At 53.0% G+C, this 252,334-nt stretch overlaps 4 protein-coding genes, 2 long non-coding RNA genes and 1 pseudogene across 19 annotated transcripts; 3 read left to right on the top strand and 4 right to left on the bottom strand.

The window, feature by feature from the left end:
* Positions 1–790: 790 nt before the first annotated feature.
* On the bottom strand, positions 791–33,568 carry ACBD3 (acyl-CoA binding domain containing 3). The gene is made up of 8 exons (XM_042924919.1): positions 33,137–33,568; positions 15,992–16,133; positions 15,197–15,337; positions 12,250–12,408; positions 10,334–10,508; positions 7,599–7,785; positions 5,219–5,503; positions 791–1,890 (listed from the first exon to the last, which is right to left on the bottom strand). The coding sequence occupies exons 1-8, from the start codon at positions 33,420–33,422 to the stop codon at positions 1,679–1,681; spliced, it is 1,587 nt and encodes a 528-aa protein (XP_042780853.1). The 5' UTR covers positions 33,423–33,568; the 3' UTR covers positions 791–1,678.
* On the top strand, positions 32,243–40,213 carry LOC122211635. The gene is made up of 2 exons (XR_006198758.1): positions 32,243–32,962; positions 40,010–40,213. It is a non-coding gene; the product is annotated as an uncharacterized LOC122211635 (long non-coding RNA).
* A 17,021-nt stretch (positions 40,214–57,234) lies between these two features.
* Positions 57,235–59,426, top strand: MIXL1 (Mix paired-like homeobox). 3 transcript variants are annotated; one of them, XM_042925628.1, is made up of 2 exons: positions 57,235–57,519; positions 58,707–59,426. In XM_042925628.1, exons 1-2 carry the CDS (start codon positions 57,235–57,237, stop codon positions 59,034–59,036), a joined length of 615 nt encoding a protein of 204 aa, XP_042781562.1. In that variant the 3' UTR covers positions 59,037–59,426. The 3 variants fall into 3 exon arrangements, 2 of the variants coding, with proteins under 2 accessions (XP_042781562.1, XP_042781563.1); XM_042925629.1 differs by having other exon boundaries at positions 58,731–59,426; XR_006198950.1 differs by lacking the exon at positions 57,235–57,519 and adding an exon at positions 57,596–57,822 and having other exon boundaries at positions 58,731–58,818.
* Positions 59,427–63,801: 4,375 nt separating this feature from the next.
* On the bottom strand, positions 63,802–124,766 carry LIN9 (lin-9 DREAM MuvB core complex component). 10 transcript variants are annotated; one of them, XM_042925016.1, is made up of 15 exons: positions 124,673–124,766; positions 117,522–117,554; positions 115,498–115,592; positions 114,154–114,258; positions 104,901–105,034; positions 103,203–103,328; positions 95,024–95,181; positions 90,950–91,083; positions 88,856–88,975; positions 88,456–88,557; positions 84,419–84,499; positions 68,836–68,961; positions 64,693–64,872; positions 64,437–64,534; positions 63,802–63,973 (listed from the first exon to the last, which is right to left on the bottom strand). In XM_042925016.1, the coding sequence occupies exons 1-15, from the start codon at positions 124,749–124,751 to the stop codon at positions 63,868–63,870; spliced, it is 1,677 nt and encodes a 558-aa protein (XP_042780950.1). In that variant the 5' UTR covers positions 124,752–124,766; the 3' UTR covers positions 63,802–63,867. The 10 variants fall into 10 exon arrangements, with proteins under 10 accessions (XP_042780950.1, XP_042780958.1, XP_042780952.1 ...); XM_042925024.1 differs by lacking the exon at positions 124,673–124,766 and adding an exon at positions 123,821–123,955; XM_042925018.1 differs by lacking the exon at positions 124,673–124,766 and adding an exon at positions 121,070–121,093.
* Positions 124,767–137,994: 13,228 nt separating this feature from the next.
* On the top strand, positions 137,995–141,535 carry LOC122211938. The gene is made up of 3 exons (XR_006198908.1): positions 137,995–138,217; positions 138,790–138,878; positions 141,096–141,535. It is a non-coding gene; the product is annotated as an uncharacterized LOC122211938 (long non-coding RNA).
* Positions 141,536–148,899: 7,364 nt separating this feature from the next.
* On the bottom strand, positions 148,900–187,170 carry PARP1 (poly(ADP-ribose) polymerase 1). 3 transcript variants are annotated; one of them, XM_042925027.1, is made up of 23 exons: positions 186,991–187,170; positions 182,498–182,663; positions 174,520–174,635; positions 173,409–173,623; positions 171,310–171,409; positions 169,534–169,650; positions 168,938–169,114; positions 166,250–166,394; positions 165,511–165,651; positions 163,180–163,422; positions 162,974–163,042; positions 162,629–162,761; positions 160,795–160,990; positions 157,666–157,794; positions 155,447–155,530; positions 153,947–154,069; positions 153,231–153,359; positions 152,131–152,229; positions 151,553–151,705; positions 151,069–151,196; positions 150,355–150,416; positions 149,665–149,779; positions 148,900–149,413 (listed from the first exon to the last, which is right to left on the bottom strand). In XM_042925027.1, the coding sequence occupies exons 1-23, from the start codon at positions 187,108–187,110 to the stop codon at positions 149,332–149,334; spliced, it is 3,042 nt and encodes a 1,013-aa protein (XP_042780961.1). In that variant the 5' UTR covers positions 187,111–187,170; the 3' UTR covers positions 148,900–149,331. The 3 variants fall into 3 exon arrangements, with proteins under 3 accessions (XP_042780961.1, XP_042780960.1, XP_042780962.1); XM_042925026.1 differs by having other exon boundaries at positions 165,511–165,663; XM_042925028.1 differs by lacking the exon at positions 155,447–155,530 and having other exon boundaries at positions 165,511–165,663.
* An 8,114-nt stretch (positions 187,171–195,284) lies between these two features.
* Positions 195,285–195,436, bottom strand: LOC122212530 (annotated as a pseudogene).
* Between the last annotated feature and the right edge of the window lie 56,898 nt (positions 195,437–252,334).

Raw genomic sequence — 252,334 nt, forward strand, 5'->3', positions numbered from 1 at the left:
GTTTATTTTACATTTTAAATACAGTATTTTCTCGTTAAAAAAAAAAAAAAAGCCAAGAAGCGCCTAACCCCACGGTTCCTCTACCGTACGTACGCGCACGCGCATGGACAGCCTGAACGTGTTCTGGACAGAACAGTGTGGACGTCTTTGAGCTGGAACCAGTGAATCCAAATTAAAGAACACAAATCAAGCACTGCTCAGAGGAGAAAATAATCCAGTTTCCGAATAACCAAAAGAGAAGAGGGTTAGGTATGTACAAAACCAGGTATTAAAAACCAGAAAAGAGACGCACGCACGACAAACAGCCCCTCGCGTAGTGAACTGTATAGAACGCAGCTTAATCGACGGAGACCCTCCTACAAGAAGTGATTTAAGATCTGAAGTTTTAAAAATCTAAAAATCTAAGTATTTCAGTAACAACATCCAGTAACGTTTCGTGTGTAGTGCCGTCTCGGTCACGTTCTAGCTACACCCCCCTCCCTCCTGAAAACAAGGATCTCTACGCTAGTCCATCACTTCTACCAACTTGCGGCTGTTTATCCATATATGTTCTCGGTAAGGGACGCGAAGAGGTCCTCTTCCCATCTACAAAGACATAATGCAGATTAAAGCTATAAAACAATTTAAGCACGGGCGTCTGTTTTTCCAATTCTCTCCAGTACGCAATTCCCCACCGGAACTGGGTAGGGTTTGTGCCCAAGCATGAACACAGGGAAGGAAAATGGACTGTCTCTGGCAGTGATTTCCTTTTAGTGCAACGTTATTCCCCATACACTCAATTGTACTGAAGTGATTTTACACACTTTAATTCAGTAGGTGTCAATTTGAGTTTACAAAACCCCCTAACTATATGCTCGTGTAGAAAACGGGTTCCATTTGAGATGCTCTATAAAGCCAAATCGAGACAAAAATGAATTAACTCTGCTTTGTCACCGGCAGGGGGGAGTCCCGGAGGGAGAGAAAAGGACCCGAGTTTGCAGAGGCCCGCTAACAACATGGACCTCTGAGGTGTTGTGTGTGTCTTGACGGTTCAATTACCAATCGGCTTTGAACGTCCTTAAGATTATCTCGGAAAATAATTCTCTGTAACAGGCCTCTGAACTAGACGGCCGTACTCAACGCAAAGACAATCTGGGTCGTTCAGAACAAAAGCGAATCGAGGCAACTTTGCTATTATAACCTGTGGGGTCTTGAGTCTGTAAGTTTTCAAAACGATGACCTTCATTTCAAAACGATGACCTTCGTCCAAGTCAGCTGCACCTCAGGCAGACTGCGAACGTGAGGATTTCCGATCCGAGATCACCGTGACCACGGGCTCTCGTCAACCGCACGCGGCGGGCAGCAATGGACTCACCGTCAGCCGGGTGGGGTCAACGTGGGGAGGTTTTATTTCGGAGACCTTATAGATTTCACACGTAGCTCGCGTAACTTCTGCATCCACTAGCGACCCTGCCGGTCGGCACCCAAGGGCCAGACGGGTCCGAGGACTCCCTCTAACCCCAGAGGATTAATGCTAGAGTCTCAAGGAAACCCCGAGTCCCGACGAGAGTTCACGGACCATCAGACCAAAATCAAAAGGGGAGACGCCGACTGCAATGCTCCACAAAAGTCAAAAGAAATTCCGAACCAAGTGCCGTCTTCTGCCCAACCCTAGACTCCGGACTCCACGACACCATCTTTATCTAGTATAATAGACTCTGTAGTAGACCGACTTTGACCTCCACAAAGAGTAGGAGTTGTCAAACTTGAGGAGGTAGACTCCTCTCCCTGGGTATTGGTGGCTGCCGGCATACACCTCCTCGTGACAGTCCCGCCGGTACACAGGCACGACCTCGTCCAGCAGGGGCTTGGTGGCGTTCTTTCTGGCTTTCTCCTCACTGCTGACGTTCTCTGTGGGAAAGAACGGAGGCACGTCAGTGAACGGGTCCGGGAAAGCCACGTGCGTCCAGCACCGAAACCCCATCCTTCGAGAAACTGCTCAGCGGGAACTCTCCGGAGCCACCTGTGACTTTCGCACGCGGGCTTATTCCCGCCTTCCTTGGTTCGCTCACTCCTCTCCCTGAGCAGCCACAGTCGGGGGGTGTGGGCGGCCGGCGCCCTCTCTCCCCCGGGACTCTGACAACCGCTCCCGCTTCGGAGCCCCGGTCCTCCCTCCCTGTCCGCACCCAGCCAGCCTCCTCTTCCTCCAGGTGGGCGGCATCTCGCTGTCCGAGCGACACCAAGGGAAACGAAGCTCTCGTTCTCTCCCTCCTCGACAGTATGAAAACCCCGTTTCGGGAAGGGGGACCGAAGGGCTGTTACCTTCTGTCGATCTTAGATATAAAGAGTAAAATGGGGAAGCCACAGTAGAGGCAGGCACCGAGAGATACTCTGAAAGCCCATTACTGTCTCCACAGGCCCGTGTAACCCAGGGATGGTCCCAGTGGCAAAACACGAGCTCTGATTCTGGGTTTGCCCCTGGGAACAGTTCTCGAACTGTAATGAGATGAGGTTAGGAAAAAAGAGCGAGCGAGAACAACGTCGAACCAGCTTAAAATCGGTTTCACGTATTGAACGTAAACACTGTCGGGAAAGCAGGTCAGAGGAACATGCAGGTTCCTAACTCGGCACGGTGAACTCCGGCCACGGCAGTTAACCGCGCGAGGGCCGTTGTCAGGAATTTAAACCAGGCAAGTCTGAGAAAGTCTTCCGGTCCAGAGGACCTGAATGAGACAGGGTGACTCAATAGAAGGCGGCATCCCGGATGGGATCCTGGAACGTTAGACAAAAACTAGGGAAATCTGAATACATAACGGCCTTGAGCTCATGACGACATAGCCACATGGGTCCATCGGTGACGATGAACGTACCACAGTACAACACGGATGTTAGCAACAGGGGAAGCTGGGGGCGCGTATACGGGAACTCTTTGCACTATCTGTAACTTTTCTCTGTAAGTCTAAGACTGTTTTAAAATAAAAAGTTGAAAAAAAAAAAAAAAAAAGAGCAAACGACACTCTGATAAAATAGGCCCAAATCCGATTTGCTTTATCGCAGCAATACTGAAGTGTTTGCAAATGGGAAATACAGAGTCATTCAAAATGCAAACCCTTGGGGCGCCTGGGTGGCTCAGTCAGTTAAGCGGCCGACTTCGGCTCAGGTCATGATCTCACGGTCCATGAGTTCGAGACCCGCGTCGGGCTCTGTGCTGACAGCTCAGAGCCTGGAACCTGTTTCGGATTCTGTGTCTCCCTCTCTCTGACCCTCCCCCGTTCATGCTCTGTCTCTCTCTGTCTCAAAAATAAATAAACGTTAAAAAAAAAAATTAAAAAAAAAAACAAAACAAAACACAAACCCTTGCCTATAAGGATACCCATGGATTATTGGTCCATTAACCCAGGATCCCGATTCTGTTCAAAATCTGTAAAACTGGAGGCCGCTGGGATACATGAGCAGTGCACCTTTCGTCAGTTAAGCAAAGACTCGGGACCTGGCAACACTAATGCCAGTGACGAATCCGGACAGGAAGGAGTTACCGGCCACAGAGGAAACCAACCCCTCCGGCTTTCAAGCCCGAGTGGAGAAAAACCAAGACAACGAACGGAAGGACTGGCCTGCCCTTCCCCCTTAAACCAAGCTACGAGGACCCCCATCAAAAGCGCAGTGGCCTTTGCAAGGGGGCACGCGGAAAAACGCGGCCTGGGAGCTCATCTCCCAAAGGAGACAGGTTCTCTCCTGGCAAACATCTCCCGGGAGCCGGAAATCCGCACTGCGGTCTCTGTCCACACAGAGGGACGAATGGATTAGCTGCAGATGGCAACCATCTCATGACTGGGAACAGCACAGGAACCGGGGACTCCACTCCTACCCGAGGGGCACTGAATGCTAGGGCAAAGGTCCGGGGTCACGGTCCCACCTCTGGACGGGCATCGGACCCCAGCCCTTTTTACCAGCGCCCTTCCCCAAATTGAGAGCCCCAAACACAACTCAGCGGAGGGCTCACACCGGGAAGCAACCTCCCTCCAAGAGGCTCCAGCAGGCAGGCCTGGAGAAATCTGTCTCCTTCTGAACCGAGAATGCCTCTCTCTGATTCACAAAGCCCTTCAGAATCACAACCGTCCGCACACAAGCTCCCCTTCCCAGCCTCCTGCGATGCCCGTCCTTCTGGTGCGGGCAGCAGCGTGCACGGGCAGCGCTTTCTCTCGCTGCTGCCCCCCTCCACCCCGAGACAAGGCTGCTGCGAACAGAATGCCATGTGAAGACAGAGCTCCCCCTCCAGGCCCCGGGCCCACGCGTGTGCTTCCGTAAGTGACCTGAGGGCCAGGCGTGTGCACGTGCGGTGATGCGGTCCCACTGCCCTCCTCGAAAGCCGACTCAACTTTTAGCCTCCCTACAACTACCTCTTTTAATCTACCCCAGCGGGATCTCCGTGAAACACCGCCAACCCTCTCCAGGACAAACGGTCTGTTCACAAGTCAGCCGAAAGGTGAGCTGGGCCCCAGGACGGAGGAGGTGCCTCTCCACTGTCACGGTCAGGACATTCCTCCCATGCCGCCCTCCACCGAGCTGACATACGGACCCAAGCGCCCGACTAGTACGCGCACAAGCCCCGGGCTCTCACTTCCATGCAAACAAAACCAAGGAGACCATCTTCTCAATTAGTAAGCGTGTATCTTATAACCTACCTCCCAGACGAGAGAGTTTACACTGCTCTTGAAAACACTCCATTTTGCTTACTTAGAGAAAATAAAAAATTACTTTCCTGTAAAATGGGGAAGAATGGCTGAAATTTTTCTTTAGCTACGATATTCTGGCATGAGCTTCTGTATCTATGTAAAAACAAAGTCTTAAGAGTAAAATCAAAAAAGCGAATGATCTATCAGAAATGTAAATTTAAGTAAATTCCAGAGTTGGCAGAATTTCTTGCTTACTCTTTAAAAAATTTTCAGGATCATCTTGCACATTTGGCTTTTCAACACAAAATGCTCAAAGTAAAACACTATTCAGGAGGCAGTAAAACAGCCCCCTGCCAGAGAGCCCTGCTGGGCACTACAACAATGTCCCGTTCAGGCCCCAGTCCCTTCCGGAGGCTGGCCCATCCCTCAGCCTTTACGGCTAAGGTCACACAATGAAGACACGAATCCCTGTCGCAAAAGTGTTAACCAAGAAGCAGGAGGCGGGCTGATGCGTGACACCCCCAGCCCCCTCGGCACCTGCCACTGCGGACCCACGGCCTTACCTTCCTCCTCCTCGTCGTCGTCACTGGACTCGCTGACGTGCACGCTGACAGCAGTGTTTGGAGAGTCCGTCCATTCAAAGTACACCCCAAATCCAATGTCATAATTGTCTGTAGCAAATTCCCAAAAGAGATACGATCCCTCTTCGTGGGTGGGGACGCGAACGGTGACCACTTCTCCTCGGCCCACCGTAATCACGGAGTCCGCGTCCTGCCGGATCTTCTCTTTGAAGTCTTTGATCTGGGGTCGTGTCCACATGGACGGAGCTGCTATTACTGGAAGAGATTCTAAAGACAACAGGAATGCAGGAATGACACACGCCGGAGAGGACGAGCCTCCACCTGCAGGCACCGAACCCGCACACCGCCCCTGCCCGCCCCTGCCCGCCCCTGCCCACCCCTGCCCGGGTGCACCAAGGGCCATCTGGTCTACCTCAGTTGTACTTGGGGTTGAGGACTCCGAGGAACATACGGGCTTCCCGTGGAAGTCTCCCCCCCACTGGCTACATCTGCCAATGTCACCAGCTATCCAGAGGCCACCACACCACTTCAGGGACAAATGCAATCCACGATCTAAGAAATGATTTTTTTTTTTTTTTTTCCAACACTCCGATTACAAATGGGGATTTAAGACTGACCCTGGAAAACTTGTAGCTGGACCCAGGAAAACATTCTAATAAAGAAGGGAGACCCGGGGGCCCCGGATGGCTCAGTCGGTTACATATCCAGCTCTTGACCGGCTCAGGTCATGATCTCACAGTTCATGGGTTCGAGCCCTATGTTGGGCTCTACACTGGCAGTGTGGAGTCTGCTTGGGATTCTCTCTCTCCCTGTCTCTCTGCCCCTCCCCCACTCATGTGCACACACGTTCTCTCTCAAAATAAACAAACTTAAAAAAAAAAAAAAAAGAAAAAGAAGGGAGATCTGGATTTAGGAATAAATTCACTTTTGGATCTGGACAAAGAAAAGCGGGCTTTGACTTCAATCACTCTGTCAAAAACAAACAGACAAACAACAACAACAACAACACTCTTGACCTCTGAAGTCAAGTTCTAGGGCTATTCTAAAGGAGCTCAAAGAAACAGAAAAACTCGGACAGGACTGGCCCCACTAGGGACTGAGCAGAGAGGATTAAGTCTTGTCGCTGAGCAGCGTTTATGTGCGCCAGATTACTCAGGCTTTCCAGATGTGGTCACAGAACCTTTGACAAAGGTTCATTTGAAAATACTGACAAACGTGGGGCGCCTGACTGGCTCAGTCGGTAGAGCATCCGACTCTTGATCTTGGGATCGTGAGTTCGAGCCCCACATCGGGTGTAGAGATTACTTGAAAAAAAACAAAAACAAAAAACTAATACTCTTACAGGGAAAAAAAGAAGAGGGGTCAAACCACAGGATATCAGGTCTTTTCCAAGCTGTTTTCTGTTACTTACTCTAACAAGACAACGCAGATGTCTGAAACCGCCTTTCTTGTGAACCACACCACCGCCCAGGCCGTGTCCCTGACATACTCTCCCTTCCTTCCTCAGTTAGCTCCTACTCTGGCTTCGGCTCTCGCGGCTCAGTCGTCTCTTCCCCAGGAAGCCTCTGCTGACCTCTGTGACTAGGTCACAGTCCCCTCATCACACACTCTCCACCTACGACCGCGGTACTCCAGTTTCGAAACCACACGGTAACGCGTGACAGGCAGCCTCCGAGACGCACCCCACCCCGTGAGCCTCACCTCTGGGGACTCACGCGCTTGGGAGGTCGCCAGCCACCATGTCCCGGGGCCGGTATGTGGGACCAAGAGAATACAGCAGAAGCGCGGACACGTGATTTCCAAAGTCAGAATGTAAGAGACGTGCCACCTCTGCGTTGATCTCTTGGACCGTGTTCCCTGGAGGAGAGGCTTCATGGGGCAAGGAACCGAGGTCTCCCGCCAAGAGGCAGCCCCGACTTGCCGGTCGGGAGAAGGAACCACCCTGGGCAGAACCTCTGCCCCCTGGCAGCATCCTGACCCACGGGACCAGGACGACCACCGCTCGGCTGAGCCGCGCCTCTGTTCCCGAACCCCCCCCCCCCCCCCCTGTAATCCCTCACCCACTGTGTGAGACGACGACCACTGGTTACCCGTCAGCTGCGAAATTTGGGTCCTATTTGTTACACAGCAGCAGATAACCAACACACAACCCCAAGTGTCCAAAAGACATCCGACCTGCCCTTCCTTCCATGCTGTCCTAACGGTCACCAGAAGCATCAGATTCTGACGTAAAGGGTAAAAAAGCATCCAACTCTCACAAATAGGTAACTGCTCTCCGAAGCTAGTTAGCCGGACTCCCGACGTGCCTTCCGTGAACTCAATTACGACCTCTGGACAGATCAACACAGAGACCAAACCATACCTTTTGGTCCATTCTCCACGGCTTCTTCTGCAGCTTCTGGTTCGAGGTCTTTCTCGGAGCTGTCCGTGTGGGCTTTGGCCTGTCCGTTAACCGACGTCCTATCACTCGCCACAGCTGCGTTCACCTTTGCCGGTGTAGGCAAAGCGGCTCCCCCAACCGCTACCTCCTGCTGCTTCTGGAGCGCCGCCTGCGAGTGGAGGAAGAGTGAAGATCCGCTGACCGGGCCAGCACACAACACGTGAGCCCTGGGGCAGACTCTGGCCTGTGTCTGGGTCCTACCAAAGCACTCCGCTCCAAGAAATTACTAATAGACTTCATCCACTGTATCCCATCTGCGATGAATATTACAGACGTGACATTGGAGTAAAAGCTAAAAACGATCCAAGTCATCATGGACAAAAACCTGCAACGGAAGGTCACGTTTGCGTGACCTGAGGATCACTAGAAAAACTGACCAGGAAAAATTAAAATAGGGAGAAATAATCAACCCCAAATACAACCGAAGGTAAAGACTGAACACAGTATCATTTGTTCTTAAAACGGACAGAAGAAGATCTCGCTCAGATTCAGAAACCTACAATCTGAATCAGGAAAATTACACTGGGTGGAAATAAACGATCACGAAGAAAAACTCACAAAGGCAGAAACTATCATTGGTAAAAGCTCCCTTCCGGGCCTTCTCTCCCCTTCTCCCCGCTGTAAGCGCTACGACCAGCCTCACCTAGAACACTGCAGATGTGCTTTGCCTGTGCGTCAACATTATCCCCTTGGAACTGTATAATAAACGCTCTTTTTCGTGTCTGGCTTCTTTTACTAAACGTTATTTCTGTAAGGTTCATCCACAGAGTGGTAAATAATTGTATTTTGTTTGCGCTGCTAGGACATTTCATTGTGAAATTACAAAATGCACTGTTTTACTGTCGGTGAGCCCTCGGGCATTTAAGTGACTTTAAACTAAAACAAGAGATCATAAGTGAGTGTATGTTTATGAAAGTAGAAAATAAAGCACGGGGGAAAAAGCGTCAGTAATCTCACGGTTCAGGACAGTGACGCAGTTTAGCGTCTCTGTATTTACATTTAACGTGTCACCTGCAAACCGACTACTTCAACGAACAGCGACACTTTCTCGGGTGCTAACGCAGGCGAGTGATACACGGAAGACTTCAAAATACCTTCTCGCGAGGCCCGGATTCTCAGTCTTTCCCCATCAGTCTCCAGAAAGAGTACCAGCGTCCAGAAAAAGAGCATGCAACCAACCCAAGTGGGCAAACCCAGAACATTCAGTGAATGGCAGGCAAGCAAAAGAAAGCATTTCTGTTGGTGATCAGCAGGCCCGGCTCACACGGTCGCTGTCCAGGAGGCCACGCTTGAATTCCTCCAGCAGAGCGAACCCCCTTGGGGATCCCACTGTCCACCAACGGATTCTAACTATCACGTAGAACAGATCGTACCTCTTTCTTTACATCATCTCTCATCTGTACTTTGGGAAGTTTTAAAAGTTCAGGAAGGTATAGGAACAATTGCCCACGTAGCTACACCTCCACACGAACAGGTCTTAGCATTCTGTCACTTTGCTCGGTATTTATAAAGAAAATTAACACTTTATGAGGGCTGAGGTTTCCTCTGATCCTTCCCCAACCCCTTTCCTTCTCCATTCCCAACGACATCCAATATGGTCGATCACTGTAATCCAAATTACGGATTCCAGTTCTTTCTGGTTCTCTTTCCAAGATTCTTGGTTTGCAGGTATCTTGATTTGCAAGATTCTTGACTGCAAGATCCTGTTCTCTTATTTAAACGACAGCAACCTCTAAACAGGACGGGGCGTGTGAGCCACCCTGCTGAAAAACCACCTCGAGGCCCGTCACAGAAGCAGGGACGGGGGTGGCAGGCTAAAATAAGACACGGGCTTTCGAGGACAGCAGAGAAACCCCTCGGAATTCCCACTTATTGTCTCGAATAAACTAGGTGAACGTCGTTTTCATCCTCTCACGAACGACAAAAATCTGCCTTTTTCCTCTCGATAACACTAAGACCCCAGGGAAGAGGTACTTGAAGCGAGGAGTGAATTTTCAAAGAACTTAAAGAGGTTGGCAAGACGACGAGGAACGCAGAGCCACCACCGCGCCCCACGTTCTCCTCGCTCAGACTTTTGGACCGGCAACGGGTGCTTTAGGAGCGAAAACTCCATGAGTAAAGCCGGCCAGGCTAACTCCAGAGGCAGTCACGCCTCGGCCCGATGGGCAACGCGAGTGTCAGACCGGCCCTCTGCTGGAGGCACCGGACACTTTCACGTGGCAGCTCGCTCTGTGAGGGGAACGGGACAGGCACCGGGACTTTCGTCGCCTTCTTGCAGACCAGGGGAAAGGGCGGGAAACTCAGACGGCAGGTGACGCGTCTGATAGGCAACAAGACAAGGGCAGAGCCGGGACAGGATCCGAGTGTCATGTGAACCACCCCCCCCCCCCCCCCCCCCCCCCGACTGCCCCGCCTGTCCCCTCCCGCGTGGGGCAGGGAGCCGGAGGAGCACCGGCGGCCACGGCACCCGCCGCTGCCGTCAACGCGGCCAGCCCGGCTCTGCCGGATCAGCCGACGGCCTCCGGCGACGGTCCTCCCGCGAGCTGCGGTCTGGGCCCTAACCCCCGCCCGCCAGGGCCGCCCTGGGAGTCTACGCCAGACGCACCTCGGGACACCGCCCCCGCCCCCCTCCCCCCCGCCCCGGGCGGCGGGCGCACCTGCTGCTGGGCCAGCTGCGCCTGGTACAGCTGCTGCATGTACTGCTGGTAGTGCTGCTCCTGCAGCTGGCGCACCAGGAGCTGCTGCTGCTCCGAGCTGCCCGGGTACTGCTGCGCCGCGTACTGCCGGAACTGCGCGGCCGTCTGCGAGTTCAGCGCCGCCATGATCTGCTGCCTGCAAAACGCAGAGGACGCCCGCCGGTCGCACCACGGCCGCCGCGCCGTGCCGCGCGGCCCCGCTCTCCGTCCCGACCGGCCGTCGCCCCGCGAAGGCTCCGGGCGGCCGACGCGGACCCGTCGGCCCGGGGCCCGGGCCCAGAGGAAAGGTCTCGGGAAACCCGCTCGGCCTCGAGTCCGTCGGGAGGCTCTCCGAGGAAGAGCCGGCACGGACGCGGAGGGTACTACGCGCCACCGGACCCGGCGCCGCCGCCGCCGCCGCCGCCGCGACGACGGCCCCCGCGGCCCCCGGGGCGCGCCCCTCGGCCCGAGCGTTCCCGCGCGAGGCCGCCCGGCGTGCGCTCAGCACCCCGGCCGGGGCGAGGCCGAGAGGCGGGGCGCGGCGTCCGGGGACGTGCCCGAGATCACGCCGCCGCCGGAGCGGCCGGGGCCGGGGTTCAAGTCCCGGCAGGCCTCTCGGACCCGGCCACTGTCAGAGAGGGACTGGCCTCTAGGCCAGAGGGGAGACACTGAACCGTGGGCCGCGGCTTCTCGACCTGAATAGAGGAGGAGCAGCGAGGGGCAGAAGAGCGACTAGAAGAGGACGCGAGGGGCCCTGGGACGTGGAAAGAAAGCCAGTGAAAACCTGAGGGTCTCTTGCATCTAATTTAAAGCCTGCCTCAGGGCGCCTGCGTGGCTCAGTCGGTTAAGTGGCCGACTTCGGCTCAGGCTGTTATCTCAGGGTTCGTGGGTTCCAAGCCCGTGTCAGGCTCTGAGCTGTCAGCGCCGCTTCGGATTCTGTGTCTCCCTCTCTCTCTGCCCCTCCCCCGCTCGCACTCTGTCTTTCTCTCAAAAATAAACATTTAAAAAAAAAATTTGGGGGCGCCTGGGTGGCTCAGTCGGTTAACCGGTCGACTTTGGCTCGACTTTGGCTCAGGTCATGATCTCGTGGTTTGTGAGTTCGAGCCCCGCGTCGGGCTCTGTGCTGACAGCTCAGAGCCTGGAGCCTGTTTTGGATTCTGTGTCTCCCTCTCTCTCTGACCCTCCCCCGTTCATGCTCTGTCTCTCTCTGTCTCAAAAATAAATAAACATTTAAAAAAAAAAAAATTTTAAGCCTGCCTTAATGAAGAACACGGAAAACAGTATCCGGGCCCACCTGTTACTATAAATGTCTGTCGTGTTCTTCCAGACAGGCTCCACGTGCTTAACTCAGTTATGTGACCAACTCCACAAAGACCTCAACAGGCCAATGACCGATAAAGCAGAATGTCACAATGACACTGGGCCTGGCCGCCCCCAGAGGGGTGTACTCCTAGTCTCTCTCCAAAGCGGAACGAGGCCCGGGGTGGGTCGGGGCCTAGCCCGACGCCTTTCCGAGGAACTACCGAGAAATAACGAGACATCAGCGGACCCTCACGTTCTCTGCAAACCTTCCCCGATGTCTGCAGTGTTAAGCTCTTCCTGCCTGTACCCAGAGCTCCCTCTGCAGTAGTCGGTCCCCTGGGAGACGGCTGCGCTCACCGCCCCGAACAGGAAACGGTTTCGGGTCCCAAACCCCGTACTCAGAACGGCACCTGCCACGGGCCGCACCGCCCGGATTCTCTGTCCCGGGCCCGTGTCTCTGGGCCTCTCGGACTCTGGCCGCCTGGCGGATGCACGAACACCCAGAGAGGGCGAAGCAGACGCACAAGCGGGGAAGCAAGACAAGGTCACGGGGACCCAGAGACAGAGCGAGCGGACGGCGGGCACAGGTGGCTCACTTCTGCTGTTCCAGCCGCAGCCGCTCCTCCTCCAGCCGCCGCCGCTCTTCCTCCTCCCGCCGAAGCCGCTCCTCCTCCTCTCTCCTGCGCTTCTCCTCCTCCTTCTGCACTCGCTCTCGCTCCTCTTCTTCCCGCCGCCTTCGCTCCTCCTCCTCCTTCCTACGGGGGAGGACAGGGAGGACAGACGCCGTGAGCACCGCACGAGGGCTCCCGCTTCAAAATAACCGAGGCCACCTTCCCCAGTGACCACAGACTCAGCCCCGAGAGGACGCGGTGGTCTTCTCACACTGCGAAACGTGCGCGCTCCGCCAGGAGCCATCTCCCCTCCGGAGCCCACGTCACCGCACGCAGGACCACGGCAGGGACATCGGCCACCGGGCAGCACAGAGAGGCGTCCGTCGGGAAGACACCACTGCAATCACTACCATACGCCCACAGCCCGAAGGTTTCCCGGCCCGGCGCCCTCCCGGCCCGGCCCGGTGCTCTCGACACCAGTACAGAAGTGAACACTGCCCCTCCAGTGCCACGGAGCCACAAAACTACGAGTCGCGGCCGAACGTACTGATGTTTGCTTGTGTAATGCGAAGAGCAGGCAAATACAAAGGACGCCTTCCTGGGTCCGTTACCATCTGCGCAGAGAAGACGGCACTGACAGCAAAGCGGGGACAGGGCTCTGGCCTGTGCTTTACGTGTTGCTAATGAAAAACATTTCTAGGGCACAGATCTGTAGGTTACTTCTGAGTTTAAAAAATATCAAAGCTTTCAGACGCCCACTGGCTTAGTCGGTAGAGCATGAGACTCTTAATCTCAGGGTTGTGAGTTCAAGGCCCACGTTGCGGTGGAGCCTACTTAAAATTAAAATAAGGGGCGCCTGGGTGGCTCAGCTGGTTAAGTGTCTGACTTCAACTCAGGTCACGATCTCACGGTTCGTGAGTTCGAGCCCCGAGATGGGCTCTGTGCTGACAGCTCGGAGCCTGGAGCCTGCTTCGGATTCTGTGTCTCCTCCCTCTCTCTGCCCCTCCCTCCTTCACGCTCTGCGTGTGTGTCTCTCTCTCTCTCAAAAATTAACAAACACGTAAAAAAATTTATTTTAAAAAATAAGTTACAAAGCTCTGAACGTAAAAGAGAAAAAGAACAGCAGGAAATGCAGGCACCGCCCCATCCAGCTCTCGCCCTCCCCTGGTGCCTCTCTGGCTACGCGCGGTGTGGACGGCAGGGTGGCTGAGGACGGGACACAGAAGTCCTCTGAGGATCTGAGAAGACACCACTTCTTGGTCTTACCATGACAACTGCTTGGGTCACCCCGCTTTTCTCCCAAAACTCCTATAATTGATTAACAACACATCCGAGCCACAGCCAAGACTCAAAATATAGCGATAACATGACCTACTTGTAACCTGTCACAGCTGGCAGGGGGTAAGATGTTCCAAGGCCAGAGTGAGACTTCTGGACTGAGGAACTCTAGTCTTAAATGCTTTCAAGGAGTGCTAGATGAACTTGATCTCATGACAGAACTACAGTTTAAAAAAAAAAAACACAGGGCGCCTAGGTGGCTCAGTTGGTTAAACTTCCAACTTCAGCTCAGGTCATGATCTTGAAGTTCAAGAGTTCCAGCCCCACCTTGGGCTCTGTGCCAACAGCCCGGAGCCTGCTTCGGATTCTGTGTCTCCCTCTCTCTCTGCCCCTCCCCCGCTTGCACACGCTCTCTTAAGAATAAACAAACATGTGGGGCGCCTGAGTGGCTCAGTCGGTTGAGCATCTGACTTCAGCTCAGGTCATGATCTCACAGTTTGTGAGCTGGCGCCCCACATCGGGCTTGCTGCTGTCAGCACAGAACCCGCTTGGGATCCTCTGCCCCCCTTTCTCTCTGTCCCTCCCTGGCTTGCGCGTGCTCTCTCAAAAATAAACAAACATTTACAAATAAATATCTAAATAAGTAAACAAGTAAATAAATAAATACGCAAATGAACGAACGTTTTTTAAAAAATCAAAACTTGTCCTTTGGATAAAAACAATCTTCTTTCGGATAAGTGCCTTCTGAAAACGTCCGAAACGATTTCCTATCATCTTACACAGGAACAGGACTGCACCTAGGGCTGTCCCTTGATGAGCCGGTGGTTACAACCACAGACACAAGGGCTGTCTACGTCCTTGTGCTGTGACGGAGAAGTTCACCTTCACGTTAAGTGGCCCTGACAGCTATCCTTCTCTAGTGTTTGTGCCTATTTTTCATGGTCTCTGTCTTCTTCCTATCAGGCTGTTTTCTCTTCTGTTGTTTCCAATTCAGGTTAAGGTAGAACACCAGAGAACCAACTGTTTCCAAAGTAAATATAATCTGAGGAAAAACTGGTTTTATGGTGTCACTTTCATTACCCAGAAATTTTAGATAATCAAAGTCATCGGAAGTATACTCTGTAGATAAACGCGTTCACTGCAATGCTGCTGGACTCACAACCACGACAGAAAACCCCATAAACCTAAACAGCGTATTCAGCAACTCCCCCTCCAACCTCTGCAAATACCTAACAGGCCATCTGGGAGCCAGAGCCAATACGAATGTCTCCATAAGGCCGACCGAGTAGCACGGGTGACAGCCGTGCTACGGAGCAGACTGTTCTAGAAGCTCGAGGGAAAAGGCAGCAAAGGGTGAGTCGGACCAGGGGCGCAGGGTGGGGACGGTGGCCCAGGTTACGGGACAGCTCGCTCAAAACCTCAGCGTGACCAGGAGGAGGAACACCGCCATGACCGGGAGGAGGTGTCTGCGGAAGGGACAGCCAGGCGAGAGTGGCAGCCCAGCCCCCAAACTCCCAGGACAATCGGCCGCTCCCACCAGCGGGGCTGGACGACCGCCCTAAGGAGCGGGCACCCGATGGAGGACAGACCCCACACGCAGCAGCGTCGGGCCGGGCTGCACCGGGAGGACACGCGCCGTGCCCTCGAACCTCACCTTTTCTTTTCTTGCTCCTCCTTCTCGATTTTGTGGGACACGACGTACGTGGAGAAGAGATGGCAACACCTGTTCAGGAGCTCGACAAACTCTACCATGGCGTCCTCTTTAGAGGTATTTCCCAGGGCCGCCCACTCTCTCCTGGAGGGAAAGCGGGACGGGTCACCTCCTCGCCACAGAGCGGGAAGGTGCCTTCACATAAGCCTACGCGCGAGCAATTCGCAATCAGAACTAAATCGGAGAGGGACCCTAGCATAAGGCAAAGGCTCAAGTCCTCAGTTTCAACGAGCAAGTGGGGTTGACTGAACGAGCTAGGCCACGCGCGGCCCAAACTCACAGCCGTAACCGCGGCCTGAACGCCCTGCGGGTCTTTTTCCACGCTAGCAAAGGGGTATCGAAGAGTCCCTCTCCTCCTGTCACCGCATTTTAGTCGTAACTGAACGCGCTCCACGGTGCATTCTTTTTCTGCCACAACTCTGTGCGCGTCCCACAAGGACATGGCTTACTGAATACTTTATGTGGCTGCTTTTCGTGTTATTTGGGGAGGATCAACTTTAGCTGCACTTGTCTTATGTTCATAATCAGAGGAGTAAACTTCTTCCACATTATTTATGCAAACACATCTCCACGCCAAACACACACACACACGTGAAGATTCCAGAAGCTGCGAGCAGAAGTGTCAGTTTCAGTCTGACTCTAAGCTAAGGAGCCCGCTGTTTACATCTTAACCAACTGGCTCTCCACTCGACTCAACATTACTGTCGCTAAATCCGTTATACAACAAAACATCGTTACCTCCTGTCATTCCCCAACACATCAAAGAATCCAACCTCAGGACAAGTGTCTGGATTATATGGACCCATAAGAACCTGCTTATGCAGTGCCACAAGCTTCAGTTTTTCTTCGTAAGTTGGATGAAAGGCTTTGCCATCTTTTTCTGCAAGAAAAAGAAACACAAAAACAATCAGAATTGGCAAAAAAAAAAAAAAAGTACTTTTGGTATCCGACGACGCCGTTTCGCTCTCTAAGGTAGTCACAAACTAGCTGCGATAGATACAGATCTTACAGTGAGAGTTTTATTTCATATACTGAATTTTAATAGAGTCTAAGGCAGAAACCCTTTATGCGGAGTTGTTTGTTTTTTAATGAAGCCAAGCATCAATATCTATGTTAAAACTTCTACAGAAGAAACCAATCTGTCAAGCTAACAGGCACACACAAACTGTACCACCTGACATCTTTTACACATATTAAAACTTGTGCAACAATCATTTTTATAGTTATTTAACTTCATTTCAGAGAGAGAGCATGGGAGCAGGGGAGAGGGGCAGGGGTGGGGGAGGAGAGGGAGAGACAGAGAGAGAGAGAGAGAGAGAGAGAGAGAGGGAGAGGGAGAGGGAGAGAGGGAGAGAGGGAGAGAGGGAGAGAGGGAGAGAGGGAGAGAGGGGAGAGGGGGAGAGGGAGAGAGGGGGAGAGGGAGAGAGGGAGAGAGGGAGAGGGAGGGAGGGAGGGAGAGAGGGAGAGGGAGGGAGGGAGGGAGGGAGAGGGAGGGAGGGAGGGAGAGAGGGGGAGAGGGGGAGAGAGGGAGAGAGGGAGAGGGAGGGAGAGAGGGAGAGGGAGGGAGAGAGGGAGAGGGAGGGAGAGAGGGAGAGGGAGGGAGAGAGGGAGGGGGAGGGAGAGAGGGAGGGGGAGGGAGAGAGGGAGGGGGAGGGAGAGAGGGAGGGAGAGGAAGAGAGGGAGGGAGAGGAAGAGAGGGAGGGAGAGGAAGAGAGGGAGGGAGAGGAAGAGAGGGAGGGAGAGGAAGAGAGGGAGGGAGAGGGAGAGAGGGAGGGAGAGGGAGAGAGGGAGGGAGAGGAAGAGAGGGAGGGAGAGAGGGAGGGAGAGGAAGAGAGGGAGGGAGAGGAAGAGAGGGAGGGAGGGAGAGGAAGAGAGGGAGGGAGGGAGAGGAAGAGAGGGAGGGAGGGAGAGGAAGAGAGGGAGGGAGGGAGAGGAAGAGAGGGAGGGAGGGAGAGGAAGAGAGGGAGGGAGGGAGAGGAAGAGAGGGAGGGAGGGAGAGGAAGAGAGGGAGGGAGGGAGAGGAAGAGAGGGAGGGAGGGAGAGGAAGAGAGGGAGGGAGGGAGAGGAAGAGAGGGAGGGAGGGAGAGGAAGAGAGGGAGGGAGGGAGAGGAAGAGAGGGAGGGAGGGAGAGGAAGAGAGGGAGGGAGGGAGAGGAAGAGAGGGAGGGAGGGAGAGGAAGAGAGGGAGGGAGGGAGAGGAAGAGAGGGAGGGAGGGAGAGGAAGAGAGGGAGGGAGGGAGAGGAAGAGAGGGAGGGAGGGAGGGAGAGGAAGAGAGGGAGGGAGGGAGAGGAAGAGAGGGAGGGAGAAAGAGAGAGAGAATGAATGAATTTCAAGCAGGCTCCATACTCAGTGTCGAGCCCAATGCGGGGCTCGATCCCACAACCCAGGATCACCCCCTGAGCCAAAATCAAGAGTTGGACACTCGGGGAGCCCAGGTGGCTCAATCGGTTAAGCGTCCAACTCTTGGTTTCGGCTCAAGTCATGATCTCATGGTTCACGGGTTCCAGCCCTTCATCAGGCTCCACCCTGCGAAGCCTCTTTGGGATCCTCTGCTTCTCCCCCTCATCCTGCGCACTCTTCCTCTTTCCCTCTCTCTTTAAATAAAGAAAATTTTTAAAAATTAAAAACAGTAGTATGTATTGCCTACAAATTTTATCCTGGTACACAGTCGTCACCAAAATAAAATCACTGATGAGAAAAGAATGTGGGTTAAAGCTTATTAACAGGAAACTCAGCAGAAAAAAAAAAAAACAAACAGAAGCGGCCAATAAGCATCCCAACACATTCAATCAACTAGTCACGAAAATGGCAATCAAAACCATACCAAACCATAACCAAAACTTGTGCCGTGATATGGTCAAAAAAAGTTAGGTTAACATCAAGAGCTGGTAAGACCGGGACAAAGAGGCACCCACGCTCCCGATCCCGGACGATGCTGTTAAGTATACACTGTTACCGTGGAAGGTAGCAGTTATGTTAGAAGTTTTCTTGGAAGACAAGTTAGCGATAGATTCCAAAATCATAAAGGTGCACACCCTGCCATCCAGTCCTTCCAATGCTCGTTCCCTCCCCTCCATACTGTCCCGAATACGGACAGAGGCACGTGCAGGGATATTCGCTGCCGCCGTGTGCTTGCCATCCTAAGCAATCTAAAAGTTCTTCGAGAAAGAAACAGCTAAATAATGTAACATATTTGGACTGTGGCATATGTGACTTATAGGAAGTAGTAAGTGAAAGACGCAAGCGGCAGAAGATGACACACAGAGCACACAACACGCTTCATCAATCCTAAGCACTCCCCCAACCACACACCTGAACATCTCTAAAATCAGATTTGGTTTTACCAGCTGACATTTTAAAGTTACAAATAAGCAGGTTTTCTTTCTTAATAGTATGTAAGATATTAGGGAGTCTTAAAGCTTTTAAAAACGGGGCGCCCGGGTAGCTCCGTTGAGCGTACACGACTCCGGATTTTGGCGGCGGTCATGGTTTCAGAGTGGAGTTCGAGCCCATCGGGCTCCGTGCTGATAGCACAAAGCCCGCTTGGAATTCTGTCTCCTTCTCTTTCTCTGTCTGCTCCTCCCACGTGCACGTACTCGCGCGCTCTCTCAAAAATAAACTTTTAAAAACCAGGAAAAAAAAGGATCTTAGAGTTGACACAATACAGCATGTAAACACACCCACATACGTATTCTACAGGTACGTTTACATGAATGTAAATGCAAATTAAAAAAATCCAGGAGTCACATCACACCAAAGGAAACCGAAGGAGTCTCACAGAGAATTTAAGCCTTACTTGTCACTGTAATCTTTCAAAGGAAAATGTGCGGAAGAGTAAGCTGAACTGTTAAGAGGAGTTTCCTTTTTTTTTTTATTTTTTTTTAATGTTTATTTATTTTTGAGAGAGAGAGAGAGAGAGAAAACATGAGCTGGGGAGGGGCAGAGAGAGGGAGACACAGAATCCCAATCAGGCTCCAGGCTCTGAGCTGTCAGCACAGAGCTCGACACGGGGCTCAAACTCACGAACCGTGAGATCCTGACCTGAGCCGAAGTCACTTAACCGACTGAGCCACCCGAGAGCCCCAGAGAACTTTTACATACTTCTATGTACCTGCACTTTTTTTTCCAGCAAGAACAAACTCATGCGGCATTTGGAAAAAAATATTAAGAAAAGACACTGGGACACTGATCTTATTTATTTAATACAAATCGAAACAACTCAAGCAACCTGTGGGCCTGCCATCTGTCTTTGCTACTGAGCAAACAGTATCACTAGACAATTAGCACCAAGGAGGAACTTCCTCTAAAGCTTTTTGGACAGGATTATCAGAGTTATTTATTTACCAAGTAAGAGGCAAGTCCCACTTCAAAATCTCTTAGAATGTTATTTCAGGGAGCCCGGGGGTCTCAGTCGGTTAGGCATCTGACTCTTGGTTTTGGCTCAAGTCATGATCTCACGATTCATTGGTTCAAGCCCTGGTCAGGCTCTGTGCTGACGGTGCGGAGCCTGCTTGGAATTCTCTCATATTCTCTCTCTCTCTCTCTCTCTCTCTCTGCTCCTCCGCCACTTGCGTATGTGCTCTCTCTCTCGCTCGCTCTCAAAATAAATAAAAATAAACCTAAAAAAAGAAGAAGAAGGTGTTTTGGGTTTTTTTTTAAATATTTTAAAAAAATGTTTATTTTTGACAGAGAGAGAGAGAGAGAGAGAGAGAGAGAGAGACAGACAGACAGACAGCACTAGTGGGGGAGGGGCACAGAGAGGAGGAGACACAGAATCCGAAGCAGGCTCCAGGCTCCGAGCTGTCAGCACAGAGGCCGACAAGGGGCTCGAACTCACAGACTGCGAGACCGTGACCTGAGCCGAAGTCGGATGCTCAACCGACTGAGCCACCCAGGCGCCCCATGTTTTGTTTTTTAAAGCCAAAAAGAACTACTCTAAGGATACCATCTTGAGCCTTATAAAAAGAAATTACATGCTGGTGACTCAAGGTGAAGTGAGCCTAAGAAACAGCAGGGGTGGAGCACAGGAGGTACAAGTCCTTGCTTTGTTCAGTCAGGATTCCTGGGGTTTGTCGCTTTCTCCTTCAGGGAAAAAAAAAAAGCCTGAATTGTATGGAAGTGGTTGCTTTGACCTAAATAAATGTAAATAAAGATAAAATCAGATAGAAACTTTATCCACTAGAAGACCAAAACACTTTCCCGATTAGTCATGTAATATAGCAATTTTCAAACCTACACACACACACACACACACATTCCTACTTGCTGCAGGGAGAGGATTTGACACCAACAGTCTAGTAGATATCAACACAATTTCTCTAGCCTATGACTACTACAGTTATTTCAGTGGAGGGAGGGTCCATTTCTTACCAGGTAATGAATTTACTCCTTTATTTCAAAGACCTAGCCCTGCAAACTAGGAGCAGGGGAAGAAGGGAGAGGGTAGGCAAACAAAGAAACTGTGACAATTAATTAGCAAGTTGTCAGCCTAACCTCCCGCCCTAAAAAGTGACTCATCCACAGGCAGGGTGAGTTTCCGGATTTCTGAATGTCGTTTTAACATCTGCCCTTTTTACTGCCTGGCTCAGCTGGAGCAGCATGGGACTCGTGACGTCTGGTCTGTGAGTCTGAGCCCCAGGCTGGGTGTAGAGATTACTTAAAAATAAAATCTCATAGGGGTTTCGGGGGGGCTCAGTCGGTTAAGCGTCCGACTTCGGCTCGGGTCATGATCTCACGGTTCATGGGTTCGAGACCCACGTCGGGCTCTGTGCGGACACCTCGGAGCCTGGAGTCTGCTTCGGATTCTCTCTCTCTCTCTGCCCCTTCCCTGCTTGCACTCTGTCTCTCTCTCTCTCTCTCTCTCAAAAATAAATAAAATGTAAAAAAATAAATAAATAAAATCTCACACACAAAAAAATAAAGAAAGAAAGAATACATTTTCAGTGTTAGCTCTGGCCCAGCGTCAAATTAATCTGTTCACCACCATGAACCCGAGCACTCAGCACCACGCTTGGTTCATGGGTACCACCTAACCCATGCCCGACTAAAGAACAAATTGACTTCACAGGTCAATTTCTGTGAGAATTAGCAAAACGGTACATTCGTTCTCATCAACTGTACTGGCATTTCCACAGAATCATGCGCACACTTGTTCAAGAACTGTTCTATCGTCTTTCGTTAAACTCTACTATGGGATCTTCACATTAATCGGCATCATCCAAGCTGGGGACCAGATGTGTCTGAACCAAAAACAAGCACGACAAGACAAAGAAAAGGAAACGCATCGAAACGTCATCTTTCCGAAAGATCGGCTTACAGAGTTTTCTTTAGTCATTTTTTATATTCCCAAATTTTCTTCGATATGCATAAAGTACTTTCATATCAAATACATATACGCTTTTTTCTTTTTTAACAAACATTTGTAAAAAGTCAAGACAACTCATCTTTCAGCCTTTGGGACAAGGTTAACAGATCCATTATCCTCCCCGGAGGAAGAGACACAACCCAGGAGGATGTGCAAATCCTGCCCTCGGTACAGACAGCCCACACGGTGCTCGTGTTCTCGACGCAGGATGTGTTTTGTTCGGTTTTCCAAGTCAGATGAGAATAATTTTCTTCTCAATTACTTACGGTTCCACAGGCATTAAATACGCTTAATAGGGAAGTTGTAACTGCCATTAACTACACAGAAAAAGCCTTGATGAAACTCAAAAATCTCTCACCGGGACCACATTCCTAAAGGGAAGTTCTAGTTCAGTGCTGCCAGAAAGGAATACAGACTGGCATCACCCTAGGTTCCTGCAGTCACGCGGTTAATTGTTACCAAGTTATACTCTGTTTTCTACGGCAACCAAAAAACAAACGTGAAGTACGCTTAGAAAGAAAAGGCAGGGCTATTTTTCAGGTACAACCGCATAAAGACACAGCCACAAGCAGACAGTGACTACCATCACCAAAGGGAAGCGTGACTGCAAAGCTAGTCATTCTTTTTTTTTTTTTTTAACGTTTATTTATTATTGAGAGACAGCGAGACAGAGCATGAGCATGGGAGGGGCACAGAGAGGGGGAGACACAGAATCCAAAGCAGGCTCCAGGCTCCGAGCCGTCAGCACAGAGCCCGATGCGGGGCTCGAACTCACAAACCAGGAGATCATGACCTGAGCCGAAGTTGGATGCCTAAATGACTGAGCCACACAGGCGCCCCGCAAAGCTAGTCATTCTTAACTGACTGGACTGAAAGGGATCACCTGTTGGCATCTGTCCAGCAACAACGATTTTTAAAAAGTTCATTTTCTATAAAACCGAAGACTGATAAAAGGTTACAAATCAGTTTTACCTAAAGGAGGCAGACTAAAGCAGGGAATGGCAAACTGGATCGATCATGCCCACTGCTGTCTTTATAAGACCTGGGAGTTAAGAATGGCTTTTGTAAAGTTTTCTTGTTTAAAGTAAGCGTTATGCCCAACGTGGGGCTTCAACTCATGACCCTGAGATCAAGAGTCACATCTCTACCGAATGAGCCGGCCAGGTGCCCCTGGCTTTTACGGTTTTCAAGGGCTATAAAGCAACAACAAAAAAGCAAAAATGGAAAAACAAAAACAAAGAATATAAATGAACACAGACCATATGTAGCCATTAGAGACTAAAATACTATCCAGCCCTTTATTTTTTTTTGATGTTTATTTATTGACAGAAATAGACAGACAGAATGTGAGCAGGGAGGGGCAGACAGAGAAGGAGACACAGAATCCGAAGCAGGCTGCAGACTCTGAGCTGTCAGCAGAGCCCACAAACCGCGAGATCATAACCTGAGCCAAAGTCAGACGCTTAACCGACTGAGCCACCCGGGCGCCCCCTATCTGGCCCTTTTATAGGGAAAGTTTGCCGGCTCCTGACTAGAGGAAGAAGTAAACTCAGAAGCCAAATGACTTCCAGGTATTCAAAAAAAAAAATGACAGTATAATTAAAAGGATAGAGAAAGTATTTACAAACTTCCAGCTAACCATGATGGATTAAACACACAACATTAGCTCTGATCCTCAATGAAAAACCTCCACGCAAACAAATAAGGGAGGCAATTTAGAGAACGCTGGGAAGGTTCAGGAACCCGGGTTCCTGAGGCTCCAGGTTCATAAGAAGCTGGAGTCTAGATGGAAAAAGTAATGCTTCTTAGGGGGTACTAAGAAGGAGGCACCCCTCCCTCCCACTGTGTTCGACAACCCCAAGCAGGCAGGCGGCTACCCGGCCCCTACTTCAGCAGAGGGCTGACGTTTACTGGAGAACCCGAATCACACGTGCTCCAGATGGGGGAGCACCAGGCTGGGAGTGAAATGCAGGACTAAAAACCAAGCAACGAGTTGCCCTCATCAACGGTAAACAACTTCCCCCCACCCTCCCTTCTCCGGCCTACTTCCTGAATGCTGACAACTAAGTTCCTACAACCCAGGAAGCAGCCAGGAGTATCTGCGGGAAAAACTGGCCCCAAAGATAAAACCTACAATTACTGGGGCGCCTGGGTGGCTCAGTCGGTTAAGCGTCCGACTTTGGCTCAGGTCACGATCTCGCGGTCCGTGGGTTCGAGCCCCGCGTCGGGCTCTGTGCTGACAGCTCAGAGCTGGAGCCTGTTTCAGATTCTGTGTCTCCCTCTTTCTCTGACCCTCCCCTGTTCATGCTCTCTCTCTGTCTCAAAAATAAATAAATGTTAAAAAAATTAAAAAAAAAAAAACAAAAAACCTACAATTACTAATTCGAAAGGTACTGATGGTTTGAGGGTTCCCCTATGAAACCTCTGCTTCATCACCCTACAATTAAGGCTGCTACTCAAGGCTACAGTAACTGTTCGGTCCCTTACCCTCCAACAGGAATGAATACTTGACGATCACCATATATTTGAGAATGCTTCCAACACGGGAACACCCACACCCCCACACCTAAACTTTTTTTTTTTTTTTTTAACATTTATTTATTATTGAGAGACAGAGGGTGACAGAGCATGAGCAGGGGAGGGGCAGAGAGAGAGGGAGACACTGAATCCGAAGCAGGCTCCAGGCTCCAAGCTGTCGGCACAGAGCCCGACACGGGGCTCGAACTCACAGACTGCGAGATCGTGACCTGAGCCGAAGTCGGACGCTTAACCGACCGAGCCACCCAGGCTTACACTTAATATCCTTCAACTTTCAATATTACTTCAACTTATACTTAATATCCTCAGAGACAGAAGCTAATGTGTCCATTAAGCAAAACGAGGGACGAGAAAGAAAGACAATTTAGGGAATAAAAACTCTTAGAAATGGAAAATGTAAAATGTAAAAACAAATTAAAAAAAAAAAATCTTCCGGGGCGCCTGGGTGGCTCAGTCAGTTGGGCATCCGACTTTGGCTCAGGTCATGATTTCGCAGTTGATGACTTCAAGCCTGGCCTGGCTCTGTACTCACAGCTCAGAACCTGGAGTCTACTTAGGATTCTATGTCTCCTCTCTCTGCCCCCCCCCCCCCAAAACAAACATTAAAAAAGTATTTTTAAATATTTCATTGGCTAGAAAATGGAGTTGAGAATATCTCCTAAAAGACAGAGATGGAAAAGATAAGAGAATTAGAAGTTCAATTCAGAAGATCCAATATCTTTTTTTTTTTTTAACGTTTATTTTTGAGAGAGAGACAGCACAAGCAGGGGAGGGGCAGAGAGAGAGAGGAAGATACAGAATTGGAAGCAGGCTCTAGCCTCTGAGCTGTCAGCACAGAGCCTGACATGAGGCCCGAACCCACAAACTGTGAGATCATGACCTCAGCCAAAGTCGGATGCTCAACTGACTGAGCCACCCAGGTGCCCCAGAAGTTCCAGTAACTTAGTATTAACATTATCATAGAGTGAAATCAGAGGAAAAAAGGGTGGAAATTATCATGAAATAATATAAGGAAATTTCCCAGAAATGAAGGATGCAGCTTGAGACTAGGATGACTATCAAAATATTGAACATAATCATTCAAAAAATAAACAGAAAGGAGATAAACAGAAATTCTCAAATGCTAAAGACAGAGAAAATTCTCAAACTTGTAGGAAGAGAAACAGGTCACAACACAGGATCAGGAATAAGAAAGACTACAGACATCTTTAGAGCTGGAATACTGAAAGCTAGATCACAATGGAATTATACCTTGAAATTCCGGGAAGGGACTCATTTTGAACTCTTGACCCCCAGCACTGTAAAATAGGGGTTGTTTTAAGCCACTGAATTTGTGGTAATTTGTTTCAGCAGTAATAGGACACTAACACAATACACAAAACATATTTTCCCAAGCAATTAAAAATAGAAGTGACTTCTAGACTATGTTCTTATTAAATTCATAAAGGGGCGCCTGGGTGGCTCAGTCGGTTAGGGATCCGACTCTTGTCTTCAGCTCAGGTCATGATCTCACGGATTGTGGGATCGAGCCCCAGGCTATCAGTGCAGACCCTATCTGGGATTCTTTCTCTGCCCTTCCCCCACTCTTGCTCACCTCACACACTCTCTCTCAAAATAAACTTTAAAAAAAACTCACAAGTCTTTACAGTTCTAATAGGACAACATAATCTGATAATAGTGTCATATTAAAAAATGCACACGTATTTAACAGTTCTAATACAACAACGTAATTGGTAACAGTCCTGGAGTCAGTTACCAAGCCCAAAGCTCTGAAAAATTAAGTCCCTTCCACCTGAAATTAATTATACAAAAGGTTATTAGTCTCACACATCGACTGCAAGAACAGGTTTATACACAGAAATCCTATTTTTCTCTTTGCTTTGGAGGTAAAGGTGGAGTGATGTAACAAACTATTTCAATGTCCCTTCTGGCCTTTATCTGTGAAATGAAACCATACAATCTATGAGCCGGAAAGGATAGTAACGATCAGCGACTGAATCTCGCAACCAAAGCTCAGACCCCCTGTACATTTCCACATGGCCCACAACAACGTGTCTCTGGATACACAACATAATAAAGATGTAAACAGCAGCAGCAGTAAACCTGAAGTGTGAGAGAAGGAGAAGCGGTGGAGGTTACAGCTTAAACTAATGTGAACTAGAAACTATTTCACTAAGTCTCGTGGTCACCGCAAAGAAAAAACCTGTAGCAGATTCACCAACGATTAAGAAAGGGGACTCAAAGCATATCCCCCCTAGCAACTGCCACCTTACGCCTGAGCAGGTGCAGGTGATGGGAACTCCCTGTCCCAGGCACGCGATTCCATCTCTGCGGGGCTGTGGTTTTTAGTTCTTTACTCTGAGTCAGTAATCTCTCACACTTCTTTTTTTGTTTTATTTATTTGTTTATTTTGAGAGAGAGAGAGAGAGCGAGCAAGTGTGTGCAACCAGGGGGCGGCAGAGAAAGGAAAAGAGAGAGAATCTCAAGCAGGCTCCGTGCCGTCAGTGCAGAGCCTGACATGGGGCTCGATCTCACAAATCGTGAGATCATGACCTGAGCTGAGATCGAGCAGGAAGCTTAACTGACTGAGCCACCCAGGCGTCTCGATCTCTCAAATTTCTATCCACAGGGTCTATTTCCAGCTCTCGGCATTAAAGAAAACACATTTCACAGGTAAGACCTCAAAAAAGCCACAAAATGCCCATCGTGTTTGCCCGGAGTTCTCTACGCTCTAGGCGTAGCTAATTCCCTCACACTTGCTAAAGATCTACATTTTATATCCCAGCTCTGTTAAGTATACAATAGGGACAAATTATTTAACCTTTCTGAGCCTCAGTATTGTCGCCTATAAAATGGAGATGACTTCTCCATAGGGTTCTTGTGAGGGTTACAAACAACGTGTTCCAATGTGCTGGTGGAGTGCCCACAAAGCACACGCTGACAGCGGCCATTATGCTAACGATGTCCCACACCTGGACAAGTAGCTCTCTTCTGAAAGACTCGATTTGTCTTTAACCCTAAAGGATGCTGTCTCAAACAAAAAGCATTACCCAGGGATGGTCGGATCTGCACAGAAGAGAGCAGCATGTCTCTCTCTTCCCTCACCCTAGATACTGTATTTCCATCAAACCAGCCCGAGATCAGATTAATGTGCTGGTTGGGGGGGGGGGGGGGGGGGGGGGGGGGGGGGGGCAGAGAGAGAGGGAGACACAGAAGCCGAAGCAGGCTCCAGGCTCTGAGCTGCCAGCACAGAGCCCGATGCGGGGCTCCAGCCCACAAACCAGGAGATCGTGACCTGAGCCAAGTCGGATGCTTAACCGACTGAGTTCCCCAGGTGCCCCACAACAAACCTCTGAATAAAGGAAGACACAGGGTTTACAAAACTGAGTGGCAGGATAAGAAAAAGCACCCTAGACGGTGCTGACTCCAGAGCTCAACTTGGTAAATATTAAGCCACAGTAGCTCCCATGTAGCAAACAGATAAAAGCACAGTAGCCCTCCCTTATCCGTGGGGTGCACAATCCAAGACCCTGTGGATGACTGAAACCACGGAGAGGACCGAACCCTATATACAGAATGCTTTTTCCTATACATATACATCCACGATAAAACTAAATTTATCAAATTAGGCACGGTAACAAAACAAGAATAATAAGATAAAACAATTCTAACCATACACTGTAACAAAAGTGATGTGGACGTGGCCTCACTGGCCCCCACTCACCCTTGTGATGACGGGAGATGATGAAACACGCACTCGACGAATGAGGTGACGAACGAGGTGACGAACGAGGTGATGTGGGGTAAACGACGCAGGAGCTGGGACGCGGCAGCAAGGCTACCGCGACCTTCTGACGCGGTGTCAGGAAGATCACCAGCTTCCGGACCCCAGCTGACCACCGTGGGGGGTGAAACCAGCGGTGAGGGGAGCTACTGCAGACACTATCTCCTCTTGGGGGCGGTTTCCAGAGTGGGCGCCTTGTGGAAGTTCATCACCACACGCTTATGAGCTGTGTACTTTCCTGAACGTGTATTAAATGAAGGGGAGGCCTCCCGGGGAATGTCAAAGTAACTCACATGAAACACACACGTACACATATCCCTGAATCTGTCTTCAGGTGAAAATTTCAGTTCAGCTCAAATGTAACATGAGCTAGCCAGTAAGAAAATCAGACGCGTGAAAGGTATTCCTATTCTCAGCGCCTATCGTTCCTTTCTTACGACGGTCTCGTAGGTCTGTATGGTCTCTTACACTATTACACCCTTGTATCTAAAGGTGAAGACGATAAAGAAAGCAGGGAAATATAAATTCAAAATTTAATGATGTTGGATAGTAAGAATTCAATTTCAAATTATCTGGGGCTAGACCACTCAAGTCCAGGAGGCACACACTAATTACACAGGCTACCAAAGAATGAACGACAGCTGCACATCGCTGTAAAACCTTGATGGGGCCATTCATACCAATGGTGGGAAATGCCTGTGCTTAAAGATGACAAAACGAATGGAACCATCTCAGCATGTCCACGTGACTGCCTCTCTGAGACCCGTAACATAACTGAGCGTATGACCAAGTCTAATCAACAGCAATGCTAGTGGAAACGCATCAACAATTCCATAAAGACACTGAGTCCAAGACTTACGACTTAAGTTCTTCCGAATTCGACTACAGGTTTTACATACCATACCCTCAAAAATACTCCTGTCATGCTCGCTCGCTCACTCTCACACATGCACTCTCACACACACACACCCCAGATCCCTAGATCTGTCTACTGAAAAGGCCTAGAAACAATGACCAATCCAGTAGCAAAGAGCAGCCACGCCTATCACCCAGATGATGGCTCTTCAAAGGCTGTTTCCCACTAACAAGTTGGAACCTCGTCTCCTTGGACAAACGGCTAATTCCTGCTGAGGCAGGAAATGTATACGAATAACCTGGAACATCTCATCATACCAGATAGCAAGGAAGCTATGAAAAACTATTAGTCATGTCAAAGGGAACTTATGAGCGAATTTGACAAGGCTCCCACTTGCTAAAGACAGTATTGAGCATCGATAAGAGCTTAAAAAAAATAAATCAAATACGTTTAAAAGCATGAGTACATAATGACATCAAAAAAAAGTGTCACCTGTTGAGGCCGCTAGAGAAAGAACTCATTATTCTGAAAACTAATAAAGGGAAAGACGCATTCTTCCTTTCCTGTTTGAATTTCTACTCCAAACCAAATAGCATATGAAGAAAAGCATTCCAGTGAAAGAAAGACCATTAGACTATTACCATTTTTCAATCCCTAATGAATTAACACATCCATTTTCAATTTACACGAGTTTAAAAAGATCATTACATTAGCTAAGTGCAGGCCTCCCAAAAAATCTAATACTGTATTAGCAGCAATGGGACTCTGCAGGTCAATATTTTGATAAGCACATTTACTTCAGTCCTTTGGAAGCAATTTTTGCCCCATTACATTCAAAATCTCGAACCTGATAGCAATATTACGTAGGAATTCAGATGGCTCTCTCATGCTTCACTCCTCCAGATATCCAAAGAGACTCCATAAAGTGATCACGTGGACAAAAACCGTATGCATCTTTCCATGAGCCCTTAATATTTCCAGGCAAACATATTTAAAAAGTTCCCAAAAAGCGATGAGGCAGCAGGGCAGTAACTCTGAATATTTTGCTCAGCACACCTTCAGAAGAAGCAGGGTGTGCTTTCCACCTCCTGCAGTGGGGAGACCTCTCCGGAATCAGAGAGCGAGCCGGCCCTGCCTCTAACGCCCAGTGGCCTGGATCAAGTTTCTCAACTAGGAAGCCCCAACAATACCCCAAATACTCAGCAATACCCCAAATACTCAAAGGTCTGTGGAAACAAAATAACATATCTAGGGTTCTCAAAATGGTACCTGATGTGACTGCCACAGGGTCTTTAACTCCTCTTTTGGACCCTAAGTCCCTTCACAGCAAAAGTGAATGTACTGTTCATCTATATTGGTGACCTAACCCACCTACTTAGAACGTTATCTGTACTAGGGACTTAACACCATCTGAAGTTTATTTATTTAGTCTTAAACTCATTTGTTTAAATAATCTTGACACCCAGTGTGGGGCTCGAACTCACAACCCCAAGATCAAGAAACACAGGCTCTACCGACCGAGCCAGCCGGGTGCCCCAACGAGGTCTGAAGTTTAGATGGGAAGATGCTAACTTACATTTACCTGTATTTTCATCTATGATTTTATTTTTACCTGCATAAAATTAAGACAGTAGGTAGTTGACATACTGGGTCCGGTTACTGGCTTGTGACCACAGTGACAGGGGTGGAATGAGAAATGGGGTCTGTGACTCCCAATCCAAGTTATTTTCAACAGATATCCACACTCTAAAGGTTCCTATTTATTCCACAGCAGAAGATAAAATGGAATGTCATTTCTAATTCTTGTTGAGATTCTAGTACAAAACCACCAAACAGCGATCTATTAGAAAATGTTGCAGGGCGCCTGGGTGCCTCAGTCGGTTACAGTGTCTGACCTTGGCTCAGGTCACGGTCTCATGGTTCATGAGTTCGGGTCCCCGCATCAGGCTCTCTGCTGTCAGTATGCAGCCTGCTTTGGATCCTCTGTCTCCCTCGCTCTCTGCCCCTTCCCCACTCGCACTCTCCCTCTCAAAATTGAACAAACCTTTAAAAAATTTTTTTAAAGAAACCCTTGCAAAACCGACAAAAATGCCAAGCACCGCGCTGGGATTACACGTTAAAACAAAGGCAGCAACAGTTGACTCACCCATAATTCTGACTGCTTTTAGACGCCCCCCACCAGGTGTCTCCTATCCTAACAGCCTCATCATTGCTGACCACGAAGTGATCTACACAGAAAGGTAACTTTAACTGCCATGTTATTTCTCCTTTTAAGTATCTGAATGCCGCTTTGAGAGCTTAATTTAGGAACTAAATGAACCGTACCTATCAATGTAGCTTTTATTCTCCAAGGTCACTGGTAACTAGGCCCCCAAATTACAGGTTCCTCAAGGACTCCTACTACTCAACAAGAATGTTAAAAGAATGTTAGCTTTAGACCAAATCTTAAGTCGGAGACGTCAAATATCATCATCTAATCCAGCTGTATACACATACATACACACACACACACACACACACACACACACACACACACACACAGAAACTGAGTCTGGAAAAGTTAACTGCCTAGGAATTTACATGGTAAATAGAATCCAGGGCTTCCCGACCCCAAAACAATGCCAAATTTACTGCAGGTTATACAGTGTTTTAATCTTACAAAGAAAATATTACTATTTTCAAATAAGACAGGCTCAGAAAATTGTTACCTTTTTTTTGTTGTTGGTCTCGTGGCCAAAGCTAGGATTAAAAGTTGGCCCTTTCCCTGGAGCCTGCTTCAGATTCTGTGTCTCCCTCTCTCTATGCCCCTAACCCATTCGCATTCTGTCTCTCTCTCTCAAAAATAAATAAACATTAAAAGTTGGCCCTTTCCTATTCTCAAATACCTTTGTGCTACAATATACTTGAAGCTTATTGAACATTTGGAAAAGTTAAGTTCCAAGAATAAAAGTTTGAAGTAAAATGTAGTTATAGGAGTTGTATAGGAGCCACCAGATTTTTATCTTAGTGGTAATCTATCACCACCATAGGAAACACGAAATTCAAGCCAGTGACCTAAGACCCATTAGCCATTACCAATTCCCCACGCTGGCCAGTTCGCAGAGGGCTGAACTCAATGTGCAAGGACAATGAACATTTCAAGGGTAAGCTTTTTAATAAAAAAAAAAAAAAAAAATGGAATAAATGTGGAATAACCAAATGTTCTAGAAAACTTATAAAACACTTCCATTAGTTTGCACAAAGTTATGCCGAGAGAAAACAAGTAACTTCTGAACGTATCCCTACCACGAACTACACAACTTCAGCTACTCAAGTATGTCCTGCCCTCCAAAAGGAACTCCCTCTGGGAAAAGTGTCATAAATATGCTGTTCTGGAATGTACCCGAAACCTAGCAACCACTTTTAAAGTTGCATTCGGCCGTGGATCCGCCCCACAAGATCTAAATATCTCTAAGAATCAAACTAACAGGCGTCTCATCAGTCTTTCCCACTGAAAAGATCATGTGATTGGTATCGCCACCAGTGAATCACCCAAAAAAGGAGAAAGAAAAAAAAAAAAAAACAACCCACACACCACAATCCTGCTCCAAGACAAGAGACGTCTTACAATTAATTGTGCGAGAAACAGAGAGTACTTGTAGGCCTTAACTGAGAACTCACTCTTGCGCATTGCTTCCAAGTACAATTTTAACCATCTAGAAGTTACTAGAACACTGAGGGCACCCCTTCCTTTTAGAGGTGGACGAGCCGGAGGGGACGCATTAGCTTAACACTTCCTCCTCGCGGCCACATCAAAACCGCCAGGTGTGCAAGTCCTATTCGAGTTGATGGTTCCCCGGAATGACTGCAAAGGGAAGGGAAGGAACCGATGGGAAGATATCTTCCTCCCCAGAAAAGGGGTAAAAATCGGGGGAACCTGGTGTGCCAAACCATAGGAAGCAAGAAAAGGAATACGACCGTTAGAAAAAAAGCAAAGCAAAACAAAACGAAACCAAGACCAACCGCAAACAAAAAACCATCCCAGAACGGGATCCTCTAGGAGAGAAAAGGGCTCATTCTTCCACCCCGGCCCGTGGAAACCCGAGAAGCTGAATCAGGTCAAACGTCCTGGTAACCTCGGGGAGGCAGGACCAGGACCGCAAAACCCAGGTTCCGGGCCCGTCAGAGGTGTGTGACCCAGCGGCCCAGAGCGGGGAGACAAACTTCGGGGACCCCCAAGGACGCAGCCTGCTCCGGTCGCCGCGGCCCGGGCGGGCCAGGCGGGCACTGGCCCCGTCACGCTCGGGCCCCGGGCGGACTCCGCGGGGCGGCCGAGGCGGGGGCGCGGCCGGGCCGGCTCACCTTTGAAGAAGCGCAGCGCCAGGCCGTACACCTCCTCCAGGCCGAAGCCCCAGCGCTGCTCCAGCCGCCGCGCCTCCTCCGCCGCGCCCCCGGCCGCCGCCTCCCCGGGCTCCGGCTGCTGCCCTGCGGCGCCCGGCCCCCGGCCCGCCCCGGGAGGAGAGGGCGGCGGCAGCGGCGGCGGCAGCAGCGGGGCGCCCTCCGCGCCGGGCCGCTCCTCCGGGTCCGGGCTCAGCGTGAGGCCGTCGACCGAGACCTCGAGCCGCTCTGCGTTCAGCACCGCCGCCATCTCCGGCTGCTGCGCCTCCTCGGCTGGGGACAGGCGGCGGCCACGTATCGACTTCCTGCTGACCTCTGACCCTCGGCGACGCCGGAACTTCCGCCGCTGAGAAGGATCTCCGGCTCCGCGAGAGGGGCTGAGGCCCGCGCCCCGCCCCTCCGCGACCCCCAGGCCCGCTGGCCCCGCCCCGGCCAGCCCGGGCCCGCGTCCGCCCGCGGGCGTCGTCCTCCCCGCCCCCCCCCCCCCCCCGCTCCTTCAGCACGGCGGTCAAGGGCCCGCGGGGCGGGGTCGCGGGGGAATGGCGGAGCCAGCGAGGCCCGCGGGGCTCGGGTCGGAGATGGGGGTGGGGGTCGCGGAGGGGAGGTGCCTACGGGGCCGGGGTCGTGGAGGGGGTGGGGCCCGCGGGGGCTGACGCCGCAGCGGGGCGGGGGCCACGGAGGGGCGGGGCCCACGGAGGGGCGGGGCCAGCGAGGCCCTCGGGGTTCCGGTCGGAGGGGGGCGCGGGTCACGGAGGGGCGGGGCCCACGGGGCCGGAGTCGCGGAGGGGCGGGGCCACTGGGGGCGGGCCCAGAGGAGCTGGGGTCGCAGACACAGAGCTGGGGTGACTGCGGGCACGTGTCCTGCCCTACCGGCCGAGACTCCTTCCGTCCGCGGGGTCGTGTGCTTCCCAGAACGGCCCCCACTCTGCCTTGGTCTCCACACAAACCGAAGGAAATGCTGGGCCAATGCCTTTTTTTTTTAAGGGGTGACTGAGGCTGCAGAAAGTTCCTGGGCTCCTGTGAGGTTGTATTAAATTGGTAGACGCTGGTTTTGCAGGACCGGGAGCTCATACGATTTGTGGGGCCCCTATTAAAAATTTTAAAATACCCAAGGGGCTCCTGGGGGGACTCGGCTGGTTAAGCATCTGACTTGGGTTTTGGCTCAGATCATGATCTAGTTAGTGAGTTCGAGACTCCGCCTACACGCTGGCTGGCAGTGAGGAGCCTGCTTGGGATTCTCTGTCCCTCACCCTCTGTCTCTCCCCTGCTCATTAATTCTCTCTCTCTCTGTCTCAAAATAAGTAAACTTAAAAAAAAAAACAAAAAACAAAACCCTTCTTTAAAAAAATCTGAAAGAAAGAAAAAAACCCTTCTTTAAAAAAATCCAAAAATTTATGTAGGTAAATATGTTTAGAAAGAGAAATCACAAATGACACTTTGATAAGTTGAAAAACGCCACACGCATCACACACGACCATAAAATATTTGTTAACTTCCTGACACACTTATACAGGGTGTCCAAAAGTCCAGAAACACAGTTCATTTTTTTTAAAGATTGAAAATGCCCTTGGCAGCATTATGCATATTTACCTGTGTGTCTAGACTTTATGGGCACCATTTATGATAATTTTCCCCACGTTTTCAGGCCACACACTTTCTTTTTTTTTTAATTTTTTTTTTTAACGCTTATTTATTTTTGGGACAGAGAGACAGAGCATGAATGGGGGAGGGGCAGAGAGAGAGGGAGACACAGAATGGGAAGCAGGCTCTCTTAGCCATCAGCCCAGAGCCTGACGCGGGGCTCAAACTCACGGACCGCTAGATCGTGACCTGAGCTGAAGTCGGACGCTTAACGACTGAGCCACCCAGGCGCCCCAAGGCCGCGTACTTTCAGTCACCTTTTCCTATGACATTTTGTAATAGTTTCTATAAAGAAAATAGAAAGGTCAGTCTTATTCTCAGCATGGTGATCAAAAACTTTTTATTAGGGGACCCCTGGGTGGCTCATGGCTCAGTTGGTTAAGTGTCTGACTTTGACTCAGGTCATGACCTCACGGCTGGTGGGTTCGAGCCCCAACCTGTCAGCACAGAGCCTGGAACCTGCTTCTGATTCTATGTCTCCCTCTCTCTCTCTCTGACCCTCCCCTACTGTCTCTCAAAAATAAATATTTTTTTAAAAAAACTTTTTATTTGGAGGGAAGGAAAAATAAGATAAAACCAGAGAGTGAGGCAAACCATAAGAAACTTTTAAATACAGAGAACAAACCGGGGGTTGATGGGGTGGGGAAAATGGGTGATGGGCATTGAGGAGGGCCCTTGTTGGGATGAACCCTGGGTGTCATTTGCGATGAATCACTGGGTTCTACTCCTGAAGCCAAGACTATACTGTATGTTAACTAACTTGAGAATGAAAAAATAAAGTCGTAGATACTTTGACAGGCCAAAAAAAAAAAAAGTGTATTATTGTTTATGTTTTAGTTTCCCACGTCATTACCGTTATTAGTGTGTATTGTTTTAAAGATTATTGTCAAATTTGGAAAAACCTGTATCGAGTTTCTTTCACATCTGAGCTCTAATATTTCAGGGATGTTTGGCGGCTTGAATGGCCATTTTGTGTATGGTTTTTGGTGGATTCCCAGTGTTTTTCAGAACAAGATTTGTCTGCTCCGTTAAGACAGGTTCTGATTCATTAAGATAAACAAAACATGTGACTTCAACTACAGACAGATTCGTTGTAGTAAGAAAGAGTACGAGTTTGTATCCCATAAACCCAAGAATTCTAATATGTTCCATTATTTTTTTTTCAATTTTTTAATGTTTTATTTATTTTTGAGAGAGAGAGAGAATGAGCAGGGGAGGAGCAGAGAGAGAGGCAGACACAGAATCTGAAGCAGGCTCCAGGCTCTGAGCTGTCAGCACAGAGCCCGGTGTGGGGCTGGAACTCGTGAACCACAAGATCATAACCTGAGCCAAAATCGGACGCTCGATCGACTGAGCCACCCAGGCACCCCTTATTATTATTTTTTTAATGTTTATTTTGAGAGAGCGATTGAGTGCAATCAGGGAAGGGGCAGAGAGAGAAGAGAAAGAGAATCCCAAGCAGGCTCAGCCTTCAGCACAGAGCCCATCACGGGGCTCAAACCCACGAACCGTGAGATCGCGACCTGAGCTGAAACCGAGAGTTGCACACGCTTAACTGACTGAGCCCCCAGGCACCCTGGTTGGGCATTTGAGATTAGGCATTGAGAGACTTCATTCTTCCACCAATAATTTTTTCCTCTTGACGGTTGCAAGGATTTCCTGTGGACCAGTTTCTCATTTCCTTTCACATCTTGTCCCCCCTCTCCCCCGCCCCGGCCCCCCACTGCCCATGTATTTTCTGTGCCAGGTGTCACAGAGCTCCTTTGCCCCTGGCCCTGCACGTTTGTGACACGGTGCTGGCTGAGTTGGCATTTCGGGCAGTAGGTGTTATTTCAGAAAGCCGTTCCTACACCTACCGTGAGCACTGATTTAACAGAGCTCCAGTTAAAGGTATCCCTTAATCATCGTCCCCAGGTCCCCAGAAAGTCCCATTCCTGAACCCTCTAACGCGGAGGAGTGACAGAGGGAAGTGAGGACGCAAAGAGACAGTGGTCTTACGTATCTTGTTTCAGAAACTTTGACAGAAGCTTTGGACCAGGCGAAAATACCGCAGCGGCCTTGGAAGGGCCTGTGTGCGCGCGGGCTTGGGAACGAGCTTCGTTAATTGATGGTGAACCCGCCTCTAGTCGTAGGGGACTCTCATTCTGCTACTCTGAGCCCCAGTGACTTGTTTCCACTTAGCCTGGATCTTTATTCGTATTACATGTTACATATTTATTCGCATTCGGATTACATGGCCAAAGCTCCAAGAAGTCCTAACTGTATTTCCTTGATGTGCTAGGCTCACTGCTCCAGCCCCAGTACCCAGTACCTGTCACGCGACGGGTAAATAGAATTCTTCTTGGAAATACAGATTCCGTCTTCTGAGTGTTCTCCAATAAGCATTCCTTTCGTAACCTGAAAAAAAAATTTTTTTTTTAACAAGTATAAATAGGGGCGCCTGGGTGGCTCAGTCGGTTAGGCATCGGACTTCGGCTCGGGTCAGGATCTCCGGGTTTGTGAGATCGAGCCCCGCGTCGGGCTCCCTGCTGTCCGCACAGAGCCTGCTCTGGATTCTCTGTTCCCATCTCTCTTTCTGCCCCCCTCCCCCGGCACTCGCTCTCTCTCACTTTCTCTCAAAAATGAACATAAAAAAAAAGATTAAAAAAAAAAGAGTATAAGTATTAAAACCTATAGAACATACCTAGGAAGATGGACAGGTAAAATCTGATAAACTAATCATTGACTTTTTTTTTTTTTTTTTTTTTACTGTTTTGGAGTTTAACATATTGAATAATCTTTTTTTATGTTTATTTATTTTGAGAGAGAGAGAGCATGGGGTAGAGAGAGCGAGGCATAGAATCCCAAGCAGGCTTTTTTTTTTTCTTTCAAAAAAATTTTTTAATGTTTATTTATTTTTGAGAGAGAGAGACAGAGTGGCGGGGGGGGGCGCAGAGAGAGAAGGAGACACAATCCGAAGCAGGCTCCAGGCTCCGAGCTGTCAGCCCAGAGCCCAGCACGGGGCTTGATCCCACGAACCATGAGATCATGACCTGAGCCAAAATCAAGAGTCAGACACCCAGCCAACTGAGCCGCCCAGGCGTCTCAGTTTTGCCATTTCTGAAATTCTTTTAGAAGTTTCCTCCCTCAGATCAACGTTTCCCTCTGTTCCCTCTGCACAGTATTCACCTTCTCTGCGAAATGTTATTAGATTCCCAGAGACTGAGTTCAACTCCGTGCATTTCCTGCTTTCTCTGTGATAATCACTACTCCGTAAATGTTGTGCTTTAGTCACACAGAACGCTTTAGTGGGGATAATTATTTTGTACTCCTTGACTGCAAGCACAGGGAGGGCCAAGGTCATCCCTCTGGAGCCCCACAGCCCCTGTCACAGGATAGAAGCGTTTTATGAGGCTTGCAAGGTTGTTAGCTTGAATTGGTTGTTACCGCCTTCAGATCTGCGCCTGCCCTTGGCGCTGGATGACCGTGACCGGAGGCTGCCTCCTCGAGGAGGGACATGTGCTCTAAGTTTGCAACAGTCGCCCCAGCCAGTCGTGAGGGACACCATCTTTGCTGTGATTGATCATTTTGCACCAATATCTGTTTACAGTGGTACCTGCGTGGCCACCATGGGCATGTATTCGTGTTTGTAACTCCCTAATACAGAAGAAAGAAAATGGCATCCTGCCTGGAGGGTTTGAAGAGATAATTCTGATTGATCATTGATAATTCTTTAAAAAAAATTTTTTTTAATGTTTCTTTATTTTTGAGAGAGAGTCAGTGTGAGCGGCGGAGGGGCAGAGAGAGAGAGGGAGACACAGAATCCGAAGCAGGCTCCAGGCTCTGAGCCATCAGCACAGAGCCCAATGCGGGGCTCGAACTCACGCACCGTGAGATCATGACCTGAGCCGAAGTCGGACGCTTAATGGACGGAGCCACCCAGGTGCCCCTCGATCTGTCACTTTTTAGATGTTGTGACCTTAGACTCACTTTCCGGACCTCTGTCTCTTTACCTGGAAAAAAGTCAAAATTGTTCTGGGCTGTCAGCCTGGAGCCTGCATCGGATCCTCTGTCCGCCTCTCTCTGCTCCTCCCCTACTCTCTCTTTTAAAAATAAATAAAAATAAATATATATTTTAAAGTATATGCTTTTAGGATCACCTGTGTGGCTCAGTCGGTTGAATGTCCGACTTCGCCTCAGGTCATGATCTCACGGCCTGTGAGTTCGAGCCCCGCTTCAGGCTCTGTGCCGACAGTTCAGAGCCTGGAGCCTGCTTCGGATTCTGTGTCTCCCTCTCTCTCTGCCCCTCCCCTGCTCATGCTCCGTCTCCCTCTGTCTCTCAGAAATAAATTTGTTAAAAAAAATTTTTTTAAAGTATGTGTTTTTAAAAACAAATCTCCCATAATCCATTACTGAGATCTTCGCTCAAAAATTTTTTTCTAACATTTATTTATTTTTGAGAGACAGAGCACGAGCCGGGGAGGGGCAGAGAGAGAGGGAGATCCGGAATCCGAAGCAGGCTCCGGGCTCCGAGCTGTCGGCACAGAGCCCGACGCGGGGCTCGACCTCACGAACCGGGAGATCATGACCTGAGCTGAAGTCGGACGCTTAACTGTCTGAGCCACCCAGGCAGCCCCCCATTACTGAGATCTAACCAGCGTTAGCAATGTGGGGTTCATTCTTCCCGTCTTGCAAATGCTAAATCCATATAATAATAATAATGATGATGATGATGATAATGATAATAGTAATAAATAGTTATTACGAAGTAGTACCCCCCACTGACAGTAGGAAGAAGCTGTTTAGGAGAGGAGGCCCTTGATTCAAGGACCTGTTAAAAAGCTGCTCAGACTAATGCTGAAGCTTCAGGGCCCCGCAGCCCCACCTGCTGGCCGGAGGCGGGAGCGCTGCGGCAGGTGGACTCCCTGCGCTCCCGTCCTCTCCCGGCTGCGGACTCAGCCCTGCGGCCCCAGCCCCGCGGCCCCGTGGCCACCTCCTAGGTGGGGCAGGAGGTTGGGGGCGTCGGTGGCGACGGCCTCTGTGGCTCCGCCTGGGCTCCTCAGAGCCAGAATAAAGGCCGGGGCTCTGCGTGGAGGGGCAGGGGCGGGGGCCAGACACCGAGCACGGTGACACTTCCCTGAATGAAGGATGTGAAAACCAAGAGCCCATCAGCCTTGCTGGAGGAAGGACCGAATTATCTTTCCTTTCTCTCAATAGGACATTGTTATCGCCTGGAGACAAGGGACATGCAGCCAAAAGAAAAGTCGGAAGAAAAATAAGCGCAGAGGTGTCTCAGGAAGTTAAGCGACAGGAATGACAGCCGCGATTCCCGTGTCGTTTGAATTTTGCCCTACCGGTCAGCTCTTTTTAACATTTGCGAGTCATCGGGGTGTCATTTCCAAGTAAACACTCGTTTCTGTACCTCATTTTCTATTCTTTGTGCTAAAGAACTCCCCTTCAGGGGTGGCTCCTTCGGTTAAGCGTCTGACTCCTGGTTTCGGCTCAGGTCATGATCTCACGGTTCGTGAGTTCGAGGCCCGCGTCGGGCTCTGCGCTGACGGTGCAGAACCTGCTCGGGATCCTCTCTCTCCCTCTCTCTGCGCCTCCCCTGCTCTCTCTCCCTCTCTCTCATTCTCTCCTTCCCAAAATACATAAATAAACTTTTTTAAAAAAAATGCTGTTTGAAATAAGTCCCCTTGTCCCTATATTAAAACGAGGAAACTGGGGGATGCCTGGAGGGCTCAACCGGTAGAGCATGTGACTTGTGATCTCGGGGTCGTGAGTTTGAGCCCCACGCTGGGTGTAGAGATTACTTAAATAAATTAAAATTTTGAATCAATCAGTAAAATGAGGAAACTGAGTCACAGAGCCGGTGGAGAAGTCTCCGTGTGTGGTCAGGTCTGTCTGACTCCTCAGCCCGAAGGGCTGGCTGTGTCTCCAGCCCGGGTCGGCCTGTACCCCCGGAGTCTTAGCGGCCTGTGGGGCCCCTGCATTCAGCTAACTAACACTGCTAACAGCTTCTCGGGGCTCCGAACGTCCCTGCCACAGAGCCTAAGCCGCCACCAGCCGTCACTCTCCCTGCGCAGAGCGGATCATGGGTGTTGCTCAAGGCGATGCGTCCTTGCAAGACCTTGGTTGTCCACAGACACCCCGGCCCTGGAACCCCCATCTGGATAAACAGCCCCCCCGGGATATTCACGATGGTCGGTGAATTTATTTCACACATACCGTGCCCCAAGCACTTCCCGTGCTTTGCCTCATCTAGTCCTCAAATCTCGTGAAGTAGGTATTATGAACCCATTTCACGGAAGAGGAAACAGAGGGTCAGGGAGATTTATAATAATAGGACGAAGGCGGGAGAGTATGGTACTAAGTATTCTAGACTCTAGAGCCGGTCCGTACAATTCTGGAGCCCGTTCTCCCACCATTCTCGCTGTGTGATCTCGAGCACGTTAAATAACCACTCTGGGCCTCAGTGGCACAGCCACCAAGTGACAATAATCATAACTTACCAGACGTGTGTCAACACACACAACCACACTGGGACGATAAATTCTTCGTAAATGTCTGTTCTTTTAATATCACTTTTTTGTAATGTTTCTTTATTGACTTTTAGACAGAGAGAGAGAGAGAATCCCAAGCAGGCTCCACACTGTCAGCACAGAGCTCCATTCGGGGCTCGAACCCACGAACCATGAGATCATGACCTGAGCTGAAATCAAGAGCCAGACGCTTAACCGACTGAGCCCCCGCCCCAGGCACTCTTTAGTATCATGGCTTTTACAGAAGCCTCCCAGAGTCCTAAAGAAAAACCATCATGCAGAATTCTGCCCCCCAAGATCGCTGCGGTGGACACGGGGTTCTGTTAGCATATGGGCATCGTTTCTTAACTGTGCGCCCTCCCGGCCCAGCCAGGCAGAAGTTGCTATTTGAGAGACTAAGTCCCCTCCGCCCCCACTCACCTGGCTTGGCCTGGGGCTGGTCAGGTGAGGACGACATTTGATTTCAGTCTCTTGGCAACGGGTACAGAGAGTCCCTTCAGAGGGTGCCAAGATAGAGGCCCAGGAATGTTTATTACAACAGCATTTTATTTATTTTTAATGCTTATTTATTTTTGAGACCGAGAGAGAGAGAGAGAGAGAGAGAGCATGAGCGGAGGAGGGGCTCGAACCCACGAACTATGAGATCATGACCTGAGCTTAACTGACTGACCCACCCGGGCGCCCCTACAACATAAGGGACAAGGGGGATATATACATCCACTAAGTGGAATTTAGTACCTGGCTGGCTCAGTCAGTGGAGCGTGCAACTCTTGATCTTGGGGTTGCAAGGACACATCCCCAGGACCCGCTCTGCGGAGGGAGAGTAACAGTCGCTACATGCACAGGACAGAGCAAGGGGCTGGTGGCAACTTCCCCAAATTATTGCCGTAATTGAGATATTCACTCAATGAACATTTAGTGGGCGATATATTTCGGGCGCAGACAGACGTGGTCCTGTTCTGATGCGCCTGGAGGTCCGAGGGCCGTGGACCCAAAGCGTCTTATAAAATGGATCATTTTTGGTATCCCGTTTACTATCTGAAAAAAAAAAAAAATCCCTAGGTAAAAGAACATATCTGCACAATCATTTTTGCGCCAGCTCTTAAATGTTATATGAAACAGAAAGGCAGGCAGAGCTTCTGGTAACAGAACTCTGTACGTTTAAGTGTAACAGCCAAGCGGGCCAGGGTTTCGTCCGTGCGCGGAAACGCCTGGAAAGCATCTGCCACGAAAGCAGCCGGATCGCGGGGGGCTGCGGTCGGTGATAGGATTTTCGAAATTGCGAACAACTCGAGAGAAATTAGTGCAGACGTCGATACCGCCCCGGAAATTTTAGCGTGGGTTCAAAGTGTGCAAACCGCTCACCGTGTTCATTGGTCAAATTCAGGTCCTGGGCTCGGATGATCGCGGACTGGCCTGTGGTCTCCACGGCTGTCCAGCCGCAGGAAGTGAGAGTCTGGGGGAAGGATCTGAGCCTGGCAGGACAGACATCCTAGTGTCCCCAGCCCCGCCCACGGATCCCCACCCGCCCAGGCTGCTTGTCCCCCAAGGCCGAGAAAAACAGAAACGCCTGTGAGGCTTCAGAGGCAGAACCTCCGAAGAGTCCGAGAACAGCCCCGGTCACACCGCATATCTTCAAACAGCAGGATGTCCTGATATCCAGGAAAATGTGGTGAGCGAGCCCCCAGAGCAGGGACCTGGGGGCTGTCTTCTAGGTGTCAGACTGCAAGATTCCGGCAGACATCAGGGTGATAATCAAATAAAATCTCCGTTATAAAGGACCTTAAAATAAGTACCAAGAGTGTCCCCGTGGCACAGGGCCATATATCAGGGTCATCTATTTATTTGAAAAGAAATTTTTTAGGCTGTCTGGGAGGCAGGGCTGTGGCCGTTCCCAGCTGGTGGGAACGGGCAGTCTTTGCTCATTCTTTTCATTCCCTGCCCGTTTTATTTGTGAGTCTTTCCTAATACTAAGCACAAGTATACGTTGTATCTGAACAAATACAAAATACGAATATATACCTATAACGTCTCTTTAATGCTTTTACTTTGTAAGTAACCGCAAAATAACACGGATCAGTGGTGAAAATGTATTCCCGCGGCACCAAAGGGTGGAAGGTGGAGAGTAGGAGTCCCCTCCCCCACCTGAAAAGCCTGCTTCCCAGAGACTCGAGTTTCTCACGCACCCTTCCTTCCCTGCATTCTTTTCTGTGCATCTGCAAATACACGGGCATATGTGTATTTGCACACAAATGTGCCTCTCGTACACATCTTGTTCGGCAACTGGCTTTCAGAGCACGAACGGGGGAGGGTCAGAGAAAGAGGGAGACACAGAATCCGAGCTGTCAGCCCAGAGCCCGACGCGGGGCTCGAACTCATGAACCGCGAGATTGTGACCGGAGATGAAGTCGGACGCTCAGCCAACTGAGCCACCCGGAAGAGCCATACTGGATCCAAAGTCCCCACAGCTCTGCTGATGCACCCACTGTCCCCACCTCGCGCCCCACCTTCCTGGATTTCCTGCAGAGAAGGATCCTCCCGGCTCTGGGAGAAGCTTCGCAACGGTTTCTCCTTGTCCGTGGAGGAGAAATGCAGGAGAGGGCAGCAAGCGGCCTCTGGGGCCTCTGGGGACTTCTCTGGGGACTTCTCTGGGGAGTCCTCCAACTGACTGATGGATTTTTAAAGCAGCATTTATTGGTGGATCCCCCGCCCCCACCCCAGATTTAATAAGTGAGTGCAACCTATAACCTTCCTTATCTAAAAATAAGCAGAGTTAATATTTTGGGAGATGCCCCCTCCCGAAGCTTTTCTGCGAATATACGTGTGCGTATTTTCTTTGTTTGTAGAAAATGGTGTATTTCCCGTATTGTGTTGTCACGAACATTGCTTTTCCCACTCAGCAATATATTGTTCGCTCATGGCGATAAATGCCATTTCACAACACAATTTCTTTTTTCTCTTTTAATGTTTTTTTAATTTATTTTTGACAGAGAGAGAGAGAGAGAGAGAGCATGAGCAGGGGAGGGGCAGAGAGAGCGGGAGACACAGAATCAAGTCCAGCCTCGGCCGGTAAGCTGCTTGGGTGAGCGAGGCCTGAGTCAGTTATTCAATCCCATCCCCAAAGCCCCAATTTCTTTACCTGTAAAATTAAGTGATGTCCGCACAACTGGATATTACCCAGCCATAAAAGGGAACGGAGTAGGGGACACGTTAGGTGAGCCTTGGAAATGTTGCACCAAGTGGAAGAAGCCGGTCACGAAAGGTCACACGTGATATGAAATACCCAGAAGAGGCCAGTGGGCAGAGAAAGACAACAGACCGGCTGGTGGTTGTTAGAGGCTGGGGGAGGGAAAGAGCAGGACTGGGGAGTGGGCGGGGGGGGGGGGGGGGGGGGGGGGGCGTCTCCCTCGGGGCCAAGGACACCACGTGTCCAGATGCAGGTGACGGCCGACGGCTGCACGTGTACAAAGCGTCACTGTTTCCGGCGCTCAGAAGTGGTTAATTTCATGCTGCGTGAGTATCACCTCCATGAAAGCAGGGCCGATGAATGTAGTTACCACCCAGGGGCTGCTTCCGGGCTTTGAGTAGAGAATGTTCCAGTAGGGACCGCAGTGAGTACAGAGCTCAGCACAAGGGGACGTAATCAGTGGCTGCTGTCACAGATCACCGCCCAGGGCGATCCTGGAGCCCCCACCCCATCCGCTGTCTCCTCCCCCTCCCCCCACCTGTCTCTCCACTGCCTCCTACCTCATACTCTGGACCTGCTGTCCCCGGGGCCTCCTGCGGGCTGTCCCTGCCCAGGTGGCCACGGCCACCACCCGGGAGTCGTTATCCAGTGTGGCCTTCTCCTTCTCCCCGGGGGGCCCTGCCCTGCGTTCAAGAGCATAGGCTCCGCACACCCCCTCCTCCTTCCCACTGTTTCTTTGTAGCACCTCTAATAAGCGATGTGGGTATGCCGTGCTAAATTGTTGTATCATCAATCGCTTATTTTGTTTCTTCTCTTTCCTCTCCATCAGAACGCGAGCGCTGTGTTCACCACGGTCCTCCCAGCACCAGGCTCAAGGCAGGCACACGGGGGACACCGTGAGATCATGACCTGAGCCGGAATCGAGAGTCGGATGCTCAACCGATCGAGCCACCCAGGCGCCCCATGATCCGCCTGTATTCTTACGAGGACTTTAACCAGCTGTCAGCACTAGGCTTAGGCTACAGGCTTGAGTGCTTGAGAGAGGTGTAGGGTCACCTGGGTGGCTCGGTCGGTTGAGCGTCCGACTTTGGCTCAGGCCATGACCTGGTTCGTAGGTTCGAGCCCCGTGTTGGGCTCTGTGCTGACAGCTCAGAGCCTGGAGCCTGCTGCAGATTCTGTGTCTCCTTCTCTCTCTGTCTCTGCCCCTCCTCTGCTCACGCTCTGTCTGTCTCTCTCATAAATGTTAACAAATTTTTTTAAAAATAAAACTAAACTAAGTAAAGATTTTGGAGTAAAAGCTCAACGTATTGAGTCCTAAGCGTTTTGAGGCCTCAGATGAAAATGCACCTGCAACACAGGTAGCTAAGAGGTGGCTGTCTGGGCAGTCGAGGACCGCCTTCTGTCCACTGCACACTGCAGCCTTGTTGTATGAAGTGACACAGGCCTGGGGCATCACTCAGGGCCGGCCACAGAGCCTCAGACGTGGAGGCAGGGTGGGGGGGGAAGGAAGGGAAGATTCTGGAAAACGAGGAGGGGCGGGCAGTGATCCTAGCAACAGGAAGGAGGGGCCGGGGGCCAAAGGACTTGGTGCAAAAGAAAAACCCACTGGGTGTCTGGCCACCTCTGTCTGTCCCTTCTGTCCCTGCAACTCCCAACACATCACTCACTCTTCTCCCATTTCCTGTAGCTGTGGGGACAGACGGCCTGAGGGCTGTTCTGGGTCAGGAGGCCCCCGCACGGTGTGTTCCAAATGGCCAGACTCTGCGGTAAAGAAAAAATTTAGCAGGACACTTGTGAAAAGTGGAAAGGCAGACTTTATTCGGGACAATCTTTTTTTTTTTTTTTTTGCAATGTCTTTATTTATTTTTGAGAGAGAGCATGCATGGGAGAGGGGCAGACAGAGAGGGAGCCATAGAATCTACAGCAGGCTCCAGCCTCCAAGCTGTCAGCTCAGAGCCCGACGCAGGGCTCGAACTCATGAACTGCGAGATCATGACCTGAGCCGGAGTCGGACACTTAACTGACTGAGCCACTCAGACTTCCCGGGACGATCTTGATACAATAGAGCAGGGGAGGGACAGAGATCGGTCTCATCTGGGAACACTGCACGGGCAAGTGGGGGTACAGCCAACGAGCAGGTGGGGCAGTGCAGGAAAGATTACTGAAAGGTCATTACTAAAATTACATTAAATTATAGCAGGGGGCGGGGTGCGGGGGGGGTTCTGGCTGAAATGACCCAACAGGATCCTTGTCGGAGGCAGGCCAAGGGGGCCAGAGATCACCTGGGGGCAGTGGAGAACACTGGGGCACAAGGGGGGGAGGGAGGGCGTGTTCCTGCCAAACTGACCCAGCAGCGTCCTTTCTAACACTGGGTTTTTACCCGGAAGTTTCCAGATGGGTCTGGGGAAGGTTCAGAGGCCAGACTAAAGTGTGACCCAGCAAAGAATCCTTGTTGCCCGGCAAGGTCCCGGGGCAGGTCCAGAGCCCCTCGTGGGACCCGGTGAGACTCAAACCAGCACCCTTGCAAGCATACCCCGGGCGGGGATAGCGTGTTGACTTGGGGTCTCCAAGCCAGGGAGGGCAGCAGAGCTGGGGCGCAGCCTGCAGTCAGGGTTTTAAAGTCATTCTCCTTTCACACATGGGGAAACTGAGGCCCCGAGGAGGGGCAGGCCTTGTCCAAGGCCCCGCCATTCTGGCCTCCACCCCGTGCTCAGCACTTACCCCAAGCCCCCCCACCCCCAGGGAAATGACAGATTTTCCTCCCAGATAAGGGCCCCTCACGCCCCAGGTGTGGCCCATCCGATCGGCTTGCTAATTCTCCACCCTCATCACCCTCCAGGGCTTCACAAGTACCCGTCACTGACCACTTCCTGCAGCCTCCAAGGCTTCAAAACTGCGAGAAACTTCCTATGGCCCCGAGAACGTTTCATCCCACCAGCGCCTTTCATCGGAGCCTTTGAAAATGCCCTGAGAAGCTTCCAGCCTCAGAGAACCTCCAGGAAGAAGGTGGCAGGCAGGTACCGCCGCGCCCATTTTCCTGCTGGCAACACTGAGGCTCTGGGGGGGGGGGCGGCTGTCACTCACCCCAGCTGAGCGTCCCCCCCACCACCCGGGTCAGTTCCTCGCGAGATAGACGTACAGGGGCTGACAGAGACCCCATGGAGCCTTCCAGAAAGAGACGGTGAACCCCACGGTTGCTCTTGCACGCATACCCCCCGTCCCCGTGTCCTCTGTCTCAGCGATCCTCACCGCGGCACCCTCGGGGGCTCACGGCCCTCATGCACCCTTTGAGCTGGCCCCAGAGCACCCCTCGCCCCCCACCCCGCACACCTGGGGTCCTGCCCCGCGGGGAGCTCGCAGGCCAGGTGGGTGCCCAGGTGAACACAGCTGAGGACACACTGCAGGGCAGCTGGTGAGACGTGACAGACGGGCGGGGGTGGGGGGGGGTGTGGGCAGAGCCGGAGAGAGGGCACAGGGTCCCTCCAGCACCGCCGTCGGGGTCATCGGGACCCCCAGGGCCGTGTTCTGGTGCGTGTTCATTACCGCGCGTGTTGGCCCGGACTTCCGGCTTGGAGAGCCCTCTCTTGCCCTTGGCCGGCACTTCCGGCCAAGGAAGCCCCCCTGGTGGGTAAGCCCCTCTGCTCCCCCAGACACTGCAGCCCGAGAAAAGCAAAGCTTTGAGGGGTGGGGGCCTGCCCCGGATCGGACAAGTGATAAGGGACTGGCTGAAGACAAGTCTGAGAATCGGTGCTTCCTGTCGGAGTTCCTGGACCCCGAGACGGCAGGACCTGCCCGAGCTCACTCACGAGGGATGCTGCGGACCCCCGCCTGTTATTCATGATGAACCGCGCCCAGAGCCTCTGCGGGTTCCAGATACTGCGTTGGGGGCGGGGAGGGGGGACAAGCCAGACCCAGCCTCTGAGGGTCCCCAGGGAGGGCAGGCAGGTGCTCGGATCCGGGTCAGGTGCGGTGGGCAGGAGGGCCGGGAGGACCCCGCAGAAGCCCTCCCCACCCCACCCCCCAGCCGGTCTGAGGGCCAGGGCTCCTTCTGGGGGTTGACACCCACACTTCATGGGGACAGAGCCCCGAGCCGTCCTCCCCAGGCCCGGAGCTGGGGTGGCTGCGTGGACGAGGCCATGTGCGCGGGGAGGACACCGGGCTGGGCTCAGTGCCAGGAGCAGCCATGGGGCCGAAACAGAGGCCTTTTAGAGTCTGAGATTGAGACCCCAGCCCTCAGGTCCAAGGTGCCTCACGGACCCCAAGTAAGAGAGACTAACTCCTCATCCCGGCAAGCCCCCTACCCAGCCTCCCCTCAGGTGCTCTCAGAGCAGGGTTTTCCCAGAAGGGGAGCGGCTGGGGAAATGCCCTGGGGCATCCTGGGCCTATCCTGAGTCCTCCCAAGCCTAGAACCCATGGGAGATTACAAGAGTTTCAGGGTAACTGGGGTACAGGGCGCCTGGGGGGTCTCAGTCGGTTCAGCATCGCCTTCAGCTCAGGTCACGATGTGGCGGTTTGTGGGTTCAAACCCCGCATCCGGCTCTGTGCTGACAGCTCAGAGCCTGGGCCTGCTTCGGCCTCTGTCTCCCTCTCTCTCTGCTCCTCCCTCGCTTGCGCTCTGTCTCTCTCTCTCTCAAAACTAAATAGACATGAAAAAAATTATTTTCGGGTCAGCTAAACCAGATTTGTCTGTATAAAAACCACGCGTGTATAGTTTTCCTGCATAGTTACGTGTATGTGTACATTGCACACAAGCACGGAAGAGGTTTTACACGAAAGGGTTGAGGGTGGCTGCCCCCAGGTTGATTTATTTACGGGTCTCTCGCGCGGCGAGTGCCCCAGAGCTGGCCAGCCCGGCCACCTCTGCCACGGGCGCACTCAACGCTGACAGGTGCCCTCCTCCGGCCCCCACCCCCACCCCCGCCCCGAACCCAGTGAGGGGGCCGCTCCCCTCCTCCTCCGCCTGGGCTCCCAGCTCCCTGGGGAGACCCTACCCCCCCCAGAGCGGGGCTCTTGTCCTCCTGTTCAGTGTCTCCCACGTCCTTCAAGGACACGGACTATTGCTTTTTTTTTTTTTTTTTAACTTTTCATTCTGGAAAAATCTTAAGCATACACAAAAGTAGAATGGTATAGTCCGTGATCATGCCCCCGCCTCAACTGTTACCAGTTCGTATCCAACCTTGCTTTTTTCTGTAGCTCCCCACCCTTCCCCCTCCCCCCAAACTGGATTATTTTAGAGCAAATCCTGAACGTTTTGTTGACTTCATCTGCCACTATTTCTACCTGTCTCTAAAAGGCGGTAAAAATATGACACAGAATCGCTATCGTAACACAAAAAAAGTTAACGCCAATTTCCTAATATCTTCTCATAGCTCATGTTGAAATGCCTCATTGGTCGAAGAAATGAACTTTTCTTTAAAGTCATCTCTGTGCCCAATGTGGGGCTCAAACTCACCACCCCGGAGACCCAGAGTCCCAACGCTCCACCGACTGAGCCGGCCGGGCGCCCCAGAAGTGAATTTTTACAGGGGGTTTGTTCACGTCAGGATCCCAGCATTGCATCGAGGCGACAGGGCTCTTTGGTCCCTTTTGGTCTGTAGATGGTTCTCCCCCTCTCTCTCTTTTTCTCTCTCTCCAATGTACTTGATGAAGAGGCTGACGTTTGTCCTGAATTTCCCACAGTCTGGGCTTTGTTGACGGTGTCCCTGTGGCGCTTCGTGACCTGCTACTGCTCCCCGTTCTTCTGTTGACCCGGTGGCGAGCTCCAATCGCTGGCTTACGTTCCGGATCTCTATTTTGGGGCGAATGACTCACTCCGAGGTGGTGGTGGTGTTCTACAAGGAAGGACAGCTAGCAGCCATGAGGATCGCTGTCAGGCTCACGCCTTCATTAAAGGTTGCAAAATGAGGATTGTGTACCTCTGTCACTCCTTCTCCGCTGATCAGAGCACTTCCACGTCTGGGTAGTCTGGGTATCGGCAGAGCGCTTGCGTCCCGAGGGCCTTCTCTTTATCCACTGTGTACCTTGAGTTACAGTCGTACAGAAAAGGCAGGATAAATACTTTGCGTACCAGGTTGTTGTTTTTGTTGTTGTTAACCTTTTTTACACGTTTTATTTATTCTTGAGAGACAGAGTGGGAGCGGAGGAGGGACAAGAGAGAGGGAGACACGGACTCCGAAGCAGGCTCTGGGCTTCGAGCCATCAGCACAGAACCCACCGAGCTCGGACCCACGAACTGCGAGATCATGACCTGAGCCGAAGCCGGGCGCTCGACCGACGAGCCACCCAGGCGCCCCTGCCTGCCAGCTCTTAGATAAAGGGATTGTTCCCTGGAACCGGCCGAACGTGATCAGTTTCGTTTTTTATGACCATCACGAAAGAATGGACTTTAACATGTTCGATGTGTTGCAACCTATTGCTTTTGTTATTCTTGTTGGCATTCCACTTGTCCTGTTTGACCGGCGGGGGCCTCTTCGACTTCTTCCTCGAGAGAATGCCTCAGTAGTGTTGAATACTTTTGTCCTCTGCAGATATGACTAAATATTCCAGACTCTGGAATACTGGCCTAGAATGGGCCATTTCCCCACAGAGCATTTTTTTCTTTCTTTTTTTTTTTTTTTTTTTTCCTTTGCACGGGAAATGGCGCGGGGAGACCACAGTCTGCCCGTGGATGAGTTTAAACAATCCCGGAATAGTCAACCAAGTTCAAAGCAGGGCCCTCTCTGGCAGGGTTTTTGTTCAGGCGATACGCCCGAAGCGAAAGCACATTTTGGGCATTATGAGGGAGCGGGCTGAGTCTCTACCGCCCGCTCCCCAGGGTCAGTTTGCTCTGGGTCAGTGGCGCTTGGGTGGGCTTTATTAATGCAGGATTAACTTGGCCCGCTGGCCAGGCAGCCCGGCTGCTAACCAGGAAGGCCCAGCGGCGAGGAGAGCTTCCTCTCCCTCCTGGAGCGCAGTGCCCGGCTCAGGGTTGGCGCTCGGGGCTTGCTGAGCACAATCGGAAAGAAGGGGCCTGTGTCGCTGGCTCCTCCCTGAGAGAGTGCTGGAAGTTCATGTGCCCGTGACAGCTACACGCCCACAGGCTGAGAGGTCCCTCCAGGGACCAACGAAAATGGAAAAGTACCTACTGGAAAGCGGCTCATCTCCCACACCCACCGGGAGCCTGCGTCGAACTGGACCAACTTGGCTTTGTATTTTACCCGCACGATGTCTCTCCTCTGTTAGAGGCAAAAATATGCAGCAAAAGGAAGCATTTTGGAAACACACACCCAGTACTCTTGCCGGCCGGGACACCAAGGCCAGAGTGGGTCCTCGGTTACTCTGGGGAGCTCAAGCCCCGCGTCGGGCTCTGTGCTGATGGCTCGGAGCCTGGAACCTGCTTCGGAGTCCGTGTCTCCCTCTCTCTCTGCCCCTCCCCCACTGGCTCTCTGTCTCTGTCTCAAAAAACAAATAAAAACCAACAATAATAAAAAGAAGACCGTGCACGGATGCTACAGCGATATTCAACACACCGTTCAGCCAAATCTGTATGAGACTGTCCGCGACGAAACTGAGGTAGTCATTCTGACGATCCAGAGTTCTGTTCCAGCCACGTAAAAGGAGAGTCTAGAATTCAAATCCAGTGGGCGATTCTGAGCCACCTACATACGTCTTTGTAAACAGTTCTCAGGGAAGAGGAATTTACTGGGTGATGATTTAGAGCCGTCCTGTCCGCTGCCGTAGCCAAGAGAGGCCGCTTCTATTGAAATCAGTTACCTTGAAATTAAGCAAGATACCAGCTCAGGGGCACCAGGCCCCATTCAAAGCGCTCAACAGGCATGTTGCAGGGACAGGTGTAGACAAATGTCGGGTGCGAGGGCCAGATCCGCTGCCGGTCGTTTCTGTTCTTTGTTATCAAGCGTGTGGACAGAAACCTGGAAAACCCATGGTTCTCTGTCTCCGGCGTGGAGGGGTTCTTTTTAACTTCACTTGCTTCTGTGAGTCTGGGTGGAGAAAGACGCTACCCAGAGGATGTGGGTAGGAATAACTGAAAGAAAGGAAAAAAACAAAAAACAAAAAACAACTCAACGTGTGTGTCGAGTTCAAAAGCGATTTGGACGTTGTGATTGGAATGAATGCGTTTGGCTCTAACCAAACAACAAAAGAGGCCTCTTAACCTTTTATCGCTTTCCTGGCGCATTAATACCTTTTGCGGGGGGTGGGGGGGGGTGGGGGGGTGTCGTCTCTCAATCTCTTGTAACCTCTGCTTCCAGAATACACTTCAGGAACTGAAGAGGCCGGGCAGGGCAGCGAGAGGAGGGGAAATCAAAGCGAGGCCAGGATCAAAGGGACTCAGGGTGGAAGCAGAAGCCATCGACCCTCCTTTTCCTGGGTCTCTGATCAATAAACACCAGCCCCCGAGCAGGGCGGGGGCGGCTCTCAGGGCCGCGTGGAGGGCCTGACTTGAACAACAAAGCCGGGAAGAGGGTACTTAGCACTTGGAGAGGAAAGGCAGGCGTCTGTGATGTTGGGGGCGTCAAGGACAGGAGCCGTGGGGGGAAAGGTTAAGGATGCAAAGGAAGGACAGTGACCCCGAGTGGCTCCCGCCTGCCCGCTGGGGCTGCTGCAGATCACCATCCTTTTTTGTTTTGTTTTAGCTCATTGCTTTTCTCTTTCTTCTTCACTTCTCTTTCCTGGATGTGCGTCGTCTATTTCCCCTTGCCCGCCCCTTCTGGTTCGACAAGGGTGACACACCAAATGCAAATAAGGGCCCAAGCCCTGAGCAGGCCAGCTGGTGAGTGGGCGGAGCCCAGGTGTGGATGAGGGGGGACCGCGACCCCGGATGGATCTCCGTGGCCCTCGCCTTGGGCTAACCCTGAACCTCAGGGTAGCCATTCCGGAACTGGTAAACTGGCTTTGGTAGAGGAAAGTGCCTTACGGAGCCTCGAGCAAATAACTTGCCGGAATGATTTTGTTTTTCAAAAAAGTTTTTTAACGTGTATTTATTTTTGAGAGAGAGAGAGAGACAGAGTGTGAGCGGGGGAGGGGGGCAGAGAGAGAGGGAGACACAGATTCCAAAGGAGGCTCCTGGCTCCGAGCTGTCGGCACAGAGCCCGACGCGGGGCTCGAACCCCCGAGCCACGAGATCATGACCCGAGCCAAAGTCGGACGCTTAACCAACTGAGCCCCCCAGGAGCCCCCCCAGAATGATTTTTTTTTAAAGATATTGCCAGCGATGGGGCTCTCTCTGTTTTCCAAAAACGGGTATAGAAGAATTAACAAAAACACTCATCGTATGCTTCCAACAGGATAACTGAGTAGGGGATCCCGACCTCGGGGTTGGCAAAAACCACTTAGAAGTTTAGACGTGTCTGGCAAACAAAAGGGGAGAGGGAAGCCTGTAATTTTCAGCGAACGGATACACATCAGATGAGATGTGTAGAAGCTTCTAGCTTCCTAACGCTGGTCAGTGCAAATCCCGAACCGGGAAATCTATTCTCACGGTGAAACAGTATCTCCTTCCAGATACATTACGTGCATCCTCTGCTTCCGTGTTCTAACAGTTTTATAAAAACATTCAGATTTTACCAGTTTTTCCCACTAATGTCCTTCGTCCTTTCTAAGGATCCAACCCAGGGCACCCGGCTGGCTCGGTCGGTGTGGAGCATGTGACTCTTGATCTTGGGTTGTGAGTTCCAGCCCCCGTTGGGTGTAGACTTTACTTTTTTTATTTTGTAACAATGTTTTCAATGTTCATTTATCTTTGAGAGAGAGAGAGAGAGAGAGAGACAGAACAAGAGCAGGGGAGGGGCAGAGAGGGAGACACAGAATCTGAAACAGGCTCCGGGCTCTGAGCTGTCAGCACAGAGCCCGACGCGGGGCTTGAACCCACGGACCGCGAGATTGTGACCTGAGCCAAAGTCGGACGCTTAACTGAGCCACCCAGACGCCCCAGGTGTAGACTTGATTAAAAAAAAACCAAAAGACAAAAAAACCCAGATCCAACCCGGAATACCACATTGCCACTTACTCATCAAAAACTTCATTTTGGGGCCCCTGGGTGGCTCAGTTGGTGGAGTGTCTGACTTCCGTTCAGGTCTGGATCTCTCCATTCGTTAGTTCGAGCCCCACATCAGGCTTACTGCTGTCAGTGCAGAGTCCCCTTTGGATCCTCTGTGCCCCACCCCCCCGCCCCGGCTTGTGCTCTTTCAAAAATAAGTGACACATTTGAAAAAATAAATAAAATACCTTCAAAAAACCTAGGTTTTCAAAATATACGTAAAACACTAACATATGCACAGTTCAAAAACAAAAATACAGCAGCACCAGCAGGTGTAACATATAGTCTCCCTCTGCAACCCCTCATTCCCGATCGCGATCCCGGGTTTCCACCGTGTCCCCGCCGAGGTTATTTCTCAGGTAAATACCAGCACACGCAATTAAAACCTCATCGAGAGCAGAGGGAGGAGAGAGGGAAAGGCTGCCGTCTTGTTTCAACACGGGGGATATACCACGAGCCTTCCAGAAAAGTCATGAAGGAAAATGATTGTTTAGTCAGTGTGCGGGATGACCAGGCTGCAAACTGAATGCTGGCATTTCTTTTCTTTTTTTTTTTTTAATGTTTATTTATTTTTGAGAGAGAGAGAGAAAAAGAGACAGAGAGAGAGAGAGAGAGAGAGAGCGCTTGAAGGCATATAAGCAGGGGAGGGGCAGACACAGAATCCGGAGCAGCCTCCAGGCTCCCAGATGGACGGAGGGGCTCGAACCCACCAGCTGTGAGGTCATGACCAAGTCTCGGACGCTCAGCCAACTGAGTCCCCCCAGGCGGCCCGAATGCTGGCATTTCTTACCGCCAGTTCAAAAAGCAGAAAAGACTGCCCACGGGCAGCACCTCGTCCCTCTGGGCGGGTCTGTCCTCCCAGGCACAGGGAGCAGGTGACTCAGACGGACGGGGCTGCGACACCGGACTGTGGGGGTGTCCACACAGCCCGGGATCGTTGTGACTCCTGACCCCGGGCAGAGTTTCTGGCTGGGCCACCCCAGACTGTAAAACCTCACCTCGGCAGCCACACAGCCAGCAAAGCTCGGCCTTCCTCGGAGGCTGGCCTCCTGGTCCCAGGGGGGCTACACCCAGGGCACTTTGGGGCTGCGGGGGTCTGGCTCCATCATCACTGCCTGAGACCGGGAACCTAATTGGCCCAAGGGGCCTGAAAGACGACCCCCAAGACTGGAGGGGACGGCGGTGTCGGCCTCCCGTGGGAGGGTGCAGGGAAACTGACCAGTGAGCACCGGAGTGTCTTGTGGAGGCCGGCTTTCGAGTCCTCGGGGCCTCTCTGGATTCTGGAACTATCTCCTGATCTGTAAACCCGGCATAGGAACTCAGTATAGCACAGCCTCCCACGATTCAGGAAAGAAGGACCGAGCACAGTCAGACAGAGGGTCTGACCTCCCGTCCCACTTGCCCTCTGCCTGAAGACTCCAAGATCCAGGAAAGGAAGGGAGAGGAAGGGCGGGGGAGGGAGACCGAGAGAGGAGGGGTGGGGCGGGTAGGTGGGGAAGCGGGCTGCCCGGGAGAGCCCAAGGGTTGGACACACAGTCCCTGCCGCCCCATCCACCCACCAGGAGCGAATCGGGCCCAGGGCTCCCGTCCCTCCCCGCAGTCTGTCTTTCTGCCCGGACACCTGGAAAGCCCGTCCGGGACATCCAAGGTCTTCCGGGGGTGGCCTCACGGGGCCCTGAAGGACCCTGCCCACAGAGAGCGGTCCTGGTGGGATCAGGGCTCGGACGGCGGGGGCAGGACGCCCGGGGCCCACGCCCGTCTCTTCCCACAGGGCGACCTGAGTTCGCGGAGCGCCTGGCACGGCGCGGGGGCCCTGCGCCCCTCACCCTGCGGGGGAGGCACCCACCCACGACCACAGCGCAAGTCCCGGTGAAACGGCCTCTTCTAACGGGGCCCACCGGGCCGGCCCGCCTCCCGCCTCCCGCGAGGGCCCCGCGGGCACGTCCGGGAAGGCGGGGTCCCGCGTCCACCAGCGTCCCTGGTTCCCCCGCCGCCCAAGGGGTGGGCGTGCGGCCCCCTAATCCGCGCCCCCGGCGGATGCAGGGCGCGTCGGGGAGCGAGGGGCTGGGCTGCTTGGCCCACCTGGCACAGGGTCTCGCACATCGCGGGCGGGGGGCGGGGGTTGGGGGGGGTGGTAAATAAATACGTCCCAGGCCGCCGGCCAGACGGCGGCCAAGGGTCGCTGCCCGGGACTCGCGGGGCGGGACGGAGGCCGACCCCAGGGCCCGCCGCCGAGTGGGAGGCCCGCCCCGGGGGATGTGGATTGCGGCGACGGGTGGGGAGAGCGGGGGTCGCCGGCGGGGTGGGTCGCAGGGTTGGGGGGGCGGGGGTCGCCGGGGTGCGGGTGGGAGTCGCCGGAGCGGGGGGCGGGCCAGAGGGCTTGCGGGGGGGTCGCCAGGGTGGAGGGGGGCCAGCGGGCGGGGATCGCAGGGGTAGGGGCGGCGGGCCCGAGGGCGGGCGGGGGTCTCCGGGGGTCCCGGCCCGAGTTCGCGCCTCCCCTCCCCCCGCGCGCGCGGCGGCGGAAGCGGCGGTTCCCACGGCGTCTGGCGGGGCCGCCCCCCCGGGGGGACACGGGCCTCCGCGCGCCCGGCCCTTTGAGGCCGCCGCCGCCCCTCCCCCGGCCCCCGCCCTATATCCGCGGCCCGCGCCCCCCGGCGGCGCACAGGCTGGCGCAGCGATGGCCGCGGCGGGGTCCCGGGAGCTAGGCTTCGGGGCGGGCGCCGCGTTCCCCGCGCCCCCGCCCGGCCCCGCCGCCCCGCCGCCCCCGCGCCCCGGCCCCTTCGCGGGCTTCCCGGGCGGGGACCCCGCGCCGCCCGCCCCGTCGCAGCGCCGCAAGCGCACGTCGTTCAGCGCCGAGCAGCTGCAGCTGCTGGAGCTCGTGTTCCGCCGGACCATGTACCCCGACATCCACCTGCGCGAGCGCCTGGCCGCGCTCACGCTGCTCCCCGAGTCCCGGATCCAGGTGAGGGGGGGGCGGCTGGGGACGGAGAGCCCGGGCGGGCGTGCGGCGGAGCGCCTGCCTCGGGCGTCGGGTACGCTCGGGGGCCCCTCGAAACGGTCAAAGCCGAGTCCTCAGCGGGAGGGGGAGAGGGAGCCCTTGGATACTTTTTCTTTCTCCGGTTCAACGAGAAGAGACCGATGAGGCCCAGCTGGGGTTCCCCCCGCTGGGAGAAGGCCCCTTGGGACAGGGCCAGGCGACTCTCCGACTCACCCCCAGGAGTCCCGAGGCCACGCTCCGGGCCGGTACTGGGTCTGGAATCTCGGGGTAAAGCCTGAAGCCCGGGCGGCTCCCTGGAGCCGGCTGCGTTTATTGCACATTTAGATCAGAACCCGGGGGGCTCGGGGGTGATGAGGCCCCTGCCCTTCGGCCTGTGTCCAAACGCAGGCCTAAGCGGGAGCCCTCATCTCAGCGCTGGGAGGAGCGGATTTGCTTTTGCGCATCCCCGGGGGGTGGGGGGTGGGGTGGGGGGAATGATCTGTGGGTCTCAGCAGTTCGCCCCGAGGCTTCCTACGCAGGACACCCTCAGGATTGGTTGGGACACCGTGAGCAGCAAATTTGTCCACAGCGGTGGAGTCCGCAGAGCAAAGTGCCTTCTTGATTGATTTGATGAGGGGCTGTACTTTTCAGGAATGATTTGCTAAGTTATTTTAATGCCTATCTTTTAATTTTTTTTAATTTTGAGAGGGAGAGAGAGGGAGACAGAGCATGAAGGGGGGAGGGGGGCAGAGAGAGAGCGAGAGAGAGAGAATCTTAAGCAGGCCCCACGCTCAGCACGGAGTCCCGGGTGAGGCTCGATCCCGCGACCCTGGGATCGTGACGCAGATGAAATCAAAGAGCTGGAGGCTTAACCGACTGAGCCTCCCAGGGGCCCCCAATTCCTCTCCTCTTTAAGCCTAGAAGCATTTTATCCTCAAATTCTGAGCCCTTCTGTTTCCGTGACCCTATTTCTCATTGCAAATATCCCCGTATGGTGGCCAGGCACCCGGCAGTGGTGAGTCAGGGAAAGCGGGGGGCTCTGAACGCCGACCCATCGGCTGGCCCCAGTGCTTTCTGAAACCCCGGGGGTCCCGGAGCAGGGAGCTAGGGCCCGCCGCCCTGGAACGTGGGGACGGTGGAGGCCATCGTGGCACAAGGACTGCAGCCCAAAGCCCCTCTTGTCTCCCCGCTTCCAGGTGTGGTTCCAGAACAGACGGGCCAAGTCGCGGCGTCAGAGCGGGAAGCCCTGTCACCCCTCGGCCAGGCCGGAGCTGTTCCTCCTCCGCTCTGCTCAGGGGAGCGAAGCGAAATGCCTGAAGCCCCAGCTGCCTCTTGAAACCGATGGGACCTGCCCGCCCGATCCCCACAGGCTGGGAGAGGGCATCTCTGCCCCTCACTGCCAGGGTCAGCGTTTTGAAACCTCTTGCCCCCTCTCTGAAGGCCCCGGTTCGAAGCTGGACTCCTGGGAGGAACACATCTTTTCTGCCTTTGGAAACTCTTGAGCACAGGCGGACTCGGGCCGAGCCCACAGGGGCTGGAGGCTGGAGGCAAAGGGGACACACCTCACTCTCCCTAGAAGCCTGGAGAAGCCTCCAGGGGCCACCAGATGGGAAAGACCTTCCGCTGACCTTCCCAGACTAGCAGGCGACGTCTCTGGCCAGCAGGGCGGTTGTGCGGGTCGGAAGGTCACCCCCCCCCGGACAGTGCGCGACCTTCTCGGGGCCGCTCCTGTCCGTGGGGGACCAAATGAGCCCCCCTCTCTCTCTTAAACGCTCGAGGCCCCCTCCCACCGCCCCACCAAGTCTGAACCTTCCCCTTATCTTGATTCTGTACCTCTTCCTGCCCCCACGCTGTGTCTCTCTTTCTCTCAAAGATAAGTAAATATTAAAAGAAATGCGTGCAAATTACCGTTTGCAAGTTAGCCTGAGATAAATGAAAAGCTCGTCTTGGTACGTGGAGGCTTTGCACCCTCCTGAGGGCCGATGGAGACCGTATAGGCGGTGGCCGGGGGTGAGGTCTGTGTGTAGGCTGTGCAGTCTCGACGTTACTAGAATAGTCTGAGCTGTGTTCAGCGTCTCTACGCCAGTTGCCCTAATTTTCAGAGGTGTTATTCAAATGAGTTGCGCTTTTCCGAGCAGCACATCCCCTCCGAGAAGCAATCAGGAGACAGTTCAGGCTTTGGTGGCAGACTTGAGTTTTTTTTTTTTTAATGTTCATTTTTTTTTTTTTTTTAAGAGCGAGCGAGCGCAGGGGAGGGGCAGAGAGGGACAGAGAACCGGAAGCAGGCTCCATGCTATCGGCGCAGAGCCCGATGTGAGGCTCGGTCACGGACCGGGAGAACGTGACCCGAGCCGAAGTTGGATGCTTAGCCTAGGACCTCTAAGAACATTAGTCTGTATCTCTCAAACTCTTATGAGACCCTAGCTGCTGTGTTACGGGCGTTATGAGACTGAGTTCCAACTGTCATGCAAGGTAGGGACTATATTTTACTTTAATTTTATTTTTTCAAATGACTTAAAGCAATTTTTAATGTTTATTTTTGAGAGAGAGACAGCATGAGCAGGGGAGGGGCAGAGAGACAGGGAGATGCAGAATCCGAAGCAGGCCCCGGCTCCGAGCTGTCCGCACAGAGCCCAACGTGGGGCTCGAACCCACGCACCGTGAGATCGTGACCTGAGCCGAAGTCGGATGCTCAACCCTCTGAGCCCCCCCCCCCCCCCAGGCACCCTGGTAGGGACTATATTTGAAAGAGCAAGGAACTCGGCCAGGACTTCGTCCACCCATCTGTCCACCACCGAATAATGCCTCCTGTGTCGGCCTGGCCTTTTCCGTCAGGACTAATGATCACGTGATAGGCTTAAAGGCCCCCCTGCCCATGCAGAATTTCTGCTTCTGAGTGGTCTCCTCTTGCAAAGCCATCCTCACGGAAAACCGTATGCTTATTCTCTAGTGACACTCCCGTCGTTTCGAGCGCTTTTGAAACTTGTCTGTTCACGGCACAGACACTTGCTGGCTACGAGCAGGCGCTTTATGAGGGCCTGGAAATGCGAGGGCCCCGGAGACGGGTGCGTGGTGGTCAAGGAAAGCTTCCGTGAGAAACTGAAGTGTAGGATGGTCAGGAGTTAGCAGGGTGAGGAGGGGGACCTGCACGTGCAAAGGCCCTGCGGGGTAAGAAGCAGGAGAAGTTGTTAGAGGTCAGACCAACCGTGACTTTTGGCGGCTTAGAAAAGAGTTCTGAGTTTGTCTAGAGAGCCCTGAGCCTTTAGATGGAGAGAAAATGACCAGTTCTGTGTTTTAAGACTCTTACCTGGTGAAAGCTGCAGTTGAGGGGGCAGAGTGGAATGCTAGAGAAGGTGGGGGGTGACCTCCCGGTTCCGGGCTGGTGGGGACGGTGGCTGGGCAGGGCGAGACAAGTGGTAATGGCGAGGATTCAGAAAGTGCGTGCATTCGAGAGAAAGACTCCTCCCCCCCCCCCCCCCCCCCCCCCCCCCCCCCCCGTGTTACACGTGGAGCCCAGTGCAGGGCTTGAACTCGTGACCCCGAGATCGAGACCCGGGCTGAGATCAAGAGTTGGACGTTCAAGCGACTGAGCCACCCAGGTGCCCCTCGAGAGAAAGGATTCAGTGGGCGCATCTTTTGATAGATTCTCAACGGTAGCAAGGGAATGTGGTTTCCGGAACTCAACCGAGGGGAGCTCAGAACCGAGCCCGTAAGCGTGCGGTGTGCCGGCTTGTGGGCTCCCTCCGGCTTCCACGGCTCCCTTTGGAGCTCGTGCTCAGCGGCAGCGGCGTCGCGCAAATTCACGTACAACGGACCCCAAATGACTACTCTGAATGATTGAGGTTTCTTCTTCCCGAAACAGAAATCAAATTCAAATACGATCCCAGGCACAGTTCCTGCCGCCAGCACTTGGGCACTGCTTAATTAGTTACGTGCGGTCTTTTTAATGTTTATTTATTTTTGAGAGAGAGAGCGAGAGAGAGAACAAGTGGGGGAGGAGCAGAGAGAAAGGGAGACACAGAATCCAAAGCAGGTTCCAGGCTCCGAGCTGTCAGCACAGAGCCGGAGGCAGGGCTCGAACTCATGAACCGCTAGATCATGATCTGAGCCAAAGGAAAGGCGGATGCTTAACCCACTGAGCCACCCAGGCGCCCCTAGATACGTGCGTTTACGACCAGGTGCGATTTACGTGTGACCAGTCTTAGGTAGCACGGGGGAAACAAGTAAAAAGTGTTTTACATAATTCTAGGCAGGATAGGTTAAAACCAAACATTCACTAGGCCTACAGTAAGCCAAGAACTTGCTTGCTTAATGTTTTTCAAAGATTTGCAGAGATGGAAAAACCCCTCCCTTGAAGTCTTATTGGACAGAATCGCGATTCAAAAGGACTTGGTAATTAATCTGCACTGATTCCCCTAAAATATAACTTCGTGGGAATTACAATTCTTTAAAATTTATTTTTATTAAAAATTTTTTAAATGTTTATTTTTGAGGGGCGCCTGGCAGGGCTCAGTCGGTTGAGCGTCCGACTTGGGCTCAGGTCACGATCTCGCCGTCTGTGAGTTCGAGCCCCGCATCGGGCTCTGTGCTGACAGCTTGGAGCCTGGAGCCTGCTTCGGACTCTGTGTGTTTCTCTCTCCCTGCCCCTCCCCGCTTATGCTGTCTCTCTCTCTGTCAAAAATAAATAAACATTAAAAAAAATTAAATGTTTATTTTTGAGAGAGAGAGAGAGAGAGAGAGAGAGAGAGAAAGAGTGGGGGAGGGGAAGAGAGAGAAAGAGAGGGAGACGGAGAATCCCAAACAGGGCTCCCAGCTGTCATCACAGAGCCCGATGCAGGGCTCGATCTCATGACTCGGGAGATCATGAGCTGAAATCAAGAGTCAGCTGTTTAACTGACAGCCACCCAGGTGCCCCAAAACTTTTTAAATAGAAGGAATACTTATCAACTTGTATCAGTTAAGTGAAAATGGTAGCCAATACTCCTTTTCATAGATCAATTTATTTAGAATTACAAATATTAAGAATAAAGGATTTATGCATTTCTTAATTAACATAACTGTTTAGCTAAATATAAACTCTGCGCTAAAGGTTTGCAGTGGCACAAGACCAACAAAGAATAGGGAAGCATTTTTAAACTATACAAAACTTTCAAATGGAAAATAATCTTGTTTTAGTTTTATTATACATCAACATATAAAAAGTCCCATTTTATGGGCCAGCTAAAAGAATCAAAGTCACCTCTACAGCTATACCCGAAACTCCAAATCTGAAAACAATTTTATTATATTTTGACTTTATAATATTCTATATTAAAACAAAGAAAATTCCAAATACACACTTTGTACAAGATTAACATCGTGGGCAGGGTTTTCCTTTAAAAACAACAAAAAACAACCAAAAAAACCCCACGACCGCATACAAACCTTTTTTTTTTTTTCTGCATTTCGTTGCACTGGTTATTATATTCGTTTTCCTTATAAAATCTTTTGACTTTATAAATTGTGTACGGTTGGATTTTAACCAGTAATCTGGTTCGAGTTGTGCAAATAAACAACATACGAAAATAGTGTGTCGTCAGTCTTCCTAAATACATTTCACCACGGCACTTTTTGCCCTGACGTGACGGGACGAGGCCTACCAAACCCACTTGCCGAAATGTAGCCATTTTGCGAGTACTTTCGTTTCCTGCTCCTTCATTTTCTTTCGACGAACAACAGAGGTTTCTTTTATAAATTATGATAAATTAAAACATCTATTACTAGAAAATGACGTGCAGGCCCAGGTCGCGCTCCGTCCACCACGTCTGCTGGTCGGGCCCGCGTCTCCCACCCGTGCTCCGGCGGCTTCCCGCAGACCGGGCCTCCGCGCCTCGAGGGCGCGCTCCGGCAACGACCGACCGACGGGTACGCGGCTGGGGGAGCCCGGGCTGTCGCTTCCCCGCTGGCTGGCGCCGCCACACGGCCCCGGGCCACCCGCCCCAAGGCCGTGTCTCGCGCTCTCCGCTGCGGGCGCCGCCTGCGTGCGTCGGGCTGAGTTCATGCGCGTTAAAAAAAAGCGTTCGGACGTTTTCAGCCGAAAGATACCCGCCCCCGAGCAGGTGCCGTAAGCGATGCTGCCGCAGCCGGACGGTAAGAGGAAAACAAGCACGAAGCCGGTCAGCGGCGCGGGGCCAGGCGGCCCAGTGTCCTCAAGTGCCTCGTTCGGAGCTTCGGCCTCCCCCGCGTTCCGGGACCCGTAACTCGGGGTTGGGAGCCCGGGGGGGGGAGGGGGGGGGGCGGCGCGGGAACACTCCGAAGCGGGACCCCCGCGGCCGGAGCCGCGACGTCTTCCGCTCAGTCCCTGTTGGTGTCATTGGCGGCGAAGGCGTGCAGGTTCCCCATCTGGCTGAGGCCGCTCTGGATGTGCGCGACGTGGATCTCCACGTTGTTCTGGAAGCAGCTGAGGAAGGAAGAAACGCGGTGAGCTGCGCCATCTCACTACGTCGGGAAAAGACTTTGAGAGAAGGAAGGGCTGAACTGGAGTTGAAGAGCGGGCTGTGGAAATGACCCCGAGGAAGGACTGAATCTCCCCGTGAGGCCGGCTACGACCCCAGCGGCCCCACCCCCACTGCAGGACGAAGTGAAAAGGTAGGAGGGAAGGGGGGGGGGGCGAAGGCGCTCTCTCTGGGGACCATCGCCTCAGAGGCGCCTCCACCCCGCCCAGGTCCACACGGTGCGCGTCTTCGGATTCCTTCCTCCGCAACACGCACGTGCCATTTCTGTTCCGTCCATAGATGGCACAGAACTGACGAGCTCTTTTATAATTTATTTAAAGGCCAAAACTCACACGCCTAATTCTTAAAACCTGCGCCGGAAGGCACCGTGGACTTACAAGAGGGATTCGGGTCCGTCTAACGAATTACCTGATATTAGAAGCATCTATTGTCCTCTTAATGTCATTTAGTGAATCTGTGAGTGATTTGAATTCAAAGGAGTTCAGGTCTCCTCCTTCTGCTAGACACTAAAAGGAAAGATATTTCAAAATTTAATTGAATCACGGTTCAAAGACAGACAAATAGGCATCGGATAAAATCTGTAGATTATAATTTTTCAGCAACAGATCAGCAGAGTTGTTTGTGTAGCTGTCAAAATTTAGGACCTGTCTTCTCCCAAAGTTACCTTAATTTGTAATAAGATAGCCGTCAGCCTGGAGATCAAGTCCGTCAGGTTTTCGTTTTCGACACAGGGCTGTCCGGTGGCGGAGTTGGCGTGCCGCACGATCTCCTGGGCTTCCTCCTCGCACCTTCGCCGCATGTCTGTTGGCTGATCTGCGGGCTGGAGGCCCTGGTCCGGAGCGAGCTGAGAACCGAGGGTTCAAGCAGAAGACGTTCATAAGGCCATAATCTGTGTTTGTGCCGTTTTCAGAGTTGGATGGTTTTTTTATAAAGTTTATTTATCTATCTTGAGAGAGAGGGCGTGCGCACGAGTGGGAGAAGGGCAGTGGGAGGGAGAGAGAGGATCCCAAGCAGGCTTCACGCCGTCAGCGCGGAGCCCAACGTGGGGCTCAATCCCACGAACCGTGAGATCACGACCTGAGCCGAAATCAAGAGTCGGATGCTTAAGCAGCTGAGCCCCCCAGGCGCCCTCTGATTCGGGTTTTTGTAAAACTAGCATTTATAACGAAAATGGTCCTTACTCCTACCTTAGAAATTTTTCTTCTCTAACAGTTTTTCCCCCCCAATTTCTTTTATATTCTTGGTAACTGTTAATTGATATGATTTCAAACTTCTAAGAAGGAATAGAATAGAAAAGCCTTGAGAACCTTTTACCCAGAGACGCTGTTTGTGGTTTATTCTGTTTGACATTTATTTGGTCTCTCTCCGTGTAATGTGTAATTTTTTCCCTGTAACTATTTGAGAATAACCTGCAAACACTGTGCCTCTTTGCCCCAAAGCACTCCCAGTTTGTATTTTGTAAGTAAAGGATATTCTATTACATACCCATAAGTGCAACTATCACTATCAGGAATTTTTTTAATGTTTATTTATTTATTTTGAGAGAGAGCAGCAGCAGGTGAACGGCAGAGAGAGTATCCCAAGGAGGCTCTGAGCTGTCAGCGCAGAGCCCGACACAGGGCTCGAACTCACGAACCGTGAGAACCCGACCTGAGCTGAAATCAAGAGTCAGACGCTAAGCCGACTGAGCCCCCCAGGCACCCCACAATCAGGAAATTCAATGTTGATGTGAGGCCATACTCCTAACAGAGCGCATTCAAATTTCAACTGTCTCAAGTGTCCTACATGTGGCTGTTCCCCCCCTGAAGACATGTAGTCGTCATGTCTCTGCAGGTTCCTTTATTCTGGACCAGTTTCTCTCTCATGACCTTGACATTTTTGAAGAGTAGCGGCCAATTGTTTTGTACACGGTTCCTCACCGTGGGTTTGTCCGTTTCCTCGTGATTGGATAGAAGTTACGCACTTTGGGGAGGAGAACCACGAAAGTGGCACCGAGTTCCCACGCAGGGCGTCACGGTTCGGAGGCGTCACGGTTGGACGTGGGTGTGTCCAACTGCTGGTGGTGTTACCTCCGAACACTTGGCTAAGGTAGTTAGGGGTCTGCCAGACTTCCCCTCGGCACAGGATTTCCCCTGTGTGATCAGTAAGTACTTGTGAAGAGGGATTCTGAGGCTACGTAAAGACCCTGTTCCTCGGCAAACTTTCACCCTCCAGTTTTCGCGTCTATGGACGATTCTCGCCTTTACCGGTTATTACCAGGACGGCTGCCGAGCGATACCCTTCTCCTCTCACTGTTCCTTCTACATTTATCGGGTGGCATTTGCCTATAAGAACTTTGCCTTAAAAGTTAATTGGTTAATTAGTTAATATTAGTATGGACTCACAGATTCTTACTTTCTTCAAAAGGTTATAATCTCTTAGTATAATTACTTATGCCAAAGCCCAAACTGTCCCAGATTTGGCCAGTGGGGACCCTGTCCGGCTGGGTCCGCTGGACATGTTCCCTTACCCCAGGGGGCGCATTTTACTTCCTTGCCCGCTAAGATGGTCCGGGCTCGTCTACCTTCTCTGCCCACGCTCTGGAAGCAGGCTCTTTTTCACGGAGCGCTATTTGTGGACAGTAGCGTTTGGAACCCAAGATCGGGTGCTGGGGGTGCTCGCTGCTGTCAGGGTGTCTGCCTCCGGGCTCCCTCAGTGCGTGTGCGCACACACACGCACACTTACATCCATGTCATATAAATAAAAGGAACCACGGAGTCAGACCGATTCTTCCTCTTCTAATTTAATGCCACAGGGTTCGCTGTAGCCTTTCCTTCTTCCCTTCTTGGCCGCTTTCTCTGGAGGTGGGACAGCGGCTTCTGTCACCCACAACACACCTCGTTACTCATCTGGTCCACTGGAATGCAGAGTTTGAGAACTGCGAACCCATACTGCCACGAGAAAAAACCTTACTAACTGGAGTTCAGTATTTATTTAAAGTTCGGTTTACCTTCAGACTAAGCGTATATATAGTCAAAATACTATGTTCAGGTTATGTGGATTCGTTTTGGCCCCCGTCAGTGTTTCTGTTTCTCCTCTGGAATATAGTTAGGTTCGTTGATTTCTTTTTCTAGTCCATTTTAGAGCTCATCTGTGTTTGCTGAGGAAACGGATATGCAAAGAAATGTCACCGCTCCTCCCTCCCCAACCCCCACCCCGTCCCCAAATCAGTTTCCGGTCTGTCCTTCCTGCATTTATTCTTGAAAAACTACGCCGTTACTCGTAGATTCTACTCCTGCGTGTTTCTGATTCCAAGGGTAACACTTAGTAACTTTCACGTACTTTCCTTTTTTCACGTAGTGTAGCCTGGAAATCATCCATGTGGGTGAACAGGAAGCTTTCTGGTCTGTTCTTACGGTAGGCACTCCACGGTGCAGACGTGCCCTAAGTCCTTCAGCCAATTCCCTGTGTGCGGGCATTTACGTTTTCTCCTAATATTTGGCAATTACCAGGAGTGCCGCAACGAGTAACCTTGTCTCTAATAAAAAAATTCTAACGTTTTTAGATGCTCTGAACGTTCCAGCGCAGATCTTTCGGGTAAATACAAGTTCACAAATCTGTTTGGTATATACTGGGAACAGAATTGCTTAATCATAGTGCTCTCTGTTCTTATTTTAAAATCAATACTGTATGTCCTCAAGAGCTTTGTGAAAATTAAATCAGTGTGCTTCCCTGGAAAAACGAGCCTATCACAAGAGGCCTGGCACACATCACGAAACTAAAGAGCGGTGTCACATAGGTGACAACTAGCAGGAAAATAAAAATAAATGGTAATGGAGGGCTAGAGGAACGAGCATAATGTACTGAGGTCGGTTATAGGCAACCACTGAGCATGTCCCTACGGTCAGTGCAGGGGGATTGGTAACATGGCCCGAGGCGGGTCTGTGGGACTTCGCTGGAGGCCGGCACGATAAAGGGCTAAGTGGTGCAGAATCTGACATCACAAGTGGAGGAGGCTCACTGGAAACATAAAAATGCAAGTGCGGGAGCATTCCAAACTCATCTCGTTTAATTCCTACCGTACGGTAAGCACCCGTGTGGGGTGCTCAGTGCGTTAAGCGACTCTCGGTTTCGGCTCAGGTCATGATCTCATGGTTCCTGAGTTTGAGCCCTGCATCCGGCTCCGTGCTGTCAGCTCGGTGTCTGTTTGGGGTTCTCTCTCTCTCCCTCTCTCAACCCCTCCTGCTCGTGTGCTCTCTCTCAAAATAAATAAATAAACTCTAAAAAAAGTTTTTAAAAGAAAATCAAATTTTAGGTGATGCTGTTGAACTGCCTTCATATGCATGAATTTACATACGTGGTAACAATTCACAAATAACCCTATGCTCTCTATACTGGAAGTTTGAGAATCCACAGTTCTAATGCAAAGCTGAAAGGAGGAAATGAAATTGTATACACAGCAGGACCATAACCTTGTGAGTAGAGGCAGAGGCATATACACAAGACGAAGGGGAAATAAACCAAAATATAGTATTGGGATAGCAGAATTCAGTAATCATTTTTCTTGATTTTCCTGAATTTTTTTTTCAAGAGCTCTAACATTTGTGACTCAAACAAAAACCAACAGAACTGATAGCTCCCCGTGCGTAGAGCACTCTTCAAACCGACTCCGGAACAAGTAAAAACGTATGTAAACGTGGTTTTGCTAACGGGCCTCGTAAAGGTAATGGCTTAGTCTGAATTTTCGAAAATGTGAAGGTAACCTGCATTAAGCTTCAAGTGAAAGAGCGCAGGGGGGCCCCTCAGCGATTTCCTACAAAGTCCCCACCTCATAGCAGTACTGCTGGACTTTGTGCAAGACTTTGTTGAGGTCCTTGTTCAGCTGCTCGAGCTCCAGGACGATGGTCGCGTACCGCCGCTGAAACTCGATGCCGATGGGCATGGAGTAGGACTTCTGCAAGAAACGAAAATCAGGTTCTGGTAAGGATTTTTTTGAGCAGTGCAATTTCTTCCTTTCCTTTCCTTTCTAGCGGGGGTGGGGGGGGGTGGGGTGGGAGGGGCACGAGAAAGAATGAGAGATCTGGGTAGGGGCAGAGGGAGAGGGAGAGGGAGAGGGAGAGAGAATCTTAAGCTGGCTCCTTGCTCAGTGTGGAGTCCGATGCTGGGCCCTGAGCTGAAATCAAGAGTCGGACACTTGGCCGACTGGAGCCGCCCAGGCGCCCTTGAGCAGCGCAGTTTCACTGATGTAGTAGGAGATCTGACTGATCCCAAACTAAGGTTTAGTAACATTTTCTTTCCTTGACATCGTACCTCTCGTGTGTGACGGCGGCATTATCGTTATTTAGGAGACTCCTCTTACGAGTAAATCTGCCATTTACTTTTTTTAAGTTTGTTTTGAGAGAGAGAATGAGAGACCATGCGCAGGAGGGGCCAGAGAGAGAGAGAGAGAGAGAGAGAGGGAGAGAGAGAGAATCTCAAGCAGGCTCTGCATGGACTCGCGACCCGATCCCACGACTGTGAGATTATGACCTGAGCAGAAACCAAGACTCAGACACTTAACCAACTGAGCCATCCAGGTTCCCCTGCCATTTACTTTTAAAAAAATTTTACTTATTTAAATTCAAGTTAGTTAATACCCAGTGTAGTGTTGATTTCAGGAGTAGAAACCAGTGATTGATCAGTTTGCATACAACGCCCAGTGCTCATCCCAACAAGTGTCCTCCCTCCTGCCCGGCACCCATTTAGCCCAGCCCTCCCCGCCCCAAACCCTGCCCGCAACCCTCAGTTTGTTCTCCGTATTTAAGAGTCTCTTATGGTTTGCCTCCTTCTCTGTTTTTATCTAATTTTTCCTTCCCTTCCCCTACGTTCATCTGTTATGTTTCTTAAATTCCACATATGAGTAAAACTGTAGGTCTTTCTCTGCCTGACTTATTTTGCTTAGCATAATACATTCCAGTTGCATCCACATTGTTGCAAATGACAAGATTTTACCTTTTTTTTTTTTTTTTAAAGGAGATCTTACAGACAGAGACAGGGTTTTTGTTGTTGTTGTTGTTGTTGTTTTAAGTTTATTTTATCACCACAGAGCCTGGTAAAGGGCTCGAACTCACAAACTGAGAGATCGTGCCCTGAGCCGAAATCAAGAGTTGGATGCTGAGCCTTCTGAGCCACCCAGGTGCCCCAAGACAGAGAATAAGTTATATGAAGCAGAATTGTTGAATCTGTATACCTGTTCATTTCATTAGTCTTCCAATTTTCTCCTAAGTTTGCCACTTTTCAAAATAAAAAAGTTGGTAAAAACAAAACAAAACAAAACCCACATATACTCATTTGAAGTATTCTGGTTACGGGGACTCCATTCTTCTCCATCTGGAATCAACTGAATGTAGCACACCGGTTAAGAGCACGGGAGCCGGAATCACACCACAGAGGTTCAAATCGCAACTGTCACCTGCTCGCTGTGCGGCCTCAGGCATGCTCCTTAACCTCTCTGTGCTGTTTTCCTCGAGTGCCAAACGGGGACCATACGAATACTTACCTAACGGGAGGACGCGGCGATGACGGGAAAGCGCGTGCCCGCGCACCGCCTCGCACACAGAAAATGCTTGGAGCGGCAGGTGCAATCGCCGTGCCCTCGTCCGTGTTTGCCCCCCACCCGGAAGCGTGAGCCGCCGTGGGCTTTGCTCTGTCCCCCCCCCCCCGCCCGCTGGACCGGCCGCAGGTGCTTCGACGGGCCCCTCCGGCCAGGCCGAGGCAGCCGCGTCTCCTCCAGGACTTCCCGGAGGGCGGACCTCGCGTCCCGTCCCGGAAGCACAGGGAAGGCGGGAAGCAGGCCCAGACTGCCCACGAGGCCCAGATCGCAGAACTACAATGGTCTGGGAGACAGAAACCGCAGAGGCCAGCCGCACGACCCCGCCACGTTACCGATGAGAGCCCCGAGGCGGAAGGAGGCCCACGCGAGTAACGTGCGGGTGATGTGTGCGTAGTGACCATGACGACGCGCCGGACGCTACCCTAGGTGTCCAACGGGGTCTCCCTGGATCCTCACAACCACCCCCCCCCTCCCCCGCCCCCCGCCCCCCGAGCAGGGCACCGTGCTTAGCCGCATCCCGCAGATGGAGGGATCTGCGCCCCCCCGTGTGCACAGCCAGTAAGCGGCAAGCATGCGGGACCCGAAGGCGACTGCGGGGGTGGGGGTGAACCCCCCCCGCCCCCCCAGGGAGGACCTGTGCGGCGGGGGGAGAATGTTGCAGGGAGAGCAGGGAAGGGAGCACTGTGGAGGCGAGCTTCGAGGCCTCGGCAGGACCTCCGACTCAGTTTACCCCTGGTGCCTCCTGAGCCGCGTCGCCTTCCTCGGCTTCAGGTTTTGTGCAGTTAGGCGCAGCGGACGACCCCCAGAGCCCGCACTTAACAGAATACAAGGGTCAACGGGCCGCGGTAAATTTAACTGCATCTCCTTGCCGGGGCGGACTGGGGGTGACCGAGGACACGGTGTGGGGTTTCGCCAAGCACCTGACCCGGTCTCTTCTTGAGCGGAAGAGTGTATTCTGGCAGACTCAGAGCTAGTTAATCTATATCAGAATTATTAAAGGCTCTGTATCTTCTTGCACAGAATTCACTGCAGGATGTCAAAGGCCTTGATCCTCAACTTCGGTGTTCAGTGTTTTCACGAGCCATTTAAATACAGACATACGAGGACTTCACATACATACACCAAAATGTACACAGGAGTGGCTGGCTGGCTCAGCCCACAGAGCATGTGACTCTTGTCTCAGGGTCATGAGTTCAAGCTCCACGTTGGACAGGAGCCTACTTTAAAAAATTAAAAAAAAAATTTTTTTTTTAATGTTTTATTTATTTTTGAGACAGAGACAGAGCATGAGCAGGGGAGGGGCCGAGAGAGAGGGAGACACAGAATCCGAAGCAGGCTCCAGGCCCCGAGCAGGCTCCAGGCCATGAGCTGCCAGCCCAGAGCCCGACGCGGGGCTCAAATTCACAAACCGCTAGGTCGTGAGCTGAGCTGAAGTCAATGAGCTATTTGTGTTTCAGCCACAAAGACTAAACGATGTAAGAATCGATGTCAGAATCCTACAATAGCTGGCATTGGAGAGAACAGCCCACGTTCCCTGGTATTATGGAGTGAGAGCGGAATACGATGCAGTATAACAGTTATTTTAAAATATACCCACCCCCAAATGCTCAATAATATATACACTCTATGTGCTTAGATGTACAAAAACAAAAAGAAGAAAAAACATCAAATTCAAGAAGAGTGGTAATTTTTTAAATAGAATACATTTACTCAGCTTTTACACATACAATTCAAATTAAAAAAATTTTTTTTAAATGTTTATTGAGTTTTGAGAGAGAGAGAGAGAGAGAGCGAGCGCAAGCGGGGGAGGGGCAGAAAGAGAGGGAGACACAGAATCCCAAGCAGGCTCCAGGCTCCAAACTGTCAGCACAGAGCCGGATGCGGGGCTCGAACCCACGAACTGAGAGATCATGACCTGAGCCCAAGTTGGACGTCTAACCAACTGAGCCACCCAGGTGCCTCCTACAATGCAAAATTTTTTAAGCACAAATTTGACATTGAGTTAGGTCTACATGAATAAAGTGAGGCATAGAGTCAGATATTAAGTTGAACTATATAAAATAATACCTAATGCAACTTTTGGTCAAAAACAAGGTCTGGTAACAAAGTAATGAATGATTTTCTTGTGTGGCTTATGAGCTGAGGCCCAAGGCAACCGTCTAGAGACGCAGAATGTTTTAGGGGATAAGATAGCAGACAGAGCAGTTCGTGTGTAAGGGTGTGGGAGTTTTGGCCATAAATTTACATAAGCCGCTCCTGTGATAAGGCTACTGTCAACCTGCACAGCAAGCATATGGTACCAGTGTGACTTAATCTGGAATATTATAGCCTATCTGGGCCCCACATCATAAGGCAAACGGGAATATCCAGAGGAGAGGAAGCAGAATTGTGAAAGGATCCAAAATCATATTGTATAAAAAAAGGCTCAAGGGAAAGGGATCTTTTATTTATTTATTATCTTTTCATTTTACTTATTTTTGAGAGAGCGTGTGCAAGCGGGGTGGGGGGGGGGGGCGAGAGAGAGTGGGACAGAGGGTCTAAAGTGGGCTCTGCCCTGACAGTGGAGAGCCTGACGCAGGGTTCAAACTCGCGAACCAGGAGATCGTGGCCTGAGCCAAAGTCAGACGCTTAACTGACTGAGCCACCCAGGTGCCCCGGGAAAAGGATCTTTTAAAATAAACTGGCAAATATTTATTACACAAGTAGCTCATCAATACATCTCATTGGGACAGAACAGAACAATACAAAAATAGAACGTAACAAGAAAGACCCTGTTACTTATCTGTGCCCGCCCACCCCACGCTGCCCTCCATGGTGGACCCCGTCAAATTTGGAGTGTGGCTTTCCAGTCACTTTTTCGAGGCGTTTCGTACACACATACGCACAGCTTTTTTACAAAAATGGAATCCGATAAAAATGGAATATTGTCCTACAGTCTGTCCAATGTAATGCGTCTTGGAGAGCTTTCCATGTGGATATAGGCAGATCTAACTCGCTCCTTTTAGGAATTACACAGTGCCCGGGTAGGGAAACCGTGTCAGGATTCATCTGACAGATGGCTTCAGACGGGCATTTACATTTTCTTCTTTTGTTGCTCTTACGAGCCATCCTTCGGAGAACACTCTTGTATGCGCATCTCTGTGCACCTGACTGTCCTCCGCGATGACGCCCCAGAACTGGAACTTACGCCCCCACCTACGGTGTAGAGCGGTCCGCCTACTTCTGCACACATTTGCCAACGTTTACGTGAAGTGTTTACAAATCTGACGGGAGACTCTTCAGTCTGCAAAGGACCGGGAAGACAGAAGAGGTGTAAGCTGCCTCCAAATATCGAAACAGTTACCACACAGAAGATGCGGAATCTTTGAGCCAACGACTGCGGCTATGGGAGGAAAGCCACAGAGTCAACGTGAAGACCTCACGACGAGGGGCGCCCGGCGGGCTCAGTCGAGTGGGCATCTGACTCTTGTTTTCAGCTCGGGTCATGATCTCCTGGTTTCGTCGGATCGAGCCCCGTGTCGGGCTCTACGCTGACAGCGTGGGATTCATTCTCTCCCTCTCTCTCTGTTCCTCCACTGCTTGTACACTCTCAGTCTCTCTCAAAGTAAATAAACTTAAAAAAAACCAAAACTCATAATGAGTTGGCTGTCTTCCTCTCCCACGGTGGGAAGTCTTCTTCTGTCCCTGTGTGGATAGCTCACTACCCGCCATGTTCTCTGTGCTCTTCTGATGTTCCACAGGCCTTCTGGTTGGCCGTCTCTTAATTTTTCTCTCGTGTTTTCCATCTCTGTTTTTCTTTTTTAAATATTTATTTCATTTCTACATAATCTCTACGCCTAACATGGGGCCTGAACTCAAGAGTCAAGAGTCATGTGATCCACCGACTGAGCCAGCCAGGCACCCCTGCACCTCTATTTTTCAATCGCACACTGTGGGAGAGTTCAACTTTTTCTTCTTAATGGTCTATTGAAAATATTTAAAATTCTTTTTGGAACAGAAAATACATTTGCAAGTCTGTGTATGTAACGGGATGTATCAACTGTTAGATTGTACGTCAGGCTGAGGGCTCCCTGACTGCCAGAATGAGACCTTTCAGCTACAACTTCATGCTATATAAAACTCAGCATTTCTTTTCAAGTTTATTTTACTTTGAGAGAGAGAAAGAGAAAGAGAGAGGGAATGAATATATGAGAGTGGGGGAGGGGCAGAGAGGGAGACTCCCAAGCAGGCTCTGTGCTGATAGCTGGGGGGCTCGATCTCACAGTTCGCGAGAAGGTTCAATTTAATTTGTAATAGCTAGAAAATGTAAACTATCCAAACACCCCTCAACAGGCAAATGGAGAAACAATTGTGCTATATCTACACAGTGAGATCCTACTTAGCAATAAAAAGAATTACGGAATGTTGCACAAACTATGGAACACACAACCAGGTGGATGAATCAAGATCATTACACCCAATGAAAGATGCCAGGCAAAAAAAAAAAAGAAAGAAAGAAAGAAAAGCACATATACTGAATGATTCCGTTTACGTACAATTCTAGAAAATGCAACCTAATCTGTGTAACAGAAGGCAGACCGGTGGTTGCCTGGAGCCTGGGGTAGCGGGAGGGATAGATCACAAAGGACTTGGGGAAATCTGTTGGGAGGGGAGTTGTAATCCCCTCTGTGGCGATGGTTTCATGGGTATGTGTGTATATGCACACACACACATATATGTGATCAAACACACATTTTTTAAACAGGTACAGCTCACCGTATGCTAATTATACCTCAACAAAGTTGGGGAAGTAATGGGAAAAACCCACCCAGATCAGCCACAGAAACCACTAACACCCCAGAAGCCCCCGACCCACGTCACCTTACAATCCCTTCTCTTTTCTCTCCAAAGCAACCTAACCTTGACAGCAAACATCACAGTTTGACTTTTGAACTTTATAGAAAACACAGTTACACAGTACATACTTTTGTTCCCAGCTTCTTTCCATCAACACTGTGGGATTTATCCACGGGTTGTGTATCTCCCTAGTTAGTTCGTTCGCCTCGGCACAGTATTCCTTTGTAGAAATAGGAGGCATTCAGCCGTTCGACCCGTTCCATCTGGTGCTGGGCAAAAGGGATGCTTCTAGTTCTTGGCTGATAACAGCGCTGCTAGGTTTGGTTTTAGTAAACAGAGCCGAAGAGTTTCCCAACGTGATGGAATAAGAAAGTTCTAGTTGCTTCACGTATTTTCCGATCTTTGGTATTTTAAGTGTTTGAATATTAGCCACTTTAGAGGTTGTGAGTCGTCTTTGTGGTATTAATCTGCATTTTCTCTATTACCTTTTCAAATACCTTTTGTACGTTTGAATATTCTCTATTCAATTCTCTTTCCTGTTTTCTATTTCTGTCTTTTTTTTTTTTATTGACTTATAGTTCTTCATATATTCTGGATGCAAGCTTTTGGTCAATTATATGTGCTATAAGTATTTCTTTCCATTCTGTGGCTTGCCTTTTATTTTCTTGTAGTTGTATCTTTTTTTTTTTTTTAATGTTTATTTATTTTTGAGAGAGAGAGAGAGAGAGAGAGAGAGCGAGAGAGAGAGCAGGGGAGGGGCAGAGAGAGAAAGAGGGAGACACAGAATCCGAAGCAGGCTCCAGGCTCTGAGCTGTCAGCACAGAGCCTGATGCAGGGCTTGAACCCACAGACCACAAGATCATGACCTGAGCCAAAATCGGAAGCTTAACCAACTGAGCCACCCAGGCACCCTCCACCTACCCCTTTACCAGTTTTAAAGAGAAAGGTTTTTTGTTTGTTTATTTTTTTAAGTAGTCTCTATGCCCCATGTGGAGCTTGAACTCATAACCTCAAGATCAAGAGTCACGTGCTCTACAGACTGAGCCAGCCAGACACCAAAGTTTTTTTTTTCTCCCCAAAGAGAAAGTTTTTAACACTTCACTAGGAAGTATCATATCTGCTTTAAGTTTTTTTGGTAAATACTCCGTTAGATTTGGGGATATCCTTTCTATTCCCAGTTTGATAACAGTATTTATTTTTCTCCCAGGGAGGGATGTTTAATTTTGTAAGACAGCTTTTCTGCATCTATCGAGATGCTCTTAGGGATTCTCTTTTCTCTCTTAATGTGGTGAATTACACTAAAATTTTTTTCTGAATAAATGATCATCTTCAAGAGTTGGACCTGCTAGTCTTTTAACAAACATCTAAGGCGACTCTGTAATTTAAAGGTTGATAACATACACTCTTACAACCTTGTCCGCTTTCCGGACAGATAAAAGGAAAACTGCGTCGCAATCGGTCTTCTTTTTGGAAAGTAGCCTGGCACTTCCTCAAAAGCTTAAATGAGATACCGCGTGGCTCAGCGACTCCACTTCTAGGCAAAGACCCAACGGAAACGACAACACACGTCTATGTGAAACCTTATACACAAGCTTTCAGGCAGCCTTACTCGTAACAGCCCGAGAGTGGCAGCGACCGAGGAACAGATAAGGAAGACGGGCTGAGTCCACACAACGGAATGTTATTTGTCAACAAAAGAAGTACCGGTAACGCACAAACCAGGCGGATGGGCCTTCACAACATGGGGCCACAGCAAAGAATCCCGTCCCCAAAGACCACACGTCGCATGATTCGTTCACGGTCAACGTCCAGAACGGGTGGACGGAAATCAGATTAGCGGTTGCCGAGGTACGGGGGGTGCGGCTTTTGAGGGGAAACGAGGAGTTACTGCTAAAAAATAAGTGGGGTTTCTTTCGGGAGTGATGACGATATTCTGAAACGGACTGTGAGAACGTCTGCACAAGCCACGAACTGAACTATGAACTGAAAACCAGTTGTCCACTTCCTGTAAATGGGTGTGTGCAAGGTATCAGTAAAGCTGCATTAAAACAAACAAACAAACAAACAAACAAAAAAACCTGACCTTTTAAATATTTACTGTAATCAGACATGGTTTTCTACCAACGGCTCCCAGAGTCAATCAGTCAGGCTGCCACACGCAGGTTGGGTGTGACGTGCAAAATGGATTATACTTTGAAGGCTGGTTAACTGGGAAGCAGATTTCTGCAGAGGTCCCCAACCCCCCAAATGAAGAGGACTAAAGCATGGCAAGACAGTTCCGACAACATATTCTGGGCAGGAAAACCAACTTCCAAAGTTGGTGGAAAAGAGAGCGGGAAGCAGCATGGAGGGCGTATCACTCGGCGAACCACTGACACAGGTTTTAACTACGGTTCCGACAGAATTCTCGGGGACAGACGCCTTTTCCTGGACCTCCTTGGATTATTACGCATCTTTACTCATGTAGGGTAAGGCATCTTTTCAAAGTGGGACTGTTGGTTCAACATCCACTTTTATATATGCTGAAGCAATTCAAACCTATTTTAATAAATTCCATGTGCACTATTAGCTTGTGAATGCTCTGTATATTTTTAAGATATTCAAAGAACCCAAAAGAGAAAAGGCATATTGAAATGAACAACCTCAAATTTTCCCCGAGTTAATATACTACATAATTTGAGCAAGGTATAGGATTGAGAAATTTGTCCTTGTTGGATTATGAAAGTGACTAAATATTTTGGGGCGCCTGGGTGGCTCAGTCAGTTAAGTGTTGGATTCTTGATTTCACCTCAAGCCACGATCTCACTGTTTGTGAGTTCAAACCCCACATTAGGCTCTGTGCTAACAGCATGGAGCCTGCTTGGGATCCTCTCTCTGTCCATCTCTATCTCTCCTCCCTCTCAACAATAAATAATAAAACATTAAAAAATAAAAGGGACTAAATATTTTATTATAATCTAAAATAAATAAAAGTAACAAAAATAAAGTAATAAAAAATAATAATCTCAATCACTTTACAAATAGAAAGTTTGAACTTCTGAGTTCATATTTTTGCTGAGTAAAGTCTGAGATAAAAGATTAAGCTTTCCACCATCAAAGGAGACTTTGTCAGACCAATATTCTATTTTCCTTGTAAATTCCACAAGAAAATATACTTTGAACAAAATAGTACGTCCAGTCCTTTGAGGTGAGAAACAGCAAGCTACTCGGGATATTTTGGTAAAAATAAAACTTAAGTTAGCTTTCAACTTCCAAATTAAATTAATGACATTAACTATTTGTTCAGGTGGAGGATGGGTGGGGATAGGGAAGATAAAATTACCCGTCGCTGGTGCTAAAAACAGGAGGGGTTAGCAAATGTTCAGTTAGTTTAACGTTGTTAACTTGAAGCTTTAGAGAAAAATAAAGAAAAAAGTTAAATGGCATAAATGGAACGTATACTCAGAAAATCTGTAATTCATAATTCTGGAAAAATTGCTACATTCCCTTTCGTTTAAAGAACAGCTCTTCTGTTTTATTTACTGCTTTTTGAGATTCACAGAGAAAGAGCATGCACGTGGGGGAGTGGCGAGGAGGGGGGACAGAGGATCTGAAGCGGTCTCTGTGCTGATGACAGCGAGCCCGATGCGGGGCTTGAACTCAAGACCCATGAGATCATGACCTGAGCCAAAGCTGGAAGCTTAACTGACTGAGCCACCCAGGCACCCCACAAAGGAGGTACTTTGCGCATAAATCCATCTGTCTGTGACAAAGACGGGTATCAAAAACACTCCCGAACATACTTCTGATACTATTTATAGTTTGCATCTCTCCAAAAATCAACACAATTTGCAATAGCATTCCTTTAAGTTTTTCTTTATAAAAAATTTTTTTTAAAATGTTTATTTTTGAGAGATAGAGCACGAGCGGGGGAGGAGCAGAGAGAGACGGAGACACAGAATCCAAAACAGGCTCCAGCCTCTGAGCTGTCAGCACAGAGCCCAACATGGGTCTCGAACCCATGAATTGCAAGATCATGACCTGAGCCGAAGTCGGATGCTTAACTGACAGAGCCACCCAAGCGCCCCTAAACAATTTAAGGTTCGATTCTCTAAGTAAACACGTGATTTAGGCTTTTCCTTCCTTGGGAAACGTATCATTCTACAGTAATCTGATACGTCGTGCCTTGATCTTATCCCATGAACCTGAATGCCAGGTTTATGTTTAAATGCTAGTGCTTTTGTAACATTAACATAATGAGTGAATACGTTTTATTTATTTTTGAAGATTTTAATTTTAAGTAATCTCTATGCCCAACGTGGGGCTCAAACTCACGACTCTGAGATCAAGAGCCGAACGCTCCACAGACTGGGCCAGCCGGGAATCCCGAGTGAGTGTGTTTGAAACATATTATTACCAATGCCCAGGTTATGTTTACCAGTTGGAATGATTTTACTAAATGTTTTGAGAGTTTTGCATTGTGAGACTCAATCAAGATATTCACGTGAGTAGACTGTTACCACTTGGAGATCCCCTAAAATCAGTCACTGTCTGCTTCATCTTTTTATGCCCATGGAAGTGCCGTATTTTCTTTGGACATCATCAGACTTCCTAGGTGTTTGAGTGATGTTCTTTTTTTTTATTTCTTTTTTTAATTTTGTTTTTTGAGAGAGCGAGCGAGCAAGGACGAGAACGGGGGAGGGGCAGAGAGAGGGTGACAGAGGATCCGAAGCAGGCTCCGTACTGACAGTAGAGAGCCCAGACATGGGGCGTGAACCCACAGACTGTGAGATCATGACCTGAGCTGAAGTCGGACACTAAACCAACTGGGCCACCCAGATACCCCTTCAAGGAATGTTCTAACGTTTAAGGAGTTTTGCCATTTTGTCAATTCTGCTATGTCGTTAATATCGTATCCATATTAAATTTTCTTGGGAACGTAATGGAGGAGCCTCTGGACATGTAGTTCATTCTGTGAGGCAGGAAGCTAGGCACGGGCGACGGGAGGGCGGGCCTTAGACGTCCCTGACAGGGAGCCCCAGCCGAGGGCCGCCCAGGGAGCACCCCAGCGCAGCCACCTAGGAGTCGGTGTGCGGTTACAACATCCCAGCAGAGGAAGAGCTGTCTGTTAAGCTTCTTGCCCTTGTGCAGAGAGCAGCGCTTGTCCTTACCTGACCTGCGCCTCTAGAATAGAAATGATGCGGTTTCCTACTCCATGCAGGCATTTCCCCTACATCTTGGGTTTGGTTTTGTTTTTTGAATTTATTTTTGAGAGAGCGCAAGCAGGCGACGGGCAGAAAGAGCGGGACAGAGGATCCGAAGTGGGCTCCACGCTCACAGCAGTAGGCCCGATGAGGGGCTCGGACTCCCGAACCGTGAGATCACGACTTGAGCTGAAGTCGGACGCTTAACCTGAGCCACCCAGGTGCCCCTCGAGTACATCCCGGGAAAGGACAGGAGGAGTCGGCTGATTATCACGTTATCAGGGCCTGTCAGGCTGCGGGCTCTGCGGACTGGCGCGCTCCTCCCCACGAACGGACTTTCATAAAACCTTGTCTGCTCTACCTGCGCTCTGCTGTCCTCCAATTCTTCATTGTGGCAGAGAAAAGAACCGAGGCCTCTTTCCTTTCCCATCTCCCTCTTGGTAACAATTCGAGCTTCTGGGCTTTTTTTCAATAACTTTTTAAAAAAAGTTTATTGGGGCGCCTGGGTGGCTCAGTTGGTTGAGCATCTGACTTCAGCTCAGGTCATGATCTCGCAGTTTGTGAGTTCGAGCCCCACGTCAGGCTCTGTGCGGACAATTCAGAGCCTGGAGCCTGCTTCTGAGCCTGTGTCTCCATCTCTCTCTGCCTCTCTCCTGCTCATTCTCTGCCTCTCTCTCTGTCAAAAATAAATAAACTTTAAAATAAATAAATAAATAAAATTTAAAAAAGTTTATTTATTTATTTTGAGAGCAGGAGAGTGAGCGAGAGTGGGAGAGGGGCAAAGAGAAAGGGTGAGAGACAGAATCCCAAGCAGGCTCCTCACTGGCAGAGTGAAGCTCGACGCGGGGCTCGAACCCACTAACTATGAGATCATAACCTGAACCGAGGTCAGACTGACTGAGCCACCCAGGTGTCCCAAGACTTTTTCACTTTAAATGGTGGGAAAGTTCAGGGAAGGCATGGAAATATAAAGTGACTTGGGCAAGTAGAAACAGAATTTAGTTTTAATGATTTTTTAAAAGTTTTTTAATGTTTATTTTTGAGAGAGACAGACAGAGCACAAGGAGAGGAAGGGCAGAGAGAGAGAGAGGGAGACACAGATTCAGAAGCAGGTTCCAGGCTCTGAGCTGTCAGCAAAGAGCCCGACGTGGGGCTTGAACACAAAGAACTGTGACCTGAGCCGAAGGTGGATGCTTAACCGACTGAGCCACCCAGAAGTCCCGAAATTTTGTAAATATTCTATGTGAACTTGAAAATAATAGGTACCCTATAGCTGGTATGTATAATATTCTATACATGCCAGCATGATCGAGTTTGTTAACTGTGTTGTTAAAATCTATATCCTTATTAGATATATTTTAAAGCTGACAGCACAGAGCCCGATGCAGGGTAAGCTCTATGCCCAACGTGGGGCCTGAACTCACAACCCAAGATCAAGAATCACGTGGTCTATCAACCGAGTCAGCCAGGAACCCCTCCTGAATAGATTTTTTGACTACTTGTTTTATTAGTTACTAAGAGGGCTATGGAAACTGTCCTTCTATAGAGTGGGATTATCTTTTCCTTTGAATTTTGTCAATTTTTGCTTTATGTATTTGGAAGTCATCATCAGGTACATATAAATTTCAAATTATTATCTTGAAATTATAACTTTTCATCATTAAGAAGCAAACTTCTTTATATCCAATATCTGTTGCCCTGAATTTTACTGTCAGATATTAATATAGCCGTCAGACCTTCTGTTATTTTAAAACTTTGCCCTGTATATCTTTTCATACATTTAAAACTTTATATTTTCAGGATCCTTTAATATTAAATGTGTCTCTTGTGTTCATCATAGAGTTGGGGTTTTATTTTTCATCCAGTTTGGCAATCTTTGCCTTTTATTCAAAAGAGCCCGAAGTGGGCTCCACGCTGACAGCAGTGAGCCTGATGCAGGGCTTGAACTTTATTAATGTTAAATATAACTACTGATTTGGGGCACCTGGCTGGCTCCATCGGTAGAGTATTCAACTCTTGATCTTGGGGTTGTATGTTCAAACCCCACATTGGGTGGAGAGATCATTTAAAACAATAAAATCTTAGGGGGGGGGGAGTAAAACAATAAAATCTTGGAGCACTTGGGTGGCTCAGTTGGTTAAGTGTCCAACTTCGGCTCAGGATATGATCTCACAGTTTGTGAGTTCGAGCCCCAAGTTGGGCTCTGTGCTGACAGCTCCGAGCCTGGAGCCTGCTTCGGATTCTGTGTCTCCCTCTCTCTCTGCCCTGTCCCTTCTCATGCTGTTTCTTTGTATCTCAAAAATAAACATTAAAAAAATTTTTTTAATAAAAGAACCACGGTTTTTGTCATCAGTCTTACAATAATTGGATTTTTATAATGGGAACTGTTTTTAATCATAAATCAAACAAAACTAACGATAAAACATATCAAGCCATCTAGACTTCTAAAAAGTTCTCTCATGCCAAGAAGCAAGCCAACATCCAATCGGGCCTCCATTCGAAGTAGGGAGCGCTAAGCAGGCTAAGGCGAGCCCAGTAGTTAGTTCAAGGTGTGGAGCGCAGACGCAGGGAAAGTCCTAGCTGGTGACACGGAAGTGAAGTGACTTGATTGTGCATAAAGACGGAAGAGATGACGAAGTGATCTGAGGAGGTGCAGTGGGGGAGCGTAGCGAAAAGGGCAGGGGTCGAGCTGCTGGAAACCAAGGCTAAGAATTAAGAGTCCAGCAGGAAAGAAGCAGGTGCACATATTTTTACGTTTAGGACGTGTCACGGCAAAATGTCACGGTTAATTTTCTGCTCTCTTTGATAAGCCCTGTCTCTGTCGATACTAATGTCATACTGCACCTAAGTGAGTTAAGCTGGGACCCAGAAGCCCGTTTGGGTATTTGTACTATCAACCAGCAGATGATCTTAGACTGAAATCCCTTGACGTCTTCGGTCTTCAGTTTCCAATTCCACAAAACGGAGGTTCAACTTAGAAAATTCGAAGTCAAGTTCAGATAAAAAAATCCCATCATCCTAAAAGAAGACTGTTCCCCTCTCACTCGGGTATCGCTTGTCCATGCGTTTGCCCGCACACACTAGAGACGGATGGGGAACGCTGACTCCCTCTCCTGCAGAGGCGGGTAACTAGCTACAGTGCTCGCCCAGGCCGGTCACGAGCCCGCCGTTAACGTCCAAATTCCCACAAGACCATGTGCAATCACGTGGAGACAGCACTTGGGATGAAATCTATTTGCCACCCTATACATCCATAAGCAAGTTATGACTTCCAGTATACCTCAAACACTTTCCTAGCGAAGTTTTTACATTTTTAAAGAAACTCTGATAATTCTCTCCTATGAATAAAATGGGGACTCTCACGTTTTTGGATCAATTAGATGAACAGAATAGGATATAAACACTGTCAAGATAATCTGAATATGCCAATTTATGTATTTCTGGATTTTATTCATTCCGGATCACTTTTCATAACCACTGTTAACACGACTTCCTTAGTCAGAGGTGCCAACGCTAGGGGGCCTACCTTCACGCAAACTGTCAACGAACCCAGCAAACCCATTAATCCCGTTCAACTGGACACTCGGTGGCATAATGAGGTCTGGGGTAACGAACCGCATTGCACTGACAATTTGCTCGGCTGTGTTCAGTACAACGAGAGATAAAGATAGCAAATGAGGATTTAACAATAACATTTATCTCAAGGTTTTCGTCTGTAAAAAATTTGTACATCCTCAGATAACAGAAGTCCCCACCATTTGAAAATTAGACAAGCAAACAAAAAAGAGAAATATCCTTACCAATTTTTCTGCTTCGGTGTTCATTTCCCTTAATTTTTTGATATGTTCCTTTTTAATCATGAGGATTTTTGATAATTTGGTCTACGGACAAAGACAAAGAAATGTTTCGGAATAAATAGCGGCCTTTAAGTAAAAGAGACATCAAATTACCAATTTCTCGACTATGGTATTTTAGCAGATTTTAGCGTTGCAAAATAAATAAATGTAGCTCAGGCGTTTTTATTTTATAAATCTGATTGGCTGGCAGCAAAATATTAAAAAAAAAAATCCACTGTAACCAGGACATGTCAAAAGGACTAAGCAGTCAGCCTGAACAAGCTTTCACTGGCCCAACATGGGACAATTCAGGGACCAATAAGAATAACCCCTTCACTGGATGGAAGCACAAATATGTTGAAACTTAGGAGTTCAAACCGATGCCGTAAAACCATTAATCATTACTGGAGAATGCTAGTGACCAAACTCATTATTTTATAAGCTGGAAGACAAAGAGAAAGAATCCTGTGTTTACCCCGTCTTCCTATACAAACCATATAAACCAGATCATCGGGTAACCGGATAATAGGTTAGGGGAAGTTTTTCTTTATAAAGCTATTTCAGTTAATAAACAAAGAAGGACTGACAGAACGAGAGCAGTGCCAAGCTGCGATGCTAATGAATGGTTACATCGAGGCACTGATCGTCACCGCAGCCACGTCACATAAAGGAACGTAGAAAATGTGCGGGTCTCCTGTCAGAACAAAAAATTCCCACAAAAGTAGTTTCTTCAACAAGTAAGTCGTATGGGAAAAAGAACATTCGACGGCCTTAAAGTGTATTTATTTTGAGAGAGAGAGAACACACGCGCACGCAAGGACAAAGCGCAGAGAGAATCTCAAGCAGGCTCCGGGCTGTCAGCACAGGGTCTGATGCGGGACTCAAACCCACAAACCGTGAGATCACGGCCTGAGCCAATGTCGGACACTTCACTGACCGAGCAGCCCAGGCGCCCCTCTTTTTCTGTCTTTTAATTGTTATTATTTTTTTAATGTTTATTTTTGAAAGAGAGAGAGCATGTGCGTGCGTGCGAGAGGGGGAGGGGGCAGAGAGAGAGAGGGACAGGGGATCCAAAGTGGACTCTGCTCTGACAGCAGTGAGCCTGACACGGGGCTCGAACTCACAAACCATTAGATCACGACTTGAGCCGAAGTCGGTCGGTCACCCAACTGAGCTCACACAACTTAGTTGTGTTTCTTTAAAAAAAAGAAAACAACGGGGCACCTGGGTGGCTCAGTTGGGTGAGCGTCCAACTTAGGCTCAGGTCATGATCTCGTGGCTTGTGAGTTCCAGCCCCGAGTCGGGCTCTGTGCCGACCGCTCAGAAGCTGGAGCCTGCTTCGGATTCGGTGTCTCCCTCTCTCTCTCTGCCCTTCCCCTGCTCATGCTCTGTCTCTCAACAAATAAATGTTAAAAAAATTTTTTTATAAAAAAAAGAAAAAAAGAGCCCTTATCTCTTAGAGATACAAACTAATACATTTACATATAAAGGATATGATGTTTAGTGTCTGCTTCTCAATAATGCAAAAGGGAGACCAGGGTGGGAGCAGCAATGATATCAGACCAGCCAGCTGGTGGACGGGCACACAGAGACGTAGTAAACGAAGCTACTGCTTTTAAGTCTGTACATTTTCAACAATAAAGACGCCCTAAGAAATTGGCCTCTAAGTTGATCCGGGCAGAGGGGCTGGTAAGACATGCCCCAGGACTGTCACGGGACAGATCGTATTTAGTGACTGTATTTAGATCTCTGGACAGGCCTCCCTTCTCCTCCAAGGTGCTGGATTTTCATGGAACTATGTGTGATTCTTTAGAGTTGGAAGCAGTAAAAGATGGCAAGGGTCCCTTTTTTGTTTCTATTTCAGTTTTGTGGTGTTTGCTCTTGATAGAAAATCATGACGTTTCCTTTGAATTCTTTTCAAAACTGAGTCTTCTCTGAAAAAGCAGACCAGTCTCTTTAGATTCCTCAAAATCCCTAATCCCAGGAAATAAAAAGTTTCCTCGAGGGACGCCTGGGGGGCTCAGTCGGTTAAGTGTCCGACTTCAGCTCAGGTCATGATCTCACTGTGGGTTTGAGCCTCACTTCGGGCTCTGTGCTGATGGCTCGGAGCCTGGAACCTGCTTTGGATTCTGTCTCCCTCTCTCTCCCCCTCCCCCACTCATGCTCTGTCTCTCAAAAATAAACATTAAAAAAAAACATTAAAAAAAGTTCCCTCGAAAAGAAAATTCATTGTAAACTATGAATTATGAAAACTTGCAAAATTTTTTAGTATTTATTTTGTCATAAGAAAAAATATTCAGAAGAAGATAAAAATATATCTACTTCAGAGGTGTCTGGCTGACTCAGTCAGTAGAGGGTGCAACTCTTAATCTCAAGGTCATGAGTTCAAGCCCCACTTTGGGCAGAGAGATTACTTAAATATGTATATATTTCAAAGCTTAATATTAACAAGAGCAACCTGCGTTTCATTGAACCTTACATAATACAAAAGACTAGTACATAAAAGAACTTTTACCTTTTAGATAGCTTAAAATAATAATGAAATTAGTGTCTTAATGGAGGTTTACACTTAGTTTTTGAATTTTAAAATTAAGCACTGAAACCAAACATCGAAGCATTACTAAAAATATCAATGCTTTACAAGTAGTGCAGTAGTACTTAGCTTCTGGCTCCCTCTGCTGGTCAGTCTCTCTCTCTCTCTCTCTCTCTCTCTCTCTCTCTCTCACACACACACACACACACACACACACACACACACACACACATACACACACTTGTCCAAATAGGACATATCAGCTTTGTTTTTACTTCCACTATTTAAAAGAAAGAAGTTCTTTAAAAAATGACATGTCCTATTTGTGAACGTATGATCAAAGAATACTAAATGTTATACATACCCACATAAATGACACAATTTTCCCTTAAAATGACATCAATTTTGCAAGTGGGAACACTGAATATTTTAACAAATTATGTTACGGACATTTTTTTTTTTTTTTACTCTACCCCCACCCAGCCAAAGTGGTTTTTCTTTTCAAAAAAGGAAAAGAAACAAATCAAACATTATTAGACTATGATTAAAAGTAAATCCTTTATTTAATGGCATATTCAAAGAAAACAGCTCATTGCATTCTTCTGAATCAGGCTCTTCGGGAATCTTGTTCTACAGAAGATTCTACACTCGCTTCAGGTGGGGCTTGCGTGTCTCAGTGTCTGATCGCTACTTAGCAACCTGATGCGTCAGGACAGCTCAGCTGACGGCGGCGGGATGCGTTGAGGTCACTAAATACAAGCCTTCAGGAGCACCTGGATGGCTCAGTGGTTAAGCGTCGGACTCTTGGTTTCCTAACCGCTTCTTTTATTATTATTTTTTAAGATTTTATTTTTCAGTAATCTCTATGCCCCACATGGGGCTTGTAACTCACAACCCTGAGATCAAGAGTCAGGCACCCCTCTTCTTCTGGGATGCCTGGGTGGCTCAGGCAGTTAAGTGTCCAACTCTTGATTTCGGCTCAGATCACGAATCTCATGGTTCATGGGATCGAGCCCCGTGTCGGGCTGTGTGCTGACAGCACGGAGGCTGCTTGGGATTCTCTCCCTCCCTCTCCCTCTCTCTCCGCCCCTACCCCGTTTGCACTCTTTCTCTCTCAAAATAAATAAACAACAACAAAAAAACCCCTCATACTTAACAAGTTATTAAGTTAACCATTCAGAATGTGACAGAGCATATGCTGTAATGTTAGAGGCCCTAACACAGCAAAATAGTAAGAACCAAACCTAAGAAAAGCTCAACAAAGAAGACTTCTAAGTCTTTTTCTGCCTGTTGTGACTTTTACTTTCAAGCTTTGTTGGAAATAACAAGAGTTCTTAAAAACAACACGATGATTTAAAAAAAAAAAAAAGTAAAAATATTTGGTCATTGACAAATTTTCAGCTTTAACAACACAGAAGACACTGAATTTTTTTCAGAAGCACGCCAAGCTACTCTGAGCAATTCTTACCACTTGGATCAGGAACTCCACGGGGAAACCGCCTAACGTCTCAGTGTCAGAGCCAGAAATTTTACTTCTCCACGGTGACTGTCCTAGTAAAGGGTCATTATCCTATGGGAACAAAAGGGAATCATTTAACCACTGACGGTTCAAAAGAAAGCATTTTATTTTTAGATAACAGTAATTCCTATTTTAATGGATATTACGTTACAAATCTTACAAAAAGGAAAATACAGAGTTGAAGTACAGAGTTGAAGCAACTATGTACTCATTTAACTGACGACTTAAGATAACGTAGCCACCTCCTGAAGGTGCCGTCACAGATGTGTATTTCATACAAATGCAACTCACATGCATAAGAATCATTTATGATGGCATCACTTACAGATGCCATTTAAGAAATATTTACCGTAATCGGTGACTGGAGAGGAGGAGTATAATGTAACCGTGGTGGCGTCATAAAAAACCGAGAAGGCCGCTGTTTTTGTCCAAAGGCAGCAATTGGCATCGTCTCGTGGGGCTCATTACTCTTTGAGAAAAGAGAGAAGTACACAAGACTCAAATAACTTTACCAATTGTTTCGGCTTTATAAACATTACGTTTCAGCTGGAGAGACGCACTAGCCCATATGCCAGGATTCATCACAGAATATTTTATCCTACGGAGGTCAGGGGGCTAAACCTTAAGTCATAGTATGAAAATACTACGTTGCTGGGGCACCTGGGTGGCTCGGATCAGCTCAGGTCATGATCTCACACTTTGTAAGTTCAAGCCCCGCGTTGGGTTCTGTACTGACAGCAAGGAGCCTGCTTGGGATTCTCATTCTCTCTCTCTCTCTCTCTCTCTCTCTCTCTCTCTCTCTCTCCCCCCCTCCCTCCCTCTCTCTCTCTCCCTCCCTCCCTCCCTCCTCCCCCCTCTGCTCCTCCCCCAGTTGTGCTCTGTCTCTGCCTCAAAAAATAAAAACATTAAAAAAAAAAACCAAAACTACTTTGCTATCAAAAGGCTGAATGGAAAAAACAATTAAGGAAAAGACCAAAGGATCAAAACAGAAAATCCCAGATTAACATGAAAGTGTCCTGTGGCCACCTGTGCTTGCTGAGTGCCACAGGCGGTCTCCCTGCCACCCACTGCCAGTCCAGTCCACTCTTATCTGGCCAGGGAGAAATGTGTGGGTGATCTCATAAAGCACATTACAAATTACATTAATGAACCAGACAGGCAATTTTCCTTTTTTGAAAGGACAGGTTGAAAGACTGCATCCTTTAAAGAAAAAAACAAAAACAAAAACAAAAACCTGAAGGCTGGGGCACGTCGCTCTATGGATAGTCTAAACTTTCTCTCTCTCGTATTTCTCCTTTCTAAAAAGTATGTTTGATAAGAAGTCCTCAGGATAAACAGTCATAATTTTTGAAAAAAGGAAAAATCAGAAAAGGAAGATTCTTCTCTCTTTGCACTAAGGAGACAAAGAAATTTTGATTTTTTTTTTTTTTTTTTTTAATTTTAGAGAAAGAGAGGTAGAGTGCACAAACAGAGGAGGGGGCAGATGGGAAGGGGGAGGGGGAGAGAGGGAGGGGGAGAGAGGGAGGGGGAGAGAGGGAGGGGGAGAGAGAGAGAGAGAGAGAGAAAGAGAAAGAAAGAGAGAATCCCAAACAGGCTCCAAGCTCAGCACAGAAGCAACATGGGGCTCAATCCATGACTGTGAGATCCTGACCTGGGCCAAAATCAACAGTCAGACGCTCACGTGACTGAGCCACTCAGGTGCTCTGAAATTTAAGTTCATAATCCCTAAAAATCACGTTTATAATAGAAATGAAAAAAAGGGAGGTTAAGAGTGAATAATTTAATTCCCATGAGGCTCAGAGGAAACCAACTGTTATGAACAGTTAATTATTCACTTTATAAAAACTTTATCGGATTGCAGAGTTGTCTTAGTTCTTAAAATTATGTTGACTGATCAGAAAGGTGTAGAACTCTCAAGGCATTGCTAAATCAAGCACGATCAGGAAGTAATGGTGTAGTAGTAAAAAGTACTGTATCACGAATTCAAAAGGCCTGGATCCTGGTCTCAGCCTGGCAGGGCCCACTCTAGGGCCTCGAATAAGTTACTTCACGTACTTCCGTCTTAAGTTCACCATGCAAAAAGCGCACAATTCTGAGGCTAAAATAGGAGAACGAATGTTAAAGTGCAAGATGTTACTTCATGTTTTTCAAATCTTCTTGCAAGAGGAGTAGACTTTAGTGAAGCAGCCGGACCAAGAGTGCTCTGTGGCCAGGACTGTTCAGTGAGGAGTGATTAGTGCTGTCACACTCGAGTGCTGCGTGGGGAAGGACGTTAGCTCCGGGAACGTCAAAGACTTTGATATCGTTCCGCTCCAGGGGCCAAACCCCCCGGGATCTCTTCCTCTGTAACCTGGAATCTGGAGTCCCTCACAAAACGGCCTGTAAGAAGATTCTACAGAGCGTCCTTAAAGGCATAAACGTGCGTGTATTACAAAATACTCACCAGGACTTCGTAGTCAGGGACGGTGTGGGTCCCGAGCCCTGCCCTATCAAAAGTGACTCGATAAGTGGCATTAAAAGTATCCACGGCATCTATTTGTCCGGTGAAGAGACCATCATGAACACCACGTAATCGTGCTGGGAAAAGAGACGAAAAGGCATCACGCTGTTTGGAAGGATACAACAAACTGTCAAATATAAAACTGCTCTAAACATGTGATTTAAAACGTAGGAAGTGTACAGGGGGGTGCCTGGGGGGCTCAGTCGGTAAAGCGTCCAACTTCGGCTCAGGTATGATCTCGTGGTTCGTGGGTTCGAGCCGTGTGTCGGGCGCTATGCTGACAGCTCGGAGCCTGGAGCTGCTTCAGATTCTGTGTTTCCCTCTCTCTCTGCCCCTCCCCAGCTTATGCTCTGTCTCTCTCGCTCTCGAAAATAAATACACTTGGGGTGCCTGGGTGGCGCAGTCGGTTAAGCGTCCGACTTCAGCCAGGTCACGATCTTGCGGTCCGTGAGTTCGAGCCCCGCATCAGGCTCTGGGCTGATGGCTCGGAGCCTGGAGCCTGTTTCCGATTCTGTGTCTCCCTCTCTCTCTGCCCCTCCCCCGTTCATGCTCTGTCTCTCTCTGTCCCAAAAATAAATAAAAAACGTTGAAAAAAAAAATTAAAAAAAAAAAAAAAAAGAAAATAAATACACTTAAAAAAAATTTGTTTTAACGTAGGAAGTATAGTATTATTGTCTATTATAGTATCACACAAAGCATGCATTTTAGGTTGAGAGAAACAAAAAAATTTTAAAGAACACCTATAATGATGATCACTAATTTGATACATGAACGAAATCCTAGATCTACCAGGGGAAAATTTATGTATGTATGTATGTACGTATGTATATAATCTCTACCCCTCACGTGGGGCTCAAACTCACGACCCCAAGACCAAGAGTCACATGCTCTACCGACTGAGCCAGCCGGGTGCCCCTACCAGGGGGAAATATTTTTAAGCCTTGCCTTGAACCCCAAATTAAAAAAAAAAAAAAGTCAACAGAAGAACTTTGGTTATTATACACAAGTGAAACACTTGGAGCCGTTTAACTAAAAAAAAAAAAAGACACCGATGCTGTTCAGAAAAGATTAATCCACCAGGCCCAAGACTGCTCTCCTTAGAAAGGCGCGTCTGCAAGGTTAGCATCCGGGAACTTGAATGTCCAGCGTTCCCACTGTTCCCACACTAACAAAGGTGGTTTACTGGACCTACACCGTGTGCGCCAACAACGTGGCTGAGGTGGCATACCTCCTTTCGTTCAGGGGGTCCAGTTCCAGAACATGCTAGGTAGCGGGCACCTATGTAAACCCTTGGTCACGGTGACCGCTGAGTCTCTTTCTTGTTTTCTTTCTTTCTCTTAATGTTTGTTTAGTTATTTTGAGAGAGAGAGAACGAGACAGAGATAGAGAGTGAGCAGGGGAGGGGCAGAGAGAGAAGGAGAGAGAGAATCCCAAGCAGGCTCGAGTCCGACGCGGGGCTCAAACCCGTGAACTGTGAGATCATGACCTGAGGTGAAGTCAGACGCTTAACTGACTGAGCCACCCAGGCGCCCCGGGCGTTTTTTTTTTTTTTAAACCCAGTTTGATAGTCTCTACTTTTTAAGTATAGGGCTCAGTTCATTGACATTTAAAATAATGAAAATAGGACAAGACTTGAGCCCACCATCTTGCTCTTTATTTTCTAGTTATCCCGTGTTTTTTCTTTCCCTGTCCTTTCTTTCCCGTCATCTTCTCATTCAATTACTTGTTACAATTTCAAAATTAACTTTAAAAAAATTTTTTTTAATGTTTATTTATTTTTGAGACAGAGAGAGACAGAGCATGAGCAGGGGAGGGGCAGAGAGAGGGAGACCCAGAATCCGAAGCAGGCTCCAGGCTCCGAGCTGTCAGCACAGAGCCTGACACGGGGCTCGAACCCACGAACCGCGAGATCACGACCTGAGCCGAAGTCAGACGCTTAACCAAATGAGCCACCCAGACACTCCCCAAACTGACTTCTTTATTGGTTTTTCAGGTATGCCTTTTAGCAGTTTTTATTTTTTTTTAGTTTATTTATTTATTTTGAGAGAAAGGGAGAAAGAGAGCACACAGGGGAGGGGCAGAGAGAGAGAGAATGAGTGTGCGCTCAAGTGGGAGAGAGGCGGGGAGAGAGAGGATCTGTGCAGAGCCTGCCTCGGATCCTCTCTCTCTCCCCCCCCCCCCGTCTCTCTGCTCCTCCCCCACCTGTGTACATGTCTCTCTCTCTCTCTCTCTCAAATAAAAAGTAAACATTAAAAAAAAGAGCCCCAGCAATGGATTCCTACACACTTTTCTCATATCTTCATACAGCCAGTCCAACCTATTCTCCACTGTCATGAGAACGCCTACTCATAGACCCTCTATAAAATTCTCAGTCTCTTCAAATAATACTGCCAGTCCTTAAAATTTTGAAGCAACTGACTTTTACAAATTTCCTAACTGGGGGGCACCTGGGTGGCTGGGGTGAGTGTCCATCTGACTCTTGGTTTCAGCTCAGGTCATGTTCTCCTGGTTTATGTGTGAGATCAAGTCCCACAATGGGCTCTTTGCTCTCAGCACACAGCCCGCTCAGGATTCTCTCCCTCCCTTTTTCCCTCTGCTCCTCCCCTGCTTGCACACGTGTGTGCACACTCTCTCTCTAAAGAAATAAATACACTGAAAAAAAAAAAAAAAAGTCCTGTGTTTCTGTGTTACTCTATTCTTCTCAACGCTTCTCTGATTTGTAGTTACCCTGCAGACTTTGTATCTGTGCTTTTTTATATGGGGTTTTTAGAACCAATGTATCTTTTCTTTTGTTTTTTTTTTTATTGAAGCAGCTTTTTAATGTTTATTTATTTTTAAGACAGAGAGAGACAGAGCATGAACGGGGAGGGTCAGAGAGAGAGGGAGACACAGAATCCGGAGCCGGCCCCAGGCTCCGAACTGTCGGCACAGAGCCCGACGCGGGGCTCGAACTCACGGACCACGAGATCGCAACCTGAGCCAAAGTCGGACGCTCAATTGCCTGAGCCACCCAAGCACCCCTAGAACTAATGTATCTTTTCGAGACTTTTCGAGATCCCTCACTTCATTGCCAGCCTCACCCCCAGGCCAATTTTGTCGGGAGAGAGGTCATTGGTAAGTTTTGTATGTGGTAAGTTGTTGTGGCAAGTCGTGACCAAATCCGTTCACCTCCTTGTATGCATCTCATATGCACCACATAGGCTCTTCTCTATTATCCACCTTTCCTCGGAATTACTCCTCTCTACAGCGTCATGGAAATATGTACCACTTCTACGACTAGAAAAAGTGATATTAACATAACTCGAGGTTACCTTTCCTCCAGAAAACGTTCCTTGATAAATCCAACCATTTTTAAAACCCTTTCAGTACAGTTACTAATCTGTCTACCCACTCAACACCTTGTTATTTTTTATATTACATAAGTTATGATTTTAGTTTACCACATTATGAAGAATTACCTTAAACTTGAGGCTTTGGTGCTACTTTCCTTCCACGTTGTAACCAAAAAGAATACACAGAATCATATCCACCAACCGACAGAACTTATATCCTTAAATAAAACTTTGAACCAACTACCTACTGAATAATTTCGTTTATTCAGTCCTTAGAAATGGACTATCCCCAAAGCCAAAGAGCGCAAGAACAACGTGTTTGTGGGCTAACCACTGAAGAGCGGTTAGACAGGCAAGTAAATGATGTGAAAGCCAAAGGCGGAATCATTTAAAAATTCAAAATGTAAACAATGTACAGCTGCAGGGACCCCAGTGAACTGTCGATTTCGTCTTTGTGTCAGTTTGCTCCGGCTTACGTCGTAGTAGACGTTGCTTCGACCCGGTACGCTTTTCCCTAAGTAGTTTCAAACGGGATGTCATAGACGAACCAACAGTACCTTGGACCGCATGTTACTACAGAGCTACAGCGTAAACTTCTCAGTTTAAAAGCCACGTGTCTAGTGGCTAGCAGTCGGCATGGTGAAACCTTACAAATCAAACCAGTAATGAACTTGTGCTCACTCACCTGTAACTTTGGTTCCGATAACCAGGGGCAAAGGGATTTCGTCTGGGAGGTCTTTGAACTGGGAAACGTCCGCAACTTTCCTTTGTTGTAAGAGTCTTATTTTCTGCCGTTTCTGTTTTAATGCTGATCTCTCTTCCTCAAAAAATGCAGAAGAACATCTAGAATAAATTACAAAAACCATATAAACTGATAACCATCCTATACGGAAACTTGACATCAGACCATCCACCTCACCGTGCCCTCTTTTCCTCTCTTGAGGAATTTGTTCAAAAACAGGCTCTTAGAAATAGTCATTGTTTCTCTTCAAAGTAAATTATCTAGATCGCCCTTTCCTACAAAGGAGGAGGATTTGGTCACCATCCTTTGACACCACGGCATCTGGATCCCAGGTCTCCTCCTGGGACCAAATCCAATTACAATATTCTATTCAGAAGAACAAGATATCTTCCTTGTGACCCAGTGAGCGAACCAATACAGAATTAAAGATGAGGCTTACCACCGTGTAAATGTTTAATCATACTTCCTGCCTTGAAGCATAAACACTGAATTTAATTACTCTTATCTTTAGGGCCTTACTTCCTTTTCTTTTTTTTTTTTTTTAATGTTTATTTATTTTGAGAGAGAGAGAGAGATCACACGCATGCACGAGCAGGGGAGGGGCAGAGAGAGAGGGAGACAGAATTCCAAGCAGGCTCCCTGCTGTCAGCGCAGAGTTCAACACGGGGCTCAGTCCCATGACCGCGAGAACACGACCTGAGCCGAAATCAAGGGTCGGACGCTCAACCAACAGAGCCCCCCAGGCCTGTCATACTTCTATTCTCAAATACTGGGATGAACCAAAGTGACTTCAGCACAGCTTTCATGCCACAAAATATAGATCCACGAAACCATCACCACAGACGAGATCATGAACACTTCAAGACGTCAATCACTCCCCAAAGTCTCCTCGTGGTACTTTACTATCCCTTCTTCTACACCGCACTTCTCAAGCAATCACCAAGTTGCTTTCTGTCATTGTAGTTTCTATCTTCTAAAATCTCATACAAATGAAATCATCTGGTACCAACTCTTTTTGTCAGGCTTCCTTCACTCAGCCTAATTACCCCAAGAGTAATCCGTGTTGTTGCAGGCGTCGACGGTTCATTCTTTTTACTGGAGAACAGTATCCTGCTCCACGAGTGTGTCATAACCCGTTTATCTGTTCACCTAGTGGTGGACAGTCGGGCTGTTTCCACTTTGGGGCGATTACAACTTAGGTGACACGAACATCTGTGGATAGGTTTTTGTATACATTTTTGCTTTAATTTCTCTTCACTAAATACCTAGGAGTGGAATGGCTGGGTCAGATGGTCAGTGTCTGCTAACCTTTCAAGAAACGAAAAACAAAAGAAGCCAACTATTGCCCAAGAAGACCTACAGACGACAAATAAGCCTATTTGATGCTCCACATCGTGTGTCATAGGGGAAATGCAAATTAAATGAGACACTAGTACACACCTATTACAACGACCGAGACCTGGAACGCAGACAACACCCAATGCTGGCAAGGACGGGGAACAGAAACCCTCCTTCCTTCAGGTGGGGACGCAAAACGGCACGGCCGCTTTGGAAGACGGTTAGATGGTTTCTCGCGAAACGACGCACCCTCTTACCATACCCTCGAGTAACCACACTCCTTCGTATCTACCCGGATGAGGTGGAAACTTCCGTCCGCACCAAAACTCCAACACAGACGCTCATGGCAGCTTTACTCACAACTGCCAGAACTTGAAGCCACCGAGACGTCCTTCGGTGAGGCGAGTGGGATATTCGGACATACGATTCAGCGCTCACAAGGATGAACGACTGGGGCACCTGGGTGGCTCAGCCGGTGAAGCGTCAGACTCTGGATTTCGGCTCGGGTCACGATCTCAGTCGGGAGATCGAGGCCCACATCGGGCTCCGCGCTGACCGTGGAGCCTGCTTAAGAGTCTTTCCCTCCCTCTCCCTTTGCCCCTCCCCCACCCGCACGCTCTCAAAAAATTTTTTTGATTTAAAAATAAATTAAAAACTAAACCAACAAAAAGGATGAACTGTCAGGCCAGGAAAAGATACAGGGGGACCTGAGATGCATACCACTAAGTGAGAGCAGCCAATCCGAAAAGGCTACATGCCGTGTGATTCCAATATATGACACTCTGGAAAACGGAGACCTCTGGAGACAATAAAAAGGTCAGTCGCCAGTAGCTGGGACTGCGGGGGGAGGAATGACTAATTGAAGTGCGAGAGATTTTTAGAGCAGAGCAAATACTCTACGACATCCTGATGGTAGATATGTCAGTGTACGTTTTTCAAAACCCGTAGACTGTACAAAACCGGGAGTGAACCCATCAACCCGCTCTGGTGGGAGATACTGAGGACGGGGGAGGCTGCATCTCTGTGGGGCCCGGGGGTATATGGGAAAATCTCTATACCTTCCTCTTGATTCGGTTGTGAACCTAAAATTCTCTGAAGAGGTCTTCAAACTATCAGACGGTTTTCCAAAGTGGTTGCACCATTTTATGTTCCCATCAACAGCACAGAGGATTCCAAGTTTCCCCAGAGCCTCACCAACACTTGGTAAGCTTAACCTCATAAGTTTAAAAAAAATTTTTTTTAATGTTTGTTTATTTTTGACAGAGAGAGACAGAACATGAGCGGGGGAGGGGCAGAGAAAGAGGGAGACCCAGAATCCGAAGCAGGCTCCCGGCTCCGAGCTGTCAGCACCGAGCCCCACGCGGGGCTCGAACCCACAAACCGTGAGATCATGACCTGAGCCGAAGTCGGGCACTCAACCGATTGAGCCACCCAGGCGCCCCTCTGCCTTCTTTTCTTTTTTTTTTTTTATTTTTTTATTTTTTTTTTTTTTTATTTTTTTTTTTAAATTTTTTTTTTTTAACGTTTATTTATTTTTCAGACAGAGAGAGACACAGCATGAACGGGGGAAGGGCAGAGAGAGAGGGAAACACAGAATCGGAAGCAGGCTCCAGGCTCCGAGCCATCAGCTCAGAGCCCGACGCGGGGCTCGAACCCGCGGACCGCGAGATCGTGACCTGAGCCGAAGTCGGACGCTTAACCGACTGAGCCACCCAGGCGCCCCTGCCTTCTTTTCTTAATGTATCTTAGCAGTCTGTTCCAAGTCAGCACACAAGGAATGATCTCTGATTTTATTTTGGTTTACATTAAGTGGTTTCCAAGTTGTTTACTATATCGAGATACCACATTTGAATGAATCATTCCCCTATTATTGGACATTCACGTTTTGCCAATCTCTTGCTACTGGAAGTAATACTGTAATTAGTAACACCCAGGTACAGACTTTTCTGTAACCTAACGTTGTAGAATTACTAGGTGAAAGGGTATGAAAATTTGTAAACCTGAGAGATATTATCAAATTGCCCTCCACAGAGGTTATCTAAATTTACTCTCACCAGCAAGCATGACTACTCACCATACCCCTGCCAACATAACATATTAAAGCTTTACGGACTAAAAACCAGTATCCTAGCATACTCTGATTTTTCCATTTCTTACTATGAGTAAGACTGACCTCTTTTCATGTGTTTACAAGATCCACTTTTTCTTCTTTCCTATGTACTGTTTATAATCATTTTTATCATGGATTTTTTGACTTTTTCTTATGGACTCACAGGAGTTATTTACATATTAGGAAATTGGGCTTTGTGATAAGAATTATAAATACTTGTCATTGTCTTTTGATTTCATGTTTCTTTTGGAGAGGGTAATGCAAAATGTTATTATTATTTTTAATGTTTATTTTTGAGAGAGGGAGAGAGAGAGAGAGTGTGTGCATGCATGAGTGGGAGAGGGGCAGAGAGAGAGGGAGACACAGAATCCGAAGCAGGCTCCAGGCTCTGAGCTGTCGACACAGAGCCTGACGTGGGACTCGAACTCACGGAAACGTGAAATCGTGACCTGAGCTGAAGTCAGACGCCTAACCGACTGAGCCACCAAGGTGGCCCTGAAATGTTATTTTTCTGCAGCTAAATTTGTTGATATTTTCCTTTATGATGCCTAGCTTTGTGGACTCTTAGACCTTTCCCACTCAAGATTAAGCAAAACTCTCCCATAAATTTCTCTACCAGTTTTACTGTTTCATTTTTTAGGATTTTTTAATTTTTTAGTCATGTTTACACCCAAGCTGGGGCTTGAACTTACAACTCCAAGATCCAGAGTCGCATGCTCTACTGACTGAGCCAGCCAGGCGCCCCTCATTTTAAAAATATTTAAATCATCTAGGGGCGCCTGGGTGGCTCAGTCGGTTGAGCATCCGACCTCAGCCCCGGGGATGATCCCGCGCTTCATGGGTTCGAGCTCCGCGTCCAGCTCTGTGCTGACACCTCAGGGCCCTGAGCCTGCTTCGGATTCTGTGTCTCCCTCTCTCTCTGCCCCGCCCCCGCTCATGCTCTGTCTCTCTCAAAAAATAAAATAAAATAAAAATTATGAAACCGGCTCTTCTCTCTAGGTTGCTAGAGTGGTCTCAATATCCATGAAGTAACTAATTTAGCCTCTTCCTCCCTCCACGTATTTGAGAGGCAACCACTGCTATTATGCATTAAATTCCCAGAGACATCTGTGACACTATCTAGATTCTCTTTCCTTAATCTGTCTATTTACGTGCCATTACTATACTTTGTTAATGAAGATCACTTGGTAATCGACTTCAGTATCTGGTAAGCATAGTTACTTTGCTGCTTCAGATTTTTCCTAGATCTTTTTGCTTGATTTCACCTGTCTTAAATCTGAATTTGAGAATTAGTTCATCTAGTTAAAAAAAAAAAAAAAGTCCCAATGATTTTGTTTGTCTTAATGTTTATTTATTTTTGAGAGAGACAGAGACAGAATGCGAGTGGGTTAGGGGCAGGGAGAGAGGGAGACACAGAATCCGAAGCGGGCTCCAGGCTCTGAGCTGCCGGCACAGGGCCCGACGCGGGGCTCGAACTCACGACCTATGAGATCATGACCGGAGCCGAAGTCGGACACTCGACCGACTGAACCACCTGGGTGCCCCAGTTCTACTGATATTTTTATTGAGACTGATTTGAATTTACAGATTAACTTAGAACCTTAAGTCTTCTTATCAAACCTCAAATACATCTTCCCATTTCACCATCTGTATATTGCACATTTTCTTCCTGGCATTTTATCATTCTTTCAGGGTATTTTAAGAAGTATATTGTAGCAATAATATGTATTGTACCTTGACTTCCTCAGAGAAAAGAAAAACTACAAACTTTTGTTGAAAATAAAGACTTCATTTCAACTGTAAATTAACTCTGATGAAGTAAAGAACTAAACCATTAAGCAATGTTATAGAAAGGTAACGGAATAAGTTAATGAGAAATATTTCAACGACACTCTTAAGCTACAGAATTATAAGAAGACAATGAAAAAGTGACTAACATATGATCCTGATGGACAATAATTAGAAACAAGAACCTCAATTTACGCAAACATGTAAAGTCACAGTTTTGTACCAAAATGGCCTAAAGGAATTAATTACCAAAGACCAAAAACTACCAGGATGAAACACATAGGTCCATCTCATTTTAATTCTGTTCTTACAAAGGAGGGAAATATTAAAGACATATCAGCAATGTGATCTTTCAATACATAGATAAAATACTACCAGTTCCATTAAAAGTTCTCCTTGTGTTTCATCGCTAACTATAGAAATCATTAAAACTGGGGCACCTGGGTGGCTCAGTCGGTTAAGTGCCCAGCTTTGGCTCAGGTTATGATCTCACAGTTCATGAATTTGAGCCCCACGTCGGGCTCTGTGCTGACAACTCAGAGCTTGGAGCCTGCTTTGGATTCTGTGTTCCCCTCTCTCTCTGTTCTTCCCCTGCTTGCACTGTGTCTCTCTCTCTCTCTCTCAAAAATAAACATGAAAATTTTTTTTTTAAAAATCATTGAAACTAAATTCTGTTTCTACTTGCCCAAGTCACTTTATATTTCCATGCCTTCCCTGAACTTTCCCACCATTTAAGGTGAAAAAGTCTTGGGGAGCCTGGGTGGCTCAGTTGGTTAAGTGTCTGACTTCAGTTTAGGTCATGATCTCGCAGTTAGTGGGTTCGAGCCCCGCGGTGGGCTCCACACTGCCAGTGAGGAGCCTGCTTGGGATTCTCTCTTTCTCCCTCTCTCTGCCCCTCCCCTGCGTATGCACACATGTCCTCTCGCCCTATCTCAAAATAAATAAACTTAAAAAATAAAGTGAAAAAAATCTTGTACGTGCCTCTAATAGGCAGAGAATATCAGAACTCATGACCTAACATTTGAAAAAAATTTTAAAGTTTCATTTATTTAAGTAATCTCTATACTGCATCGGGGGCTCGAACTCACCACCTCAAGATCAAGAGCCCGTGCTCCTCTAAGCCAGCCAGGTGCCCCAAATTTCAAAATTTCACTCAAAAGTAACATAAGGTTTTCCGGGGCACCTGGGTGGCTCAGTCAGTTGAGCATCTGACTTTGGCTCAGGTCGTGATCTCACGGTTCGTGAGTTCCAGCCCCGTGTCGGGCTCTGTGCTAACAGCTCGGAGCCTGGAGTTGCTTCGGATTCTGTGTCTCCCTCTCTCTCTGCCCCTCCACGGCTCGTGCTCTCTCCCCCTCTCAAAAATAAATAGACTTAAAAAAAAAAAGCAATACAAGGTTTTCCAATGTGTTAGAAAGAAAGATAAAACTGGAAAAGGAGAAGTAATGTCACATGAAAAGTAAGTTTTAGGGTGATGGGATGGCTCAGTCAGTTAAGTGTCCAACTTTGGCTCAGGTCATGATCTCTCAGTTCTTGAGTCCAAGCCCCATGTAGGGCTCTGTGCTGCCAGCTCAGAGCCCAACGTGGGGCTGGAACTCACAGACCGTGAGATCATGACCTGAGCTGAAGTTGGATGCTTAACCGACTGAGCCACCCAGGCGCCCCTAAAAAAAAATGTTTTTTAAGCAATTTTCAGAAAATAACAGATAGATTCACTTGATTTTTCTTTCTGGGGTTTTGTTTTTTGAGATAGAATGTGCTTTCATTTATTTTATTGAGGTATAACAGACATATAACACCTTATATAACTTTTAGGTGTACAAGGGAAAAATTGGGAGAACCACATTATTTCAAATTTTGTACAGAGAGCGGGAATTTGGGGCACCTGCGTGGCTCAGGTGGTTAAATGTCTGACACTTGATGTCAAGTCATGATCTCACAGTTCATGAGATCGAGCCCCACATCAGGCTCTGCCCTGACAGCACAGAACCTGCTTGGGATTCTCTCTCTCTCTCTCTCTCTCTCTCTCTCTCTCTGCCCCTCCCCTGCTCAGGGGTGCTCTCAGAATGGTTCGATATTTGTATATATTGCAAAAAATATCACCACAATAAACCTAGTCAACATCTGTCACCATATACAGTTAAAATTTTTTCTTGTTGAAGAGAACTCTTAAGATGTGTCAGCAATTTTTTTTTTTCCTACTGTGGGCAGCCCAACATCATGGGGCTTGAACTCATGGCCCTGAGATCACAATCTGGGCAGAGATCAAGAGTCAGATGGGGGCACCTGGGTGGCTTAGTTGGTTAAGCATCCAGCTCTTGATTTCAGCTCAGGTCATGATCTCAGTGTTCCTGAGATCGAGCTCCGAGTCGGGCACCCAGAGCCTACTTGGGATTCTCTCTCTCTCTCCCTCTCTTTCTGCCCCTCTCCCGCCCTTGTGTTCTCTCAAAATAAATGTTTTTTAAAAAGCAAAACAATTAGGGGCACCTGGGTGGCTCAGTTGGTTAAGCATCAGACTTTAGCTCAGGTCATGATCCCATGGCTTCGGCGTTCAAGCCCCACATCGGGTTCTCTGCTGTCAGCACAGAGCCTGCTTTGGATCCTCTGTGTCCCTCTCTCTTTGCCCCTCCCCCACTAGAGCTCGCTCCCCAAATAACAGCCCCCCTGCCAAATAGTTAAGAAAATAATCAAATCAAAAAAAAAAAAAAAAAGTATGTTCAAAGCCTGTCATCTGAACAAAGGCTGGTTAATAGGATATATTTAACATACGATTATTCTGAAAAGTTAGGTTCCCAGTATCAGTCCTTGTGAAGATGAAAAAAAACCAATGTGTAATGATACTATCGAGTAATTTATTGATTTTATTTTAAACAAAAATGTTATTTTTACCTCCGTGGTTTTCCCATAAGCCGCCTGATTTTTCCCCATTCTACTCTTGTTAACTTTCTTGTTTTTAGATTGGGAAAAGATTCCTTCAGACATACACAGAAGTCATTATCGCCTTCAAAAAGTGGTCTGTAAAACAGAAATGGTATTTTAAAGGTTAATATACAACAAGCTGCCTCAGACGCATAAATTTCAAAATACGCTTTCCAATTTTCAACATTATACTAATCACCAAATGCCATCTTACGCTTCTACCCAGGACACGTGTAAAATGGGCACAGATTCAAAGCGTTAAAACCAAAAGTGGTGTTTGTGAAAGTCTGGGAAACCACGAGGGCTACAAGCTACTCGTGAAACAGGTCTGTGCCTGAGGTTCTAGGAGACACTGCTTTTTGTGAGATCTCACATGAGAGTGTATCCTTTGGGAAGCAGCCTAGCATTTGTCATTATATCTTGGGAGGATGAACGTCAGCTACAAAGTATCTCCGCCCCAAAGGCAAGGCCAACACCAAGGAGTCCTCTTGGAGATTAAATCATTTTTAGAAAACTGGAGGACTCGAGAGGGTTAGACCAGTTCCTGGAGATTCCAGAAGAACTCAGATCACACCAGGACACCCTGGGAGTGTCATAAGCCTATGGAAAAAGCTGTGGACAAAAATAAAACAATCATTCATGAGTTTGGGAAACCAGGAACCAGACTTAGAAATCAAATCACACGTGAGTTTCAGGGTCAGATAGGACCATCCACGAGAGTCACTGCAGTGTAGGCAACTGGTTTAGAAACCAGGAAGGGGAAGTCAAGAGAAGCAGCCAGCAGAGCAAGCATCAGTGATTAGCACAGGTCCGATTCGATTAGGATGGATAAGAATTCAGAATTGTTTCTATTGTTACTAGTGTTGAATAATTGGATTTCGCCCGGATCTCTATGTTCTATTTAAACATTTATGTATAATTAAAGTATATAAATACTATGTCCCAAATAAAAAGCTTATCTTAAAAATCTCACTGAATCATTTCTACCATTAGTAACTGCTTCTGTACCAATATACTAGCATGTTTTTTAAGTAGCACGCCCAATGGGGCTTGAACTCACAACCCTGAGATCAAGAGTCGGATGCTCTCCTGACTGAGTCAGGCGGGAGTGCCCCAATATACTAGCATTTAAAAATTTCAAGATCTGGGGCGCCTGAGTGGCACAGTCAGTTAAGTGTCAACTCTTGATTTCAGCTCAGGTCATGATCCCACAGTCGTGGGATGAGCCCCGCACTGGGCTCTGAGCTGGGCACAGAGCCTGCTTGGGATTCTCTCTCTCTCTCTCTCTCTCTCTCTCTCTCTCTCTCTCTCTCTCTCTCCCCCTCTCCCGCTCTTTCTCTCTCTCTCTCACTCTCTAAAAAAAGAAAAAATCTCAAGATTTATAAACCACATCTGGTTCATTACAAATAAGGGAGCTCTGTTTTAGGGTATCCACTCCACAGTCTTTGTAAATTATGATATAGAAATTTTACTTTCATTTGACTTTTCATAAAAATGTGTAACAACTTCTGCAAAAGGGGGGAGGGGAAAACTAGAATGGAGAATAGAAAAAGGAAATCAGAAAAAATAGAATCAAAACAGACCTATAGGAAAGAGGATGGCTTATAACATTTGAAAAAGTTCAATTTCTGGTTCAAGTGATATTCACGATGTAAGCCAGATACATACTTATCTATATTTGAGTAGAACCATTCATATATGCACCATTTATGTGCTTTGGGAAGCTTGAGTAGGTTACGTAATCGAAAACCAATCTTCTGTGAGGCTTTCTTATCTGGTGTTGACATTGTTGCTGTAAATTTCTACACAATAAAAAGAGATTAATTACAGGTCCAATAATTACAGGTCAAATAAAAATGAACATCTGTAACATCAAAGACACGTGTAAGAAGGCAGATTATGGTTAAGTACTCGAAAAGGTTCAACAACAACATTTTCTGTTATTACTTAATAAAATAAGCACTCTGATTATTTCTTACAAAGGTAAAACCTCCAGTTTCTTAACCTATTCTGATAAGGAAGGTGACGTGATCGTCCCCATCATGTTAGCACTGCACTACATACAGGAAGAAGAGAAGTGTGACACAGAGAGAAAATGCAAGCACACAGCACTAGGCCCGGAAGGTTCACCGGTGAATCTCGATCAAACCACAGCACCAGTGCTATCAAAATGCTTCAACTCAAGGAAGAAAGAGCTTCCCAACTATTTTTATGTAGACAGCGTAACAATAAAATCTGCCAAAGTATAATAAAAGGAAATCTCAAAAAATATCACTCATTTGCAAGAATGTTAAAAATGCTTGGAAAGACCTTCCGTGCTCATGGACTGGGAGAATTCATATTTGTTGAAACGTCCATACTATGGGGGCACCTGGGTGGCTCAGTCAATTTATGTGTCGACTCTTGGTTTCGGCTCAGGTCATGACCTCACGGTTCATGGGATCAAGCCCTGCATCGGGCACCATGCTGTCAGCGAGGAGCCTGCTTGGGATTCTCGCTCTCCACCCCTCCCTGACTCGTTCTCTCTCCAAGATAAATAAACTTAAAAAAGATGTCCATTGTATCTAAAGCAATCTAAAATTCAATGCAATCCCTATGAAAACTCCAATGGCATTTTCCCCAGAAGTATAACAATCTGAAAATGTTATGGAATCACAAAAGATCCAGAGTAGCCAAAGCAATCTTGAGAAGGAAGAACAAAAACAAAGCTGGAGACATCACATTCCCTAATTTCACACTATACTATGAGTTACAGTAATCAAAACAGTATCATACTGGCATAAAAACACGTAGATCAATAAAACAGAATAGAGAGCCCAGAAATAAACGCGTGCACATATGGCCAATTAATTTACAACAAAGGAGGCAAGAATGTACAATGCGGAAAGGACAGTCTCTTCAACAAACGGTGTTGGGAAAACGAGACAGCCACATGTCAAAGAATGAATCTGGACCACTGTCTTTCTTACACCCCACACAAAAATAAACTCAAAACAGATTAAAGACTTGAATGTAAGATTTGAAACCATAAAATTCCTAGGAAAACATGTAAGCAGTAAGCTCCTAGAGCTTGGTCTTGGTGAGGTTTTTTTTTTTTAATTTAATACCAAAAGCAAAGACAGCAAAAGCAAAAATTAAGTGGGACCACATCAGACTAAAAAGCTTCCTTACAGCAAAGGAAACCATCAACAAAACGTTTAAAAGGCAGCCTGCAGAATGGGTGCAAATATTTGCAAATTGTGTATCTGATCAAGGGTCAATATCCAAAATATATAAAAAGTTCATGCAACTCAACGGCAAAAAAACCAATCCAATTAAAAAATGAGCAGACGATATGAAGAGACATTTTCCCAGAGACATACAGATGGCCAACAGGTACACAAAAAGGTCAACAGGAGTCATTGTCAGGGAAAGGCAAATCCACAAAGGGGCATCACCTCCCATCTATCAAAGTGGCCAATATTATAAAAAAGACAAGAAACAACAGGTGTTGGCGAGGATGTGAAGAGAAAGGAACGCTCTTGCACTGTGGGTGGGAATGCGAACTGGTGCGGCCACTATGGGAAACACGGAGGTTCCTCAAAAAATTTGAAAGTAGAACAACCTTGGGGTGCCTGGGGGGCTCAGTCGGTTGAGTGTCCAACTTCGGCTCAGGTCATCATCTCACGGTTCGTGCGTTCGAGCCCCGCGTCGGGCTTTGTGCTGACAGCTCAGAGCCTGGAGCCTGCTTCAGATTCTGTGTCTCCCTCTCTCTCTCTGCCCCTCATCCAGTTGTGTTCTGTCTCTCTCTCTCTCTCTCTCTCTCAAAAATAAATAAACATTAAAAAAATTAAAAAAAAATAGAACCTCATTCAGTAATTCCACTTCTGGGTATTTATCTGAAGAAAACGAAAACGCTACCTTGAAAAGATATTTGCACCGATGCTCACTGTGGTATTATTTATAACAGCCAAAACATGGAAGCTACCTAAGTGTCCACCAATGGATGAAGATGTGGTGGGTATGCACATTCACATGCACGTGTGCACACACACACACAGAGGAATATTACTCGGGCATAAAAAACAGAATGAAGCTTTGCCACCTGCAATAACACGTACGGGCCTTGAGGGAATTATGCTCAGTGAAGTAAGTCAGAGAAAGACAAACACCGTATGATCTCACGCATCTGTGAAATCTAAAAAAAACTCCCTGAAAAACAAAACAGACCAAAAAACCACAAAAAACCAAAAACCAAACTCATAAATACAGAAAGACTGGTGGTTGCTGGGAGGGGCGGGGGGGGGGACTGAAATCGGGGAGAGGGGTCAAAAGACACAAACTTCCAGTTATGAAGTCAGTGCTCGTGGGCACGTACGTACAGTGTGGTGACTGTAGTAAATAGTGTCCTGAGTATTGAAAGGTTCTAACAGAAGAGATTTTAAAAGTTCTCATCACAAGAGGGGCGCCCGGGTGGCTCGGTCGGTTAAGCGTCTGACTCTTGATTTCGGCTCAGGTCGTGATCTCCTGGTTCGTGAGGTCGAGCCTCACATCAGGCTCTGTGCTGACAACACGGAGCCTGCTTGGGATTCTCTCTCCGCCCCTGCCCTTCCCATGCACACACATACACAAGCACTCTCCTCCTCTCAAAATAATAAATAAAACTTAAACAAAAGTTCTCATCACAAGAAACAAAATTTGGAACTACAGCGACAGATGTGTTAACTATTCTTATTGTGGTAATCGTTTTGCCATGTACACAAATATCAAATCATTATGTTGTGTGCCTGAAACTTATATAACGTTATACATCAATGACATCTCAATTTTCTCAAAGTGTAAAAAAAAGAAAAAGTTGCCAGATACGACATCACGGTATCAAAAGAATGGAACAACACAATCAAGTGGAATGTGGGGACGGTCCAGTATAAGAAAACTATGAACACAGTCTGCCATCATTAATGAATTAAAACAACAAAAATCATATGATCACCTATTGGTGCTAAAGAGATTTGATAAAATTCAACATCCGCTAAAAAAAATCTCAGTAGAAGTAGACAGAATGAAAATACACAACGTACCAATAGTTAAATAAGTGATACAGCTAAAGCAGTGGTTGCGGGGTTAATTTATAGAATAAATGCCTATATTAGAAGAGAAGAAAGGTCTAAAAAAATAATAATAATAACCTATTCTTCCACCTTAGGTTAGAAAAAGAAGAGCAAAGAAAACCCAAAGCAAGCAGAAAGAAAAAAATAATAAAGATTAGAACAGAGGGGCGCCTGGGTGCCTCGGTCGGTTAAACGTCTGACTTTAGCTCAGGTCATGATGTCACAGTTTGTGGGTTCAAGCCCGTCGGGCTCTGTGCTAGACAGCTCGCAGCCTGAAGCCTGCTTCAGATTCTGTGTCTCCCTCTTTCTATGCCCCTCCCCTGCTCACACTCTGTCTCTCTCTCTCTCAAAAATAAATAAACATGAAAAAAAGATTAAAAAAAAAGATTATGGGAACGCAAGCTGGTGCAGCCACTCTGGAAAACAGTATGGAGGTTCCTCAAAAAACTAAAAAGAGAACTACCCTACGACCCAGCAATTGCACCACTAGGCATTTATCCAAGGGATACAGGTGTGCTGTTTCGAAGGGACACATGCACCCCCATGTTTACAGCAGCGCTATCGACAAGAGCCAAAGTATGGAAAGAGCCCGAATGTCCATCGATGGATGAATGGATAAAGAAGATGTGGTGTATATATACAATGGAGTATTGCTCGGCAATCAAAAAGAATGAAATCTTCCCATTTGCAACTATGTGGGTGGAACTGGAGGGTATTATGCTAAGTGAAATTAGTCAGAGAAAGACAAAAATTCTATGACTTCACTCATATGAGGAATTTAAGAGGCAAAACAGATGAACATAGGGAAGGGAAACAAAAATCATATAAAAACAGGGAGGGGGACAAAACAGAAGCGATTCTTAAATATGGAGAACAAACCGAGGGTTATGGGAAGGGTTTTGTGGGAGGGGAGGTGGGCTAAATGGGGGAGGGGCACTAAGGAATCTACTCCTGATACCATTGTTGCACGATATGCGAACTAATTTGGATGTAAATTTAAAAAAATAAACAATAAAACAAGTTAAAAAAAAACAAGGAAAAAAAAGATTAGAGCAGAAATAAATGAAATAGAAAAATAAGAGACAAAATGATGAAACCAAAAGTTCTTTGAACAGATCAACAAAATGGACAAACCTTTAGCTCTACTGACCAAGAAAATAAACATAGATGGACACCTTCTGAACCTGTAAAACTTATTTCTCCTCATTCCAACCCAAAAGTCATCATCATAGTCAACGTCAAAGTACTAAAAACACAGTCACTAACATGGGAGATAAGACCAAGGTATTGACTATCACTATTTTTTAACGTTGTTTTGATGGAATTACCCAGTAAGAGGAATAAAAACTGTAAAGGAGAAGACAAAAATCATTATCTGTAGGTGATATGGCTGTCCTACCAAACTCAAGAAAACCAACTGTAGTCACTGACAACAGTAAGAGAATCTAACGAAGCGGGCGAAATCAAAGTTGACGTGCAAAAATCAGTATCCTAGGGGCGCCTGGGGGGCTGGCTCAGTCGGTTGAGCGTCCAACTCTTGACTTTGGCTCAGGTCATGATCTCACAGTTTGTGGGATCGAGCCCTACGCTGGGCTTGGCACTGGTAACACGGGGCCTGTTTGGGATTCTCTCTCTCTCTCCCTCCCCCGCTTGCAGCTCTCTCTCAAAATAGATAAACAGAAAAACAAAACAAGAGGTGCCTGGGTGACTCAGTAGGTTAAAAAACCGGCTCTCGCTCTTGGCTCAGGTCATGATGTCACAGTTCGTGGATTCAAGCCCTGTGTCGGGCTCTGCGCTGACAGTGCGGAGCCTGCTTGGGATTCTCGCTCTTCCTCTCTCTGCCCCTCCCCCACTCATGCTTGCGCTCACTCGCTCTCTCTCTCTGAATAAACATTTCTGAAAAATCAGTATCTTAAAAAAAAAAAAATCAGTACTTTTCTCTGCATAAGTGAGAATCAGTTGGATAATAAAACAGGGGAAATATCCTGTTTATGAAAGCAAAAATGACCAGCACAACAGTATTAAATACTTAGGAGTACCATGAAGAAATGTATAAGATCAACATGGAAAAGTCTGTAAAGTCTACAGAGGACCACCACGGCCCGAATAAGTGGAACCAACCGGCAGTTCTCGGATGGACGGTCTCGGTGTTACAAACACGTCATAGGACATAAAGTAATTCATATTAGTGTGAAACCAATAAAAATCCCAACAAAATTTTTCTCCTAGTCGGGGTGATTCTAAAGTTCCTATGGAAAAATAATTGTGCAAGAAGGGGCACCTGGGTGGCTCGATTGGTTAAGCATCTGACTCTTGATTTCAGCTCCGGTCATGGTCTCCCGGTTCGTGAGTTCGAGCCCCACATCGGGCTCCATGCTGACAGTGCAGTGCCTGCTTGGGATTCTCTCTCCCTCTCTCTCTGCCCCTCCCCCACTCGTGCTCTCCCTCTCTCTCTCTCTCTCGCAAAATAAGCAAACTTAAAAAAAAAAAACGTGCAAGGATACTTTTGAGAACCTAAGAAAAGGATATATAATAATATCTTACCAGATACAAAAACACTATGTAAAAGCATATTAAACAATTTGACACTGGCACATACAGGGACATACTAGACAGAAAGAGATGCAAAGTCTAGAAATAATCCCAAATATATAGAGGAACGTAGCTTGTGATGCAGGCAGCATCTTAATTTTTTTTTAATTTTTTAACGTATATTTATTTATTTTGAGAGTGAGCGCGAGCAGGGAAGGGGCAGAGGAAGAAAAGAGAATCCCAACACACCCGGCGAGGAGCCCGACAGGGGGCTGGATCACGCGACCTCAAGATCATGACCTGAGCCGGTCAAGAGCCGGATGCAGGCAGCATTTTAAATCGTGATGGACCACTCAGTCAACGAGACCAGGACCACTAAGTAGTCCTCTGGGAAAAATCAAGGTTGCAGTCTCACCTAATCCCTTACTCCAAAATAAATCCCAGATGAAGTGAAAATTGAAGCATTAAAAAAAAAATGAATTAAATACACGTGAACTCAAAAACTATAAATGTCAGACGAAGGAAGATCTTTCCGAGTAAGTATAAACCCAGGGAGTGCTAAAAGGAAAGAGTTGCATTTGCCCTTCAATTTTTTTCAGTCCTGCATGGTAAAAAATGCAGAAACAGAGTCAAAAAGCAAGCTACAAACAGAAAAATTACAATCAATATAAACAGGCCAAACGGCTAATATTCTTAACATATAAAAAATTCTTATGAACGAATAAGAAAATGATCAACAGTCTAACAGAAAATAGGAAAAAAGACATAAACAGTTTACGGGAAAGAAATCGTTTTTCTCTTCTCTTCTTTGATTATTCATTTATTTATCTTTAAAAGTAGGCTTCACATCCAGCACCAAGCTCCGCACGGGGCTTGAACTCGTGACCCTGGGATCAAGACCTGAGCTGAGATCAAGAGTTGGATGCTTAACCAACCGAGCCACCCAGGAGGCCCCAAAAAATCATTTTTCAACCTATGTGAAAAGTACTCGAGGTCACTCACAGCTGAAATGCCAACGAAAACCAGGAAGATGCTATTATCAGATCGGCAAAAATCAGACGCTCGGTTCCGTGCGGAGCGGCAAGCGCTGGGGACACAGGCACCGGGACGGGCTGTGGGGAGAGCACACCAGCCAGCACGGGGCCTCTGAGAACGAGGTGGGACTGCTGTGCAATGTTTAACCGCTGCAACCACGGGGATGGGGCTGGAGGGTGTTATGCTAAGTGAAATTAGTCAGAGAAAGACAGATACCGTATGACTTCACTCATATGAGGCCTTTAAGAGACAAAACGGATGAACATAAGGGAAGGGAAGCAAAAGGAATATAAAAACGGAGGGGGACAAAACAGAAGAGACTCTTAAATACGGAGAACAAACTGAGGGCTGCTGGAGGGGCTGTGGCCGGGGGGTGGGCTAAACGGGGAAGGGGCATCAGGGAGGGCACTTGCTGGCATGAGCACGGGGTGTTATACGTGGGGGGTGAATCACTGGAATCTACTCCTGAAATCATTATTGCACTAGATGCTAAGTAACTTGGAGATAAATTAAAAACAAATAAAACAAAACAAAACGTTTAAATGTGCACATCCTGTGATCTGGCAGTTTCACATGTCAGGCATCTGTCCTAGAAAAACACCTGCAAGTTTATACAGGCATGCCTGGGGTGTTCACAACACCATTATCTGTACTAGTAAAAACTTAGAAACCAATTAAACGCCCGTAAGCCAGAGAACGTATAAACTATGGTATCATAAGGCTGAATAACATATAACGGTAAAAAGAAACAAAACACTGAAGTCTACCTATCATCTACCTCAATCAATCAGCATGGCCAAATCTTAAAAACAGACTTAATTAAAAAAAATTTTTGTTTTAATCTTTATTTATTTTTGAGAGAGAGAGAGAGAGAGAGAGAGAGAGAGAGAGACAGAGCGTGAGCAAGGGAGGGGCAGAGAGAGGGAGACACAGAATCTGAAGCAGGCTCCAGGCTCCGAGCTGTCAGCACAGAGCCCCATGTGGGGCTTGAACTCAGGGATGGTGAGATCACGACCTGAGCCAAAGTCAGATGCTTAACCAACTGAGCCACCCAGGTGCCCCGATTTTTTTTTTTAAACGTTTGTTTATTTTTCAGAGAGAAAGAGAGAGAGAGGGAGCACACGCAAGTCGGCGAGGGGCAAAGAGAGAGGGGGTCAGAGGATCCAAAGCAGGCTCTGTGCTGACATCAGCAAGCCGATGCAGGGGCTTGAACTCGCGAACCACGAGAGCATGAACTGAGCCAATGTCAGATGCTTTACTGACTGAATCACCTACGCACCCCCAAAACAGACTTTTAAATGAAAAACTAAATTACAGAATGATGTGTATATTATCATGAAAATAATACTACAAATAGAATTTTAAAACCAGAAACATTAAAGAATACCACATATTTTCTGTGAACACCTTTTTAAAGTTTTAGAAAAGCCCTATAAAGACCTAAAAGGATAATCAAACTCATTACAGCAGTCACTAGTTACTGAGGGAAGCAGACCTAGGGAACGGGTAGAGGTAAAAATTAACGATTGGAAAAATTGTAAATTTACAGAAAAGTTGCAAAGATATGCCCCTCACCCAGCTCTCCCTAATGTTAACACCTTCCATAACCATGGTTTGTCAAAACTAAGACATTAGTAGTGGCACAACAGTATTAACTAAACTACAGACTTTTCCACTAATGTCCTTTTCCTGTCCCAGAATCCAATTCGGGATAGCACATCATACTTCAAAAACTGAACTTTTTGGGGTGCCTGGGTGGCTCAGTCGGTTCATCACCTGACTCTTGGTTTCAGCTCAGGTCATGAGCTCATGGTTCGTGAGATTGAGCCCCACATCAGGCTCTGGGCTGACAGCGTGGAGCCTGCTTGGGATTCTCTCTCTCTCTCTCAAAAATAAATGTTTAAACACACACACACACAAAACACACTTTCCAGTCATTAAGTAAAATGTTTTCTCCCCTCTCGTTTCCTTACAAAACTCCGCACTGACACCCTATTACCAAATCCTACTTGTTTTCAGTCCACTCTCCTCTCCATGCTTGCAAGTGTGCATTTGTGAGACAGGTCTGGCTTTCTACGCTGGGAAAAAGTCCACCAATAAAATAATGGCCTTTCTAGGTCACTAATACAGGAGCCGAGTTAGAGCGCTGACTTAAGAAGAAGAACTTGTTACTTGAGACGTAACAGAATAATAAAAATAAACCTGATCACGTGAGCACTTGCTCGCCTCCCTTCCCGTGAACAAAATGCTTGTGACACACGTACCTGCGGGACCATCGCCACTCTCTGGTTTCTTTTAGGGGACCTGGTATTTATTTGTCTGTCGTCTTCGTCAGAAAAGAGTCGACTTCGCTTTGAGTTTCTGAAAGGCTAGGATAGAAATTTGTTTCTTTAATAAAAAGACCGAACACTTCTCATTTTTCTTCCAAAATCTAATCCTGTACCTGGGTGATCCAGCTGAGGCTGGAAGGATGGAGTGTCGGCGATACCAAGCGCTCAAAGTCAGACGTGACTGATCTTAGATTTACAAAGCAGTGACGTGCATACTGATGCAATCTGTTTACAATTCAAACACCTAGCTGATGAGTAAAATTGGAACCCAAGTGGCCTTAGAAGCCTTGAACGTGCAAGAGGAAAGTAAGCTCTGACAATTCCAGACCTCGTCGTGTCGGTGCTCAGATTGACAGCAGGGGGTGTATCATACGGCGTCCGCCGCACAGGGCTGGGCTGGACAAAGTTACTAGATCACGCGAGAGACTCAACTGAAACGTGTAATAACATACTAGACCCTCTGTCGAGAACTGTTACCCGAATTTCCATTTGTGAACAAAAGCACAAGATTCCTATCTCGGGTATCTGATAACTGCCCGGAGAACCGAACTAGACCACAGAACCAGAACTAACTGGCTAAAGTGCCCAAAAGACATCATACGCTTAAGGGTCAGTAATACGAACAATTTTACAGTCCACCCTGGGTTCGGAGGCCTCAGCAACAGAGAAGGACAACAGAAGTAATATCCCAATCGTACCCACATCCTGTTTCAAATCCTTGTCCCAGCACTGGACACGGTCTCCCGCCCAGCTGGAAGGGAGGCAGGCACAGAGGGTTCACAGCATATGGCCAGCATCCAACAGAGTCAAGGCTAGAGGTGCCGGGCCTTGAAATTAAACCCACCGAGAGTCTTAACACTCCATAGCCCTGGCAGGAAGTCCCTTCTATCATACCTGTACTTACCCTTGACCTACGTGAGATTTTGAGATCTTACCACTTACTTCTATATCTTTTTGCAGGGAGCATGTGAAATTTTCTGTATTCTAAATAAAGTATGATTTGGAGTGATCAGAGGTTGGTGTGTGTGGTTTTTTGTTTGTTTTTCGTCTTGCCTACTAAAGAAACTGCAATTGCTTAACAAATGCCTGATGACCAGATTATCAAAGGCTACTGATGGAGTATGATCGTATACTACTCAATGACACTTAAAGACTCAAATGCCTGGAGATGGGGAAAACCTTGGGAAACTCTTGCTGTCCTGTAAGAATCTGCACATGACAATAATACAGACAATTTAGCTATCATATTCTAAAGAGTAAGAAACGCTAATTCCTTACCATTTCCACAGTAGACCCCGTGTTCCTGCCTTTCCAAACAGGTGTTTTTTGTAAAGAGCTGTACTTTTCATTCCGTGTGTTAGATAAGCTTCCCTCTGTAATAAGTAATTATTACTAATAAGATTTAAGTTCAAAGGATTTTATACTACAAACATTGCCTTTTTATTAACAGCAATATATCTGAAATATTTACCAATATGAAAAAATATACTGAGCATAGTAATTTTGGTTTATTACAAATGAAAAATCTCTTTCGTATTTTTTTTTGTCAAGCGCTACATAATTGGACAAGGCACTGAATCTTGAAAGTATTAAATTCTCCTATTAAAATATGTGTGGTTTCTTTCTTTGTGTTTTAGTAATTCCTTCATTCTAATTTGCTAAGAATAAGAAGCACAATCTGATTGAAAACAGGCAGTGGAAAAATGGAAAAAGCTTCTGACTTTGAATTTAGAGTATATTTCTAAACGTTTCCTGCTTCGATATGTGAAACCCTGGATATACAAAAATAAAACGTGTGGGTGTTTCTGTTTTCCTTGATTCAAAGAAATGTCTTCAGAGCTATCTGCAACCGGAAACAATCCGATCAGGTAACTGATTAGAGATATTATGAAAATAAAGAGAGCGAGTTCAATTTTTATAAAAAGGATATGTTTATATAAAGACACAGAAAACTAGGATGAATACACACAAGACAGTTATTTTTATTTCCTTCTAGGTGCTCATCAGCATTTTCTAACCATTTTCTGTAAGAAATATATCACTTGTACATGTGCTTTTTGAAAGCAAAATGGTTTTAATATTGGGAGGAAAAGAATAACGGAATACTTTTTTCAGGTGTACATTTTAAGAAGCACAAAAAAGGCAGAGTGGGGCTGACCCTGTCAGGCAAACACATCAGGGTAGTCGTAGACACAAGCATTCTCAAGCTGGGACTTAATGTGGAAAATCACCGACACAACACACAACACAGTAGCTCTAAAAACTAAAAGTACTGAACAAGTACTACAAGTACTCTGAGCGTAGCCCCGTTCAGGATTTACTTACCCAGCAGAATCCTGCTCAAGCAAAATCTCAAAACAAACTACAGTAAGAGGGGTGGCCAGTGTACGTGCAGAAAGAAAGAGCAAGACCAAGGAACATGTACAACTTTTCTTCCGAGAAAAGTACTATCATTCTTTTATTTCAAGAGACTTACATTATTACTTTTAAGGCAAGATTCCTAAAAAATGAACTCATGCAAAAATACAGCTGAGCACAGTTGTTCAATAAAATGCTTTCACTCTAGGGGCGCCTGGGTGGCTCAATGGGTTGAGCATCCGACTTTGGCTGGGGTCATGATCTCACAGTTCGTGGGTTCGAGCCCCGTGTCAGGCTTTGTGCTGACAGCTCAGAGCCTGCTTTGGATTCTCTGTCTCCCTCTCCCTGACCCTACCCCACTTGTGCTCTCTCTCTCTCTCAAAAATAAATAAGCATTTTTTAAAAGCCTTAATTAAAAAATGCTTTCACTCTACTATGATGTCTGCAATGTTTAGTTAAAAAGTTCTTGGGGTTTGGGGCACCTGGCTGGCTCAGTCGGTAGAGTGTGTGATTCCTGATCTGGGGGTCATAAGTTTGGGCCCCACATTGGGGGTAGAGATTACCTGCAAATTATAAAAAAGTTATTTAATCAATAATTCTAGAGAAAATTTTTCTATGTCTTTTTAAGATTTTATTATTCATAAGTAATCTCTACACCCACTGTGGGACTCAAACTCACAACCCTGAGATCAAGAGTCGCATGCTCTACCGACTGAGCCAGCCGGGCACCCCAGGGGAAAAAATTTCTTAGTAATTTCCAACAACCAAGGACCAATTCTCCTATAACAGTCTATGAATTTAAAATTTCATCAGTGAAAACCAATACTTAAAAGTCAGAATGAAGCCTAATTTAGAAAGAAAAGAGAAACATCGTATCCCCATTAATTTAACGAATTAAATTTCCACCTTAACGCCATACCTGAAGGATCGCGCTATGATCTTACCTTTTAAACTGACAAGGGCTTTTGCTGAAGAGCCTGCAAGGAAAACAAATCAGTGTCATTTCAGAATCGACATGAGAGAAACAGAACTTGGCTACAGGGTGACAGTGGCCCATCTGGTTTTAGGGGTGTAGAGACTGAAGTGGCAGGGGGGTGTGCAATCAGAGGTAACCAGAGCTGGGGCACCTGGGGGGCTCAGTCGGGTAAGCGTCTGACTCAATTTCAGCTCAGGTCGTGATCTCACGGTTCCTGGGATGGAGCCCCGCGGCGGGCTTTGCGCTGACAGCTCAGAGCCTGCTTGGGATTCTCTCTCTTCCCCCCTCCCTCCCTCTCTGTCCCTCCTCCGTTTGCACTCCTCTCTCTCGAAAATAAACACATTAAAAAAATAGCAAGAAAGAACCAGCGGGCCATCCCAGCTGCAGGCCAGAACTCAGGCAAAGTAAGGACAAGCTAGAGAGAGCTATCGGGAGTCCTGTGGAAGTTGTGAGAGTTGGGGGAGGGAAGGCAGGGAAGCGTCGGCACAGAGGGATTTGGGATCCTCACCCAGAAGTGTCCTGGTGCTGGAGAAGGAAAAGAGAAAGGAACACGGCCATTTACTGAAGCAAAGATCAGCAGTGGCAGCGGAGTGGAGAAAAGAGAAGGTGAAAGGGATCCAGCGGGACTGTCAATCAGGCAGGGGGTCCCCTGGGAGTCTAGAATGCAGGTGTGTGCACCCTTCAGGACTCCCCAGCTGGAGTCAGAGCAGCCCAGAGGGGCTGGCACACAGCTGGAGGGCTCTCTGACAAAAACACGCCTTCGTGTGTATTTGAATAACCCGGAGGCTCCTCACACACCCAGAATCTGTTGTTAATAAAGGTCCGAGGGGCTCTGTCGCCGGGAACCCTCAGCCCCCCTCTAAACAGCCGGCCTCCAGGCTCTGGTCGCTGTCCTGCGGGCGCTGGGGGCGAGCGGAAGCAGAGAAACCACAGGGAAGTACATGTTGATGAGGCAGGGAGCGTGCTACATTGAAAAGTATCAGAACTGGATACGTATACTGCAAAGAAGTCCAGGTCACTTGCAAAATAATAGGGGCACCTGGGTGGCTCAGTTGAGTGTCTGACTTCGGTTCAGGTCACGATCTCTGGGTTCGTGATTTCGAGCCCCGCATCAGGCTCTGTGCCGACAGCTCGGAGCCTGGAGCCTGCTTCGGATTCTGTGTCTCCCTCTCTCTCTGCCCCTCCCCGCTCTCAAAAATAAATAAACATTAAAAAAATTAAAAACAAACAAAAAGTCACACCCGAACTCACAGACACAGAACGGTTTGGTGGCTGCCAAAAGCGAGGGCTGGGGGTGTGGGCAAAATGGGCAGAAGTATCAAAAAGGCACTAACTTCCGGCTATAAGGGAAATAAACGCTGGAGATGTGATGCACAGCACAGCAACATGAACGCTGCTAAGAAAGCAGATCTGAAAAGTGCTGGTGGTAGGAGAAAAAAGTGTAACCACGGGTGGTGATGGATGTTGACTAATCCACCTGAGATGATCACTTCACATGTATCAAGTCATGATGTTGCACTCCTGAAACTAACACAATGTTAAGTATCAATTTTATCTCAATGTTGAAAAATCAACAGGAAAACCCTTTCTCTGCTCCAGAAGAGAAACTGTTCACAGAATTCCGGATGACCAAAAACTCCCTCTTTTAACTTTAAAAACAAAAACAAAACTGTTGAGAACACCTTTTTTTCTGTTACTATAGTCATAGTCAAATTATTACATATCATTCCTCATTTTTAAGTCTGATTAAAAAAAATTTTTTTAATGTTTATTTATTTTTGAGAGAGAGAGAGAGAGACAGAGCATGAGTGGGGGAGGGACAGAGAGAGAGGGAGCCACAGAATCCAAAGCAGGCTCCAGGTTCTGAGCTGTCAGCACAGAGCTAGACACGGGGCTCGAACTCACAGACCGTGAGATCGTGACCTGAGCTGAAGTCGGACGCTTAACCGACTGAGCAACCCAGGTGCCCGTAAGTCTGTTTTATTTTAGAACCAGCTACTTCTCATCTCAGTTACTGTGACATCCATTTATGTTTGATGGAATATAGTCTATAATCAGGCAGCAGTTAAGTTATTCAAAAGTTTGGTCATTTACCTGCACTGAGAAAAGACAAAATTTTAAATGGCATGTTCAAAATGTGTATAAACATCTTTAAGGAGCCAATCCGTTAGGGCATTTCCTAAAACACAAAAACAAATACAGGATGATCTCGGGGGATAAAGTAAGAAAGAGGACTATGAACTAGGTAAAAAATCAGAGAAGGCAGAGTCATTCTCCTTGTTGTTTAACAGAAAGAAGCAGCCATGATTCACAATTCGTACGAATGGACAACAGACTTGAAATGAAAAGCCACGGATAAGGTACGGCAGTTCTGGCTACGAAACGTTCTCACGCAGCTCAGATCCCGAACTTCAGCTGACTTTTCGTCCGCAGGCAGGATGAGAGAGGCTTGTAGAAACAGACGAGCCATCAACACCAAAGCCACTCTTGCTCTCACTCGACTCTCTTGCCTCGATGTGGAGAACGGGTGGGTAACAGGACACCTTAACAGCCTCCAAGCAGCAGCCGGGTTTAATGACAGCGGAAGTAGAAGCATGGGGGAGAAGTGAGGGAGCAAGGCCATAAAGTCTAGCTAAAAAGCCTCACGCAGCACAACATGACGGGGAAGCAGCTGGCGGACAGGGCACGTATCCACCTGGCTGCCAAGAGAATCTGGTTGGTTTTGGAAAGAGCAGTGAGCATTCACTCCCCCGGCGAATACGCAGAGTGCTGACTGCACCCCCGGTCCCTGCTCCAGGCACTGGGGCTTCAACAGCAACGCAGAAGAGCCAAAGGCCCCACTGTCATGCACTTCACATTCTAAGGAGGGGAGATGAACAGATACATCGAGTGGTGATAAGCACTGGGCGGGGACGGGGGGGGGGGGGGGGGCAGGATATCAGGAACGTGGGCAGGGGGTGGGAGCGGGAAGACTGTTTCCATGAGGTGCTCGTGATCAGTTAGCTGCTCTGTTAGGTGATATCTGAGCAGAGATCTGAAGGAAGAGGTGCGAGCCTCAAGGGTATCCATTCCTGCTCTGTGAAGGTAAGACTCTGTCCTAGGGATTCTGACCTACCCCTTTTAGCCTTTTTTTTCTTTTTTGAGGGGCCACATAGCATAATGGTTAAGGGCACACATCGAGACTAGCTATATTTGAATCTTGGTTCTGCCACTTTTTTGCTGTGTTACCTTAAGCAATTTACTTAATTTCTCTGTGCTGCTGATTCTTCATTTGTGAAACAGGGATTGAACGAGTTACCGTATGTGAAAGTGCTCAGAGAACAGTGCCCATAGCACATGGCTAATTCTTATATCGTGCTTATCATTAGTATTACTTTGATCAATTAGAAAAAAAAAAAACTTCTAGGCTAAGCACATGGATTTCACAGGCTGGTGCACAGAAGTTAGGACACGGGCTGTACGTGTGTATATGTGCTGAATATGTTCGTTCGTTCGTTCATTCAACAAAGTATTCACCGAATGCCTCCTGCAGCACCATTCCAGGGGCTGGGATCAGCTGCCGGAAGAGACAGAGCCTCTGCTCTCAGCACGCTTACAGTCTAGTGGGAAGAGACACACAATAAACAAGTACAGGAAATGATAATGATACGTGCAGTTGTCATAAAGGAAACAAACGAAGTGATCTCACCGTGTGTGTGGCGGGGGGGGGGGGGGTTACTTCACATAGGGTGCTGAGGGAAGTCTTCTCTGAGGAGCTAACATCTAAAAAGGACTAGTCTTGAGGGAGCAGGAGGTCAAAGCACTGGGTCTGGGCAGAAGAAATACCAGGTACAAAAACCCTGAGATAGAGCGTTTAGAGCATTCAAGGAGCAGCAGGGCAAAGGCCATTGTGCTCAGGGAGCAGGTCATGGGAAAGGGTCAGAGAAGTAAGGCAGGTGTCAAGCATGAACAGGAAAGGCAAGCAGGAAGAAAACCAGAGCCGGTGCCTTCTCCAGGGGGCTTCCAACCAATCTCATGGACAGACGCAAAGCCACAGCTGTGACCACTGCCAGCAAGAAGTTACAAGACCGAATAAAAAGGTTTCATAAGAAGGTGTCACCTTGTCCAGGAGGATGGAAAATAACTTTCTAAAGAAGCTTGGGGGTAAAGGATGTAAAGGATAAACAGACATCAACTGCAAGCGAGGGAAAGGAAGAACATTCCAGATGGTGAGAAGAGCGTGTGCAAAGGCCTTGCAAAAAAAAGAAAGCCTGGTGAGTACAGGGACTGAAAAAGGTCAAATTTGGCTCAAAGGGACAGGATGAGGGGCTCCTGGGTGACTCAGTCGGTTAAACATCTGACTCCTGATTTTGGCTCAGATCATGATCTCACAGTTCGCGGGTTCAAGCCCTGAGCCGGGCTCCGAGCTGGCAGTTCAGAGCCTGCTTGGGATTCTCTCTCTCTGCCCCTCTCCCATTCGTTCTCTTTCTCAAAATAAATAAACTTTAAAAAAAAAAAGGAACAGTAGGAGAAGAAGAGTGGTACCAAACAAAGCTGGAGAGGTGGGCGTGGCCAGAGTCCAAAGGCCCCCTTGGCTGTGATAGTGTCCCCAGCAGCAGCAGGATGACACATGCCCTCTAGAAGGACTGCTCTGACCCCTTGGAGGTTGCAGGGTAGGGGCGGGCAGTGGGTTAATGGGAGGCCGAAGGGATTGGTGCACGGGCATGTCAGGTGATGGGGAGAAGGTGAAAGTTACAAGACGTGGTCAGGTCCTTGTCACGGGAGGTGGAAGACACAAGTGCCCAAGTTTTCATGAGCGCTGGGGGGAGCTGTTCATTAAAGGCAGGAACTACTGGGAGGACTTCGTCCTGGGGGGGGGGGGAGGACTATGAGGTCGGTCCTGAACCCCTGAAGTTGAGGATTTCACATCCGACAGCAGATGTGAGATATGCAGCGGCTGCAAGGAGAGGCCTGGGTTTCCTCGTACACAGGAACTGGCGAGAGGACTTCCGTCAACCAAAAAGCACTTAAGGAGCATCTGGGTCACAGCAAGTACTCGTATGGCAGCTTTCATTATTGGTAACGTTACACTGGCTCCTGGCTAATGCATTGGCCAGTCCCTTCGACTCAAATTGGCAAAGAAACCTGCTACTTCCAGCATCAGACTGAAAATCACTTCCCACGAATCTTCTCCAGGTTCGTTAGTAGCGCGTCAATTCAACATAAATCAAGTGTTCACATCCACCTGACACGTGGCACCGCGTGTGACCGAGGGCAGCAGTCCCTGCTTGCAGCAAGCTGTGGTCTCGCTAAACAAGATGTCCCTGCACGCACACAGGTGCACGGCCCATGTGCACCCCTGCGACCCGGAGAGGTCACAACGTGACACCAACGATGGTGACGCAGTCTGAGAGCGTCGCTGGCATTTGAATCCTGGTACCTACCGCCCCCAAGTCTCTACCGAGAATCCTAGTAGGTCCTCAATAAATACTTAACGGTGACGAGCAAATATTCCAAATGACAGTTACAAGAAAGCCGCTTCAAACACCCCTCATCTCATGTCAACCGAAGGACCGGCCTTCAAAATCACAGGTCCGGTGGTGGTGACTCCTGACACGCGCTGACCACCGCCATCCCCAAGAGAGCAAGGACTCCCGGGTGGCCGGCACGTGGCGTGCAGGCCCACCCTCACCTGGGGACGTCCGTCGCCACAATCCCTGTCCTCTCCAAACCAGAAACAACGCTCAGGGCAGGTCTACCCTTGCGCCACGTCCAATGCAGGGGGTGGGGGGGGGGCAGCCACACCTGACCACCTGCTGCAACTAGCAAACGTTAACATTGAAAACCCCGCTCCCCAGTCACTCCAGCCCCACGTGAGGGCTCCCCGGCCCCCCGTGGCGGGGGCCAGCACCCCGACGATCCCGCGGGGCACTCGGTTCTGGGCCCACAACAAACCCACGACTCCGACTCTGCCCACACAACTTTCCGCCAGTTGGGCAACTCGAACTTTCCTAACTCCGCGACGCGGTCGGAGGCCGCGACCCCCACGAAGGGCACGGAGGAGGCTGCGCGCCGCCCTCCTGGGACAAGCGTCCACGTGTCCCGCGCGCCCGGCGGGAGCGCACGGCGACGGGGACCCGCTTCCGTTCCGCCGGGACCCTCGCGACCGACGGGCGGGCACGCACGCACCGGACGGGGAGCGGGGGCCCTTCTGCGACCAACTCGGGCGTCCGCCTCCCGCCCCCCGCCCCCCCCCCGACTTCAGACGACGGCGCTGCGGATTCCCACCTCGCGTCCCACGGGGCCCCGAGCAGGGGCCTGGCGCCCTCCGGCGCTGGCCGCGGGCGAGCACCACCCGGGTCACGGGGGCGGAGGGAGGCGAGCCAGGAAGGGCACGGGCGGTGCGCGCCGCGATGCTCTCGGCCGTGGAGGAGGGCACGCGCGCGCACGGGGAAGTGTGCGGGGTGGGGGCGGCCCGGGTCCTCCCCGCCCCCCCCGCCCCCGGGAAGGTCCACGGCCACCTGTGGTCCCGGGGGAAGGGGCCAGCGCTGTGACACGGAAACACTTCCAGGGGTGGACACGCCGGAGGAGGAGGCGGGGGGGGGGGGGGAGCGGACAGCTGGGGGGTGGGGGGGGGGATCCCCGGCGCCCGCAGAGGCAGGAGCCGCGACAGGACGCCCGGCCCGGCCGGGGCGGCCCCCTCCCCGGCCCCGGGCCCTCGCGGCCGCGGCCGGGCGAGTTACATAACCCCGCCGGGCGAGCGGGGCGGGCGGCGAGGACGGCCCCCCGCGGCCCGGGGCCGCTCCTCCCCCACCCGGCCCGGGGCCCGCGTGCGGCCCGGGGGCGGCGGCCCCCGCCCCCACCCCCCGCCCCGGCCGGCGCGCGCCGCCGCCCGCGGGCTTTCGGTTTCCGGCCCCGGCGCTCACACCACCCCAGAAACCCACACACACAGGCACCATAACAAAGGCGGCGACGCGGCGGCAACACGGCGGCGGGAGCCCTGGGGGAGCGCGCCGGGGCCGGCGGCCGGCCCCGCCTGCCCGGCGGAGGGCACGGCCGCCCGCCCCGGCCGGCGCGGCCCGGGGCGGGGGGGGCGGGCGGCCGGCGGGAGGCAGGGGCGCGCTCGGAGGCGCTACTCACTCTCGTCAGGCAACTGGTCGAGCTCCGCCATCTTGAACGAGCCGCGCCGCTTTTTCAAAGGCTGCCCGCCGCGGTGCATTGTGGGGCGGAGACTGTCTTTGCGAGGGAGGTTCGAATGCGGCGCTCGCTGCCCGCGGCGCGGCCGGCTGAGGCGGGCCGGGGAGGGGTGCGGCCGAGCGGGCGCGGGCCTGGGGAGGAGGGGGGGGGCGGGAGGCGGGGGAGGCGGCCGCGGCCCGGCCCGGCGCCGGGGCGCGCGGGGAAGCGGCCGCGTCCCGCCCGGCCCTCCCGGGGCCCCCGCCGCGGGCGCTGCTGCGGACGGAGGGGGGCGCGGCGAGGCAGGCGGGCCCGAGGGGCCCGCGGGGTGGCGGCGGGGACCCGCGGGACAGCCCCGGCCGGGTGGCCACGTTGGGCGCTCGGGCCGCCGCCGCCGCCGCCGCCGCAGGGCGGCTGCTCTGCTCGCCGCGACACCGCGCGGCGAGCGCGGAGGGCATCGCCGGCCCGGCGACCCGAGGCGGCGGCGGCGGCGACGCGGCAGGGTGGCGGGGCCCCTGCCCGGGAGTGTGCCCGGGACACCGATGAGGAGAGCCCGTCCCGCTGGGGGACACGTTTCACGGTCCAGCGATACGCCACCGTGGCCGGTGCACAGCGCATTTAACAGATGTTAACGAGCCCCGATCCTTTCCCTCCGGGGGTCGTGGGGGTGGGGGAGGGGTGGGCAGAAGGGGTAATGGAAAGACGACACGGGTGACTTCCAGGAACTAGAAGCGGAGGCGTGGTAGACAGGTGAGGCCGGATCAGCGCTCGGAGGCCGGGCCGAGGAAGCCCTCGGACTTGCACTGGGGCAATGGGGGAGTCGGCTTGGCAAAGATAGGGGTGACATGCTTGCATTTGTGTTGAAGAACAAAAATGGGGGCGATGGATGGCCCTGTGACAAGGTGACAGTCTTGGAAACCAGTCCAGTCTCGTTGGGGCGGTGGGGGGAGGGGGAGGGGGGGCGGTGGTGGTGGTGAAACGCTCCGTGGGGCAGGCCGGCCAAAGAGGGGAGAGATGCCTGCCTGCACGAGTCCCGCTAGAGGTTCAGAGGATGGGCTCCGGAGCCCTGAAAACCTGCTTGGGGTTCCGGCTGCTAGTTGTATAATCCCCGGCTGGTTTGTTTCTTACCTTAAATCTCTGTGCAGTCACACTCGCCCCTGACAAGTGCAGATAATAACAAGGTTGCTTTGCGGGTTAAATGAGCTGGTAGATAAAGGCATTCTCGTAGTTGGTGACACATTTTGACTCCAATGTTAGCTGTCGCTGCCACTTTGCTTGAGTATCACCACCAGCCTGTGCCTTGGAAACCGGGTGTTGCCGGCTTGCAGGGGGGGAGGAAGGGGGCAGAGTGTGAGCAGACAGGGTGAAAAATTCAGTTTTAGAAAATAATCCTTAGGTCACTGATTTAACCCCTCCTGTGCCTTCTTAGACACGTTCTGATGGGCCCTCTAAGAAGTCGAAAGGCGTGCATCCCTATTGTCAAAGTCATGTCAGTGTGGAGAGGAGTTAAAGAGGTCAGATCTGGGAAGGGAAGAGCAGGCAGGTAGAGGAGTGAGGGAAACCACCTTTGGGAAAGTAAACCTGTGGTCAAAGTATCATTGGACCAAAGCAAGGCTGCTGTTTAAGTAATTTGAGGCCCTGCCTCTGATAATCTGCAGTTTGGTTTTTGTTTTTTAATTTTTTTAATGTTTATTTTTAAATTTATTTTTGAGAGGGAGCGCGAGAGTGGGGAAGGGGCAGAGAGAGACAGAGACACAGAATCCGAAGCAGGCTCTAGGTTGTCAGGACAGAACCCGACAGGGGGCTCGAACTCACGAGCCTGGAGATCGGGACCTGAGCCAAAGTCCGACGCTTAACCGACTGAGCCACCCAGGCGCCCCAGTTCTTGTTTTTCAAACTTTATTTACTATCATTTTTTAAAATTCCAGTATAGCGAACATACAGTGTTACATAGTTTCAGACGTACCGCATCACCCAGTGCTCATCACAACAAGTGCCCTCCTTAATCCCCATGTCCTATCTCCCCCATCCCCCACCACCTCCCCTCTGGTGACCAGTAGTATGTTCTCCGTAGTTAAGAGTCTATTTCTTGGTTTGTCCCTTTTCCTGTTTGTTTTGTTTCTTAAATTGCACAAATGAGCGAAAGCATATGGTATTTTTTTTCTCTGACTTGTTCCGCATAATACACTCTAGCTCCATCCACGTTATCGCAAATGGTAAGTCTTCATTCTTTATTTATGGCTGAATAATATTCCATGGTGTGTGTATGTGAATATACTTTATCTCGAATGTCATTTGCAAATATCCTCTCCCATTCCCTAGGCTGCCTTTCAGTTTTGTTGTTTCCTTCACTGTGCAGAAGCTCTTTATTTTGACGTAGTCCCATAGCTTATTTTTGCTTTTATTTCTGTTGCTTCAGGAAACATCTAGAAAAACGTTGCTACAGACATTACTGCCTGTGTTCTCTGATAGGATGTTATGGTTTCGGGTCTCACATTTAGGTCTTCAGTCCATTGTGAATTTATTTTTGTATGTGGGGTAAGAAACTGGTCCAGATCCATTCGTCTGTGTGTCGCTGTCCAGTTTTCCCAGAACCATTTGCTGAAGAGTCGGTCTTTTTCCCACTGAATATTCTTTTCTGCTGTGTCGAAGATTAGTTGACCATATAGTTGTGGGTCTACTTCTGGGTTTTCTGTCCTGTTCCATGTGTCTGTTTTTGTTCAGTACCATACAGTTTCGATGACTACAGCTTTGTAACACAGCTCGAAGTCCGAAATCGTGATGCCTCCAGCTTTGCTCTTCTTTTCCTACATTACTTTGGCCTTTGTGGTTCCATACAAGGTTCAGGATTGTTAGTTCTAGCTCTGTGAAAAATGCTGCTGGTATTTTGGTGATAGCATGAAATGTGTAGATTGCTTTGGGACATATAGACATCTTAACAATATTTGGGGCGCCTGGGTGGCGCAGTCGGTTAAGCGTCCGACTTCAGCCAGGACACGATCTCGCGGTCCGTGAGTTCGAGCCCCGCGTCAGGCTCTGGGCTGATGGCTTGGCGCCTGGAGCCTGTTTCCAATTCTGTGTCTCCCTCTCTCTCTGCCCCTCCCCCATTCATGCTCTGTCTCTCTCTGTCCCAAAAATAAATAAAAAACGTTGAAAAAAAAATTTTAAAAACAATATTTGTTCTTCCATGAGCATGGAGAGTCTATTTCTTTGTGTTTTCAATAAAGACATATCCGTATTTTATTTATTTAAAAAAATTTTTTTAATGTGTATTTACTTTTGAGAGAGACAGAGACAGAATGCGAGTGGGTTAGGGGCAGAGCCCCCCCAACGTGGGGCTCGAACTCACGAGCCGTGAGATCAGGACCTGAGCGGAAGTCGGACGCTCAACCGACTGAGCCCCCCAGGCGCCCCGAGACATATCCGTATTTTAGTTTTCAGAGTACAGGTCTTTCCCCTCTTTGGTTAGGTTTATTCCTAGGTATCTTATTCTTTTTGGTGCAGTTGTAAGTGGGATTGTTTCCTTATTTTCTCTTCCTGCTGCTTCATTATCGGTGTATAGAAATGCAACCGGTTTCTGCACATTGATTTTGTATCCTGCGATTTTACTCAATTCATTTATCAGTTCCAGAAGTTTTTTGGTGGAGTCTTTCAGGTTTTCTATATAGAGCTGATAATCTGCATTTTTTTAAATTTTTTTAAAATGTTTATTTATTTTTGAGACAGAGAGAGACAGCACGAACGGGGGAGGTTCAGAGAGAGAGGGAGACCCAGAATCCGAAGCAGGCTCCAGGCTCCGAGCCGTCAGCACAGAGCCCGACGCAGGGCTCGAACTCATAGACCGTGGGATCATGACCTGAGCCGAAGTCGGAAGCTCAACCGACTGAGCCACCCAGGCGCCCCATAATCTGCATTTTAAACAAAAGCCATAAATGAGTCTCCTCATACTCTGAAGCCTGAAGCTGTATCCCAGTCCCAGATCTACCCGTATGAGCTGCGTGACCACGAGCAAGGCACTAAACTATTATTTTCAGTGAGCTTCTGTATTGGATATTTATGAAAGAGAGTTTGTAGTCATCGGCTTGCTCAGTTTTCCCAACAAGCTGGAAAGTTGCTCAAGGACAACATCCAGGTGAGGGAATCAGGAGTCTGGTCCACTCTCTCCCTGCCTCGGTTTCTCCCTCTGGGGTGTGACGGTAACACACCCATCACAAGGCTGTCATTGCCTCCATTAGAAACAGAAAAGCTAACATTCGGACAAGGACACTAAACTCATCAAAAACTCTGGGTAAAAATACAAGACAAGAAAAATCAATAGAGCTACAGTTTAGACATACCGGGTTTGGTTCTTTCCAGTCCCATCACCCATTTATCAAACACCGAGTGATTGCTGTGTAAACTTGTATGCTTCAGAGGGCACTATCGCGGGGCACCCGAGGGGCTCAGTGAGTTGAGCGTCCGACTCTTGATTGCGGCTCAGGTCATGGTCTCGTGATTCCTGGGGTCGAGCCCCACATTGGGCTCTGCTCTGACAGTGCAGAACCTGCTTGGGATTCTGTCTCTCGCCTTCTCTCTCTGCCCCTCTCTCCCCCCCAATAAATAAATAAAAACTTAAAAAAAGGCAGGATCAAGAATACAAAAAGACAATCCTCAGAGTGGCAGATAATAATTGCAAATCGTACATCCAAACTATGTATAAAGAAGCCTTACAGCTTGATAATAAAATGACAACCCAATTCCAAACTGGCAAAGGATCCAAAAAGAGATATAACAGGCCAATAAGCACATGAAAAGATGCTCAACTTCATAGTCATTGAGGAAATGCGAGTCAAAATCACAATGAGATACCCCTCCACACCCACCAGGGTGACGAGGACCAAAAAGATAAAAAGTGCTGGCAAAGTCGTGGAGAAATTCGAACTCCTGTCCGCGGCGGAGGGGAATGTACAATGGGGCGGCCTCTGTGGTCGTTCCTTAAAAGATTACGCACACAATTTCCGTATGATCCTGCAGTTCCACGTCTGGGCGTACTCCCAAAAGACCGGAGGTACTTGTACGCCGTGTTCGTAGCGGCTCTGTTCACAGTAGTCAAGACAGTAGTCCAGAGGCAGAAGCGAGCCAACGGTCCGTCGATGGCGAGTGGATAAACAACGTGGTGTGGACACAAAATGGAATATCGATCTCCACAAGCAGAGAAGTTCTCACGCGTGCTACCACGGGGATGAACTTTGAAGGCATCATGCTGCGTAAAATCAGCCGGTTGCGAAAAGACAAATATTGGAGGATTTCCTTCTACGAAGTACCTAGAGTCGACACGTTCACAGAGACAGGAGGGAGAACAGTGGTTGCCAGGGGGAGGGAGGAATCGGGGTTGGCATGCAGCGGGTACCGAGTGTCAGTTTGGAATGATGAGAAAGTTCTGGAGGTGGATGGCGGTGGTGACGGTCGCAGGGCAGTGTGAATGTGCAGAACGCCACTGAGCCGTGCACCTAAAAGTGGTTCAAGAGGGGGCTCCGTCCGTGGAATGTGCGACTCTTGGTCTCGGGGGTTGTGAGTTCGAACCCCACGTTCGGCATAGAGATTACTTAAAATCTTTATGGGCGCCCGGGTGGCTCAGGTCTTGATCTCACAGTTCGTGAGTTCGAGCCCCATGTCGGGCTCTGTGCTGATGGCACAGAGCCTGCTTGGGATTCTCTCCACCCCCCCCCCGCCCCTCCCCCCTCTCACAAATAAATACATAAACATTAAAAAAATTAAATCTTGGGGCTGGCTTAGTCAGTTAAGTGTCCAACTTCGGCTCCGGTCACGATCTCACAGTTTGTGGGTTTGTGGGTTTGAGCCCCATGTTGGACTCTGTGCTCACAGCTCAGAGCCTGGAGCCTGTTTCAGATTCTGTGCCTCTCTCTCTGTCTCTCTCTCTCTCTCTCTCTCTCTCTCCCCCGTCCCCCTTGCTTATGCTCTGTCTCTCAAAAGTAAATAAGCATTTTTTAAAAACAAATTAAAAAAAGGTTACAATGGTAAAGTGTAGTTATGCACACTTTACAATAATAAAAAAAACCGTGTTGCAGAAACAGTGCATGCAGTGTGATTCCATTTACAAATATATATGCATAAACGAAAATCTAGAACAACAGGTATCCACTGGTGGTTATCCCTGGATGGTGGAATTATGGGTGATTTTTATTTTCTTTATATCTGTACCACTTTTCTACAGTGAAATTCTTATTTTATAATAAAAGCTATTTTTAAAAGCTATGTCCATATAATGAATATTATTCAGAAACTCAGTACTAATATGTACTACAACATAGCTGAACCTTAAAAACATGCTAAGTGAAAGAAGGCGGTCACAAAAGACCACATATTACACGACTCCATATATTTATATTAAATTTATTTATTTATTTTTGATTGAGAATGAGTGGGGGAGGGGCCGAGAGAAAGAGGGACAGAGGATCCAAAGCGGGTTCTGTGCTGACAGCAGGGAGCCCGATAGGGGGCTCGAACTCACAAAGCGCAAGATCGTGACCTGAGCCGAAACCAAGAGTCGGACCCTCCACCGGCAGAGCCCCTCAGGCCACCCCGAGTGTCGTTTGGTTCAAACAAAATGAAACGAAACAGAGAAGGGATCATTAAAGCCATTTCCCGGGGCTGAAGCGAGCTCTGCGTGAGGCCACACAGGTAAGACGGCGGGCCCACATCCCAGCACGCAGACCAGCCCCCTGCCCCCTGTCCTGCGTCCCCTTCCCCCAAATCATGCCCAGAAGGAACCACACGGTGTTTGCCGTGTTTCTGAGACACGACTTCTAACGACTATGCTCCGTGGACCCCAGGGGACTTTCTCTGTTTCTCAGTCTGTGACATGGACCCCGGACTAAGGAAAAGCAACACTTCCTGGAAGGGATAACGTGGAATAACGCAATCTCTTCCACCAGGTACCTCGTGTAACAGACCGCGAAGACGTTATGATGGCTCATCCCACAGGGAGGGAGAGTGGAGAGACCTACTCCCTCCACACACACGAACACACTGTCTTTGTCCAGACTTTTCTACAGGAGTCGGGGGACAGCCACGAGGGGGGCCCACGAGACCACAGCGACCCAAGGAGGGGTTTCTTGTCACCACAGCCTCCAAACCGGAAGGACCGGACGGCTCAACCCAGTGGCTTTTGGATTCGAACCCAGACGGACTATCCCTTCAGGCCACGTGTGTGTCCCCGGCGTGCAAGGACACCCTCGATCAGTGAGCAAAACAAAAAAAGACAACTCCAGTAAACATGACTTTGTTTCTGTCGAGATCACCTTTCCCGGAATGTGTCAGGTCTCCGCTTGGCTTTTGGATAATTCTGTTCTTCCTGAGTAAACACTGACCGTATCCGTTATTCGCTGCCCCCCAGGTAGATACACCCTGCTGTCACATCAGCAGGGGCGTTGGGTGGTCCTCAGCTCACTGATCTAGTAGAATGAGGATCCTACGTCTGGGTTTTCTTGTAATTCAGAGCTGAGGCTCTCTGGTCGATGTTTCTAGTAGAGTTAAGTAAAATCATGTTGCAGTACATTCGATTATCGAATTATGAGACCCCCACCCTCTTTCCAGGCAGGCTCAGGCTCAGGGCCTCTCCCCCTCCTGGTAGTCTCCACACTGGCCTCTCCAGCAGGCGGCAGATTTCTTTGAAAAAAAAGATTCTTTTTTTAATGTTTGTTTTTGAGAGAGAGAACAAGAGAGAGACAGAGTGGGAGCCGGGGAGCGGCAGAGAGAGAGGCGGACACAGAATCCGAGGCAGGCTCCAGGCTCCGAGCTGTCAGCACAGAACCCGACGCGGGGCTCGAACTTGCGAACCGTGAGATGATGACCTGAGCCGAAGTCTGACGCTTAACCGACGGAGCCCCCCCCGCCCCCCAGGCGCCCCAGAAGTGCCAGATTTCTTACTGGTGCCTCAGTGCTTCCAAGAACACAACAGCAGAAGCTACCGGGAGGCTGGGACTGGCCCAGCGTCACTTCTGCCCACATCCTCTTCGTTAAGGCGAGCCACGGGTCAGCTCAGATGCCGGACGAGGGGAGTACATCCTGGGACGCACGGTTCATTGAGGGCCCTCAGTGTAACCGACTCCCACACCTCGGACAGGTGACTTTGCCTCTCTAGGCCTCATTTCCTTGTATTAAATGATGGTTATAATTCAACCTACTTGGTTGGATTGAAATGGAAAATAGAAACGTAAGATACTTAGAGCGTCTCACGTGCTCTAAGTGACCGGCTGATGGTATCACCCAACGTGCGGGACTCCTGGGTGGCCTCATCGGTTCTGGGTGATTGCCTGATACGCTTATCCCCTCAGGAAATACGGCTGAAGGGAAGACAGTGATTTTTGGATCTGGATGATGCGGGCACGACATAAAGAAGCCCTCACATTGTATGAGCGAATATACATTTTCAGGGAGGACACTCACATCCCACGTGTCATCATCACCACTTTGTAGCTGGATGAGCTGAGGCCCAGAAAAGGAGAGTAACTTGCCCCAGATCACATCCGTTTTCATTCAAGGCACATTTATGACGCACGTCCTAAGTACAAGGCACGGAGGACAGAAAAGGCCGTGTCTGCTGGAAGCTTCCCATCCAGTGAGCGGGACAGGAGCAAACGGAATGTGCAAACACAGGACGCAATGCCCACCGCGTGGGGTCGGGGGCGTAGTTAGGGTCGGGAAAGGCTTCGGAGGGGGTGATGCTGGAGTCGAAACTGAAAAGGGGGCTTCTCTAGGCCCTGCAGGTGGGATGTGGACTCCGGTATAAGGCAAAGAGGTATGAAAGGGCATGGGCCGTAAGTGCTGGCCTAGGATGCCTAACCAGGCCATCTGATCCCTAGTGTGCACCTGTCTAGCGCCCAGAACGTCCCTCTGGGGGAAATAAGCCAAGGTCATGTAGAGATGAATGGCATAATCTGGGCATGAGTCAGTTTTGCTGTGTGTGCGCAAGCAAAAATAGAAGAGAGAAGCTGTCCACTTCAGAACAAGGCTGGCCGAGTGGTGTTAAAAATGATCTCCTTGGTCTTTGAGACCCGCATCCCTGCTCGGTCACGCATTCGGCCAGCACGTCCTGGGTCCCGCCCCGACGCCAGGTACTTGCTTGGAGCCGAGAGAGCAAAGGTGAATCAGACGGTGCCCACGGGCCTGCAGATCACAGAACAGGGTGGAGAGGAACAGTGCCCGAGCAGACGGTCACTTCAGTCCCCAACAACACGGGCGTTTCCGCAGGACTGAAGGGCTAGACGACAGAGAGAGCTGAGAGACTGTACGTGGACAGACCTCCAAATATATTGTCGAATGAATCAAGGGTGGATTTTAAGGAATTCCTTCCAGAGGGGCGCCCGCGTAAGCGCCCGACTTCGGCTCAGGTCGTGATCTCACGGTTCATGGGTTCGAGCCCCGCGTCGGGCTCCGTGCTGACAGCTCGGAGCCTGGAGCCTGCTTCGGATTCTGGGTCTCCCTCTCTCTCTGCCCCTCCCCTCTTGCAGTCTGTCTGTCTGTCTCTCTCAAAAATAAATAAACATTAAAAAAAATTAAAAAGAAACATAAAAACTGCTAACTGGAGCGCCTGGGTGGCTCAGTTGGTTGAGCAGCCAACTTTGGCTCAGACCATGATCTCACGGTTCATGAGTTCGAGCCTCACGTCGGGCTCTGTGCTGTCAGCACGGAGCCCGCTTCAGATCCTCTGTCCCTCTGTCTGCTCCTCCCCTACTCGTGCATGCGTGCGCTCTTTCTGTCTCTCTCAAAATAAAAAAATAAACATTAAAAAAAAAAAAAAAAAAAAAAAAGCAGACCAGAAAGAAATGTACCAAAATGTTACTAGTAGCTCGCTTTGGTTATTTCGTTTTTATTTGGTGGTTGTTGGTTATTTTGTTTCCTTCTTTTCTGGCCCATTTGATTTTAAGCCTTAGACTATCTGCACGCCTGTGGAAATGGTTATTTTGCATTTATATAATCACCAGCCGTTACCATTTACAGATTACCCGCTACGCATTAGTCACTAGCTAACGCTACCTACACTTTTCTCGCTTAACTCGTATAACCCATCGAGAGCAGCGCTGTTATTATCCCTCATTTTACTAATGTACCAAGAGTTTATGAAACTTTCTAGGATCGCACAGCCAGTAAACTTGTGTTCCTCGTCCCAGAGTGGCTGGAGTGGCTCCAGTCTGTCAACAGAACGAGCACAAGCTTTGCAAAGTCTCTCTTCTAGTAAAGCTTCTTCATGGTGCTTGTTGATTAATTTAAAAATATAGGGGCGCCTGAGTGGCTCAGTCGGTTGAGCATCCAATTTCGGCTCAGGTCATGATCTCGCAGCCCATGAGTTCGAGCCCCACGTTGGACCGTGTGCTGACAGCTCGGAGCCTGGAGCCTTCTTCGGATTCTGGGTCTCCCTCTGCCCCTCCCCCGCTCCTGCTATGTCTCTCTCTGTCTCTCTCTCTAAAAAATAAATAAACATTTAAAAAAATAATACTAAGGGGCTCCTGGGTGGCTCAGTCGATTGAGCACCCGACTTCAGCTCAGATCACGATCTCTTGGTTCGTGGGTTCGAGCCGCGCACTGGGCTCTGTGCTGATGGCTCGGAGCCTGGAGCTGCTTCGGATTCTGTCCCCCTCTCTGCCCTGCCCCCACTCATGCTGTGTTGGCTCCTTGATCATGTATTGGCCCTGCTTGATCCCACCCATATTTATTGCATGGATCTTATGTGCAGGACAGAGTGCTCTCCAGAGCACTTCCAGAGAGGAGACCTACCTGGTTCTTTGGTTGCAAGCGTTCTCGGCTTTATGGTGTCACACGCATGAGCAAACACATGGGTATTTAATAACTATTTGTGCATTCCCTGGCTCCCACCCCCGGCCCTGGAACTTGTCTTCCTCCTATGACCTTAGCCTTTTAGCTCTAATCCTTCCCCTGGGCCTCTGTGTCCAGGAACCACGTTGCATCTCCGTTGACCACCAGCATTTTTGTCCTCTCAAAGTTATTCATTTCTTCCTGCATTATTTGAATTCCTCTTCTAAAGCATAATTTCTTCCCCCAACGAGGCGTATGGATTTTTGTCTATATTTAGTTCTTGGCTTTTTTTTTTTTTTTAAAGATTTTATTTGTAAGTGATCTCTACACCCAACACGGGGCTCGAACTCACAACCCTGAATGCGATCAAGAGTCGAATGCTCAGGGCGCCTGGGTGGCTCAGTGTGTTAAGCGTCCGACTTTGGCTCAGGTCATGAACTCACGGTTCAGGAGTTCGAACCCCTCGTCGGGCTCTCTGCTGACAGCTCGGGGCCTGGAGCCTGCTTCTGATTCTGTGTCTTCCTCCCCTCAGTTTCTCCCCTGCTCACACTCTGTCTCTCTCTCAAAATAAATAAAGATTAAGAAAAAAAAAAGTTGCATGCTCCACTGCCAGCCGGGCACCCTGGCTATTTTTTAAATTAAAAAAAAATTAATTTCTTTAAAGTAAGCTCTATGCACAACGTGGGGCTTGAACACATGACCCCGAGATCAGGAGTCTCATGCTCCACCAGCTGAGCCACCCGGGCTGCCACTAACTCTGGCTTTTTATTCCCCTCTCCTCCTCTGTTCTCATGTTGTATTTTCTTCTTCTTCTTCTTCTTCTTCTTCTTCTTCTTCTTCTTCTTCTTCTTCTTCTTCTTTAATGTTTATTTTTTAGAGACAGAGGGCAAGTGGGGAAGGGGGAGAGATGGGGCGGGGGGGACAGAGGATCTGAAGCGGTCTCTATGCTGACAGAAGCGAGCCCAATGCGCTCATGAACTTCGAGATAGCGACCTGAGCCGAAGTCAGACGCTTAACCGACAGAGCCACCCAGATGCCCCGTCCATTGATTCTTTCCTTGATTTATTCCCTGTTTCAGCAAACATTTATTGGGATCCCACGATGTTCAGGAGATGAGGAGTCACAGAGCACTATTGGGGAATGAGGAGAACTTATAGGTCAGATAAAATAGAAGAAGTACACCCCTCTGGGTAGACACAACCCCAAGTCGTGGAGCTTGATTAGGAAAGAGCAGGCTGGATTTCAGCCCTCATTCATCCCCCTGGCTGGGCATCCCCCTTGTGCGGTGTACAAACTCATTAACCGTACATGGAGGCCCGAAGAATAAAGATAAACAGAACATGGGTCCTGACTGCTGGGATCTCAGTCTGCAATGGAGAAACACACAGGCAGGCATACCCACTGTTTTTGATGGTTTATCAAGTTTATCAGAGGTGGCCAAAGAGCACGAGGCATCTGCAAGTAATTGTTATGGGGGCACCTGCCTGGCTCAGCAGGTTGAGCATTTGACTTTGGCTCAGGTCACGATCTCATGATTCATGAGTTAGAGCCCCACATCGAGCTCACTGCTGTCACTGCAGACCCTGCTCTGGATCCTCTGTCCCCCACCCCCACCCCCCCTCTGCCCCTCTCCTGCTCGCAGCCTCTCTCTCTCTCAAAAATAAACATCGGGGCGCCTGGGTGGCTCAGTCGGTTAAGCGTCCCACTTCAGCTCAGGTCATGATCTCATGGTTCCCGAGTTCCAGCCCCATGTCGGGCTCTGTGCTGACAGCTCGGAGCCTGGAGCCTGCTTCGGATTCTCTCTCTCTCTCTCTCTCTCTCTCTCTCTCTCTCTCTCTCTCAAAAATAAATAAATAAATACAAAACAAACACTTAAAAAAAGAATACCTTGTTATGGCTTTTTGGGAGAGGCAAATGCTTTTAATTTGGTCAGTTTCTAAGTAGGAGAGTGTATGTGCACACTCTTAGATGATGCCGTCCCGCATAGCACTAACTCATTGTAAAGTCACTTGTCTTTACAAACGTTTTTCTTGGGGCGCCTGGGTGGCTCAGTTGGTTAAGTGACCCACTTCGGCTCAGGTCATGATCTTGCAGTTTGTGAGTTCCAGCCCCGCGTCCGGCTCTGTGCTGACAGCTCAGAGCCTAGATCCTACTTCAGATTCTGTGTCTCCCCCTGTCTCTACCCCTCCCCTGCTCGCGCTCTGTGTCTCTGTCTCTCAATAATAAATAAATGTTAAAAAAAAAAAAAAAAAAAAGAAACGTTTTTCTTTTAAATCACAGCCCTGTCCCCCAAACTTGCACAGTATTTTTGTCCTAACCTTCCTTCCCCTGCTCGGAGAGTGCCCACCAGGCGGGCACGGTGAGCCAATGAGAGCGGGCTGAGCCGTGCCACCTGAGCCAATGAGAGCGGGCTGAGCGGTGCCACCTGAGCCAATGAGCGCCAGCAGGCACCTCCTACTGCACGAGCTCTCGGGCAATGAAAATCCCGCGTCCACCTGGTCGCGCGCGTTCTGGGAAGAGGTTCGTTGCCCTGTGGTTTCTCCTTCTGCGTCTGTTTTGTTTCTGAGCCACGGTGGCCGGCTTTGGAAGTAGTGGGGCCGGACCTGTTTCAAAGGAGCCAAGGGAAGTATCCTGTTGGATTTCAACGGACACTAAAGGGGCCTTGAAGGAAACAGTCCAGGAAGGGCAGATCGACAGGTGAGTAGGGATTGGGGTGGGGGGAGGGAGAAGAGAGAGAGGGGGAGGAGGGCACAGAGAAGCTAAGTTTTGATAGGGCTCCAGGAACTGGTAAGGAAACCTGAAAAAAACTGGTCAGCCTCGGGGCCGGGAGCTCAGGCAGCAGACTTTGGCTCGGTTCAGTACAGCCGCTTTTTTTTTAACGGTGAACGGAGTGACCTTACGAGGCAGTGGACTATTCAAGCACGGCGAGGCTGACCAGCGCTCAGGCGTGTTGTGCAAAGGATTTTTACACTGGCAGGGAGGCTGGCCCAGATCGGGGTTCTTAAACGGTTTGGGGTCAGGTGCCTCCTGAGAACCTGAAGAAACGTGAGGACGCTTCTTTTCCTCTGAACAGCTCATGTGCCCGCTGAGTTGATTATTTATGGCAGCACAATAAACACCCCCAAGAACTTTATGCACGTTATACATTGTATCAAGTGTGTATTATATATTTTACGTGTTGTGTAGAGTCTATGAGTTCACCGTTTCTGTGGGTCAGGGATTCTGAAGCAGCTTAACTGGGTGATTGTGGCTCATGATTTGATTCACAGGGAAGTTGAGGCTTTGACCGCGGCTGCAGTCATCTGATGCAGTGGCTTTGTCCCCCCAGGGGACATTTGTGACCGTCACCAAAGGCAGTGTACGTATGCCCTTGGCGTCAGTGAGTGGAGGCCAGGAATGCTGTTAACGGCCCCCGCTCCGTTACAAAAATTATCCAGCCCCAAATGTTCATAGTGTCAAGGTTGAGAAGCCTTATTTCATTTCAGTCCCTTAATTTATTTGCTTTCCATTAAATACGAGCTCTTTCCAAGATGGTGGTTCCGAGAGGGTTTCTTGGAATAACAAAGAACGGGCTATATATATTTAAACATTTGACTTAGGTCTTTTTAAAGATTTTCTATAAAATCATTTTTCTTTTCTTTCTTCTTCTTCCTCTTCTTTTTCTTTTTTTTAAGATTTTATCTTTAAGTCATCTCCACACCCAATGTGGGGCTTGAACTCGCAACCCCAAGATCAAGAGTCCCATGCTCCACCGACGGAGCCAGCCAGGCACCCCTGAAATCATTTCTCGAAATGATTTTCTCTTCGAAACGGAGAAGGAAGTGCTTACAGGCTTCAGGATGTAAAATGGCTTTCTCAGTCCGGTGGCTCCATAGATCGAGGGGGGAAAACTCTTAAGACAGGTGTTTCCTTGCCCTTGAAATGCCTCAGCTGAGCACCTGGGGCAGAATATCAACGGAGCCAAGGTGTTTAAAAACTGGGGCCCGGGGCCCAAGCGGCTCAGTCGAAGCATCCGGCTCTCCATTTCGGCTCAGGTCATGATCTCACGGTTCCTGAGTTCGAGCCCCGCATCAGTCAGCACAGAGCCTGCTTGGGATTCTGTCAAAATAAGTAAATAAACATTCAAAATCAAACCCAACCAAACTGGGTCCGGGCGTCTGTCCTGGCCCGGAAGAGGTGCCGGGTTGACCCCGTGCCGCCCCTCAGTCCCGTTGGGCACCGGCAGGGGGTGTGGAGAGAACGTTCAGGCTCAGCCACTGCTCCCTCTGTGCCCCATGCGTCACCCTGCGGGGGCACCCAGGGGCCGGCGGGTTCACTGCACCCTCACGGGCGACGTCCTGGGTTTCAATCCACCTTTTCGGGGGTCACTCAGGACGGGGACTTCTAAGGTGAAGGGGACTCTGCTGGGGACTCCGTTCTGGACTTCCCATTGCCCAGGCCCAGCACACCCTTGGCCAGGCTGGGCGCAGGCTCCGCCCCTCCCCGGGGGCCTCCACCCCTCCACCCCTCGGGGAGCGGAGGAGGGGGCCCGGACACCCCTGCTTCGCTCCTTCTCGCCCCTATTGAGGACAAACAAATCGACGCTTTTTCATTTCGAGCATTTTCGTCATGCGAGCCGGTAAGCGTCGGCACTCAGGGCCCATCTGGGGGACGTTGCCTCAGCTCCTGGAGCTTGTCCAGGTCTCACAGTGGGGACTCGCCCCTCTTGCGCTGTCCCTTATTCTCCATCAGCCAGAGAGCTCACCGATTCCCCCGCCTCGGGGTCCACCCTCGACCAGGTGGGCCTTTCCCTCTGTAAAACCCAACCTCCCAGTCGGAAAAGACGACGGTGCTTTGGAAGTGCAGAAAAACGTCTCTCCAGCGGGCGGTGCCCGGGCGCAAGGCCTGGAAGGAGTTGTCTCGGGCACCGAGGCCACAGCCCTCTGTCAGGCAGCGTTCTGGGACTAAGGGCCAGGAGCCTCTTGGGGATGAAGCCCCGCAGGTGCTAATGGGCCCCGGTGGGGGGGGGGGGGCGGCAGGTGAAGGAGGCCCCAGCAGGGAGCCACCGTGGTGCCCTCTGCCCCCGCCAGTGTCTTCTGTCTCAGGCCTGCCTTGGGGAAAACTCAGGAGAGACTGGGATACCGGGGACCGAGTGCAGGGGCGAGGAGAGCGTGGCCGGAACACAGAGACTCCCCAACCATGTTAAAAACATTCATTGTTGGGGCGCCTGGGGGGCTCAGTCGGTGGAGCGTCCGACTTCGGCTCAGGTCGTGATCTCGCGGTCTGGGAGTTCGAGCCCCGCGTCGGGCTCCGCGCTGACAGCTCGGAGCCTGGAGCCCGCTTCGGATTCTGGGTCTCCCTCTCTCTCTCTGCCCCTCCCCCGTTCACTCACTGTCTCTCACAAATGAATAAGCTTAAAAAAAAAAAAATCAAAACATTCATTTGTTTCTATGACCTGAATCGAAAGCCTTGTTGTGAAAAACCCTGAAAAACCCCAAAGATTAAAAATCCCCCGTCAGTCCACCAGCCGGAGAGGGACGTTTTTACATTTTGGGGGGGTTTTCTTCTTGATCTTTTTTTTTTTTTTCTCTTCTAGGCACGTACAGTTAAATGTTTTTCCCACAGAATTGCATCGCGCTGTACCACACAGATTTTTGGAAACCTAAGACGCGGTATTGAACTAATTCTACATCTAATTCCAATTGTAATAAAGTTAATACATGCAGACGGTCTGATGAGCATGTGTAATGGTTGAAACGTTTGACACGGACGGAGGCCGCCGAGAGGGGTACGTGGGGGGCCGGAAGGGCTCCGTGATGACCGGGTGTCGGGGAGACTTTCCGAAGCCACGTGGGTCTGGCTGCCGTGGCCCCACGCCAGTAACTGCGTACCGGGCACCGATCTAAGTCCTTCGCACCTACTAACTCGCGAAAACTGGAGAGGAAAAACACCCACCAGTCCTTGGAAGAGCTCCATGAACAGGTGCCTTGAACCCCACTTTACAGATGAAGAAGAAGGGGGACACGGGGGTTGGCATGCTGTCCGGGGCTCCCGGCTGGACCAGCCAGGTCCAGGCAGTGTGGCGGGGACCACAGTCTCACCCCCGGGGGTCACCGGGTCGGGCCCCCCACCCTTCAGGCTACGAGGAGGTCAGAAGAGGGCAAACCCGGAGCTCGCTCCATTCAGAGGCATGACCTCTTGCCGAAGTCGGACGCTCAACCGACTAAGCCACACAGGCACCCCCAACAGCATCTACTTAAAATGAGCAACTCAGTGACTCTGATACCACAACCAAGATACAGAGCATTTCCACCCCCCAACCCCCAGAAGATTGCTCGGAGGTGCGATAATCCTTCCTTTGTACAAAAGACTGAACCCAACTTTCATCGGCTGCCGGGGTAGGTGATGGGGGTTGTCGCTTGGTCCGCCCGTCCAGCACGGTCTGTAGGGTTCGGGCAATGAAAGGCATGTCCGGAACTTAGCCCCATCGTGTATGTGACTGTGCGGCCTTTGGCAAGTGACTCAGCTGTGTCTCAGTTTCCCACCTGGAGACCGTGGACAGTAATGTCTACGTCACAGGGTTGGAGCGAGGGTGGAATGAAATGGTGTGCAATGGGGTGTTAAGATTGAAGTTAGGAGGGAGACCTCAAAACACAGCACGTGTGCAGGGGAAACAGTCTGAGAAGAGTCCCAGGCCTCTGAGAACCTCCCGCCAGGTCAGGGGTCAGTGCCTGGGGAGAAGCCGAAACTGTGTTTGAATCTCAGGGTCATCGTGGGGTGTGAAAGGCCATTTGTCTTTTATGGAAGGAAAGAGACCCAGACTTTTCTTCCGGGGGCAGGAGAAAGGTTCCCTTGCTGAACTATTTTAATTTTTTATGTTGTCTTATTCTATTTTATAAGTAGGTTCCATGCCCCAAATGGGGCTTGAACTCACAACCCTGAGGTCGTTACATGCTCTACTGACTGAGCCAACCAGACGCCCCATATTTATTTATTTAAAAAAAATTTTTTTTTAATGTTTATTTTTGACAGAGGGAGAGACAGGGGATGCATGAGCAGGGGAGGGGCGGACAGAGAGGGAGACACAGAATCAGAAGCAGGTTCCAGGCTCTTAGCTCTCAGCCCAGAGCCCGACACAGGGCTCGAACTCACAGACCATGAGATTGTGACCTGAGCTGAAGTCGGATGCTCAACTGACTGAGCCACCCTGGCGCTCCCTGCCCCCAATTTTTTTAATGTTTATTTTTGGGAGAGACAGAGACAGAGCATGAGCAGGGGAGGGGCAGAGAGAGGGAGACACAGAATGCGAAGCAGGTTCCAGGCTCCTAGCTGTCAGCACAGAGCCCAACACGGGGCTCAAACTCACGAACTGTGATGTCATGACTTGAGCCAAAGTGGGATGCTTAACCCAGGCGCCCCTATTTTTTTTAAATGTTTTGGGGCGCCTGGGTGGCTCAGTCAGTTAAGTGTCCCACTTCGGCTCAGGTCATGATCTCGTGGTTCATGGGTTCGAGCCCCACGTCGGGCTCTGGGCTGACAGCTTGGAGCCTGGAACCTGCTTCGGATTCTGTGTCTCCCTCTCTCTCTGCCCCTCACCCATTCTCTCTCTCTCTCTCTGTTTCTCTCTCTCAAAATAAATAAGCTTTAAAGAAAATGTTTTATTTTTAAGTAATCTCTACACCCAACACGGGGCTTGAACTGACACCCCCGAGACGAAGAGACGCACGCCCCACCGACCGACCAGCCAGGCGCCCCCACCCACCGAACAACTTTCAAAGGGCAGCGGGAGAAAACGAAATGGTGTTGATCACGTGCTGTGCTTGTTGGACAGGATGAAGATAAGATGTGCTGGGTGAAGTGTTAGCTTGGCGGGTGTCGCATGCGTTCCCTCAGTCATGGCCACAAGCCAGCTGCCCGGAGCCCAGTCCCTGCCGGGACCACCCCGGGGTCTTCACCGCCTGTCACGGCCCGTCACACTGTCCCTGGTGTCCTGGGCACCGCGGTGGCACCGAATCACCACCAGTATGACAGCCGGGACCCGGGAACTGCTCAGGCAAAGGTTTCCCACTCCAGACACGCAGGGGAGGACGGGCCATCCTCGGGGCGAGTTCACGGCAAAACATCAAGAGGAAAATAAGAGCTCAGTTGTCCCAGGAGCGACCTGGGCAGCGTCACCGAAGCCGGATGGTGGCTGCGAGATTAGCCCGAGTACCGCCACTTGAACCGTTCCGGGCGCGGGCTCTGTCTCCGTGGTTTCCATCTTCGCAAAAAATCACAGAATGTCTTCGAGATGCTCTGCAGCCGTGGTTTCGAACGTCCCAGAGGACGTGTGTCCGAACCCACGCCTCTGCGCCCACTCTGCCCCCGTGCGCCGCCTCGGTCCTTGCTGGAGGGGCCCGCCTCGGCCCAAACAGGCTGCTGATGCCCGACACCCCACATCCACCTCCCTTGCGGCTGGGGCTCTGGCGTGTGGCCCGACCTGGCCTATCAGTCCCCGGGGACCAACGGAGAAAAGTCTCTTTTTTCCCTTTTTTTTCCGGGAGAAAGAGAACGACGAGGGGGCGACTGTCTCCTTCCCTGCTGTCGGCCGCGTGGCCAGCGTGAAGGGAAAGCCCAGAGAACAGAGCCGAATTAGAACCCCACCTTCTAGGAGTTATGGACCCAGCAGAGGAGGCCGCGGACCGGATCCCGGGCTCCTCACTCTCCTGCCATTGGCTCTGTCCTCACCGTCCTCCAGGGGCTAGTCATCGGCAGAGAGAGGGGCCGAGGCAGCTGCGACGCAGGCCTCCAGGCCACACGGGGCTGGCTCTTCACCCTCTGGGAGGTGGGGGGGGAGGGGGGCGGGGGGCGGTCCGAAGGGGACTCGTGAGGAACATCACGCTGGAAAATCCAGCTCAATTCTTTTTTTTTACATTTACTTATTTTGGGCAGGGGGAGGGGTGGAGAGGGAGAGAGACGATCTCAGGCTCTGTGCTAACGCGGGCCTCGAACCCACGAACCGTGGGATCGTGACCTGAGCCGAAATCAAGAGCCGGACGCTTAACCGACTGAGCCCCCGCAGGCGCCCCAAAACAGCTCCGTTCTGACCTGCGTGGGGACCCCGGGCAGAGTCTGCTACTTCCTTGAGCCTCGGTTTCCACAGCTGCCGACTCCACACTAGGTTGTCACCAGGTCCTTGCTGCCACCTGTGGCCGATTTCTTCCTGGTCGGTCCTTCCGTGGCCGGAAAACGCAGCCCATCGGCCAGATGTGGCCCAGAGAAGGAACCGGGGGTAGGGGGTGGGGGGTCTAGAGAATCGGCTTTCTTCTTTCCTTTTGCCGAGAGAGCCCGCGCGCCCAGGACACCGAGGACCCCGCCGCCTGCCTGTTAGCGGGCACAGCGAGGCAGGACCCTGCTTCCCACCCCCGCGCCCCCACCGGCGCTCGGGCTCCAGGCTCGTCCCCAGCGCCCCACGGGCCTCCCTGCCCGCTGGCTCTGTAGTTCGGGCTCTTGTTGGCTCAGAGCAGACAGAATCCCGTAAAGAGCGTCTTTCTGGGATGCGGGAAAGTGCTGGGCGGACACGCGGGTCACAACAACTCAAAGCTTTGCTGCCGGCTGCAGAGCAAAGCGGCGCACCGGCTTATTCAAATCTCCAAAGCCCGGCCGGGTCCCTGGGTGAGCACCACACGGCTAAAATTAGCCCGGCCATCTGCTGAGGCCGCGGCTGGGCTATTCTGAGCCCTGGCAGGGCCTGCCTCCTGGAAGCGGGGCCGGCCTGGTGAGGCCAGTGGCGGGGACCGGTCCCGTCAGTCAAGGTGGATGCGGGGAGGCAGCCGGGGACGACGCCACGCGGAGCGGGAAGGCCGGGGTCGCGGCCACGCGGAGCGGGAAGGCCAGGGTCACGGCGAGGCTTCGTGACGGATGGAAGGGGCGCCCGTGGCCCCTTCACAGCCTTGGGCTCTTCCTCCCGAGACTGTCCAAGTCCCCCCTACGAAGCACAAGGGCCGGTGTCTTTGTCCTGGTCCCCGGCTTCCCCTCTTCCCTCCGGAGCTTCTCGCGTGGACTCACGCCGCGGCCAGACCTGGGCTGGGATTTCACGGTAACGGCGGAGACGCACCGAGGGCGCATCGGGGTCAGGAACCACACCGAATCTTTCGCAGGGATCAGCACACCCATTCTCAAAACAACTCAAAGGAGGCGCCCGGCTGGCTCTGTCGGTGGAGCGTCAGACTTTTGACCTCAGGGTTGGGAGTTCGAGCCTCACGTTGGGTGTAGAGGCAACTTAAAATCTTTTTTTTTTTTTTTTTTTAATAAAATCTTGAACAAACAACTCGAAGAGGTAGGTACCAAAAGAGTTCAGGGATTCTGAATGGCTCGAGTCATCTTTTTGGTCAATGAGGGAGAAAGACTTGGTTAAAGGGCCAGACCGGGGCCATGGCTCAGGGGACCCCCAGGAGTACACCTGGAGTCCTGCCTCCGTTTCCCCACATGGAACCTGTCACTGGTTCTCCAAAGGTCCTGAGTTGAAAATGCATTGAGCTAGGAGGTGAGGAATCCGGGGTTACAGACAGACCTACCTAAACATTTATAGATACCAACGGACAGGAGTCCGTTTTTATTGTTACTGTTAATTTTTTTTCATGTTTAGTTTTGAGAGAGACAGAGCATGAGTGGGGGAGGGGCACAGAGAGGGAAACACAGAACCCGAAGCAGGCTCCGGGCTCCGAGCTGTCCTCGCAGAGCCCGACGCGGAGCTCGAACCCACGAACTGGGAGATCATGACCTCAGCCGAAGTCAGACACTTAAGCAGCTGAGCTACCCAGGCGCCCCATCACTTTTTTTTTTTAAAGTTTATTTATTTTGAGAGTGTGTGTGTGAGAGAGGGGGGGGACAGAGAGAGAGACAGCATGGGCAGGGGAAGGGCAGAGAGGGAGAGAATCCCAAGCAGGCTCTGCACCGTCAGCACAGAGCCCGACGTGGGGCTCGATCCCACGAACCGTGAGATCATGACGAGCCGAAACCAAGAGTCGGACGCTTTACCGACGGAGCCACCCAGGTGCCCCCAGATTACCCACTTTAGAGACTGGTCCTCAGCCAGGAAAAAGGGCAAACCGTGGGGTGCGGTTAATAGGCAGACCTCCCTAAACCTGCCATTTGAAGGTCTTGCCTGCAAATGGTGGAAATACCATTCCTTAAGAAAACGTGCAAACTCTAACCTTTTGGGAATTGACACAGAATTTAAGGGAAGGGGCCTTGGGAACAGAAGCCCCTCAGGAACGTGGGTGATGCCGGAGTGTTGACGGGACGAACCTGGCAGGTGCAAGAGAAGCCACTCCCGAGACAAAAGCCTCAACGGCGACACTCGATGTGGGGAGGAGGCGGTGGGGGCGGGCTGCAGCGTGAGGGCTAGCAGACTTGGCGGGAGGGTGTCCTCTCCCTCAGGGGACGGTCCTTGGGCTCTGGGACGTCGGCGGGGTGACACCCCAAGTGCAGCAAGGCAGAACCGCCACCTCGAATCCACCGGCCGGCATCCTGCAGGGACAGGCCTCGAAGGCCAGAGCGCGCGTGCACACGCCACCGGGTGGACCGGCGTTCTCGGGCCGGTGAGCCGAGCTCGTGTGCACTGCTCCCCGCCGCAGGCAGAGGGCAGCCCACCCCCGGGCCCGGCACCGCACCTGTTCGCTTGGGTTTCTGTGAAAGGCTTAACCACCAGGATGCACTTAGCTCCACCCTGGGTTGGGACCGGTTTTCTAAGGGGGAAAGACACCCGAACTATAAATACCGGAAAACATAGCAGGTTCCCTTACAGAAAAAAACGTGAATTCCGAAACACAAATCTTTTGAAGACGTCAGTTATGACCGGGGCGCCTGGGGGCTCCGTGGGTTAACGTCTGACTTCGGCTCAGGGCATGATCTCAATGTCTGTGGGTTCGAGCCCCACCGTGGGCTCTGTGCCGACAGCTCGGAGCCTGGAGCCTGCTTCGGGTTCTGTGTCTCCCTCTCTCTGCCTCTCTCCTGCTTCTGCTCTGTCTCTCCCAAACATTAAAAATAAATAAATCCTATCAGACCTAACGTCCCCTTAAAAATAAAAAAAACACCAGTGCTGATTACAGGGAACCCCTTGAGCAGTCACTCCAGCCTGAAACTACTTTGTCCCATCAAGGACCGCGAGGGTAAAACTGCCTTCCTGGGCCGCCCGGGGTGCCGAGGACACAGAACAGTCGGGATCCAGGAAGCCGGGCCTGACTGAATGGCTCATCGGGAGCGGGTCTCTGGTCAAAGGCGCCGAGGGCTTTCGGCAGGTCGAGGACTCTACTGTTACCAAGTTGACTTGCTCGCGTGGCCCTCAGGTAACCGTGTGGAGTCACGACCGCGGCTACCGCGGGACACAGCCGCGGCCACACACAGCCCATTACCGTGGCCCCGTGTAGCTCAGCCCCGGGAGCACCTGCTTCGCGTCTCTGCCGCCGCGGAGGACACCGGGGGACCCCTGCGCGGTCTCCCTCACCAGACCCGTGTCTCACCCAAGGTTTCAGACCGCGGTCCCCGCGCCACCCACTCCCCGTTCTCCTTCCGTCGGAGGTCCACGTGTCACGGCCCTCCCCCCCCCCCCCCCCCCCCCCCCCCGCATCACTTCCGCACGCCCCGCGGGTCGGAGCCGCAGGCCACCAGCACGTCCCGCCCCGCGACGGGTCCACCGCCAGAGAAAGGAGAAAGCAAGCCGCCTTCCGACGTCTGGGGTTTGCTCTTCGGCCACTTGGACGGGGCACCGCCCTGGGCGCTCTGGGGTCCCACGGACACAGGCACCAAGTCCCCTCCGGTCTTCGCGGACCTTATACCGTGAACAGTAACCAGACTGTGGCCAGAATGAGACCAAACGCGCGGACACAAACGCAGAAGCCGGTCCCGCTTTGAGAGTTACGAGGAGCCCTTGGGGTGTCAGCGACAGTCTCCACTCGCCAGACGGGCTGCTTGCAGGAGGTTCGGGAATTTCAAATGCAGCTGTTAAGTCGCTACGCTCTATTTTTAATGTTTATTTTTGAGAGAGAGAGAGCATGAACAGGGGAGGGACTGAGAGAGGAGGAGACGCAGAATCCGAAGCAGGTTCCAGGCTCCGAGCTGTCCGCATAGAGCCCCACGTGGGGCTCGAACTCACGAACGGTGAGATCACGACCTGAGCTGAAGGCGGACGCTTCACCGACCGAGCCCCCCAGGCCCCTCTATGCTACAGATTCCAAGAGCTTCCCTGTCCGCCGTGTCTCTAGAAAAGGAAAGCACTTTTTTTTTTTGGTCTAAGTATGAGAAGAAATTGTTGATCTTCCTCCTCCTGGTCTCCCACAGAACTCACACACGGCGGGGCGGGGAAGGGGGAAGAAAGGTCTAAAAAAAAGGCAATTGATGCAAAATAAAAAAAATCTAAGTAGTATGAAATTAGTTTTTATTTTTACCTCAAAATAAACGCTTAACATTTTTCCAAAACCTGAACTAAAGGCAGATGCTTAGAAGTGGCGGAAGATTATTCTTTCCTCCCCTGGGGAAACCAGTAAGGCAGACGTTCTGACCGGGCCTGGCTCTTCCCGCGGGACTAGTCTGGACGAATACCTGGCCCCAGCCTCTCGTGTATCGTCAGCTGTCGCCACCCGGCTTCTGGCTGGCAGGACCCCACCGCCCGTCCCACCCCCAGACCCACACAAACAAGGGGTTTGAAAAGCTAGGAACATCGTTTCACACGTGACCAAACGCTCACAGAGAATCCTTTCTGAGGGGATTTAGGAAGGTTTGCGCTCTCGGCCGCCGAGCGGGGGCGCACCGGCCCCCGCCCCCGGCTGCGCCTCGGCCACACGTCCCCGGGCTCACCACAGGGACGTCTTGAAGTTGAACTTGAGCTTCAGCAGGTACTTCAGATTTACCTGAGCGACGTCGTACACAATGTACCTGGAGGGGGCGCGTCAAGGAGCACACGGTCTCACGACGGAGGGAGCACCCGCGGCTGCCAAGGTCGCACCCCGCAGACCAGGCCCCCCGGAGGCGGAGCACCCGCTCTCTCCCCCAGGGCAGGCCGCCGAGGGCATGTCGGCCGGAGGGTCTCCGGTCAGGCAGCGCCCGGGACGCTGGGCGCGTAAGGGACCGCTGCCCCCTGCGCCCGCGCGGACAGCGTGGCCCACGGCCCACGCGGAAAAGGATACTCGTTATACAGCAGACAGGTATCGTTAACGCCCGACGGGATCCCCGTCCCAAGGGGAACTTCTACGCCATCCATGGTGATGCTAGCTGAAGGGTCGGGGGTCGTCTTGCCCAAACCTGCAGAGAAGGCCGGAGTGATATGAATTGTGGGGACAGCGGCGGAAGATGTTTCCAGGAGAGGCGGTCCACGTTATGTTGGGTCTATGCGCTCGTTTTAAAGCCACACGCGAATTCTGCGCCCTGTCCTTCTTCAGGATAGAGAAACCTGTAGGTGACACGCCACGTTCCCGGGGCACGAGCCTTACTGAGTTCAAGAACAGCGCCCCTCCCCCGCCCCCCGGGATCCTCTTTCCGCTGAGCAGAACTCAGCAGCAGAACCGCAGTCACTTCCGCCTGGCAGGTGGAGGCCCCAAAGCATCAGGTGCCACGAGCCACGCGATCCAAGACGCCCCAGGCCCCACTGCGTCATGAGAGGTCACGAGAGGCCCTCGAGCCGCAGCGGAGTCAGGTCAGAACCCAACGCCCCTGCCTGCTGCCGCCCGCGCCAAGACCCTCCTTTGCCGTCTGCGACGCCAGCCACAGAGCGGGAGCGGAGTTTCTACGACAAGCTACGGGAACACAGCCTTCTGGGGGGAGAAAGCGCCCTCCCGGTGGTGTCCCAGGCGCCCGGGGCAGTTTCTGAGCCACCCTACCTTTGACGCTGTGCTTGCCCTTGGGTAACTTGCTGATATGCGCAGCATGCTTCAGCTCGTACCTATTCAGGAGAGGTCAGTGTCAGCGGCCTCCACGGCCCGAGGGCTCCCACCCCAACAGTCTGACCGGCAGGAAGCCACGTGAGAACCGACAAGCGCCCCGAGAACCCAGCGCGCCCTTGCTGCCAGAGCTCCCTCCCGGCCCGGCTTCAGAAAGCGAGGGTGTGCTCTTTGTGCATCGACTGCGTCCGCGACCACGGCTCCGGGGCCACTACGAAGGAGAGGGTCTGTCTGGAGCCGCGGCCGGCCGCTCTCGAGGCTTCTCTGCCCGGGCCACGATCCCCAGGCCCCCAGCTCATTACCGAACCCTGCTTTCCGTGTGACATCCACAGGATCAAGGCTGACGCCCGACCCACACGGGACCCACCAGGTTTTCTCTGCGGGGAGCTTGAAACTGGGATAGACTTGGACGGAAAATCTAAACACCCGTAGGGTGTGCGCGCTACGGGGTGACCATCGTCTGCGCGAGCCAGCCCGGCTTCTCGGTGCACAGGAAGAAGATGGGCGCTGCCGGTTCCCGAGGCCGGGCTGGATCCCCGATCCTGGGTTTTGTGAGGCGCTCCTGGGCCTCCCTAGTTCACTCGGCCAGAACTGGTTCCCCCGTCGTGGTGGCCAAGGGAGTTCTGAGACCCGCCCGAGGCCAAGCTCACTCACATGTTTCCAAGGGCAACTTCCCCCAGCAGGATCAGGCCTATGGGGTCTCCCTGGGACGTGTGGCAGTAGTTGGCACTCTTGGACACCATGTCGGCGAAGTAGATCCCTTTACCAAACATGTAGCCGGTCTGGAGGGTTGGAAAAGGGACACTGAAACCTTCCAGCCGACATCCGGAGCACCGCCGACCGGGGCCAGGCACCAGGGACGCGGGGCCGCTACGTATCCTCCGGACCCCGCTCTCCTCTCCTCTGAACCGGGCAAGAACCTCACGGGGCTCTTGTGAAAATTCAACGAGTCTGTGCGCGTTCAGCTCAGTGCCTGGCGCGTGTCAACGCCTCATAACGTTGGCCGTTACTCCCCTCCTCCCCCGCGAGAGTCAAACGCGGGGCTCAGGGTCTGGCAGTGGCCACCTGTCGGCCGTGGCGGAGCCCAAGCCCACCCTTAAACGAGGCCCCGCCCCCGCGCCCCGCGCCAGGCACGTACCACGGGCGCTTCAGGCGGGGCGATGCGGAGCCCCTGGGACAGGATCCCGGCGAAGTTGGTGGTCCTGGATCCGTGCCACAGCAGCCGCCGGTTCCGCAGCTGCTTGAACGGCTTATAGCGCTGGCTCTCGCCTTCACGCTCGATCTTAAAAATCTGCCCGAGGAGACGGACGCCACTTGTTACTCCGCCTAACACACATCTACTGGCCACCGTCCCCGCCGCACCCCCCCCCCCCCCCCCCCCCCCCGCTGGAGGGCGCGGCCCCTTCTGGTAGGACAGGTGGGGTGGGGAAGGGCCGCACAGGGCGGGATCCCATCGCGGACCCTCATGCGTGTCTGATATGACTTCCCGATTCCCAAACTTGGCTTTGGGCCAGAAAACGAATAAAAAAAGAAACAAAACAGGAAAAGAGTAAGAAGCCACCCTCAACGGTGAGACCACTACTGTCCCTGCTCGACAACTACTGTCCCTGCTCGACAAACGAGTCGCTTCCTCCCGTTACTCGAGGCGAAGTCAACGATTCTTTCCCACCCAGGCCCACGCTGGAGGGAGCGGGCGGGGGAGGGAGAGGTTCTTACGTCAACAACTTCCAGGTCATAGGCGTTGTGCGTGGTCGCGTGAGTATTCTTCACGTACTTCCTGATGGTCTCCGCTTCCTCGGAGTCTCTGTCCACCACCTAGAACGTCGTGTCTTGGAATCAGAGCGAGGGAGACCCCGGAGGGCCCCCGACGGAGTAACGGCCACATACGAGGCGCCACACACGGCTTCAAATGCGCGCCGTGGGGAAGGCTGGGTGTTCTAGGAACTCTGGTGCCCTCCGCTTAATTAAAATAGAGAACGAGGGGCGCCTGAGTGGCTTAGTCAGTTAAGCCTCCGACTTCGGCTCAGGTCATGATCTCATGGTTCGTGAGTTCGAGCCCCACGTTGGGCTCTGTGCTGACAGCTCAGAGCCTGGAGCCTGTTTCAGATTCTGTGTCTCCCTCCCTCTCTCTGACCCTCCCCCATTCATGCTCTGGCTCTCTCTGTCTCAAAAATAAATGTTAAAAAAAAATAAATAAAAAATAAATAAATAAATAAAATAAAATAAAATAAAATAAAATAAAATAAAATAGAGAACGAGTCCCGCACCAAGAACCAGGCCCACAGCATTACGGTCAAGAAGGTGCCCCCGGGACCCATCAAGGGGCGTTTGGTGGCTTATTCTACCTGGCCCTACAGACGTGTTTTGTCCCAAGCGGGAAGCAAACGCTCTTTTCAGGGACGTAAACACCCCATTCCAGGCTCACACTTACAACCCTGCCGGGCCCGAGGCAGGGGGTCTTCTGCCCAAGCCCCGGCCCCCCGGAAGTTGAGAGGCCTGCAGCACAGTCCCTCGGCCCCAGAGCACGGACCCGGCACCGTACGTTTGTCACGGCTGCCGTCACCTTCTGCACCTTCTAGGGTTCACACCACGCAAACGTCCAAAACAGATCTTCTCTAGACTGAGGAAGAAGGAACTTTCTGGAAGGTCCCTCAAGATCCTATAGCAGAGGCCCTGGCCTAGAAGGCTGCCCGGCCACCAAGGTGCCTGTTTACAGGTGAGCTGCCCCACGGTTCCGCACGGGCCACCAGCAACCTGTTTCAGGGCCCGCCGCTCCCCGGGGACAGCGCTCAGGTGCGCCAGAGGGGGGCTGTTACCTTGATGTCAGTCTTGAGCTTCTCGTAGTTGACGTCGATGGGGTCCTTGCTGCTATCGTCCGAGCCACCCCTGAGCAGGCTGTAGGCCACTTCGATGTCCAGCAGGTTGTCCAGCATCTCCACCTTGGCCTGGAGGAACAGAAGGCACGCCTCGGGCTGGCACCAGGGTGGGGGGACCTTCCAGCTGGGTGTGTGTGTGGGGGGGGGACAGCCTGTCGCCCACCCGCCGCTCAGTGAACACTACCGAGGACTCTCCGGGATGCCGGGGTGGGGTGGGGGCGGCTTGCTCCCCGGGGGGGGGGGGGGGGGGACGGCCGGGAGCTACAAGCCTGCGGCGAGAACGCATTTCCATCCCCGCACACGGACAGGTGGGGACAGGTGGGGACAGGTGGGGACAGGTGGGGACCGGGGGCCAGCTCCCTGAGGCAGGGAGGGAAAGCAGGGGAGCGATGCTGTCAGGGGAGGCCGTCCTGCCCCGCGGCTCCTTCCGCCAGCTCCGCGTGGCGCAGCCAGGGCAGAAAGCCCATCTGTTTTGCCTGGGGTCTGTCTCCACTGACGTGGGAAGAAATCGCACTTTGAAGCGAGGGCCCCGAGGTCCTCCCGGCACTGCCCCCGGCCCTCAGGGGTCACGACACGGAGGAGCGGCGGCAGGGAGTGACACCCAGGCGCATCCGCGCCCAGCGGACCCGGGGCCCCCGCCGGGACCCGCGAGCTACCTGCACGCTGTCCGCGTTGTTCAGGAGCGGAGGCTTCTTCATCCCAAAGTCGTGGGGGATCAGGGTGTAGAAGCGATTGGAGAGATCCAGGATCTGGGAATCACTGCTGCCCTGGGACACCGCCTTCAGGGGAGGGAACGGAGGGGACACGGACTGAGGCGGCAGCTGGGAGGGCCCCGCATGCGGCAGGTCCGAGCCGGCTCCGGAGCGGCCCGGAAATTTCCAAGACCAGCTAGAGTTGGTGCCATTCCACCCTGAGCACAGGACCCCCACCCACGTGAATTTCCGTTTCTAGGAAGAACTGTGCACCCGTGGACCTGTCACGCCCCACCGCCACGTGAGATGTCAACGGGAGCGGCCAGGTGACGACCTCACGGGCACCCCCGAGACACTCCTCTTTCTGAAACGCCTGGCATTTTTATACTATAAAACGCTGAAGGGCAAGACCCCACCGCTATGAACTCTGGCAAACCCCCTTACCCACCAACGTTCAGCTTTAAGGCAGGGACTCGTTTCTATCACACCTGGAGGTCCAGATGCAGAAAGGCTTAGCTCCCCTACTGCCGCGATGCCAACTAGAGCCCCGTATGCAGGAAGTGCTCGATAAATGCAGACACGGAGGAGCCGGACCACTGGGACACGTGGCAGACACGGCAGGGGGGGTACGGGTGGCAAAGGGGCGACGGTGTGGCCCCCGCAAGGCCCCAGGCCGCACGTGTGCTTCTCACCGGGACACAGGCTTCCCCGATCGCTAACGTTTCTGTGTGTAGTTCGCTCTGCTTGGTGGGGGGGGCAGGGCATCCCAGCCTTTCCACCGGGGGTTCTGGAATAGCAAACGCTTCCACGTCCCAGCCGGCGGGCGACAAGCCAAGGGGCCAGGGCTTAGGCGCAGCTGCTAGCTGGACTGAAGGGCTCCGGTTCAAGGGCTCCTCTCCAGCACTTTCCGCTCTCGGGGTCCCACTTCAGCTTCCCGGTGCTCTTCCCTCACAGGCCAGGCCTGCACCCTGCCCACCAGGGCACACAGGGAGGGACCGGGGACCAGGAGGGTGACGTCCAATGAGCACAAACGAAACGGAGAAAACATTTCGCTCTCTGGCTGATGGTTTCCCAGCAACGCAAAACAATTTCAACTTCTCGATTTTTTTTAGGATTTTCAGTGATCTCGTGACCTCTATAACCAACCTGGCGCCTCTACTCACGACCCCGAGATCAAGAGTCGCACGCTCCACGACTGAGCCAGCCAGGCGCCCCCGATTTCAGCCTGACTCCGAAGCGCACACAAAATCAGGTCGTTTTTATGAGGCGGGAGAACCAAACACCTAATCCGGTTTCTAGACTTACGTATGCCATCGCTGAAAACACGGCTAACTCATTAGTCTCGCACCCACCTCTGGCACGTAGCAGACGCTTGTGACGCTTATCTGAAGAAACCTAAGCCCCGTGCGCCGCGGCGTGGGACGTTGCTAGCCGGGGTGCAGAGGCCTGGGAGGCCCTGCCTACCTGCTGGACCTCGCCGAGGATGGAATAGGCCGCCTGGATCTGCCTCTTGCTCAGCTTCCCCAAGGGCATCTTCTGAAGGTCAATCTGAGGACACAGGGGGCGTTTTCCCTCCGAAAGCTGCTCAGCGGTGGAGACGGGACGGTGGGCAAGCGCCCCGTCTTCCCGGGAGATCGGGGACCCAGCGCTACAGCTCGCGGCCCCGCCCGCACCCGGGGTCTGCGCGCGAGAAGGATCTCGCTCGCTGCAGGCAGGGCCCGGATGAGGTCCCCCCAGCCCCCACGACTCCCACCAATCCCCGTCGGGAGGATGAGGTCCCCCCGCACGGCTAAGGCTGCTCCCAGCTGAGTGGGAACGTACAGCGGCGGAAAATGTTTTTCCCAAAGCACATGCTTCTGAGCAGACCAGACGCGTTTATGTTCGAATTAACGCCGTCCCTTTTCGTCAGTTACCCCGAAAGGTCACACGTTTTTCCAGCGACACCACTCCCGCTCACCGCCTTGGGAATGACCACCAACACAGGTGTTGAGCTGTCGCGGGAGGACCGGGGACGCGGCTCCACAGGGCCCACACCTAGGGACGCACCTGCCCTCGGCCCCGCTCTCGCGTCTGTATGAGGGACCACGCTCCTCAGAGGGCACCCGCCCCCCGTGAGACACTCAGCCTGTGCTCCTTGCTCCCGCGTCCCGAACCCTTCCGAGTCCCCAGGGCCCACCTGTGCCCGCGGGGCCGAGCGGGCATCCCAGGAACGGAGCCCCCGCGGTGACTAACGGGGTACGAGGAGGTACGAGGCGCAAGTGGGGCGGCGGCCACGGCGGCCAGTAATGGCCTTCCCCCGTGGCACACGCTTCTCTCCCCTCCACCCTGGTGGGGGCGGGGGCCATTTTCCGGGAAGTTGAGCAGCCGGAGCTGGGTCTGGGGGAGAAGGTGGGCGATCCACCCCGAGGCCAGCACAGGGCACGGGACTGAGCGCAGCATCTCCGGTCCGACCAGAAACGGGGGCTGGAAGCCGCTGAGGAAAGTGGCTCTGAGGGGGGCCGGTTCTCTGAAGCGAGCGGCACCCCGACCACGGGGCCCTGGTGCTCATCTGAAGAGACCGGTCTCCTGGCCTGCACCCCTCAAAACCTACACCCCGGCCGTGGGGACGAGAGAAACCGGGGGCCCAGCCCTACCGACCCGGCCAGGACAGCGAGCCACAGGGGACACGAAGGCGGGCCCCCCGGGACAGAGCTCCCAGGCCGCCACGTTTTCCCATCTACCTGGGACCCTGTCCCATGCGGGGGGCCCCCCACTCCCCACACGCTCCCCACGGGCTCTCTCCCCACCAGGAGCCCTGTCCTTCCTGAGAAGCTGAGTCTCCCGTGTGAGAGAAAGCCAGCCCCAAACCGGCTTTTCCCAGGGAGATGCCTGTTCTGCCCGGAGTCGAGAAATCCCACGAACCAGAGCACAGGGAGCCAGAAATGACCCACGGGGCGCTTCTTTTAAAACATTAAACAAACGGAGACAAGACCCTCTTCCCTAGGCGCCTCCTCGCTCCTCCTCATGCACCCCTGACCCCGTGAGCCTGTCCCCAAGCCGCCACGCTGGCTGGCCATCCTGACAGAAGGCGGCTCGGGGGTCTCCGGGAACAGGACAGCACAGCCTGGCCGCTGGCAAACCCACCGAGGAACCTCCAGGAGAACGAGACGCGTTCTCGAACAGCCGCTGGGCCGAGCCCCACAAGGGGATCCGCGCTCACCCCCGGGGCAAAGCGGAGCCAGGCTGGAGAACGAACGGGGACACCGGGCCGCACCCCCAGAGCCCCTGGCCCTGCCCCGGGCAGCGGGAACACGGCAGACCCACCCCTGCCCTCTTCTTAGAAACAGGAGTTGTTCTGTCCAGTGGCACCCGCGGAAAGTTCTCCAGCCTCCTCAGTACTGCCCGATTCTTTCGCCGTAAGCAGACGCACCCTGGGCTCGCAGGACAAGTGTGCTCGGCATCGAGGGGCCTGGCGCGAGGGCACGGGGCCCAGCGCCGGCTCCCTACATACCACAGGCCTCACAGCAAGTCAACCATCTCAGGAGCACCAGCGGCCCCGGGTCGGCCTCGGGCTGAGGGCCGGGCTCCCGACACGAATGCCCCGGAGCCCCGCGCCAGCCCCTGCGTACCAGCCTGCGAGCTCCGACCCGGCGTCAGACTCCCGGCGCCAGGGGCAAAGGCAGATCAAAGAAAGGCGCGGTCACCTCGTACTCCACCATGGCTTTCTTCATGCTCTCCACGTCGAAGATCATCGTAATGAGGTCCTGCACCGGCTTGGGGAGCTTGGACTTGGTGCCGGGGTTCACCGTCAGCTTCTTTACCGCCTCTTCGTCCTGGAGGCAAGAGGACCGGTGAGAGACCCCAGGCGACAAGCCAAGAGGAGCGGCGGTGGCGTCCGAGCCGCAGACAGAGGTGGCGGGATCCGAGCACCAAGGGCGTGGAAACCACGGCGTGGGGAGGGCCGCGGCGGGAGCACCGGGATCGGACGCCCCCCACGCGCCCCTAAGTCCCTACGGCCGCTCTAGACCCTTCCTCCGACCACCGCAGCGGCACCCAGCTCCGCGCAGCCTGACCCGCAGGCACACGCGCCCCCCCTGGTGCCCTCACCCCTTCCTACTCGTCACCTCCCACCCGGGAACCTGCCCGGGGCCCGCCACAGGCCAAGGGGACACCGGACCAGTGCTCCCCGCCCCTTACGCTGCCGAACCCCAGGGCTGAGCGCCTACAGCCTCCCACACAGTCCCCGAGGATCACGCTCGCAGACCCACTCCTGCATGAACCCTCCGCCCTCCCCGCCTCACCCCCGCTCCCCGGGGTCGCACTTCCCGAGAAGCTAAGGGCACAAAGCTTTACTCCCGCACAAAGCCTGGAGAACCCGGGCTAAGGCAACACCATGCTGCACGGAGAGCGCCCGAACGCTCGTCGCTTTCGAATGAGGGCAGGGACTGCGCCCTGTCCGTCACGGTGTCCCTAGTATCTGAGTGAGCCTAACTGGCACCGGACACCGGTCCTGGAATCCGCGTCATCCGCGTTGTGTTCCTGCTCTTGGCCGCTGCTGTCCACACACGGCGGATCCACACTTCCTGCACTCGTAACTTCACCAGAAAGCAAACCGGCAACGCGTTAGAAGCCTTATCTCTCTGCGTTTACTCTGTAACCCTGTGCCTCCGCCACCGACGGGAACCACAGAAACGTTTACGTAAACGTTCGCGTAGTCATAGGCGATTCGCAGCCTATAAACTGTGACCTCTGACCACCTGCGCGGCCTCAACAGACGCTGCTCTAGATCAGCGCGGCCTCGTTCAGCAGCTGCTGGCTCTGAAATGTACTCAGTCGGGGCAGAGACAGGCTGCAAGGGCTAAAAACACAGCGAATTTCAGAGCTTTCGTTTCAAAAGAAAAAAGGAAGAAAAAAGGAAAATAAAGTACTAAAATTAGTTTTACAGTTTCTTTTTGCTTTTTAAAACATCGCTACGGGGGGGGGCAGTGTGCCTGGGTGGCTCAGTCGGTTAAGCGTCTGACTCTTGATCTCTGCTCAGGTCATGGTCTCAAGGTCGTGGGATCGAGCCCCACACTGGCTCTACGCTGCCAGCCTGGAGCCTGCTTGGGACTCTCTCTCTTGGTATCCCCTCTCTCTCTTTGTCCTCCCCCGCTTGCTCTCCCTGCCCCCCTCCCCCCTCCCCCCATGCGAGCTTCTCTTTCTCTCTAAATGAAACAAACAAAACGCAGCTACTGAGACAGGTACAACGTGGTCGTGCATCTGGACAGCGGGGAAACGCTCCAGGTCTGTCCAGGGAAGGAGCGGGTGGTCTCAGCACAGCTGGCAAGGCAAGGCTCCAATTTTCTGGTGGGGACGAGTGCCCATGGAGGGAGGGGAGCACGGGAGACAGACACCGTGACCTTAACTGCACTTAATTCTGGGCGATCGTGATTTTTTTGTATCTTCGTCATTCTCAAAAATTTCTAAAGTGTATTTTTGAAACCAGGAAAATCAACCAGTAGGGGGCACTGCCGAGTCAGACGATCTCTGCGATCTGAACCTCAACGCGACACACCAGTTTAATTCTAATAAAGATATTTGATTGTAATCTCCACACTCAACGTGAGGCTCGAACTCATAACCCCAAGATCAAGAGTCACGCCCCACAGACTGAGCCTGCCAGGCTCCGCTAAATTCTATTTTTAATGGTGAGAGCTCATGGCACTCTCTAAGCTAGAGAGCTCCCATTTGAGACACTTCAGGCCTCAAAGGCTGGGAATCAAAATCTCTACTTATCCATAAGTCTTTCCTTCTGTGAAAACAAACGTCTTTCCTTTAAAAGTGCAGCTGACCCTTGGGGTGCCTGGGTGCTCAAGTCGGTCAAGCGTCTGACGCCTGATCTCAGCTCGGGTCATGATCTCACAGTTCGTGGGTTCGGACCCCACACTGGGCTCTGCGCTGACAGAGCGGAGCCTGCTTGGGATTGTCTCCCCCCTCTACCCCTCCCCCGCGTGCGAGGGCAGGCTCTCTCTCTCTCTCTCTCAAAATAAACACAAACAAACTTCACGTGGATCGTGACCGCACTGGCAGACTGCGCTGTGCCCCGAGACCCCCATGCTGGCCAAGGATCAAGCGTAACAGATTTCCGCATAAAAAACAGGGTAAGGCATTTTCCCAGAACGAAGGTCCAGATGTCCACAAACTACCAAGCAAGGCATAACGGAAGACTCTCCGGTGACCGAACAGGTGAGCTACCAACACACGACAGAAACCGTCAGGAGATAACGTGGGGCCCAAACCATGACCCAGCAGAGCCCAAGTCACTGTAATTCTACCTGGAACCTAAGCCAGGTCATGCGACAGAAGCCACACCCGCAATCTCGAAGGCCACGCTGTCCTCACCTAAGCTCCACCTCACCCTCGAGGACGTGCATTTCACCTGTGAACGGCTGCTGGGTTTTAGCAGATGCTTCTTCTGTGACTACTAACGCGACCGCATGCCCCGACCAGTCTGATCCCTCTGCGGTCCGCCCGTCTGGGCGCGCTGCCCCGACCTCCCATTCCCGGGGGCCGGTCCCACTCGGGGTGCCGCACAAGCCCTCCCGCGCCGGTGAGCGTGCTGCGCTCACGCTCGCAGGGCTTTTGGCGTTTCCTGGCGACGTCTTCGTCTGTTCTGCTCTCCATGTGACGCTGGCCGCGTCGCTCCGTTGGGGAGCGCTCCCCCCTCTTGATCGTTTGGGAAGGGCCTGTGTTCACTCTGAGCGTCCGGCAGCACTCCCCAGTGACGATGCCACCCGCCCGGGGCGTCCCTCCCTCTCGCTACAACCAGACGGCGCCGGACCTTCCGCGATTACCTGGCCGTAGTCGATCTCCAGAGGGTAGAACTTTTTGGGAAACTTCGTGAAGGTTTTGGCCTGCCAGGCGTTGCCGGTCTTCTCCTCGTATAATTTCATAAAGTGCTCGATGGCACCATCCTTGGACGGCACCTGCTCCAGCTTGTTGCTGCCAATCACGGTGCCCACGCGGCCCCAGGACCTGAATATCCAGTACCTGGGGCGGGGGGGGGGGGGGGGATCAGACAGACCTGTGGGTCAGCCACTCACACTCAGGGGTCTCCCCTTCCCTGCCGTCCTGCTTGGGCGGGAAACGACACGGAGAAGTAAAGGGAACTATTACAACAAAGCACCTTTACGTTTTATGCAACTGAGAATTAGAAGTTTAAATACTTGCATCTGGCAGCCAAGCTTGTGGAGCAAACCCCGGGCTTTACCAACTTTTACATAAAACGCCCGGTTTTGCTCCTCAGAGAAACACAACAAGCTTTGGCGGGGAGTCCTGCGGCTCGACAGACGCAACCGCTGCCGACGCGCCCGAAGATACTGGGACCGCTGGGCTCGGATGGGACGGCACGTGGGGGATGACGGGGGCAAGCCGGCCGAGCCTACAGACCTGACCACCCCTCTCCGTTTCCACGTCAACCGGGGTACACGGCACTGGGTCCCCTAGGTGCGCCGCTTACCTCTGGGGGACTTAACTATCCTCAGGGGAAAGAACACGTGACCTAACTTTTACATCACGACATACAAAGACGTAATCAGAACCCCAAACACAAGATTTGTACGCGCTTTCAAAACAAAACCAAAGAATTCAAAGAAAACTTGGGGCTTCCTGGCAGTTTTCTCGGCTGTGGCCCAAAGGCAGAGAAATTCATCCTCTGCTCCGTTTCTTTCCCTGGAAACGCTTGGGAGGCGCTATACTGAGCTGTCCTGAAAAGCCGTCCCGACCCAACAGCCCACGTGGCCCCTTCACTGTGAGCCCCAGTGAATCTGGGCCACCAGAAAAACACGTCCACCAGGGGAGGTGGGAAGCCACGTGACATGGGGCTCATTTCTTCAGAAAATCTAAGGAGCCCACTGGTCTCTCTCAGGGTCACTTTGGGATTCACTTGGTGGGTGAGAGCTTTGATGAAAGCGGGAGACGCCGAGCCCTCGGGCCGCCAGACAGACGCCGGCCAAGATGCACTAGGGGCTGGCTGAACTGGCCCGGGGTCGCTGTGATCACAGGGCCTGCCTCCCAACCAGCAAAGCTTCCAGGCCCCCTGGAGCGCCGGGGGTCAACGGCGTCCATGTGCTAGTAAGGACAGTGAAGCTGACCCCCGAGAGGAACCAGGGGTTTTAAGGAACACGATACAAGGAAGTTCGTGGGGCGCCTGGGGGCTCAGCCGGTTGCACGTCCGAACCTTCGTTTCGGCTCGGGTCGCGATCTCACAGTTCGTGAGTTCGAGCCCCTTGTCAGGTTCTGCGTGGACGGCAAGGACGCTGCCTGGGACTCTCTCTGTCCCTCTCTGCCCCTCCCCTGCGCGCACCCGCTCTTTCTCTCAAAATAAGTGAACCTTAAGAAAAAAAAAAAGGAGCGAGTTCGGTTCTTGCCCAACTTTACCTGCTTCAAGAAGCTTTCAAGTGCATGTAAAGGGATCAGGACTCGGGAGTCTTTGAGGGGCCGTGAGAAGTCTTGGGAGATGGGAGTGCCAGCTCGTCCCCCGAAGTCGGGGGCCGGACGCTGGGGGGCCAGGCCGTCTGGGGCGACGGTGGCTTCCCTCCCACCGAAGGCCTCGCCACACCAGTGCTCTCGGCGAGCAGGCCGGCTCCGCGGTCCCCACAGGGCCTCTGTCCCGTCCCCAGGACACACCTGCTTTCCTTGTCGTCCTCCAACAGCTGCAGCTTGTAATAGGAGTTGGTTCCCTTCACGATGTCCACCAGGCCGAGGGTGGCGCTGAACACCTTCCCGCCTTTCTCCAGGACGTGCGCAGAATGTTCCAGACCTGTCATGGAGGGGAGGCGCCTGCTTTTCTCTCCGAGGGGCTGAAGCGCGCGGGGAGAAGAGGGTCTGCAGGTGTGGGGTTCACACCCACCGCCTTCAGGAGGCTCCCCATGAAACACAGGTGTCCTCAGGATCGGGGGAGCCCGAGGAGACAGGGCCCAGGCGCCACGTGGCCCAGCCCGGCCTCCCGCCCTCCCGCCCGCTCACGCTCACCAGAATCGGGATCGACGGCGGCGCCACCTTTAAGGGTTAACTTCATTCTCTTCTCAGATTTGTTGACGCCTTGGAAAGGGACATAAAAGTTCAAGCACAAATAAAAACTGCCTGGGAGGCGGCAGGGGCAGGGCAGGGCGGGAAGGAGATGGGGCCATGGGGGCGGGGATGGGGGCGAGGGCACCCAGGGGCCCGGGAAGCCTCACCTTCCTCCTTGGCGGGGCCCTTGCTCTTCTTGGGCAGTGCGGCCCCCGACTTCCCTTTGGGGGCCGCGGCCTCCACGGGCTCCGCCTTCACGTCGGCCCCCCAGGGGGCCAGGACGTGGGCCGAGAGCAAATCCTGCAGGCTGCTGGCGGAGGCGGACGCGTCCTGGAGGAAGTCCTCAGACACCACGCGGACGCCGGCTTCCCTCACCTCCTCCATCTTCTTGCTCATCTTCTCCACCTCCTCTGTTCAAGTCGGGGGAGAAACAGCCGAGGCGTCAGCGGGGACACGCACGACGCCGCGGTCGACGGAGCCCGAGCCTCCGACGCGGGCACCGCGGCCCCGTCCTCGTCGCCTAGCGCTCGGGGCCGCGGTCGGCAGCGCCACAACCGGGCAAGGAACCCCGAGCCCGCCTCTGCCGGGCCGCCCTCCCCCAGCGCATCACCCAGCGCACCGCCACGCACCGGGCGACGCGCGGGACTCGGGTCACTTCCCCTGTTCTGCGGGGGCCCCCGCATTCCGTCCCGGTTTCCCGTACGCACAGAGGCTTTTTAGTTCCACTAGTCCCGCTGGTTCGTTTCTGCGTCTGGCGTCAGGAGGAAGAGAACCGTCACCAAGGCCGACGCCAAGACCCGAGCTCACCGCCTGGGTTTTCTTCGAAGACTCGTATGGCCTCGGGCCTCACGACACCGTAACACGCGCGGTCGTCTGCGTCCCGCTAACGCCTTGGCTGTTTCTCCCGACTCGAACAGAGAAGTGGAGGAGACGAGCCATCGAACAAGACGGAGGTGAGGGAAGCCAGGTCTGTGATCCACTCGGAGATTTTTGTGAGTGGGGCGAGCTGGGGACCCAGCCTTCCCGTTGGGTCGTCTCGGCTCCCCTGTTGTAGGTGGATCGACCCTTTACGCCAGGTTTACCGCTGGGCTCCCAGGTCTGCTCCGCTGACCGACCTCTGTGAGGTTTCAGGCCGGCCCTGCATGGTCTTGCTTCCTCCAGCTCCGTACCACGCGGGACAGCCTGAAAGCGAGGAGCGTGATGCCTCCAGTCTCGTCCTTCTCTCAAGACTGCTCTGGCTCTCTGGGGTCCTTGGCGGTTCCACACAAATTTTAGGACCGTCTGCTCCATTTCTGTGAAAAACACCCCTCGGGTTTTGACAGGGAACCCGTGCGTCTGTACTGCCCTGGGTAGGAGCTGAGGATCCCACGGGGCTCCCCTGCACACAAAATGCTCTCTCTGGAAGCTTCTCGCGTCCTGTCTTTAACTTCTGCCACGTTAACTAGAATGAGTCTCGGTGTGGGTCTCTCTGGGTTCGTCTCTGGACCCTCTGGTCTGGATGTCGGTTTCCTTCCCCTGATCGGAGAAGTTTTCAGCCATTATTTCTTCGAGAAAGATTTCCGCCTCTTTCGGGGCATCTGGGTGAATTAGCCAGTGACGCGTCCGGCTCTCGAATCCAAGCCCCACGTTGGGCTCCGCGCCGGGCAAGAAGCCTACTCACAAAAAGATCTCTGTCCCTTTCTCTCGGTCTCCTTCTGGGAGCCTCTAATGCGCCCTGAGTCCTTCCGATGACACTCTGCCGTCCCTCATGCCATCTTTCCTGGTTTTCCTTTCCTTCCGCCGCTCTGAGCTCCACGGTCCCGTCTGCTTCACAGACTCAGACGCCGAGCCCGCGAGCTACCTTTCTGTTCAGATACGGCCTCCTGCAGTTCGGTGACTTCCGTTCAGTACTTTCGAGCGTTATCCCTGCTTCACCCACTCTTCTCCCAGTTCAGCGAGCACCTTAGACCCTAATCTTGAACCGCTGACCAGACGAATTGCTCACCTCCCTTTCGTCGAGACTTCCTCCGAGGCTTTACCTCGTTCTTTCACTCAGGACACCCCATTTCTTCCCCTTGCCTCCCCGGGCTTCCAGCCGGTGGACGGACAAGAACCTCTCCTGCTCTCGAGGGGCGGCCCCCGTCGTTCAGTGCCGTCCCAGCCTCGCTCTCAAATGCGAGCCTCTCTGAGCGGTCGTTACTAGGAGCTGCCAGCGGCCGGGGCTGCACCGAGGCCATCGGAGTCCCCTGGGGGAGGGTCCCAGGCTGGCAAAGGGCAGCCGGCAGCCCACGGCCGGGACAGAAGGCCCGCAAACACGCACATGACCCCACGCCAGCTTCGCCAAGCACCCACGCTGGCTTCCCTCCACCTCGACAACAGTGCTGAGCAAAGAGAGCCAACTCGGAGTGCCCCGTGCGGCCCTGCACCTCACCCCTCCCTGCTCCCCGCACCGCCTCACCACCGTTCCCGAAGCCTCAGGAGGTGCGTGCACACCCGCCCCACATCAGGATCGAACTCACTTTTGGTGCTGATGCACAGGGATGCCTTGCTGGCCGTGCCTGTCAGCTTTCCCCCGAGTTTCTCGATCGTGGCCTTCATCTCATCCTTGTTCCGGGACAGCTTCCCCAGAGTCAGGATCTTCATGTTGGACAGCGGCTTATCTGGAAGGGGCGCTGTCGTCAGGTGGCAAGGTCACGGGGGCGGGGGGACCGGACAGCCCGGGCTCCCCCCTGGTCAGCATCCCCCAAGGGCAGGGTCCGTGAAGGCAGAGGCCCAGGGCCGGCAGGGAAGCGGAGGACAGAACACGAGGCGAGGGGGGCAGCCACAGGACGCTGCCCCTCCCCCCGCACCGCCCCCGGGGCAGACCGGCGAGACTGTGCGGGGACAAGGGCCCAGGAGGCTGGCGGTGGGACCACACGGGCCCCCAACTACTTTTCTGCTTCTCCCACTTCACGTCTGAAACCGCAGCTTCTTACACGACACTCATTAACCCCATGGGACAAAGCAGCCCCGTCAAGGATGGTCACTCAAAGCTCGGCCCGCGCGACACCGAGGGAAGTAACCCTCCCACGCTTCGGGTGTCCGGCACAGACCCCAGAATGGGAAGCCCCAGACAGGGCTGGGGCGGTTGTGCGAGGCGGTGCCGGCCCGGCCTTCCCTAGGGCGCCCCTCCCGAGCGTCCCCCTTGTGCGGAGGGGAGCAGGCCGGCAGAGCACCCAGGGGACCCGGGGACCCTCCCCGAGGCCGCCCCGGCTGTACCTGACGGGGCAGAGCTGTTCACGCCGGTGGGCGCCGAGGCCGCGGAGGGTGGGGGTGCCGGCGCCGGGGCTCCGGTCTCGGGTGGAAATATTCGGTCCTGTTTTTTGATCTTCAGTTTTTTGAGATAAGCGATTTCTCGGAATTCCTGAAATCACGTAAGGTTCAGCTAAGAAACCGGTTCTCCCTGGAAACAACCACCCGACAGAACAAAGGGGATTCGGTTCGTCTAAACGAAGCAAATTTTTTTTTCCCCTCTCGCAGCAAGGAGCGACCTAGGAGACGTGAGGCTTCCGGCACGAAGTACACAGTTATCGCAAATACGGCACTGGCTTCTGGTGCTTCCACGCGGACGCCGTAAGCGGTTTCCTTAAATAAAACACGAAACGCGAACCCCTCCCCCATCAGCTGACCGTGTGGTGGGGGGGCCCACTGCTGGAGCCTCACCCTCAAGTGGCCCCTCAAGGGTCACATGCCCCTCTCCCGACGGAAAGCCTACGGGGACCGTCCACACTGGGAAAGAGATTACTTCCTGAGAGGAAATCAGGCAATTCCCCTCCCTTCCTAGGAAGGAACGAGGCCGGGGCACCCGGGGAGGGGGGGCTCGGGGGTTGAGCATCGGACTTTTGACGTTGGCTCAGGTCATGATCTATCTCACGGTTCGCGGCATCGAGCTCTGAGTCGGGTGCCGAGCTGACAGTACGGAGCCTGCTTGGGACTCTCTCTGTGCCCCTCCCCTGTGCACTCTCTCAAAATACATACTAAAAAACAACAAGAGAAGGGACCGTGGCCACAGAGAGCCCGATGACGGTGTCCCCACGGACCCTGTCCCAAGCACGGTCCGTCTCCATCCTGGGCGACTTACAGCGGCCGCGCTCCTGCGTCACTCGCTCAAGGGCCTGTCCCTGCTACCCCCGGGTTCAGTGAACGCCCGCGGACAAGAGAGGACGCAGACCGCCTCCCACACACCGGGCACCCGGCATGCCACGTCTCACAGCGACGTTCTAAAGACCGTTTCTCCCGCCGAGCAAGAAGGTCGGTCTTGACCGGGCCAGATGCCTGAAGGGGAACTTTAACACGGGAGCTGAGCTCTACCACCGAGGCCAACGTGACCCACACGGGAGCTCTGGGAAGGCGGGCTCCTCGGAGGCGGTGACCCGCTTAGGCAGCCAGGGCCGAGAAAGCAGGGTGCACGCAAAGCCTCGTGGCCGGCGCGCTGTGGGGCTCGGGGAACGTGGCGTGCTCGCTTCCCTACTGCCGGGGGCTGAAGACTTCGTGGAAGCGCGTGTGCGTGCGGGGGCGGGGGGAACGGTACTCGAGGGGGACAAGGGCAGCGGAGAGGCCGCAGAAGGCCCACGGAGCCAGGCGGGTCCTGGGCAACCCCGGAGGGCCGAGCTACGGAGGCGCCCTCGACTCTGGCCGCGGCCCTCGGGCTGCGGTCTCACTCGGCTCCGTGACTCCGTGACTCCGCACAGGAGGCAAGTACCGTCGGCCTGAAAACACGTCTTACACGTGCAGGTGGCTTCGAAAACTAATCCTCCAAAAATAGAGACAGAGGGGCGCCTCCGTGGCTCCGTTAGTTAAGAGTAAGACACTGGATTTCGGCTCCGGTCGTGACCTCACGGCTCCAAGTTCGGGTCCTGCAGTGGCTCTGAGCTGACAGTGTGGAGTCTGCCTGGGATTCTCTCTCTCTGCCCCTCCTCCACTCAGGGGGTCTCTGTCTCTCCCGAGTTAAATAAACTTAAAAGAAATGAACAAATGCCGCGCAATTGGCATATAAAACACAAACTAGTTCCTGTCCTTACGGCCTTATTGTTTCCTCAAAGATAGTAAAAGGAACACGAATACCACAGGGGGGTGTGCAGTACTTGCACACTCAAAAAACCGGGAAAATGCTTCACGTGACCTGTGGAATCACCAGAAGATTTTAAGGGTGCGAGAAACGAGATCAGAGTTGATTTCGAGCAATCGCTCAAGAGCGAGTACACAGGACAGAGCGGGGCAGGGCTGTAACCACGGCAGGGGAGGGGTGAGCGGCGCTCGGGGGCCGTGGGTGCGGGGGACGGTTCCGGAGTCCACCCATGGACCTCTGTGCACACAGCAGCGAGATGACCCGACGTGGCTCGAAGCCCGGTCCCCGGCAGTGGCGGCGCCACTGCTCTGCCCCAGCGGCCGGGCGCCAGCTCGCGCGGGTCTGCGGGTATGGGGAGTCCCAGCCGAGGGCCCCAGATGAGTTTTTTGCATTGAGAATATGCAGCTCCATTAGAACAAACAACCAACCAAGACCGAGAGGAGATACTTGAACTCTGGACCCAACCCCCTCCCCCCCCCCCCCCCAGCACTAAGACAAGAACGTGGCCTCGGGAAAAGGAACTCTCGTCCACGCATCTGCCGTCCCCCACCCCACCCCCGTCCAGAACAGCGCCCAGCACAGAGGCCGCACCGCATCAGCAGGTATCTTGGCAGGAGGGTTTTACACAATCGGACAGAACTGTCCTCCCGTTAGAAGACTTGGGGGTGTGCAAACGTACGGACCTGACAACGCCATCTTGCGCTCAGACCGCGAGGACAACCTCGCTGTGAAGGAGCCTGGGGAACGCTGTACTCCAGTCGTGGGGACGTGTGGTGTGGACAAGCCCAGACGGGGGTGAGGTTGTTTTTCTGGCTAAGCTCGGGAACCACCCCCCTTACCTTTGGAGTCACCCACTCCTTCCGGCTGGGTGTCTGTGTCTTGACCATACACTTGGTCCAGGCAGTGACGTCCCCGGTACAGTAGTAGGCGTCGCTCTTGAAGACCAGCTGGCCCGAGCATTCCTCGCAGGGAAGGAGGGCCCCGAACACCATGCCGTCGGCCACTCGGTCCAAGATCTGAAGCCGGTAAGAAGCGGGTCAGAGAGGAGGGCTCGCCCCCCCCACCCCCGCCTCCGGACCCCCGGCCGCTGGGCTCCCGGGGGAGCTCGGACTGCTGTGTCCACGTGACACGCCGCAGCCCCCACCCCTGGGTGGCTGAGGAGTAAAGGGAGGGCCAGGGCGTCCCCAGAGCCCGCGGGGAAACCAGGGGAAACGAGGCGGCTCCACTCCCCCAACACCTGGAGGCCCCGGGCACCTGGGCCAAAGTGTGTGGTGCGAACGCACAAGGCAGACAGACACACGGCCCACTCCAGTCTCCCCAAAACCCTAGACGCAGAGTGACGTATAGAAAAGTCTTCGCAGCCCTGGAAATGGCGGCCATGTGGACGGTGGACCCTCCCCTCCGCCCCGAGGTCACTGAGCAGAGGGCAGCTCACCGCCGACTCCCCGGAGGGCACTTGCTGCTTGTTGAAGATGAGCAGCTCTTTTAAGTCATTTGTCGAACACGCTTTCTTTAGCTCGTCCTTGATGTTCCAGATCAGCTCGTTCTGGGCCTGCGGACGAAAGCCAGGCGGCTGAGCGACCGGCTCCGTCCAGAGACCCAACCGGGGGCCCCCACCCTGCTCGGTCTCGGCGGCGTCCTGGCGCATCAGCCGAGCCGCGCCTCTAAGCTGGCGTCAGCGACAGGGAAGTGCCCCGGCCCCGCTCCGAGAATCCCGCTTCTACCCGGAGCCGTCCCTGGAACCAGCCCCCCGTGGACCGACTCCCTTGGGGAAGAGCCGGGGCGCGGCAGGCTCACCCCCCGCCCCGACATTCGCGCCTCAGGGACGACAGGGGTGGGTGTTCTCCCACCCGGAGGTGAGTAGGGACGAGCACCCCCGCTCACCCTGATGGCGAGCGGATCGCACAGAACAGACCTACACTCGGGAAATGGAGTTTTCAGTCTCAGGGCCGTATTCACGCAGTGCCTACGCTCCACGTCTCGCTTATCCTCACCACCACCCTGCCCAGGATGGCACCAGCCTCCCCACATCAGGGCGCGCGGGGCGAGCCTCCTCCCTGCTAGGGCCACGGGCAAACTATTCACCTCTTGGCCGCAGACCACACCCCTGCAAACCAGAGGTGAAAATGCCGGCCCCTGCCGCCCCATGGGGACGCTCTCTGCACCAAGTGAGGACTTTAACTGTCTTTCTTTTTTCCCTTTTAAGATTTTATCTTTAAGCAATCTCTCCATCCAACCGGGGGCTCAAACTCACGACCCCGAGATCACATGCTCCCCCGAGCCAGCCGGGCGCCCCCCAAGCGAGGAAGACTTTAATTCCACCAACAAAGTGTTCCCACACACATCAGCGCCTGCTCTCAGCTTTCCCGTCCCTGCCCTCCCTGCGCCACCAGAACGGTGTCTCCAGCCACGGACACGAGGGCATGAGCGTCATCAGAGGAAGCAGGAACTGCATCACCTCCTTGGCCCAGGACGCGGAGGCTGGGGCTGCTGGGGAACATTCGGATATCCCTCTGACCGCACTCAAGAAAACGCCAAACCCACTGGGGGCAAATGCGAAATAAAACCAACTCTACCGCGTCCGGATTCACGCACGACAGACATCGTTTCACCGATCGACAATCGCACCGAACCGGTGATTTTCATCAAGCGGCTGGAACCAGATCAGATGCTGCTTCTCATCTTTCTCGCACCGGCAGGACGGAAAAACGCTCAGAGCAGAGCCGAGCGGACAGCTCATGGAAATCACGTTCCCAAAACGGGACTGACAGTTCTCCCTGGTTTTCCTGAACACCCAGCATTTTCTCATCAATAATTTTTACTCTGATTCAACACACGCATAATCAACACAGAGCTAAATCTGCCAACGGCTATGGAGTTAACAGGTGGTTCCTGCCCCTTTCACGGCACGCCTTCCACCCCTCTTGTAAACAAGAGGTGTTCATTCGAGAAACAGGGAGCGAGTGTCTCTTCCAGCCACTTGTCTGGGCCGGGCACTCGACCTGCAACGTTCGCCAGCGGCCCCCGGGTCCAGTGCGCACAGCGCTGTGTCCCGTGCGGGGAGGGAAGAGACCCCGGGGGGAAGCCGTGCTATTAACAACTGTGAGGGGTGGGGGAATCCTGGAGGTCTCGTGAAGCGGTACGCACATATCCCTGGAACGAGGGAAGAGAACGGAGAATGAGGAGTGCGGGCGCCCCGCTCGGAGCTCACCTTGAGGGCCTTCTCGAGCTTACTATCTTTGTCCTTTTCCTTTTTAGATTTCTTCTTGGCCACTTCATCCATCCCATCGACCTCGTCGCCTTTCCTCTTTCTGAAAGAGACACGGGACGAAGGAGAGCCATCAGAGCCCTGGAACCCAGTGACTCGGGGGCCGCAAGACCTCCACGTCCCTGTAACGCCACGTGCCGGCCGCGATCACAGCACAGCTCACTCACTGCCCTCGGGCGCTCGCAGGAGGCCCAGGGGGTACTGGCAACTGGCCTCATGCACCTTACGGTGAACTCTGCTGCTGCAGGTACCCCAGGGCCTTGGAACAGCTGGTAAAGGACCCAGGGCTCAGGCCCCATCTGATGTCGAAAACCCATGTATCTCTTGGCACAAACGAAGCAGCCTGGCAAGTTCTGGCAGGGACCGACGGGCCAGATGGCCAAGGGGCTGAGCCTGAGGGCTGCTCCTAAGGCCATCAGGTTGTTCTCAGAGGTGGGACTGCACTGCCATTCAAACCCCAAATGGGGTCTCGGCACTGCTAACTGGTCCATCGTGGCTGGTCACCAGTCACCGGACTTGAAGGAGGCACGGGGGGTCGCCATCAGCCCCCTAAAACAGAGCAGTCCCAGTGGCTAAGTTTCAGCTGTCACAGACCTGAGTTCAAAGCCTTGCATTTTCTGTCATCCACGAAGCAGGGGACACCACCCACTCCCGGGGCTGTGCTGATGGCTACACGACCCCCCCCCCCCGCCCCCCCAGCACAGTGCCTGATGAACCACAAGGGCTCGGTCGAGGCCGGGTGGCGATACAGCGTCAATGTGAGCTTAGCATCCCTGCCCACAGCACGAGCTGCACTGTCCTGAGAACTTTTTTAATTTTTGTTTTGTTCGTTTTTGAGGGAGAGAGACAAGAGTGTGAGCAGGGGCAGGGCAGAGAGAGAGGGAGACACAGAATCCGAAGCAGCCTCCAGGCTCTGAGCTGTCAGCACACAGCCTGACGCGGGGCTCGAACCTCTGAACTGGGAGATCGTGACCTGAGGAGCTCGAACCCACGAACTGTGAGATCATGACCTGAGCCAAAGTCGGACGCTTAACTGACTGAGCCACCCAGGCGCCCCTGTACCAGACTTTTTTAGTAGGAAAGCTTTCAAGGTGGGTATTCTGTCCTTTAACTTTTTTTTTTTTTTTATGTTTCTTTATTTTTGAGAGAAAGGCAGAGCACAAGAGGGGGGAGGGCAGAGAGGGAGGGAGACACAGAATCCGAAGCAGGCTCCAGGCTCCGAGCTGTCAGCACAGAGCCCGACGCGGGGCTCAAACCCACGAACTGTGAGATCGTGACCTGAGCTGAAGTCAGATGCTCAACTGACCGAGCCCCCCAGGCGCCCCTGTCCTGAGGACTATTGACCCCTGATTTCCCACCTTTCTCACATACTCCACGGCTGCGTGTGCTGCACAACGAACTTGTGTGTTATGACCCCAGACGGCGCAGGACAGCAGCTCGGTGACAGGGAGGTCAGGGTCACCCCCATCCTCACAGCCACAGCCACAGTCCAGGGAGCAGGGCGCACACCACGCGTAGCCCCTCCACGCCTCCCTCGCTGTGCCTGGGGCGCAGGGACCAGCAGAGGGAACGGGCAAGAACGAGCGCCACCCAGGATCGGCAGGGACAGGCTTACCGTCCCGACATTAGCACCACGGGAAGCCCACGCCGCTCCCGGCACGGAACCAGGGGACGTGCCATCTGCTCCCCCCTCCCGGCACCATCATCAGACCCAGACGCACTGGGCCACGTCCACAGGCGCAGATGCTGCGGGGACGGGGAGCGGGCTGTGCAAGGGTCACAGGAAACGTGGTGGCTGGCCTAGGCGGGAGAGCCTTCCTCTCTTGGGCCAGGGTGGGGGTGGAGGGCTAGAGGGTCCCAGGTGTCTGTGGAGCAGACCCGTGCGGGGAACGCCCTGCACGTCCCCATGTCCTCTGCCCCCGCCCATCATCCCGTACCCCTGGCGTGCCGACCGTCAGCAAAGGGAGGCGCGGGAGTGGCCTGGAATCCGCGCGGTCTCCCCGAGCCCCCCTCCCCTGCGCCTCCCACGGCCCCACACCCACCCTTCGTTCTTCACTCCCGGGAGCTGCTTCTTCAGGGTCTCTTTATCCTCCGGGGTGAGGAGGCCGAAGCCTTTCAGCTGGCTGGCACTGAACTCGGGCCGGAAGCCCAGCTCCTCCCTGTTCTTGACAAAGCAGTCTGGGTGGTACCAGCGGTCGATCATGCCCAGCTGGGGCTTCTCCGGGTCCAGCATCTTCTTGGACAAGCGAATCTGGCCCTGCAGGAAAAAACGCACGTGGTACCAAGAGGGCCGGCCACCCAGGGGCCTGGGGTGACGAGGGCCGGCGGGGCCTCGGGTCCACGCCAGGGGCGCTGTGAGGTCTGAATGTTTTCTGCCACCGAGGACCGTGCGTTACCCCGAGCCTCGGCGGCCCCATTTTATTTTTATTAAAAAAAATTTTTTTTAATGTTTATTTATTTTTCAAAGAGGAAAGGAGACAAGTGTGAGCAAAGAAGGGGCAGAGAGAAAGAGAGAGAGAAAGAGAAAGAGAAAGAGAGAGAGAGAGAGAGAGAGAGACAGAGACAGAGAGAGAGAGAGAGAGAGAGAGAGAGAGAGAATCTGAGGCAGGCTCCAGGCTCCAGCTGTCAGCACAGAGCCCGACGCAGGACTCAACTTTCAAACTGCTAGGTCACGACCTGAGCCGAAGTCAGGCGCTCACCCGACGGAGCCGCCCAGGCGCCCCTCGGCAGTCCCGTCTTAAATGGGGCCGGCTCCCGCCGGCCGTCTCCCTGCCCACCCACCCGGGCACCGGAGGACACGCTGACGCCGAGAAGGTCCTCCCGGCCCGGAGCAGACACGAGCAGAGCGGGCCTCGGAGCGCCACCCAGGACGCTACCCGGCAGCCCCACGGCCCGCAGCGCCTCCCAGCAGTTCCGCCCACCCCGGACGGCGTCCGTACGCAGGAAGGGCCCGCGGGACTGGCAGTAAACCCACGAGCCGGGATGCCACGTGGCCGCGCGGGCCAGGCTCACGAGCCCACGCCCGTGCGGTCTCCGCGGCACGTCTGACCGCCAGGGCCGAGCTTGCGCCGAAACCCACGCTCTCTCGAAACTTCCTCGAGCCCCACGCCACGCCGACGCCACAACCCGGGCGGCCCCAGCCCCGGCGCCCACCTTCTCGATCTTCTCCAAGCAGCCCTTGCACGTGCTTCTGCTGGACTTGGCGTATTCTGCCGCGAAGTCGGCCAGCGTCTTCTCCGCCTTGCCGCCACCTGCATCCTGGCCTTTGCCTGAAGGATGGAACACAGCCACGCTCCCGTCAGCCTCAGAGGGGCCTCGTCCACGGGCCACCTCGGGCTTCAGGCGGGACGACCGGCCCCCCTCACCCACGTCTGCTTCCAGCGGCGGCTGGCGAACAGAGCGGCTTTTCTGGCAACGAGACACAGCCCTTCCCCGGACGGGCTCTCCGGCTGGTGCCGGCTCACCTCCCGGCTCTGCCGCCTCTGGGCCCTCCCTCCCGCGGCAAAGCGCCTCCTCCGCGCTTATTAGGAAAGCCACACGGCGTGCTAAATTCCGGGCCCACCTTCCGGTTTCCGTTACACTTCTGCTTATCAGAATTACGTGCTGGAATTAAAGGGAGTCTCTCGACACAGAAGGACACAAGGACACGTAAGAAACACAGCGAAGGCGGCATTTCGGAGTCCGCGGGGCAAGCTGCCATCGCGCAGTAAGAAGTCTCGGGGATAAACGGCCAGGGATGCGGGACCAAGGCAGATTCTTCCATAAGAGGAATTCCAAGACTGGATGTTTCTCTCCTAAGACCGAGAACAAGACGGGCTGTCTTCTCCCACCACGTCTAAGCAGCATTGAACCGGAGGCTCTAGCGAGTGCGTTCGTGCAAAAGAAAGAGCCAGAAGGTGTACCGGTAAAGCCATCTCTACCTGTACGTGACGTGATTGCACGTGCACGATATCCTTGGGAACATACAAAAAAATGACTCCTACCATTAAGTGGATTGAGCAAATTTGCAAAACCGAAGGTCAGTATATAAAACATTTCTAAATACACATAAACCTATTAGAGAAGAAAGGTAAGCCACGCGTCTGTTTAAGTGGCATCTAAACACATAAAATGCTTAATCACGGATTTACAAGACACCTAAACCTTCTACACGGAAAGCGTTAGGAGGTTGCCGAAATTAACGAGGACTCAAGTAAACGGAGAGATACCTCACGTTTATGGACTGGCTCAATTTATTAATATATCAGTACGTCAATCCAGTTTGATCCAGATTCCAGGTGATGCTAATCAAAATCCTAGCAAGTGTCTTCGGGCAAGAAATCGATGTTTGCCACAAAATTTGTAAGGAACTACAAAGGACCCGGAGAGGTGAGCACAGTATTGAAAAAGGACAAAGCTGCAGGACTCACTTTGCGATTTCACGACGTCCCGTGAAACTAGGAATTGAGGCTGCGGAGTGAAGACACCCCGCCGAGGGGCCCGAGTCCAGACAGACCTACAGTCACGCAGTCAGCTGATTTTAACAAAGAAGTCTTTTCACAGCTGGTGTGGGCACAAAACAGTATCCACACGGAACACACACAAAACCACCCCTTCCTCACACCCGACACGAACGTTCGGTTCGCACGGATCAAGAAACCAAGTGTGAACGCCAGAGCTACGGAATTTCCAAAGAAACCTAAGGGAGTTATCTTCGCGATCCGTGAACAGGCAAACGTGTCTCAGGAGGCAAAAGCACAAACCAAAAAAGAAGAAAATCAATGACCGCTCTTCATAAAACGTCAGTGACTAAACAAAAAGGCAGGCCCCAGAATGGAAAAAGGTATTCACATGTTGTTTCCATCTAATAAAAGATCTGCCTCTAGAATATTGTAAGAACTCTTACAACTCAGTAAAAAGACAAAGGCGAGTTAAAACCACAAGGTCTCACTACACACCCGTCAGTGGCTAAGACCCCAGAGAATGACGGGGCCAAGTGTGGGCGAGGCCGTGGACGAGCCAAAACGCTCACATCCCTCGGGCGGGGGGGAGGAGACACAACTCGGGAGGACAGTCGCCCACACCTACCGAGTGAACCCCCGCTCCACTCCCAGGTCATCACCCGGAGAAAGAGAAGCTCGTGTTACATAGACACCTGGACACAAACGTTAACGGCAGCTGTACCTGCAACAGCCCAAAGCCGGCAACAAAAGAATGCGGAACAGACGGTGCTCCTTCCCGGGAGCACCCCTCGGCAATCCAGGGCACGAACTGACCACACGGCCAACCTGAGGAGGCTCACAGGTGCCATGCTGTGGGGAAGGGGCTTCTGGGAGCACGTTCTCTCCCTCTTCTTCGGACATCCTAAGTCACACAAACTTCATCCGCGGGGACCGAGATCAGAGCAGTGGTTACCCAGGTGGGGAGGGTAAGAGAGAGGGCACAGGGGAACTTTCTGGGGGAACAGAAATGCTCCCGACCTCGATGGGGTGTATGTCACAAAGGGCACGCATTTGTCAAAACTCCCTGAACTGCGTGTAAATTATTTTAAAAATTCCAGGTGAATAAGTTAAGAATAAGACCAAAACCAGAGACTGAGCAGACAGGGCTACAGGACATTTCAAACAGGACAAGGCTTCCATGTGGCAAAACACAGAAATATGCTTCAAAGAGAAACGTCCAGGAGCACCCAGCTGGCTCGATCACAGGGTCATGAGTTCGAGCCCCACGTCAGGGGTAGAGCGTACTTAAAAAAAAAATCTTTGTATTGGGGCACCTGGCGGGGGGGGGGGGGGGGGCGCAGTCAGTTAAGCATCTGGCTCTTGGTTTTGGCTCAGGTCACGATCCTACGGTTCCTGAGTTTGAGCCCCACCCTGGGCTTTGGGCTGATAGCCCAGAGCCTGCTTGGGATTCTCTTTGCCCTCTCTGCCCCTCCCCCAGTCGTGCCGTGCTCTCTCTCAAAATAAATAAACTAAAAAAGGAAATCTTTGTATTAAAAAGATCTTGATAAAGAATTAGTACATTCTGTCTCACTTAAAAAAAGACAAAATGGCCTAAAAGATGAGGCAAGGACACAAACACCAAATTAAGGAAACTGCTGATAAACACAACGAGGTGTCCCACCCCTACCAGGAGCACAAAGCAATGCAAATCCTCGAGGGCGAGGAGGTGGAGGCAGGCACGTGAGTGCACGTGTCTAAGCGATGTCTAAGCGATGCGGGCATCCAAGGCCTCAGATCAGGTCATTGCTTCCAGCGGGAATCCCACTTGTCAGAATCAAAGAACCGGACAGGTGCCCCGGCTGTACGAGAACTCGCAGCGGCTCAATCCGCAATGCAGCGCGACGGCTGAAAACCCGTGGCTGGACCTGAACCTGGTTCTTGCACCCTTGGCATGACCTTAGCCCGGTTACCTCACCCCTCTGCCTCGTCTATGAAAACTGACTCGGGGCTGCTGTGAGGGTGCCATGACATCAACGCGTCAAGGGTCTTGAACGGTGCACAAAATTTAGCAAAGCTTCAATAAACAAATACCGCACGCCTTCACAAAATAACGATGGAACCTTACGACTCTCAACATGGAAAATGAATGATGAATTATAAAATGTAGGTCATTAGGGACGCCTGGGTGGCTCAGTCGGTTAAGCGTCCGGCTTCGGCTCAGGTCATGATCTCACGGTTTGTGGGTTCGAGGCCCGTGACTGGCTCTGTGCTGACGCTCGGAACCTGGAGCCTGCTTCGAAATCTCTGTGACCACCCCCCCCCCCCCGCCCTCCCCCACTTGCGCGCGCGCTCTCTCAAGGATAAACATTAAAAAAAATTTTTTTTAAATAAATAAAACGTAGGTCATCACTAATCACTAGGAAAATGCAGATCAAAACCACAGGAGATAACACTTCATGCCTTAGGACGATCGGGAGAAACAAAAACCACACACACAGACACAAAACCCCAGACAACAAAGTGCTGGTGAGGGTGTCAGGGAATTGGAAACCCGTGTGCTGCTGGCAAGGATGTAGAATCACGCGGCCCGTGTGGAAGACAGTATGGCAGTTACACAAAAATCTAACACAGAGTTCCCGTGTGACCCCGCAAATCCACTTCTGGGCACGTACCCGGGAGAACAGAAAGCGGGGTCTGGAACAGGTATTTGTACGCCGACGTTTGCCTCAACGTGAGTCATGACCACCAAAGGGTGAAACGACCGAAATGTCAACCGGCGGGTGAACGGATTCACAAAACGCGGTCCGTCCATAGTACGGATACGGCCTTAAGAAGGCAGGCAGTTCTGAGCCCTGCCGCAACGTGGACTCTGACGACACGCGCCAAGCGTGTGGTTCCACTCCCGCGAGGCGCCGGAGTGGCCAAATTCGGACGGAAAGAACCGCGGTTACCAGAGGCTGCGGGGGGGGCACGGCAGGTGCCGCAGGTGGGTACGGAGTTCCAGTTTGGGAAGATAAATCAGTTCTGGAGGCCACGGGGGGTGATGACCGAACCACAGCGTGAAAATACCGACGTTGCCGAAACGGACGCTTACAGGTCGCTAAGATGTAGATATTGTGCCGTGTGTTTCACCACACACACCAAACTAAGCATTTAATACAGATGCACTTGGGGGAGAATCCCATTTCTGCAGGGAAGAAATAACGTTAACACACGTGAATCGACATTTGAACAGAAACTCTTCTTTCCTCCTTTTTAAAGATATTTTGTCAGACTGTAGGCTCGTCTTTTTGGTCTTTCTTTTCTTAAGTTTATTTTGAGAGAGAATCCCAAGCAGGCTCCGTGCTGTCAGAGCAGAGCCCAACGTGGGGCCTGATGACTTCACAAGCGAAACACATTTATAACAAACTTACTGTGCCTTTTCCTATTACCAAATCACGTAAACTTGCCGTTACTCTCATTCTGGAGTCTGAGCCGGGTCCCGGGCCTCCCGGCTCCCCGTGGACCAGTGGCAACTGGAGACACACGGGCCGCGCCGCGGGAAGGACGGGAGGGCCCAGCACCGGCGCGGGGGGCGGAAGGTGGCCGGCGCCCGCCGAGGCCCAGAGTCACAAGACCGGGTTCAACGGAGAAGGGCCGGGTTAGGAAAGCAGAGACAGAAGAGCGCAGTCGGGGGAGACTTCCGACAAGCGACGGGAAACGATTTCAGGTTCAAAGGCGTCTGAAGCCAGTTAGGTTTGTGGTATCAACAAGCGGACTCGAGTTTACGCGGAAGCGAAGACCCGGAACGGCCCACACGATCCTGGAGGTGAAAAAGTCAGAGGACAGACAGCATCTGACCTCAGGACTTAGGGTCCAGCTACGGCCATGGAGACGGCGTGGGGCTGGCAGGACAGACCGCTAAACAGAGCAGCACACGGATCGGAGACACATCCGCCGTCGACTGATGTCTGACACAGGGGCAAAGGTGACATACGGGAGAAAAACCAATCCTCAGGGCGCCTGGGTGGCTCAGTTGGCGAAGCGTCTGGCTCTTGATTTCGGCTCAGGTCATCACCTCGCGGCTCATGAGTTCAAGCCCCGCACCTGCGCCGTCGGCGACAGCCTGCTTGGATCTCTCTCTCCCTCTCGCACCCTCCCCTCCCCCACCTCAAAATAAAAAAACACAAAACAAAACAAAAGAAGAATTTTCAACGAGTGGTGCTGGAATAACGGACAGCAGCACACAAAAATCAATGCAGGCACTCTGCACCCTTTACAAAACTTAACCTAAAATGGACCACAGACTTAAGTGTAAAAGACGTACCCGCAGAACAGACACGAATCAGGGTAGGATTGTTCTGTCCCAGCACAGGACACGGGAGAGAAATCTAGCTGACCTTGGCATGGCGATGGCGTTCCCATGCAACACCGTAACACGACCCAGAAAAGAAAGAATCCGTTAATTAGCCGGACTTCCTAAAACTGGGAACTTCTGCCCTGGGACAACCAAGAGGATGAGAGAAGGCAAGCCAGGACGAGAGGTCTGCAGAAGACCCCTGATAGATGACGGCTCTCCTGGATCTACGAAGAACTCTTAAAACCCAATGATCACAGGACAAATGACAAAGGGGGAAATATCCAGCGTCCTCACGGGAGCAGAGCTGCAGACGGCAAGGAGCTCAGGATGACATGCTCTGCGTCACGGCGCCAGGGGACTGCAAATTAAAACAGGACACCCCTCTGCGCCCATCAGGATGGGCCTGACCCACAGCAGGGACACCCTCGAGGACTGGGGAGGAGTCACCCCCTCGATGCCGGTGGCATGCAGAATGGTGCAGCCGCCCCGGGAGGGTTTGCTGGCTTCTTAGAAAAGTTAACAGACTTTCACTGTATGATGCAGGAATCACGCTCCCTGGTTATTTACCCAAACGAGCTGAAGACACGTCCGCACAGACAACTGCACGTGGACGTTTACAGTGGTTTTGTGGTTTCCCAAACCTGGAAACAACCAAGATGTCCTTCTGCAGGCGAGCGGACAACCCACGGTCCGTGCAGACAACGGAGTATTATCCAGCGCTAAGAAGAAATGAGCTATCAAGCCATGAAGAGACACGGCAGAACCTGAAACGCATTTTTTAATGTTTATTTACTTAGAGAAAGCGTGCGCCCACGTGGGCACACGAGCCAAAATCAAGTGCTTGATGCTTAACGACCGGGCCACCCAGGTGCCCCTGAAACGTACATTTTTTCTCTTTTTTTAAAAACGTTTATTTATTTTTGAGACAGAGAGACAAAGCGTGAGCAGGGGCGGGGCAGAGAGAGAGGGAGACACAGAGTCTGAAGCGGGCTCTGGGCTCCCAGCTGTCAGCACAGAGCCCGAGGTGGGCATCGAACCCACGAACCGTGAGATCACGACCTGAGCCAAAGGCAGGCGTTTAACCACTGAGCCACCCAGGCACCCCTGAAATGCACGTTTCAGAGTGAAAGAGGCCAACCTGAAAAGACTACATACGGTGCGATTCCAACACTTGGCACTTGAACGACGCGGGAGTTGGGGCGCGGACCTCCTCGTGCACTGAAAACCTGTAACTTTTGATTCTCCCCAAAAGGTAACTACCAACAGCCTACTGCTCCTAACCGACAGTTGATCAACACCTAGTCTTCCGCGGATGTGTGCATGTTAAATACCGTCCTCACAATAAAGTAAACCACACACGAGAACACGTTATTAAGAAAACCATACAGGGGGTGCCTGGGCAGCTCAGTCGGTTGAGATTCGACTCTTGATTTCGGCTCCTGTCGTGATTTCATAGCGAAGGAGGAGCCCGGGGCTGACAGGGCGGAGCCTGCTTGGGATTCTCTCTCCCCATCTCTCTCTGCCCCTCCCCGGCTCATGAATTCTCTCTCAAAAATAAATAATTAAAAAAAAAAAAAAAAAAGGAAAACGTTACGGAAAAGGAAACACGTTTATGGTACCATACTAAATTTATCGAGAAAGATCCACGTACAAGTGGGCCTGCACGGTTCAAACCCATGTTAAGGGCCAACTGTACACCGTCCAGACCCATAAAATGCACATCACCAGCGAGTGAGCTCTTGATGTAGACCATGGACTTTGGGTGATAGCGAGGTGTCAACATAGGGTCACCAGTTGTAACGGAAGCACCGCTCTGGAGGAGACAGAGGGAGAGGCTGCGGCCAACACGCGGGCGCAAGAGGTCAACGGGAACGCTCTGCACCCCTGCGTAACTTTGCTGCAAACCTAAACCCGCGCTAAAAAAAAAGGCCGATGAGAAACAAAACGGCAACGAGAAAACAAAAAGCTACCTTTCCCGGGAGGCTGGCTGGCTCAGTCACCAAGCGTGTGACTCTTGACCTCGAGGTTGTGGGTGGGTTCGGGACCCATGACGGATATACAGATCACTTAAAATCTTAAACACACACACACACACACACACACACACACACACACCCCCCAAAAAGAAAAGCTCCATTTCCAGCATTGTGAAAAGTCAAATACCTCGCCACAGGACAATCCCACGTCACCCAAGTGCCCTGAAATAACACACTGGCATCATGTTCTCCACACACGCACGTCTGAAAAGGAGGGGGGGTGGGGCGGGGAGCGGCTAAAGGCTCAATTCTTTGCTTTCTCAGAAAAGGTCCCGGGGAAGCTCCTGAGTTGGGGCTGGGGGACTAGACCCGCTGCCTTCCTGGTCCGTACGCACCTGTCACCCCTCCAGCCTCCGCGGTCTTCTTGACTTTCTGCTGGTCGTCCCACCTGAGCTCGGAGAACCCATCCACCTCTACGTCAGGGTGCCGGATGGAGTGGCCGACCTTCCAGAAGCAGGAGAAGTGGTACCAGTGTGGGACTTTTCCATCGAACATGGGCGACTAGGAGAGAAGCAGAGAGAGAGGTGAGCCAGCAGCCGACCCCGACCCCGCCGACGCCCAGGCCTCAGCAGCCGAGGTCCCCGTTCGTAAAAAGGAGGCCAGCCGTGCCATGTTCTCCACATCACACACAAAGTGGGAAACGCGGCATCTCTGGAGATCCTCCCGAACCGCCTGGAAGACTGCTGCCTTTCGGTGCTGAGGCTGTGCTCTCTGGAGGAGGGACCCCGCTCTGCGACCTGACCCCACCTCTCCGTGCCTGCCGGGGAAGCCAGCTGCCACCCCACTCAGGGCTGGACTCAAAGGGCCCGTGTGGCCCAGAAAGGGCTCTTCTAGCACCTCTGCAGTTGGAATAATGAGAACAAGTCGCAGATCGTGTGCAAAGCAGGGAAAATGTGTCAGGAAACAGTGTCAGGCTGGCAGCAGGCGCAGCGAGGGGAGTGGAATGAACGGACTTCTCTGAGGGAGGATGGGGGGGGGGGTCAGGGGACAGAAGCCCCTGCCCCCCCCCCCCCCCCCCGGCCTTCAGTATGCGGGAACTGCAGATCCGGTCACAGGGAAGCTGCTTCCCCGCTCGTGGTGGCTTCCCGATGCTTCGGGCTCCGGGTGTCCCAGAGCGACGCGACAGCATCAGGCCCCCGGCCCCGGAGCCCGAGCTGTCCGGCCTGATGGAGCGGGTGTGGACGGGGGCCAGGCAGAGCGGGACTAACGCTGGCATTTACTGGGTCCCTGGCACCGTGCACAGGCCGTCCTCTGGGTAGAAGCGGCACCCCCGTCTCGCAGATGTCTGGGGGGAGTGGCACACAGGTGGCAAGTGCCTCAGCCCCGCTCGAACCTGACACTAAGGTCCTTCCGCCACGCCATTCGCTCGGCAGGAAGAGCTACCTAAAAACGCACAAACGGTTCTGACCAAAGTGAGGGAGGCCCCAACCACCTGCTCTTATAGAAGATAAAGCCAAGTGCCATGCGGGTGGAAAAAAATAAAAATAAAACAGCATCAAAAATAAATACCACGTAGAAATTTTTGGATGAAGCTGTCAGACAGGGGAAATATTCTGGAAAAGCAGAGACAAGTTCTCCCAAGCAGCCCCCCACCCGGGGGGAGTGGCCTCACAGTGTCACAGACTCAGACAGAAGGTTCTCACCAGGGCACGCCAAGGGCTCTTGAGCAAGCAGCCTTGTGTGCAGCACATCGCTGTCCTCTGGGCCCAGATGCCCCACGGCCCTACTCGGTAGGTCCCCACCTCCTCAGGCCCCCAGAAGGCTTTTCCCCAGCTCCCCACAGGTCAGGGTGAGTATTAGGTCAATGCCCCTGTCCTGCACCAGGTAGGAACACCTCACGTCCGGAGGGGAGACCGAGGAGGGCAGGGAGAATTCCTGCTAAGGAAGAGATGGCCTCCAAACCCAACAAAAGGCCCTGGAGAACGGACTTGTGTTGTGTTCTGGGTCTCAAGGCTCCACCAAAGTAGCCGACACGCCTAGAAGCGTCTGGCCACCGTGCTTGCACATCGCAGTGGCTTCCACGTGGCTCCTCGGGCCCCGGTGCCCCTTGTCTATCCTCCTCTGCAATGCTGGGTCACATTCACGCAAAGGAGGCAGGTGGCCCAGTGCCTTCGCCCCGCACCGGAACACGCGTGGCATTTTTTTCCCCGGCTCTGGTGGGCCCCCACACCTGCCCCCTAAACCTTGCTGTGGGGGCCATGTCCCAACCACCGACGCAGCGTGGGGTGACCTAGAGGTGCAGCCCAAGGGTGTGCTCACAGCACTAGCTTGAGAGGAGGGGGGGTTTGTGGGGGCTCCCATCCTCCCTTGAGAGGAAGGACCCCTAATCAAAGCAAGGCTTCACCCTAGAACTTGGGACTGACGAGGACACGGCAGGAAGGGAACCAGAACAAGGTCACCAGACGGTGCTTCCACTTGGCGGCCGTGAGAGGCAGCATCTGTGTACCCAGAAAACACTGAGCACCTCCCGAGTACCAAGGTCCTCACCGGGCCCCTCTGCTTCCATCTGCACGTTGCAGGCCAGAGCGCTGCCTGCCACCCCGCACACAGCACAGAACGACACAGCGTGTGGGACCCGCGGTTTGCACCAGCCCAACGCAGGACGAGGAGCCCGGCACAACCCTTTCCCTGCCCAAAGCACCCCCCCCCCACCTCCCCGAAGGCTGAGAGGCCCAGTGGATCCCTGGAGCTTGTCTCGGGGCCCACCACCTAAGGTATCGGGTATCTGATAACAATCCTCCCATACAAATGGAAAAGAAAAGTATTGAAATCCAAGTGGGAGAAGAATGACTTCTTTCTTTCTGACCTCCACCAGCTCGACCTACAAGACCAGACTTTCCATTCTGAATTAAAACTCCACCCCCAGTTACAGTCCCAGAAAACCACTTACGTTTAATAATTATTTCTTTTGCCATCAAGGGCCCAGAACGCTAAATTTTATTTGCTCCAGGAATCAGTTCCTCCGTAGGGCCATCCCCCACTCCCCCAGACGCAGGACCCCTCCTTTGTATCCAACAGCGTTGCTCAAGCTTTACACTGGCTGTCCTAAGGTCTTCGGTCTGTCCTTCCCTATTGGACAGGGTCCTCTCTGGCTGAGTAGAGAAGCCTACCAACGTCCTTTTCTCGGAACGAAATTTAAACACGGGCTCACAAGAGAAACCGATTAGGCTGAAATAATCATCAAAACACCGAAATTCAGTGGGATACAGTAAGCTTTAAAGCATTAAATAACAAGATTTAGCACCTACTCTCCCAACTGCAGTAACTTTGAATACTGATGAGCATAACGGGTTATTTTGAGAAATCCCCAACAAACGTAAAGTGATATAAAAATATCTATATTAGTATTACTGCTGGTGACAAAAATCCACAGGTACAGATTTTACTTTTACTTTGCTGCTTATATACACAATTAGGAAATAGGAATCTTATCTAGCCTTAGTAACTGCTAGAGATGTAAATTTCTTCCAGAGATGTAAATTTCTTCTTCAAACCCCCAGATCTCCCAAGAGCCCCTTCTGCTGTGAGGGAGCTGCTTCTTTTAACTGTTTGTAAAATGTTAATTCCCATGTAGTTAACAACGTTAAGGGAGGAAGCTTAAGATCAGGCAGCCCCTACATTCAGGTTTAAGATCAGAGAGCCTCCGTGGGAGGTAACGCTTTCCAAACAGCAGGCCTCCTCTGCTTTTCCAGTCTCGACTTCCTGCCCCTTCTGTGTGTAACAAATGCTGACCAAGCTCCCACCCAGGCACTCCATGCTAGTGCACAGCCCTCCGGGGTGGTACGCGCCCCAGTACGGCACGGTTTGTTTACCAGTCGTCTTTCGCTTAACCAAACTGGTTACTGCCAAGGCAGGGGGTGGGGTGGTGGTCTCTCCCTTTGCCCTTAGGACCTAACCCGGTGATGCTCCTTGTTCGATGAATGCTTACGTCTGGGGCGGCAGGCCCTGAGGGTACGATGACAACACAGCCTCTATCTGGACGTACCCACCCTTCTCCAACTGGTTAAGTACTGAAAACCCAGCGAAGACTATCTGGTTGTTCCTAAAACACGCTGCTGCCTCCCTGCAGGGACGGAAAATCAAGTTACCTGGACCGTGAGCACTGAACACAGCTACCAGAAGGTTCATGTTGGCGGGGAGGAGGGCAGGGACAACCAGCATACTGGGGGCCGGGGGATTTGGGAGCTCCCCCCCCCCCCCACCACGCCGTGGCAGGGGCCTTAGGTCATACACCCCGGGGGCATCCCCCACGTGCCCAGAAGCCTCGAGGGGCAAGGGGCACCCCTGCAGCCACTCTTACTCAAACGAGACAGCTGGAAAGGCCTCAGGAAGAGAGCGCGCCCGTGAACGTGGAAAGTTTGGGGGAAATACGATTTCAAACCACGAATGAGGCCAAAAGTGAATGTAGTTTCCGGAAAGGACACGGACTCGCATAGTTTTGCACAATTAAGAAAAAACCGAGAGTGAGCGAGTGTTGAAACGACACCGAAAACCAGATTAAACGAATCCTTACACGCCAGTCGCCATCACCAACGGAGGACAAAAACCTTCCAGCACGAGGTGGGTCAGAACCGGACCGGCTCCAAAAGCCCACGCGTGCATTCCCCCGGCGGATGGCAGGGAGACGAGGACCCCCCCCCCCCGCCCCCCCCCCGCCCCCGAAGCAGAGCTACCGCGGCCCCCAGCTCGGCAGGGCGGAGGGCACCGCCTGCCCCGCCCCGGGGCAGGCTTTCGCGGGCGGGCGGGCCCCTGCGGACAGCCCCTCCCCCTCGGGTCCCCCTCCCCCTCCGGGCCCCCCCCAACGGCGCGCACAAAGCGCCGCGCGCACCTGCACCATGATGGCCATGCGCAGCGAGTCCTTGGGGATGCTCTCGCTGCATTTCTTGCAGGACGCGCGCCCGCTCTTGGCGTACTCGACCCGGTAGAGCTTGTCCGAGGACGCCGCCATCGTCCCCGCGCGCCGCCGCCGCCGCTCCGGGAGCCCCGCGCCGCGACCTACACCCGCCGCCGCCCGCTCCCCGCTCCCCGCAGGCGCCCGAGCGCCCCGAGCCGCCGCCGACCACGCCGCCTCCGCCGCTCCCCGCCGGACTGCTGACGCCGCGCCACGGGCACGCCCCCCGCGCACGCGTCCTCGGGGCGGGGCCAACGCGCGCGTATCCTCGGGCACGCCTCTCCGCGCACGCGTCCTCGGGGCGGGGCCGCCGCGCACGCGTCTTCGGGGCACACCTCCCCCTTCCCCCCTCCCCCCTCCCCCCCCCCCCCCCCCCGCCGCGCGCGCCCTCTGCCGGCCGGAGGGGTGGTGTTTCCCCGGTGCCGGCGGCTGCGCCTGCCCGGCGGGCGGAGGCTGCGGGCAAGGGGCGGGGCGTGGAGCTCGCTCCGCCTTCCAGCCCGTCAGTCCCCGGGGTGGAGGGGCTGGCCTGCTTCCGCCGCGAGCTCTGCCCGGGTCTCCCTGCTAGTAAGAGCTCCCCAGTGCCCTGGGGACCGTCCTCGAGCGCCGGGGCCCAAGCCTGACCGGCGCCAGCACCGCATCGCGAATCGGGTGCACGGATTCACCTCGCAGGTGTTTTCGCGCACCTGGCAAGTAGGCTCCTCGCCCCTCGAAGTTGCCGTCATTAGAGGACCTGCTGCTATAGAACTGTTTTTACGTTTCTGTTTCAATCCTATTTTGTGATTTTATTTTACTTTGTATTTTATCTTATTTTATATTTTAATTTCATTTTATTTTATTATAATCCTATGCATTTTATTGTAGCCATATAAAACATCACAGTAGCTGGGGCACCTGGCTGGCTGGATTGGAAGAGCGTGGGACGCTTGACCTCAGGGTCGTGAGTTCGAGCCCCACGTGGGCGTGGAGCCTACTTAAAAACATAAATAATAAAAATAAAACATTGTAGTCCTACGTGCTGTATCTGAGAATACCCAGTTCTGCTAGGGCGGACGCGAAAAATGAACAGGACCGATGAAACTCATGAAGCGTGGTCCGCATGGAGAAGAAGCAAGCTAGTAGCTTAAGACACTTGACGTCGAGCAGGCAGGTAGGTTGCGAGGCATAGGGAAGAATCTTAGGTATGGCGAAGGTAAATAGAATAATTGGGCTCTGTGATGCAACAAATCAAATAATTAGAGAGTAACCAAATCAAAAGACGTGATCGTTCCACTTCCGGGTTCGCCCCTTGGTGCTCACATGCTCCCGTCGTGGCCCCATCGGCGCTGCCCAAGAATTGCAGGTAAAACGCTTGTCTGTTCGGCAGGCTACTTATGACCCGCCGCGCTTGTCCGTGTCTCTGTGAGTGGGCTCCAGGCTCTCTCCGTGGAGGGGCTTCGAGCATTCTCAGCCCCGGGGTTCTAACCCCACTGCCTGGCTGGCTGATGCAGCGGGAAGAGAAACATACCCACACTGCATGACCCAGGTTCAGATGGCGTGCTCTCCTGCCTTGCTGGACTCTGTGTGTGTGTGATCTACCCAGTCTTGAGGCTCTTTCTGCAGGAAGGTTAAATCAGGCGTTTCAAGTTGATTCAAGGAACCCCGTAGCTCAAGCGTCTTAATTTGGTCTGTGTGGCTTTCTCTCCCGTGACTTCCGGGATAGCTCGCCCGATAGCGGTGTCTGCGGGCGCTAGCCCTGCGTCGGAGGCCCGTGGACTTCGCTGGACGGTGTAGGGCTCCTGGGCGCACTCGAAGGTCAGGAATTCCTGTCCTGGGGCCCAAAGGAGAGCGAGCCATATCCGACTGCTTGCTCAGCGTTTTGGCTTGGATGTCTTAACGTGCTTCTCCAGTGATGTCCAAAACTTCCCCGTGAGCAGTCCACTCAGGATGAGGCGCCGGTTCTCCCCCTGCTTACGCCAGACACCTTGACCCTTCTCTTCTGTCCCACACCCAACCCGTCACCAAATTCTAACTTCTGACTCCAGTGGTTTCTTCTATTTTTAATGTTCCGCTACCCGTGCCCCTGCTGCCTCCCGCTCTCTACCTTCTCAGCTGCATAGGGAGAGGGGAGGCTCTGTCCTCCTGGCCTCTCCGGCTGCCACCCCCTGGCTCTGAGGGGGGGTGGTGTCGCAGGGTCACTTCCCGGCACCTCGCAGGGGCTCGGACTCATGGACCATGAGATCATGACCTGAGCCGAAGTCGGACGCTTAACCTACTGAGCCACCCAGGCGCCCCTATTTTGCTGAATGGTGCCACGCACTCACAAATATTTGTTGAATGAATGAATGAGTGAGTGAGTGAATGAATGAATCCCTCACTTGGCACGTCCTCCACACAGACTGTTTCATAATAACATTCCTTCACGCTTAAATAGATTTTCATTCTTTACAAAAGGCTTTCATAAACATTGTCTCCTCCTTACTATAATGCTCCATAAAGCTAGGTTTAAAAAACCCTAATAACGGATCGTATTTACTTGGAAGCATTCAGTCTGTCCACAAAATAGCTGCCACTCCCCCTCCCCCAATCAGTAAACAGAACAACAATTATTTCCTATAAGCTTCAGGAGAAGAAAGTTGGAAGCTGCCGTGCGGTCAGGTATAACATACCAGGTATAGCTAATTTGCACCAGTAAGAACCTGCCTTGAGGGCCGATGCTGATTCACAGCCCGAACGCTATGCCCCGTAAGGTTGGCGGCTATCGAAAATACCACCGGGGGGCGCCTGGGTGGCTCGGTCGGTTAAGCGTCCGACTTCCGCTCAGGTCATGATCTCGCGGTCCGTGAGTTCGAGCCCAGGGTTGGGCTCTGTGCTGACCGCTCAGAGCCTGGAGCCCACTTCGGATTCTGTGTCTCCCTCTCTGCCCCTCCCCTGCTTGTGCATTCTCTCTTTGTCTCTCTCTCTCTCTCAAATATAAATCAACATTAAACAAACAGACAAAAAGAACACTCTGGGGGGTGCCTGGCTTGCTCCTTCCGGCAAGTTTGGACAGAGCACCTGGGATGACATTCTCCTGTGGGCTACGTAGGGTCTCCTCCCCCACGTATGGGGGTTTCTCCCCAACAAGGAGAAGAATCAGCCCCCAACCCCGGGCAGGACTCAGCTGCCCTTCGGACTCTCTCTGCTTCTGTTTGGGACATCTTTGTCGTAGGAAAGTGACTTCTGGCACACGGAGGTCACCACTACAGTGTTTCCCGACCTGCCTTTCTTGTGTTTTCTTCCACGGTGGGGACGAAGGATCTTCTCAGTTTTGCTTAAGACATCCCAGGTAAGAACGCTGATGAAACCATCGTGGGTCAGAGGCCCCCTCCTGGACCCACCAACAGTGACCGAGAGGTCCGGGAGCTGTACTACGGCCATGTGGGTGGGGCGAGGGGGGTCCCCCAGAAAAGAAGGTGCCAGGCAGACAGTAGTCATTCCAGTTTGCCTCACGAGAGACCAACAGCTGGTGGCCTGAAGGCCAAATTCAAACACGCAGTATTGTCCCGATCAGGTTTAGAATGGTTTGAAACCATTTGTTAACATTTCAAAATGTGGATATTTTTCATAAATGTCTGGATTTCTGTGTTTTTTTAATGTTTATTTTTGAGATAGAGAGTAAGAGAGAGAGCAAGGGAGGGGCAGAGAGAGAGGGAGACACAGAATCCAAAGCAGGCTCCAGGCTCTGAGCTGTCCGCACAGAGTCCGATGCGGGGCTCGAACCCACGAACTGTGAGATCGTGACCTGAGCTGAAGTCGGACGCTCAACGGACTGAGCCACCCAGGCACCCCTGCGTTTCTGTTTTCACCTGAAAAATGTCGAACTGTGGGAACATTGGGCCCTGTGTTCTCACACGGGAACGTGGCTGGAGCCCAACGGGGGCTGCTCATTAACAACCGGGTCCTCAGCACCCCCCCCCACCTCTCCCTACGTCCCTGTTGTAATTGTCCGCTGCTGTCCCCCCACCCCTACTTACATCTCTGCGTTGTCACATTTTATTTCTTTCCAGTGTGTATTTAAAGCTACATCCCTTATCCTGTAATCAACCATCCAAAACGATGGGGCGAAAGACAACAAAAATCCTTTCTGGGGGCTGGCTGGGCTCAACCAGGTGCCTGTCACTCAGGCTCTGGGGGGCTGCAGTCGCAGGGGGGTTGGAGTCCTGTCCGAGTCTTCTTCCTGTGGGGGCTGCCGCTGGCCCCGGACAGGTGGCTTCTCCTGGCGGCCTCAGGACAGACTCCGTCGCTGTGCCCCGTGCTCTGCCTTCTTCCTTCCCTTCAGCCCCATCCTTTCCAGGAGCTGTTCTCATTTTCAGAGGAGAGAATGGAGACCTGGGGGGGGGGGGGGGACACACCCAAGGTCACCCAGTATGGAGCCTGGAGCACTGAGCCCAGCCTTTCTCTGCAGATCACAGAGCCCCTCCCCCCGGGTCTCGCTCTCCCTGGTCCTCCCCACCGTCTGTGCGAAAACGGGGGTCTTCCGCGCCCCTCCTGTACCGTGTCCAGAGCTGGCTCCCCTCGGCAGGAACTGTATCACCCAACTTTTCTTTCTCTACGCCGGCTTGGTGCCTGATATTTAGGTGACCCTCAGAGAAGAATTATCTGAATTTTTTAGGTGTCTGTGGCTCTCAGTTGTCTGTCTGGCTCCAAAAGGAACCCGATTCCTGGGGTGGTGTGGGGAGGGGGGTGGGGGATGGCTGAGCAGGAGACCGGGAACCTGTCCCCACGAGCTTGGCTGTCCACTGTCCCAGCCAGGCCCACGGAACCTGCTGTCTTGCAGGGGGAGGGGGCGCGAGAGACAGAGTCTGGATGACCTTAAGGAATTTACCGTGATTTTCCTTTGATCAGTATAAACAACAGAAACAAGCAGAACAGAATAAAGAGTGACAATCTTTCCTCCTGTCCGTCCCTCCCGTTCCTACATTCGAGAGGTCACCACTGTGACCGTATTGTTTGACCTGTGTCCTGTGAGTCTCTTCCTTCCCAACCCCCCACACACAGAGTTTGAGATCCTATGATGGACACACTGTACCCTAATTTGCTTTAATATCCCAGAGGCATCTCTTCCTGTCGGAAATAGGGGACACGTCGTTCATTTTAACGCCATGTGCAAATTCGTAACACAGATGAACCACACTTCGGTTGGTTTGTTGGTGTGCTGGGAAGGATGGGATGTTATCCGCATGCGTGTAATTCATACAGGGTGTTCATAGTTCACACGTGATACACAGACACGTCCTTTTCGTGAAATGCTCGGATCTGCTCTGTCCGATGCAGCAGCCATGGGAATGGCCACTACAGAGCCCGGCGGGGTGACAGGACCGAGAGGACGTGTATGGTGAGTGGGTAAATGCACATCGGATTTTTGAAGACTTGGCACAAAAAAAAAAAAAAGAAGGGAAATAGCTTGTTAGTAATTTCTTTAGTTTGCTCCAGGCTCTGAGCTGTCACTACGGAGCCCGACCTGGGGCTCGAACCCACGAACCGCGAGATCACGACTTGAGCCGAAGTCGGACGCTTACCCGACTGAGCCACCCGGGCGCCCCAATGTGTATATTTAAAGTTACATCCATGGGGTGCCTGGGTGGCTCGGTCGGTTAAGCGTCCGACTTCAGCTCAGGTCATGATCTCATGGTCCGTGAGTTCAAGCCCCGCGTCGGGCTCTGTGCTGACAGCTCGGAGCCTGGAGCCTATTTCAGATTCTGTGTCTCCCTCTCTCTCTCTGCCCCTCCCCTGTTCATGCTCTGTCTCTCTGTCTCAAAAATAAATAAACGTTAAAAAAAAAAATTTTAAAGTTACATCCATGATCCTGAGTTATGCTCTGACCACATTGTTCAGATTTTGGAGGTCTATTCTACTTGGTGGTTGAAAAAAAGTTATTCTATTTCCATAAACATTGTAATTGCAAAATAAAATTGCTTGTAATTATGCAAGTAATACATGATTATCGTTTGGTTGTTAAAATAGAGACAGTTTGTGAGTTCGTGCCCCGCCTTGGGCTCACTGCTGTCAGCCCAAAGCTTGCTTTGGATCCTCTGTCCCCCGCTCTCTGACTCTCCCCCCCTTGCGATCTTCCAAAAATATATAAACATATATTTAAAAAACCCCAAAAAAACAAAAAAGAAGTGGGGCACCTGAGTGGCTCAGTCAGTTGTGTCCAACTCTTGACTTTGGCTCAGGTCATGATCTCACGATGGGCAAGTTCGAGCCCCGCATCTGGCTCTGCACTGACAGCACAGAGCCTGCTTGGGATTCTCTCTTTCTGCCCCTTCCCCATGCTATCTCTTTCCCTCTCTCTCTCTCTCCAAAAAAAAAAAAAAAAAGGAAGCAAGCTATAGACTGGGTGAGTGTATTTGCAACAGGTGCATCTGACAAAGAATTTGAACCGATAAAACCTTACAAAACCCCGCCACAAATCGATACCGAACAAACGAGCCACCCAATAAAAAGTGAGCGAAAGACTTGAACAGACAGCTCGGCCGGTAAGCACATCGGAGGAGCTCAGCACCGGGAGTCAGCAGGAAACAAGAATTAAAACCAGTAGCTGGGCTACTATTTCACCCCTGCTGGAGCAGTTACGCCGGAGAAGACCGTGAGGACGTGGAGTAAATCGAGCTTTCCACGCTGCCGGTGGGATCACGAAACGGAGCAACCCCTCCGGAGAAGCGTGTGGCGCTTGCCTACAAAGTCGTGTGCGTATCTGCGCCACGATCCAGGACTTCCGTTCCTAGGTGCCCCGGAATCAGGAAGACGTACTCAGTGAAAAGACCGTGAAGAATCACAGCGACTTCCTTCACGGCAGCCCGACACTGGACACAAGCCACCTACCCATCGGCAGGATAACCGAGAAACCGTACTGTGGGCTCACCACGGGCTCCGCGAGGCCATAAAAAGCAACGACCTACGGATACATGCAACATTGTGGGTAAATCTTAAGCCGTGTTGAGTAAAAGAAACCAAATGCAAAACGTTCATACTGTACGGTCCCCGATCCCCGTGGGAGAGGCTAGAATGAGGCAGGGAGACGGAGGATGGCTTGGGAGGGGCATGTCGCAACTTTCTCGGGCGACGGAAACGTTCTAGATCTTGTTTTGGGTTGCGGTAACTTGGATGTTTACCATTGCCAAAACTCACCAGACTGATGATCTGGCGGTTCGTGAGTTCAAGCCCCACATGGGGCTCTGAGCTGACCGTGTGGAGCCTGCTTGGGATTCTCTCCCTCTCTCTCTGCTCCTCCCCACCCCCCAAATAAATAAATAAACTTAAAAAAAGAATACGCGAATACGCTTTAAAAAAAAAGACTGATATTCCGTTTTGTGTGTGTGCGTATATGTATATATATGTACATACATATATCACCTTTTCTTTGTTTATCCATCGATGGATTGTTTCCACCTTTCAGCTGTCGTGAATAATGGGCCTATGAGCATAGGTGTACAAATAGCCATTTGAGAACCTGTTTCCGATTCTTTTGAGTAAATACCCACAGGCGGATCATATGGTGATTCTGTTTTGAAATTTTTTTTTTTTTTTAATTTTTTTTTCAACGTTTTTTATTTATTTTTGGGACAGAGAGAGACAGAGCATGAACGGGGGAGGGGCAGAGAGAGAGGGAGACACAGAATCGGAAACAGGCTCCAGGCTCCGAGCCATCAGCCCAGAGCCTGACGCGGCGCTCGAACTCACGGGCCGCGAGATCGTGACCTGGCTGAAGTCGGACGCTTAACCGACTGCGCCACCCAGGCGCCCCTCTGTTTTGAAATTTTTGATGATTCTCTGCACCGTTTTCCGCAGGAGTGGCACCATTTTCACAATGCCCAAAGGTTCCATTATAGCCACGTCTTTACCAACATTTGTTCTCCGTTTTTTTCTGATGGTTGTCCTCCTGATGGATGTGAGGTGGTATCCCATTGTGGTTTTGGTTTGCATTTCCCTAATGATGAGTGATGTTGAGGCTCTTTTCATGCGCTTTTGGGCCACCAAGATGTCTTTGGAGAAAGGTCTAGTCAAGTCCTTTGCCCGTTTTATAGTTGGGTTCTTTGGTTTCTTCCTTTGTGGTTGGGTTGTGGGAGTTTTGTATTTACCTTCTGGATATTAACTGAACCCATTATCAAATGTGTGATTCGCACATATTTTCTCCCATTCCGTAGGTTGCCAGCTCCGTGGATTGTGTCCTTTGACGCACAGAAGTTTTAACCTTTGATGTCGTCCAGTTTATCTGTTTTTCCTTTTGTCCCCTGTGCTTTTGGGTCATATCCAAGAAATCAGCCGCCATCAAATCCAACGTCAGGAAGCTTTCCGCTGTGTTTTCTTCTACCGATAAGAACAAATACTACACTCGATCTTAGCCAAAAGGCCGAGAAGCGATTCCGCTATGTTTTCTTCTAAATTTTTATAGTCTTTGCTGTTACTTTTAGGTCTTTGATGTGTTTTGAGTTAATTTCTGTATACACAAAATACAAAGGTAAGATACAGGTATAAATAAGAGTCCGGCTGCATTCTTTGGCATGTGAATGTCCAGTTTCCCCAGCACCATTTGTCGAAGAGACTGTCCTTTTCCCGTCGAATAGTCCTGGCGCCCTTGTTGAAGAGCCGTTGGCCACCGGCTCAAGGGTTTGATTTCTGGACTCTCTATTCTGTTCCATTGGCCGATATGTGTGCCTTCCTGCTGGGACCACACTGTTTTGATTATTGTAGCTCTCTAATAAGTTTTGAGATCAGGCAGTGTAAGACCCGTAACTTTATTCTTCTCTGCCCAAAGTTGTTGAAACAAAACTCAGACAACCTGGCAGGATTGACCAAAAGATAAAAGAAGGTGCAAACAACGTCTTGACTGAAAAGGGGGTCCCCGAGGGGTTTCCTGTCGAGCAGGTGAGCACAAGACACATGACAGGTCAGGCACGAGGCGGGTGGGGACACAGCCTGGCCCGTGGCTGGGAAGAAGTCTGGGACAGATGTCTCTGGACACCTGCCAGTGTCTGCTGCGTTTCCATCTTGGGTCGTTGCTCTTCCTCAGCAGGAAGTGGCCTTTGCGGTAAAAATAACTGTGTCCTCACAAACCAAGAAACAGACTCTTAACTCTAGAGAGCACACTGACGGTGGTCGCCAGAGGGGAGGTGGTGGGGGATGGGTGGGCCAGATGATGGGGATTAAGGCGGCCACTTGCCGTGATGAGCACGGGGTGATGTAGGGAAGTGTTGAATCACTTTAGCCGAAGCGAATAGAACGTGTCTGTTCCCTAACTGGAATTTCAATAAAAACTTAAAAAAAAAAAAAAGATAGGGTTTACACTATTTCCCACTTTATAATTATTCTTCATACAAGTTTCTAGATGAATATTATGTATTTCAATAAATTTTTTGTGTTTATTTTTGAGACAGAGAGAGAGCGACAGAGCGCAAGCAGGGGAGGGGCGGGGAGAGAGGGAGACACAGAATCGGAAGCAGTCTCCATCCAGGCTCTGAACTGTCAGCACAGAGCCCGACATGGGGCTCAAACTCACGAACCGTGAGATCATGACCTGAGCCAAAGGCGGACGCTTAACCGACCGAGCCACCCAGGCGCCCCATATCTTGGGTCGTTTTAAAAACCAAGGTGTGGAGGAGGAAGGAAGGGCGGCATCCCGATCACCTGAACACAGAACCTGAGCCCTCACTGGGTTTGACCATATGTGGCTCTCGCGGGGTGGGTGGTCTTCAAACGTGGTGGCTCTGGGTTGTCTGCTCACGTGTGTCTTTGAGGTCGTATGTATTTGTCTTTGGTTTTGTCTTCCATAGCCGGTGGCCGGGGATTGTGCGTGGGGAAGCAAGGGTGGGCGTGCGCTCCCGTGATGGGGGTCCTGGTGGATTGTCTTCTGCCCGTGGGACCTGCCGTCGCTCCCAGGCCCCCCACGCTGGATGTGCCCTCATCACCTTGACTGTGGCCCGGGAGACACCCCCCGCCCCGTGGTGTCTGGGCGTGCAGCTCCCCTAACCCTCTCCCGCCTCCGTGGTGAACTTCTTCCCAAGCGTTTTGTGGGGCTTTGCACGCACAGCCCGCCCTGCCTGCTGTGTGCCCTTGGAGACTCTCTGGGGTATTGGTCCCCCGGGTATGGAGTATCGTAAGGGCTGTGATCCCAGGTGCTGTCTGGACATCTTGGGGCCTCACAGGGTCTAACTGTGAGTTCCCGGGACCACCCTCGACCCAGCAGGAAAGGCCCCCCTCCCCCGCCTGGGTCCCCCACCAGCTGGCCCCGCTGCACCCCAGCCCCCTGGACCTCAGTCTCGGTGTCACCTTCCTGCCAGCCTGAAAAATCACTCAACAAACCCATCGTCATCCTACCTTATCACTACGGAGCCTGCCCCCCCCCCCCCCCCGGCCCCTGCTTGTCTACCCTGCCCCCTGGTGCAGCCTGGGTGGCCCCTCAGGGCGGGCGGTGTGCCCTCCCCAGCGGTGAGTGTGGGTTGCCGACCTCAGCTGCCCTGCGTGTCAGTCTCTGTGCTGACAGCTCAGAGCCTGCTTGGGATTTCTTCTCTCTCTCTCTCTCTCTCTCAAAATAAATAAACTTAAAAAACTGCATTTCTTCTCTGACTTCACAGGGACTTGGTATTTTAACTGACATGAGTATTTTAAATGACATGAGGTATTTGAGACAACATGTACTCAGTCTATCTCCCGGTAATTTCCTTGGTTTTTATTTACTATTATCATCATCATTATTATTGGGGGGGGAGGGGCAGAGAGAGAGGGAGAGAGAGAATCTCAAGCGGGCTCCAAGCTCGGCTCAGAGCCCGAGGTGGGGCTCGATCCCACGACCCTAGTATTGTCCGTTTGTAATGTTATTTTTATTTATGTAGTGTCTGATTGCCGAGGAGACCAAGTATCTCTTCGTATGGCATGAGCTATGTCAATTTCTTCCTCTGTGAATTTCCCCTACTATCATTAAAAAAAATCCCCCCATGTTGTACTTTATACTAAGCTTCCTGCTTTTTAAAAATTTTTTTTTAATGTTTATTTTTTATTTATTTTTTATTTTTATTTATTTTTGAGACAGAGAAAGACAGAGCATGAATGGGGGAGGGGCAGAGATAGAGGGAGACACAGAACCGGAAGCAGGCTCCAGGCTCCGAGCCATCAGCCCAGAGCCCGACGCGGGCTCAAACTCACGGACTGCGAGATCGTGACCTGAGCCGAAGTCGGACGCTTAACCAACTGAGCCACCCAGGCGCCCCCTGCTTTTTTTTTTTTTAATGACATACACATGTTTGATTTTATTTCCCCGTTTGCTCCCAAGTCCCAAGTGCTCCTTCCTACACGCTCCGTTCGTTAACGCGGCGGCCCGAGGAGAAAGCTGTGGCCTGAGGGAGGCGCTGGGAGAGGCCGGGGTGGGGGGGGGGGGTGTCTTCGCGAGGGAGAGGCCCCTTTCCTAAAAACCCACAACATCCACGGTCCTGTTGTTTTCCCTCCTGATCTGTAATTCCTGCGTGCAGCCTGTAAAAACAACACCCAGCCTCATTCCTCCGGGGATGGGGAGGGAGGTTGGGGGCCACCCCAGTAGGCGGGCACCCCAGGCCGGGGCTCCAAGGCTTGGCTCTTGTTTGCCGGGTGGCCCTAATGCCAGAGCAGTGCCCGGGCGCAAGTGTGGGCACACACGCGACCACGGGTCCCCCTCCCTGGGCGGACCGCCCCCTCTGCCTCATGCGAGACAAAGACGTGTGGTTTGAGCTGCAGGGGCGCCCTGGGCACCGGGCCTTGCGGGCTCAGGGCAGGGGGACAGGAGCGGCCAGGAAAGCCTGGTGCTTTGGTTGGAAACGCAGGCCACAAGCGGTGTCAGAAGGGAGCCCCTCTCCAGTGGCCTGGGCGCTGGTGTCCCGGGGGCCTTGTCACCTCCTATGGAACCATAGCAGTCAGAGAAGGCGGAGGGGGTGGGAGGGCGGGGGGTTGGGGTCTTGCCTGTTTCCCCCGGTCCCCCCCCTCCGCCATCCCCCTGCCCAGTATGGGGTCTTCATGTCAAGGAGAACCGGGCAGGGCCCCTGTGTAGGCCACACCTCACAAAGAGGGGGCTCAGAACTTTTTGAGTCATGGGCAACACCTGAACAGACCCCTCCCAGAGGACACCTGCAGCAGGGGATTAGAAAAGACAGCTTCTCAGGGTGCCCGGGGGGCTCAGTCGGTTGAGCGCCCGACTTCGGCTCAGGTCATGATCTCACGGTTCGTGAGTTCGAGCCCCGCGAGGGGCTCTGCACTGACGGTGTGGAGCCTGAAGGCTGCTTCGGGTTCTGCGTCTCCTTCTCTCTCTGCCCCTCCCCTGCTCCCACGCTGTCTCTCTCTCTCAAAAACAAACAAACATTAAAACTTTAAAAAAATATATTAAAAAATAAAACAAAGAAAATTGCATCAAAATTCGGTGGTTCTCCTTCCTCTGCAATGTCAGAGGGCAGGAAATTTAGTTAGAACGAAATACGCGCACATGATCTGATGTTCTAAGACTGGAGGTTTTGAATTACGGCGGAACCCCATCGTGACGTGATTTATTTGAATTATTGAGAAATAATCGAGTCAAATTTAATTGCCCGCATATAACAACAAGGAGCAAAACCTGGGACTCTTCAAACAGGGAGGCATCTCTGAGCTGCGTCTGGTCTCCTGGATTCACAGCGGGGCAGAGGTGATTCCCCGAAGGGCAGCCGGCTAGCGCGGCAGGGTGGGAGGCTGAGCTGTTCTGGCCATTGCTCCCTCGTGCTGCCCGGACAGGAACACGGTGAACTTAGACCAGTTGAGAACTCCTGTTCTGGAAAGAGGCAGTCTCCAACTGAGAGACTGGGCAATGGTGTAAGGACGCATCGGTGAGCGAGCCTGGGATGATTCAGGCTCAGGAAGCAGGTCGGCCTGAGACGGGCTAGGTCTACCGGGATTGTACCACTGATAGGGCGTGGACAGCTTGTCCCCCTCCAGAGCCAGGGACTATGTCGTGGGGACACAACCAAAGCATCCGTCTCTTCAAGCTGATCAGAACCTAGTATAAACTCATGCACTCTCCCATCTAACCTGTGAACTCTCGAGGACAGAGCCATTATCTGGCTCATTTTTTTTTTAAGTTTATTTTTTTTTATTTTGAGAGAGACAGAAATAGCACAAGCAGGGGAAGGGCAGAGAGAGAGAGAGAGAGAGAGAGAGAGAGAGAGAGAATCCCAAGCAGGCTCCACATTATTAGCGCAGAGCCCGACGTGGGGCTTGAACCCACGAACTGTGAGATCATGACCTGAGCTGAAACCAAGAGTCAGACGTGTTTAACTGACTGAGCCCCCCAGGCGCCCTGAGTGTCTGGCTCATCCTGGAAGCTCTGTACCTGGGACAGCGACTGGCACGAAAATAACTCCATAGATGTTTGCAAAATAAATGACAACCGCCATATTTGGAGCCAATCCCGGAGCAGACTAAAATCACGGCCGGCCCATTGCCTGATAGAGTTGAACTTGCTCGTCTCCTCCGACCTACTAAGGAAACACCTGCCCCTTGGTGTCAGAAGACCAGACATTAAAAAAAAAAATGCTTGTACCAGGATCGTTCACAACAGCCCCAAATGGAAACAACCCAAATCCCCACAAATGGTAGGATAAACGTGTTGTGGTATATCCATTCAGTGGAATACTATACAACAATGTCAACGAGTGAACTACAGCCCATGCATTAACGTATATGAATCGCAAAGACAGTACTCGGTGAAAAAATTAAGTCAGAGAAAAATTAATTGAGCCTAGATCCATTTATGTAAAATTCAAAGTGAGGAAAAACTAAACAACGTGTTGCTTAAAGTTCCTCACGTATGTCGTAATACATTAAAGAAAAGCAAGGAAATGATTAACGCACGTTTTCAATAGTAGTTATTTCAGGCGGAACGGAAGGGAATACATCTCAGGGAAATTCGAAGTCATCGGTGTTATTCTGTTTCAGTCGGATAATGAGCACATGACCATTATTATTCTTGAAAAAGGTTATACGTGAGGGGCGCCTGGGCGGCTCGGTCGGTTAAGCACCTGACTCTTGGTTTCGGCTCAGGCCACGATCTCACGGTTCGTGGGCTCGAGCCCCGAGTCGGGCTCCCGTGATGACAGCGTGGAGCCTGGTCGGGATTCTCTCTCTCCCCCTCTCCCTGCCCCTCCCGACTTGCGTGCTCTCTCAAAATGAATGAACCTAACAACAAAGAAACATCTGGATGGCAATTGATTAATTTACCATGGGAAACTGGTGTTCAGTAAACCTGAACTTGGAATCGACTGGGCAAGGTTGTTATCCTTTTAGGAAAGAAGGTAGGGTGCCCTTTGAGAATCCAAAGGGAGAGCAGGGTCCTGTGTCTGTGGCTCGGACAGAGGGTCTGCAGGGCCGAAGTCCGCAGGCTGTGGGGCCACAGACTGCCCTGCGCTCCGGGGTCACCGGGGCACTGCACCGTCCCTGTGCACTGGCCGCGTTTGGAGCCTCAGCAGCTCACCTGCAAAAGGTGGGCAGGGATCCTGCGTTCGCCGCTGACTCCCCCTGGACAGAGGGCAGGGGTGGAGCAGAGGTGGGGGGGGGTCCTGAGAGGGACGGGGGGGCCCTGGGAGGGGTGGGGGCCACAGCCAGCTCCGGGAGCACCGCAGCAGGGCCCAGACCTGTGATCAGAGACCCAGGGCGGCCGGGCCGGCGCGTTCCCCGTGGCCAGGACTGTCCTAGCCGGCACCTCCAAATCCTCTGCTGTGCTGACCTTTTCCCATCAGTTCCCAAATTTCTCTTTGCGTGTAGGGGAAAGACACCCAGAGGAGCACTGAGGGCCGTTTCGAGGGACTGCCAACGGGGGGGGGGGGGCAAGGTGCAGGTCGTGGGGGGAGAGGCAGGAAACCACAGAACCCTCGTTCGGCCTCGGCCTGCTGTCTGGGTGTCCAAGGGGTTCCCCTGTAAACGCCTCCCCTTCTCTATGAAGCAATAAAACCGGAGGAAAGAAAACCGTGCCCTTTCTTACAGATGCGGGCCAGCGTGGAGGACGGCGCTTTGGGTCAGTGGCGAACACCCGACCGCAGGAGAAAGCCCACTCTGGGGGTGCGTCTGGGACCACCCCGGGGGCGATGGGGATAGAGGGATGACTGGGAACCTCCATCTCCTGGGGACAGGTGAGTCAGGGAGGGGAGGAAGGCCGGGCCTGGGATTAGAAGTCTCTCCCGTGGGCAGTGGGGAAGAATCCGCCCCCATCACATGACCGGTGGTGCGTTTGGGGGGGGGGTGCCCTCCTGGGCTCCTCTTATGCTTACAACTCTCGATCTTTCATTGTGCGTCAGGCCAGGCCATCTCTCATTCTTTTCTTCTTTTCCCTGGAAACATTGCCCATGTGGTCCAATGACACCTTCCCCTAGGCCCAGCGCCGCAGACTCTGGGGGCGGCCCCCCTCCTGTGTCCTCCTCTCAGTGCACGTCCTGCCCCCCCCCCATCCCAGCAGCCGGACCTGCTCCCTGCCGGAGGGCCCCCCACTCTGCTCCTCTCTCGAAGCTTCAGCACTGCCTCGCCCACCTGAGCGGGAGCCTGTGCCCTCCGAGCCCCCAGCAGTCGAAACCGATGCTGGCCGAGGATGTGTAAACCCCCCCGGCCCCCCGACCCCCGGGGTGGGATAGTTCTGGAATCTCCAGGGTCTCCCATCAGGATTAAGCTTCAGCTGCCCTCGGAGGCAACTGGCCTGAGGAAGCAGCCCTTGTGGTGACTGTCCCCCCTCCCCCTCCTGTCCACAGTAGACACCAGGAGCATCCTTCTGTCAGGTCTGCTTCCGGAGAAAACTGTAAGGTGCTCTGGACAAGGGACTGTCACCCTTCCTACGCTTGGGACAAGCGTGGGGCGCGTGTGGCTGTCACTGACGGTTCCAAAGCTGTCTCTTTACAGGTGGGTGGCCATTCATCCTGGCTTGCCCGGACCTGCGCTCCTGGTGTCCGCCTGGCTTAGCGTTTCCCTTGGAGGGAAGTGGCCCGGCTTGGGGGACCAGGTGCGTCATTCCTAGGACAGTTGTGGTTGGGCAGGGGAGCGGGGTTTAATAGGGCCCCGGAGGTTAGAGCCGGTCGTGACGGATGAGGCAGCTGAGGCCCAGGGCACACCAGGGGGACTGCTCTTGGCCAGGCCCCAGAAGCCAGGTGACGCTGGGCATGGCGTCCCCCTCGTCCCCCTTCCCCTGGCCCACCACTTTGCAGCAGGCCATCACTCAGCGGTGCCCCGTTGACCTTACCGTAGGGTCACAGCATCCTTGCTTCGAAAATCTGGCTTTGTTCTACGGGTGCCGGGGGGGGGCTCAGTCACTTAAGCCTCTGACTTCGGCTCTGGTCGTGATCTTACGGTTTGTGAGTTCAAGTCCCATGTAGGGCTCTGTGCTGACAGCTTGGAGCCTGGAGCCTGCTTGGGATTCTGTGTCTCCTTCTCTCTCTGCCCCCTCCCCTGCTCTTCCCCTCTCAAAATAAATAAAGTTTATAAACAAATAAAACAAAATCTGGCCATGTTCCGAAGGAAGCCTCGCTACACCTTGGCGAGTTGGTGCCTTAGCCTGGAAAGAAGTTGGACCCACTGACCACTAGGTGGCGTCCAACACACGCGCACTCGTCCCCTGCACGCGCGTCCCGGGGGCGCGCGTATAGACGAGCTGACGTCACGCACACACGTCCCCTGCACGCACACATCTCCAGCACGCGCGTCCCAGGCTGCGCAAACCGCTTGACGTCACACACACACACACACACACACACACACACACACACACACCCTGCACGCACATCCCGGGGCCGCACAGACGGCCTGAGGTCACTCATACACACACACACACACACACACACACACACACACCCTGCACGCGCGTCCTGGGCCGCGCAGACGGCCTGACGTCGGTGTAAGGACCCGCGAGGTCCGAGTCCCGGCACCCGGGGCCTCACCTCGGCTCGCAGATGCACACCCACATCCGTTGGGCACACTTGGGGTGGAAAAGGTGAGGTGCGCCGTGCTCACGGGGAAGGGAGCTGAACCTCCGAGAAAACATTCAGGGAACCTGCTGCCCCTTACAACTCGGCTCAGTGTCCTGTCGTCCCGGGAAACCTCCAGCCCCCTTGGGCAGAGCCTGGGTGACTTAAGAGCCCCCCTGGCACAGACAGCCCTGGTTCCCAGCGTCCCGCTGCCCCTGCCCGCGGGTACCTTTGGGCAGAAACCCTGTCTCCACTTCTGGCTCTAGAAACCAGGGCCCCGCGCACAGCAGTGCTTGTGTTTGCTTGTTGAAGGAACGGCAGGTGCCGTCCGAGCTGGGCCTTTGTGAACAGGGAGGAATGAAGGGTGGGGATGGCCGGGTGCGGGGAGGGGGAGACTCATTAGGAAGACAGGAAGCAGAGGCAAGAGGCTGCTTCCCACCCCCTCCCCCATCACTCCCTGGAGCATCTGAGCCACAGGGACCCCTTCTGGCTCCGGAAACCAAGAGCTTTGCAAGGCGGTCTCCTAGGCCGGGCTCTGCACCCCGTCTTCTGGTTCTCTGGACATTTGCACCGCCTTGCAGGGGAGGCGTGTGGCCAGGGCCACCACGATGCCCCCGCCCCCTGGTGGCAGCCATCGCTGAGCCCGTGGCTCTCTTCTCCGAGTGAACTTCAGGATCACCAGGGAAGCTTTTCAAAAATACGGATGCTTTATTTAATTGGCCTGGGGTGGGGCTGGGGGGCATCGTGTGATCCTGGCGATTGGCGACACTGAGAAGCCCTGAGCTGCTTCCCCCAGCCTCCTTCCCCGCAGGACGTCCCAGAGCCCTCTGGGGGCTGCGTTACATGTCCCTGTGGCCGGCCTGCTGCTCTGTGGGTTCCGGAGACCTCTCCTGGGCAGATAAATGGAAGCGTTCAATCATTCGGCCAAGAGCCACACAGAGAGACTCTTGGCCCCCGGAGAGAAGGACTGGGGGTTTGCGGGTAGCACAGAGAGACAAGGGACAGTGAGGGGGGTGCATTGAAACAGGGGACAGTGAGGGGGGCACTGAGAGGCAGAGGGAGAGAGCATGTGCGGGGGCTGGGCCGCAGCGAGAGAAGAGTCCCCTCTCTGGGACAGAAGACCCGCAGGGGGCCGTGGGGGCCACAGGCAGGCGGGTGGGCAGCCCAGAGGTTGGGCCGACTGGGTGGCGAGGCCTCTCAGGGTGGGAAGGGAGCTTTCAGCCCCCACAAGTGGGGCAAAAGAATGCCTCTGTCCATAGCAGCCCTTTAGGGCCCCAGCCAGAAATTTCCTCCCTGAGGACCGAGGCCCCGGCCTGCCAGCCCCGAGGACACAGACCACTGGGACTTCTGCGGGCAGGGCTCCTGGGAGCTCCTATCAGGCTTTTATTCATGCGCTGCTGAATGATGATTCCCCAATAGTGGCCCTGGCTTTGGGCAGAGGACAGGTCGTGCTGGGGAGGGCTTGGCTTCTCAGCGGGGGGCCCAAGCCGTGGCCGTAGCCGGGCTGGGGCTCCGTGCTGCCGGATGGAGCCTTGTGGAGCCTGAGGCTCGTGGTGTGGGCGTCCCTGTGGGGCAAAGGGACAGCAGGAGGGTGGCGGTGGTGCGTGTGCTCTTACTGGGACGAGTCTCTAGAGACAGCTCTCGCGGGGCGCCTGGGTGGCTCAGTCGGTTGATCGTCCGACTTCGACTCAGATCACGATCTCGCAGTTCGTGAGTTCGAGCCCCGTGTCGGGCTCTGTGCGGACAGCTCGGAGCCTGGAACCCGCTTCGGAGTCTGTGTCTCCCTCTCTCTCTGCCAACCCCCCTCACGCTCTGTCTCTCTCTCTCCTTCAAAAATAAATAAACATTAAAATCAGTAAAAAAATAAAAAAGAATCTAATACTTCTGTGTCCACGGAATGGACTAGAATGGCTGGGAAGGACACACACGTTGTCCGTCACGGGAGGCGCGCGGGGCTGCGGGAACACAGCTTGGGGTGAGGCCCCGAGGCCCCAGGCCTGCAGCAGGACCTGCCTGTCCCTCACCCGGAGGCTGTCATCAATTTTCAATTAGCCGGCGCCTGCGGGCTCCAGACTCCCGCGCGCTAATGAAGGCACTGGAGACAGCGCTGGACCAGGACGGGCCTCAAATTAGGTTACCCTGTAGAGGGACATCCAGGCTTCGCTTTGGAGCTGTTGGCTTACCTCCGGCAGGGCGGGGCATCTCTCTGGGCTCGGGGGTGGGGGGTGAGCTCTGCCCCCCGTCTTCCTCTGGGCCCGAGAGTGCCGGGGGTGGTGGTGCTGGTGGTCAGAGACTTTTGTACCCCAGGGGCAGAGTCTCACGCCTCTGGAAGTCTTCCTTCTGGAAGGGCAAGCAGGAGCTGAAGACAGGGCCGGTGGTGGGGGGCTGTGTCCGCTGCCCACGTGTGGACACCAGCCGTGAGATTTGAGAGCCGGTCAGAACCCCACCTTTGCCCCCCCACGTCCCCGCGAGTGTGAAGTCATGGCCCACGGCCACCTGCCGGGGCCAACCTGCCCGTGCCCTGGGGGGCCGCTGCTGGGTCAGAAGAGGGTCGGGTCCAGAGCCTCAGCCACACCAGTGGTGGCCGTCCGGGCTGCAGCAACAGGGCTCCCGGGGCCATGGTGGCTGGAGGGGCCTTCTCCTGGAGAGCGGGAGGCAGAGGAGCGGCAGCTGGCACAGGACAGCTGGGACAGGTTCGGAGCACGCCTGCCGGGTCCCCGGGGAGCCGCAGAGGTAACGCATGTCTGTAGGTGGCGGGTGTCTGAGCCTAACAGATGGGACAGGACGAGCTAGCAGGGCTCGGCTCTTGCCAAAGGGATCCGACGGCGCCTGGGGTGGGGTGCGGGGGGAGAGCACAGCGCACAACCCTCTCTCCTAGCTCTGCGCCCTCCCGGAGGGAGGACTCCCCACCGCTTGGACACGCAGCCCGGGGAAGGCCAGCCGGAGAAGGCTGGCCCAAGCCCTTCTCTTTGTGCGAGCCTGGTGTTCACGCCGGCTGTGGTTTCCCGGGGGTGGTGCCGGGACACTCCCCTCCCCCCCCTCCCCATACGCTTCCATTTCTTTTTAGCAATTGTCAAGAAGTAGAATTTCGGAGTAAACATAAAACGTGGCTGTTTCACTTGATAAGGAGCCGGCCGACCGCTTTCCAAAGGAGCCGTTCTGTCTCACGCTCGGAGCGAGGAGCAGATTTCCAACGGCTTTGTGTTTTCATCGACGCTTTGTACTCTACATTTGAGCCACTCTGGTGGGGCTCCAGTGGTATCGAATCGAGGACTTAATCTGCACTTCCCTGGTGATTAACGACGTCCGGCGTTCTCAGATACTCCTCAAGGGAGAGGAGGTTTCGGCCAGCGTGCCCGCGGCTGTGTGGAATACGAAACACGGCTCAACTCGCTTGAACCACGAGGACCGCTGTCGTCCCGCACGTTCTGGTCCCTGGGTCCCCGGGTGGGGCGGGTGTCGGGGTGGACGCCATCCGCAGCCTCTGGCTCTGTTTCTGTCGCTCGACCCTCCTCTGGGCTGGCTTCGTCTTCAGGCCGGTGCAGGCCGGTAGCCCCAATTCAGTCTCGGGGTCAGGCCAGAGAACATCCCACGGGAAGAAAGTGAGGCTCATTTCGCAGAAGCTGTATGCCTCGCTGGCTTCCATGAGGTCACATGCGCTTTCTAGAACCAACCACCTCAAGGGAGGTGAGAATATCCTGAGATGGATGGGACCTACTCCGAATGCTGGTGCCCCCAGGTGCCCCCAGATCCTTCTCATTCGTGATTACCCTCTTCCGGGTCTTGCTGAAACTGACCTTGAATGACGAGAACAGTCGAAAGCCCAGGGAAGGAGGTGGAGAAGGGAACCGTTCTGTGACTCTGTTGGAGCGGGTGCTCTGACCTGAGGAAATGACCATCTGACCACCGCACGAGCTCGGTCATCTGGAGATTCCGGCTTGAGAGAAGGAAGCCACGTGACCTACCCGTTTCGTATCTACCCGCTGGCTTTCGTAATTCAATTCCTCAAGTAGATTTTCTTCCCAGGAAGACAGTGTGCCGGGTGGACAATGTGTCTGACCTTCTTGTCAATTAAATATTAAATATTATAGCTCTCATTGTAAACTAATAAATAGTCCTCTGGTTCCTCAAATAATTCCTTTGGAATTTCAGTTAAATCAGTTGGCCAAGGCCTGATCACCCCTGGAGAGCAGGGGGCATTAGATCTCCTGGACTGAATAACTAAACCCTACATTAAAATACCTGGGGGGGGGTTGCACCTGGGTGGCTCAGTCGGTTGAGCGTCCAACTTCGGCTCAGGCCACGATCTCACGGTTCTCGAGTTCGAGCCCCGCGTCGGGCTCTGGGCGGACGGTTCGGAGCCTGGAGCCTGCTTCCGATTCTGTGTCTCCTTCTCTCTCTGCCCCTCCCCCACTCGTGCTCTGTCTCTCTGTCTCTCAAAAATAAATAAGAACATTTATAAAAAAATTTTTTTTAAAAATACCTAGGTAAGTGTAAGCGTGGAATATTATCCTGATCAAGGTTGTGAGCTGCCAGTGTTGGGTTCTGGGAGATCATAACAGGTGCTGGGTGGACCCATCCCGAAAAGGATGTCCTGCTTCCAGTCTGACTACACAGACCTGCTTGGCCAAGGGGGCAACTGATACGTTAGTAGGTAATAATTCTGTCTGGGAAACACTAGGACATTAAAAAAAAATTTTTTTTTTAAGTTTATTCATTTTTTGAGAGACAGAGACAGAGCGCGAGCAGGGGAGGGGCAGAGAGAGAGAGGGAGACCCGGAATCCGAAGCAGGCTCCGGGCCCTGAGCTGTCAGAACGCTATGGAAACAATAGCACAGAGACACAATGATCAGAACTTCACCGGGGGTGGGGGGTGGGGGTTGCTGGCCGGCTCAGTCGAAAGAACATGTGACTCCGGGGTCATGAGTTCGAGCCCCACATTGGGTGTACAGATTACTCTAAAAGAGAGAGAGACAGGGGTCTTCTGCGTTGAACAGAAAACCCAAGCTGCCTTGTAAATAGAAGTTCTGTTCGTATATATAACAGGGTCGCTGTCCCGTTAGACGCAGCTAAATCAGCTGCTCAAATGAGGCTCTCAGGGGTTTCTCTTTCCGTCGGGCCAGCCGCTCGTGGACCCATGGGGCTCTGGGGGAGCACACGCTCTGCCACCATCATCCACATCTCCTCGGGTCCCCGGGTGGCTGTTTGCAGGGGTGCCAAGGTAGGGATGACAGGAGCCAGACGATGTGATCCCCGCACTCTACATGGTTACACGCTCTGTACACACGGGATGGGGAGGAACCTGATTAAGCTCTGGTTTCATCCCCCCCCCCCCCCCCCCCCCCCCGCTCACTACAGGGATTTGGGGGAAGGGCAGCTTGAGAAGGACTGACAGAATACGGTTCTGTTCTAAGGAAGGCGGCAGCACATTCGCGTGGTGTATGAACAGTGACCCCTTACCAGCCCCCCCCCCCCCCAGGGCGGCCTGCATCCTGATGAAAACCACCTCATCCTATCTGCATTAATATATTCGGATGCCTCATTTGCATGCCCACAAGACCTACCAGCGGACACGGCGGGGGACAGAGTCAGCACATACAAGTGACCGGATCTAGGATCGACGTAAGCGAGTCCGCTATTTTGCACGAAATCCAGCCTCTGACGTGTATCTTCATACTGGGTCCCGCCATCAGGTTGTGGCCTCCCCAGCTGCTGCGGGGGGGGGGGGGCCAGGGTGGGGGGTGGGGGGTGGGGGGAGAGAATGTCTGTTTGACCGGGTGGCTCAGAATCTCAGGGGCGTGCGTGGCCTTTCACCCTGACTTCGCGGAGGTACGTCCCAAATGAAGAGTCCGTTTAGATGACTTTATACTGGCTGATCTTTGTGACGTTGAACACATCCCATAACGGATACAGTCCGAAAAACGCTGCCTCTGGTTGGTTTCCCCTGGTGACATCAAAGCTGGTGACTGTAGGAGGGTCCCTGTAGCTTGACATACACCAGCCCCCACCCCTGTGGAGCTGACATCCACTTTGGAGGGATGCGTGATGAGCAGAGAACAAAGGCCCAGTCGGTGGGGGCCGGGAGCTCACCCCCAACCTTCCGGGGGCCCACGCCCCCCTCTCGGGAGCCTCCCTTCCCAGGAAGCTCGAATGCACAGACTCCACAAACCGTGAGATCACGACCTGAGCCCAAGTCAGATGCTTAACCCCTTAACCTACTGAGCCACCCGGGCGCCCCTAAGTGTGTTTTTAAACGCAGGGAAGTGTGGGTGCCTAGGGGGTGAGTGAGCGGGGAACAGAGGCGGGTTCAAATAAGGCTGCCCTTGCCCTCTGGAGAAGGGCCCTGGATGAGATGCTGGTCTGGAGCACGGCCTGGCGGCCTGGCGTGGGGGGAGGGGAGGGGAGGCTGGTTCAGGAGTGGGGTCGGTGACCCAGTGTCTGTCCAGCTTTCTCTGCAACCGGTCAGGAACGAGGCAGTCAGCTGGGCCGTTTTCCCCGCACATTTCGGTGCGGGATCAGCGAGGGGCCGCCATCCAGGCTCTGTTCTGGTTCCGCACTTGACAGCGGGGTGGGGGGTGGGGGGACCCCCGCCTCCCTTAGGAGTCCAGACGCGCTTCCCAGCGGAAGGGCTCGCTCGCTTGTCTCTCCTCGCTGGCAGGGGGGAGAGAACAGTGAGTCCTCCCTCCCTCTCCCCTCCGGCACCTTCTAAAAGCGCCTCCCTGCCCACCTCCTCGTCCCCCAGCCATCAGAGCTTTGGGAGAGAGCCATAAAACACACGCGGTTCTCGGACAAGCTGTTACTGCATTTCCTCCGTCAAGTTCATGGCCACGAGGCGCTTCAAGTAATAATAAAGACAGAAGTAACAACTTGCAGTCACAGAGGACTTTGGCTTTCGGGCCCTCACACCCCGGTTCTCTCCTTGTGCACAGTCCTGCTAACCGAGCACAAGCACTTAGGGGGGAAGGGGCTGGCGGCCCAGAGCTATACTCGTCCCCAGGCCCTGTGTGTTCTCACTTAATCTTTGGAGCCTCACGCCTGGTCCCCTGGTCCCCCAGGCGCTTGGCTTCAGGAGCCCAACTCGTCAGGTGAAGAAATGAGATTCAGAAAGATGCAAGGCGCTCCCTCCCCTCGGTGCTTTTTTCTTTTTTTTTTTTTTTTAATATCTGCAAAGACGCGGATATAAACGAATCAATGGTAAATAAAAGCCACCTGCTCACGGCAGCCCTTCAGGGTCCTCGTCTCCGCTTCCGACCTGGAACTGGGTCACATCTGAAGAAGGGCTCCGGTCAACAAGGAGTGAGTAACTGAATAATTGCCCCCACTACTGCAATCTCTGGGCATCGTGGAGGGTCCCAGGGGCAGTTCCCAGAAACGCCTCCAGCGCCCTTCCCGGCCCCTCCAGTCCTTCCAGAATCCCATGATCCCCACCCCCGCAAGTCCTGAGCTCCCCTCCCCTCTGTATTCTTTTTTTTTTTTTTTCCCTTTCAATGTTTATTTAGTTTTGAGAGAGAAAGAGAGGTGCTGGAGAGAGAGAGAGAGCAGGGGAGGGGCAGAGAGGGGGAGAAAATCCCAAGCCGGCTCCACACTGTCAGCACAGAGCCCGAAGGGGGGCTCGAACCCACAAATCAAACTGGGAGACCGTGGCCTGAGCCAGAGTCAGCCGCTTAACCGACTGAGCCACCCAGGCGCCCCCCCGCCCCTTCCTTTGTATTCTTGTGGCTTAGGGCTTTTCATTTAAGACTGACTGAAAGGGTTCTTCTGGACGTCGACAGAAACGTGGACCCTACCAAATACCTTGTCTGCTCTCGTTTTTGAACCGCTTTCGAAGCGAACTATCTCATACGTCATCTCCTGTGTCTTGCTTTTTGTTTGTGTTTTTTAAAGGCAGCTCTGTTGGGACGTAATTCACCCACCAGGCAATTCACCCGCGGAGAGAGTACATTTCAGTGGCTTTCGTAGTTCACGGGCCGCGCGGACCCCACTGAGGTCACCTTAGAGCGTCTCACCCCCGGGGAAGTCAGCTCAGCTCCCTTCTCACTCTCCTCTTTCACCAACCTCACCCCTCCCAGCAACCAGGAATCTGCTCTCTGTCCCGAGCACAGAAAGAACAGGGCTGGCCTACTGGGGCCTTGCCTGTGAATGGAATCAGACAGCAGGTGTTCTTTGGAGACCGGCTTCTGTCCCTGAGTGTAATGTTCTGGGAGTTCACCCCTGTGGCCAAGGGTCAGGACGCCATTCCTTTTCTTCATGGTGTGGATATACTACATTTTGTTTCTCTACTTGTCTGTTGCTGGAGGCTTACTTTTTCTTTTTTAATTTTTGTAATGTTTGTTTATTTTTGAGAGACGGAGCACGAGCGGCGGAGGGGCAGAGAGAGAGAGAGGGAGACACAGGATGTGTTTATTATTATTAATGTTTTTATTTATTTTTGAGACAGAGAGAGACAGAGCATGAACGGGGGAGGGGCAGAGAGAGAGGGAGACACAGAATCCGAAGCAGCTCCAGGCTCCGAGCGGTCGGCACAGAGCCCGACGCGCGGCTCGAACCCACGAACTGTGAGAACATGACCTGAGCCCAAGTCAGACGCTTCACCGACGGAGCAGCCCCCCAGGCGCCCCGCCCTTGCTTCTGTTCTTGAACGTCTCCCATCTCGTTGCGGCCGTAAGACTAACGCCAATAATAAACACGAAGAATTCCTTCTGTCTAGCGATTAGCGGTCAGCATGACGGACAGAATTCAGTTTGTCTGAACCGTTCCCCAGGACGAGCCACTAAAGGCCCAAGCACAGGACGGCAGAGGACGGGCACTTTGCTCTCGGGGGTCTGTGGCGTAGCCCGATGCGGCCTGTGAGTAGCTTTCAAATCCCCCCAACGCCCGGTGTCATCTGAGATCATCGTGGGGTTTCTTATTCCACCCCGAACTAAGCCGGGGTAAGACAGCATACCGCATCGTGTTCCCGGGAGCAAAACGGGGGTCCCTGTCCATCCTGTACTTTGAGACGTGGGAACACCCCTAACCAACCTCAGCCCGGACGGGTGCTTGCCTGTGTGAGCTGCACACGTGGGAGATATTGCGGGTGATCCCGGGGGGCTCCCTGGGGGAAGCATGAGCCCCGGGTAGGCAGGAAAAGCACTGTCAGGGAGGAGAGAGCAGCCCAGTTCAGGCTCGGGGCTGCCGAGCAGTGGGGCTGGGGCCTCGGTGCCTCGATCGGTGCTGTGGGCCCGACCCGGGTGCGGAGCCAGCTCTACAGGAGAGGAGGGTTCTTCCTTCTTCGCCTGCAGGGGGGAGTTTTTGCTGAGAAATGGGTAGCAAGTGACTTTCTCTTCCGTGGTAAGAACCAGTTTACAGAGATAGAGGACAAGCCCTCAGGAGTGTAGTTCCGATGACCTTGGGAGCTGCTGGTGGGCTTCCAGAAGTTTCTGGGAGCTGCCAGTGGGCTGCTGCAGGAGGAGCCCTGCCTCGCCTCCCTGCCACCTGCCCGGGCCCCTTGGCTTCCTCCTCTCTAGTTAACCGGGCCCCAGAAACACGATGATGGCAGCCGCGGGAGAGCCTCCGCGGGGCCCCGGCCCTCGGGCCCGGACGCACCCCGCCCCTGGCGTGTGCCACCGCTGTCCCACCGCTGCGTCAGGTGTGTTCGCAGGGAGCATCCCACCAGCCTCCAGGTGGCCCGGGGCCTTCGCTGCCGGGCCCTCTGCAAAATGTAACGGCCGCAGCCCGCCAGCATCCGGCCCGTGTGGCTCCCACAGCTGCCACGCTGCAAGAATCAGCTGTCCCAGAACCTGATCATGCCGTCGGAGTTGCCATTGCAGCTTTAACCTTACACGGTTTCACTGATATGACGTAAACTGGTAAAAACCTGAGTGCAAAAACTATTGGGAAAGTGAACGTAAATGCCTTGGGAGGATTTAATAAAAACAAGTCATACAGGAAGGAAGGAAGGAAGGAAGGAAGGAAAGAAAGAAAGGAAGGAAGGAAGGAAGGAAACGAAGGAAAGAAAGGAAGGAAGGAAGGAAGGAGGGAAGGAAGAAAAGGAAGGAGGGAAGGAAGGAAAGGAAGGAGGGAAGGAAGGAAAGTAAGAAAGGAAGGAAGGAGGGAAGGAAGGAAGGAAAGGAAGGAGGGAAGGAAGAAAAGGAAGGAAGGAAAGAAAGAAAGGAAGAAAGGAAGAAAAGTAAGGAAGGAAGGAAAGAAAGAAAAGAAGAAAGGAAGGAAAGAAGGAAAGGAAGGAGGGAAGGAAGAAAAGGAAGGAAGGAAGGAAAGAAAGGAAGAAAAGTAAGAAAGGAAGGAAGGATGGAAGGAAGGAAAGGAAGGAAGGAAGGAAAGAAAGAAAGGAAGAAAGGAAGCAAAGTAAGAAAGGAAGGAAGGAAGGAAAGAAAGAAAAGAAGGAAGGAGGGAAGGAAGGAAGGAAAGGAAGGAGGGAAGGAAGAAAAGGAAGGAAGGAAAGAAAGAAAAGAAGAAAGGAAGAAAAGTAAGTAAGGAAGGAAGGATGGAAGGAAGGAAAGGAAGGAAGGAAGGAAAGAAAGGAAGAAAGGAAGAAAAGTAAGAAAGGAAGGAAGGAAGGAAGGAAAGAAAGAAAAGAAGAAAGGAAGGAAGGAAGGGAAGGAAGAAAAGGAAGGAAGGAGGGAAGGAAGGAAGGGAGGAAAGGAAGGAAGGAAAGAAAGAAAGAAAGAAAGGAAGGAAGGATGGAAGGAAGGCAAGGAAGGAAGCAAGAAAAGAGAGAAAGAAAGGATAAACCAGAAAAACCAGAAGTGGGTGAGACTCAAAAAGACTGCGGAAACGACATTGAACAACCAGGGCTCTGAAGGCAGATGGCCTCACAAGCGTCTCTGCGCCTCCCTTCGCTGGAGAGGCGTCGCACGTGGAAACCCCGGGTAAAAGGCAACAGAGCTTCCGCTGAGAGAGAGGGTCAAGTCCAGACGGCAGACCTGCAGGCACAGAAAGGCCCGGACTGCACACTGCGAGACCGGAACAACGGTTACGTCATTTCCACAAACGTAAAACGCTGGAGACGCATGATTTTCAGTGATTTCTCTCTGCTCCGGTGAGCGCACACCGGGGTTGGCTGTGCTGGCGAAGAGGGCTCGGGCTGGCCGCGGACACGGGTGGGGACGCGGTGCCCCCTGCCCACGTGGCCGCAGCTGGGGGACACGGCGGCCCGTGGAAGCCCGTGGAAGCCGTGGCGCTTGGGCCTCGTCTGAGCGGGTCCGCCCTGGGCTGTGGTGTTACCACCGCGGGGACCACCCCTCTCGCGGAGCCCTGTTCCTTTTCTTCCTGGTCCCTGGGGCCGGGGCCGCTCCGTTCAGGCCTGAGCAGCGCCCAAGCAGGGACGGGAGCTGTTTTTCGCTCCGCTGCGTTTCCGTAGTGCCCGGCATGTAGTAGGTGCTCAACTAATGGTGGCCCATGAATGAATGAGTGAAAGGGTCTTGTGAACACTAGAGAGGTTACCAGTGTGTGTGTGTGTGTGTGTGTGTGTGTGTGTGTGTGTGTGTGTGGTATCGGTAGATAAAGTACCCACGAGGTCTCTGACTTCAGAAAGCTCCCATTAAGGGGCGCCTGGGTGGCTTAACCGGTAGAGCGACCGACTTCCACTCAGGTCATGATCTCGTGGTCCGTGAGTTCGAGCCCCGCGTCGGGCTCTGTGCTGACAGCTGGAGCCTGGAGCCCGCTTCGGATTCTGTGTCTCCCTCTCTCTCTGCCCCTCCCCTGCTCACGCTCTTTCTCTCTCTCTTTCAAAAAGAAATAAATGTTAAAACGCATTTTTTGTAAAAATGCCATGCAATTTACAGTTAAAAATTTTTCTGAACTTACAGTGATTATCGTCAGGCCAAGTCATGTCAGGTCAGTGGATGCTTGTGCCCGCATGTGCAGTGGGCGTGCAGTTCCTGCACGGGCTTTGGCTTCCTCCGATGAAGTAAGCTTCTAGATGTCAGAGACTTGGCCCTCGGCACCTGTAGCTTGGTCACCCCCCGGGAGCCTGGCTTATCCCTAAAACGGACATCATGTAGTTACGGCGAGGCTGTGTCGGGAGGGTGTCTGTGTGGTGGTCTGAATAACGACCCCCAAAGAATCAGACCATGATCCGCGAAACTTGTCGCTTCTGCCGTGTTTGGGAAAAGGATCTTTGCGAACGTGAATACGTTAGATGTCTCGGGATGGGGAGACGAACTTGAGCTAGCCCCGGTCGGCCCTGAATGCGATCGCACGCATGTGTCCTCCTAGGAGGCAGGGCGGGGAGGCCCGACCACGTGCTGAGGAGAAGGCCGGGTGGCGTTGGAGGGGAGGCTTCGGGGACGCGCGTGGTGTGGCCGCGAGCCGCGTTCTCCCCAGAGCCCCTGGAGGGAGCGCGGCCCTGCCCACACTTGGAGTTTGCTCCAGATTACTGATCCTGGACGTGTGGCCTCCAGCACCCTGAAAGGACAACATCTGCGTGGTTTTAAGCCTGTGGGAGCGGACACGCTACGCGCCCGGGCACTGCGGGCTGAGGGACCCATCCGCTTGCTTTGTGACTTTGGGGGCACTCGTTCATCTCCGGCTCGGCTTGCTTTTTCACCGGTAAAACGGGTACGGCAGCACCTAGAACAGCTCCCATCTCCGAGGATCGTGGTGGGAACACAGCAAGGGGGGGGGGGGGGCAGAACTTCCTTCCGGACCCTGGGGTCATTTGGGGCCCATCGGTCCTTGTTGTCGGGGGCGTGGCTGTGCTCCCCTGGCCTTTATATCCGCTCAACCGACAGGGACTATTTTTTTTTTTTTTAATTTTATCTAAATCCAAGCTCGTTAACATATCATGTACCGATGGTTTCAGGAGTACAATTCAGCGATTCATCGCTGACATACGACACCCAGGGCTCGTCCCAACAAGTGTCCTCCTTCGTGCCCTTCCCCCACCCACCTCCCTCCAGAAACCCTCAGTTGGTTCTCTGTATTTTTTCCCTCTAATTTAAAAAAAAAAAATCTCTATTTTTGAGAGACAGAGAGCGCGAGCAGGGGAGGAACGGAGGGGGAGGGAGACCCAGAATCCGAAGCAGGCTCCGGTCTCCGAGCTGTCAGCACAGAGCCCGATGCGGGGCTCGAACCCACGAACCGCAAGATCGTGACCTGAGCCGAAGGCGGACGCTTCGCCGACTGAGCCACCCGGGCGCCCCTGTTCTGTGTACTTAAGAGTCTCTTACGGTTTGCCTCCCTCTCTGGTTTGACCTTATTTTTCCTTCCCGTCCCCTACGTTCATCTGTCTTTGTTTCTTCAAACACGCCCTACCCCCTCCCAGCTCCGTGACCCCCGGCACGTTAGGTGCCACAGTCACCCGTGGAAAGGGGGTTAGTGTAAGGATTGCACTGGACGATCCAGGCCGAGCATTTACAACAGAGTCTGTCCTACTCTCAGCTTCAGTTATAATCATCGCCATCGTTAACTGCTGTTTGCTGTCTATGGACGGGCAGCCGGGAGCCAGAATGTGAGCACTGCTTGGGCAGGTGGCCAGACGGCCTCGCGTCTCGGTGGCTTCTCAGGGCACCGCACACGTGACTGTAGTCACCGCATTGTAGAAGGAGTCTCGCCGCAGGCGGGATCTGCCCATGGCGTCGTTGTCGTCCCGGTGGGTCGCCCCAGACGGAGAGGCACGGCATCACACTCTGTAAGATACTGCGTGGCCAGAGGGCGGCTCTGTCCCCAGGTGCGCTGGGGACGCGGGGGCCCTGGGTGCTCGAAGCCAGACACGGGGACCGAGGAAGCCAAGACCCCCCGTTTGACAGTAAGGACAAGGGCGCTCGCTACGGACCTTCCGACGGGTGCTGACCAGGCTACGCGCGAGCTGGGAGCCGATGCTGTGAGGTCTGGGGGGAGGGAGGCACACGGCCTCCTCTTGAAGACGTCCTACGAGTCCCTCCAGCTGCTCCCCGCCCTTCTCACAGTCCAGGCTGTGGTCACCAGGCCACCCCGGGAGCTATGAGGCTCTGGCAACGGAGGTTTCGCCGAGAGCACTGCTAGAAACGCAGGGTAAATCTGGGAGTCGGTTTCCGGAAGGAGGGAGAATGCGTGTTGGGCGAGCAGCTCTGGTCACGAGGAGTCGGGTGAAATTTCCCAGGAGGGTGAAGCTGCCACTGCCACATCCTGGGATTTCCCCAGAAGGGACCTGACGCCCAGGGCTGCAGGCCAAGGAGGTAGGTCTAGGCGATCGTTGGGAAGGGGGGAAGGAGGGAGAGCAGGCTTTCCAGCGGCCGCGATACTCCTCCAGCTCACCTTCGGACTCAGTTTCCCCAGCTAGCCTCCAGCCGCACCCCGATTAATATCCCATCCGTGTCCGTCCACAGCACTTGTACCGTTTTAACCCTAACCCCGATCTAGCCGTAACTTGAACCCACCCTGACGCTAACCCCCCTCTAGGATGAGCCCTGACCTTACCCCCACACTGACCCTGACCCCGGCTTCCACCGCAACACCACCCCACCCGAATTCTTGGCCTGAACCCTAAGCCCCACCTAAGGGAACCTGCCCCTGAACCCAGTCACCGCTGCAGCCTTGTGATGGGTCCTTCTCAGCAACAGAACCAAGTGGGTGTGTCCACACAAAAGCGTGTCGAAGGAGTCGGCTCACCTGGTTGCAGAGATCCGGCAGGAGCCGATGCTGCAGGTCTGGTGTGAGGGCCACCGCTGCAGAATCCCCTCTTGCTCAGGGGAGGTCCGTCTTTTGGTGTATGTAGGCCTTCAACTGCTTGGACGAGGCCCACCCACATCATGGAGGACAATCTGCTTTACTCAAAGTCACAGAGGGGTTACCAGCCGGCTGGGGGGGCGGGGGCGGCGGTGGTTGGGCAGCAGAACCACAGTAGGCGCGGTGTCTGCTCAGCCCCTGGCCCCCCAGGCGTGTGGCGGCCGGTGGTGTTTGCTGTACAAGGAGAACGTTCACAATACGGCGTCACCTTCCCGTCGACTTTAAGTGCGACCGTAGTGAATTGCGCTGAGTTCTACCTTCACTGGCTTGGGTTTAGTGGCTTTTGAATTCATCTTCTAAGTGTATGTAAATCACCCTTTCTGGTCCCAGATCCAGGAATTTGTGTAAGAGGACAGTGGGGTGTTCCTGGAGGACTGCGATTTCTGGAGGGGGACTTTGTTCCAGCTCCTGCCAGCATCGGCTCACTGGCACGGGCCCCGCGGAAGATTCCAACGGGGGACGAAGCATCGAGACCGTTCGGGGGAACGAGGAACACTTCTTAGCGAGCAGAGGAGAAGCGACAGAAGGTCCTGATGCTGGACGGTCCAGCCGTGCGCTTCGGACACGTGCGGCCGGCCGGGGTTGGAATCGCGGGACGGCGAGCAGGAGAGCGGTGGTTACCAGGCTGGGGATGGGGGGGGCGGGGGACCTGGGGGGGGGACGAGAACAGCGCCCAAGCGACACCCCACCCTCCTCTGCCTCAGTGTGGACGCGTCCGAAAGGTCGTCCCTGCGCGCTCTGTGAGAAAGGGCAGCTTTCCAGTGTGACTCCAGGCCCCGCGGGAAACGGGGTGCATTCTACGGGAATCTTGAGGGGCCCCAATGAGTCAGAGGCAGGGAAAGCACCTGACTAGGGTAGTGAGACCCCCCAGGCATCCCTGAGAAGCCATTCCCAGCCCTGGGCCTGAAGCTGGATGAGTCAGTCGCTTAGCCAACTGAGCTGGATGAGTCAGTCGCTTAAGCAACTGAGCCACCCCGGTGTCCCCGGCATCTCTTCCTTCTGCCTCATCCGACCGGGAGTCAGAGGAAAGGAGCGCGGGTGAAGGAATCACTTACGGGTCGGCCTCCGGGGGCACAGGACACGGAGGAGAAAGAGCAGACGGTCGGGGGGAGAAGAGCAGCTGGCGGGGGACAGCTGGCACGCGCACCTGTCACGCTTTACCCGTCCAGCCTGCTTTGTTTCACGGACCCCATCACCCCCCGCGTGTGGATCTTAGCGTCTGTCTCTCGCCCCAGAGTGGAAGCTCCCCGGGAGAAGGGGCTTCATTTCCTCCTCTTAACCTGCCTCTGGCAGGTGCACGGCTCGCAAACTGGTGCCGAATGACCGAGTACCAGGCCGAACCGTAGTGGCTTCAGAGAAGCCGGAAGGACAGGGTCACCCAGCGGAGAGATTTCACACCGTGGGTGGAGCACCCAGAGAGAAACGTCTAGGGCAGCTGCAAACAGGTCGGGGCTGAAGACGCAACTTGGTCCTGACACTGAGGATGCCAGGCTGCTGGGGACCGCTGGGGGGTGGGGGGGGACCGCGGAGGGGACGAGCGTCAGGGCCAGCCTCTTGAGATTCCTGTACTCAGAGCGAGGAGGGCTGGGGAGGAGGAGCCAGGGAGCACACAGGCAAGGTCAAGGCGGTGGTGGGTTCAGCCGCCGGATTCCAGTGAGCTGGGGGCTGATGGGACCGCTTGGGAAATGAGGCAAAATGCTACCACGGGGATAAACCCTGAAAACTCCCTGGGTGTGAAAGAAGCCGGTGACGGGACACCGGTCCCCGCGTCTGTTGCCTGAGTCTGTCGATACGAGACGTCCGGAAAAGGCAGATCAGTGCAGACAGAAAGTGGGTTGGTGGCTGTCGGGCACCGAGAGCGTGCAGAGCAATGGGCAGCGATGTCGGGGTGCAGGGAACCCTCGTGGGGGTGATGAACGTGATCTCCGGTTGGCTGTGGTTGCACAGCTCTGTGAATACGCTGGAAGCCAACGAACGGTACGCGTTCGACGGGTGAATCGTGTTGTAGGTGCCTCACCTCTCAATAAAGCGGTTCTGGAAACACTTATTCGGAAATATTTCTCCTTACGGATACGGGCGGCGTCTTTCGTCTCCTCTGAGGCATCATCGATCGCCAGAAGCATCTCGGTTCCAGGTGCCACGGAGAAAGCGGCCTACCAAACACGTTAGGGCGCGAGGCTTTTTGGTTCTTAGCCCACCGATCGTGAGATGCAGCCCGATTTCCGAGAGGTTACGTGTTACAAATGCGTGCCTGAGAACCAGGAGGACACAGAGCATCCGTATGTGGCCGCGGAGGAGGCAGGTGTGGGCACAGGCCGTGAACGAGACGAGTCTAACAGAACGAGCCCCCGTATTTCCCACAGCACAGCGGCGCCCTCTGTGGATCCCTCCCCTCCCCCTGCTGTGACGTCATCGTGGGTTTTTTCTTTTTTCTTTTTTTTTTTAACCTAGTATAACATCCTCCAGGCTTGTCCATGTTGTAGCAGGTGTCCGAATTTCCTTCCTTTTTATTTTTATTTTATTTTTTTAACGTTTATTCATTTTTGAGACAGAGAGAGACAGAGCATGAATGGGGGAAGGTCAGAGAGAGAGGAAGACACAGAATCTGAAACAGGCTCCAGGCCCTGAGCTGTCAGCACAGAGCCCGACGTGGGGCTCGAACTCACAGACCGTGAGATCATGACCTGAGCCGAAGTCGGACGCCCAACCGACTGAGCCACCCAGGCGCCCCCCCCCTTCCTTTTTAAAGTCGAACAATCTTGCCCTGTATGGATACACCATCCGAGTTCCGCATTCACCTGCCGGTGGGGATTCGGGTTGCTAACTTTGGACTTCCGGGAATAATGCTGCTGTGAACATCGCTGTCCAGACCTACCTGTTCGAGCCCCTGCTTTCAATTCTTTTGAGAAGGGCGGGGGCGGGGGGAGAGAATCCCAAGCAGGCCCTGCACTAACAGCCAGGAGCCCGAGGCAGGGGTCCATCCCACCAACGGGGAGGGGAGATCGAGACCTGAGCTGAAATCGAGACTCGGACTCGTGCTTGACCTCCTGAGCCACCCAGCCGTCCCTCTGTGCCTCTAAATGACACATTGTTTACTTTGGCAAGTTTTTTAATTTCAAAAAGTGGTTTAGTCATCTGGGGGTGCAGGCGCTGGGGGAACCCCGCCTTCCCGTGGACAGCCTGGTGGGCAGTTCCCAGCAGGGCGCGCTCGGAGGGGACTCGTGGCTCGTGGGAGAGGCTTGCTGGGCAGACTGACCCAGATCGAGGGGCAGGGAGGCCTTCTGAGGACGTAACTTACGAAGTTTGATGGTGAAGAAGTGCCACATGCAACGGCCGTGTGGAGGGCACGCAGGTTCGAGAGAAGGCTTTAAAAATTTTTTTTAAATGTTTGTTTATTTTTGAGTGAGAGAGAGAGAGAGAGAGAGAGAGAGAGACAGAGCTCAAGCAGGGGAAGGGCCAGAGAGAGAGGGAGACCCAGAATCCAAAGCAGGCTCCAGGTTCTGAGTTGTCAGCACAGAGCCGGATGCGGGGCTCGAACTCACAGACCGTGAGATCATGACCTGAGCCGAAGTCAGGTGCTTAACCGACTGAACCACCCAGGCGCCCCCGAGAGAAGGCTTTTTTGGGAAGAAGAACTCAGTCCAAAAATAGGGCGCAAGGGGAGAGGGAAGGGTTGCAGACACCTGGCCCACAGGGCGAGTTCCAGCACTGCGTGGGGCGGGGGGGGGGGGGGGGGGGTGCGAGTCCCGGAGCAGGGAGTCTCCAGGATCTCCAAGCTTCTCTGCTCCGGAGTCCCCCTGGCAGGGCCTGGGAAAGACAGGGCGGACAGCAGGGAGGGGGCCCTCAGGGCAGACAGCAGGGGTGCAGAGCAGTGGCAAGGGCAGTCAGGGCGGAAAGCAGGGGAGGGGGCCCTCTGGGCAGAGGGCAGGGTGGGGGCGCTCAGGACGCAGAGCAGGGGTGGAGATCAGGGGCTGGGCGCTCAGGGCGCAGAGCAGTGGGGAGAGCAGGGGTGGGGGCGCTCAGGGCGCAGAGCAGGGGTGGAGAGCAGGAGCGGGGGCGCTGGGGGGAAGAGCAGGGGCGGGGGCGCTGGGGTGCGGGGAGAGCAAGGGCGCAGAGCAGGGGCGGGGGCGCCCGCAGCCTCGGGCTCTCACCGCCCCCCCCCAGCACGAAGAGGAACCGCTCCGCCCACCCCTCAATCTGTCGCCTGGTCACCCTCTGCCGCGTTCTATTGATAGGCGCCCGAGCGGTTCCGCCTCAGCACAGAGCCAGGTGGAGTCTATGAAAAGCCTCCTGCAGGCAGACGGCGGGGGCTGCAAGCGGGAGGGGCTCGGGCTTGCAGCCGCCCCCACCCCTGCCCTTTCCTTTGACCTCCTCCCCTCCAGGGCCGGTGAAGCCCGCAGAAACAACACCTGAGGTACACCGCCGCCCCTCAGAGATGTCCCCCCCCCCCCCCCCGCAGGGAGGGCCGGAAGATGCCTCCAGGGTCCTCGCAGGGAAGAGCTTTGGAGGGCAGTGACCCCCAGGGAAGGTTCTGGAGGCTGTTGGGAGGCCGCACCCACCCCTCAGTGAGGACACCTGCGCCTCTAGGGAGAGGTTTCCTCCCGGTCCAGCCAGGGTGCAGGGACCGGCAGGGGGTCACTTCTGTCCCTTTGCCCCGGGGACCGTGGACGGGCAGACGACAGCTGTGGGACTTCTCTGGGCTCCTTTACAGCCGGGCGTCTCGTCCTTCGTGTATGCTTTGACGTATCCTTTGTAACTGCCGCCATCCCTCCCCCGCCCTGCATCCCGGGTAATAACGGCAGCCAGTGCGGTCACGGTCAAAGGCAGGTGGCCCCAGCCCAGGGGCCCAGGATCTGGGGTTCCCATCACAGAAGGTGACTCAAGCCTTTTTCTGCTCAGGGGAGACAGAGGCCCAGGGCAGCCGGCTCCCCTGCTCTGTCCATCAAGCACGGGCTGTGCCTCTGTCCCGCTCCCTGGCTCTCCCTCTGCCAGCTGGGTAGGTGCGAGGGCTCATCTGGGGAGCAGGGGACAGCCTCCCTGGGGTGCTTCCGGGTCTGTGTTCCTGGAGAGTGTGGGGGCGGGCGCGGGAGGCTTGGCAGACTGCCAGGCCAGGTTCCCAAGCCCCAGAGGTAGAGGGACCCCTGTGCAGGGCAGGTTGTACAGCCTGAGGGTGGCCCCTGGGCTGATGCCATCAGACCCACGTGTGTGTGTGTGTGTGTGTGTGTGTGTGTGTGAGTGTGTGTGTGTGTGTGTGTGTGTGTTTTCCACTGCATTCCTTGCCAGGATGGAAAAACTGGGAGATTTCAGTAAAAAAAAAAAAAAAAAAAAAAGTCCGGAGTTGCAGCTTCTTTGACAAACGGAAAGATCTGGCATCACGGGTCCACTTGACTGAAGGACAGAAGCTGTTGGGGTGGGGGCCTGAGCCACGCCTGCGCCTCTAGCAGTCAGGGTGTGATAAGAGCTGGACCCCCGGTCCCAGTGGCCCGTCCTCTGGGCTGCTGTCCTGGGCTGATAAACGAGCCAGCGTGGCTCCCCAGCACCAGATGCTTCTAGATACATTTTAATCTCACTTCCGCCACTTGGCAATGCCCCTCATCTCACCCTCTGCCTCCTCCTGTCACTTCCCAGCGAGCAGCTGCCTTTGTGATCTGGCTTTTGGGAGGGCAGAAGAGCCCCTGAGCAAGGCCAACCCCAGCGGCCAAGGATGAAGCAGGGGACAGGATGGGCAGGGAGCTTGCTGGGCTCCCTGATACTTTGTCCCCTCGGGAAGCTCTAAAGGGAAAACCTTGATGGGATCTCAGGTGGCCTTGCCCGCTTGACTTGGGCAAGGCATTTGAGGACGGTCTCAAGTCCTTTCAGCCACACCGAAAAAATGTGGGCCGGCCGATAGCGGCATTGAGTGGATCTGTACATGTAGAGAGACCACACCCAACCAGTTGTGGTCATTGGACGGACGTCAGCGTGGGTCGTCAAGAGGGCCAGTGCTCGCCAGAAGGAAAATGGAAAATATGTTTTTGCTGTGCATTTATGGGACAAACCCCACGGTGCTGAGATTAAGAGCCTGGAGATGAGCAGACACAGGTTTAAATACCAGTTCTGCCGCTCGTTAGCTGTGTGACTGCAGGCAGATCGCTGGCGCTGTCCAGAGGTCTAGTTTCCTCATCTATAAAGAAGGTATAGCAGCGATACTGTCTTGTCGGGTTGCTGTCTTGTGAGGATTACACGGTCTAATCACAGGAGGGCACTCAGTAAACGTCCCTGACGGTGACATCAGGCAGCATTGCTGTGGGAGGACGGGGACAGAACACTGAGCGGCAAGGCGTGGTGTCGTTACCCAGTGAAGATGCTGTGTACCTGCCTCACTGCTACAAACACTACACTCTGTCTGTCGTCCACCTGGGACAGAGCTGGGCGGCAGGCCGAGGATCACAGGGTCTCGCCCCCCCGCCCCTTGGACACTCGGGGACTGTGTTGGTGTTTTGGCTTCACATATTAAGAGGGACACGTGGGACATTTTGCCTAAAAAGAGAAGCATTCTTTCCCCCTCGCGTCCCATCCTCCAAGCGCCTGGCACATAGCTAATGCTCAATAAATGTTGAGCCCTGCAGAAGAAAGAGGCTTGGCGGGGGTGGGGGGGGGCGGGTGACAGTTCACGGTGACTTGCAAGCCTGTGCTAATGGTGGTGAGGGCAGGAGGGCCTCCCCGTGTAGCCAGCCTTCCCCCCCCCCCCCCCACCCCGAGGAGATCCCATGGTCCTTGTTATAGTTATCGAAGTACTGTGTGTACAGAGTCAAGATCAAGTACTTACAAAAGCTTATAATGGTCACAGTGGATCCTGCCTTTTCCTGTCCCACTCCCCAGAGGCAGCTGTAGTTGCACAACGGCCTCCCCTGGAGATATTTGCAGTAGGAAAGGGCTGGGAATGGCTTCCCCAGCGGCGGAAAAACAATGAAAAATCTCTTTATGAACCAATGTAAAATGATCTCGGCATCTATTAAGTGCAAAAAAATGAGGGGCAGATGAGTCCGCCTGGCATTTGCTATCAGTAATCAAAACAGGGGGAAAAAAGGTGTTTGTGTGTCCCAGTGTCCCAGAGTGCTCGGGGAAGTCCTGGCCGACCACGACAAGCGCTGGCAGAGGCCTGAGGGGGGTGAGCGGATAGAATTTAGGGTGACCCCACTGATCCCGGTCTCCTGGCGTTCACCCCCCTTGAGTGTGGCAAAGGCGATGGGGGGTTACTGCCCCTTACTGTTGGATGAGGCTCCTTCTTAGCGGACTGGGACCAGAGGCCGTCCCCGTGGGCTTGACAGAGGCCGCGGCCGAGGTGGAGAAGCCCACGCGGCAGGGAACCGTGGTGGCTTCTGGGGACTTCCTGTGGCCCGTAGTTCTGACGGCAGTAAGGAGCTGGGACTCTCAGTCACGCAACCACGGGGAGATGCTTCTGCTGACAACCTGAGTGAGTCGGGAAGAAGATTCTTCCTAGGTCGAGCCTGCGGATGAGGACACAGCCCGGCTGCTTTGATCTGGGCCCTAATGGGGCTGCAGACGGCCCGTGCTCAGCCCCCTGACCCAGCGAAACCGTGAGATGATGAATATCTGTTAGCCCTTGACCGTCTGCTCACCTTCCAGAGAAGCTCTGTGAAGCCACCGCATGCTCTGAATGCGTGGGGGCTGCTGGTCTTCGGGGATCTTTCTCTCCGGGGGCACTTCAACTACCAGAGAGGAGAATCCTCTATCTGCCTGCCCGGGGACAGGGTGCCTCGGCAGGAGCGGAGGACGGGAATCGGAAATCCACCGTGAAGTTTCAGGACTGCATTCCTGAACCTTCCTCCCCTCCACGCTCGGCCTGGGATCCCCAAGCTTCTCCAGAGAACAAGCTTTGGGCTTCTCGCCCCGGTGCGTGGCGGGGGAGGGACTCTGGGGTCCGGCTCGAGCAGGCTTCCACGCGAGCCCCCCACCCCCCTTCTCCGCCCTGGACCGAGAACTGGGACCACTACTCTCTGCACCTGTTGCCTCCCCGTCCCGAGTGTGTCTGGTCTTCCGCAGGCAAATGGGTTCGCTTCTCATCTGGAACCTGCCTCGCCGGAGCTTTAGTTTACAGCCCCCTCTGCCAACTTTCCTTCTCCATCTGCTTTCCGTCTTCTTTAAACTTTGTTGAAATCTCCTGTCTATAATTATCACGTCTCATTTTCTCCTAGGCTTTGGGTTTACTTTCAAAGAATGCATTTGCTTTCCTCTTGGTGGGGGGGATTTGGAGGAAGAGAGGACAAGGACCTGTAGACGCGTCTTGTGCTACCGTTTGGGGCTCCGGGGCCTCTCCGGCATCCCCTGAGGGCTCCGAGCAGGGGCTGAGCTCAGACAGCTCTGGGGGGAGGGGGAAGGAGGAGCGGGCAGCCCGCAGGCACCCCGCCGTCCCAGGGAGGTGGACGTCTCGGACAACAGGCACATGCAGTTGACCTTGGGGACCTTCGTCCTCCGGGAGTGGGGTTTGGCTCAATGAGTGGGGTCTGAGTTTTGGGGAAGGTAAGATACCTAGTCCCAGGGCATGGCTCAGGTGGGGATACCAAGGCAGATTGTGGCAATACGGTTCTGGGGACTGAGTTACAGAAAGAGGGAGGGCCACGGGGACAAGCCGAGTGTCCTGGAATCTGAGCTGGAATACCCGCAAGGCAGACAGTCAGGGCCCCTGTGACAGCGGGGGGAGGGACTGATTCTCACACAAGGGCCCGGAGAGTCTCTTCCACCAACAGGGCTTGAACTCAAATTGTCCCCCCTGCCTCCCCCAGGACCTTTCCTGGGGCAGGGACTGGCTTTGACCCCTCATCGGCTCTGGAGGGAGACACACACCGTCGTCCGCTGGGAACCAGACACGTGTGCTGGTAACTGACCGTCTGGATGAGCTGGGCGGGGGGGGGTGGGGTGGGGGGGGGTGGGGGGTGGGGAAGAACGAGCCTCTGCCGAGCAGGTGCGTTGCAGACATTATCTCCTTTCATCTCGCCATCGGCCCTCAAGGCGGGTCTTCCCCATCAAGCAGACGACGAACCAAGGCTCAGAGAGGCTGACCGGGTCGGCCAGGATCACACAGCTGGTAAGCGGCAGACCCAGGGCCGAGCCAGGCCCGCCTCAGTCTCTCCCCACGTCACCTGCCACCTCGCTGCCTCCCGAGGAGTGACGCGTGCTCCTTCATGGCAGGAGTGGGGTCCCATGCCTTGACTGCCAGGCTCCTGTGCGAACACCGAGGCTGTCGTTGAAGCCGAACAAGGCTGGAATGAACCTATGGGCGTGCCTGTCTCCTGACGCAGCACACACGGAAGCCCCGGGTGCCAGACAAGCCTGATGTCTGCCTCTCCCGGCACACGGCCCTGGGAGCAGGATATGCCCTGTGGAGCCAGCAACGGGATTTAATTTGCAAGCCTGCTCTAAGTCTGCGGTGTTCATTGGGTCTGGGGCATTGCGAGCCCTGACGAAGCATCTGTGTTATCCGGGAAGGGCTGGTCCAGCCGGTCTGTGCGGATGTGTCCCGGGTCCTGAACCCGAGTCTGCTGCCTGGGCCCACCTTGCAGGGGTCTGAGCTCAGACTCGGAAGGAGATTCCGACAGAAGGGAAAATGTATGGAGACAGAGAGGTCACGCGCTAGACGTAGAAATAAAACATAACAGGCACACGAGTGCGGATGGACTCAGCCCAAGCAGAGGCCCCTCACTGAGTTCATCCGACCCTCCCGCCACCCCCCTGCAGGAGTTTTTATCCCCAGTTTACAGAGGAGAAAGTGGGGCGACTCACCAGACCATACAGGGCTGGAGAGGAGACAAGGTGGGGTCCCGATGGCTTGGTCAGGGCCCAGCCCCCCAGCCTCTGGCTCTCAGCCTCCTTGGGCCTTGCTCAGCCTTCTAAGGCAGCGGGCATGGAACCCCAAGCCCCACCTCATCGCGATGCTTTGGTGGGAGGGAAGGGGACCCTGGGTTTAAACCCTGCTGAGCCCCCTGGCGGCCCTGAGAGCAGTGAAGCTGTCTGGGTGGGCACCGCAGGGAGGAAGGCTCAGAGAGAAGGGGCCAGAGGGGTCGTGCCTGGGCCCCACTGGACTCTGCTGGACACACCGCCCTCTGGAGCTGTCTCTGACTTATTTGATTCCAACTGTAATAAAAACCCCACTGAACCGCACGCAGCACAGGGGAGGCCCGGGAGGGTGGAGGCTACAGGCCGAGTTGTCCTCAATGGGCTCGCGTGCCCACAGTCAGAGCGCGAGGACGGGAGCCCCGCGCAGACACAGCGGGGGCTCGGGGGCAGGAGAGGGGCCGCAGACACAGCGGGGGCTCGGGGGCAGGAGAGGGGCCGGCACTGCCCTCCTTTTCCTCAGTCAAGCCTCCACAGAACTGCTTCTCCCGGGTCGGCCCTGGGCCTCCTCCCACCCGGTCTCAGGGCCCGCGGGCCGCACACCAGGACCCCGGGAAACAGGCCGCAGGCTCCCTTATGCTATTGGCGTCATTAGACTGGAATCCCAGCTCCGGGCCCCCTCCTAAGCCTCTAACCACATCGTCCTTACTCTTCCAGCCTCTGTCTTTGAGGCTCATCTCCCCCTCTGGCCTCACCTCGCTCCGCTCCACTCAGGGCCAACTCTCCAGCGTTGACTTCCCGAGCTTCTGGTCCCTTCTGGGCCACAGTGGCCCCCCGGCCCTGGGCCCTTCCTCCAGCCAGCCTGCTTCACCAGGGTCCCGCGGGGGTCCAGGCAGGCTTGGGTGTTGCCCTACCGGGGGGGCTCCTGAGAGGTCGGGGTGATGGGGCCGAGGAGGCAAGCATCAGGACAGCGGATCCTTGCCCACAGTGGGAACGGGTTTCAGCATTTTATCCGCAGGTACAGCCGCACAGTGCAAACCAGCTGGTCAGCAGCCCCGGCTGGTTCCACCGAATGACGGTTGGATAGAAAAACAGGTCTCGATCGTAGGGGCTCGAACTCACACCCTGTGAGATCACGACCTGTGCTGAAATCAAGGCTCAGCCGCTTAACCGCCTGAGCCCCCCAGGCGCCCCCTGTTTGCTCTTGCTGAGAGGAGGCGGGGGGGAATGGAGGGGAGAGGTAGCAGTCAAGACCTCAGGCTCTGACATCGCGCTGTCCTGGTTTGACAACCGGCTGCGTCACGGGCTGTGTGACCTTGGGAAAGTTGCTTACCCCCTCTGAGCCTTGGTTGCCTCATCTGGTACATAAGCCTAAACATACTTCTCACTGGGGATCCGTGAGGTCGGTATGTTGGAAGTCTGTAAAGCACCTGGCATACAGTAAGTGCTCAATTAATGGTGACTCAATTAATTAAAGTGCTCAATTAGGCACTGGAGCCTAATATTATTCTAAATAACTTCGCTCTGATGGTCCAAGCTGCCTCTCACCCTTCCGGAGGGTCAGGCCTCCGGGGATCAGGGCAGGGTGGGTCCAGCCCGGAGGACCAGCCGCCTGCTAGAGGCTTCCTTTTTAAGTACAGCCAGACGCTCTTGGCACTAAACGGGGTCTGTTTCAGCGGCCGCTTGTATTAAAGCGGGTAGATCCGGGCTGCCTTCTTTCAGAGCTTTGCAGGCGTGTGTACTTAAAGTACCAATCTGTCTTCGCATCTACCCTCCGATCCATTGTTCCACCAGACATCACGACTCCAGCCCCCATCCCGGCCGAAACTGATGACGAACGATCTGTCCTGCCTGGAAGTTTCCACCTTAGCCCCGCGGCGCTGTTCTCACGCACGAGCCCGAGAGGCCGCCGGTGACCATAACAAGCAGTTAGAGTTCTCGTACCTTTGAAATGGAGATAATTGCTCGATTTTCTCTTCTTAAAAATTTTTTAATGGTTTTTCTTTTTTGTGAGAGAGAGAGAGAGAGAGAGACAGAGAGAATAAGTGGGGGAGGGGGAGAGAGAGAGAGAGAGAGAGAGAATTCCAAGTAGGCTCTGCACTGTCAGCTTAGAGCCCGATGTGTGGTTCGAACTCACAAACCTTAAGAGTGTGCACGCTCGGTCCCGGGCGGGCAGCAGGTGCTGGAAGGTGGGCGAGACGCCCAGATGCGCGGAGCCCGTATGTTTCGCACATTAGGCGTGGAAAGAGACCAGGCTGCCTTTGCTTCTTGTCAAGCACTAAAGCTTAATTGGGCCAGAAATACTCCCCAGTTCCTGCTTCTGGAAGACGGATCTCGACTGTCGCCGAGCATCTGTGGTCCCCGGAAGGGACTAGGGGAGTTCTGTGGGCTGGAGGCTTTGAGAAGGAGATGTTTTCCCCCCTCCGCGCCAATTGTGTGCATGGCGTTTGCTTTTCTTTGAACCTCTGTGTCTGGAACGTGGGCCCTGGGGCTGACGTCCTGAATGCGCGCGGGGAAGCGTGCCCACTGAACCCTGGTCCCGCGGGGTGAGAGCCAAGGGGGGGCTCCGAGCGGGGCGGGGCGGCTCAGGGAAGGCCTCCAGAGGCAGGCGGGGGGGACTCTGGAGAGCTGACGACCTTGGAGGAAAGGGGGTGCAGGCAGGGGAAGCTGGGGTGCTCAGGCGTGGAGGCAGCACATTCACCCGCTCCCTTCTTTGGAGGGTACCCGGTGCGCGTGCAGCAGCCAACAGGGCAGATCGGCTCCCGCCCCTGCCGTCGGGGAGGGGGAGGCGGAGGAGGGCAGCGAGCAAAGGCAGGCTTTGATGATCTCTGCTCCTGGATGTGCCTGGGCGGAGCCCGCGGGCAGAACAAGTGCAGCGGGCGTGAAGGGCACCGCCAGGCCAGCCAGGTGTCTGGGGGAGCAGGGAAGGCGGCTGGCTGGGGAGGGCCGTGCGGGCACCCCCGGGGGCAGGGAGGAGGTCGCGGCACGTCAGGGCCAAGCCCTCTGCCCTGCGAGGGGATCCGTTACCTTATTCCACCCAACCCCCCAACCAGCCCAGAGGTGCGCGGAGAGGGGGGCCGTGACTCACTCCAGGTCTCCATACAGGTGCTCCTGCCTGGGAATGGGGGTGGGGGGGGGTGGGCACGGCTCGCTGGAAGGTTGGCCTTCCCGAGGGAGGTGGGCAGAGAGGGAGGGCAGGTCCCGGGGCCTTGGGAACGTTCTCGGGGGGGGGGCTTTGCATTTCCGGGCGAGCCCCCGCCCAAGTGACCAGAGACACCTTCCCGGGTTCCCCCACCCCTTTCTGTTTCCCCTCCTCAGTTCCAGCCCCTTCTCTCGCCAAAGCCCCTTCTGCATGTCTCCCCCCCCCCCCCCCCCCCCCCCCCCCCCCCGCCAACCGGGCAGGCTGCGAGGCTGGGGTGAGTCTGCAAGTGTAAGACTGGGGACTCTCACGGGGCTGGCGAGCAGAGGGGCCCAAAGCTACCAGGGTCTTAAAAGGCCAATTAATGCCACCGGGGCCACAGCCAGGCCCCCACTGGCCTTTCACTGTCCCCTGGGGCCATCCTTCAATCCGCATGGAAGTCTGAAAGCATCTCCGTAGAGACGTCAGTCAGTCCCCTGGACAGAGAGCGCGGTGCGCCCCCGCTCTGGAGTGTGTCCGTCATTTGTCTGCGAGCTGGCCCGCCAGTCATGATGAGGCTCGGGTGTCTTCTCATCAGAACAACCAAACAGCCACACGTGAGCATCAGAGGGGTCTTTGGAGCTGCGTCTGTTTCGTGGCGTGTCCCTAACCCCCCCCCCCCCCCCAGCACGGCCTGGCCGCGGCTCACACAGCACCCGGACCCCAGCTTGCTGGGAGTCCCCTCCGCACCCCCCCCCCCCCAGCCCCCGACCCGCGCACAGCAGCTCTCCCTTTAATTAGCAGCTCTGGAACGAATTAAAGCGTCTCCATGGAGTGGAGACGCCGAGGTGTCTCAGAATGATCCTGAGAGGGCTGTAAGGGGGTGGGGGGGAGGGTTCCGCAGAGGCTGGGGCAAGGTCACCCCTCTGTCCCCAAGAAGAGGACCTCGCTGGCCCGTGCAGGCAGCTGGGGTGCGGGGGGCGGGGGAGAGACGGCAGGATGCGGTTCCTAAGTGGGCTTTCGTTCACATGGCAGGCAGCTCCTGACACCCGCCCTGCTGTTGTGCCGGAGGGACAGCGTAAAGCCCTCCTCGGAGGAGGGCATCGGCCCTGCACGGGGAGTGGGGGTGGGGCCGGGCGCGCGGGGGGGGGGGGGGGGTGCGGAGAGGAAGGACCTCGGGGGACAGGAGTGTCACTTGGGCCAGCCCACCGGTCCCTCCTTTCCTCCCTGGTTCAGCCCCAGCAGTGAGCTCAAGATACGCTGCTTCCTGACCCCCTCCCGCCCCAGGCAAAGCCCGGACCGGGAAGGTTCTTGGAGGGGACAGCAGGGTCTTTTCGCACAGTTGAAGGCACAGAAGTGGGGATGGGGATAAAAAGGTCAGGCCGGTGAAAGAAGAGGGCGTGTGAGACCGACATGCTACCTCCCCTGACTCCGACACGCACCTTCACGCAGACACGTGCACGTGCGTAAGTGCACACACACACAACAGCAACGTGAGCGTGCGTGCACACACACGCATGACCACACACACGCACGCATGCACGCACACACACGCGTGCACACACAAGCGTGCGCACAAGCACACACAGCACGCACACAGCATGCACACGCACACACATGCACATAAGTGCGCACGCACAGCATGCACACGAGTGTGCACGCATGCAGCATACACACACAAGCGCACTCACACATGTACACGAGTGTGCACGCGCACACAGCATGCATGCGCACACACATGCACATAAGTGCGCACGCACACAGCGTGCACACGAGTGTGCATGCACACACATGCAAGCACGCACGCGTGCGCACACAAGCGTGCACAAGCACACACAGCATGCACACGAGCGTGCATGCACACATGCACATGAGTGTATGTGCACGCAGCATGCACGCACACGCACACATGCACATGAGTGTGCACGCGCACGCAGCATGCACACGAGTGTGCACGCACACACAGCATGCACACGCACACACATGCACATAAGTGCGCACACACGGCATGCACACGAGTGTGCACGCGCGCAGCGGGCACACACAAGCACACTCACACATGCACACGAGTGTGCACACGCACACAGCATGCACACGCACACACATGCACATAAGCGCGTGCACACAGTGTGCACACGAGTGTGCACGCACACACAAGCGCATGGCACACGCACGCCCATACACGTGCACACATGCATGGCACACACGCACACGAGCGCGCACAGGGGACAAGCGCATGTGCACATGAGTGTGCACACACACGCACACACGTGTGCAGGCACGCACGTGTAAACACACACATACACACACGCACATTCTCAGATACAGATGGCAGACGGGAGGAGTGAGAAAAGAGAGGGAGATGGGCGCATGGAGGGCCGTGTGACAGGAACCCCGCTCCCTAACCATCACTCAAGCTGGAGCAACCGAGCAGCAGGTGGCCCCTTATCACTGCTTTTGAAATACGCCTGCAGTTGGCAAGCATGTGCCTGGGGGCGGGGGTGTCTTTGGTGCTGGCCGTCCTGCCCAGTGCTGGGCGACACAGATCTGCCTTTATGCCCCTTTGCAGTCTCTGGGTGAGAACCATCGGTATTCAGGCCGCCCCCTCCGTGGGCTCCCCCCGTGCCCGGGCCTCTGGGGCTGCGCGGTCGTGTCCCGGGTGGGGAGATGCCAAGAGCTTAGCCCCACTTTGGGCGTCACTGCAGGGACCCCTCCCCCCCCACCACCAAACCTGGATCCAGACCCAGGAACCCGCCCCCTGTTCCTGAGCTCAGGGCCCCCTTGTAACCTGAGTCGGTGATGATGTGTTTATGACTCGTGTCACGGTCCCGTGGAGGGAGGCTCTCCTCACTATTACCAGCCCCTTGTTTTGTCCCTAGCCCCCTGGGTCCCCCTGTCCCCTGAGGCCTGAGACCACGTGGCCGTCCCCAAGGATGTCCGACTGTTGCCTTAGCTCCTGACGCCAGCCCTGTGGCTAGATCATGTGCCACCTGTTTGCGGTGACATTTTCTTCAGCTCCCCGGGGTGACCACCGGGCCACACCTGAGCTGGCTCTTGCCGCTCCCTCCCAATTAAATGCCGCTTGCTTCGCATCCGAGCCCCAGCCCGGGGTCTGACGGTGATGACGGCAGCGAGGACACCACGGCACTTACTCCTGTACGTACGTTGCTTCTCTTTGCTTACGAGAAAACAGGAGCCAGAAAGAAAGAGACAGGATTGTAAGGAATCCCTGTGTATCCATCACCCAAGTCACGGCCCATCTTGTTCGCTCGGTTCCGCCCGCTTTCGCTGGCGTTCATTTGTTTGCTGGAGAATTTTGAAGCCGATCCTAGAGGCCGTGACATTTGGGTCAGAACGAATCTGGGTCATTTTGAACTGGTTTGATATGTTCGCGTGTAAGACGCAGCCGTTAGGTCACTGTCACGCCTAGCGCGTGTTAACTTAATGACCTGTACCGGATGGTCTTTAACCAGCTTGGTTTGTCCAATCGGCGCCCCCTGAGGCCTGCATATTCGCTCATCGGTTGTCTCCTTGGACCCCTCCATTCCTTTCCCTCCCCCACTTGGAGACCCCTGGCCGTCTGCCCCGTAGAATGCTCCGTCTTCCGGACTGCGATGAATGCTGCCTTATGATGTCAGGTGACTTATTCCTCCCTGTTCCATATTTTCTGTAAGCTGTTATTCAGGCAGAGGTGTGTGAAGGCTGGAGAACCACCGGGGACAGATCTCCTGGAGGAAGAGGAATTTTATCACTGACGTCGCTCAGGGCGGCCGGTGCCCGGTGATAATAAAAAGCAAACTGACTTTGTGTTGGTTTTATTATTGGTTTAAAATTCTCTGTCGCCTGCACACGGGTGGACCCCTGCCTCCCCCGACCCCCTCCTTGGCCACTGGGTCCCAGTTGCATTTTTCAGGCAAGAAGATTTTTACGGGTCGTGTTGCATGCTCTTTACCGCGTCCTGCACGAGGCGCGGGGTCTGGTTTGTCTTGTCAGGTGGGTTCAGGTCGTACCAGCGAGATGGGCTTAGCAGCTCAGATCTGTGATTTCCTTAGAGGTTGCAAACTTGTGATTTTTCCAGGCTATCATTTCTTCTGATTTGTTGTCTGACGATTACCTCTTACAAAGAAGGATATCTCTCCTTTTAGTCAGTATTCAGAGTAAGGAGTTATGCCCTAGCCTTGAATATTGACCAGTGGCTTTTATTGTTTTTAGTAACCTTTATTTTATCTTTTTAGAGAGTGTGTGTGGGAGAGAGAGAGAGGCAGAATCTTAAGCAGGCTCCACGCTCAGCCCAGATGTGGTGCTTGATCCCATGACACTGGGATCACGATCTAGGCCGAAATCAAGAGTCAGATGTTCAACTGAGTGAACCACCGAGGTGCCCCTTTTTGGTAACATTAGGGCACACAGATTTCTATCGGTGCGATGCCTCCAATCTACTGCAATTACTATTCTTTTGTGTTCTTCAGATGGTCTCTGCTTAGGTCAGTGGGTACGTCTCAGGGTTGGCTCCTCTGACTTTTTGATGTGACCTCAGCCCTTCCTTTTTTTCTGGTGCAGCAAGATACCCCACGCTCCTCTTAGGCATTTCCTGCCCCAGACCTAGACTTGTCCATTTCTCCAAGGAGCCGTGGTTACTCTGGGAGGAAATGGTGCATAGAGAACCGCATCTGGTCACTAGCTGTGCTCAGTGCTATGGGGTTGTCTTTACCTGCAGTCCTGATGGCACTCAGCTCAGGGGGTTTTGTTTGTTTGTTTTAAAGGACTGTTTTTTTTAAATGTTTATTTACTTTTGAGAGAGAGACAGAGTGCGAGTGGGGGAGGGGCAGAGACAGAGCCAGTGAGAGCGAGAGCGAGAGAGAGAGATTGAGAGACAGCATCTGAAGCAGTCTCCAGGTTCCGAGCTGTCAGCACGGAACCCGACATGGGGCTCAAACCCATGAACCGAGAGATCATGACCTGAGCCGAAGTCGGATGCTTAACGGACAGAACCACCCAGGCGCCTCTGTTTGTTTCTAATTAAGCTTTTCATTGAAACCGAGCACGTATTACAGGGAAGCGAATAGATCGTAAGCGTTCAGCTTGATGAATTTTCACATAGAACGAGGACACTTCCTAATCAGTATCTGGATTGAGAAATGGATGGGAGCCCCTGGAAGGCCCCCTAATCTCCCATCCCAGGCACTAACCCTCACAAAGAAGACCACCCAGCTGACTTCTAACGTCAGAGGCTTTGTTCGGTTTTGAAATTTATACAAATGTCACAAAATGCGATGTTTTTATGCTCATATTTTTGAAAGGCAAAGAATTATGAGTTCGTACTGATATTTCCAATTCACATGCAAGATTACAGAGTTTGTACTTAACTTGGTTGAATTTACGCTTTCCTTCCTTTTCTCTTTGCTGAAAGCTTGTTTTTTAGTGACTTCAACACAATCCCTTATTTGCCTGGTTCCACAATAAAACTATAATAGTTTCAAAATAGCTGTGTGCCTATTGGGCTAAGAATAGGATTACTGAGTGGGGCCTAACATTTCTTTCTGGTTTGTTTTGTCTTAGAATATATCCTACCAGGACTGTATAATCGAAATTCTGTATTTGAAAGTCATTGGAAGCAATTATTTTCTCTCTGTTGTTATGCTAGTGACTGGATTTGCAGTTAGGTGAATTTCTTTCCTTTTGTCTTCAATTAAAAAAGGTTTTCTAGGGGCACCTGGGTGGCTCAGTCGGTTGAGCGTCCGACTTCAGCTCAGGTCATGATCCCACGGTTCGTGGGTTTGAGTCCGCGTCGGGCTCTGGGCTGACGGCTCAGAGCCCGGAGCCTGCTTCGGATTCTGTGTCTCCCTCTCTCTCTCTCTGCCCCTCCCCCGCTCGTGCTTTCTCTCTCAAAAATAAGTAAGTAAACATCAAAAAAAAAAAATTTTTTTAAATGATCTCTACACCCCACATGGGGCTCGAACTCCTAACCCTGAGATCAAGAGTCACACGCTCCACCGACCAAGCCAGCCGGGAGCCCCTGCTTTCGATTGTTAAGACTTGCCTTTTTTCCATGTTTTGTTTTTAACTTTTGGTTTTTACTTTTTATTCAAGCGAAATTAACATACAATGTTATGTGAGTTTCAGGTATATTGCCTGTTTATTATTATAAATTATTGATTCAAAGTCAAAACTATATAACCAGATCTATTCAGGAGAGTCTGACTTCCATTCTCTCTCCCTGCATAGGTAACTTTTACTAACAGAGGTGATTTAAAAATTTCTTTGTTTATTTATTTATTTTGAGGGAGAGAGAGAGAGCGAGAGAATGAGCAAGGGAGGGGCAGGGAGAGAGGGAGAGAGAGAATCCCAAGCCGGCTCTACACTGTCCTCAAGGAGCCAGATGCGTGGCTCGAACTCCCAAACCGTGAGATCGTGACCTGAGCCGAAATCAAGAGTCGACGCTCAACTGACCGAGCCACCCCGGGCGCCCTGTAACAGAGGTGACTTTTAATATTTGGTTTATCCATTCATCAGTTTAAAAACCAGAAGCTAATATGTATATGTTCACGTTTTGTAGTGGATTAATGAGGGTAACACGGTTTTTGTCACTCTCCCCCACTGAGCGGTGAAGTTTCTTTCTCTTCCCCTTCCACCTAGGTTGGTCTTATGGCTGCTGTGACCAATAAGAGGCAGGGGACGGGATGGGGCACGCAGCCAACTGGCGACTTTCCTTCCCTCCTTGGTGAGCTCTTGGAATTTAGGACTCAGCTGCCTGGGTGGAGGGGGTCCAGCTGTGTGCAGGTGAGAGCACCCACCTAGGGGCACCTGGGTGGCTCAGTCGGTTAATGGTCTGGCTCTTGATTTCGCCTCAGATCACGGGCTCGCGGTTTGGGAGATCGAGCCCCTCGTCGGGCTCTGGGCTGACGGCTCGAAGCTTGGAGCCTGCTTGGGATTCTGGGTCTCCCTCTCTCTAGCTCTGCCCCTCCCCTCCTCACACGCACACACACTCTCTCTTTCTCTCTCAAAATAAAAGCCCACGCTAGCCTCCCTCCACCCCCAACCAAGGCACCAGACGTGTGAGTGAGTCACCTCGGATCGTCCAGCCCAGCCCCCCCACCGCACCGCAGCAGAAGAAAACCCAGCAGAACTGCTCAATCAACCCACAGATTCACGAGAGAGAGTGTTTCTTTGTTGATGGGCTCAAGCCACTAAGTTTTGGGACGGTTCGTTTTTGCAGCAGTAGAAAATCAAAAAATCAAAAGGCCTATTTTTTTTTTTTAATGTTTATTTAGTTTTGAGAGAGAGAGAGACAGACAGTATGCGAGCAGGAGAGGGGCAGGGAGAGAGAGGGAGACATGGAATCCGAAGCAGGCTCCAGGCTCCGAGCCATCAGGACAGAGCCCGACGCGGGGCTCGAACCCACAAACTGCGAGATCGTGACCTGAGCTGATGACAGATGCTCAACCGACTGAGGCCCCCAGGCGCCCCATTTCTCTCTTTTTAAAACTTGCCTGTACGCGTCCACATTTCTCTCTTCCGTCGGATTTCCTTCCCTCCCTCCCTTCCTCTCTCGCTTCCTACTTTCTTCTCTTCTCTCCTTCCAGTGGGGAAGGAAGGAGAGGGGGCGAGAGGAGAAAGCGCGGACCCGTTCTCTGTAGGCAGCCGGCCACCTCATGAGGTGCCCCCTCGGCCTCCAGGAACCCCTCAGGGTGCCCTGTGTTTCATGCAAAGTGGAGCCTGACGGGGCTTTGCCATCGCGGGGGCCTCCCGGGCAGGGCCCCATCTGGTGATTAGGGTGCCTGTCTGGCCCCGGCCTGGGTGCGGCCAAGAGGAAAGGAGAAAAGCCAGTGATACGTGATGCATGGCTGGGGGGGGGAGGGCACAGGTCAGGTGTCTTCCTGCACTTGAACTTGGCAGCTACACCCCTCCCTGCCCTGAGGGCTTCCTGGAATCTCGGGCACTGGGGACCCAGGGACAGCAGAGACGGCTGCGCCTGGGCCCTGCCGGGCCCTGCCCGGGAGACCTGGCCCCAGCCCCTCCTGCGGTGACAAGGGCGCCTTGCTCCTGAGTGGGGCCACCGGGGGGCAAAATGCCCTCACGCTGAATTGCCTGCCCGGAAGAAAATCTAGAAATTTCCGTCTGAATGATGACCAGAGTGCCCTCACCCGGGAGCCCACAGCTTATGATCACTTCGCCGTGACCTTAACTTCTTGCGAGGAACGCGGCGGGTCCCGTGCTCTGCCCAAACCCTCACGTCACATCCAGCCAGCTTTGGCACTTCTCAGGACCCCTGCCAGGCTGGCAAAATCCCACGGGTGTGTGGAACACCACCGGCCACTCGGAGGAATCACGGCAGCTAGGAAAGGTGCTGGGGGAACAGAGCCGGGGAAACGCGTCCAGATCTTTGCAAACAAACAAGACACGCTTTACGACTGCATTTTGCCGAGTGTGATGTCAACCCCCAAGAAAATGCTCCCCAAACAAGTTTTCAGTACTTGATTTTTAGGGACTTAGGGAAACAAAGCCGTCCTTACCAGCTGTCGTTGATTGTTTATTAAAAATGAGCTTTCAGAGGGGCGCCTGGGTGGCCCAGTCTGTTAAGCGTCCGACTTCGGCTCAGGTCATGGTCTTGCGGCTCGTGGGTCCAAGCCCCGCGTCGGGCTCCGTGCTGACGGCTCGGAGCCCGGAGCCTGCTTCGGATTCCGTGTCTCCCCCTCTCTCTCTGTTCCTCCCCTGATTGCGCTCTGTCTGTCTGCCTCTCTCTCTCAGAAATAAAAAACATTAACAAAAAGAAAACAACAATTAACTTCCAGGGATTTCTGTGCCGAGATGAAAGCTGGATTCTAGTACCTTCCTCTCCCAATGCTGACCCTAAACCCAAAGACTTCGTCAGAAGGAAAAAGACGGGCCCATCGCACTCAGGAATATAGATGCAAAACCACTAGACAAAGTATTAGCAAATAAGACACCAACACGGCATGAAAAAATAATATACTACGTGTACGTTAGGCTTATCCTGGAGGTTTGGGATGGTTTGCTCTAAGAGAACTGCAGGTGGACCTTTGCCTTATTTTTTTTTTAATTTTTTTAATATTTATTTATTTTTGAGAGACAGAGAGAGTGCAAGCGGGGGAGGGGCAGAGAGAGACGGAGACACAGAATCCGAAGCAGGCTCCGGGCTCCGAGCCGTCAGCGCGGAGCCCGATATGGGGCTCGAACTCACGAACCGCGAGATCGTGACCCGAGCGGAAGTCAGACGCTCAACCGACTGAGCCACCCAGGCGCCCCTACCTTTGCCTTATTTAACGGATTAAAAGGGAAAAGCTGTCTAACCACCTCAGTAGACGCAATAGATTTATCTGTGATAAATTTAAAACAATTTTTTAAGTTTATTGCGAGAGGGAGCTCAAGCGGGGGAGGGGCAGAGAGAGAAGGGAGAGAGAGAATCCCGAGCAGGCTCCGGGCTGCCTCAGACCTCCCGGCTCTGCCCTCTGCCCTCCTGGTCCCTCTGCCACGAGGTCCTCATTTGGACCCGCGCTTGGATGAAGAGGGGAAGGGAGGGGAGGCAGGTGGATGGGCCGGGCTGTACCTGCCTGGTTGTCCGCCAGACTAGGAGGTACCCCCCACCCCCAGCTGCGACCCAGCAGCCCCCCTTTCTCTTGCCTCTTTCCCGTGACTTCCTGTCACAGCCGCCGCCCACAGGCCCTGGTGCTGGCCACCAGCTCGCAGGACCCAGCCCTGCGCCTGGCGTGCTGGATGGCAGTTCCTGCTAACTGGGGTCCCCCGCTCGGGGCAGGCTTAAAGCTTGGCCGGGAGACCAGATCTGGGGGTGGGGGCGGGAAGCCCACCTTGCGAAGGCCATTTGGAGCCCGGTGGGCTGGGGGTGCCGGGACCGCCGTGAGCTGGGCTCTCACTGCTGGCTCTCGCCGCAGCCCTGCGTGGCCCTGACCCCCTGACTCCCTTCCCCTGTAAAAAACCCCGTGACACCTCCGTCCCCCGCTGTCTAAGCGGGGATTTAACAAGAAGACACCGAGGGGGCACCCAGCGAAAAGCCTGTGTCTGGAGCCCGGCTTCTAGGCGCCCTCCCCGCGAGGGGGCAGGCTTCGGGGAGGACGGGGGCAGGAGGGCGCCCCGGGTGACCCCAGCCGCGGAGAGACCCCCGCGGAGGAGAGCGCGGCCGAGGAAAGGGATCCACTTTCTGCCACTACGGTCACCGCTGCTCGCGACTCGTCCGTCCGCTCTGCGACCAGAGCTGCGCCAGCCTTTCCCACGGTGTTGTCCCCGTTCGCAGCGGGGGAAACCGAGGCACAGGGGAGGTGAGTTGTCCAAGTTCACGCGGCTGGCGCCTGGCGGAGCTGGGACTCACGCCAGGCCAGTCTGCTCCCGGGAGGGCTGATCTCCGCCACTGCAGTGTTTTGTCTCTATTTTTTTTTAAAAAGGCCTAAAAAGAGAAGGTCCCGCGTCCCTGCTCGCGGGACTTTCTGTCCGGGACCATGTCCCGGGACCCCTGCCTGTTGGCCCCGGGGACTCCGTCCGTTGACCCTGCAGGGCACAGTCCTGTTTCCAGGACTTCAGAGTCATTGCAGGCTAAACTCTCCCCTCCTCCGCCCTCCCCCTGCCCCCTTCTCCCTCCCCCTCCTTCTCCCTCCTCCTCCCCCCTTGGCCCTCCTCCACCCCCTCCTCCCCTCTTCCTCCTCCTCCGTTAACATCTTGGGATATATTTACTCAGAACAGACTGGTTTCTTTCTGTCCTTGCTTCTCACTTGATGCTTTCCCTTTCATTTGTCAGTTTGCAAAATAACGAATTAGTTTATTAGCATCCTTAACTGATAACCGATTAGTTTCTTTCTTTCTTTTTTCAAGTTCATTTATTTATTTTGAGAGTGTGGGGACGGGCGGAGAGAGGGGGAGAGACCGAATCCCCCAGCGGCTCTGCACACGGCACGGAGCCCGACACAGGGCTCCGTCCCATGAACGGCAAGATCCTGAGCCCGAATCGAGAGCTGGACGCTCAAGGCTCAGCCACCCTGGCGCCCCTCTTTCTATTTTTTATAATGCCGCTGCAGGTGCACAGACTTAAATACGCTTGACCTGCTTCAGTCTCCTGACGCCCCTGTCCTTACTGCCACACACCTTCCCGTCTCTGGCGGGGACAGCCTCTTTGCGCTGGCTCCGGAGTCCTTCTGACCTGCGCCCCGGGGGCCTTGGGTGGCGTCCTCGCTATCTGGAGCGACAGCTTGGTCCGCCGCGTCATTTTCAGGGGCCCATCTGTCAGCGATGGTGGAAGAGGCCTAACTTGTTTTCGAGGAGCTCCCTCTGATGTCCCTTTCCCCATGGTGGTGGTGGGGGTGGGGGCGGGCGACCGAGGTGGGGGTAAGTCTGTGCTGGGTTTCAGGCTTGCTCAGGAGGTTTGGGCTGAGTTCCTCTGGGCTGGGGGCCGACCCAGGAGGGGGTGGGGAGGTTTCCCCAAGAAAGGTGAAAGGCTGGGCGTGGGGGCTCCTCAGGGGGGCCATGTCCCCCTTGGAGCCCGGGGGTGTCAGACCTTTGCTGGGGCAGCCGGTGGGTGTGGGAGGCCAACCGAGCCGCGGGCTTGGGCCGCTCCAGAGTCCCTGTTCCCGGGCGTAGCTCGTGGGCCATGCCAGCCTGGGCCTCGGGCCTCTCAGGAGCCACCCGTGAGGGCAGGCTGGAGACCTTTCCTGGTTTTCCTACGAGTTCTGTCCTCTAATCTCACACAGCTCAAGGAGGGGAGGCTGAATCTGACACGGCCCAGAGTCCGCTGTCACACACGAGGGCTGTCGTCTGTGACCGGGTCCCCAGTGCTGACACCCGCTGATTGGGACACTTTGTTCCCTGGTCCCGAGGCTCTGGGGACGGAGGCATCTGGCTCCATTCTCCAGATGTGGACGACAGGAAGGGGAGGAGTTCTCTTTAAGACCCTCCATCAGTGCAGCGACGTGGAGGCCCCCCTACGCCCTGTTGCCCCGAGAACTCCAGTCTCACCCCTGCGGCCCTCCCTACCCCTCCCCACCACACACCCTGCAGGTGGAGGACCATGCCTGGGGCTCTGTCGCCTCTGGGCCTTGGCACCGCGGCCGTGTCAGTTCGGGTGAGATGGCGGTTGCACGTGACAAGGGTGACACACGAGGGGTTTGAATATGCCGTTCGTCCCTCTCGCGTGTGGAAGGAGCCGGAAGGAAGGCTCTCCAGGGCTGGTCTAGCTGCGCCACAGCTGTCGGGGAGCCAGGCTTCTGTTGACCCCCCGCCCGCCATGCTTCGCAGCTTCCCTCCTGACGCCTGCTTTATGGCACAGAATGGCTGCTGGGATTGCAGCCATCGAGTCCATATTCCAGGCGGGGACACCAGGCTGCAGGGGAGACAGGACTCCTTCTAAGAAGCCCTGGGCACTTCCATTCAGACCACATTACTCACCAGCAGCCACAAGGGGGTCTGGGAAATGCCGTTGCTCAGCCGGACACTGCCCACCGCCAAAAATGGTACCTAACCATAAGAGAGATGGACGTGTACCCGGCGGGAGCGGGTGACCTCGGCCACTCAGCGTCCTTTCCCACCTTCCGGATTGCTCTGCCGACCTTTCCGCTCCCCGTTTAGACACTGCTTCTTCTAGAAGCTTCCCCGGCCCCAGACTTGCTGGTGTTCACCCAGTCTCGCACCTGCCGGCTCACTGGTCTGACTCTCCTCTTCACCAGTGAGCTCCAGGAAGGCAGGGGCCGTAGGCGCTCCCCTCATGCTCATGGAGGCTGGGGCAGGAACGTTCTGGAACATTTCACGCCAATTCTCCCTGTTCGGGATGCTGTTAGAGCCCCCAGTCGATCTTGCTGGTTTTTGCGTCTGAGTCATCACCACAAACGTGTACCCAAGTCTCCTCTTTCTATTTTTTTGAAAGAAAAAGCATCTCCTCCCCAACCCCTGGGGACGGTGCCCGACTGGCACCCTCGCGGCTTTGGGGAACGACTGGCGAACCCCGAACGGCATTCGCGCCTGTTTGGCTGCCAGTCTGCAGGGTAATAAAATAAGAAGTAATTTGGAAGCGGCCAAGAACTTGAACTGAAGCACAGTCCCGTTTTGTGCCAAGAGCCAAGCTGTTCTGCACAATTTGTCAGCCGGCCAGGCCTCTGTGACTGTCTCAAGCCAACCTCTCCTGACTCGCTTCTTCCAATGCGATTCTAAGCGGCGGGCTCCTGGTGTCCCCAGTAAAGATGTTTTCTCCCTCTCAGCTGAGCCGGCTGGTCTAGCCTCCTGGCGGGTGGCCGGCCTGGAACAAACACTCTGGGCCGTCCCATCCCAGAACCATCCCGGAACCTCGCTGGCGGAAAGTCTATCAGTGGTTTTCGGCCATTTCTATCGCAGCAGGACAACTCGCTCCGAAATGCGGTGGCTTGAAATGACTATTGTCTCTGGGCCGGTGCCTTGCGGAGAAGGTGACCGGCTTCGGTCACCCATGCGGGGGCCCACCTGTGGCCGGCACACGCGGAGAGAGAGACAGAGCGAGCAGGGGAGGGGCAGAGAGGGAGGGAGAGACAGAATCCCAAGCAGGCTCCGGGCCGTCAACCCAGAGCCCGACCTGGGACTCAAACACACACACCGTGAGACGGTGACCTTGAGCGGAAACCAAGAGTCGGACGGTTAACCGACTGAGTCACCCAGGCGCCCCCAGAAAGCGACTTTCTAAGGGAGGAACCCCCAACTTGCAAGGTCCGGTCAGGCCTCCTGACAGTGAATATCTGATTGGTCACAGCAAGTCACATGGCCGATCCGAGAGTCACGAGACAGGGGAACACGCAGGAGAACACACGGATCCTGGGAGGCGCGGGTCCTTGGGCTCCCGGGGTGACAGCCTACACAAGTGGCCTCTGAGGGGAGTGGCCTGGGGACTCTGCGTCCCTCTTAGTCCAGGCCACACGTGACTTACTCCTTGAGTCCGGACGCAGGGCCAGCGGGTGAGCGTTGGAGGGAGACTGAGGACAGCTTCACAGCAGCTGCTCGGTAAGGTGTCTGCTTTGTAAGAGAGCGAGTTCCTCATCACGGGAAGCATCCAAAGAGAGCCTGGACCACCCCTCGGAGGGGATGGACCGAGCCGGGACCATAATCTCCTTCCAGCCGGGTCTGATGCCCTTTGCAGCGGGCCAAGTGCAGGGTCCCCCAGATAGCAGGTCCCCGTGTCGGGTCACCTGTGGTGGGGACGCGCACGGGGTCGGGGGAGGGACGCGGGGCCGAGGGAGGTGAGCGGGGCGGCCAGGGTCCCGCGGCTCCAGCATCCTGCACAGGGCTGCACCTACAGCGTGCGGGTCCGGTCCCGGGGTGATGGGCCTGCTTCCCCAGGAGTGGCCCTGTCCGCCCAGAGGTGGGGAGAGGGCTGTCATGAGAGGGCCACCCTGGGGGCACCGAGGGAGAGGGGGGCGCGGCTCCGGAGCCAGATCTGATTGGTCCTTCCCCTATAGCCCTGCGTGACTCAGGAATGACCCCCTCCTCAGGGCAGCTCCAGGCAAAAGCTTTCAGGGAGCAACAGGGCCCTTTCCACCGGGAGATAAAAACCGGGTGGGCCCCCCCGCCACAGTTGACCCCCACCCCCTGCCCCAGGGCGCTCTGCTTTCATTAGTTTTCTGTTGCTGTCCCGCAGGATAAGGGGACAACACACATTGTTCTCTGGCAGCGCGGGTGGGGCAGGAGCCGGGCGCGGCCTGCCCGGGTCCTCTGCTCCGGGTGTCACCAGGCTGCGAACCCCGCGTTAGCCCGCCTCGTTCTCTCTGGAGGCTCTCCCTGGAAGACCCCATTTCCAGGCTCACTCTGGAAATTCTCTCCTTGCAGCTCTGGAATGCGAGCTGTGCTTTTGGCTGGCTTCGTGACCAGAGGCTGTCCCTGGCTCCCTGCCACGTGGGCCTCGTCAGCACAGCCTCAGACTATGGCCAGAGCCTGCCGCCTCGGGGAGGGCCCGGTTCTGCTTTAAGGGCATTCGCCTGATTAGGTCAGGCTCACCCGGGACAATCTCCCTTTATTTAGTTTCATTTATTTTATCTTATTTTATTTTTACTGTTTATTCTTTTTGAGAGAGAGAGAGAGAGAGAGCGCGAGCAGGGGAGGGGCAGAGAGAGAGGGAGACACAGAATCCGAAGCGGGCTCCAGGCTCTGAGCCGTCAGCACAGAGCCCGACGCGGGGCTCGAATCCACGGAACGCGAGATCGTGACCTGAGCCGAAGTCGGATGCTGAGCCAACTGAGCCGCCCAGCCGCCCCGTGTTATTGTCCCATTTTAAAGGTGTGGAAACTGAGTCTCAGTGTCTTGCTCAGGGTCTCATGGTGGCTGAGAGGCAGGAGCCCTCATGGCATGTCACACATGCCGCTGTTCCTCACCGGCCAGAGCACCTGGTTTTCCCTGAGCGTGTGCCTGGCTCCTCCCTGGAGTGTGGCCACACGCGGGGTCTCTGAGGCAGCCCCTGGGGGCCCTGGGAGGGCAGGGGTGGGATGGGGCAGGAGGGCTGCCCAGGGCACAGGCCTGAGCTGGCCGCTCAGGAGGGAACCACCACTGCCCCCCCCAACCCCCCCCCCCCCCAGAGCTAACTGCCCAGAGTCCCAGAGCTCTGTGTCCCCATGTGTCATCACGGGAAACGTGAGCCCCACAAGTGGGTGAAGCAGCCCCGCCCTGCCTGCTGTCCCCCCTCCTCCCTCCCGGGTGCTGGAGGGGTCGCCTGGGGGAGGGCCACCAGGCCAGGACCCCCAGCGTTAGGGCCAGAGGTCAGTGTTAGGGGTTCAGCTGATGGACTCGGACACAGGTCAGTGGGGGGACACTGGGTCTCTGTGTGACCCATGGTCAGCGATGGGGGATGTCCAGGCTTCGGGACTTGGGGTTGCTGGTCTTTGTTTCCTTTTCCAGCTCCTTCCTTCCTCCCTCCCTCCCTCCTTCCTCCTCCCTCCCTCCCTCTCTCCTGCCTCCCTCCCTCCTGCCCTCCCTCCTGCCCTCCCTCCCTCCTTCTTCCTTCCTCCCTCCCTCCCTCCTCCCTTCCTTTCTACTTAATCCCAGCAGAGTTAACACACCGTGTTATATTCGTCCCAGTTGCACAATACAGTGATTCAACAAGTTTATACACCACGCAGTGCTCAGTGCGACAAGCGCGCTCTTAATCCCCGTTGCCTATGTCACGCTGTCACCTTCTTAGTTAAATGCCAGAGTCGTGAGTACAATGGTGCACGAGCCGCCCTGCGTCCTGGCACCCATCACCTTTAGGGTAAGAGGCAAGCTCCCTCCGTCCGTCCGTCCGTCTCTCCCCTTCCCCCACCCAGACCCACTCCTCTCCTTCCTTCTCCCTGGCTTCTCTCGTCCCCCAACGACTCATCTCGTTCTAGGACACCCACTGCTTCCGAGAAGACATCAGTGGCTGGGGGTGGGGGGTGGGGGGGGGCGCGCGGGGAAGCCGAACGAGAAAATTGCGCGGGGAGACAGGAATTGATTGGTGCCTGCACAAGTGGGCGAAGTCAGTCCACACTGATCGAACACCCGGGATGTGCAGCCTCTGTGCGAAGCCCGGGTGTGGGAGTGTTGCAGCGAGGGGGGTGGGGGTGGCGGTGGGGCAGAAGGTTCCAGAAGCCCAAGCTGGCCGGCCAGGAACCTCACAGGAGGGGAGTGGGGGATGAATGGTCTGCGGCCCTGCCCCAACTGAGTGGCCCCACCCCTACTTGGGTTTCTGGGGAGGGAGAAGAGAGGGAGATTAATTCTCAGGTTCCAGGGTACCTCCCTCCCCTGTGCTCCTGGCTCCGCCTTCCCCATCTCTGGTCCCCTCTGCCTGCCCCCTGCTTTCCTGCAGTCCCCCTTCTGTTTTGCTGGGAATAGCCCGGAGGGGACAGCCAGCTCTCAGACGGTCCCGTCCGCCTCTTTCCCTCCCCGAGCGGAGGGAAAGAATTATCACCCGAGACCCGGAGGAGAGGTTCTCCTGAGTGGAGGGGATGAGGGCCCTTGGGGGGTCTTGTCCCCCTTGGAGACATTTTTCTCTGTGACCTTCGGGCTCGAGGCCAGAGGTCTGTCCCCCACACCCTTAGCCTCAGGGACAGGTGGGGAATAGCACAGCAGGGAGCCCGTAGTTGGTGGCCACAGACCACGGCAGAGAAGAGGAAAGGTATTTTGAGGTCACCTCATTTTTTTCTGTCAGTCACTTTGCTTTATTGCCTGGATCTTCAGCTGTAATTACTGGGAAACGCAAACCCGATGCCCACCAGATTTAATCAGGAGAGCTGACTTATAGATTGATACAACTTAATAGATTTATTAGGGGCTGTGCAGGCCCCATGGGGAGTAGGCCGAGTGAGGCCTGCCTGCCTGCTGTGTTCGGAGGGAGGAAAGAATGAAAGCTGGGAGGCGGGGGAGGGGGAGCCGGGGTGAGGGGAGAGAGAGGGAGAGATGCAGGAGGACCCGGGGGGGGGCGGGGAGGGAGGAGGGGGGGCTGGGGCAGGCAGAGAGGAAGGGGGCCCAAGGCTCTGGAACCCGTCTGGCCCCGCTCACTGTTCAACTTTGCTGAGCTGCAAGGCGTTCATCTGTGAAATGGGCATAAGGAACACCTCCCCTGCAGTGAGAGTGTGTGTGTGTGTGTGTGTGTGAAACAGCTGGGCGCGGCAGCTGCTGGGGCCCGTGTGGCCACGGAGCGCTTGAACTGGGGCCTGCGGTAGGGAACCGGATGGTAAATGGACTTGGGTCCAGGCGCCGGCGCGCAGGGTCTAGGAGTCCTGGGATCCTCAGAGAGTGCACGTCTGCCCCGTTGCAACAGATCGGAAAGGCCCTGGCTCTCCCATCCTCTTAAAGGGCATCTGACGCTCTCCTTGGCGATGTGGTCCGCGGCCGCAGCCTTCCCAACCTTAGAAACACGGAAAACTCTTGCGTCCGAAGCAGGGCTCCCCAAGGGCAGCGCCAGCTCTGAGGGGCTGCTGGGGGGCCCCGAAGGAGACGGCGGTCTCCTTCTCCCAGGCCTCGCTAGAGCCCGTGCCTGTGCACGTCTCCCTCGGGTCGTCGAGACTGGTGAGTTAGTTCTGTGTGATGACGATTCTCCCCTCGGTCCTCAAAGACCAGGCAGGGCAAGGAGCAAGCCTGTTGGACGGCCACCCCGGCCCGTCCCCGCCAGCTCAGCTTCCTGCAGCGTGGATTAGCTTCTGCACCGGCACCTGTGCCTCTGAGCGTGCCTTCCTGCGAGCACTGGCTCTCCAGACGCTTCCGTAAACAGCTGGTGTCCAAATCTCGACAGCCGGGTCTGATTACCGCTCCTTCGCCAGCGTTACTCTTACACTTACCCCATTCCGGGAGAACACAGGAGCCCCGGAGGGGCAGCGCCCCTCCGTCGGGACAGGGGCCCGCTCCGAGCCCAGCACAGCGCGTTGGCTCCAGGGGGGGCAGTGCGGAGGGCAGATGTCCTTACGGGGCGGCAGGGGAGAAGTTGCCTCCACGGAGATAGCAGGGACGGGGGCCACCTGGTCCAAAGGCCTGAAATAACCCTCCTCTTCTAACTTGTGAGCTGAGTCCACACTCGGTCTCCCGGAAGGGGAAGGCTGGGTGTGGACGTTCCCGTTCAGCAAACGGGCAAGTGGAGGCAGAGGGAGACGACGCGCTCTGACCAGGGTCGCACGGCTGGGTAGGGGTGGTGTGAGAGGGGGGCACAAGCCGCGCTGGGCTCTCTGTCTTTGAGCTCATGCTTCCCGGGAGTAGGTGCGTCTGGGAAAGACGACCGGAGGCCGTGTCCACGGAAGTCAGCACGGGGTGGGAAGAGTCCAAACACGTGGCTCCCGCAGGTCGAGATCCGTGACCTAGAAGGTTAATGATCAAGAAGCCCAGTCGCTGTCGTCGTCGCAGACAGCGGTCACTACTACAGCTGTGTGTCCAGCACGCCTCCCCACACCCCTGCTCTGGCTATGGTGCCACTGATTTCTCTGGGGGCCCTTCTACCCACTCCTTGAGGGCAGAGGGGGCTGACGGTCCCTGAAAACCCCTCATCATGGGCCTGGCCACGTTTAGTACCCGGCCACAGTGACTGAGCCAAGAGCCCCTGGAGAGAGATGTTTCCTTTCTTCCTTTCTTTCCAAATTTTTTAATGTTTATTTTGGGGGGGGTGGGAGGGAGGGGCAGAGAGAGAGAGGGAGACCCAGAATCCGAAGCAGGCTCCAGGCTCCGAGCTGTCTGCACAGAGCCCGACGCGGGGCTCGAACTCACCAACCAGGAGATCGTGCCCCGAGCCGAAGTCGGACGCTCAACCCGCCCCGAGAGACCTCTCTCTCTGCTGGGCTTGTTTGGGAAGATGTGAGTCCGGGGCATTCAGAGGCCATCTTCCTCACCGCATGGGGAGACCCAGTCGGCTGAATGAAGCCACACAGAGTGGAGATCGTTTGAGAGAGACACAGAAAGCGACAGAGAGAGAGGCATTCGTCCATTAGGTAGCTTATTGATGTAACCTGGGGCTTCTCTGGGCCTCCCGGCCACACAAGCATATTGTGTCAGCTAGGGTTCAACTAGAGAAGCAGAACTAGCAGAATCATGTAGATTAGACAGACAGACAGACGACAGAGGGATGGATTTGTCCACCTAGGGGCCGGCTGAGCAAATCTGAGGCCCACAAGCCAGGCCCTCAGGGTGGGAAGTTCACAAGCAGGCTGGAACCCAATGGCAAGGTCAAAGCTAGGTGTCCACAGGCTGCAGTGAGAAAGGAAGACCCAGGGGGAAGGGAGGAGCTGGGCGGCTCAGAGTCTCCCTCAGAGAAGGCCTGTGCCCCCCTTTGACGCCTGATTAAGTCAGGCCCACCCAGGACAACCTGCCATTGACTAACTTAAAGTCAACCAGCTAGGGGTTTTAACACACCTGCAGAACTCCCTCGCTGCAGCACCTACATTATTCGTGTTTGATTGAACGCCTTGGGGAGGGTGCATGGAATGGCCACACACCCCCCTCTGTCCTCCAGCCCTTTGCAGAGATCGTCACTTGTAGCCCACCCCGAATGGAAGCGGTTCTGGGGACTGTAGTTTGGCCTCGCCATCATATCCATAAATTCTTTTTTTTTCTTTTTTCTTTTTGTATCCTGAAAGGTAAATTGGGGTTGGCTTTCTACCATTTGGGATGAAAAAACCTCCTCATTCCGGTGCTGTGTCTCACGTGCCTTACGTATGTTCTCTCACTTAATCCTCACTCCGACGCGGAGGAAACGGGGATTATTTCTAATTTCCGGAGACCGAGGCTCAGCAGGGTTAAGAAGTCATTCAGAGACACAGAGCTCCAACAAAGTCTCTCTACTGCCAATGCTACGATGCTCGTCTTTGCCCAAGGGGCCACCCCAGTGGCGAATGAATTTCTTGTACAGTTTGGAAGCTGATCTTAGCAAAATAATTTTGTTTTTCAGCTAAAGAGAGTTCCAAAGTGGAGGTACTTTGTTCTGCTGACAGAACAAGGCCAAACAACATTTTTAAGTGTACTTTAAAGCTTTTTTTTTTAAAGTTTATTTATTTTGAGAGAGAGAGAGAGAGAGAGGGAACAGAAGTGGGGAAGGGGCAGAGAGAGAGAGAGAGAGAGAGAGAGAGAGAGAATCCTAAGCAGGATCTGAGCTGTCAGTACAGAGCCTGATGCAGGGGTCGAACTCATGGACCATGAGATCGTGACCTGAGCTGAAGTGGGACGCTTAAATTACTGAGCCACCCGGGCACCTCTTTTATTTTGT

The sequence above is a fragment of the Panthera leo genome, chromosome F3 (genome assembly GCF_018350215.1).
Source record: "Panthera leo isolate Ple1 chromosome F3, P.leo_Ple1_pat1.1, whole genome shotgun sequence".
Classification (NCBI taxonomy): domain Eukaryota; kingdom Metazoa; phylum Chordata; class Mammalia; order Carnivora; family Felidae; genus Panthera; species Panthera leo.

Bases quoted from the DNA above. Each gene is read 5' to 3' on its own strand.
- ACBD3 (XM_042924919.1), bottom strand. From the start codon at position 33,422: ATGGCGGCGGTGCTGAACGCAGAGCGGCTCGAGGTCTCGGTCGACGGC. The intron at 12,409-15,196 runs GTGAGGTTCGAG...CCTCCCCCGTAG, and splicing joins GAGGAGCAAGAAAAGAAAAG to GAAGGAGGAGGAGGAGCGAA. The intron at 1,891-5,218 runs GTAAGGCCGTGG...TCTTTCCCACAG, and splicing joins CGACGACGAGGAGGAGGAAG to AGAACGTCAGCAGTGAGGAG.
- MIXL1 (XM_042925628.1), top strand. From the start codon at position 57,235: ATGGCCGCGGCGGGGTCCCGGGAGCTAGGCTTCGGGGCGGGCGCCGCG. The intron at 57,520-58,706 runs GTGAGGGGGGGG...TGCAGCCCAAAG, and splicing joins TCCCCGAGTCCCGGATCCAG to CCCCTCTTGTCTCCCCGCTT.
- LIN9 (XM_042925016.1), bottom strand. From the start codon at position 124,751: ATGCACCGCGGCGGGCAGCCTTTGAAAAAGCGGCGCGGCTCGTTCAAG. The intron at 84,500-88,455 runs GTAAGAATTGCT...CTTTGTCCGTAG, and splicing joins TGGAGTTCCTGATCCAAGTG to ACCAAATTATCAAAAATCCT. The intron at 64,873-68,835 runs GTGGGGACTTTG...CTCGGTTCTCAG, and splicing joins TCCAGCAGTACTGCTATGAG to CTCGCTCCGGACCAGGGCCT.
- PARP1 (XM_042925026.1), bottom strand. From the start codon at position 187,110: ATGGCGGCGTCCTCGGACAAGCTCTACCGGGTCGAGTACGCCAAGAGC. The intron at 155,531-157,665 runs GTGACCGCGCCT...CTGTGTCCTCAG, and splicing joins AAGCCATGGTGGAGTACGAG to ATTGACCTTCAGAAGATGCC. The intron at 154,070-155,446 runs GTAGGCAGGGCC...CCTCCCCTGAAG, and splicing joins TCCTCGGCGAGGTCCAGCAG to GCGGTGTCCCAGGGCAGCAG.